The sequence below is a fragment of the Enoplosus armatus genome, chromosome 14 (genome assembly GCF_043641665.1).
Source record: "Enoplosus armatus isolate fEnoArm2 chromosome 14, fEnoArm2.hap1, whole genome shotgun sequence".
Taxonomy (NCBI): Eukaryota; Metazoa; Chordata; class Actinopteri; order Centrarchiformes; family Enoplosidae; genus Enoplosus; species Enoplosus armatus.
Genome location: NC_092193.1, coordinates 4,812,887 through 5,055,012, shown reverse-complemented (window position 1 = coordinate 5,055,012; position 242,126 = coordinate 4,812,887). Strand labels below are relative to the sequence as shown.

The 242,126-nt window shown below is 42.4% G+C and overlaps 8 protein-coding genes and 1 non-coding gene across 14 annotated transcripts; 2 read left to right on the top strand and 7 right to left on the bottom strand.

The window, feature by feature from the left end:
* Positions 1–3,143: 3,143 nt before the first annotated feature.
* On the top strand, positions 3,144–11,214 carry LOC139296542 (ATP-sensitive inward rectifier potassium channel 10-like). Its single transcript, XM_070918966.1, has 6 exons — positions 3,144–3,173; positions 7,305–7,650; positions 8,748–8,959; positions 9,267–9,398; positions 9,511–9,688; positions 10,820–11,214. The coding sequence occupies exons 2-6, from the start codon at positions 7,305–7,307 to the stop codon at positions 11,212–11,214; spliced, it is 1,263 nt and encodes a 420-aa protein (XP_070775067.1). The 5' UTR covers positions 3,144–3,173.
* A 1,902-nt stretch (positions 11,215–13,116) lies between these two features.
* LOC139296836 (SLAM family member 9-like) lies at positions 13,117–18,271 on the top strand. Of its 3 annotated transcripts, none has more exons than XM_070919371.1 (6): positions 13,117–13,208; positions 14,487–14,798; positions 14,884–15,177; positions 15,949–16,053; positions 16,594–16,640; positions 17,990–18,271. In XM_070919371.1, exons 1-6 carry the CDS (start codon positions 13,151–13,153, stop codon positions 18,167–18,169), a joined length of 996 nt encoding a protein of 331 aa, XP_070775472.1. In that variant the 5' UTR covers positions 13,117–13,150; the 3' UTR covers positions 18,170–18,271. The 3 variants fall into 3 exon arrangements, with proteins under 3 accessions (XP_070775472.1, XP_070775471.1, XP_070775473.1); XM_070919370.1 differs by having other exon boundaries at positions 16,591–16,640; XM_070919372.1 differs by lacking the exon at positions 16,594–16,640 and having other exon boundaries at positions 17,990–18,169.
* Positions 18,272–20,695: 2,424 nt separating this feature from the next.
* Positions 20,696–23,284, bottom strand: LOC139297055 (SLAM family member 6-like). Its single transcript, XM_070919640.1, has 4 exons — positions 23,236–23,284; positions 21,974–22,285; positions 21,598–21,888; positions 20,696–21,224 (listed from the first exon to the last, which is right to left on the bottom strand). The coding sequence occupies exons 1-4, from the start codon at positions 23,282–23,284 to the stop codon at positions 21,094–21,096; spliced, it is 783 nt and encodes a 260-aa protein (XP_070775741.1). The 3' UTR covers positions 20,696–21,093.
* An 11,838-nt stretch (positions 23,285–35,122) lies between these two features.
* kirrel1b (kirre like nephrin family adhesion molecule 1b) lies at positions 35,123–98,686 on the bottom strand. Its single transcript, XM_070918919.1, has 15 exons — positions 98,615–98,686; positions 58,627–58,776; positions 54,136–54,285; positions 53,042–53,199; positions 49,937–50,087; positions 49,172–49,277; positions 48,305–48,453; positions 47,607–47,734; positions 46,984–47,110; positions 44,847–44,947; positions 41,176–41,392; positions 39,625–39,732; positions 37,407–37,534; positions 36,744–36,818; positions 35,123–35,761 (listed from the first exon to the last, which is right to left on the bottom strand). Exons 1-15 carry the CDS (start codon positions 98,658–98,660, stop codon positions 35,123–35,125), a joined length of 2,433 nt encoding a protein of 810 aa, XP_070775020.1. The 5' UTR covers positions 98,661–98,686.
* A 6,449-nt stretch (positions 98,687–105,135) lies between these two features.
* On the bottom strand, positions 105,136–180,068 carry cadm3 (cell adhesion molecule 3). The gene is made up of 11 exons (XM_070919298.1): positions 179,978–180,068; positions 147,631–147,780; positions 133,329–133,481; positions 127,918–128,055; positions 117,940–118,110; positions 117,226–117,316; positions 111,232–111,404; positions 110,409–110,813; positions 109,951–109,971; positions 107,341–107,466; positions 105,136–105,254 (listed from the first exon to the last, which is right to left on the bottom strand). The coding sequence occupies exons 1-11, from the start codon at positions 180,066–180,068 to the stop codon at positions 105,136–105,138; spliced, it is 1,638 nt and encodes a 545-aa protein (XP_070775399.1).
* A 3,947-nt stretch (positions 180,069–184,015) lies between these two features.
* On the bottom strand, positions 184,016–184,089 carry trnar-ucu (transfer RNA arginine (anticodon UCU)). The gene has a single exon. It is a non-coding gene; the product is annotated as a tRNA-Arg (tRNA).
* A 1,715-nt stretch (positions 184,090–185,804) lies between these two features.
* On the bottom strand, positions 185,805–190,062 carry sdhc (succinate dehydrogenase complex, subunit C, integral membrane protein). 2 transcript variants are annotated; one of them, XM_070919019.1, is made up of 6 exons: positions 190,039–190,062; positions 188,957–189,016; positions 188,711–188,812; positions 187,732–187,793; positions 186,361–186,524; positions 185,805–186,069 (listed from the first exon to the last, which is right to left on the bottom strand). In XM_070919019.1, exons 1-6 carry the CDS (start codon positions 190,053–190,055, stop codon positions 185,965–185,967), a joined length of 510 nt encoding a protein of 169 aa, XP_070775120.1. In that variant the 5' UTR covers positions 190,056–190,062; the 3' UTR covers positions 185,805–185,964. The 2 variants fall into 2 exon arrangements, with proteins under 2 accessions (XP_070775120.1, XP_070775121.1); XM_070919020.1 differs by lacking the exons at positions 188,957–189,016; positions 190,039–190,062 and having other exon boundaries at positions 187,738–187,793; positions 188,711–188,826.
* A 1,914-nt stretch (positions 190,063–191,976) lies between these two features.
* atp1a2a (ATPase Na+/K+ transporting subunit alpha 2a) lies at positions 191,977–228,193 on the bottom strand. 3 transcript variants are annotated; one of them, XM_070918280.1, is made up of 24 exons: positions 227,685–228,193; positions 223,249–223,299; positions 221,733–221,792; positions 220,699–220,902; positions 217,560–217,673; positions 216,959–217,093; positions 215,615–215,732; positions 213,861–214,129; positions 212,377–212,575; positions 211,233–211,342; positions 208,159–208,293; positions 206,507–206,586; positions 205,536–205,645; positions 204,183–204,358; positions 201,783–201,919; positions 200,679–200,829; positions 199,756–199,924; positions 198,846–199,000; positions 196,512–196,635; positions 194,891–195,036; positions 194,668–194,798; positions 194,376–194,477; positions 194,041–194,132; positions 191,977–192,373 (listed from the first exon to the last, which is right to left on the bottom strand). In XM_070918280.1, the coding sequence occupies exons 1-24, from the start codon at positions 227,718–227,720 to the stop codon at positions 192,345–192,347; spliced, it is 3,033 nt and encodes a 1,010-aa protein (XP_070774381.1). In that variant the 5' UTR covers positions 227,721–228,193; the 3' UTR covers positions 191,977–192,344. The 3 variants fall into 3 exon arrangements, with proteins under 3 accessions (XP_070774381.1, XP_070774382.1, XP_070774380.1); XM_070918281.1 differs by having other exon boundaries at positions 223,249–223,290; XM_070918279.1 differs by lacking the exon at positions 227,685–228,193 and adding an exon at positions 224,333–224,344 and having other exon boundaries at positions 223,249–223,323.
* A 2,380-nt stretch (positions 228,194–230,573) lies between these two features.
* Positions 230,574–241,736, bottom strand: mpz (myelin protein zero). Its single transcript, XM_070919482.1, has 6 exons — positions 241,593–241,736; positions 239,869–240,035; positions 236,956–237,169; positions 236,026–236,155; positions 235,476–235,518; positions 230,574–230,660 (listed from the first exon to the last, which is right to left on the bottom strand). The coding sequence occupies exons 1-6, from the start codon at positions 241,636–241,638 to the stop codon at positions 230,574–230,576; spliced, it is 687 nt and encodes a 228-aa protein (XP_070775583.1). The 5' UTR covers positions 241,639–241,736.
* Positions 241,737–242,126: the final 390 nt, after the last annotated feature.

The window sequence follows — 242,126 nt, the reverse complement described above, 5'->3', positions numbered from 1 at the left end:
ACCCTTCCTCACATTTGACCAATGGTCCCCATCAACTCCATCCAGCTCCCTCTTTTAATTAAATAATGCTTTGTCACCCTCTCCTGAGGCAAAATGAGGGGTCGTATTCACCTCACGGACGTCCCTCTTTATGTGTTTGAGCTTAACAGGACGCTCCGTACGGACGCTCTTGGACACAGCAAACGCCGGCCACAGAAGTTATGAATAGGGGGCTCTGTGGTGCCCCCTAAAAGAGTGTTTGTGTGTGTGTGTTTCTATGTGTGTGTGTGTGCTGCAGGGGGTGGTCTGTTGGGGCCGTTTGTTGGCGTGTGCCCGAGTGCATTTGTGCATGTGAGGCCCCAAACATGTGCCCAAACGAGTTTCTGTGCACATTTGTGGACATTGTGCATTTAGTTGGGAGGTGAGGGGCCGATGTAACAACAAATGCAACAAAACATGATGGGGGGGGAAAACTTAATTCAATTAATATTGTTGAACCTCATTCTTTCATGCAGTGGGATGCATTTGTGGTCTCTCGTGTTATTCTGATACTGAATTGAAAGACGGGGGAGTGACGATCAATTATTACAGCAATTACACAGACGTGAGCCGGACACAACAGGAATTCGGGAGTGAGGGAGAGAGGGAAGGAGTAAAAGTGTGTGTGTGAGAGAGAGAGATGCCTTTTATAAAGCCAAGTCCTGTCTCTTTGGGGAGAATTTGCGAGCAGTGAGACCGGGCTTTGGGTCACAAACAGCAGCCCAGTGAGCCAATGACCGTCTCCATAATTCTCCTCAATGGTGTATCAGCGTCGTGGGACGCAGGCTGCTGAAGTTACTCTTCCTGCAGAATTTAACTGTCCCAGTTGTGTCGTGTGAGCATGCGTATGACAACAAAGCAGACATGTGGTCGAAAGGCTGAGACTCCGGGCTCCTCACTCCTCTCTGCACGAGTCAATTAGATTGCAATCCCAGCTGAAAAGGTAAGCAAATGAATTTCTGCAATGAAAAGACCTAAGAAATAAATAAAGAATATTGTATGGCAACAAAATGCATTCATTTCTTAAATTAAGAGATCAAAAATCTGTCTTATACACTTCAGGTAAGTTTCTCATTTGTTCTACCTGGATAATGACAGAGAGGAAATGTGCATATTGCGGTAGATTTGAAGCTCTGATTTATGTTTCATTTATTATCAACTAATATATGTTTTTGCATATGTACTGTACTTATATTGCATTTCCACTGGTAAGTCTTCTATTTCGCTTGTAAAAATACTATTAAACTAACTAAACAATTTTCCAATCAAATCAAGGAATTTCTGAATTTGTAATTTGGCCAAATGTCTAAATGAGTGTGAAATCACCTGTAGGCTCACAGAACCTACTTTACCTTGAACTGACCAACTCTTTACTTTTTCTAGCCATAGGAAAATCTGTAATAAGCACAATTACATGACAGTAAGTAACATCAAAATTATGCAATATTTTGAAAAAGCAGATATTTGTTGTTTTCCTCCCAATGACCACTGAATTGTTCAAAGCTCCTAGTTTGCCTAAAAAATAATAATCATCAGATGTTATTTGATTGATTTGTTTGGTGCAGAGCTTCGCAGGATGCACTTTAGTTTATTTTAGTTTATGGAAAACTAAAATACCTCATGACAGCGTTGACATCCAATCAGATCATCTGATTTCAGATGATCTTATATTGATGATTTTATATTTGACAAATACTGCCAGTTTGTTCATCCTGTAGCTGTGAAATAAACTTACAGTATGTTTTCAAGCAACTGTTGGTAAACTCTGACATTTATTTAATGCTTGCTTTAGCGCTCTCATTGTGCGGTTTGCTGCAGTATGGTAAGTAAAAAAGTGGGGAACTGACCAAAAATAAACAAAAACTTATTTTATTTCCGAGACATTCTAGGAGCCCAATGGAATTAACTCATTCTTCGTGTTTTTTCCTCAGCGATTGTGTGCAGAGTTTCAGTGTGTTTCAGTCTTCAAATGAAATCAATCAAGTGGTGATTTATGCGCTATGCTTTCTTAACTTAAGTCAGTTTCCTATTTGGAACAACTTTTGGCAACAAGTTAGTGCAAGCTGTTATGTATTCGTACAAGTTCACCTTCACCACACCCCCATCACCACCAGAGACGAGGGTCTGCCTGCCATCTGCTTAACGACATGTTAACAGTTTTAGATCTGGTACCCGGAGGGACAGTTATTGAAGACTGAGATTGAGATATGACCCATGAACTTGAACTTAAAAAGTAAGGCAGCATCAAGGAGATGGAGGGTACGGAGGAGTTATCTATTAAATAAATCTTTGCATATTAAGTAACAGAAATTAGAAAGTTGCTTTTCATTCTTTTCTAATAAATTTCTTCTTATTTAGGAGCCTGATGTGACTCTGTTGAGGCCGATAAAGGGAAATTAAAGAAAAAAAAGGAAAGAAAGGAAGGTAAGCGCAAAACAAACTGAGGGGGGAGAGAAAGAAAGTGTGTGTGTGTGTGTGTGAGGGGGAGACAGGGAGGGAGAGATGGAGGGGGATTACTCCTCACTCCAGAATACTAACGAGGGCCCTTTGTCACAGATCTCTTTCTTTCTCCTTCCTCTCTTCCGTTCTCTCGTTTTTCCTTTCACTCATCTCTCTCCCTCACACACACACACACGCACACACACACACAAATACACACACACACACACACAAATACACACATAATTTTACACTCCTTTTCAAATAATTGCACACAAACACACATACATGCATACAAAATCACACATGTACGCCTACAGTCACACACACACACACACACATAAATACGCATGTAATTGCAATCCCACTCTCACATAATCACACACACACACACACACACACACACGGATGGACACAGAGTCGTTTTTGTCAATGGTGTCTTTTGTTTCTTTTATCTCAGCTCCAAACAAAGCATTCCTGTGTACACAGAGGAGAGAGAGAGAGGGAGAGAGAGGGAGAGAGAGGGAGAGAGAAGGAAGGAGAGAGAAAGAGGAAAGTAGAAAAAGAGAGAGGGAGATCAGGAAAACATTCGGCTCTCTTTTGTTTGGCAAAAAGAAAAAAGTTTTGATTCAGTTTTTGGATTCGGCTCACTGAGGCAGGGCAGTACGGTAAAGTTGTCGTGTTGCCATGGAGATGGAATACATCCTACTGGAGAGGTTGGTCAAAATTATTCCCCTCTTTTTACTCCCATTTGCTCTATTAGTTATCTGATATACGCCTGTGGTGGAATTTTTATTTCTGGGACATGTGAGTGTGTTTGAGTGTCAAGAGAAAATTGGGTGAGAGGGCGATGCAGAGTTGAAAGAGTGAAGTTTTCAATGGTGTCATTGTAATTATGAAGCTTTTGATAGGCTCACCCTTGCATAATCACAGAAGTGTGATGCAATTAAAGGTGATTGGTTATGTAATCCATGATCAGCATTCTATGATTGCATGGAAGCTATTTTGATTTGCACTACATGGCCAAAAGTATATGGACACCCCTGTCTTCAAACGTTTGTGGTCTTCTTTTTCCTCAGTTAGTTTGGGCTAGTTCCAAACAAGGGAAGTCTGAATGATATTTTTACCCCTGTGCACAAAGCGATGTTCACGTTTGGTGTGAAAGAACTTGACTGCAACACCTCCTGACCTCAACACCTTTGGGTTGAACTGAAATACTGACTGTGAGCCGGGCCTTAATGGTGGAAGGTAATTTTAAGTCATTTTAATTTACTTATTTATTTTGGCATGTGACCTCTTATGGGCCCCTCGTCCCATTTCAGAGGTTTTTAGTCGTTTCACCAAAGAGAGATTTCACCTTCTCAAACTTCTCGGACGTTTAAATAATAGTTTGAATCCAAAAGAGATGAAATGATCCAATATTTCACAAAAAAGCGGATAGTAGAAAAAAAAACATAAATTTGTGAGGCTGAACTGTTTTTTCTTTCCCAACCCATTCACCATCTCACGACTGAACAGCTGGACTATACTACACAACTGTATATAAATGCTTAATGCATTGATTAGTAGTATTAACAATCTAATAATGATATATATAATAATATATCAGTCACAGGGCGCACTTTTCTGCAGAAATACCTTTGATACTTTAAGTACTGTACATTATACATTTGTACTTTTATTTAAGGTTTTGAATGTTGGACTTTTGCTTGTAATGGAGTATTTTTACATCATTGTAGTGGTACTTGCAGATGAGGATCTGAGTACTTCTTCCACCACTTCTTATCATCCGCTGCCGACCTCAAGATTATGTGGCTGAATGGGAGCAAATCTTGTGGCAAGCCTGAAAGCAGAAGAAGGGAGGAAGGAATAAGATATTCAACAATCACATATAAGCGTAATCCTAGGGTGTCCATATACTTTTGGCCATATAGTGCACTGTTAACAGGAGAACAACGAGAGAAACAGAGAGACCTTCTGAGGATCCAGAGTATAAAGCAGCAAAAAACACCTGAGCGAAAGATTGCAAAAGGACCCCTGAGCCAGGCTGAAAAAAAAAAGTCTTGAGCAGGGCATGTAGAAAGCCAAACTTTTGGCCCTTTTCCTCCCAAACCCTTACTGCTGTCTCCAGTTACTAGTCAGAAGTTCACTCTTTGTCCACTAAAGGCCTCTCTAGTTAGAATCAACAGTAAAGCCTTTAAAAAAAACTTTATCTAGATAAGCGTCCGAGTTTTAAACAAAGATTTTTTTTACCTTAATTGACTCATTCAAGTTTTTCCTGTCTCCTCCAGCTGACAAATGTGACTCTGTGCAGAGGGTTTGTTGGGTTAATGCAGTACATCTTCATCCTAATCCTACTCTTCCTTCTTTTCTCTCTCCTCTTCCTTATCTTCCTCCCTTGTGGGCTATCCTCTCCCTATTGGCCTACATGATTTGTTGGACGTAAGTGAGCGTGTCGAATGTGTGGTTGTGGATACAGTGACTGTCTGTCTTTGTGTGACAGGGGTGGACCTGAATGTTCTGACAAGGGCACACATTCATGCAAACATCCCACAGTGTAAAGCACTAAAAACACAGATATTACTGTAACATACATGTAAATAGGAAGTTGAAGTTTATTTTCTCTACATTAAGACAATAATACATGGGGAATGCACTACAACAATCTCCATATTAACAAATGATTTCTGTCTGTAATACCAGTTCCCTATTCTGTCCTAATACGTCATTAAAGATCATAAAGATATTAACTTCACACTTCTTGTCAAGTACTTCATCCTGTAATCTAATCTAACCTACAGAGAGACCCTACAGACATGCAAATGTGCGAGGCTGCAACTGTCTTTGTAAAAAACAAATTGTAAGATGGCTAAAAGTTTAGGTACAAAGTTTAATCCTTAGCGCTCACAGTCAAGTGAATGCAAAAATGCTAATGGTCCATCATGCTAACGTGCTCACGATGAGAATTCTTTTTAGATTAGATTAGATTCAACTTTATTGTCATTGCACAGAGTACTGAGACAACCAAATGCAGTTTAGCATCTAACCAGAAGTACAAAAAGCAGTACAGTGCAGAGTAATGTACATATGTATAGACTTGATATATAAATAGCAGTGAAGGGTAGATATATACAGTATGAACAGTATCAACATTATGAACACTAAGATATACACAGTATGAGCATATACAACTCAAACTGGTAGTTCACAGGCTACAACTAGCCTCTAACCTACTGACTTGAGTACTGTAAGATATCACCTCAAGTCTCGTCATTAGCTGTATATTCTAAAGAAACAGTGGTTTGGTCATGTGGCAGTTGCTTCAGATTTGTGTTGCACAGCAAAGACACACCTTAAGATGTTGAAACCAACTGCGAAAATGCCTGTTCTTCCTCTAACAGCTTTTGTCTCCAGAGAATTGTCGAAATCAATTGAAAAAGTCCGCACTTCTCGGAACGTGACAAGACTGTCTCTTCGTATATATCATGTCACTTCTTCGAGTGTGTCTTTTAATGATCTTTACACTGAGGGAAAACTAAGGGCCTCAGTATGCTACAAACAAATGGAACAATTGTAAATTTCCAAAACCAACACAATACAACAAGCACGGCCTCTTCAGGCAGCAATAGGCCAGGTGTATAGAGGTGAGAAAAAACGCAGGACTTGAACTTCTCTTTTTTATTCACCACACAACTATTTCTGTCACGTTTCACAAGTATAACCGAGTGCAACACTATGAATGCCATCGAGGAGAGATTGTCCAAAACATGGGCATCATTATTCAATGACAGCAGGCTTTTTCACTTTTGCCTTAAGCATGTTGTTTTAAGCATACTGAGACCTTAATGCTCGAAGAGAGCTAATGTTTTTGGGGTCGTTTGCCTTGCTTGATAGTTCTCTCAGGTTGTTAGACTTATTTTCTGGCTTCAAACTATTGACGAGACGGCATTGAGTAAAATCCCTAAAATCTACAGGGTTCAGGAACACTTAACACGAGCCAAAAGATTGAGAACCACACACGCAGTACACCCACACAGGTGTTTTTACTTTTACTCTGGGTGGTTACACCTCCTCTCAGGACTATGTACTAAGGTTGAATACCAGGAATCGGAATCCAAGTATATACAGGAAGTACTTGGCAAAATCTGCTCCCCATTCCCCGGAAAAACACCTGGTCGAATCCAGCTTTTTTATGTCTTTTTTGATTCTGTCATGTCGAGTCTGAAGCAATCTTATCGACTCTGGTCTAATTTATGAGACTGGAGTCCACAGTTCTGCATTTAAGTACAGCATATTTTGGTGTTTGGGAGTGTGGCAACTGCAGGAAACTCCCACTACATTTCCACCAAATTTCACCTGGAAAATTAGCCAAAGTAATCAAAAACACCTGCGTGGGTGTGCAACGTCTTTCAGTTTTGTTTCGACTTTTGCTGATTAAAACTGTGGTTTCTTGCTTTGTAACAGTAACAGTTTGATTTTACTTGTCTGCTAGTTGTTTTCTTTTCTTTTGCTACATATTTTGAATATAATAAAGTTACAATCATAATAAGACTTGGTTTCAAGCATCATTAGACTCACTTGAGATAAAGTCCCCCTGAGAATGAGAGCAGGTTGCTGAAGGGGAAATTACCAAAACCTACAGTCATCATGGGCAGTTTCTATCTTTCCCCTTCTATCTTTAGATATTACAGTTTTTTTAATCAATCTATCCAACTTCTTCTCAGTAAGCTTAAGTAGAAGACTCCCAGTCCACCCCAAACTAATCTCAAATGAGCCTAGTAACTGCACTGGACAGTTAACAAGTTAATCAGGAAGTATTTAACTCCTCTTTCTTTATTATTCACCAGATGACATCTGCCACACCTCCCTCCTCTCGTAGCTCCTCCCCTCAGAAGGTTTGCCACTCCCAGACACAGACAGATGTTTTAAAACCCTTACTGGGTGGTGGCTTATCTGGTGGGGGCGGGACTCTGAGGAAGAGGAGGCGTGTCCTGTCCAAAGATGGCCGTAGCAACGTGCGCATCGAGCACGTCAGTGGGCGGAGTGCTCTGTACATGCGTGACCTCTGGACAACATTTCTGGACATGCAGTGGCGCTACAAGTTCTTCCTGTTCACGGCCACGTTTGCGGGGACCTGGTTCTTGTTCGGGGTGCTGTGGTATCTGGTGGCACTGGTGCACGGAGACCTGCTTGGTGAGCGAGGAAATGAGGGGGTCCAGTAATTCTGTCCACTTGACTCCAAGTGGAGTCCCCCCAGGACACTATCTAAATTCTAGAAATGCCAAAAACTGATGTTGCCAGAGCTCGGTGGGCTCAATTACAAAAAGATGACGTCACATACATCTATGCACAAATCAGGATTTAACAATTTTTGAATCAGACTCTGATGACAATTGGTTTGATCACTGTCAGTCAAATCCGATCAAACCACTCCCACACAGTCCCGATAAAGCAGATTTATTAAAGTGATTTTAAGTGTTAAACCCTAAATAAATAATAACTACGATTGTTGCCTATTTAGTCATGAATATTTAATGTTAGTTTTAAAGTCAAGTTCTCAGGCTTTATATTCCCAAATCATTTGCCTGTTACAAAGGATGACTTGCTGCCAAACCTCTGTTCAAGTGACTTTTGTTTTCATACCTCAGTGTGCGTGCAGTCGTACAAAATGAACGACATTACAAACTGCAAGAAACAGAACGTAAAAAAGGTGTGAATATGACAACTCCCAGGATGGTGTGATGATGTGGCGTGTTATAGCTGCAGGAACTGTTACAGGGGTGGCTGGAAACAGTGAGAACTGCTGTCTTAAAGTAACAATGTCATTTATCTTCATTTTAGTAGGTGCTGAATCAATAAGTATATACCAACTATGTGTTGATGCCGTGGGCTCAGTCTAATTGTCTTTATATACACTTTCATTGAGGGTCAACTTTATTTATAGCACTTTTGTAAGGATGTGTATATGTTGGTGTTTATTGTATTTCCTGAACAGAATCTTGAGTTTAAACTAACCCTGATAAGATTAAACATTAGTGATGGCAGGAAGGGATTTCATATCTGCAATGAGACATCTGCTCTTGCCCACTTCCTCTAATGTTTCCGTTTGCTCAACTGAGTGTGGTAGTAAAAAAGTCCTATGTAATGTTGCATAGCCATACGATATTTTCAAGGCTTAGATGTTCTGCCCTGGAAATATTTAGTTCTTGAGACATTACACAATAAAGTGCACAGAAAAAAGTCCCCAACTTCACTAACATAATGCTGCCTTTTCAACCATGTCCCTCCAGAGTTTGACCCTCCATCAAACCACACACCCTGTGTGATGCAGATGCAGACCCTGACGGGTGCTTTCCTCTTTTCCCTGGAATCTCAGACGACCATTGGTTATGGTTTCCGCTGCATCACTGAGGAATGTCCAGCTGCCATCATCCTCCTCATCGTCCAGCTCGTCATCACCATGTTGATGGAGATTTTCATCACTGGTACCTTCCTGGCCAAGGTAGCCAATGCATAAAACACCCAGCTGCAAAGTGAGATACAGTGAAAACAGAGAACTTCTTTATACATAGATCCAGGCCCTTTTCTCAGTCATATGAACTGTTACAGAACATAAAAGAGAATTTATTTTTTCTGAAGCATTTTCAAGTAAAAGCAGATTTGTGCTCCTCTACCTTAAATAACTCAAGCACAAATTTATACAATCCCTTGCAGTGTGAATTCATCTGTAGCTCTGTTGAATCTCTTACACGAGTCTTATCAAAGATTATTGGACTAAAACCAGAAATGATTGAGCTTCCTCTGCTCAGGTTGCTCGGCCAAAGAAGCGAGGTGAGACAGTGAAGTTTAGCCAACATGCCGTGGTGTCGACCCACGAAGGCCGACCCTGCCTGATGATCAGGGTGGCCAACATGCGCAAGAGTCTCCTGCTTGGGTGTCAGGTAAGTGCGTGTAGAGATAGAAAATATATATCATCAGATATTTCCACCATTTCTACAAATTCTACTACTTTGAGCAATTTGTGAAAAGCTAAAACAACTTATTCACCCCCAGGTGACCGGAAAACTGCTTCAGACCTCCCTGACCAAGGAAGGGGAGACGGTTCGTTTGGACCAGAGAAACGTGCCCTTCCAAGTGGACACATCCAGTGACAGCCCCTTCCTCATCCTTCCCCTCACCTTCTACCACCTCATCGATGACAGCAGCCCCCTGCGAGCCTGGGCAGCCAAAGGTAAGTTTGATAGTGAGGGCAGGAGATTTGGTGGGTGGTGGTAGTATCGCAAGTAAAAGGGGTTTTATCTTTGCAATCTTTTGAGTTATACCGAGTCCATCAAACACTAACGGTGAGAATACTCTTAAAACTCTTCAAAATGAAATGGACAGCTCTACTCTACAGTACTGCTGCTGCAGCAACACTTTGATGTCGAAAGTTAGACTTTTAGAAATCGGACGTATAAGGAGTTCAATGTTCAATGAGAAATGATGTAACAGGAAGGTAAACTGCTTGTTCCCCACACCTTCCCTAGTTCCACTTATCAGTTGTTGGTGAGCTCAGATGGTGTTAACCATGTTCAACCAGTTTTATATTTAACTTGAGTCTTCACTTGCTGCAAGCGGTGAGGATTTTCCATCTGTGATCATACCTTATTTCTGAAATGAATGTGGGGAAATACAGTGATTTAAATAAATACAGCATTTTACCTTCCACCCTTTGTTTCTCTATTTTCTCTTCAATACCAACTTTCCTTTTCTTGTTTCCCCACTTCCTACCTTTCTGGTAATTTGTTTTTTTTACACTTGTTAAGTATATCAATGTTTTTTAGCTAGCAGGCTCTCCTTTTAACCCTTTATCCGGCAAGGAACCATATATGGTAACTTCATTGATTTTGATTTTCAACATAAAAATTGAATATTTTTAAAAATGTCACAAAAGTAAAAAAGTCACAAAAGTAAAAAAGTCTTGTTGTGTCCTGCAATGACACTCTAGGGTTGAAATTTTGCATTTTCACACTCTAGGGTTGAAATTTTGTGTTGTAAGTATTTCAATGAGTGCCTGATGAAGGGTTTTAATGGTGCATTGATGGAACATTACCCCCACCACCATTCAATCAGTGCTATAGCGTGAAGCCACTGGCAGGAATTTGTATCACCTGTGTGTGCACTCATGAGCATCCACATGAGCCTCCATGAGATGCAAACAAAATGGGAACCTGCTCATAACACTACTGTACAGCACTACTGGTGGTCAAAAACTCTGCAGTGTAACTTTAACTTTAGTGTTTTTTATTAATGGATCCTTCCTCTCTCCCATTTTTCATTTTCATCTTCTGGTATCTCCTCCCATCTCATTTACCTCCACCAGGTGGGGGCTGGACTGATCCAGAATTGGCAGACTTCGAGCTGCTGGTGATCATGAGCGCTACAGTTGAGCCGACCTCCGCCACCTGCCAGGTCCGCACTTCCTACCTGCCAGATGAGATTCTCTGGGGCTACGAGTTTCCCCCTGTAGTCTCCCTTTCCCCATCGGGCAAATACGTAGCGGACTTCGCCTTCTTTGACAAAGTGGCCAAGACCAAGACCACACCCATCTTCAAACCATCCAGCCCCCAGCATGGGTACCAGAGCAACGGGGGTGGGACTGTGCCGGAGGTGTCCGATCCAGAGAAGATCCGTCTGGAGCAGAACTATAGGGAAAGAGGGGAGGACCGTGGCCGGGTCAGAGACACTCCTCTCAGTGTTCGCATCAGCAACGTGTAAACAGGAATGGTTTAGAAGAGGAGCATTTTACAGAGAGCAATACGCAGGAGACTGATTTGCAAACAACGAATCATATCAATACAGCTTGGGAAACTGTCTTTTTAGACTGCTTTGAACTTAAATCAGAGAGATATCTATGTCCCAGTAGCACCAAATGATGCAGAAAGCAAATATGGAAGACTACAGACTACCGTTTGGCCAAGTTTGTCACTCTCATACGTTTGCTGGGATAATACATGTTTTACACTGGCTGGACTGTATTCATATGACGGCATAACACACTGCCTAACTGCAGCTACTGTATGTATTTTGGAGCTTATACTGTAGACACTTTCATAACAAAAAAAATAACAGGTTGGTTTATTTATTCACACAGAAAATAAAAAACATCAACAGAGAGATAGAAAGCAAAACAAGCTGTGGAGAATACAGAAACCTTGGTGGGCTTGTCTGGGTTTCCCCCAGAGAATTAAAATTCAAATCACAAAGACAAAAACTTATACAAAAGAGTGTGAGTCATTGTGTGTTTTCCAATGTGATGGGTAGACAAGTACGGGGGTCAGGAAGCACCCACAGACACTTTAATATGGAAGGGTAGAATTTCTATACTTCCTCTAAAACAGTAAACGTCTAAGTTAATAATATGAGTTTGCTTCTATTACGGTAAAAAAGAAAAAAACCCACCCCCAACTCTCTCACGGCACACTCATGATATTTTTACATTTCCTGATGTAAAACGACAGAAGTACCAGATTTAAAGACACATAAACACGATGTCAGTTATGTGTGTTGCACATGGCTCCAGGTGCTCTGTATACTGTGTCTCTTGATGGTGTGGGCATTTCTTGTTTTCTGTTATGTATGACTATTATTGCTGTTTCAAAACAGAAAGTTAGCACTTTAAGTACTTGATGTACATTTGCACCTTAGAGAAGGTTAGCTGCCTATGTTTGGAGCCTTAAGATATATGTTTTTTTTAACACTATTAAAAGCACTTACACATTGAATGTCATTGAATTTGAAGCAGTTAGAATAAACTTTGAAACAGATGCTTCCTCCCTTCCCCTTTTATTTTTCAGTTTAGACGACAAGAACACGAAGAAGACTTGTAATATGACTGCACCAGACTACACCTGAGTGCTGAGAGACGAGAATGTGAAAGTGATGTTGTAAGTCACTGATAATGATTCTATTCGGATGGAAATGTGTGACGATGATGGTTAGACATGACAGATGAAGCAGGGACAAGTATGATGAATATGTTGGAAATTGCATCTATTTGTAACATTTCCCCAATTAACATCGAGCTCTGGAGTGTTAATAGTGTTTAAAGTGCAGATGGAGAGATCAAATGAGACAATTCTCTCTAAAAAGTGATTTAATAAAGCTGATTATGAGTTATTAAAGGCCATATTTTGTTTTGTGTCTTTTACTAGCAATTTTATTGTGGTTGGAACGCTGATAGCTTGCCATCGCAAGACCATTTGACTAAATGCAAATTCGTCTGGAACCTCACAGTTCATTTTTGATTTTCAAGGGGCGTTATCAGCGGTGCAGACCAAAATGCCCCTGGACGCTGCAACCAATCAGAGCAACAAGATGCATCTACCAGAGCAAATTAAACTGGTCTGGTTTCCAGGCTAGAACACTGAGGCCCAACAGCAGAAACTCTCATTCATCTAAACTGTATTCTGTATGCTTTGCTAAATCTCCATAAACTTTGCATTTTTTTCTAATTAGCAATATTATCCTTTGTCTAACACAGCCTCATTTACATTGTGTTTGGGATGTTTTAAAGTTGTCATTGTCGCGTGCTAATCGTCATCACCCATTGTCATACTGTCAAATAGAAGACACACAAGCTGTACTTCCTCCAGAAGTAGCTTGAGGCGTGCATAACAGTCAGATCACTTCCTCATATGTGACATGTGTCAGAATGAGATCGTTTTCATTTCTATGGGCTGTTTCCCTGGTGTATCTGTGTCAAATGCAAGGTAAAGACATATTTTATTTGATTTTCTGCTTATATTTCTTGTTCTATTTTTAAAATCTGGTTGTCTGTTGTACCTTAGCCAAGAATGCCAAGGGGCTTGTACAAAGTCGTAATCTGAAAAAAGTCTGAGATTCAAATATATATATATATATAAAATATTTCTATACTTCCTCTAAAATAATAAATGTACAACTACAGTCAACTAAAAAAATACTTAAAGCTAACAAAAGCAACAAAAAGACAACCTGATATCGATCAGTTTCCTGATATCAAATTAGTCACCAAATAAGTGACAAACAAAACAAACAAGAATAACAAAGTTAAAGAAATGGAAGAAAGGATCATACAGTGAAGATAAAAGAAGTATAAAGACAAAAAGAAATAAAAGGTATAATGAAAATTAATAATGTTATTTTTCACTGTTCACCAGCTAGCTATCGAAGGATAGCCCAACCACTTTGTAATACTGTTGCAGGCTACATGTATCACAATGGGCCTGTTTTAGTTCTCCGTTTGTCGGCTGTATTTACGACAAATATAAGGCAAGAACTTCTTAACCATTCTTTAAATGCATTCTCTTTTCTTGGTTGGCTTGGTGTGTTTTCTATAGCACTAATTATCCTGACATCTTTGGTCCTATAGTGAGAATTTATATGTGGAATTGACTCAAAATAAAAAGCTACACAGACAATACATTGTTGGCTTTGGTCTTTTTTTTGGATTTGTAAACAGTGTAAACAAATATAGTGGAGATACTATTTTGGTCCATATGGGTGCAGCGATGCTAAGTGCAAAAGTGGACTATGGGTGGAGTGGAATATAGATCGGAGGTTGACGTGATCATTATCCTCTCGGCTCGTCAAATGACTTTTCTTATAACTCTAAAACAGTTGCGCTAATCATGGTAATAACAATAATATAATATTAATAATGCACATTATACTGTTTACTCCTTTTACCCAAATATAAAGTCTGTCAGTGCCTTTAAAGTGTACCTCTTGTACCTCTTTGGTTAGAGTTTGGTAAAGTTTAGATGACCAAAACTGCTTCGCAAAGGTTAGAGAAAGATAATTGTCTTAGTTAAAAGTTTGGAGACAATAGTGTGGGTGAGAGGGGGAGAAAAGAGGACAAGGTGAAAGAAAGTCCCCTGGTTTTCAGAAGAGACAGAGTGGAAAGTCTCTGTAATGTTGAAAGGAACGAAATATAGTAAGGATGGAGAAACATTCAGTATCGACAAAATAATGATTTTTATTGTCTTGTGTGTCTAATGTTTTCACAGGGTCCAGCTCTGTGACCCCTGTGTTTGTGAAGAAGGGAGACGATGTACTTCTGAATGTCACGACTGCTGATGATCTTGAGGAAGATGCTGTTGTTTTGTGGAAGTTCAATAAACAGACTATTTTAGTAAGATTTATACCTGATAGAGAACCAACAGTCTCTCCTGTTTACACTGGAAGGCTTGAGTTTTCTGTGAAAAATTACTCTATGAAACTGAAGAATCTAGAAGAGGCAGACAGTGGAGTTTATACTGCACAAGCAACAGGGATTCAAACTCAGCTAATACTAGCTGAACACAACGTCATAGTTCAAGGTAGGTTTGCTAACATTTCAGACACTGATAGAGAGTTTCTACCGCCACGTTTCTAAAACATTTCCCACAAACGTTCCCTCCTCAGATCCAGTGTCTCCAGTGGAACTGACAGTGGACTCCGTGTCCAGAAGCTCAGACTCCTGTAACCTCACTGTGACCTGCAGCACACAGGACTCTCACATTAACAGCACTTTTAGATGTGACAACCAGAACTGCAGTCAGGAGGGAGGACAGCGATCACAGGTCACAGCCTCTGGTGCTTCTCTCCATGTCTACCTGGGGGGGAATGGCTCAATCATCTGTAACCATAGCAACAACGTCAGCTGGATCGAGGACATGAAAACGATTGAACACTTCTGCAGAGATGTCCAAGATAATGGTAAGACTGAAAGACAAAGCAACTTGCTGATAGTGATGCACAGTTTGGATTGTAGCCCAGTTAAAAAAAAAAGAATAAATAAATATTTATTAGTAATAAAACAATAAATAAATTGGATTTATCACAGATAGGGTTAAAATATGTGTATTTTTCTCTCTGTTTTCAGGGGTGGGTAGGCTATTGGATTTTTACCATTTCTCAAGGAAGAGTTGCTCTGGGGGCAGAAATGACCTCATTTATTGTGCATTTGGCATTTTAAAATCACCATTTGCACTGAAGAACTTGTTAATTATTAATATATATATATATATCAGTGAAAACTAGTAAAAACCAAAAATGTCATTATTAACCTCTACCAGGGTGACCACGTGGTATTTAAATGTTGTGATTCAGTGACCTTTGGAAGGTTGGTAGTTTTAAATTGTGACAGTTTGGCTTCACCCATTACTTGAAAAAATTTAATTATTTCTTATTACAGATTCAATTCAATTCAATTCAATTCAATTCGATTTTATTTATATAGCGCCAAATCACAACAAAGTCATCTCATGACACTTTACAAAATAGAGCAGGTCTAAGACCGACTCTTTATAATGTTATGACAGAGACCCAACAGTTCCCAGATCAGGTCTGTTACCAAGAAATTTAAAACTGCAGTCTGTCAAAAGCACAAGCTGGCAAGATGTGATGCTACAGTAGCACTCGCTCAATTATGTTGAATGACTTAAATCAGGCATCATTTTCTAATCAGGCTTTTGTTTTTCTTTACAGATTCCAATGACAATGTCACTGTCACAGTGGTTGTTTGTTTTGTCATCCTATTTCTCGTTATCGTAGTTTTTGCAGCAGTTTTTTTTCATCGAAGGAGAGGAAAATGTAAGTTGTGTGTGCTTTTTAACATAGATATACACATTTAAATCTATTTACTGTACATTCATTCAAAGCAAAGTTCATCATCTGCCATACCCATAAATCCCCCTTTGTGTTACTGGGGAATACAGGTACAAAAATTATATAATTAAAAATATCTTAAACCTTTCATACAGCATACAGTGTGGGTGGGAATCCACAACTGTTCCTTATTTGCCATAGCCAATGTTGTGCCAAACTTCTGTGTAACTTAAAGCCTCTATATGTATATTTTTTGGGTGATTATTACATCTTTCAAATTATTCTTAGCATCCCCAGGCCAGATCCCAGGGGGGAGGAAAGGGGGTATCTTTTTGCCAAAGCATTTTTGATACAACCTCTAGGAGTCACCAACATCACAAAATATCAAATCCTACACATAAAGGCTTTAAAGTGAGCTGCTGTGTGAGGATGACACACTCTAAATCAGGATGCAATGAAGGTGCAGCTCAAGTAACGTAAAAGGTAAAGCAAACCAACATGTATTTCTTTATGACTGACCAGCAGATAAAACACAACAGAACATCGACAATACAGTATATGAAGTTCCTCAGGTAAGTGTCAAGTTCTTTTAACATCACTCTCCCAAATATGCCCAATAAACCGAGGAACAGAATTTCAGATTTTGAGCAATTTAACTGATTTAATTGATATGGAATTTGAGGAAACAGGCAAAATAAACAAAAATGCTTTAAAAAAAACAACAAAAAAGGAGCTTGACACACTTTTACTGGCTGTCCCTATGCACACCAATCACTATACATTTCCCTGACAAGGTGGTCTATTTGCTGAACCTGGTCCTGCTGTTCCTGGTCCTGCTGCTTGCTCCTACCTGCCACGTACGCACGTCACTGATTGTGCTGCTTGCTTGTGCTCATGTGTGTTGTTTTGAACCCGATGAACTAAATGAATTTCCAGATGCACCACGATGCTATCTATCCAAACCTGCTGCCGACGTCTCATCAAACTGCAGTGTCTTTCTTTATGCCACGTGTGTGTTGTTTGCTTGTGTTTTTCATTCACTTTGATGCATTGTTAGAATGGAAAGGACGATTTTTGAGAGCTGAAACCTGTGTTCCCGTTTACAAAACAGTAAATGTTGCAAAAGGTGTTGAGTTTGTGAAACTCTTCATACAATCATCAAAATCACATACTGGTGTCTGAAAAGAGATTTACTTTACGTCATGTATTCTCTTCTCCCTTTGCTTACGCTTTTTGACACACAGCATGTAACCTAAGCTACATGTGAGCTACATACTGAGACAAATGTTTTGTACTTCTGCATACTCTAACAGTGAATACTGAGAATATTGTGAGCTGAAGACTCCCAGGTGCACTTGCGTTAAACGTTTTTGCACGTTTTCTATGTGATAGTTGTGTGAAAAGTAGGTAAATTCACGAGAAATGTTTGAAGAGAACCACAAATCTTCATTTTCAGTCTTCAAATCAAGAGAAGGACAAAAACTGAAATTTGCAGTGTCCTTTTCTAAATACAACGTACTGTATGTGCTGTCAAGTGGTGTAGACGCTTCCTTTATGTGCTTTCTTTAAAATGCAGTGTGTTGTGCTCTCGCACAAGAGCTTGAACTCAAGTTTTAGACACATTGAAACCATGTCCAACACCTCACTCTTGATGATGCTGGTGATGAAAAACACCTAAAAATGTGTTTAAGAGCCATTTTAAGCATAAAAATACAAAGTAATTATGTTGTTTTGAAAAACCTGGTCATCACTTTTGTAGTTAATGATACAGAGGTTTGTAGTTTTTGAAGGATATATATGAGCTGCTGTTAATTGTAGTGAGATTACATGTTAATACAGTATAATATCACTGTCAGAAATAAAGTGTGGTAAATAAAAATGGCGAACGACCTTTCCTCAAAATGTAACCCTTATTTTCCAGGTCGAAACTACAGGCCAACCTCGGTATCAGAGTCCAGCAGGTGATGCTTCAGGTGTTTCTCCAACCTCCACCTACAGCTTGGTGGGGCCTCACGCTGGAAACATGGGATCCACTGAGACTAAAGGCAAGACTTTGCCAGAGACCTTGTATGCTCAGGTAGAAAAGACTTCCAAGTCCTGAAACAATTCACCAGGAATTGTGACACTTCTTCCGGTGTGAGTGCCTGGATGTTCTACTGTTAAGTGATACTCTGCTTGTTGCTTTTAATAAAGTGCCTGTTCAAAATAAGAGAAACTGCCTCCCTGAGTTTTTACCATGCGTGAACCACAGATCGCCACAATATTGTATATCTTGTTGTTTAAGATACTTGCAGCTAATATTAGTGCAACCAAAGAAGACGTGTATCTGAACACAATTACATTTCATTTATTTCCTATTAAGAGATACACAGTATTGTTCTTGTATTGTTTCTACAGACTTCAGTTAATTGATTTTATGTGTTGCAGCTTAAGGAATTGTTCAGGATGAGACAAATTAGCGAAAAAAAATAGTTTTTCTATGATTTGTCAGCTTTTTAAAAATATATTTTTACATGTAGTTGTTTTTAAAGATACAGTGCATCCGGAAAGTATTCACAGCGTTTCACTTTTTCCACATTTTGTTATGTTGCAGCCTTATACCAAAATGGATTAAATTCATTTTCTTCCTCAAAATTCTACACTCAACACCCCATAATGACAACGTGAAAAAAGTTTTTTTGAGATTTTTGCAAATTTATTAAAAATAAAAAACCTGAGAAATCACATGTACATAAGTATTCACAGCCTTTGCTCAATACTTTGTTGATGCACCTTTGGCAGCAATTGCAGCCTCAAGTCTTTTTGAATATGATGCCACAAGCTTGGCACACCTATCTTTGGGCAGTTTCACCCATTCCTCTTTGCAGCACCTCTCAAGCTCCATCAGGTTGGATGGGAAGCGTCGGTGCACAGCCATTTTCAGATCTCTCCAGAGATGTTCAATCGGATTCAAGTCTGGGCTCTGGCTGGGCCACTCAAGGACATTCACAGAGTTGTCCTGAAGCCACTCCTTTGATATCTTGGCTGTGTGCTTAGGGTCGTTGTCCTGCTGAAAGATAAACCGTCGCCCCAGTCTGAGGTCAAGAGCGCTCTGGAGCAGGTTTTCATCCAGGATGTCTCTGTACTTTGCTGCATTCATCTTTCCCTCTATCCTGACTAGTCTCCCAGTTCCTGCCGCTGAAAAACATCCCCACAGCATGATGCTGCCACCACCATGCTTCACTGTAGGGATGGTATTGGCCTGGTGATGAGCGGTGCCTGGTTTCCTCCAAACGTGACGCCTGGCATTCACACCAAAGAGTTCAATCTTTGTCTCATCAGACCAGAGAATTTTGTTTCTCATGGTCTGAGAGTCCTTCAGGTGCCTTTTGGCAAACTCCAGGCGGGCTGCTATGTGCCTTTTACTAAGGAGTGGCTTCCGTCTGGCCACTCTACCATACAGGCCTGATTGGTGGATTGCTGCAGAGATGGTTGTCCTTCTGGAAGGTTCTCCTCTCTCCACAGAGGAACTCTGGAGCTCTGACAGAGTGACCATCGGGTTCTTGGTCACCTCCCTGACTAAGGCCCTTCTCCCCCGATTACTCAGTTTAGATGGCCGGCCAGCTCTAGGAAGAGTCCTGGTGGTTCCGAACTTCTTCCACTTACGGATGATGGAGGCCACTGTGCTCATTGGGACCTTCAAAGCAGCAGAAATTTTTCTGTAACCTTCCCCAGATTTGTGCCTCGAGACAATCCTGTCTCGGAGGTCTACAGACAATTCCTTTGACTTCATGCTTGGTTTGTGCTCTGACATGCACTGTCAACTGTGGGACCTTATATAGACAGGTGTGTGCCTTTCCAAATCATGTCCAATCAACTGAATTTACCACAGGTGGACTCCAATTAAGCTGCAGAAACATCTCAAGGATGATCAGTGGAAACAGGATGCACCTGAGCTCAATTTTGAGCTTCATGGCAAAGGCTGTGAATACTTATGTACATGTGATTTCTTAGTTTTTTATTTTTAATAAATTTGCAAAAATTTCAAAAAGACTTTTTTCACATTGTCATTATGGGGTGTTGTGTGTAGAATTTTGAGGAAAAAAATTAATTTAATCCATTTTGGAATAAGGGTGTAACATAACAAAATGTGGAAAAAGTGAAGCGCCGTGAATACTTTCCGGATGCACTGTATATAGTTGCTTTTATTGATATAAAGAAATACTCAACTGAAAATACAATTTAGAATCAAATACTGGCTCCTTGTACACTTGGAAAACTGCAAAGTTTGTAGCTGTTCTGAATATATGGATCAACAACAGAGAAGTAGATTATGCTGAAACAAGCTTCACATTTTTCAGCACCACCTTTCATCCTTTAAGTGATGCTCAAAAGACAGATTTCCAGTAAAGTACTCCTTTAAGTTCAGTTCATGAGTGTAATTCATTGAGCCACGTATAGCTTTAATAAGTGTCCAATGATGGTGCATGTACCAGAATCTGCTTTGCTTAGTTCACACAAAGATTAAAACATGCTTCAACAAATGGGAATAACTGGGAATAATCTGTGTGTTTTGGTCAAATGAACATTGAATTTGCAAAACATACATGAAATGTTTTGTTTTTTATTTTTAGAATATTGTAAACGGGACCGCATGCAGTGTTACACACAGTGTATTAATCAAGGCTTTTTCTTGTAAGTTTTGATCATACAAAAATATAAGTTTCTAGTTTTGTCACGATAACATCCTCCAAAAACATTTTTTAACATGGTCATCTCTGTGCAATCATTTCATTTACAAAGAGACCACAGTGATTATTGGGTATAATCAATTAAAGCAGCCTTGTGCAGTTTCTTTGCAAAGGAATGTCCCCCAGTGGGCTCGTACATGCACAGTACAAACAAAACAGGGACCCACTCATAAAAAAAACTGCTCCATAGCGCTACTAGTGGTCAAAAACCCCACAGAGTACCTTTAACTTCAAGTTTTTCTAGATAAGAGAATGAAATATATGTAAGATTTGTTGGTAGAGAACCATTTCTTTCTTATTTTTGCTTTTTGAGCCTCTCCATGACGTGAACACCGATGACGGCAGACACCATGACGATCAGACCGACAACGAACACGACTGTCTTCACCAGACACACAGAGATGCCTGCAGAGAGACTCTCGGAAACTGGAACACAACAAAACCGGTTGTTTCATTACAAAAACGGACACATCAGATCCAGACTGTGACACTGCAGCAAAAGAGGAGTGAAAGCAACAAATCAGTTATTCCTCTTACTGTGTTTATATTGTAATTCCTACATTTCAAAATACATGCACTGCAAAGTGCAGTTGAAAAGTTGTAAAAAAGCATGTAAAACTGCTAAAAGACATGTCAGACGCCTATTAACTGATTTATTTAATTATTGTCATTTAATGTTCCTTTAAACATTTCTGTACTTTTTACTTAAGTTTGTATTTGCATCCTGACAGGGTGGTTTAGTCGGGTTCAGATCTTATTTACTTGGACATCAGCAAGTTGCTTTGTCTTTCAGTCTTACCATTATCTTGGACATCTCTGCAGACATGTTCAATCGTTTTCATGTCCTCGATCCAGCTGACGTTGCTATGGTTACATATGATTGAGCCATTCCCCCCCAGATAGACATGGAGAGAAGCACCAGAGGCTGTGACCTGTGATCGCTGTCCTCCCTCCTGACTGCAGGTCTGGTTGTCACATCTAAAAGTGCTGTTAATGTGAGAGTCCTGTGTGCTGCAGGTCACAGTGAGGTTACAGGAGTCTGAGCTTCTGGACACGGAGTCCACTGTCAGTTCCACTGGAGACACTGGATCTGAGGAGGGAACGTTTGTGGGAAATGTTTTAGAAACGTGGCGGTAGAAACTCTCTATCAGTGTCTGAAATGTTAGCAAACCTACCTTGAACTATGACGTTGTGTTCAGCTAGTATTAGCTGAGTTTGAATCCCTGCTGCTTGTGCAGTATAAACTCCACTGTCTGCCTCTTCTAGATTCTTCAGTTTCACAGAGTAATTTTTCACAGAAAACTCAAGCCTTTCAGTGTAAACAGGAGAGGCTGTTGGTTCTCTATCAGGTATAAATCTTACTAAAATAGTCTGTTTATTGAACTTCCACAAAACAATAGCATCTTCCTCAAGATCATCAGCAGTCGTGACATTCAGAAGTACATCGTCTCCCTTCTTCACAAACACAGGGGTCACAGAGCTGGACCCTGTGAAAACATTAGACACACAAGACAATAAAAATCACACATGATATAAGATCATCATTAAATGCAGGCTTCATATTTGAACGTCATAGTGCAAAATGAGGTGAGGCGAAGGACCCTCAGTTTATCACAGCTAATCAAGGGCTGGAAAAGGTATATTTTCCTTTGTTCCTTTGTTGCTCCTGCTGGCATTCAGTATGTTCAAAACTTTGCTTGAAGATGTGAGCAGACATGTAATACAATAAAGTGCTTTGCCATTCTTCTTCTGATCACTTTAACTACGACTACTGGTAATAATAACTCCGTCTGTCCATGTGTCAAAGTGAACCTGAGCAAGAGCCTCAAATTGTTCTCAATGGGTGAATGAGGGAAAAAGTTGCTTCTGCCAAATTAATGTATGTAAAAGCTCAGAAAACTTCACATTACAGTAACTGTTACTAATTAATTTACTTCAATATACTGGTATTGTGTAATTTCCTCAATTTTTTAAGATGATGTCAGTATTTTCGTAACTGATTCTTTTGCTTGAAGTCAGTGGATTTTTATGTTCAGCATTGAAAACTAAGTTTTTGTTTGTTGCAATTTCTTCTGGTAACCAGGCTATTTTTTTGAAGTAGGAAGCTACTAATTAACTTGACAAAACCCCTTCAGGCCCACAGTGATGCCACCTTTAAAACCTTACAATGTACTTTTGGCCTTAAACTGTTTTAAGTGAATAAAATCTCTCTCATGTGATCACTTGGTTCCTTTTTTGCATGGTTATACATACAAAGGAAGGCTCATTGATAACATAGCACATTCTATCAGTTAGCACATGTGTGTATTGCTAATCATAAGATAAAATCTGATGTAACTTCATGGTGCTCAGTTCATTGATCACAATAAAGAAGGTTGCTCACGCGTCATTGCTGTATCTGTTAATAACATTTTATAAGACAGTGATCTTCTCCTACCTGGTGCCTCTATGCAGACCAGCAGTCCCAGTATCACAAAGATAGACATTATAGAGTCTCTGTTCGGTCGTCCTGCCTGACTATTATAATGTGTGTGTTATGTTTTGCTCTAATAAACACGCTACAGGGTTAAAGCCACAGTCACAGTGGTGTCTTTCCTGTAAAAACCACACTGACCAATGAACTTCTTCTGTATGCTGCGTCACAGTTAGCAGACAGTTCAGTTTCATCTTTGGTCCGTGGGACAAAAGTTATTTGAAAGAAAACAAAGACAAAAAAGGAAGAGACAAAAGAAGGAAAGAACATTACATTTTGTCAATACATTACATAAGAACATAATTATATAAATTACTGTGGTTTGCACTGTGTATTTGTTTTACTAGTTCAGGCTTTGCTGCACTTAAACTCATCATGGTGTCTCATTGCGCTTGCAATTTTAACCACTTCCTTTTTTGTAGCTCTGAATTTAACACCTCTTGCATTTTCAGATTCTGAAAGATACTGGTGGTAAACTGTAAATGTAAATGTTGCCACTGAAAACTGTGTGCCAAAGAAAAAGGAACCTGCAAAGGCATCTTTACATAGTAATCATTCTGTGCCAGGAAACAGGAATACAATTATCAGAAAACCAAAGACGCGTCAGTCTTCTCTTCTTTATGCAGGCCATATATTTCTTTTCACCTGATCTTTTAGGCACGTTGCATTGCACCAATGATACATAAGAAAACCACACATCTGAATGAAATTCACATGAAAACATAGTTTGTCAGTCATCTGGTTTTATCTGTTCTCTGTCGCTCACTCAACACTTGACAATGAGAAGTCTGGCCTGAAAGTAGAGGTCACGTGATCTGAACTGCCGAAAGGTTTTGTCTTTCCTTCACTCGAGATGAAAACCCTCCTGCTGTTACAACATTAGTTCATTTTTTATTACATTACATTGACATCACAAGAGTATTCGACACCCTGAAACCAGTAAACCTGCCTTTTTTTGGTATGTTTTTTAAAATTTCGATAGTAGAATAGCAATAGTCATAAGGAGCATCATGTATCTTGCATTATTGAGACATGGTGTTATTTCATACTCTGGGGACTAAATGATTCATGGCAATCCATCCCATAGTTGCTGAGATGATTCATTCTGGACCAAAGAGGTGGACAGACCAACATTGTTAGCCACGCCTCTAGTGTGGCTAAAAATCCTCAGAGTTTTGAAGTGCTTACCTGAGGTTCCTGGTTCAAATCCCAGAGCAGCTGAGAAAATGGGTATGGAAACTGAATCAAGACCCGTCTACCCTCCCTAAACCACAACCAACAAGAAGCCTGTAAGCAAGGCACTCAAACCTTGCAGAGCAGCTTGGCGGCAACAGTAAAAGACAGTTTACTTCCCTTCCTGCAGCCACACCGTCTCTATCAGTCCCTGTCTTCAGCCCCTGCTCACTTCTCCCAGTCCATGCACTCTCCTCCAACTCTCCAGACCTGCCATCCTGTTTTTTTTCAATGTTGGTTACATTTTAATTCTACCTACAATGCATTGCAGATGTTTAAAAACCTTTAGACTAACCCTGAAGTTTAGACATTTAAGAAATCAACTGTTTTGTTTTTTCAATCCAAATTGTCTACAGTATATAAGTTAAATTCACATCATATTTGCCTGATTTATTCCTCTTTTACCATATTTTAAATCATGCCTGCCATTTTGGTTGTATAACAGTTGTAAAGTAGAGTGGGAAGTAGTTTGTCATAGTTCTGGTAATAGTATGACAATGGCATGTTTTCACAACATCTGACAGTGTTTACAGTGTAAAGAGGTTTTCTTTTGAAAAACCCAGCATGAAGTCATTTTGTTCTGACTTACGGTGAGAGGAAGCCAAATCTGTCGAACAAACAACGACAGATTTTGCTCTGATGCATCATCTGCATTTTGATGACATACGAGTCACTCGTAATCTCCCCCAATCCGCAATCCACAGACCTCAAACCCATGGAGCTTAAGAACAAATCACTCCAGGTAGGAATGCCAGCATGGTGTCTTCCAACAGAATACCCAATGTTTGCATTTATCTTGCCAGTTTTTTCTTTTTTCTTATTTCTTATCCAGAGATGCTGCTTGAGTTTAAAGAAAGTGCCATAAAAAACGACGAAACGTTGCCTGCTTATTCTAAAAAAGGACCAGTGTGTGCGTCCAGACTCCTGCCCCTGCCAAAGCCTGGACTTAAACCAGAGCAGTCCTCAGACATGCTGGTCTGTTTATAGCCTCATCAGATGCATCTCTGAATCTATGAACTCTTTGTGAAAGAAGAGGCTTTAGCAGAATTAACACTGAGGAGGAATAATCTACCAACAGTTTTCACTGATCAGCCAGGGATCTTTAGACCATGACTCAAATAATCCATCTTCAAATAGAGGAAGGATGCAACTTGTATCATACATTTGAATACATTTGCATTATAAATTGCTGTTAAAATGTAGACTTCCACAAGAGAAAGATTACTATGAAGCCAGGAATCCTCATTGTGATCCACTTCATTTATTCATGTCAGTTACAGTAGATTTGTGTAATATCTTTGTAGTTTGATATTTTATTCCAGCTTGCAAACCTGCTCCTGATACAAGGTGTCTTCAGTGACAGTCAGTAGCACAGTTACAGTCTGCTTTACTAGCATCGGGCAAATTAATGATTTCTGTTTATCAAACTGGAGGACAACGTTTAAATATATCATCCCTCAAAATCTGGACGTCTAGCCTCCGAGATCACAACAGAGTTTCATATTTGGATCGTCAATTAAAGGCCGATCAGTGTGATTTATGAGGCTTTGTGGATGTATGTAGAAAGGTCAGTGTTAATTGGACTTGAGTTTGACCTTTAACTATAGCACCCCAGTTATGTTATTTTAAGTGCCAAAAAGCATTGTTCCTCAGTGTGTAAACATTGATATCCATCCATCAGTATGTAAACACTGTTGGGTACGTCCTCCCTTGTGATGTGATGCAGCTTCTTTGATCAAATATTTATGTAAACCGCAGACTGCCCTCAAGCTAGGTTATTTCAGTCCCCTTGGAGATTTCAAAGCCTGACTGTCCGATGTTTTTATGCCTCTTGTAAAGTTTTTGATGAACTATTTGTCATTTGATTGTTGCTTGTCGGGCCTTATTTGTGTTATTCTTCTTGACCATGAATGTTTCTTTTTCTCATATCTCTGTCAAAAGAGAGATGTTGATCTCAATCCTATAAATGACCAACGATATACTGGCTTTAAATACTGGTTGGATAGTCTTATTGGTTTTCTTTTCCTCACACTCATTCCTTTTGACCTGTCCGGGGTGTACCCTGTCTCTCAACCCCGCAACCCTCTGAAGGATAAGTGGGTATAGCCGACGGATGGATGTCAGACGGGTTGTTTTTTTTTTCTTAATTAAATTTAAATATATTTTATTTGTGAAAATGGTCAAGTTCAAAGATTATTGACATTGGAAACAAGCTTCAAAAATGCATATCGCTCAAACCCTGATTTGTAATCAAGTCACACCCAAAGTGTCAGTCTCTTTTCGTCAGTCCCTGACCCAACAGACCAAGTCGGTACAGTTACACCAAGGACATCTATTATGAGTCACATTATCCTCTGGTTCAGTAATAAATAATTGCCTACATCCTAATTTACTCCCTTCCCTTCCTTTTCCACTCATCACTCAAAACTGCTCTCCCACCACAAGATGGCGACAGCATCAAACAAACCCCCCCCCCACACACACACACAACCCACTTGACGACTTCTCTGCCTCCGAGACACAAAGCCAGTGACATCATCTGCGGAGGGACAGAGGGTGTGCGAAGGACAAATGTCTTGAAATGCATTACATCATTCTCCACTAATATGATAATATATCTCAGGCGCTGAGTGCGGTGCCAAGTATGAGAGGGGCCATAATCCATACAACGACCGCTTCAAATGTGAACAAGGGGATAAAATGGAAGTGGTGGTGGTGAGGGGGGGGGTCCACTGGAGTCGGGAGTGCAGTGCTGAAGGTTATTCCAGACATTATTCCTCAATGAGAGCAAGAGGAGAGAGGAGAGGATAATCACTATTACACACTAAGTAAAGATGAGGAAGGGAGGCTCTAATGCGCCCTGTCTGTTTTCTGTCCTTCTCTTTCTTTTTTCCTGCCATATCTGTTATTTCTTTCTTGCTTTTGCTTTTTCTCCACCCTCATTTTTCCTGTCATGTCAGGAGAGGAGGACTGAGGAGAGAAATGGTGAAAGGAGGAGTGAGGAGGAGTGACGAGACGAAGGCGGGTGAGAAAAAGGTTGCAGAGAGGAGAGGAGGACGGCGAAGTAGGAAAAGGGAGAATTGAAAAGAAGAATTGAGAAGAGAGAATGAAAAAAGGAGGGCAGGGAAGAGAACAATGAGAGGAAAGGGGGAAAGGAGGAGAAGGTTGAAGAGGTGAGAGTGGAACTGTGAAGAGGAGCTACTGCAAAATCTGAAAGGAGGAGAAGTGAGAGGAGGACTGAGGACAAAAAGGAGAAAGGAAGAGAGGAAAGATGAAAGTAGAGGAGAGGAGGAAAAAGTTGCAGTGATGTGAGAAGGACTGACAACATGAGGTGAGAGAGAAATTATAGTAGGAGAGGTGAAAGGAGGACTAAAGGGAGGAGAGGAGAAGAAAAGAAGAGGAGGGAGGGCAGAGGAGGTGAAAGGAGGACAGAGGAGGACTACAATGATGAGGCAAGAGGGGAGTATAGAGACAAGATAGTTAGAAGACGTGAAAGGAGGAATGAGAAGACAAAATAGGAGAGGAGAAGAGAGAAATGGTTGGAGAGGTGAGAGGAGGACTGACAGCATGAGGTGAAGAGGTGATCAGAAAAAAGGGTGAAATGAGGAGTAAGGAGAGGAGAGAAGAAGAGAGGGTAGTGTAGATGAACGAAGAACTGAGGACATATAGCTAGAGGAGAAGAGCAGAGGAATGGGGGATGAAAGGTAGACTGACGAGGAGAAGAGAGAGAGGAGGACAGACAAGATGAGAAATGACAAAAGAGAAGGAGGACAGAGAAGAGAAAGAAAGGAGGAGAAGAGGGTGAGGTTTGAGATGTGAGAGAAGACCTGAGAAGGGTGAGGTGAGGAGAGAAGAAGAGAGAAAGGAGGACTGAGGACTGAAGTGAAAGAAAAAGACGAGAGAGGAGAGTTGGACAAGGCTGGAAAGGAAAGAGAAGATGAGGAAGGGAGACCTGAAGAGGTTGAGGGAGGAAAAAGAGGCGAAAAGAGAGGGGAGAGGAAACATTGTGAAATCAAAGAGAGGAGGAGAGGGGAAGGGAGAAGGTTAGAGAAGTGAGAGGAGAGAAGAAGAGAAGTAGAGGTAAGTGCATGACTGACAAAAAGAAATGGGAGGAGAGAAGAGGAGAGGAGGACAACGGCAAAAGAAAAGGAGACATGAGACAGAAGAGCAAAAGGGGGACTGAGGAGAGGAGGAGAGAAGACATGGTGAAAGGAGGTTAGAGAAGAAGAAAGGGAAAAGGGAGACGTGGTTGGAGAGGTGAGAGAAGGACAGACAACATGATTTGAAGAAAGAGAGTGGAGGAGAGGACAGGACAGGAGGAGTAAGGACAAGTCGAAGGAAAGATGAGCAGAGGACATTAGGAGAATATATGTGAAAAGGAGTGACAAGGTGACGCAAGAGAAGAGGGGAGACAAGTAGAAGTGGAGAAAGACGGGAGCAAAGCAGAACGTTAGAGGAATGATAAAGAGATCAGGCAGAAGGGAGGAGAGGAGGAGAGGAAGAGGGGAGAAGAGGAGGACAGACCAGAAGTGAGTTTTAAATGAGAGGACGTTTGTCTCGGTGTTGTGCTCCGAGCTCCACTGTCACACTCGGATTCAGGTAAATACTCTGTATGCCGTCGTGCCTGTGTGTTATACATAGACACATTCATAGTTTGACCTGAATAAACAGCGGGATGTGTGATGTACAAACTTCATTCAAAGAGTTGAAACCATAAAAATACATAATATATAATAAGACAAACTCTATGTAAACTAGGATTCAGCTTAATAAATAAATGCAAAACAAAGGAGGCTTTGCTGCTGTTCTTATGAAAGCCGTGTCTTCTTTTATTTTCTGTTATACTGTGGAAAAATAATTACATACAATTTGAGAAAACAAAATCAAACAGAGAAACATGAAAATAAAGGAACATTTTAATAATATCTTGTATGTTTTGTACAGTTTTTTTTTCTTGAATAAAAGGGATAAACAAGTACTCAAAGCCAACATGAACATAATACACATGTGAACAATATATAGGGATAAAACTAAAAAGTTAAATTGGAGTATGGAGAATATATGCTTATTTGAAAACCCGCACTGTTGCTCTCTCACCCACATGACACCTCCACTCAAGTGCAATATGGAATCCTTCTCACTGTACTGATCATTGTCTTCAGATGTGTAACGATAACAAGCTCAACATCAATTAATCCTGTTCACTCGTGCAGCTGTTTCAGAGAGCAGACAGGCTCGGCAGCTGGATGAGGGGCGAGCGGACTACCTCGCCTCCTTCCTCGTGTCCTTAGGCCACGCAATGTCTCCTTTCTCTGTCTCACCAGCTGTCCCGCTTCATGCTAGGGTTTGACTGATACAGGATTCAGATTCTTTTCTGACAATATTTAACACCTTCAAAATCACCAAAAACAAGTATGAAACGTTTCCAACTTCTTCTTGGAAGGGTGGAAATGCCTTTAAAGCGTTAGTTGACAATAAAATGTAGATGGAACTCTGTTTTCAGCTCTTTAAGGCAGTTTAAAGTTATAATCCTTCAGATTTCAGCCCTCCTAGCGCTGGCTAGGAGCAATTAACCTTTTTCACAAAGACTGAGGAAATATGCTGTTTTAAGAGTTATTTCTGTAAGTGGACTTGCAACAACCTGTAAAGCTGCGTCGATTTCATCCGCACTTGTTTCTTGTCTCTCTTTTTCATGAAAGCAGCTAGTCTTCTAGCTAAAGCAGGCACAGGAAGATGAAGTCTCTGTCCTTGATCCCACCTCCAAAGCTCTGATTTGTCTGTTGTTTCTTTCCAGCTTAACCTCTAAAGGTGTGGGACCAGTCCATCTGGCTAACAGTACACCCAAACATTGCGGGTTCATCGCATCACATTGTTTCAATGAGGACTAAGGAAGACAACAGTCATCTGAAACAGTAACACTGCACTCATGACCCAACGTTGTCTTCCGCATTAAAGGAAATGTGTGCGCTCGTTGGTCTTTCCATGTGAAATGATATGCAATTTGAATGCTGCGCCAACAAGGCGGACTCTGCCAGTAACATCGAAGGCTAATATATAGAGAAGCAATTACAGAATGGAAATACATTAAATGGCTATATTGATCATTTTGATATCGTGAATAGTATCAAAAATGGGATAAAAACCTTAAGGATTATAACTTTAACAACAATTCAGTATAATACTGCCTTTTAATCAATCATATTTTCACAAATGTGATCGTTAAATGAATTAATACAATCTGTTGAGGAAATCAAGTTTCATTGAAGGTTTTAGAGACTATCTGTATGCAGCTGTGGTCAGGAGGAACCTCCATCATACCGGCAGGTGACAACATTACTGCTTGATCTATCTGATATTTTCCCAGAACAATCAGTCAAACCCTAATTTCTACAGTCCAGTGGTCCCAGCACATTTATAATGGTATGACAACACACACACACACACGTTCAAAGATGGACGCATACAGTAAATGTGCATGTGTGGAGACAAGTAGCCCACGCATGCATACACTGTCACCTATGAGCATACATACACATTAACACAATATGGCAACACAAATGGCTGCTGCATTTGTTTATCTGCTCAGTTCATTTTTTTTTTGCACAGTCTTTTGGCACTCACTGAAGACTCCACAAGGTAAAAATGGACACTTGAGTCGGTCTTGGCCAGGGATGGCGCAGCACAGCACAGCATGGAACAGAGCAGTTAGCTGTGGGTCTGGCCTGGTTCTAGCCTGGGTTGGCCTAGTTGAGACAGAGTTTTGGCTATTTGTGGCCTGGCTGAGCTTTCGTTTTGGCAACAGACACCACACATAACCCCTCTCTTATTTTCGCTGGGTTGATTAATCAGAGCCCCATCTTTCCAATGCATACAAACTAAAATAAAATACTGTGTATAAAAGTTTAAACACACTTTTCTTTCACTGGTGATGCAACACAAAGTAATACCAAGAAAATAAGACTTAAAATACTGATTTTCAAAGAAAGAAACGAGAAATAAATGAACACTGAGGATGATGTTATGAGCTTATGAAGCTATATATTCTCTGAAAACAGACTCCCATCCCCCCAACATACGCACAGTAATGCAAGCTAGATTGCTATATCTACTCCATATGTTATCATCTTGAAGAAAATTTGGAAGAAAGCTATGAGAGAATGGTTTGCTATGTTGCTATGATAATTTTTTCTTTTCATGAAAAGACAGGTTCAACCTCTAAATTTGGAAGCTGCTAGGTGGTTATTAATATGACGGGAGAGAGCAGAAAGTAAAGCGCATCAGTACACCGCTGTGAGAGGTACGTATGGAAAAGAGGGGAAAAGACATGAAACAACAACCTGGTGGAGTAAAAACTTCCAGATTCCTTCTAAACCGCATTTCTTTTCATTGCTGAACCAAATCTAAACATGTGTTTTGCATTTTTGGCATCTATGGTGTCTTTTACATATTTATATGTCCCCACTGTCAACAGACTGTAAATAGTTAAGAGGTAATGACTAAGTACCTGGATGGCCTGGCCGTGTATTTGTTGGCCTCAGTACCTCCTCCGTGTCAAATCTACTCATTCCACACAAGGTCATTTCAAGTCAGATGCAAAATACTGCACAGCTACAACTCTGTAAAATGGTTGTAAAGAGGTAATTGTATGCAGTACCAAGGCTGTGATAACCATATAAATTTAAAAGGGTGCTCCATCTGCCGTTCTTCTCTCTATAACTACAGAAATGGTTTATATAGTGACCTTGGAGCTACCAGGTTCCATCTGATATTCTAATCAGAAATGGCGTGGCTGTGGTTTCCTTTCTGAAAGTGTTTATTCAAAATAGGGGCAATAAATACAATTTACTGCCCCTTAGGACAAAATTACCTTAATATCCTGTATCTGTGAGGGGTTGATTGGGTGGCTGATAAGTATAAAGACTCAATGATTACCTCTAGAGGTGCTGAGACGTCTGGCTTCCCTTTGCAGCCTCTGGTCTTTTGTAAAGCACCTCCTCGTCTGCTATCAGTTTTCACGGCTTAAAAACGTATGTTAGAGATACGAGTGGGGGTGTGCCCTTAAGAAAAGGTAAAAATAAATAAATGTCGAAAGCAATTCCTGGTGGCTGCCAAAACAAGTTTAAAAAAGTCCTTTCAAAAATGAAAACAGAAAAGAAGTTGCATTGGCGACGGAACCTCATAATTTCAAGCTCAGTATAGTAAAGATTGATGCTGCTGCTGCTGTGGAGTCTAATCAACACGATTGTCACCGTAAAAGGTGAAGTTGTGGTACGATGAAGAGTGCAACCCAATATGACTAACAAAGCTCAGTGTGCAAACATGAACCAATCCTACAACTGGTGGGAACTTCATGGCAGAAATGCCGACTGTTTTTCATCTTACTCAAGCACGAGAAGCTGCTTTCGACAAGTGTTTCCAGTGCAGCGTTCACACTACGAGCAACACTATAAATAAGTGGCTGCAAGTCAAATGAAATCCTGTAGAGGTAAACATCCGGAGAAATATCTCACATAAGTTGGCCAAAACTTAATTTCTTGTGCTCACCGCTCATCAACAGCCAATCGGATGTCTGTGTTTGTTTCCCTTGAGATGTGAGTTTGTAACATGCTAATAAAAATGGAGCTATCAAATACAGCCAGTCAAAGCTTTCAGTTCTCTACAACTGTCAAATAAATGTCTTAAAACCGACGCTGGGTCAATGGCTCATCCACAGTTCCACAACTTTTTCTATAAGTAAGGTTTCCTTTTTATAACTTCTTACTTATAATAACTCAAAATGTTGGTAGTGGGGCGGTGGACATTAAAACACAGGACTTGTACAGTAGCTGCATCCATCGTTAGAGGTTAGCGGAGAGTCGAAGCATTTTAAACACTGATCATTATGAACCTGTGGGGTTAAAGGCCAATCACACGAACCAAAGCCGACACAATGTAATGGGAAAATGTCCGACATAAAATACCACCAAAATGTTCTGCTGCAGTGAACAAACCAATATACTTACATATAAATGTACAAAGTACCATATGAGCTAGATAGAAGCCTCTGTACCTTCTTTTGATATGTTGGACTACACTTGAACCCTCTCATTGCTTACAAAGTTCACAGCACAGCTCAAAGTGAGCAGCTGCCCGTTCTCCATCCATCATTTTGAATGTCGTCGACGTTTGAAAAAGGCAGTCCAGTCAGAAGACTGGAAGTCAAAGAAAGAGTTTCACGCCAAACAGAGATATCCACCAAACAGATTTCCCCTTGTTGGATATTTATCCTTTTGGAAAGAAGCTCTTCAGATTTTCTAATTTAAATCTACAACATCCACTTTAAAAACACCATCCGTCGCTTTTTAAAGAAACTCAAAACGTTTCCAATAACGACCACGTCGCCCACATACACATTAAAAAGTGAGTTTCACCCAAAACGCTGAACCTTTGGTCCACAACTCCTTATAAAAATACTATAAAATGTTTCTGAATGCCATTTTTTCATACGTTTCGGTATAAATATGGAAAAAAAATCTATTCTACTGTGCAAGTGAGAGAAACAAATGACTTTTTGACACTTGAGGGTAGGGGAGGTATCTTTTTGTACAAATTGCAGAAATTCATTGAATGAAAAAGCGCTCCCGCTGCACCTCGTTTCACAAATACTGTATACAGCATTGACCTCGAGTGAAATGTTCATGATGATAAAAAATGAGAGATGAGAAGGAGAATGAGCATATAGAGGCCCTTGCTACCACTCCTTTCCTTTCGTCTCAGATGTGGCACGTACAAAACCTCTCAGTCCAGAGCGTCTCATTGTCCACTCGTTACAAAAGAAGACACACCTTAATAGTTTGTGTGCATTGGCACTCTGGTCACTAACTGCACCACTTTTAAGAAGCTCTGTCCCACATAAATCAAGGTAGATCTTGTAAGCAATGGCCACTGGGCAGGTTTTAGTGAGGAAAACGGATCAAAAAGTGCCAAATATATTTATAGTCCAAGCTGCCCCGTTGCTGCAATACATCGAAACAAACAAGTCTTTACAGATCTGTGTGTATGCGTGTGTTTTTTGCAATATGTGAGAGTCAGAGTGTGGATTACAGGGCGGTTTGCTGTAGGTCACTGTACTGCATCGCACTGTATAGGTTTATACCAGGAAATAACTTTAAAATCACCTAAATCTCCATTTGCACTTATTTACAGAGGTGGGAGGAAAATGTGATGGTCCAAGAGCAAGACAAGGACGGCAGGAAGAAAAGGGTTCCTCTGCTCCTCCTCAAGCTCCTGGTGCTCTTCTTCTCTTTTTGTCTCTTTTCTCTTGATTGTGTCTCTCGCTGTTGCCTTTGTTGGAGCATAAAGACTGCACGCAACAGAGGGTCTGCGCAAATGTCTGTGAACGTCGCTTTGCACATGTGTTACATGTATTGCTGCTAACTGTATTATATGCGATGCTGCTAACTGCTGTGCATTGTTGTGGTGTTTTACTGGTTCCAAAAATGAACCAAATTCCATGCACTGGATGTTACGTAATTTATTTTTATACTTATGCATGTTTTTGTTTTGTGTGTAATAAGTACTGCTGCTGCAAAAAGTAAGTCAAAGAGTGTGTGTGTGTGTGTGTGTGTGTGTGTGTTTCTCAAACATGAGTCTGCATCCGCTGTGTGTGTCTTTGGGAATAGTCAGAGGGTGGAGACGAGTACGAGAAGCGAGTGGAGCTGCCATACTGCCCCAGCCCTGTTTCAGGACTTTGTTGTCCCGGCCCTGGCCCCGGACCCGGCCCCGGACCCGGACCCGGCCCCGGCCCGGTCCCTTGTCCTGTTGGATACATCTCATAGGCTGGCCCTTCCTCTATGGGTGGAGCAAAGCCCATGCGGTAGCTGGGATACTGGGAGGGGTATCCGTAGTTGTCATAGGCCAGCTGGGTTGTGCTTTCCAGCAGGCCGCAGTCTCCGGGGTAATCTCCAGGTGATTGAAGAGCTGGATTGGGCGGGGCTTGCTGGCTCTGCGGCGCCCTGGAGAAGGTGTTGAACTGGGCGTAGGTGGCATGGGACATCCTGGAAGGTGGGCGGGGGTCGTAGCAGCCTGCCCTTGAGCCTGGTACTGCGCTGGGGGGAACAGCACCACTGGCGGCTGAGGGTCCGCTGGAAGTGGCACCGGCTGGTCCACTGTTTGGGTTCGGGGAGCGAAACTCTCCCTGGTAGTGGATGGCGCGGGACTGGGGGCGAGCCTCATCGTGGGTGGTGGCTCGGACGTTGTAGTAGCCATTGGTTGGATCCTGTGATCAGAGGTGAGAATATTAGTCTTTCAGTCCGATTGACAACTGGTCGGGTTAGCTTGACATGACGCAAGCAATGGCAGTTCTTTGGCCGTACAGTATAAAGCTCTGTAAGGGCGTCAATCACAAAGACAGACTGGGAGCTCCACTGTAGAAGTCCCAGGAACTATGGCATTTTTCTTACATCCACAACAAAACATTAAAAAAAAACCCACAACTGACATTAAATACAGTAAAAAACTTAAGTCAAATCAGGATAAGCTCTCTGATGAAAGCATGTTTTAAATAGAAATTTGAAAAAGATAGGGACTCAACTTCATTTTCTGTAATAAAGTGACTCTTTACACGTGTCTCCGATTATATCATACTACATACTTCTCATACTGTATGTACTGTAAACTGTCAGTCACATTGCAGGCTGATGTGGTTGGTGATGTCGGTGCAGTTGGTGGCGTGCTGTTGTTCATGCTACGTCCAAAAATGTAATGGTGTGTGAGTGATGCAGCGCACAGTGTGTGTATGAACGCGAGACATAATGATGCAACTTTACCGGGATAAACATGGTTTCCAATGCAAGGTGACAGGAAGCTCCAGCTAATTCTGGAATAAAAGTTCTCTTAGGCCTTGAATCTGTTTGTTTCTTTCTATGGTTTGGTTAGTTTGTGAAAATGAGGATTAAAACCCCATAATAAGGAGATTTTAGCTCCACTATTGCTTGAGGAAACCAAAATGAGGGGTTGACCCAGCAGAATCCTGCAAATGACGCAAAAATAATCACCAATATCTGTTTCTGGGAAGGCCAATGAAAACCAAGCTTTTAACTCGTATGCAAATGTCGAACCTGAGGAAAAAGCAGGAACTGGTAATTGGTACTTATTGATGGATACGACCACAAAGTTGATGACACATGATATGTCTGTGCACCATGCAGGATATAGTTCAAGATGCTGTCAAAATGCTAAAATGTGAGCAGCCATCTCACCTTGAGCTCGTACTCCTCCCTGGTGTCGCTCTCGCTCCTGATGTCCTGCTTCAGGTCCATGTCGTCTTTGAACGGCTGAGTGGAGGGAGAGAGGGAAACAGAGGGCAGAAACTAAACCATCAAACAACGAAACACACACACGGAAAGAGGGAGGGTGAGAAAGGAAAGGAGAAGGAAGAGAGGGAGGGGAGAGGAAAACAGAGTTTCAGGTTTTTCATCCCAAGAGAGTGGAAGACGAGAAACGGTTCGTTGTTAGAAAAAAAAGTTTTGGACCGAACTTTAAAACCGATCCAAAGGAGTCTCGTCGATTTGATTCTCTGGGACTTCCAGGGTTGAACGCTTTTCTAAAAGGAGCACAATGTTAAAGAGTGTGTGTGTATATGTGTCTGTGTTGGTGTCTGTTATTTCTGTGAGTGCTTTCATGTGTGTGTATTATCAATTTCATTTGCATTGTGTGTATTCACAAGGTTGTATGTGTATGTACCATACTTCACGGTGTATCTGTGTGTGTATGTGTGTATGTGTTTTACTGAGTACTTTCAAGTGTGAATATGTGTGTGACTGCCTCTCCTGCCATGTCGCCCTTTGTGTCGGTGTATGAATACATTTAAGGCCATTGACCCATACACCTCCTCTCCACGGCCCCCGGTGACTCAGACTCACGGAGTACATGGCCTTGACCATTCGGGTTGCCGTGGAGACGTCGGCCGCCTCCTCCTCCAGGCTGTGGGTCTCTTTGTTGACCGTCTCTACCTTGATGTCTGGTTTACCGAGGGTGACACCCCGGCGACCTGGAAGAAAAACACAACCTCCAGTCATATTCTGGGTCAACGTCAAGATGTGTTATTGATTTATTTAACAGTCTGGTTTAAACAAAACTGCAAAAACAACGACACTTCATTCTGTTTAATGCTGCCTTCGTCTGACTCTGTCCCGTCCATTATTTGCTTCGTTCCTCTTATTTCTGTCAGCTGATAATGGTGCATTAAGCAGTTTGGCAAGCTGGCAGCCTCAAAAGGCAGAAAGAGGTAGCGACTTGAATTTTGAGGACTTCAGTATTCACAGTGAGGAAATGAGACGTCAGAAAACTGCACGCTCCTTTGGCATAACCGTCTTTTTAGAAGCCCCAGGGTTGAAAATGAAGAACACTGAATGAACATGAACAAATATTGTTGCTTTCTGTCAGAAGGTTTTATGATTGTTGATGATACTTTTTTTTTTAAATGCACGCACTTAACGTGGACTGAAAGCCAATATTCTGTTCATGAACGTTAAGCCCCCTCCTGTACTGACTGTGGGACTCCTAGTGGCGGTTTGAAAAAGACACTGTGGGATTGTTTTATTTTTCTACAAACAAAAGCTTCTTTAATGCTGCATTAGGCCATTTTGTCTCAAATGCCAGAAAAAGGTATCTGAGGACTTTATCACTCAGAAATCATCAACAGTATTGTAATGTAGTCTCTTCAATATTTGAATACATCTTAGTTTTTGGTGGAGCAGAAGGTGGTGAAAACATTCAGCAATCATTTAATACAAATTTCTCTACATTTCTTTGTTTCGGCATTGACCAAAAATACTACATGCAACAGAAAAATAGATACAATAATCTGAGCAAAAAGCTGAATCTACAGCATTTTAAGCCCCTGTCAGACATGCACCTTGTTACTGTACATGTACATGTGCTGGCAAATTTACATGTGTCATATTTGACTAATCGCCAGAGCCACTTTTATATAAAAGTCACGACGGCAATCTTATTAGGTTGCACTTAATAATATTTCCGTAACACTTCCAGCATCTGACGTCTAAATCAAGTGCTGTCACATTAACATAAAGGCTACGGCAGCACAAGGTTAAATACGCACAGGTAGAGATTAAACACATTTTACGTCATTTCATTAAAAGGAGTTAAAAGGATTTATAAATAAACAGGTATATTTCTTTGATAAATGTGCTTTTAATGTGTGATTAATGTTGTGTGGTTTATGTTTGTAGTATGTTGCTTTTTATGACCATTTTAACATATGTAAAATGTCTTTGAGTACCCTGAAAATTATTATAACATCGCCTTGTGATAACACTACTCATTTTAATTGATACATCCCCAGTCAATATTTGTCAACATGAAAAACTCTCTTCCAAAAGCAAAAAGTAAAGATTTAAATCTGTGAAGTCTTGAGCTGCATCGTATAACAAATGAGAGACCGCTTATCTGGGGAGTTTGTTTAAGTTTCTACTTTTAAACGATCTCTTTTCTGCGGTGGTGTTATCAGCTCTGAACCAGAAGACGTACTCTTATCCCTGGAAAATCCCTCTGGGGACTCTGCCAGTCACCTTCATTGTCTTTACCACTTTGCTATGGAGCAGCTCAAAACTAAACAACTTAAAGACTCCACATGTTCTTAGCTCTGGTCTGAGGAAATGTGGTTTGTGTTCATAAATGCTAATTGGATTGCCGTAGGCTGTTGAAATAACATATAGGAATCCATCATTTAAATACTATTCACCTTGAAATGCTGTTGTTTTCTGCTCTGTTATTTATGTACTCTATCTAGTGTATGAGCCGCATATAAATACGATTTATTTGAAAAATAATCATACAATTCCATGTCAGTAGAATAAAAAGGGAAACGTATAGTAGGCGTTTTAAGGCAGTTTGCCATATTATATGAATATTCATTAATCTCATTTGAATAAAATGCTATTCGGCTGGCATGTGCTCCTTTCTTCAAACGTGGAGAGGCAGAATGACAGATAGGGAGAGTGGATGAAAGAAAGGCTGATAGACACATACAGTATGTGTGTGCGTGTGTGTTGGGGCAGACACACACACACACACACACACACACACACACATTAGAGAACCAGTGTGTGCACTCACTGCCTTTGCGTTGGCGGTAGAGGAAGAAGGCGAGCGCCACTAGAAACATAAGCAGCAGAATGGAGGAGCCCACCGTACCACCAGCGATAATTCCCACTGGAACAATATCTGAAACGAACACAAGCAGAAAAGGGTCGGGGTTGAGGGACAGCTGCTGCCTCATTGTTACAGAAAAACTGCACGGATGTTGCTTCGTTTAAGCATAAATCCTGTTGTGTCCTACAGTAGCTTAATACTGGATCTCTGAGGGCTGGTTATGTTGATAAGGCATGCGAGTCAGACAAGGGATAAAAAAACGCTGTTGGTGTACATGTGAGGACAAATCCAAGCTCTGTCTCTCTCCCTCTCTCTCTCTCTCTCTCTGTCTTTTTCTCTCGAAGATGTTTTGGTAGATTTTCTGAAGCCTGCGAAATCTGGCAGCTGAAAGAATAAGAGCCAGATAAGACTGACAGAGCATGAAGAAATCATTTTCTCAATGTAACGTGACGTACCAAGTTCTCAAAATAAAATGTGGAACCATCCACAATGGACTTAGAACTATCTGTCTGTCCTCCAGCTGAGGCCACTGCGTAATAATCTTGCTCAAGGGCACTTCAGTTTGTAAGAAAGAGAAGAGCATCTTAATCTGGGACATTAAAGATTGTAAACAAACGCTGTTTTTCTTACAGTCTGTTTTTCAATAAAATACATTATTGTGAACCTAACAAATGAGATCAATCAATTTCCTTCCTCATGAAACATTTGCAGTCTGTATTGTGTCCTTCATGTGCTCGTGTGCATACTTTAAAGACTTTTCTTTAATGTGATGCCTCTTAAGAGTCTTTACTGCTGCCAAATGTGGATGTGCAGGTGTAACCATGGATGTATTCAGAGAGCTGGAGTGGAAAGTCAGCCTTAGTACAAATGTCCCAATAGGCAACAAAAATATCCCCAATGGCCCAAAAGCATTTCCTCATGGGCTGCTATTATAAAAGTGACGTCTGTAAAACTGCTGAAAGCACAACTTAAATGCCCAATGAAGGAATGAATGATCTTTGTATGATGAATTATGAAACCACGCCGATTTATGACTGTAATCTTTCTGCATGAAAACACAGCGCTACAAAGCAAACCAGGAGAAGTTGCTCTGGGAATGAATAGGAGCCGTATCCCGGAGTCCTGCATCCACGTCTCATAATACATCCACGAATAGAACATGGCATAAAAACAATACGTGGACCCACTTATCAAAACATTTCTCAGCAGCGTCACTAATGCTAAAAACGTCACAGGGTACCTTTAATTTACCAAACCCTTAGTTACAGTATGATGGTCCTAATATCATTTGCCATAAAACACTTTGCTGCCGTCGACTAATTTGTCACTTAAAGTGGAGCAACAACTGTCGACATGATGTTAATGATACTTCAGAAGAGTTTGTCTTGATCTGCTCTGTTATGATGACAAACACCAGAAAAAGCACTCATTAACTGTGTGACTAACTACGACATGATGACTATGCTGCACTGCCATATTCAACCCACAATCCTCCCTTTTTTGCGTTTTCCGTACCCGTCTCCTCCAGGGTGATGATCATGGTGCCGGGTCCGAAGGAGTTCCAGGCGGTGCAGTTGTAGGGCGAGTGGAAGTCAGACTCCATGACGTTGTTGATGGTGAGGGTGGAGAGGACGGCCCCGCCCTGCGATGGAGGTTTACTCTGCTCCACAGTGTACCTCTCCATCAGGGTGCCCTTCTCCTTCTCCCACACGTTCTCCTTCCACGCCCAAACCTGGAACACACAGAAGGATTATTTAGCGTCTAGATTTTTGTCTGAATTGAACAGGAGGCATTGGTCTTAGATGTTGTTGAGTGGAGCTGGAACAAATAATAGAGGGGAGGATGGAACAACACACTATATGTAGTCAATAAAGTTTTATCATTAGTCTTACATTAAAGCTACAGTAAGCAATATTATGAAGGTGCTTTTGTAGTCTTTTATTTACTTTCCTTTTGTGTTTTTAATGTACGTACATACCTGTTCTTGAGTTTGTGTTTTGTACTGTCTCTTGTGTATTTGTTGTTGAGTTTTAAGGCCCATCTACGGACGGGCATTGCAAATTAGCTTAGCTTGTAAATGCTGTGGTGTGTGGCATTGATTTATGCTACATACTTGTCCCTATACAAATACAAACATTAAATAATAAATAAAAATCTATGTTTTACCTATACATTTAATCATAGATTATCTACTAATTATATCCTTTATATTGTTTTTGACCTGGTGTTGTGTTTTTTATCATACTGTCGTCTCTTTTGTGTGTTTTAAAGCATTATTTAAATGTGGTCAATAAAGTTTTATCATTATCACGAACACATACATGTGATCAATGGCCACTTTGTAGGCAAAACTTGCTCTCAACCTCATTCCATGTGATCTGCCACTTAACAATGGATTGCATTAAAATGGTAAAGCAGGTGTACGTCAGTTTAGGATTAAGTTAAGATCAAAGGCTTGGTTCATCTGTACGCTAAAACATTTGTAAATCTATAAATCTGTTCCTAATCAACACAGCAGGAAAAGTCCTTCAAGCCGATAGGAGCTCTGTATTAGTGTGATGAAGATGCAATTTCCAATATGTTTTATTTGATTTTTATCTAAACTCTTTGCTGCTGCAATCACCCGATTCCCCCTCAGGGATCAATAATGCTAATTTCACTTTGTCTTATCTTATGTAGTATTAACCAAGACTCACACACACACACACACACACACACACGCATAATCACAAGTAAACATTCAGCGAACAGATGGGCTGGTGTTAAGAAAGGTTAAGAGAGACTAAAGCGAGTCTGGGCAGGAAATATATTTTAAGCAAAACAAATTATATTCTCACACCTTGGTATGGTACTTTTTCTCCTGGTGCAGTATATGCCTAATTAAAATTTGTGCAGCAACTTTTCAGGCTGGGAAAGAAAGAAATTCCTCACAAATAAACCAGAACACACACACAGAGTGCAGCAAGTGTACATGAGCGATAAAAACTCAAGCAGGTTTTTCTACTTAAAATCTGCTGAGCTTGAAATTTGAGGGTATTAAATATGGAGCAAGGCGACATCAAATATACATAGAGTCATATGTTTGAGCTAATGTACCTTTTAACCTGGTTTGAAAAAAAAAGGAAAAAGGAGAATGTGATCAAGAGTGGATGAAGGAGAAATAAAAAAAAAAAAGCCCCAAATCGTCAGCTTTTTTTTTCTCTCTCTGACAATCTTACATAACACGTCTTTTCTGTCCCCACAGTCGGCCCCTCAAAATCCCTCACTTTCTTTCTTTATCGCCTTTTCTCACAATAATTTTGTTTTGCACCACCACTGTCTGTATTTCTGTCTCTCCCTCTCAATTTCTCATTGCCTCTTTTGCACACACACACACACACAGACACACACAGCATCATACTCCATATTTTATAAGTCCTTGTGTCTCTGCATTAAGCCGAGACTATAATGTCGTATCACATTATACGCTCTGAGCTCTCTGCCAGTGCAGCAGGGGGCTGAAGCTTCCTAAAAGCTCTGATTTCTGTCATGTCGGCACTGTACAATTGGATAATTGACGCTGAAAGGTACAGAATTTTACTCTCCCTCCATCTCTCTCCCTCTCATTTCAATCTGTTTCACCCCCACACTCTCCCTCTCACTCATAGCCTTCAAACTCAAATGTCGTTACTAGATTTCTTTCCATTTTCCAGCATTCTGATATTCCCCCTTTTTTAAAAGGTTTATATCACATACCATACCACTTTCCTATAAAGAAAAGATGGTTGCCACTTTGAAACAGATCAGTGAATTGGAACGGTTTTGGCTGGTGGGTCCAATTCATACCAAAATTAAGGTGGTATGGATGCTACACTGACCCTTTCATGGTGAGCATAGCTAAATAACTGTTTCTAAGTGGTCTTAAAGCCACCATATGTAGAATTGTATGTGATTATAGCATCTTTCATTATATTCTGATGGCGTTTTTTTGTGGAAAATTGAGACAATTCAGGTGAAAATGTGTCCAAAACATTCACAATCATACATCTACACGAAGGCACACCTCAGCGCTGCTCAGAGGAGCACCTTTAGTGCACCTTTAAAGTTGTTTAAGAGGTGAAAAATATTACTCACAGGATTCAAATCTTTCACAAACAGAGCTCTCTAACCTCCAGACCAGCGGCTCAACGGGCCAGAACCCACCAAGGTGATACATCAGAGGAGTCACAAGAGGATTAACAGGATAGTAAAAGAGAAAAAACATATTTCTGCCGGACAATGTGGCTTTTTTAATTAGCAAAATAAAACAAAATGAGAAGGAAGAATCCATCTTTGGTTGGACTGATCACAACCCATCGACAAGTGGTCAATGAAGGGCATAAATGTGATTGTCTCAAGGGTAGACAGTGAATAACATGACTGGGAAAGTTGACATGTCTTACAATAGTGAGTCCCAACCAGGGGTACCTGGAAGGGTAGCAAACAGCTACAAGTAGTGACCGAGGCAAAACACTGACAATCACTATGTCAGACAATCGCTACGACCTGAGTGTCTTACAGGCTCCTAAGAGAAGAAAAAATAAAATCCATGTCATTAAAACTACAAAGGATGCTGGATGCTTTCTAATAATGCTGTAAGTTAGAAGGTTGAGTTTTTAATACTGTCTACTGGCAAACAAGATATTACAACATTTGCTGCGTCACAGATCAGCTGGTGATTGCCTGGATATGGGATTCCTACTTTTATATTACCTTTGTCTTTGCAATATTTCCATATTTCAAAAAATGATGTAACGCACTCCCCCTAGACTATCCGAACATTAAACAGTTATTTAATACTTTAATAAACATGTGGTGACCCTAGAAGGCGTGTTCTTATCTGCCGCACTCAAACACTTGAACACTGTGAACATGTGTGCTGTGCTGTGTGTCTCCTCTTTCATTTCAAACACCACAGCAGCTGTTTGATGAGTCACACCTTCCACCACAGCGGAGGAACAGATCGTTCTCACATACTCGTGACACAGTTGGAGAACAAAGCCACTTGTGCCAATCGTTTAGCTAGTGAACACAAGCTAAAGAGAGGAAGTAAAAAAAAAACGTTTTGTTTTCAGTTGCTGTGATCAGGATTGTGTTTGAGGCAGACGCAATCTGAAAAGGTCGAGCACCTCTGCAGCAGATTACAACTTCCAAGGACTTGCACTTACAATCTTATCAGGTGGGGGGGTGCTCGCGATGTAACACTTGATCTCTCCTCTCTCCCCTCTGACAGCGTACTGGACTGGATCACTGGAGATGATCGGGGGGCCTGAGCGAGTGAGGCAGGATGAGACAGAGATGGAGGAGACACATAGAGACATAAGAGGATTACTACAACAAATCATACGGTTTGAGAAGTTCACTAACGTTGAACCAGCGACAAATCAACAAGTCATGACCACATTAACTCTTACTACAAGAACCATGACCACCAGGGAGAGGATTTTACTTTATATTTGACAGCCTGGTTCCAGACCTCTAAATCACCGCACACATTTATGATTTTTTCAGCATTTCGAAGCAGGTCAGCTGCTGAGCTCATTGACGTCTGTTTCCCAGTTGGAAAAACAACCAAGCCAATCAGAGCTTTGCAGGTGGGATTAAAAACACCTTCATGATCCGGAGCTAGAATCCATTCACAGAAAAAAAAAAGAGATAAGCGTGGATGAGATCGACATAATCATACAGGTTGTTGTAAGTCAGCTTACAGGAAGAACAAAGTTGCCTGTAGCGACAGCTATGGCAGCTTGACTGAGAGGTCAGTCACTAACTTTGAACTTTCGAGTTCACTCTTGACCAATTGCAAATCATCTCGCCAAACGGACAGTGAAGGTGGATTTATACTTCAGAGCTACGCCATGGCTGATGTGGGCCCCCTAAAAAGTCTGACAAAATCACAGGACTTTGGTGGCCGCAGAGATACCACAAGGAAGTCGAAGAAAGACTCATTTGATGCTTTTCGGTAACACATGTCCAGCAAAGACATCTCCGCTGGAAGCTGCTCACTGCAATATTGTCACTCATTTTGCACAATGAATGAATGAACATAAACACAACAATTGCGGAGCAGTAGTCTCCTGTTCAGTAATCGGTCATGGTGAAATAAATAAGTAATAAGTTGCCTGGATGTAACTCCTTACATGTATTGTTATATATATGTGTGTATCACAAAATAAATGAAAGACTGTAAACCCAGTTATTGTGAGGAAAGTAATTAATGCACGATACGGCCTGATCATGTATGATGCGTCTAGTGTTGTGGTGATGATATCAACAGCTGCAATCCGATGTTGAACTAAAAATCTAAACCGTTGCCATAGGTATCTACAGCGGGACTGTGGTTAACCTCTTGCGTCAAGTTACATATAAACACAGGCTGAGAAACCAAAACAGAGAGCTGTGTTGCGCCATCCAGTAACTTTCCTCTGCTGGAGTATAAACAGCTCCACAAAAGCGATGCATCATTGATTGCAGCCATTTGTGAGAAAGGAGTGGATGGCGCAAATCCATGGTGGTGCAGTGGTTAGCACTGTCGCACGGGAGGTAGAGCAGGGTTGGGGGTTCGATCCCTGTCATGTCGAAGTGTCCTTGAGCAAGACACTGAACCCTAATGGAGGCCAGCAGCTTGGTTGCCATCAGTGGGTGAATGAGACCTGATCTGTGAAGCGCTTCGGGAACCGTTGAAAAGGTTGAAAAGCTATATGAGTGAAGACCATTTACCATTTAACATGCTGTCCGGTTAGTGGACGAGTGTGACAGTAATCACTAGCTCATCAAGCTTTCATCACCACATATTTCGCAATGTACGTACGTCGCCGTCCCCCTTTAGGTTTGCACTTTGTCAGTTGGCGAAGATTTAAGGAGCCTTTGTGAACGGCCTTTTCGTCATTGTGTTCTTGGTGAATCCGTTTTGATTTATTAAGTAATTGCTGGTCTCTCTGGCAGATAGTTTTGACATTGAGATATTGGCTTTGGGCCTGTTTAGGGCTGAAATATTAGCTGTTGGGTTTGGGTCAGGCTTGGGCTGGAATGAATCAGGCCAGGTCGACAGAAATACTAGGCCCACGCAGTACTCTGTACATTTAATGGCTTCAGCTGAGAGACACAGATATATGCATGATGTACAGAGTGATTCTACATTAAACAAACACACCATGCAGATCCATGCGGTTTTGTAATTCATCTTCCATGTTTGACACAGAAGCGAGGCTTTGCTGTACGTAGGAAGATCTGTTCTACATGTTTTATGACATTTGCTAATATCAGCACTGTTATTAATAGCAGAGTAATTGGATAGTAACTGACCGTTGACAGTGAGTGTAACCTCAGTCTCTCCCACTCCGATCCGGGGCACGATGGCCTTGCAGACGTACTGGCCTGCATCGGCCTGGCTCACTGACTTCAAATACAGCTGGTTGTTGTTGCTGAGCACCTGGACACACACACACAAGGATCAGTATGCAAAAAGAGCCGGATAGTAGATTTGTGAGGTGGAGAGCGGAGACAGACAGACTAGGAGAGGGAGGGAGGGAGGAAGATCTATATTTAATTCATAAAACATGTTGATTTACTCAGCCGGCTCCATTAGTTTTTTCCTGGAGCTTTTCTTAACTTGTTAGGCATGAATTAAAGATTTAAGATATGAAGACGGAGTCTTACTTCAAATCATCTGCTTTACAACTGAGCAAACATTTATGAAGTCTAGGTCTCAGACATTACAGTAATATAGGTTGGGGGGGGGGCGGGGATTTGGCTGCAGTTCAAGGGATGGGATTTATCCTAATATGTTTTCTTCTGACTCTCTCTTTCTTCTTGTATAAATTTGAATAAATGACATTTTAGTGAAATAAAAACTGAAATCAGACATAAATATAAAATGTAGGCTTCAAGGTCAAAGGTCAGGGGAAGGTTTGATGGTTTGTTCTCACCATGTTGGAGCCCTTCTTGGTCCAGGTGAGTGTGAGAGGGGGGTTGCCAGACCACTTGCAGTTCAGAGTAACGTCAGAGTCCACATCTACCGTAACTGGCCTGGGCTCCACCACCAGTATTGGGCCAACTGAAAGAGAGTAAGAGAATTAAAACCCCAGTACACATAAAGTACAGACTCGGTCATCACCGAGTGGCTAAAAAACTAGACAGGGAATAATGATTGAAACTGAAACTGAAAAAGTGGAGACAGTAGTCTTATTTTTAATAGAATACCCAAAATGTAAAAAAATTAAAAATACATTTTGCCCCAAATGTCTTGTAGAACTTATTAGAGTGGAACTTATTCAAACTCTCTGTGGTGAAACTGTTCATGCAGCTGGCAGCAGATTATAACCTCTTATCATAAAGATGGGTTTTAGTTTGCCACATGTTGCTCTTTCTCCTTTAATTCTCTATTCTTTCATTGTTTTATTTAAACATTTTCACTAAAGCTGTTTCATTACATATACTGTCACTACTTTTTTACTCTGTTTATGAACAGGCTTTGACAACAAATGCCATAAGGCTTTGTTGAATTGATCAGAACAGAGAGAATAGTGTGTGGCTTCTCAAACATATACTGACAAATATAGCTACTAGGACACATACATGTTCATCAGAGTACAACTGAGCTCAGGAGCGTTTACACTCTACTCACAGTGCACGTCCACCAGGATGCTGACGTTGGTGTTTCCCACCGCGTTGAAAACTTGACAGGACACGGGCTCGGTGAAGAAGGAGTGATCTGCCGTGGTGACAAACACACTTTCTCTGGCCCCCTCCAGCAGCACGCCACCTTTTGCCCACCTGAAAGAGACACACATCCCAGAGTTTTCAAGCATTACAAATCATTGTTATGTCAGTTATGTCAGGAGACAAACATTATAGGATTTCAACTATTAGACAATGAGTGTTTTTTATATTATCAATTAAAGTTATTAAACTAACATTTAAAGGCTTTGTGTCAAAACCTGAGGGAATAATTGCAAGTTAAAGAAATCATCCATACTGTATCTTGCCAGATATATAGCTCAAAATCATATAACCATATTGTACATTTGCCATTAGATGACATTCTAATATACACTCAATAGGTTTAGTGCCTAAGTACCTGGCAGTGGTCCCACACTGGGACCCTGTGGTGGAGTCTCAAAGCTCAGATTGAAACCACCGCGTTTAAGTCCAGCATTTAGCAATTTCACTGCTTCAGGGCTGTCACTTAAGATAAAAGTCACTGCTTAATTGTATAAATGTTCAATACTTTCACCAATTCCGTCCTGCAAGCAGAAATTACAATTCAGGATCACCCCCAGATAGTGATTACAAGCAAGATTGGAACAGATGAAAGAAAATCTATTGGCATTAAACAGAATTGCAGTCTGGCTCCTAATGTTGGACTGCAGGTACCGAATGAAACACTGTCTCTAAAAAACACTGAGCACCATCAAAAAGTCCATCACACCCTAACTGCACATGAAGCTGCAACAATGCTGCCAAAGTAAGAAATAACATAAATAGTACAGACCTGTAGCCCATGATGGGAGGGTTGGCAGTGGCCTGGCAGGTGAAGGTGACTCTCTCGCCCTCCAGGACGGAGCGAGGCTCGATGGACAGCGTCACCATAGGAGGGTCTACACAGGGAAAGACACATATTCAATGTGCAACTAAAGATAAACTGAATGATTGTGTGAATGACTGTTGTATGTCAGCCGCGGCAAGAAGCATGAGGATTGATTTCCCACATGAAATAAGTCACACAAACTCACAATAAAATCTGGTGTCCCCACTTCTCCACAGCCCTCCGTACAAACACAGCTCTGGTTCTATTGTTATCCTCCCAGTCATTACTAACTACACTGGTTGGGAAAAACACATCAATCTTCTCGATAGAAAATTCAAACTACAGTTTCCTTGTGAGCAATGATTCCTTATTTCTTCAGGGAAATCCTTTTAAACACAAAATATAGAACATCAACTTGCTGAACCGCTTTAGGAGAAAATTACTGGCCCCAAAGATGGTGCCAAAACAATGCAAACAGCTAAATCAAACCTGGAACCAGCCCAAGTTTGAGAAGGGTGAAAAACAGTGGCTGTAAATTCATAAACACAGCATATGTGTTTATGAATTTACAGCCTGTATGTGCTTTTCACTTATAATTACTTCACTTGGGCAGCTAATGAAAATTATAGTGTGATTTTGCTATGAGTCTACACACAAACAGCTTGGCTCCCGTCACCTGAGCCCCATCTATGCACCATTACACTCTGAGGGAGAAAAAGGGCAACGTACGGTGGACGTTGAGGGTAACAGTGGCTCGTTTGCCCATCGGCACCGCCGGGTTGCTGGCCACACAGGTGAAGTTGCGGCTGCTGTCGGTGTCAGCGGGTGTGATGGGCAGGTAGCTCCTGGTCGTCACCCTCTTCCTGTCTGGTAGCACTTCCTGTTCGGCAAAGAAATAGGGAGGGAGAGGAGAGGAGGGTTGCGGGTAGAGGATGGTGTGGGTAGAGTTTAGGGAAGGGAGCCGACAGAGGAAGATCAAAGAAGAGGAGGAGGAGGAGCGCGGTGGATGGGGAAGGACAAAAAGGACAAAAAAAAAAAAAAGAGGAGATAACGGGAAATATCATGGGAGGAATAAGAGAGACATAGGAGGGTTACTAATGGAGCCAAGAGAGATAAAGAAATAGCATAACATGGAAATAGAAATAGCAATCTGAAGACAGAATAAAATAAACAACATTTTTAGATGATGTAAGAATGAAAAGAGAAATTGGAAACTGAAAATGTGCAAAGGAGGATTTAAACAGAGTTTAAAGGAGACATTTTTCCTTGTTCTTGTACTTTATCTTCATAATTCAGAAGTTTAATGTTGGCGCTGGAAAATAACTGCCTACAAAATGTTCTTTCAATTAACGCAAGCAATTCGGTTTTATAACGACACAGGACATTTAAAGAGAGAGCTGAAGCCGAATCTTTGGATTTCAGAATTTGCGATGTTCCCAGTTTTTGACATTTTATAGATTAAAGGATTAATTTATTAATTGATAAATAATTGATAGATGAATCTGAAAATAATCCTTAGTTGCAGCCATAAAACATGAGCTATAAATCATTTTCTGCACAAGAAGTACATAAAATCCAGTCTTGTTGGATTCTGGAGGTGGGGAGCTTTCCAATGCAGCTACAAAATCTGTCAAGAAAGTGTGTACAGCCTTCACTGTAGTGTAAATGCGTGGTCAGTAACACGGTAACATAAGAGCAGCATGTAATATGTATGAGCATGTGTGGGGGGCATAAAACTGGCTGCAAGAGATGTAAAAACATCTGTGTTTGAGTGTGTGAGTCAGTGTTTGCTGCTGCTTCTGTGTGCGTATGAAAGCATGAGTGTGCATATGCGAGTGTGTCTATGCGCGCGTGTGTGTGTGTGTGCGCTTGCAGGCATAATTTCATGTGTGTAGGAGAGTATACGGGAGCGTGAAGAGTGTGAATGTGGGAGAAGAGAGTGCAAAATATATCACTGTGATTGTAAGTGTCACCTAGTAAAGTTCCTGCCTTTAAGTGCATGCGGGTTAATTAAACATACATTGGATCTGTGCATGTTTCAAGTAGTGTCACGGCCATAATGTGTGGAAAGTAACTGATGTGTAGGATGTGTGTGTTCTGTATCCACACCTACTTCTCTTGGTGGTTGGCAATGGTAATACAAAGTGTAACGAAGCGGGACTGTAATTACACACACATCACATGTAGACACACCAGGCTATTGACAAACACTGGATCAATTGAATCAGGTCAAGACTGATCAGATGAAGATCCGATTGAGATCAAAACCTCGGTTTAAATACATTTGTGGTTTAGAGTCAGTATGTAGGCATCGCTTTTTGTGAAGACAAGATTTGCTGAAAGACCACAAGTACAGGGCGGCATGGTGGTGCCGTGGTCGGCACTGTCGCCTCACAGCAAGAGGGTTCTGCCTGTGTGGGTTCTCTCCGGGTACTCCGGCTTCCTCCCACAATCATATCTCTATGTGTCAGCCCTGTGACTGACTGGCGACCTGTCCAGGGTGTACCCCGCCTCTCCCCAAATGTCAGCTGGGATGGGCTCCAGCCCACTGCAACCCTCTGAAGGATAACCGGTTATAGATAATGGATGGACCACAAGTATATCTAATTAACTACTAGATGTGGCCCAAGTGAGGAATCATACTTATGACCTAATAAAAGTACAAGTTAACCATGCAGGTGTTATTAAGTTCCATTCCAAACCTCATTGCCTTTTATTCAACTGTTAAAACGTCTTAAATGTGGAGAAACCAAAAGGTACAATTACTATGATTCTCCCATATTGTCATCATGCTCAAACACTCAGTGGATCACTGAACCTACACACTGCCGCCCAAAAAATTAAGTAATGCGATAAATGAATAATATGATAAAGGAGAGGTGCGACACTCTTCTGTCATACTGTTGTTTTCAATCTCTTATTTTTTGGCCTTAAAACTGTGTTTCCTTTAATATATAACCGTGTTTGTCCACCAGATGAAACACGTACAGCATGCTGCGCCTACATCGCTGACTGTGGCATCGTTCTTTAGCTGAGCCAGGTTGGGCAAATTTTGGGTTGCAAAGTTTAATGTGTCTCGTCTTTGTCTAAAAAAATGCAGTTCCTGTTTTGTTTCACCAAACGTGACAATACGATTTAGCAGTGTCAGTTATTTGCGTTTTAATTTCATTTTGTTTGCCTGTTGTGCCTTTCATCAAATAACTGAGCAGTCAAGGCTTTCTCAGAGTGAGAAGATTGGATGTTTCCTTTGAAACTAACTGACTTTAGCTTGATATGGTAAATAGATAGTGGTGATGCATTTAAGTGATGTTTGTGCTCTTTCAGTGGCACTATTTAAAATAAATACTGTATTCATCGAAACGCTTAAAGTCTCCTCCCAGGTTGCAATTTGTAAGCATTCAAAAGCTTTACTTAATGAATATGGTCCCGAGCTGCCAAGATGTTATCATTTTGTCAACCAAGAACCAAGAAAGTCTTGTGCTGACGTTGTCTAACACACTGTGTGCACTGAATACTCTATTTGCCTAATGCAGGACTCCAGGGGTGATGTGTGGTGTACATACTGTAATTCCCCTTTGCAGTGCCCACGGCAAAAAGCATATAAACAAACAGACAGACAGACAGACGGACGGACGGACGGACAGACAGACAGTGGCTGAGATTGTAAGTTATTGAACAAACTCTTTGGAAGCTACTAGTAAGCATGTGAGACTATGCCGATCTCATTTTAGTGTAATTAACTCTTTTCATGGTTTTATGTGTGTTTCATGTTGCACGACTTGCACACGTGCGTTCGCCATCATATGCATGTGTGCATGGGTGTGTGTGAGTCACCGTGGACTGGTAGGCCCCCTCCACAGCGACGCCATCCTTGGTCCACTGGATGTGGGCTGCAGGCTTGGCCCCACGGGTCACGCAGGTCAGATTGTAGGGAGTCCCAGCCATCAGCAAGAGCTCTGGGGATCCATCAACCACCGGGTCCTCAGGGGGGACTGGAGGAGACACACACACACACACACACACACACACACACACACACACAAATCCTCACTTTAAAAAAGACACATTTATGCAGGTGTGCACTCAGGCATACAGACAAACCTATACATGTATTATATACATGCACAAAATACCGACCAACTGGGGTGATTTTCAAATAGAAGAGCATGAATTCCTTCAACCTCTTAAGTGTTTTCTTCTACATCTGAGAAATCTAATAAAACCCATTAAAGCACACTGGATTTCCTCAAGAGGCGTTTCCATCATACTTAAAACGAGGTTGTGTTCCTAAAAAGTTGACATTTTGGAAATACAGCGAGCAAGAGCAACTTCCTGCTAAATTTAGGGCTATGGCTAAAATTAAGATGCTCATGATAACTAGTCACATAGGCAGCTCCGCAGGATGAAGAGCCACATTTTATGGTGTTTTAACTTAACTTTCTCCATCTGTGAGCAAGTAGAAACTGTGTTTTCTAACCTCCAAGTTACACATACTGCTGCTCAGGTATTTCTTGTTGGGAGTCTTGTGCTTTTTCTGACAATATAATTTGTTTTTGTTGTAATATTGGCAGAATCTGTTCTCCCACAACAAAGAAACTCATGGATTCTGGAAGTCGACTTGCCAAAAAGGAAGACGATTTGGCTAATGGAAACAGATAGGAAACCCAAAGATTTACTGCAAGAATGAGGCCAGTTGAACCAGGTCTGAACATGTGTGCATCCAAACTGATCATGCACTTTTAACGACACGGTTCATCTGCTTCTGAATGTGAAGCTCATTCTCTCACTGAGGAAACCTGCTCTTCAAGTATCAACTTGGCATTCTTAGATAATCACCTCTTGTCTCCTTGGAAAGAAAAGCTCCTTTGCTCAAACTACATGTATGGCGGTGGCAAAAAAAATCAGAAAAACGGCCCCAGTTCACTTACTGAGTACATTGAGTTTGGCCCTCCTGGAGCGCAGGGCGGCCTCTGTGGCCTGACACTCGTACAGAGAGTCATCAGACAGCTCAGAGTGGGAGATCTCAAGGTTGTACTGGCCGATGTCCAGAGCCCGCAGCACACGATACCTGGGCCAGGCTGCAGGGGAGACACACACACACACACACACACACACACACACACACACACACACACACACACACACACACACACACACACACACACACACACACACACACACACACCGGGTTTACAGTTAAACAACCTTTGTGATTCATGCACTTGTTGGAGTTTCTGTTTTAGTTCTGATATAAGTGATGTATTCTATTTATTTGCAGGCCAGAAACGACTGACGAGTTTGGAAAATGAACTTCTGGAAAGCTATTTAAAAATAGTGTATCACCTGGAAAACATGACCTATTGTTTTTAAATTACTGGCATGAAGGAAGAGGCACATTACGCACTGCTATTACAGTCATGAGTCATCATAATAGCACTGCCTTCACAAATGATCTGTGTCTGAGGATACCATCTGTATTTTAGAAACACTGAGTGATCAGTTTCAGGTAGTAACACAACAAAAACAACTCTTTATTTCCATCTAAACTCCTGTCAGAAAAGTTAAGTTAAGAATATGAAAATACATTTAGTTAATTTAAAGAGGTAGTTCACCTAGATTAATAATCCAAAAAGTAGTCCCTATGAAAATGGTTCTCGGCGTCTTCTGTGAGTTATTAGTTTTAACTTTTGTTTTTCAATACTGAGAGTTGCACAAACACAATTCCATTCATCTGCATTGTGTTGGGGTTGCAGCAGAAATCTCAGAGACGGATGTTTCAAAACCTCTGCAAATAAAACCAAACCGTCTGGATGACTACATATCACTAAGGGTAATAGAGGAAATATATCTCTTCAATAATTTTGGTGAACTAACCTTTTAAATTGTAAAAATATCTTAAAACATCTACTCGTCATCTTCTTTTCTTCAATGTCAGTGACTGTATTTCTGTTCTCTGCTGACACCTGACTTGTTTACAAGATGAAGCAAATGTAAAAGCTCTCATGAAATGGATAAAAGCTGAATCACAATTGCATTACATCAATCGGAGACAGAGAGCAAACTAATGGGACAGGAATTTATGTGAAAATGTCAAAGCTTTTTATCATAACACGCAGATAGCATTTAGCATTAATAGCACTTATTTCAGAAGTTTTGAAGACCTTTCTGGATTAAGCAGAGCCTCTGGAGATCATGATAGTACGCCCTTTACACAAACACCACGGAGGAAGGTACACAGCAACACAGCAACACAGTCAGAGATAAACAGCTGAAGGGGCTTTTGCACAAACACTGATCAAACATCGCCACATATACAATGATGCCACATCAATTCCCGTATGATACACAAACTGCAGAACTACTGGCAGCGCCGTTCCAATTACGACACCCCCTTTTCTCTCTGTTTGAACCCTCGCCTCTCAAAGACATAATTGAGCGTGACGTCCCACTAGGGGGCACTCATTGATCCTCCGTGCCCAATCCTAACATGACATCATGGATTCAGATGGCAAAGGCAGGCAAGCAGGCAGGCAGTTGGGGTGCGGAGAGGAGGAAGGAGGGGGGATGGGGGGGGCAAAAGTATTAGTGGAGATTACATCATCCACTCCAGCACCTCGCAGCATAGCAACCACAGAGGTGAAAGCACCCCGGGGAGAAGGAGAAGGAGAAGAAGGAGGAGGAGGAGGAGGACGAACAATAAACTGCCACCACTGATGCCTGCAGGTAGTGAGTAAATGAATGTGTGCATTTTAGGTAAACATGATACACACATGTACATGTACATTTACACATATATTAAAAGGATTTTCTTCATATTTCACGTATTTGATATTTACAGCTATCTGATGTCGAGAGAACTGTTTTTGTCGATGAATGAACACAGATCTCCTGCATGTGTGTGGGTGTGCAAACTGCAGGTATGAATTTACTGCACAATCTGCACTCCCACACTGTCATCAACAGCTGTATAAAATCATACAGGGCACATAACAACAACCTCTTATACGTCATATTTCATGCACCAACAGCACCTCGTTAGGTTGGAATAAATTTATATCATATGTTGGTGCAAATATTAACAACTGCTTGACTTCCCTCCCGTACAAAACACGACTTCATGTTCGCAATATAAAGAGAAGCAAAAGATTGAGAGACAGTGTGTCAGGGATGAAGGGCGGAATGGCAGCGCAGACAACTTAAGGATAAATAATGGACAGAAGGTGATGATAGATGGTTGAAAAGCAGACAAAAAGAGACAAAGAGGACAACATGTTTATCAAACGCCGGTGTGTTTGTCACCAGAACCATGCTTGCAAAAGGCTGCAAGGACAAAGAGAGCATTACCGGCAGAAAGAGAGAGGGAGGAGGAAGAGAGAGGAGAGGAGAGGAGAAGAAGAGAAATGAAAAGCAATGGAGGGGATCTGGGAAATAACATAAAGCGAGTGATGATGGAGCGCTAGTTTGAAAGACGGAGGAGCAGGAAACAAAAGTAGGGCGGGAGTCAGAGAGAGAGACATGCTGACCTTTACTGAACCTGCAAATTAAATTGAGTTGAACACAAGATTCACATCACATGTCAGATTATCACTTGTGTGTATGTGTGTGTGTGTGTGTGTGTGTGCGTGTGGTGAACTGAGTCGATCTGTGTGTATGTGATATGTTTGAGTGCTGTACAGTATGTGTAGTTCTTTGTGGATTCATTTACAGTGTGATGAGAAATGTGATATGTGGTTTAGAGCTGAAAGGTCACAAAGAATGGAAGTGCTAATGTATTTACTGCTAACAATGTTACACATTTTGTTGAGTACATTATTAGATTGTTCATTAAAGTCATTTTCACTTTTACGCACGATCACCGAATGGTTTTGTAATAAGGTTTCATGCAGGTAATGAAAGCTTTGTTTAGTACGTTTTTCTTGGTTTCCGCCGCAGAAAAGAAAAACTCAAACTTTATTCAACATCTAAGACACAAGATGTCATAGTCCTTCTCTAAGTTTGATTGACAGGTGCAGGCCAATGCAGAACAGAGCAGTACTGAAGTATTGTACTTAAGTACATTTTTGAGGTACTTGTACTTTTCTTGAGTTATTCCATTTTGTGCTACTTTCTACTTCGACTCCACTACATTTCAGAGGCAAATATTGAACTCCACTACATTTATTTCACATGTTTAGCTACTAGTTACTTTGCAGATTCCGATTATTAATAAAGAAAAAGTATAACAAATAAATGATGATGTATTATTATAGATTAAGCTCACTGGCAGTATAAATAGTCATTAAAAGTAGCCACATCTTTATGAGCTGCATGATTAAAGTGACGTACACATTTATGCATCAATAAATACAATCCAATAACACATTATATAGTGTATTTTAATGCTAATACTTTTACTTATATGACTTTCACTTGTATTGAGTATTTTTACACAGCAGTATTGCGACTTTTACTTAAGTAAAATATCTGAATACTTCCTCCACCACTGCTTCTAAAACATGACATCTGTTCAAAATCAAGTTATATAAGCAGCTCTCATAAAATGAGGAAAATAGGTATCAAGATGATGAAACAATGTCTGTCCCCAAACAGGGTTACATCTGAATACTTAATATACTGTATGATCATCCCTCTGTGGAGTTTCTCAATTCTGTTTGCTTTTTTTCCCCTCTTTCAACAGATAAAAGTGTGAAAGATAATTTTCATTACTGAAATATTTTGCCAACATGTATCACGGGCAAAGAGCAAGAGCTATCAGCAGCTGCGGTCACAAGATACTGGCTTACTGAACACCAGCATTCAGTAAGCCACAGTGGTCAAAAGCTTGTTTGAATATTTTTGTAAAATAGGGGTGAGGTCAGTGGAGAAGGACATTTTTTCTTTTTTTTCTTCTTCTCTCAGCCTCTTATTTTTGCACTTCTGAGTTTCCTCTGACCATTTCCTGAATTCCTCCGTCTGTTGTGTCTTTAACCCTTTGACTCTCCTCACTATTGGTTGCACATGATGCTTCCCCATCTCTCAAACGAAGTGGATTCTAGTGTTGCACTCACAGTAAGTCATTCTGGATGTGCGTGTCGGCTTAAAATGTAAATGCGAATGTGCGTCTGCTTTTGTCAGCAGTGTGAGGGATTTTCTCTAATTCAGCATGATATACAGGACTCATTTTTGCCCAGATTGTCACTCACACGCCTCTTGGCTCTTAACTCTCTCTCTCTCTCTGTTCAGTGTTCATTCCCTTAATGTTAAAAAACCCTACACTATTCAGGCATAATAGCTTTTGTCAGGGTTCTTACAGTCAAAACTGAACCGAAGCCGTAGCTGAGTTATTCCCGTTCTTCACTTCCCTTTGATCCCTGCAGCTTGGTGAAGCTGGAAGGTTTTTTTTTCTCTCCCACTACAGGATTTCTTTCCCCCTCCCTCACCTCGGAGACCCTCCCCAATGCCGAGGGCCAGGCCGTCCTTGGTCCACTGGACGATGCCGCTGTAGTTGAAGACCACGCAGGACAACACCACCCGTTCTCCCAGTACCACCGACTGGTCCGCGGGCTCCTGCGAGAAGCGAATGCACCACACTGCAACAGAGGGAAAGAGAGGGAAATCAATTTTAAGTTCCTTTCATTGTGACCTGGCCATGAGCTGCCATCTTTTAGTGCACTGTATTGAGCTACACAGTCCCTCTCCACTCTTATTGACTTGTGCTTGTCCATATGGTGGCTGTTGGGGTGATTTGTTATGTGTCTTTATTGTGTATATGGTGTTTTCATTGTTCTTTTTTTATTATGTGTTTTTATTGTGAGTGTGTTTTAATAGAAACCCTGTCTGTGGGTGAAATTTCTCTTACGGGACAGCGAGGTTTTGAATTGAATTGCCTGCGTTTATGCACATATGTCTTGGCTGAATGGAGGGACACAGGAGAATTCACAGATGTTATTTTAGAAAATCATTCTAATCATTCCTCTTTTTAACTGGACCCCGAGCTCAGTTGCTGGAATTTGCATATTTGTCATTCCTCTGTGCCTTCTGCCTCTGTTTCGTCTCTTTCTTGCCCCCTTTTCAAGTTTTTCCCTGGACTTTACTGAGGCTTATGTGTGTCTCTGCGTGGGTATGTGTGAGGGAAAGTGTGTGTGTGTGTGTGTGTGCCTGCATGGATGTGTAAGTGTGCTTGTGTAGCAAGAACATCATTGCCAAGCTGTGATACAGCCTGCTCTTTTTCATCACACAGTACAAAGGATTTTGCTTACACACACACATTTCCTCCAGCAAAATAAGCCTTTTGGCTATTGCAGTGCCACTAAAATACATGGATATAAAAACTACAAGTGTAGCGCCGGCATACATTAACGCACTCACATAAAGAGAAAGTGTCAGGTGAGGAGGCGAGGCACTAACCCGGCGCTGTTTTCAGCCGTTTGCATCATCAGGTAAAATACTTTCATATTCCAGAGAAAGTCTTGCAAGAAGGCGCGTTAATTAAGGCAGAGAGGGAGACTGTGGTGCCTTAGATGACACACGCACGAGCACACACACACACACACACACACACACACACACACAAACGCACTGTATCTTACACAAACAGAAGCTCCTGCACACATGCAACATTGAATCACACCCAATTTATGCACTGGTACACACACACACACACACACACACACACATCTCACTGAGTCATTCACGCACATGCAATTGCACAGTGAGTCACACAGCTGAGGATACATGCAGACACACATTTATAATCTTACATGCGTGCACACACACACACACACACACACACACACATACACACACGTCCACGGAGTTGGTGTTTGTCTTCCCGCGGGCTATTCTGTTCTTGGATCATGGTTAAAACAATCCTATTAGCTAATTAAGGCAAAACTGGTTAATAAAGCAGGCCGTGGCTCTGAGGGACGCGTCTCTGAGGGAATCAACCACAAAGGTGCAAACAACAGGGAGATTTACTGATTTGTCAGGAGGATTACACGACCTGTCATGTTATTTGAGCAGGAGCCTCCTTTATTGAAGACAGGAATCTTCAGACTTCACAAGAAGCACTTTGATGTTTCATCAACTTTCCTTTTGAATACTGAATCAAGAAGACGACTGCTGATAGTTGTGCTCTCCATCTGAAGTTAAAGGGAAAATCCACCTTAAAACACAAAAACTTGCTGTTGTTTGGTTGTGTTTTCTCTCGAGCAGATGATGTGATGTTGAAATATTGTCTTCAATACAGATATAAAGTAAAATATCATTTTTTTCAGCTGGCTCAAATTTTGCGGTCCTGGCTTCCAGGTTATAGAAAAGTCCTCCTCTGGAGATCAGGTCAGTAAACTCGGTTGAGTGTTTTAATCTATTTTCTCTCCAAGACATTTTACTGATGATCTTGCTTGCTCTGAATCCTTGATGGGGTTTTAAACACTGCTAATTCATCGTTTTACTGACTTACTTTTGGTGACCAAATTAGATTAAGAGTGATGGCGTCTTATTAGAGCCACTTTGCTTTGATGTATGAACAGTCAAATAGAACCAGTTTGAATCTGGTTGTTGCAAACCTCCTCATGTGTCCCGCCCCTCTCTACTGCATAGTTTCAAATAAAGGCTCCAAAATGACTAGCAAAAGTTATGTTAAAAGCCTTCATTTAATCGGCCATATTAGTTCAAATGCTGACCGCTTTCGACTTTCAGCTTCAGCCCCCCTAAACACTTTTTAAACAGTCAAACAGGGAGTAATCTACTGAAGAAGACACGATGATGCAACTCAAAAAGGACCAGAATGCAATGCAGTTTCAAGACATTTTCAGTGAATGATACAACTTTTACTTTCTTTGTCTCTCTACGAGACAAACTCTCATCACGATCACACACTTTACATGAAGGCATAACCCACGGTTCAATACAAGTTCACACTTTGTCTCAGGTTGGAGAGGCAGCCCGAACACCCCAACATACAGAGGCAGATGTTTTAGCTATTACTTCTAGTACACTTCTACTTACGTATACATTTAGTCTTGTATGTCATACACTTATTCTATTTATTTATAATAAGTTAGACAACCCTGATGAAGGTTTCTGTTTCCTCAAACCTGACAGGGAAAGTTTTCCCAGACTGGGACTATATGTGCATCTTTTTCTTTCCTTCATCTTCAGGAGTCAAAGACAAACAGAGGAGCTGAGACAAAAGAGTGAAAACGGGAAGCTGCTGCTGTTGTTTCCTATAGAGATGATGAAGGAGCTGCTGGGATGTGATATCCTGCTGACATGAGTGATTTACATGTGGGTCATGTTATGCATGATTTATGCAAAATTAACAGCTATTACGAGTAAGGGCCCTCTTCTTCGTGTATAACTCTGTACAGAACAACGCATGTTCTCCTGGGACAGACTGCGGTGTGTTATTGTGAGTGTGTGTGTGTGTGTGTGTGAGAGAGACAGAGACAGACAGGGAGAGAGAGAGACAGAGAGAGAGAGAGAGAGAGAGAGAGAGAGACAGAGAGAGGAATAGTGACAGAAAGACAAAAAGGAGGAGACAGAGAACATTTCTGTTTGTGTGTCGTGATATTTGAATGTGCATGGATGTGTGTGTATTTATCTGTGTTTATGAGTGTGTGGGTATATATTAGTGTGCATATGTGTGTGTGTGTGTGTGTGTGTGTGTGCGGCCTGTCAGCCTGCAGCAGGGACTCAGATCGCGGAGGAGAGAGCTGCACTGACAGAGAACAGAGATGTAATTAACCCTACGGGATACTACCCCCCCCCCCAACACACACACACACACACACACACATATTTCCTCTCCCATGTGCTCACCTATTCTCTCCTCCTTCCTTCCTTCCCTCCTTCACTCAACACAGCTTTCATATCTCCTCTTCTCTTTCTTTTTCTATCTTGCTCTCTCTTTCCAGGTTTACCCACCTTTCTTCCTCTCCTTGTCCCTCTTCCCTTGTCTCCTTTTCGTCTCTCTTCTTGTCTAACTTTGTCTCCTTTTTTTACTTTTTCTGTCTTTCTTTTTCCATCCTCAATTTCTCTTCTCCTCTCTTTCCTTTTGTCTTTTATCAACACATCAAGTCACCCATCTTTTACCATCTCTCTTCCTCTCCTCTCTCCGTCTTCTACTGTCCTCACCTCTCTGGTTCTCCAACATCTCTCTTCTTCCCTCTTCATCTTAAGCTCTCTCCATATCTTTCAATATTTCTTTCTTCCTCTTTTTCTATCATTTTCACTTCTTCCCACACTGTCTTCTGTCCTTCCCTATCTCTGTAGTTGTTTCTATCTGTGTCTCTTCCCAGCCTCCTTCCTCCTCCTCCTCCTCCTCCTCCTCTCTTTCCTTTTCTTCATCCTTACCGCCCTGCACCATTACCCTGAGGGATGATGTTAGGTATATCTTCTCTTCCTCTCTCTCCCTCTTATTGCATAATGACCCAGTGGTACAATAGACACAGTTCACAATAACAGCCTCCGTGTCCAAACATATTATCCTTAATTGCTTTAATATCTTTTATTCACTTTGTCCTCTTTTTTCCATCAGACCGAGCTTTATTAAACATCTCCACAAGTACTGTCTAACTAGCCCTTTATCAATTTATGCATTTAAGTATAAAGTACACATGTCTTAATGTATTATGACATTTTCTACATATTCCATTACACGTGAGTTGAAGTCTTAAGATTCAGTGGAAAACATTAACTCGTAGACGAGCTGCACCGGAAACTCAAACAAGTGCAGGTTAAATCACGGGTGACTGGCAAAGCTTCACAGCGAACAAGATTTTGATTGACATTAAAGAAATATGACTTGAGAAAATGTAATCTAGGACATGGGTTTAGTCTTACATTCATGCAGGCAATTAGGCAAGTAAGTCATTTCTGGGTTTGAACCTGCCCTCAAAATGCTGACATGCAACATGCACCAGCCGTTTCATTGTGTTGCATCATTTGATGCAGGTAACGCACACTGGACTCTCCATGCAGATGAAACCAGATGTTTGTCATGGCCTCCAAAATGCTTTTCTGACCTGATACAGTGCAGAAACTCTCCTTGTTTGTGAGATAATATTACGTTTAGATTTAGAATCTAGTTCGACTTGTTTTGAGAGTGGGTTGGATTAGCGCTGATTATGCAAGGCTTCATTCAAGTAAATGTCACTTGCCTTGTCCTTATTAGAAATTATATCTTATTTGAGGTTAAAAGGAACCTCCACCACAGGACCTCCAGTATGCTTTGACACTCATTTAAAGCTTAAAATTTCAAAACACAAACATCTTATCTCAAGTTTTTAGTCTTTTGGCTTTCCTGATGTTATATTCTCAACTTCATTTTGAAACAAAACATCTAATTTCAAGGTTTAGACATTTGTTCAGATTAGTTTAGTAAACCTGTCACATTCCATTGATAAACAATAATGCTTCAGATGGTTTACATCCCAAATTCCAAATTCTACATCTATAAGATGTGGAAATATTTCACTAGATAAGTGAAAACTTTGGCCAGCTGGTGACGCCAGGGGAAAAGTCAGAGGATCACTAAAGTCATTGGGATTCTTCCTCTGGGAGCCATGAATGTCTGCATCAACTATTGTCGCAACTGATAAAGTAGATGTTGAGATATTTTAATAGAAATATAATGAAGAAATGTTGTGAATTGACGTATCAGTAAGATATTCACTGCAAACGCATTTTATTTGCTTTCCGCTACAGAATTATTTAACTTTTTCATGGCTATGTTCAGGCACTCACAGCACCTGGTTAAGGTTAGGGAAAGATCACGGTCTTGGTTTAACACAGAAAAAGTCTGCAGTGACTTCTAACATTTAACCAAAACTACAAACGTTCCCTAACCTTAACCAAAGTGCATCTGTTGCCTAAAGCTAACCACAGGCGGGAGTCTGGATGCAAACCCCAGACTCGGGTGTCACAGTCCTGCGCTTTGTACACCCTCTCCGACCTCCTCCCTATGACTACAGCAATGTTGTTGCCCTTTAGTGTCTGACGCTATTCCTTTAGCTCCCTTGTCTTTGCTGTGATTGACAGAAATGAATCCTTTCAGGTAGCTTCACATTTTCCAAGCAGTGCGGAAGCTTTTGATTGGCTCATGGATCAGAAAGAAAGAATTTACAAACTGGTATTCAGGCAACAATTACAATACTGCTCACTCAAATCATATGAATAGGAAAGAAGTCTGAAAATGTCTTTGTAAAACATAAAAAAGTCAGTAGATATTTTAATTTCTGGACTTCAAAGTGGGATATCTTGACATCTTATCAGACATGGTCCCATTATTCATTGAAGAATGCCCCACTGAGCTGAAGACCTCCAATATGGCCACCAGACGCCAAATACAATCTCCTGCAAGCAAACCATTCCCCTGTAGAAATGAAAGGACGGTTTGGGAGGTTTGTAACCCTAAACTGCAGTCCTCAACACCCTGAAGCCTTCATCCTCCTAACCCCCCGCCCCCAAAAACTGCCACGCTGACCCTCTCCGTGTATTCATGTCCCAGCTCTGCCTCCGGGCTACAGCTCGCTCCCATTTCCACTACAGCACACCACTCTCAGGCAGGAGAGAGCACGCTGTGTGTGTGTGTGTGTGTGTGTGTGTGTGAGTATTGTCCATGTTTACACGCATGCCTGCATACATATCTGTCATTGTTGCGTTGTGTATGCTGTGTGCATATATTTGCCATTTCTGAAAAGGCAGCAAAGGGCAAAGTGTGGAAAGTAGAGTAAAAAAAAAAAAGGTGTTTGCATGAGAGAGAGAGAGTGAAAATATGTGATGTGTGTGTGAGAGAGAGAAAAATAGATGAGAGAAGAAGAAGGAAGAAAAAGTGAAGCTGGGGAGACAGAAAGAGCAGAATTAGAGGGAAAGTAAAGGCTCCTCTGTAGCTGGCTTTGACTTCAAGCTTTTTTGTGACATTTTCTGGCTTTCTATTGTACTCAGAAAGTTGAATGGAAATGGGGAGCTTCATTAAAATCACCCTAATACAAATCCTCAGCACTGCAAAAAAAACAGTTTTGACATTTCTCAAAGTGGAAAACGTTTTTGTTGATAAGGCCTCCTCTGAATAATTACTGGCTCTGCTTCTGTCTCATTGCACAACGGGTCAAAAATATAAACACTTTTTAACCATTAGTTGGTGCATTACATGACTGAAGAGTGCATTCCTTTGGTTTTGTCTTGGGATTAAAACAAAAAACACATAATTGTCAATTCTTAACTGACAGTTAAAATACTTTTTGTTTTGTTTTCAACAAATAGACAACTGCCTCATTCTCATTCTGTTTTGAACATGCAGTTTGGTAGAAACAGATTTAGGCCACTTTCAAGCAGACAACAGCACTGTGTACAAAATGCAGCCCCCTCATTCATTTGAATAGGATGACTGCGTTGATGCAGAAGCAAAAAAAAAATGCAATGTTGAAACTGGCTTAACTTTTGCTGCAACACAGCGCAACATCATCCAGCAAGGCACAGTGTTGTTTTGTTTCTCATCAAAACTTATCTAAAACTAAACTCACTGATAACACCATATCTGTGACTCACACATGCGCATGCAAGAGCCTTGTAGCACACGTTTATGCGGAATCTATGAGTGACAATCATTTGTGAAATGTGGCGCTTCCACAATCTGGGATCTGCATGTAAGCAGCGCTCGCAAATTGCTTCTGTGCCCCGGGATCTGAAACACAGTGCCTCTTTCAACGCTGCTCCATTTTAAACGCAGGGCTGTTTTCGGTCTAAACGCCTACATATAGATGAGAGAAAATGCAAGCTGGAAAAAGTGTTGCATGAAATAATCTCATATGACAGCAAAGAAAGGACAGATGAATGATAGATACAGAATCAGAGTGAGACACAGTACATGTGCATGCAAACTATGTTTAATGCATCATTGCATCTTATTCCTTTTGCTTATTAATTGGTGTTTGCTATTCGAAAGTTTCTGCTGTATTTATCTTCCTTATGTGTCTGCAGTGGGGTATACAGTATAAGGAGGCTGGACACATATAACATAGGACACAGCACACACACAAAGTTACCACAGAAAAGTAATCCGAGTTCTGTGTCACATTACAAAGCCATGTGTCCCTCCAGTCATTTACAAACAAAGGTCAGAATACAGCGACCTGTTTGTTTCTGATTGGCCGTGAGGGACGACTGCATCATTCCTGTGGGACGGCATGTTTGCCGCTGCCTTGTTTATTTTGATGTTTTTGGAAATATCATTCATGTAACATTTATACGCCCGAAGCACACAGCATGAAACTGACAGGGACGAAGACGAGAGCAGACAGAGAGACAGAGAAGGACTGAGCGAGACAGACACAGTGGGACAGACACAGAGATCATAACTTTGTCACTGTGTGTCCCAGCTCGCTCAGTGTTTGCTGTAAACAGTAGCTCAGTGATTTCCCAGTGTCCCCTTCTCCACCAAACGCTGCTTTTATTTCCCCTCACAAACACTTCCAGCAGAACAGAGGAGCAGCGTGACGCCGACCGCGGAGGAGATGCTGAGCAAACCGAGCAGTTATTGGAAATCACACACACACACACACACACACACACACACACTTACAAGCTCATCCAGGGGCAATTACTAATGTGTAGATGCAGAAACACACACTCTCATACACACAGACACTGCATAAAGTTCACAGACAACTGCGTGCATGATTCACAAGCACACAAACACACACATACAAAGAAGCAGGGGCAATTACCAAACCGCACACACACACACACACACACACACACACACACACACACACACTTATTGCACAGATTACTCAAATGCCCGCAGAGTTGAACGCACTCTCAAATCTAAATGCACTCATACACAAATATACTCAATTACAAAACTCACTGCGAGACCGCACTGCTGGATACAAACACGCAGGCATTTGCCTTTGCCTACACACACACACACACACACACACACACACACACACACACACACACACACACGCATACTGACTTACATGTAAATACATTTAAAGATTGACTTTGCCGGGACACACACACATTTAAGGACCAGATCTGATCCTAGTGTTACTCTGTCTGCCTCTTTCTCTTAATTACATTCTTTCAACCTCAATTTGCTTCATTGATGTGACGTATATGATACATGTGTGTTTCCAAAGCATTTAGATAACGGAAACGGTGGATATAAGAAAGAAAAGGAACACAGTGCAATCCCTTGATGTAAGAAAAAGTATTGAAGGATAACAAAAAGGATAAACACTACTTGGGTCACGTTTTCATAGTTTTGTCCATCATTTCCAAAATATCGGCAGCAATACAGATCCGGCATATTGGATCAGCGGATCCCTTCAGAGTTTTGGTTCTTACAAATAAGTGTGGCTAACCAGGCGGTTTGTTTAGAACCTGTCTGCTCGTGTTTATAACCCAGTCTAACTTCTTTTCAGTCTTTTCACCACAGTCCCAGATCCCAGTTGGTAACTTAGTGTGTGTGTGATGGCAGCAGCCACACACAGTAATAAGATCCCAATTCAGACTCTCACCTTATTAGTTCTGTTACGTACACAGTTACCGTGGCTGCTGGGGGGGGGTTACTTCCTGGTGGATCAAAAGGTGGGGCTGAGGGCTGAGGACTCTTAAATCCTGGAGCCAGCTCATCGGGCCAAACCATGTGCTGCCTTGTCATGGGGGGGGGGTTTACCTCTTGTGTTTTATTTGTTCCCTCGTGTGTCATGACAGCAGGTTTGTTCAGTTAACACCTTGTTTAGTTGTTGTTATATTGAGTATAGTTGTGTTAAGCTGACCTCTTTCATAGGCCTAATGATCAACATCTTGGTTTAAAATGTTTTTGCATTTTTTGGGGGTAAATAAAAACCCAGGTTTTTCCTCATTGACTCACTGCTTGGTCCCATAACAGTGTTATTATTATTACCATTAGGAAAGATGGCCAAGGTCATCCTGTACCCTTTCTTCTCTTGTTACTTATTAACATGTAGTTCTAGTCTTCATGTATGTGTCTGTGAAAGTCCAAATGTTGTTTTTACACACATGGCGTTAAAAGCTTTGATTTGACGCATCACATTATCCTCACCGGTTCATTTTGATGTTTCACTAAACAAAAAAGCCATACTTGTGACCCATCATGAGCATGCCTGAGACCAGTATGACAACATTATCTATCATTTGTGAAACGTGATGCTGCCACCATTTCTGATCTACATTTAAGCAGTTCTCACAAATCGCTTTTTTTGGAAATGGGGCCCTGGTTCACAGGTTATTTATTGTCACACACACACACACACACACACACACATACGAACATAAAAGCGCACAGTCGTACAGAATGGCGTTCACTCCTGCTGAAGTTGGTCTAATCATCACTGTACTGCAATCACCCTGATTATGCTGCTGTGGACTTCAAACAACTGGGTTGTGTTAGTTGACTATTTTCCGGAAAGCAGGCAGGAGAGACACACACACGCACGCACACACACACACACACACACACACACACACACTGTGTGCACATGCTCGCAAACACACACAAACACACACACACACACACACACTTGCAGCAATCCCTCCCCTCTCTTCCTATCTGCGTCTCCCTGCAGCTCTCTCTCAGTCTCTCTAATTGACTTCTGCTTTCTTACATTTCATTTCATCTCTTATTTCAGTTTTATTTCCCCCTTTTTTATGATCCCCTCTGTCTTCAATTATTCATACCTCTCTCTTTCTCTCTCTGATTTCTTTCCATCTGGTCTTGGTGATGTTTAATTCACCTCTTCATTTGGAGGAGGGGGGCGGCTGCTGCTGTGCGCTGTTAATTGGTTTTTAAGAGCGGTAAGTACACACATGTACTCACACACACACACACACACACACGCTCAAACGCACACATACGCTCAAACACACACGCACCCCCTCCCTCCGCTGTTAGAGCACACTGTACATGTCTGCTAGCATTAACATCACCAAATGAGCACGGAGTGAAAAAGCATGTGAGAAGAGGAAGGCAAGTGTGTGTGTATGTGTGTGTGTTTGTGTGTGTGTGTGTTTTTCAGTGCATGTGAGAGTGACTGCGTATGAGTGAGCAGGTCAATGCTGTGAATGTTGCATTCGATAAAAATTAGACCAAGTTCATGGATGAATGTGTGTGTGTGTGCTCTTGTATTTCTATCTTTGTGAGGACCCACTGGAGACTTGGCGGGCAGTCCCCCAAAACAGTTTGGCCAGTCCTCACTTCTTCAAAGGGTTGTTTGGGGGTTTTGACTTGGTTAATATTAGAATTAAGTTTAGATCAAGGTTAGCGTGAGGGGTCAGCATGTTAGTTGTGATGATTAAAGTCAGAGTTGGGGTTATGTCGATGAGGGTCCTTACAAGTATATAACTACAATGTGAGTGTGTCATGTGCCGACATGCAGTGGAAGAGGCAGGCAAACGCAAACCTACCAAAATCAATCTGAAGTAGATTCTGACCTCTTTTTTGATTTAAAACGATTCAAAATTTAAAAGTTATTTAAGATATTTTAAGGTCTTTTATGGGCAATATATACAGTATATAACTAATCTAACCATAATGATTGACGTTTGGTGCTGAGCAGTTAGCATAATGTGGTTTTATCAGAGCTTTTTTTCCTAAAACAGCTGCCTACTTCTGCTGGAAACAAGGTTGAGAGTGCTGAGACTCAACCAAACAGTAAATATGTCCTAAAATTGAGAATTGAGGAATTAACTTGACTTAAATTGATGTCTGTGACACAACGCTTAGTGTCTTTATTTTACGATCTGGTCCGAATCAAAAGGTTTCCAGAGGTGTTAAATATGTAATCTTTAAAAACATGAAAATGTGCGTAAAATACTACAAACACAGCAACAGTAAATGTTTTACGTTTGATGCATAGACGCAGTCATGAAAAAAATGTGTCTTGCTTGAATGTTTCACTACAAGTGAGCAATGAAGCGCTGGAGTGAGTAGATACAGAATATTTGCATCACATGGTGGAATAATGTGGAAAAATGTTTTTACTAAGTTTCTTTAAGGAGGAATTTAAGAGGAAAAAAAACAGCACATGGGGTTTTAAGGCCAAATGTGTGTGTCAATGCGTGACACAAGAGAACTCATACATATAAGTGCTTACAGTACGTGAGCAAGTGAGTGACTTACAAGTGAATGTCTGCAAGTATCTTTTCTCGTCTATCTTTTCTGTGTGTGTGTGTGTGTGTGTGTGTGTGTTTTCTCTGCATTCCCAGACAACGCTGCAGCCACATCATTAGCCACATCCTCTGACTCCAACCTGGACGTCGGATCAGAGGAATGGAATTAAGTCGGGAGCAGATTAGTCATTATCCAAATAACGACCTCGCTCAGCAATGGCTGTGCGATTTCCCCTTCAATAAGAATTGGTGATGTGAACTCCACTGAGGCAGAGGAGATGAGATTCTGCTGTGAAGTGAAACGGTGAAGAGAGAAATAACCTCGTCGTAGTCCTGTGAACAAGAGGACAAAAAAAAAACTCTGCTGCAAACAGGGATGAGGACACTTTAATCTTAATGATGATGAAAGAAGAGTTGGAGGAAGAAATCCGAGCTGCTGCCGCCGCACCAACGACATGTTCACACGGTTTAATCTAAGTGTTAGTAAGTTACAGTGGTAATGAGTGAATTTTCATGGAGTTACTGCAGTAACGCGGCATGAACAAGAGCTGGGCTTCCTTCCAAGAACTAGAAAATCTGAATGTAAATGTCAGGCTTTATGCTCACTCAAGGTAAAAAAAAGGAAGGTCTGCAGGTTAAGAAATCCTTTGTGAGGTGTTCTGCGTAAACCGTGACCTCTGAGTGAAAAAGAAACGTACATGTTGTCTCTCCCAAGTATAATGCTCCTGTGCAGCTGCAGTCGGTACCTTGCGGTATGCAAAGTGCACTCCTTGATTTCCATCTTGAAAATGAAAGCATGAAATATCACTTACACCATCCGACACGAAAGCACGATAACAACTTGCCAAATAGAAATCAGTTCTTGAAAGTCTGTGTGGAAATTCAATTTATTTTCTTCAACGCAGCTGATGGAAACACACCTAATTTGCATTTGATTTTTTTCCCCCCTGCATTTCAAAAATTCACTTAAAATTCCCTGCCCTTCCCACACTGCCTGACATTTTTCCCTGCAGCTCCTACACTTCGTAATGCACAGATATAATAGAGCTGCATTGAGAGGGTGTGAAAGCTTGCCAAAGCCGTGCGTTGGAGGCCCTTTTTTGTCAGAACTTCACAGCCCAGCAGCATTCAACATTCATCATTTCTTTCCCCCTGATGTAAGTGCAAGATACTTCAGCTACTACAGACTTTGAAGATCTGATTTTTCTATTGCAAAGAATGTAAAATATGAAACAAGGCCTTTCAGGTCTGTATGTGCTAATTTGGACTCTGTCACACACTGTGTGCTTTAGATCTGGCATGTGGAGTTATAGTTTAGGGAATCTCTGTATTCCCTGCCTGCCTTCCCATGCTTAATTTAAGAGCAATGTGTTAAGACAATATTTGAGAGTCTGAACCTATCAATCGTCCTAATTTTCAGTGTTACAGAAAGTTAAAAGAACATTTTAGCTTGTATCAGTCTGTCAAGAAAAGTTATTAGGAGACAAATTAGAACATTAGGCTATTTTCTATGTGGGGAAAACCTCAAGATTTGTGTGTTTTAGTGACATCTGAGGTGCTCAGAGCTTGGTGCTGTGCCATTACTTTACCCAGAGATCACCTGTCAATCAAACATCATTGCGGTACAGTGACTACGCATCACGTTTCTATCAGGGGACTCCTGATTTGTAGAAGTATTTGTCTCAAGGGGACCAGGACACTCTTTGTCCTGATAATTAGGCTGAATTAAGTTTGTCTTTGGGAAAATGCATTTTAAAAGTGATCTTAGTGAGATTTGCTGCCAGGGCAGAATTAAGGTAATAGGTTGGATCACTGCAGTAAATGGAAACTGTCTTTCTCGCTCTCTCAATCGCAGCAGCAGCAGCAGCAGTGAGGAAAAAGCACAGCTGCAGCCTCTCAAAGAAAATACTCTGACAGAAAAGCAGAGCTCAGACTCTACAGAGTTCTTGTTTAAGATGTTCTATTTTCTTGCGATGAAACTTGAGTTTTGAGTAGGTGGCACACTTTTTTTTTTTCTGGCTATCACTGACCACAGAAAAACGCTGACACGCTGTAGTGTCTGTGATGTCGAGTTTTGTGCTTGTCACCTTCTTGATAGTTTTGGGGGCCATAAAAAACCCACAAGCAAAAGGGGAAGCCCGGGTGGAGCTGAAGTGGGACAAGCAATCGCATGGCCTAGCGTTAAGACACCGACTCTATACCCTTTTCAAACATCTGTGTCATTTAAATCTGACGAAACAGGTACGCTGCAGTTTTAACCCATAGCTGTCGACACCTGCTGTGTAACGGCACGCACTTCACTCGTACGCGTGCAACCGTGAACTGAAGCGTATTCTCACACTTCTAGTGCACAGCAATATTGTGGCGGAGCAGACCCAGTGTCGACACTGACGAAGTACTGAACCTGCTGCATGACGTGGCCGGTGTGGACAAGGTGTAAGACACATGTCAATCAAGCAAACTTACATACATATTTCTCTTTAAGCCTTAATATCTTAAGAAATACAGTTTCAAAAAGTGAGTTTAAAAACCTGAACTTGAAAAAAAAGTATTAACTTTCTATCATCAGAATTAAGTTTTTTTTCCCTTAACGTCGATGCAGTCTAACGCTGGAAGCCATTCAGGGGATCGCCCACCACAGGTGTGCCCTTCAAGCTGAACGTAAACTTCATACTCACATGAGGCGCTCTACTGTAGCCTCACAGAGGCTAAAACTGAAGGTGCATTCAAGCGCTCACTTGTCAACTTTTAAAGTAAAACATTTTCATGGTCATTACTGGGAACTGCTGAAGTGGTACATATCAGCGGCAAATTCAGAGTTTACAGAGTTTCAACCATATATTACCAACCAATTACCAACATCGGCAACAGCATGCTACACAAGAACAAACAGTGGACATCTAGTCTTAGGGAGTCCCAGGGATCCCTCACCCTGTTGAGGGGTGATTGTTTTGTTTCCGTATCCAAGCCGAGGATTTAAAGGCAGAGTCTGCTACAATGCTACATTAAACAACTGGCCTGCAATGACTTGTGAGGATTGCAAAGGATACGATGGTTGTGTCTTCTAAATTTGTAGAAAATAAGACTCATTACTCTCATCACGCGGAGGAGCTTTTGACATGGGATGGCTTTTGTCAACTTGTCAGGACATTAACAGTCTAGAAATGCAGACTCTGAAGGATGTGACTCCTAAATTGAGAAGCAGAGTTTCTTTCGTGGCAGCATCCAACAGAAATGAGATATTTCAGCATTGACGGCAATATCAACCTGAGATCGCTGCTACTTGAGCTCTATTTATTCAAAACAAACAGAAAACGCATCATCTCCTGTGCTGCAGATGATTTCCCCCACAAAAGGCCGACGTTACCAAAACACTGAGAGTTTAGAACAGCAAATATAACGGGGTTTTTTTCCCCCTCATGAATCACTGCTGTCGAGGCACACTGTAGGCAAAACCAATGTTTGTGACCAAACCAGTCGGTCACAAGGTGTTTTAACGGAGCAACCGAGGACACAAACAGACAAATACAGCAAGTGACTGTCACTCGGTCCGTCCGTCTGTCTGTCTTTTTGTTTGTCTCTCTGCTGTCTGTTTCGATTTGTATGCGGCTGTGGATCACTGCGTCTCTCTCTGTCTTTCCCTTTCCCTCTGTCACTCTCTTTCCGCTCATCCTTTTTTCAGTCTGTAGGCGTGTCTTGTGGTCTCTGTCAATCACTCCCCGCCGCCGCTGTGTGTATGTGTGTGCGCGCACGTGTGTTTTTAAAACTCATCTCCCACTGTCTTCGTCTCTCTATCTCTGTGCCCTCTCCAGCTCATGCCTCCTCTCTTTTATCTTTCCCCGTCTCGCTGTCAGTCTGTCTATTTCAATCCGTCTATTTATCTGTTTATCTCTATCTGTTTTGGCTCGTTTTTGTTTGAGGTTGTGTCGCTGCGTTTCACGTGCACAGACACACATAGACATAAACATGAACACACACACACACACACACACCAGCCTGCCTTCCTTCTCTGGGCTCCACGGGGACATGTAAGTGGGACAAGGGGGAGAGAACAAACAGATCAAACTTCAATCTAGGCTTTTCACTCTTTCCTCCTCCTTCTACGTACCCCCCAACCCCTGACACACACACACACACACACACACACACACACACACTCCTTTTGCTTCTCTTTCTCCTCCACTCTTTCTTCCCCTCCTCTTCTTCCTCAATACACACTCCTTTGCCCAGACCCAGCAGCCAGACAGAGTCGGCTTGTTTAAAACACACACACAACCACTGATACATATGTGCACTCACACACACACACACACGCACACACACACACACGCACAGATTGAGAGAGAGAGAGGGAGAAACGGCAAAACATACACAAACAAGCACACACAGGGATAGAAACACATGATACAAATTGCAGACGCACGGACACACGAGCACGCTGCCTTCTAAAATCGCTAATTTTAGCAATTGGCTTGTTGACAGTGAAATATTTAAAATGAACCATGAATTATATAAAGAGACATCGATTGTATATTTGCTGTGTGAATAAAACATGAACGTCCCGCGTTTCTTCTTTCTCATGCACGCTCTCACCCCCCACAAATCCAGTTCAGTTCAGCTTTACAGCTCGGCGTTACGTTCAAGAATAAAAACAACAGATACATTTAAGAAAGGAATGATATTCAGTACATGTAATGACACAACTAGTTTCTTTCTTAATAACTGAAGAACACAAGTTGGTGTTTTGGTATTGAGGTTTTCTATGAATACTGAATTCATTTCTTCATATCATGTAATATTGTTGGGAGCACATATACCACCGTGAAGCCGTCAAAGTTGTCGAGTGCTGCGAAAATCTCGTGAGTGGAAGTTTGCCATAGTGGCAAAAGGGGTGCAATTCCATTTATGTGCGTATGAATTACAGGTTGGAGTGATGTTAGAGGGTCCACATAGTTTTGGCCATGTAGTTTATATGACTGAACTTTGGATTTTGCCTATTGTGGTCTTTGACATCTTTGACAGACAGCTGTTTGCTTTTCGTTTCAAACGTTTTTAACCATGAATACGAGCGTTCCCAAACTTTAACCAAGTCTTTACTAATGTCACCATCAGCACAAAGCTCCCCTAACCTTAACAAAGTACTTATTTGAAGCCAAGCCGTGATCTTTCCTTCAGCCTAACCAAGTCGTTTTCGTGCCTAAACCTAATCAAACCTTAACCAGAGCGTTGTCACATCACAAAACTGATGTATCGTGACGGTTTGAAAGGCACAGACGGATTATGTCTTCCTGCCGATCAGAAAACACTTCTACGCGTCTTTCTAGAGGATATGGACGAGCGATATTCTGAGATTTTCATTTAACTTGCTGGTAAAATCATAACAACACTGTTTAATGTTATGTTTTATTAATTCATTAGCACAAATGATTAATTTGGGAGCATAGATTTGTGCATATAAATAAGAAGTTTGTCACAGAGGGCAATCAAACAGCATACGTCTCTATCCTCAGATCCTCAGTTAAATGAAGGAAAAACCCAGAAAACTCTCTCTCTCTCTCTCTCTCTCTCTCTCTCTCTCTCTGCCTTCTAGTCTTTTTCTCTCACCCCCCCCCCCTCTGTTTCTCTCCTTTCAATCTCTCCACCATCCACTCCTCTTTCTCTATGTTTTCCTTCCTTCCCTCTCTCTTTCTCTCCCTCCCTCATTTCTGGAACAGTTTTAATTAGCCGGTAGCCTGAGGTCAACCTCTGCTCCTCTGGATTAGCACACACACACACACACACACACACACACACACACACACACACTCACATGCATACACATATGCACACACATACACATTTTTATGTGTGTGTGTTTGTTATGACAAGCAGAATTGATTTTCTCCACTCTCTTCCAACAGCAGATACATGTACTGATTCTCCCTTTAATGTAGAGTTTGAACTCCCATGATGCCAAGCAAGAACATGACATGAAGTGTGTGTGTGTGTTTACGTGAGTGCAATATATGTGAGTGTGTATGCATGAAGACTCTGAAGCATTTGAGTGTTTGTGTGTGTAGGCGAAAGGACATTTGATTTGTCTTTGTGTAAAGTGCATGAGTGTGTGTACCACATTTATAATGACGAGTGAGTGTGCGCAGTCCTGTATGGTGTGTGTGTGTGCGTGCATGTGTGTGTAGAGTGCAGCCCCCCTGGAGGTTCTTGCGACATGCAACATTAGCAGTGACACAGAAAAGATGCATCAGTTCCATTTCTTGTTGCGCGCACACATTCACACAAAACCTCAATTCCACCATCACCTCTTCAAAAAAAAAAAAAAAAAAAATCCTGGACTTCTCTTCCAATTTGATGAATTTTTCATTTGGGGTTTTAACTCTAAAATCATCAGTGAGAAAATCGTGTTTTTGTGACCGACTGCTGCAGGGAGGAGGGAAATGAAAGCGATCTCTGTGGAGTTGAACCGGAGGACTCGCTTTTTAAAGGCTGCTCTTCGTTCCCAGTCGTGGAGCCGTGGGACGAGTGTGTGTATGTGCACTTTACACATGTATATGTTTTAGTCAGCACTGCATTCTGAGTGTCTGTGCTCCGAGACTGAACACACTTGTGTTTCTGGGTCTGCGTATCAGTAAATGTATCTCTGTCTGTCAGTGTGAGTGCATGGTCCTGTGTGTTCAAATGTGTCTGTGCGATTGTGCATTACTCAGGTTGTGGGGGCAAAAGTCTGTTTACCCAGTCACATTGTGGGGACTCGCCTTCTGTTTGGGGACAAAACACAAGTCCCCATAACATCATTAAACTTTACGATGAAGGTTTGGTCTCAGGTTTAAGTTAAGGTTAGGTTAAAAGAGAACATCCTTATGAAAATCTTTAAAAAACAGATTAAAAAGATGTCGGTTTAGGGAAGTAGTGGTTATGGTTAAGGTAAGTGTCAAGGAAATGAATGTAATTCAATGTAATATCCTCTGAAGTGATGGAAACACAAGTGCATGTGCATGTGTGTGTGTGTGTGTGTGTGTGTGTGTGTGTGTGTAAAAGAGACAGAGACAGGGCAGAATGTTTTTCATTAGACAAAGTATGAAGGAGGTGGAGGGAGGAGATCCCAGTCACAGGACTATCAGCAGGGAAGCAGCACCTCGGACCATCCACACACACACACACACACACTCATATAGTACAGACACATATACTGTATATACACACACACACAATGCTCACAACAGAAGTGCTTGAAGAGGAGCTCAGCAGCATCATGTGTGTCCACAAGAGACAAAGAAAGCAAGTCAAATGTTCCACATTATACACTGACTCTATTGTTTGAGTGTAATTTAACTAAACTAGATGCTGTATGTTCAAATGTTAATTTGAATTAAAAATAACTCTTTGTCTCATGCTGCCTTGAGAATCGTCATTAGTGTCTGAAAAGCAGTGCAAGACAGTTGGTCTGGTTTTAAGTGTTGGAAGAAGTATTTCGATCTCTACACAGCAAATGTAAAAGTACTCCATGACAAGTAAAAGTCTGCATGCAAAATTGAGATTAAGAAAAAGTCTCTAAGTACAGTAATTGCAGCAAAATGTACACGATTATCAAAGTACATATCTCAGAGTGAGGTCATTATGTGTGTTTAATTATTGATAAAGATCCACTTTGAACTGAACAGCAGTGGCCTGTCAAGCCTTAATGAGCAGGTCTTAATATTATTTGTATATCTCGTGCTCTAACAGAGCGAAAACCAAGACTACAGGAGTGATGTGGCATCGAGGGCACGTTGATATTGGTGGTGGTGGTGAAAATATGCCTTCAAAGGTAACAGTACACCAATGAAAGAGGAGAAGAAGAACGAAAGTATGTAAACAAACAAATCGTAATCAATAAAAGACATTTAAGACCTGAACAAGTAAAATGTCAAGTTATACTACTGAACACAAAGAAGTAATCGCTGTACTTAAGCCAGTTTTGTGTTGCCCTGATCACTGCGTATTGACATGTACTTTATCTCCTCGTCTCATTTCACAAAACACTTTTTCCCCAATGCTCAAACAAACCTGCTCCAGTGTTTACCCACAAACCCTTTCACATACAGTACGCGCTCACACACACTCTCCTAGATATCAAACACTCGAAGATATGAATCACAAATAGCTCACTTCCTCTCGCGGCCTGAATGAGCGCCACGCTTCAGTCAGGAACATCAGAATAAAGGCAAGTTTTGTTCTTTTTCTCTTTCTCTTTCCAACAAAACACACAGTCACAAAATCAACTGTTCACGTCCTCTGGGGAGGCAACAGTGAGAACTGCTTGTGTATCATTTACAGTGTTATAGAGTCTTTCAGTATACATTTTGACAGATTGTTCTTGTGAACCGCCTGGTGCAATGTAACCAGGTTATCTACAGATTTCAAATCCTTTTTAACTCTGCCTGGAGGTGGATTTAAGACCATTTAACCTCTTTGACTCTTGATATCGGCCATAACGTTCTTTAAATTATGAAAACACCTTCTCCACTGGGTATATATTATATATGCTTGTTCCAACACTTTACTGAAGCTCAGTGAGGCATATTTTGAGTAAAATATTCAAACCCAAGATGCAGTGGTTTTATGGCTGCACTGTTACATCAGTTGCAAAATATTCTTGCTGTCTTGTGCATCATTTATGCACATTTCCACAAAATTCAAGCTGACATATTTTGTATCCTTGGAAACTTTGGGATCTCCAGCAGAATTTGAAATATGGGTCTATATGCATTTGTAAACATGAATCTACTGGCAAATCCAACAAGTTTAAAAAGTAGAAATGCTAATTTAAAAAAGAAGCTGGCAAAACAAACTACACAGTGTATGAGTGGAACATGACATTACACGACAGCTACATTACATACAGCAATTAATAAGTAAATACAGTGTGAGAAAATATTAAAACACTCTTGCCTCTTTGGGTGAAACAAACGCCCTCCTCGCAGACTCTGCCTCCACCAGATATCTTTGAATGCAAAGAATCTGTTACAACCAGGATCACTGTGTGTCCATGGCATTTGTTCAAGGCTTGCCCAAGTCTCATTCTGACTCATCTTGGCCTGAATCCTACGAGGAAATTGTTACTGGGCTGCAGCAATCAGAAAACATCCACTTTCTCCTTTCCTCCTGAGCAGGAACAGCTATAGTATCAGTGCAGCTATGAGGCGATGAAATGGGTTCGCTGAAAAACTGCATTCTGATTCAAGGTCAGAACACCGTCAGACACAGGTGAATATACTGGAAGGTAAAATATGTTCAGTTTGAAGCAGCGGAAGAGAAATGAGCAAATGGACTCTAAAACCAAACAGCGATTTATTTAATGGAGACGCAACCACGTTACACTCTCCACCGAATGAATTTGAAATGTTTCATAGGTTCACTTTGTCAAACAAAGGTCATTTGGTGCAATAAGAATGAGTCCCATTTGTTTTTGGTAGATATTTTTGCAATCAAACCCTTCATTTATTCTTAAGGTGCAGTTGCTTTAAGGGACGTACTGATGGGCCAAACGTCACGATCTACATACAAATACAGTTTCGGCTCCACTATACTAACATGCATAAAGCTACCACTAATACTTCCTGCATCTGTTTCACAATAAATGCTTTTTAATGTGAAGGGAGTGCCTTTACTGTGAAACCAGAAGTGTTAAAATGTACTTTTGTAATGTTCCTCTTTATAGTTTTTTTCAACAATGGTGGTTTGAAAAGTTGTAGGACAGTGAACGCAGCATCAGCTGTAAGCTTTGTTTATTACAGCAGCTCAGTGCTGTTTGTAAGGTGTGCATCTGCTCACAACACCAGTACTCCTACAGCGCAAACTGTGTGCGTTAGACAACAAGGTGAAGGTGTGTCTGTTGTATAAATACGATTTTCACAAGCCTAAAAAGCATGTTGGTTTCTGAAACTCCACTTACAGTTAATAATTATAGTTACAGCCTCATGTTAACTTACATGTATAGTAATTAGTTCCACACAGAGAAGTTTACAGATTGGGGATATAAAGGCCAGTGTCGATTTGGGTATCAGAATTGGTTTCAGGAGACAAAAAGTTGGATCGATCATTATTATGACTCAGTGATGTAGGATGCGCTTGTTAAAATGTGTATTGAACGTACCCTCCTCAAGATGATGCATAAAGCAACTGCAAAGTCAGCCTTGATCTCCTGAATAGTTTCCAGAGCTAAAACCCGCCTCGTCTCAAGCTCAATGACCAGCCATTTCTGAGGTTATGCGCTTGCTTTTCTAAAGACTTAATAAACTCAAATGTTATGCAATTTCATCTCAGCTCAGAAGGGGCATGGACCAGAAAAAAACAGCCTGCCCTCATTTTAAATACAAAAAAAAAAGACATGCACAGTCATTTTGTCCCTCTGGCCTTCCTCAGACTGTATTTTCCACATTAGAATGAGTGAAACAGAAAAGTTAAGTAAGCCTGGTCAGTGTTGTTTTGAATTCAGGATATTTTTCATTGCGACAGAAATGTGTCACTTATTTGCAATGAAGTAGTTTCCCCTTATTACGTTTACCATATTTTTGGAGATTACATTGTTTCCCCCCCATAGGCGCTACCCTTGGTTGAGATTCTCTCCCATTGATTATTTAAGTTTATCAAATTAAAGTCTCTAAGCGTATTCAATTAAAGTGTCTGCAAAATTGAGTTGTAGTAAAACAGAACAAGCTAAATGAAACATAAATGACTACTTGAAAGTATCCAAAAGTTGGTTAAAATTAGATTAATTAAACTTTGTAGAGAGGTATCATGGCCACACAGAATTATTAATCATGGCACATCCCAGGGCTGATATTATATTTCTCTTACTGTCAACAAATCCCATGAAAAGACCGATGATGAGTTAGTCCGTCGATACTTTTTGACTTCCCCCCGGCACTCAAGTCTACTTGTTCTTACTGGAGACATGAATCCTTTAAAAATGGATCACAAATATAAAGTTTCACTTTTTAAAAAGGCTCAGTCCTTTCTTGAAACAGCTGGGCGCTGCAGTGTCTAACAAACATTACCCTAACAACTCAAACAGGAGTGAAAAGTGAATTTGTTGGGGACTATTTTCGTCTGCGGATCAAAGCACATTTGGGGCTCTACAGTGAGTATTTCCGACAGCAGGCTGGTGTATTAGGGATCAGTTCAAAAGTGAAATAAACTACAGTGCCCATGTTCATGGTAATTAAGGAGCATGTCACATAGTTCAATGGACACTCACTGATGTGAGTGGAGGTCTACGGCACACAGGAATAAGATATAAAGAGGCAATACTCAGTAGGACCAACTCATTGTTGGTTTTGGGGTTTCAGCTTTTCAGTTATGAATGTGAAAGACGTTACGTCAACTTATTATCCTTTAGCGAGAGAGTTGTACCGCTATGCAATTTCTGCATCAACAAAGGGCGGGCGTAATGTGCGGCTCTGCCTCGACAACTAAAGAACAAACATGAAGGCCGTCAGAATGTTAAGTGCTGCCTTGTCTAACATTAACTCCATTTCCAAAGGTCAGGACCACAGTTGAGGCGGTGATGAATCGACCACTTCATTCCTGCGCTTATAAACCCCCCCCTTTCTATCTCTATCTGTCTTTATGTATGGTGGTCTAATCCCTGCCTGCCCCCCCCCCCCCTCTCCTCCTCCGTTTCCTGTATTTCTCTCTCATTTCTGTCGTTTCCTCCCCTCCCCTCCCCTCTGTCTGTGGTTTTCACTGGCCACTTAATGGAATGTATGGCATTTCCTCCCTCACTCCCTCCACCCCCCTGTTCTTCTTCTCCTTCTTTCCTCCTCCTCCTCCTCTCCCCATCTCTCTCTCTCTCTCCCTCTCTCTCCGGCCCCCGCCTTTTGTAATGAAACGTAAACTTTGACATTTGTCAACTTAGTCCTCCCATCAACAATTTGCAGCGTCCGGGGGTGGAGGGTTTACTGTAGCGTGGCGTCTCCAGGCTAAAGCGCCACTCGCGGCGAGCCCTGACCCCTCTCCCTGTTCTCTCGCTCTTTAGTTTATTTGATCTTTCTTTCATTCTTCTGTGTTTCCGTTGGTTCCCTAATCATGTTTCCCTTCTTTCTTTCTTTCTTGCATTCTTTGTGCCCGCTCTTTCTTTTCTTTACTTTTGTTGTACTTTGTCTCTTTCGTTCCCCTTCTGTGTTGCTTGATAATCTCCTTTTCCTTCTTCAACCACTCTCTCCTTCTGTCTCCCTTTAATTCAATTCTCTGCTGACTGATAATCTGCTTTTTCTTTTTTTTTTTCTTCTTCCACTGAGCACCCTCGTTCTCTTTCACTCTCTCTTTCATTCTCCAAGTTCATTGATAAGGTCTTTTGCCCTTTTCCTCCCCCCCTCGTATTTCATATTCCAGTCCTCACAGCTTGAATCAATAGCAGTTTCGCAGCTAATTCCACAGCTCTACATCAATACCCAAAGGCTCCAGTCTCCTCCATCACCCCCTGCCTGCCTACTATGAATATTCAAATGCGTATTATAATAAAGTGGTTTTTCTAAATGCATTAGACCGCAGAAGGGAGGGGGGGGGGGGTTCAATCCAAAATGAAAATTTCACCATTTTGAAGGAAGTGACAAACACATTTGCAACCTGATTCCCAGACACAAAGAAGAAGCAGATGCTTTATAAGGGATGACAGGGTAGTTTGGCTTCATTTGGATTCTCTTAGTTTTGAAAATGACTTTTATGATTTTTCAACATGGTGATCTTTTTTTTTCAGTTAAAACTGCAGGAGAGGCAGAACAAAGCAAGGCCACAGTGTACCACTGAGAGCTTAATGAAGTGGTTTTCTTCATGCATTAGCAAGCAGACACGGGTTTCATCTCGAAAGTGAGCTTCGGAAAAACTGGCACGCACCCCCACAAAGTGACTGACGGAATAAAATTTAAACAGGTGATGTTTGTTTAAGGCTGGTTTTGTTTGTCTAAACAAAAGTAATAATATAGGCTGTAGGTTTTTGATACTTAAGAGATGATTGTCTTCAGGTAACGCTTAAAATAAAAACTCACACTGCTGAAAGGACAAACCAGGGCCAAAGACATGCCCCCCCCCCACACACACACCCCTTCTTTTTTCTATCCTCACACATTTTCCCTCCCTCCTTCTATCCCTCTATTCATCCCTCGCTCTCGCCCCAGCAAATCCAAAAGTTGTGTCGCCATAGCAACAGCTGCCGTCTGCGAAAATTACCTAAATCCCTCCCTTTTTTTTTTCACTGTGTGTTCCCAGTGACATTCAATGGATACTGTTTTGATGTGGGAACACTCGATCGAGTCGGGGGGTGAAAAAGAAAAAGAAAAAGAGGCAGGGAGAGAGGTTGATGTTGGGGGAACAACAGAGCGGAGCAGCAGAGCAGAAAGAGGAGAGGAGGGATTAGAGGTGGAAAAGCCTGGTGGCCAGACAGACAGCCATTCAGCCAGAGAGAAACTGAGAAAAAAGAGGTGAGACAGAAAGCAAACACAGACAGGGACGGACGCAGAAAGACATCCAGACAGACAATCATGCAGATACATATAACACAAAACAAATAAACAAACAAACAAACAAAGAGTAAACAAAGAAAGGCAAGCCAAGGGCACACAAACACCCAGCAGCAGACAGACAAACAGAGAAGCAGACAGACAGACGGGGGAGACGGACCCAGTGAGACAGGGCAGCATGTGAAACAGGTAGCAGGCAGAGAGGAGACAGACATGTGTCGCCATGGTAACACTGAAACCAGTGAGTAAAGGAGAAAGGGAAAAAGAGAGGTGGTGGTGGTGGGGGGGGGTTAAGAGGGTGAGATATAGGAAGCATGCCGTCCCCATGGTAACACAAACGGAGGGATCCTGAGAGAGGAAGCGAGGCCAACACACACACACACACACACACACACACAAAAACACCACAAAAGGCACATTAAGAAAGTGGGAAACCTCGTTCTTCATATCCCAGCATCCCTCCCTCCATCTCCCGTCTCCATGCAGCCTGATTTGCATCACCGTATTGTATGTTGTATGTTGTATGATGTGTTTATGAGGAGTCTGAGCCCGCTTCTATGTGGCCAATTAGAGACTCCAACATGCCATTTATGATTCTCAGACTTCACCAGCGAGCAGCAGTTTTATCTCTATGATGGAGAAGGCATGTAGTTGTGGAAAAACCCTGACGGATGGTGTAAATTATTACAGCTTGCAGCATTATTCTTGGTTGGATGGTGTACAAGGCAATCTGTTGTCTTATCATGTGTGTGAGACAAGGCCAGTTTCCAGGATCATGGCTGAGCCAATTCGGCAAAGACAATCACATTCAATTGAGATAAAGCCTCGGTGGAAATCATGGAGCTGGGAAACTTCCCCAGAACGCTTATCAGACGCTAGTAATTACTCTTCAGCAAACACGCCAGCAGATTTGCAACTATTGTACCACTTAATCAGAGCATTGTGAAAGCAAAAAGGCTTGTGGCAGAATGTGATGAAATGAGTCAAGTTGCTTGACCTGAATGTGCTGCTGACTACAGTGACTGTCACTGCCAGGAAAGAGTCACCAAACACAGCCCGCGGATTTACACTGAGAGCTAGTAGTGGCAGCATGGTCTGAATGAGCCCACTGTCATTGAACAGAACAGTGCACAACATGGGAAACGGCACAGAGAGCTAGCAGCTAATGGCTAACCAGCTACACCAGTCGGCACCCACTGCTTTCAATGCTCATCAAGAGCTGCCACAGCTGAGCTCAGATGGAAACTTTGTGGAGCATTAAAATGCTTTTGGACGATGCTAGTGAAATTGTCGCACAAGTCCTTTTGCTCTTTGTTTTATTTACAAAATAATCCGTCTTAACAAACTCCATCAGCACTCACAGAGCTTGCATGCTCTTCAGAACACAGATTATTACCCCAGGTATCATTGAAAATTCCCCCTTTCCCTGACGTGTTTACCATTGTGTTGGGTCATTAATGCATGCTCAACTCATAATTACTGTATTTCCAACAGCACTTTAAGGCAGCGTAATTGTATTGTGCGGCAGATGGCTGTTGGCTAACTGGCTTGCAGTTACGCCTAATGGCTATTTGCTATCGGTGTAAAACAGGCTAATGGTTCGCTGGCCAGCAGCTATAGCTTAAAATAGACAGCTGTCCTGTGTGGGCTCAGCCAGATTTGAAATGACTGTGTGCTCCTCATTATCTGCTGCGGTGAATTCACCACACAATGATTGTCCATAAAAGCTACAGAAAAAAAAGTGATAAACATTTATTTTTCCCTGTCTGATGTCTGAGTGCACTGAAGCTAAATTCAAAAAGGTTAATTTATGCAGAAAAACTGGACCACGTTGTGTGTCTGATTATAATGGCCATTCCTCTTGGAAAATAATTATCTTTGTGAAGTTGAGTATAACAAATGTAAATCGTTGATGACTGTATATAGCATAACTGCTGTTCAAAGCCAGACTGTGTAGATGTTTATGGGCAATATGCTCCACAAAAGACATTCATGCTGTTTTTGCAATTTTATCTTTCAACTCAAGAGGGAAAAGACGGGGAGACGGAGAATGTATATTCTTTTTCAAACAAGGAGACTAATTACAAGGGATTAAGTAATTGCATGGGGAATAGTCAGGAAATCTTTCTCAAAACCTTTTGTTCCAAACCCCATTAATTTCACCCTGCTCCGTCTGGTGTATAACGTTGACTTTATGTGAGCTGTTTCAAAGGACAAATCTACAAGATATTTTCTGTGCTGTTCATAAAGGCAGAGAGGCACAGAAAGCTTCAGTGTGAAAGACTCACGATTCAATTGAGGCTGAAAAGTCATGCACCCACACTCTGTAACTTTACAGAGGAAGCATTTCATGTTGGAAAAAGTCTGATGTAGACTGAAGTACGCTACCTTTTTAATAATTTAAAACAAAATAATTCTTAGGCTGCTGGCGTGTTTTTGCAAAAACTCTTTTAAGAAAGTTATGTATAAAAAGTGTGAGTTAGTACCACTTGTTTATAAGACAGTTTTTCAGTTTCACTTGTGTCTAGAAACAAAGTACGGTGAGGAACACACTGGCCCAACGACAAGCTACCACTAGCTAATAGCTAATACACTAACACTTTCCCATGTATACAAGTTGATTATCTGCATTTGAATAGGACAAGTAACTAAATTAGGTTTAATTCAAATATGGATATAAAACTGAATGATTGTAGTGTTGATGAACACTTTCGTCCTGCAATACAGTGCGCAATAGACTATATTCTGATCCCCAAATGTTCATTTTAATCTTTTAAAGCCATTTGTAGGAGTATAAAGCAAAGCTCTTAATTTACTGGCCAATGGAGTGAGTAAGGACTTAAGTGATTCAGGACTCAGGAACACATCAAGCTACCTTTGTACTGACAGAGGCCAGTTAAGATGGTTCAAGCACGTAGAGCTGAAGAAGAGCTAGAGGAATCTGCTGAGGAGAGCGACCTTTGAACCTTCTACTCACACTTTTGTCGCTGCAACTCTCACCAGGAGAGGCCGATAGAAAATGGATGAATACTTAACAGTATTAGTGTGGAGTGAATACATACTGCTCAAGCACGCTATTCAATATTTAGAAGTGCAGAGTGCGCTGCTTACTACATAGAACCACAGTCAAGTCATAGAGCAGAAAGTCTACTAAGGAGCTTTAAAGCTTTCAATCACATCTCGCAATTGTTCCGCGAATGCAGCATGACGGCATATACGTCACAACACCTGCGCCTTCTTTGAGTTTTTTTGTAAGCCCACACGTGTGGTGCCACAACACTGATGCACGTCAACGGTCCAGAAAACCCGCAATGTTATCATGCTCACTCCCAGTGGCCCATCCAGGCTACTGTACCTCGACTACCTGGCATGTCTGGTGTGTGCTGCAGGCATTACATTATCCTGCGTTACTTGGCCAGTTTATGTTTCCCTAAATTCACCGTATCATTCACAATCTTCACCATATAATGTTCAGACCAGAAGCACGTGTTGTGTCTCTTTCACACTAAGCTCATCTGCTTTGCTGGAAACATATTTTATTGTAAAAGTATCAAAAATACACACAGAAATTTCAATTTGTCGATGCAGCCTACCTCTTTTGTTTACACACACATACTAAATATCACACACTGAAGTTTATCAGTGAGTAGGATGAAGAATTTGGACACTCTCCCCCCACATGACCCATGTCGACCCTCAATTTGGATCACCATGTAGCTTCAGTGCTTTCTGGGGGAAACAGATCGAGGCCTCTGTGGTCAGAGCTGTCTGAACTCCGGGACTCCCAATCAATCCTCTCCCTCTCTCTCTATGTCCCCCCTCCCTGTGTTTCTCATTGCTCACTCGCCCTCTCCACACAGTGATGGAGGTCATGTGTGGTCAAGAGCTGAGAATGGACAATCAGGCAGCAGCTGTACCCACTATTATCACTGCAGCTCATATCTCTGTCTCTCTCTCTCTATACAGTACAGCCATATTACCCTGCTCGCTCTGTCTTTATCTCCCATTTACACTGCTGAGCACTTCAGCAATGTCATTACTTTTTTTTTTACTAGTGGGGTAAGTGATCAGAATTGAAATTCAGTAATTACAGTAACAAATCCAGGTAACGCTCCACTACTTCGACATTTGGGGGGTCTGTTTGCTACAAGAAGATGGATGGGAAGGATTTCATCACTTTCGTCTCTGTGCCTTCAAAACCAAAAACCCCCCACTGGTAAACCTTCATGCAATAATCACCTGCTTTTGTTCAGCGTTGGAGGGCTAAGCTAGGTTTTGATTGTCAGTAAATACCTGCAAACTGTAGGCTGACTGCTCATTAAACCGCAATGTCTTGCTAAATACTACCATTCCCATAAGCCTCTGCTGTCATTGCTATAGAGTCGCTGCCCACACCTCCTGTTCGTTTAGCGATACAAACAGGGTAGTGTTGTGCCCATTTCTGCCGGTTGGAGAAACAATCGACCAATCAGAGCTTTGTAGAAAGGATTAAGAATGGGAACATCATTGTCCTTCATAGGTAGCTGAAAACTAACGGCTGCTCGGGTTGACGCAGGTCAACTTACAGAAATAACAACTTTTAAATCGACACATTTCTTCGATCTTTGTAAAGAAATGAAATTAATCTAAAGGCTCCTAGAAGCCTTCAGCGATTGACTTTTTATTAAAGAAACACATGTTTTCTAACACAGAGGCTCATCTTTCGTATTGAATATTAAACCAGGAGTTGTGCTCCAACTGACAGTCACCTCACACTGCTTATTCAGAAAATAAACAGGGGCTTTTTACAACATGGAAGTGCCAAAAAAAAACCTTCCACTTCTCAAAGTAATGTAATCACTTTTTCACGAGTAATCAATCATTCATTAAATCTTTTAATTAACTTGCCCAACACGGCCTAATTACCCTGTATCACTCTTCCTTTGCTTATCTTCCCTGTTACATTTTTCTCCCTATATGTTTTTTTAAAGTTTCTCCAAGTCCTTTTTCTCCCTCTTCTTCCGTTGCTATGGTAACTCTCTCTCTCTCTCTCTCTCTCTCCCTCTGTCTCTCTGGTGCACCCCCACTTTCCCCCCTCTCTCTCTCTCTCTCTTTCTCTCTCTCTCTCTCTCTAGCGGCTGGTTGGATGGTTGCTATAGAAACAGACTTATTTAAAAGAAGAGCTAAGAAATTATCTTTTTCTCTCGCTCTCCCCAACACGCTCGCTTTAGCTCCCTCGCTTCCTCTCTCTTTCACTTTCCTCATCTTGCTCGCCCTCCCCCCTCTTCCCCCCCCCCCCACCTCTCAGTCACAAGCGAGCAGACCAACTCTTTTATTTTCCTTTGGCCCGTATATTGTGGATTTGCACACACACACACAAACCTGCAATCTCTCTCTTTCTCCGTCTCTCTTAGCTGCCCCCCCCACCCCCCCACCCACAAACACACACACGTTTTCCAATGATCTCTCTCTCACTACTGCACACACACACACACACCTTCTTGTTTCACTCACTTCTTGTTTCTCAACATTGCATCGTTTTAAGTTAAGTCCATGGAGATTTAACCAGAAACCAAGTCCTCAATATGAATGATTTACCTTTTGGGAGCTTGATTTTTGTCCCCTAATTGGACTTGTGTCCCCATGTTGTGAGTGTATATATGTCCTCACCACATGAAATTCTGTAGGCCTTTCTCATGGAGGACATTTTGACATGTCATAGTAGGAAGAGCACATGTGTAAATGAATGATAGCTGAATTCCAATTAGCTGCTTCAGTTTCACGGTCCTGGTAGTGTGCATGCTGGCTCATTGACACTCTGTTATGGTTTACTGGGACACTTAAACACAACAAAGCCATCAATAGTTGTATTATTTACACCTGTGCTTTTGCTACTAAGACAAATCAAAATGTCTGCTGTGAAAACAACAACTGCAAGGTGCAACTATCCCAAAAATGTGGACTCGCAGTCAAATCTCCTTTCCGGAACAATGAGAAATCTCACTCTGACATAATCTTCACCTGTGACGCCATAACTTAATTTACCGCCACAGGAGTAGCTTGACGTCACTGTCCCCCTTCACCGCCACCTCTGAGAGCTGCTCGCTTATCTCCCCCGCACCCGGGCATATCAGGCCACACTGAGGGGAGATAGTGTCACCCCCACCACCACCACCTCACCCAACCCTGCTCTCGCCTTCTCCTCTCCTCGCCTCATCGAGCCTCGCCAAGCCGAGCAGGAGCCCGGGGTGTTATCAGTTCCTGATAGTTATCGACTTACATTAAAACATAAGAGGGAGAGAGGAGGAACAGGCAGATAGACAGACAGAAGGAGGACGGAGACACAAACAGAGTGGGTGGTGATGGATACCGGCTTTCATCATCTGTAATCATGTTGTCCATCTCCATCTTTAAATCGCTGCTGCTTCTTTTTATCACCGTTTAAAATCCACCAAAGGAAAAGAAATAAAAGGGATAGAGGAATATATTGAGACTTCAAAAAAAAAAAAACGTGGTCGTGGTGCCCACGCAATAAAATCATTTGGTTACACAAGTTCAGTTTCTGATAAGGGAAATAAGTTTGGAAAAGCCTCTGTGGGAAAGATTGGAAGGCGCTAAATGTTAAATTAAGTGAAAGTGGAGCCAATGGATACTGGGTCTGTAGGGTGTATAAAATTAGGATTATGATCGTCACACATTGGAGAAAGTATTAAATATTACAAACTTTTCCTTTAGCAGAAGCTTTGGTTTGAATAAGATACGCTGTCTTAATAGAATTAGTAACTGCCTGGTTAGATGAGGATGAAAGGAATGACTTGAAATATAATGACATGGTAACATATATACAGTATATGTAGTTTAATATAATATAATGTGGTGTGGCAGGGGTCTCCAAACGCTTGTCACCACACTCCATTACAGACCAGCCGGCTGAAATAAAGGTTTATCATATGATTGGATATTATAACACGCATGTTCCTCTGAAGAAACTCAAGCATTAGCTTTACTCATGTTAGCCAGCTGCTTGCAACAGTAATCAGAACACAGCACGCAAATCAAGTAGCTAAGAGGGTGATGACGGACTGATGACCTCGCATACTGATGACAGTATGATCAAGATCAGTATCCTATTGTTGTGAGTGTGACAGGGCGTAATGATGAAATATGCAGCAGAGACCGACCACGCCAGGGTCGAGGTAATTACTGCACAAATAGCTTGTAAAGATTTATAATTATAATTCAGCTCTTTAGCCCAATCATACAGCTTCCTGTTGTAGGCCTGGTAGCAACTGTACTGTGGCCAAGCACTGGTCTGCAGCCAAGTGGTTGGGAACCACTGTGATGATATGGTTTGATCATATGGTATGTTATATGGTGTAGGCATTGGGGTAATATTTTAATCAATTTGTTTTTCATTATGTGTCTGTGGGTTGGCAAAAAAACAACAACTTTTAATTATATAAAATAAAGAAAAGCAATCTTAATAAATTTAAAGCTGTAACCACCAAACAGCCTGTTTATTATTAATAAAAACATATTAGTTGTGCCTATATGATACTTATGGTACAATACAATACTTACAATACTTCAATATCTTACTGTGAGAAATTTAAATGTGTGTTTCAGCAAAAGCCCCTTTTTCAAAGAAGAAAAGAAATAAACATTCAAAAATGTAAAACGTCGTCTAAACACAAGCAGCCTTTTCTTTGTATTTGAATCAGGAACTGTCTGCTCAAAGAATAAGTAGATTAGCAATGTGATGGACAGGAAAGAAGAGGGTGACGACATTCAACAAAGGTCTCCGGCCAGTTTTGAACTGATGATGTTGCAGTTACAAGGTACACGTCGCCATGACGCCCCTCAATTATACATTTCAGTAAAAATATTGAGTCTAATGAATCAAATTTCAAAATCGTGATCAGTCAAGTAATCACTTAATTGTTTCATTGATGACATGGGACGGTGCATTACAGACACACACACACAGACACACACACACACAGTTAACCAGCAGCGTGCATAATCCAGGGCAAAGACAAAAGGGAAAACCTTGTGATAGCGATCTTGTAATGGATCAGATTGATTTAATTCACTGCGCCGGACAATTTCTCATTCTTAATCCTCAAGATGTCTCTGAATGGATTTTATGTGGGAGGCCCATTCAATTGTTCTCTCTCACCTCCACACATGAGACTCTCAGACGGCGAGCGAGCGGGAGAAAACACAGGCAGACAAAGAAACAGAGAGGGAGAGAGGGAGAGGGAGAGAGGTAGAAACATAAACTACCTTCACACTCAGCTTATTTGATCTCACAGCCCTTTTTGTTGACATTTTTCCTCATATAAAAGGAAGCACTTTTATGCTTTTGGTGCTTTAATGCTTGATGTCTGCATTTCTTTGAAAGCTTCTCCTTGGAGAGGGTGGCCAGTTTCTCACTTTCCCTTCCAAAAAAGCGAAGTAGGGTTACTTCCAGCCTTTTATCACTTTTATTGAATACTCATGCAGAGAAAGGAGACCCACTTTATTTATCCTTAGAGGGCCGAGGACGCTGTCGCGGGCGGAGCTTTGTGCATTGCAGCGTGCTGCTTGGAACAGCGGTGAAATATGCTGGAAATGCCTGGAAAACTCCAGGCCCTGCTCTCCCAGGAGAGCCCCATCTATAATAGGCCTGGCTGTTTCCCTCTGCTCCCTCGCTGCAACCCTCTCAACACATAAATCTCTGCTCCCCAACCCTGCTCTCCTCCTCCCTCACCACGGTTAGCTCCCACTCCTCTTCTGCATTTCGCTCCTGCCCTCATAAACACAACTGCATCCCCATTTCTTCTTTCTTTTCCTGACACTCCTTCCATTAGTGTTCCTTCCTCAATTTCAACTGGTCCTCAGCTCTCCATTCCTCCTTTGCCTTCTTCCTCCTCCAAAGTTCTCCCCGTTCTCTCCCTCTTCTCTTGCCTGAGCTACTTCTCTATTTCCCTTTTCCTTCGCTCCAACCCTTGACAAACAATGAATCTGTGCTCCTCAACCCTGCTCTCCTCCTTCTCTGTTCTCCCTTCCTTTTTCTCCTTCTGCCCTCTTTTCAGCACTTTCCTCCATGCTCCTCGTTCGCTCCCCGGCTGTCTCCTCCCCTCATCCTGTTGTCTTCTAATCTCCCGTCTCCTCCATTCATGCTCCCTTTCTCCTTCATCCTGTCTCACCATTCATCTCCTCAACTCTCCTTCTCTCCTCTTCCTTCTTTATCCTCCTCACTGTTGTCATCCTCTTTTCTTCTCCCCTCTCCTCATCTATATTTTCTTCTCACCTCGTCTACTCCTCTTTTTTCTTGTTCCAAACCCCTTCACACATAAATCTCTGCTCCCCAACTCTGCTCTCCTTCTCCTTCACTTTTCCATCTTTTTCTTTTGTTCTCCCTCCATTAATGTTTCCTCCCTTCGTCTCCACTCCCCCTCTGTGCTGCCTTCCTTCACTCCTTTTCCCTCTTCCTACCCAAAGTTCTGTCTTGTCCTTATCATCTGTTCTTCTCCTCCTTTGTCATTTACTCCTCTATTTCCCTGTTCCCTTACTCCCTTTCTCTCCTCCTCTTTGACTCCTGTTGGCTCGTACTGCTCCTCTTCATATCCCTCCTACATTCCTCTGGCCTCAACTACGCTCCTGAATCCCCCTCCTTCCTCTTTCTCCTTCCAATGTGTCCTCCCTCCGTCTCTGCTCCTCCCACAGGGATCTGCAGCCCTCCTTCACTCCTCTACCTAATTCAAACTCAACCTCTCCTACTCTCTCCTCATCTGCATCCTCCTCCTTCTCTCCTGTAAGATCCCACTCCTCTGTACTCCTCCTCTTTATTTCCTTCCTGCCTTCATCCTCCCTCCATATCTATCTCTACTCCTCCCCTGGGCACCTCTTTATGCCTCCTTCACCCCTCTACCATCCTCTTCCCACATGAATTTCTCTCCTCTTTGAGCTCCGTCTTCTCCTCCTCTTCATTCGTCTCTCTCGCACTCCCCTGGCCTCATCTACACTTCTGAATCTCTCATCTCTTTCTTCCTCCTTTCTTCTTCTGCCCTCTTTCCATTGATGTTTCTTTCCTCTCTCTTCACACCTCCTCTGACCGCCTCCTTTTCCTCTGCCCTCCTCCTCTCACCTGAATTCCTCTCTTGCCCTTATCCTCCTTTCTTGTTCTCTCCCCTTATCTTCTTCTCTATCTGCTCCAAACATAAATCTCTGCTCCCCAACCCTGCTCTCCTCCTCCTTCACTCCTGTTAGTGTCCTCTCCTCCTCTGCATTTCACTCCCACCCTCATCCACATTACTGCATCTCCCTTCTTTGACCCTCCGTCACTCCTCTGTCTTCTTCCTCCAATCTGAATTTCTCTCCTGCCCTCATCCTCTCTTCTTCCTCTTCTCTTTCCTCTTCTACTCCTTGTTCTCTGCATGTCTTCTCTGCCTCCTCTTCCTCCTCCTTTCCCTCCAAATCCACTACTCCTCCCTCATTCAGGCTGACATATCAGCCAGAGTGATGGGTGTCAGTCCTAATACCAGTCGACGCTCTCTGTTAGGATCTGCGTACTCCTCAGTCTTTCACTCCCACACACACACACACACACACACACACACACTGCCTGTGCAGAGGAGGGAAGGGGGAATTTGCCGATGTCGCTTTAGCAGATTACTAGATTATCGGGGCATCGCGTTGAATTAAGCGGCGGCTAATTGTGGCAGTTATTTTATTTATTTATTTTAATTGCTGTTCCTTGTCACCTCAGATTACTCTTCGCGCTCCATAAGGATATCAGATCTGTCAGGTACTGGAGGGCTTCGGGATGAGGCCCACACACACACACACACACACACACTTAAGTCCACCGCCGTCGTGTTGTTTGAACCTCTGCACTGCTCTTAAACAAGGCTTGTCATGCCATTTTTAATTATATTCATTTGAGAGTACAGCAGGGTTTTTTTATTGAAGTGGATTTTTTTTAACCATCCAATTAGAGCAACAGAGTCAGTCAACCTTTTATATTCGCTTTTATGGCCCGATCAGTACAGTATGGCACTAATGGCCAAGGTTGGGGGTTTGATTCATCCTGCAGCCGCTCATGCAAGCAATGCTCATCAGTGGTGCCTCAGATGATACAATCCACCAACATATTCAGTAGCCTTTTATATTGAACAGTGAATTTTTTTTTTTGTTGACTTCTTTGTGGGACAGTTTTTCATGCAGGGCTGTTGTCCGTCTGAAAGCGTCCTTAAAGAAGGGCCCTATTTAAAAACACTAGTGTACAAATGGTACATATGGTCCATATCAGTTGAATTTGTCAACTAAAAAGCCCCTGGGTGTGTACAGAGTGCACAGGGAGGTGGTGTTGGTGCTAGCAGGAGGTGTCAATAGGGGCCAACAAGAGGCCAAATATTGCTTCGGGACCAACAACTGGATTAATCCACCAATCCAACAGTGGCTATCCCCTGCAAAATCATTGAACTGAATAGCTGAATTATTTAGTCTTCCAAAAGACAGCAATGTGTCCAATACTTTGCCTTCCTACGAGGTCGTGCTTGTGAAATTTGTTGGTTCGTTACACAGAAATAAAAAAAAAAAACACGCTGGGGGGGTTGCAGTGCATTTTTCCAGATCTTTACATGCTGTAAATGCCAAACACAGTTCTGAGTTAACCCACAAACCCCCATCTGAGAATATTTTTGTTGTTAGATGATTCAGAAAGGAATTACACAACTGTTTGAGGGCGTAACAGTGGAGAGCTTGAAACTAATGATCAAAGACAATCTCATCTCTCAGTCTGTCACTAGAAGCTACGGCAGGTGGAATAAACTATTTTGGGGTGCGTGACGACTCTCGGCCATCCAGGTCATAGCATCTATCTAAGAGTGCTAAGTCAAAGGCAGCTGGACATGCTTTACATTCTTGAAGATGTTTTGGATGAGAGGCGAAACGTTCTCAACAATCTAAGGCAGGTCCAGTTGGCTGTGACTTAGATACATCTTAAGAGACCTTTCTGAGGATCCGTCGGTGCCCCTGGAGCCCACTTTGGTGTAAGCCTGTGCTGATGCAAACCATCAAACATTGATGGTCCGGCTGGGTTGCTGTTGAAGATGAGACTCAAGCCAGTAGGGCCTTCTCTCTCTCTCTCTCTCTGCTTCCTGAGCGCTCCTGCTCAGCCTCTGTTTATCCTCAAACATCCCCTCTTGTCAACAGATTAGGACTGAACCCCGCTGTCTCTTCCTTTCTTCGTCTCTCTCTGCCTCCATCTCTCTGTCTTTTGGCCTGTCTCTTTACATCTGCGCCTCTGCTCTATTCTTGTGACGGGAGTAAAGAGCAGGAGGAGGAGGAGGAGGAGGAGGATGGGGGAGAAAAGGGAGAAAAAGAAAGTCTCTGTGTGTGTGTGTGTGTGAAGGAGAGGGGGGAGAGAGATGGGACAGGTGCTTGCAGTGCAAGAATTGCTTTGCTTGCTTTGCTTGCATGATCAGGCTGCAGAAATGTTCAGCTCAAGCAAAAGTGCTGTTCAAGAATCGACTCGGAGAAACAGGCTCTCTCGCCTGTGGCCAGACCGGCGCTGGCAGCGCGGTGTCGGATCACAGCGGCAACACGCTACGTCGGACCCACACACACACACACACACACACACATATACACATATACACTCACGGGGCCGAACAGTAATTACAGAGGCCCACAGACGCGCGGTCAACCGCACAGCGATGTAGTTGGCCTGCGTTAGGAAGCCAGGCACACCACCGGACTGAACAGTAAATCAGGCTGCTCGGGGAGAGGCAGTCGGAGCTGTCAGCAGAGGGAAGCAGGCAGCAGACACCTGGAAGACTCCAAACAGGCTAAACACACATTAGGCTGCAGCTGCTGCATGTAGGGGACGGATTCACTCTGATCACATTTACAGGCTTACACCGGCTCAGCTGGAGACACTGATCTGCTGCTCTGCTCTGTTCTCTGCTGTTCTGTGTCTGCTCTGTTCTCTGCTGTGTTCTGTTCCTCATCTCCTCTGTTGGTTCTGTTGCTTTGTTCTGTTCTGTTGGGTTCTTTTCTTCTCTGTTCTGTCCTGTTCTCTTTTGTTCTGTTCAGCTCTTTCCTGCCTTGTTTTTTCCTCTTTCTGCTCTGCTCTGCTTTGTTCTCTATAGCTAGAATAATCAAACTTTCCTAATCAAACTTTACTCTCTCTACTCTTCTCTTTCATCCGGCTACAACCAATACACTCAGGCTCTTTAGCCCTAATTACTCCGAGCTCCTTAGAATATTGATTGATTGACATTTATCATAATGTCAACCGATCTGATTTGACACCTTCTATTCTGATCCAAAGACAAACGCATCCATCCTTCAATCCAAGACGCTCACACTTTGTTGATTGTTTTTCACCGTGTGTGTTGCTTTATTCTACTTTAAGCAACAATAATATTCTATTCTACTCAGGTGGGCAGCTCTGCTCCAGCCTGGGAGCTCCTCTGACTGTCTGTCTCGACAGATCACCGTCTGTGGTTCATCACACCGGCGGCCTGCGGCACCGGGGACCCAGGTGCTAAAGCAGGTATAGTACACACACACACACACACACACACACACACACACACACACAGTTGAACTGTTCTCGTCAGGCCACCTCAATTAATCACCACTGTCTTTGGAGCCATGACTGCCCTCAAACACAAACACACACTCATCCTCTCTCTCACTGAGATGTGTGTGTGTGTGTGTGTGTGTGTGTGTGTGTGTGTGTAGAGAGAGAGAGAGGGCAATCTATCAAGGTGATCGATAAATAGGGACATTAATATTAGTAATGGGGCTCTCCTACAGTCCAGTGAATATGTCTCCGTCTTTACGGTAAAATATGAATTTTTCTTGGCACCTGCACGTTTGCAGTGGTGCCGCGCGCACGGGCACGAGCACGCGAGGCTCTACCTGCATGCTAAGAGGTAAGAGGAGGATGCACTGGTCTCTATTCTCTCTCTCTCTCTAACACACACTCACACACACACACACACACACACACTCACACACACACTCTCTCTCACACACGCACACACACACACACACGCACGCACGCACACACACACACACACACACACACACAGACTTTCTGTCTCGAGGGACACTTGCGCTGGTCTTTACTCTCCACTCTTTCTCTTACACACACACACACACTGAGATTGGAGGAATGCACGCGTGCGCGCGCGTGTTCGAGATTGATCCGGTGTGACTCATGTTAAAGCCCGGTGACCAGACTGTGCATTGGATCCTCGCCTCATCAATCATCCCCTGGCTGGCAGGCTGTGCGCAGTGCGTGTGTGTGTGTGTGTGCGCGCGCGCGTGTGCTCGTAACACATCCCCCGTTGACCCACACTGCGTTTGTTTGTGTCGACCAAATCTATCTATTCATGCGTTTCAAAGGTCACGTCAAAGCAATGTCGTGTGCAGATGCTGCACATCTCTCCCACGAACGTGTAATTGAAGAAAAATGAACGCAGCGCGTCTGGACCGTTTGTGTCTCATTTTTACCCAGAAGAGCAAAGACCCTGAACACCCCTCAGCGCCGGTGGGCTGTAATGATGATGTCCGGGGCAGCACGAATCTGTAACAACATGGCACATTTACACACGAGGGCGCGCGCACCGCCAGACATGTAGATGCACAAACACGCACCGGCAGCACAGACAGAGAGACACCCGCAAAGCGCACAGACGCCCGCACACAACAGAGGAGAGGAAGGGCAAAAGGAGAAGACATTCGGGCATTAAGAAGAAACTTTCCGCTGTTGCTCAGTTCACACTGAGCGTGTTCAAACATCTCTCACCTTGGTTCAAAGTGATCGCCAAAGTTATGATCCACAGGGCTGGCATGGTTCAGCCGAGCGCATTCAGATTCCTCCCCTCGGCTCTGCTCCCCCGAAAAGACACCATCAATTCCTCCCGAGCGGGTGAATTTAACTGGAATCCTCTTTGAGTCATGAGAGTGAAAGAAGCCAAATTTAGAGGAAAAAATCCGAAGCCTCTTTTCCTCTCTCCTCCTTTCCTTTCTTCAACTCGTTTCCTTCTTTTCCCCCGTGCGTAAAATAAATCTGTCTCCACTTTTTTTTGCTCTCTCTCTCTCTCTCTCTCTCTCTCTCTCTCTCTCTCTCTGTCTCTCTCTCTCTCTGTCTCTCTCTCTCTCTCTCTCTCTCTCTCAGTCTCTCTCTCTCTGTCTGCGTCTCTTTTCCTCTCTGCGCTCCAGATTCCCATTTAAACAGGAGTGAATTCCTCTCCCCCTCTTTTCTCTCTCTCTCTGTCTCTCTCTCTCTCTAGCTCTGCCCCCCCCCCCCTCTCTCTTCTCATACAATCAGTAGCACACACCCCCTCCCTCCTCACCCCCCGGTCCAAATCTCCGTTTTGGACTCCACAGAGACGAGGAGGAGGAGGAGGAGGAGGAGGAGGGCGCTCCAGCGGCCACAACGAGAACTGCGCTTTCAACGTGAAAACTTAAACCATCAAGTGCTTTAAACGAGCTGAGTGCAGCTTAAACAGAGAATATTCTGTAGCAGAATTCTGTAGTCTGTAGTTGTACGTCTTTTGTAATATTTAATACAAAATGGCAGAGTAAATGTCATTTATGACATGACTTAAATCACAGTTCCTCCTGCAGGAGGTGTGCCATACTGTAGGAACTAAATGAACAACTCACAGAACATGATTTTAACTACTTACTTATTTCCATAATCTTTCAGTAGGAACTTGTCGACGTGTCTCCGGCATCCAATGGTGTGTTTAAAGTGACTTCTTTTTAGGGAGGCCTGGGGTCAGATATACCATTTTACAACATTTCACAACAAATTAAAAGAAGAAAAAGCTTTATAGAAGTGCTGAAATGCTTACAGCTGCACGACGAAACAGTCTGCAAATATGTTGCAGAATATACATTTGATGAAATCAATATTTCAATCAATATTGTGCTGTTCACCACTCAAATGAGGTCAGCTTTGACTCTCCACACTTGTTGGCAGCTACATTAATGTATTCTGTTTGAACTAGATCACAATGGTGATCAGTTTTAACAACAGTATACTCAGTTGTAAGTCTGTATTTAAGAACAAGGTCTTTATCCTCAAACAGCTGGACAGAGTTATTAATATCCGTCTGTGTGAGGATTGTGACTATTTACTGTGTAATTAACTAGTAGCATGTGTACAATGTGAGGCTGATTATTAACCTCTGTACCAGTATCAACATGTGGTAACAATATTCCCCCAAACCACAGTGGAGGCAGGGAAAAGATAAGAGCACTAAAAGGAAACCACAGAGAAAGAGAGAGAAAGAAAGAAAGAAGGAAAGAAAGAAAGATCCAGAGACTCTAAAGCAGATGTGTATATTTTTTGTCTGTGAGAGAAAGAAAGCATTATTTGATCATAATGACATTAAGACAACTGCCAACATGAAATTTAATTAAGGGAGAAAGTCAGTTAGTGATTTTCCTAATTTTATAACCAACCAGCCTTTTTTGTTGTTTTCATGAGGGACTTTGAATTATTGTGTTGTACTGCCCTCTGTTGGGCATTTTCTTTAACTGCAAAGCAGAAAAAAGTGATGCCTAATGGCTTTTAGAACCTGTTGATAACTTATACAGTCTTGCATTCAGTGATTACTGGATTTGTGGGACATTTTATCATATAAATTACTTTTGTACACAGTCACTAAGAAAACAATGCTTTTTTAACATCCTAAAATAAAGTTCACGAGTTAAAAAAACCCTCCTTATCAATTAACCCACCCAAGTCCTTGTCTATATAATACTGAATTATCAATACAATATTAGAATTCTAAATACTAAGATTTGGGAGATACTGATGTGCATATTTCATGTGTTTCCTCGTTTTAAAATTGATTTTGCAACAGATCTTTTGAGATGTTTGAGGAAAAGTCACATTTTCCTGAAGCGGTGTAGTAAACTACGTACCGCAGCAAGAAAACAGATTACCCTCTGGATGAACATTTTCGTATTTTGGATCAGATCTGATTTTGAACGTTTCTGAACAGGAAGAACCAACGACAAGACAGGTGAAATTAACCCAAATGCATGTTTATTGAAGTCAACAACTGAACTGGTATTTTAACAAAGAAACAAAAAAAAAAGAATTAAACAAATACTGTATGAACATAACAGCCAACAGGCGCGATCCCTCCACAGCATGCGGCTGGGTCTCGTCTTGATGACATCATCAGCCATTGTACAAATTAACATTTGACAGCACTATTCCCATGTGATATGGATATTTATTCAAAAGGAAGACTTGTCATCCAAAATTATAACTCTAAAAACAAAGACGCTGTTTTAGTCATCGAAATAATAACATTTTTGTGAATGCAACACATGTAAGAGTGTCTCCGGAGTCTGTTTGGGTCAAATAATACACACCTCACACTCATACACAAACACACATACACACACATATGTACAAATACACCATAGTCGCAGACATCATGCCTGCCGTGCATATCCAGATATGTGTGTGGATGTGTATGTACCCAAAAGTGTGTGTGTGTGTGTGCAAAGTGTGTATGGGTGCGCTTGTAAGAGTATCTAGTAAAGGCAACACTATATACATGAAATTATATAAAAATGGTTGTTGAAACAATAAAATGCGCAAAAAAAAAAACATTTCTAACTTTCAAGTTTTGGAAAAAAATCTAATTAAAAAAAAAAAGGAGAAAAGAAAATGATTATCAATTAAACTGAAAGTAACACATTTAAGATTATGCACACCTTTTACAAAACATAATTTTAAAAAAATCAATTTGTTTATTCTACAAACTGGCAGCTAGTGTGCGACTGCCTGAAGAGGAGTTGGTGAGAGTCGTGTGGTGGGGCAGGACAGCTCGGTCTGACTGAAGAGGAGAAAGAAAAGCTGCTGTTTGCTGGCATCTGGTGACAGCTAGTCATTACTGCACTGATGCAACCAAACACAAAGTAGACTGACGGCGCGCCCCAATTCAACGCCATTGTACCCCAACATGGTTTTAATGTAGCAGTGGTGGAGGAAAAGCAGAATGAGTCCTACTTCATCACTTCTCTCGGTGTTAGTCCGAGGACTGCAGTGTTGAGGAGGTACAGACGGGTCTAACTGGGACAAGGTCTATGTTTGCAGATCAGAGAACAGCAGGGAGGTCAGTCGGGCAGACCGCCGCTCTTGTCTCAGGAGAGGAGCTTGTCGGCACTTTTTCTTCATCTCCGACACTATCTACATTTCCAACCGTTTCTCATGCAAGCTACATGCTAGCACATTAACCAAGACGAAGGACAGGACGATAAATTACAGGCAAATACAGGTCCATTAGTTTTTAAAAGACACTACACTTTGTTGAGTATGAGGCAGGTGTTCTTTTCTCCATTCACAGAGCAGAATTAGACTGGGGTTAAATACAAATCAAAGGTTACTCTTCAAAGTTGACAATAAACTCTGTGAGACGAAGCCCATCCTCTGGTCTGCAGACATGAACACCGTGAAAAAGAGTGTTGCAGCGCAAACACGAGATAAACAGTGTTCTGAATTCTCCGAAATATTCATCTCGGTTTGTTTAAAGTTGTCTGGTGCTTGTTCAGCAGTCTCCCACAGGATCCGAACACTGTTTAAGCCAAGTTTACTACAGCGTCAACTTAGCCAACCCACTTCCAACCGAACAGCTGACCCTGCTTCAGGTGGCCTCACCCTTCGTAGTATAGCTAGCTTATAGACACACTAGCCGGGCCACTTGCTTTCAAAGCAGCTAGCTAGGTAGCAGTTAATGACAATGCGGGGAAAGGTACGAAAAGCACAATCCCTGAACGTTCCCAAAAAAGGGGTGTACAATAAACTATCACAGACGTAACTGTCTACAGGTAGACTGACAACAGCAAATGGATTCCTCTCCAACACACTCCCAAAAAAGTGCTGCAGAAAGCCATCAGCGCACGCCAGCAAACCTAGAGGCCCTACTTCTACTTTACGTTTACATGGACGTCTGAATGAGAGAGAGAGAGACCAGCAAGGAGAACCGGACATCGATCAGAGATGGAAAGGGGGGGGGGGGGGGAGGGGGAGTGATGAGAAGAGACCGGGTGAAGGTGGATCAGGACGCAGACGGGATGATTGATTAAAGAATGAAAAGAAACGGACGAGCAGAGCGGAGGGAAATAAAAAAAAGAGAAGAGGACATTTAAGTTCCTAAATGACTTTCTTCAGTGTTAGTGCAGCCCAGACTCCGGCTCGGCACACTGCCCACCAAACCAAACCTTGGCATGTGGACAGTCTGGAGCCCACAGCCTCTTAGTTAGATTGCAATCAATTTCCACGACCGGGCCAAGTGGAGCTTGCCAGTGCCAAAGCGAACTCCCAACCTTAATAAAACACCGTTCATTTATGGGAACCTTTTCGCTAAGCTGGCAAATGATTCCTGCTCACAATAACACACACACACACACACACACACACACACACACACACACACACACACACACAGAACAAGAAACAATAACAGAAAAGGTCTTTTTTTCTCTTTTTTTTTTTCAGCCAGGAAGTTTGTCATAATGCATGTAGGCAGTCCTGTCTGGCCCCGTAGTGGAAAGCAAGTGTTTTCACGTCCCCGAAGCAGCGACCGTGCCAGCTTCTTAGAGGAAGTCATGATATCACTACTCAATGAATTTAGTGCCAGGTGGCCTCGCCAAGACAAGCAGTCTGCTGCAGGGAGAAAAATGTCGGAGTCGAGCTTTACGTTCAGCGGGGCATGATGGAAGGAAGACCACAGCGGAAGGCAGTGATACTCCAGGAAAACTCCCAACAAACACTTTGACACCTTTCGAAGCTGCGTTCGATCGAGGTTTTGCTACAGTTTAGTGTTTGGGAGCAGGGGGCCGACAAAGCCGGGAGAAAAATGTAAATAAACGAAGAGCATCACAACCTTGAGCCTCAAAATCAAAATACAATATCGGAAATTAGATGTATGGACTCCTGGACTGACAAACCGACAGACACCGTAAACTGTTAACACTGACAGTAACACACTGAGGAGAGAAAACATCTCAAAAGCCCCCCGCCCCCCCCCCCCCCCCACAAAAGGAATAAAAGAAAAAGGAAAAAAAAAAAAAAAAGAAGGAAAACGTTCCTCATACAAATATTTGCAGTTAAGGTTAGTTTTCATCGTCATTGTTGTTATTTTCATATTTTTTCCCCCAGATATTGATAGTTTTGACTCTGCATTTCCACGCATGTAATAAAAACAGGCAGGCTTTTTTTTAAGAGTATATAAGTTACTGTAATGCAGTAACAGACTGTATGAGATAAAGAGAGAAAGAGAAGAGGGACAGAAGAAGGAGAGAGAGAAGGTAGAAAGAGGACAGAGAGAGAGAGAGAGAGAGTGTATTTACAGCACACCAAACATTTTCTGTCAAGTAAAAAGAATGCTATATAATTCTATATATATATATATTTATATATGTATACTGGAGCCCCTCGGCTTGGTAGCGCAAGGTGGGAATGCTATTTTTGCATGAGTGTTGCATGTTGTGTGGTGCTGCGTTGTGGGAAATTCAACGGCTCGTACCAGGGTTTGTGAAGACGCAGGAAGAGGTTTGATGGCATAAAAAGATTAAACTGTGAGAGAGGGAGATTATGTTTGTCAGTCGTAATTTGCTTTGGATGGATTTCTCTGCCACTAGAATGTTTACGGAGGGATACTGCCTTGTTAGATGGAGAGAACGAGGACACAAACGTAAAAAGACAAGAGCTGGTTTGGGCTTAAATGTCGAGGAGACAGGTTGGCGTGTGTGTGTGTGAAGTATCAGCTCAGGATGCCAGGAATGTGAGTTACAATTTTGCTTTTTCGAGGCGTTGACAGTTAGAAAGAGGATACGATGCTCGTGTAAAAATGTGTTAATGTGCCATTCAGAAATACTTCAGACGTGTTAGTACGAGGCTCTCGTTTGTTAATCTGAGCATCTACGAGCATTCAAGTCTGTGTGAGAAGAGTTTCCCCCCAAAACTGACTCATGTATGTATGTGTGTGTGTGTGTGTGTGTGTGTGTGTGTGTGAGTGTGTAACTTCAGTTCGTCCGTATGTCAGTGCAAAATCACACTTCCCTGTATCAATTCAAAGAGGGTAGTACCAGTTGAAGCTCAACTCATCGCTTTATCCTGCCCACAGTTCTTTCTCTCCCTTCCCCTCCCATCATCCCTCCAACCGAGTGAAGAACTGAAGCGTCGTGAAAACAAATGGAGGTTTTTTTTTTTTCCCCCTTCACTCCTCTCCTCTCCTCTCCTCCACGTCCTCCATCGTGTCCTCCTCCACCTCCCTCCACCGCTCCGTCCTCTGTCTAGATGAAGTACTCCTTCTTGTCCTCTGCTCCGGAGTGGCCTCCCTCTGCGTTGATGATGGCCGTGTCTGCGTCTGGGGCGTCGTCCGAGCCCTTGGCCTCGTGGGTCAGATACGTGCCTGTGGACGGAGAGAGAGCGGAGAAACAGACACAGATGGGGGGGGGGGGGGGGGGGGGGGATAAATAAGATTGCTGAGGCAGTAAAACACTGGAACTGTAAAATGACGAAAGGCCAGCGGACAGAGGCTGTTATAAACAAGATGTTCCAAAATGATGTCTAAATGATCACTTCGGGTGCTTTTGGTAACTTTTGCTGCTTTGTTTTGCTTTTAATGTGGGTGAATTACGATGTAGTAAAGCTGTCTTTAGGTTATGAGCATGCTCGGAGACAAAGTCCTGAAAACACCTGATAAAACTGTTTTTTTTTTTATCTGGGTACCACACAGGATTTGTCTTTGGAGAGGTTTCATGTCGAGATTTCTTTGGTTATGATGGGTCAGAACTAAGGCAGAAAGTTCAATTCAAGTCAATTTCTTTTTTTTTTTTTTTTTGCCTGATTTCTCATGAGCATTAATATGGTCTGCAGGTCATAAGACAGCTTTAAGGTTAAAAACTTGGATAAACTTAGTTGAAAGTGAAAGTTTTTAGGCATCTAGGTTCTAACAACATTTCAACTTCAACTAGTGGGGACCTTTTTCCCAGTGATATAATATATGAGTACAATATAATTAAGAAACTGTTCACACAGAGATTATAGACGTCTAAATAGCTTTTTATTTTCAACCAAATGTAGCCCAGTTTTAACAAAGATGTCTAGATGTCTTTTGACCTCCAAATCACCAAATCAATACTTACAGGCCTCCATCGCGCCTTTGTCATCCAAGTAAAATCACGTTTTTTGATTATTTTCGTTATTCTACTGTTGATTCTCTCGCTAAGATCCAAAGAGCAACTTCACAACTCAACTCTATTTTCACTGTTTTTCCTCATAATGATCATATTTGCACATTTACGTCTTACTTTTAAAGTGAGCGTGAAAGTTCATTCTTGACCTTGGAAAAATCAGTTTGACAAAATAATCTTTACTCAAGATTCAGTTGTCGGGGTTATGATCTTCCCAAAATATGAACCCTGTTAGGACGTGACTGAATTTCCTTTAGTCAGCTCATGACAAGAGTTAAGATTATTTTGTCAACCTACTTTTAAAGTGATCAAACTTTGTTAAACAAAAGTGTAACTTTCTAGCCATTATACTGTAAGTGCACATGTTGTAGCTTCTGTGCTTCATTAGTGGGAACTATCTGCATTTCATGGCAGTGAAAAGACAGGGAATGACTAAGTTTGCATACACTACAGTAATTGCTCACTCCTCTGCCGGCCCGCAGACTCGTACACATGTAGTCACCAGACAGTGAGGAGCTTCACACTTTCACCCCCTGACCCCACTCTTATCTGCACACGTGCCTTAACCACCCAGAGGGAGTCACTAATGCAGCGACACGGACACGATCCCTCACAGACCTGGCATCTGTGAACACTGGCCACCAAGCGATTGTGTTCAATATTCTGGACCAGCTGGAGGCAACGGAGCCGGGAATTGAATCCAGCACACAGTGGTGGTGGTGGGCAAGTATTTATCAACTGTGCCACCTGGGCGGTGAAACGTGTCTTTAGTACCCTTTAAAGTTCACCTGTGGCCGGCTGGAGCTGAGACATTTGAATCTGTTTTGTTCTTGTTTGTTTATGTGAGACCTAAATAGGAGTGAAAAGAAAGAAAAAGTAACAGTATTTTGTGAGCAACAGAGTAACTGACTGACATCATCAGGAAGCAATTACGCCTCTACCACATCACTTCTTTAAATCCCATATGAAACCATATAATTGAAAACATTGCTGACGTCAGGAAATCTAATCTCCCAGGAAGACGCGTGAACCAAAATGTATTAAAAGGCAATGAATAAACATTCACTTATTGTCATTCATTCATTTTCCTACTCTGAATAAAATAAGTGAGGTTTATGCTCAGAATCCATATTTAGGTATAAGTACATTTGCATTTCTGTGTGTCCCTGCATTTGTATGCATATGCATGTTTGTACGTGTGAGATCCTGGTACGCATGTATCCACATTTATGCAAGTGTATCTCTATGTACGCTCATGCATGCATGCATGAGTGTGTCCACGTGTGGGTGTGAGCAGTTGACCTTTGTGTCTGATGAGGTATCTGCCGAGGACGATGAGGAGGCAGAGCAGGATGAAGACGATAACAGCCACAACCCCTCCGATCACGGCGTGGTCCACCCCCGAAGAGGTCGACATGGCTGTGGGGTCTTAAGAAGAGGGTGGTGGGATGGAGAAGAGAGGAGAGGAGGGGAGAAAGGGAGGTCATGTAGTAAAGATAAGAATATGGGGGTCAAAATGAGAGAGAGGGAAGAGGAGAATGGGTGAGAAAGAAAGAGACAGAGAGCAACAGAATATGAGGTAGAGAAGGTGAGGAACAAGGGGGGAGGGAAAGAGAGACAGAGATTGAGAGCAGAGAGGGAGGAGGGGGTGGCAGATGAATATTGGTGGAAACGGGAGACGGATGATGAAAGGCAGCAGAAATAGAGAAAGAGAGAGAGAGAATAATGGGGAGAGTGACAGAGAGAAGGCAGAAAGAAAAGAAAAGAACAGGGGAGTGGAGAAGACTTGTCAATATATAATACCCAGGCATAGCGGCAAACCTTCAGAAGACAAAGACGAGGATATGAAAAAAGCCAGGCGAAAGAAAAGGGGCCACCGCGTCACCCTCCATTAAAAATTGTTCGTGACTAACAATGCAACAGGATTGTGCAGCTTAACGACCAAGTCCCGATCACTTGTAAAGAACCTTGAGGGAGCACACGCTGTTGATGTCGGGTGAAATTCTTGCCCCTTCAGCTGTGGCAATTTCCATCTTTTCACTTCAACTGAAGGATTTTATGCTCTTCTGTGGACTGAGAAACTTTCAGTCCTGTAGAAGCCAAGGTTGAATTCCAAACTGGGGAATGCAGGCAACTGCACCAGGGCCCCAGACCCCCAGAGTCCCAGATTTAGTTTTTGTAATAATTTGATAAAATACAAATTTAAAATGATATTTGCTGTTAATATACTGTAAAAGCACATTCAGTTAAAAATGTATTTTTTAAATGATATTTTAGATGAACTTTAAACGCATACAGACATTCATACATGTATCATCACTTAATCAGTATATAGTACAATAGATAGATAGCATAGAAGTACGATAAAATACATTTAATAATAATATAATAAGTTGTGGTATCATATAAATATGCTTTGGAAAAACGTACTGTGATTATCATTATATTAGAAGAACCTAGAAATGTATTCTCAATATACTTTTACACTGGTAAATATACGTTATTTACTAAAAGTATGCTTTAATTATGGAAAAATATACTAATTTTTCAATTGGGGAAGTTCGTGGATAAAGTTTACAATTCATGGCGGTCAAGCTGAAAACAAGACCTCTTTTCCTCGGCTTTCCTTGAGATGCAAGTGTTCCACCCAACAGCAGAGATTTGATATTTTTCCCCCCCGGTTCGCCTCGCTTCAGCCACTTCAGCTACTTGCCCCTCAGAGAAGAAAGCAATCTACGCGGACATAATTTGACACTTCATTTATTTCGCCTGGCTTTTCAGACCAGATCAAACACTGGGTGTCAATTTGAAAGTCACTCAGATAGGCACAACTTCGAAAAGCAGCACTTCTCTACCGAAAAGCGTTAAAAAAAAAGACTAAAAAACAGATAATGGAGGAGAAAGGGAGTTGGAGGGAGAGACTGGCTGGCACTTTGTGAATGTTTGAGGGGTCAAGGATTCAACCAGTCAGAGGAAGAAACAGCTAGCTTATACATCCAATCAGAGAACAGGAATGAGAGAGAGAGGCACAGCAACAGCCACTGAAATTGAAGAGGGGAAAACTGAAATTGAAGAGGGAAAGAAGGACATTATAACCAACGGGGAAACCACATGAAGAAGAAAAAGTCACATTTCAGCCAGTTAGAGAAGTGAAGGGCCATGACAACAGCCAACCAGAGGCCAGCCGTAGACAGAGAACAGGGAGAGAGGGGGAGTCGGGGTGGTGGGGAGGGGAGGCTCTGAGCACCAGTCAGAATGACACACACACACACACACAAAGTCGAACACACACTCCGGCTGGCCGGCGTGGAGGTGAGAGGGGCATGCTGACGAGGCGAGACTAAGAATGAGCCCATAAATCCTGCTGTCAGCATCAAAGGAAAGCAGACAAGACCCAAGAACACCTCGAAGCCTGACCCCCCCCCCCCCAGCACTCACACACACACACACACACACACACACACACAGAAAAACACACATACACACACATATAGAAACACACACAGAGGAAGTGGAACACTGTGTAAATGACTTGTACCACTTAAGAGGTCATGCTTGTGTGTGTGTGTGTGTGTGTGTGTGTCTTTGTGAGATAGATGTGAGTGCCTGGTGTGAAAATGTGTGTTGCATGTGTGTGTGTGTGTGTGTGTGTGTGTGAGCTTGTGTTTTGAGCCTGTCAGTGCATGTATGGAGCAACAACAAAGCATTACGTGGGCAGGACTATGAAATATTCATCCCTCCGCTTTCAAAGTTCAAAGTGTCCCCCAGATCAGGTTTTTTGGCACAGACAGACAAAAACAGAAAGAACTACAGACAGTCAGACCTACAGACGGACAGACAGACAGCCGGGTGGACGAAAAAGTTAGAACGACAGAAAGTCAGAACGACAGGTGACTGGTGGAAAAGTTATACCTGCACTGTTGTCTGCAGCATCTTCTCAAGTGGATGAGTAGATGGATTGATGGATGTTTAGATTGATGGATGAATGGATGGATGGAGGGATGGTTGTTAGATAAATGGAGGAGTGTGTGTTGGGGGGTTTGGGGTTATTAACAGGAAGAAAGAGGAAACAAGAAAAGAAAAACATCAAACAGCTGTGACACGGCCACATGAATGCCATTTCTTTTCCTTCATTGTGTTTCTTCAAGTCTGCTCTGGCTGTCAGCTTTGAGTATGTGTTTGTGTTTGCATGTAAAACAAACTCCCAGTGTCTTTGACTGCTCCACAATACAAGCACAGTTTGTGTGTTGAGGAAAAAAATAGCAAAGTAGTAACTTGAATGGTGTTTGTTTTTCCGCTCCATTACTAAGCTTCTCGAATCTTTTTTGTTTGCAAGTGTGTGTGCAAGTGTGTAACTCAGATGGTTTTACCTGTGAAAGTGTATACTCCATTCAGCTGGACGGAAACTGAGGGAGTAAGGGAGGAGGCGGGAGAGGAGTAGGACGGAGTGGCGGGGGAAGGAGCGATGCTTGCGGAGGAGGAAGGAGAGAATTCCAGGTCGGGGAAGAGGGCGTTGGAGAGGGTGGTGGTGGAGAATTTAGAGATGGTGGTAGACGCGTCAGCCGTGGAGGGGGTGGGAGAAGGGGGAGAGTCGGGGGAGGAAGTGGAGGTGAGTTCAGGGGGAGTGGAGGAGGAAGAGTAAATGGGATCAGAGCCGGAGCCAGAGTAGACGTCAGGAGTAGGGGTGGATGCGAGGGAGGAGGAGGAGGGAGGGAAAGATGGATAGGTTGCAGAGCCAAGGGAGGGGGTGTCCAGGGAGTCTGGGTCCGTGGGATCTTGGGAAGAGGAGGAGGAGGAGGAGGAGGAGTGGGAACGAACAAGCAAAGCGCAAAAATGGCCATGGATCGAACGAACGAGACACATAAAAGCGAAGGGAAAGAAGCGCAAGAACGAGCGAAAGCGGTTGGATGGTAAGCGGTGGCGGTGGTGGTTATGGTGGCGCGGTTGGATGAGAAAAAAACAAAACAAAACCACAAACAAAAACAGGAGGAAAGAAACGAAAGAAAATCAGAAGAGAAAAAAGATGGAAGTACAAGCAAAAGCCACAACAAACGACAGAAATAAAAAAACGTGATGAAGAAACGTAAAAGAAGAAGACATCCCAACTCTTTCTCTACATCAGTCCCCCTCTTTCCCACCACACGTCCCTCTTTCTGACTCATATTCTTTCTTTCTTTTTGCTTTTCTTGTTACCTTGCACCTGGAGTATGTACTCCCCCTGGCTGATTCCGATGCCGTTGTCAACGTGGCAGAGGTAGACACCGTTGTCTGATTTGTTGAGCATCTCGAAGCGCAAGAAAGCACCGTCGACTTTGGCCAGTGGGGGGAGCTCTCCATCCTTCTTCTCCCACATGTAGGAGGCGGGCCTGAGACAGGAGGGAGGAAGAGAGACACCGAAAGAATGAGAGTCCTGACTTGAACTGTACATGCTCTGCACATTTTGCGAAAAAAAAAGAAAGAAAAAAAAGTAGAGTAGAATCAAAAGAGGGCCGAAGTGATGAGTGGAGAAGGGAGCTGTGACAAGCGCTGCAGGAGAAAGAAAAAAGATGAAATGATCAAGGGTGAAGTAGAGATGGAAAGGATAGGAGAAGAAATGGTTGGAGGAGAGGTGAGGCTGGAAGGAATGAAGATGGAAAAAGAAAAGATAAAAGCAGGAGAGGAGAGCAAGTGAGAATAAATAAGAGAAAGAGATGGATGATACAGTAAGAAAATAAAGAAGGGAGTGAAGGAAAAGGAGAGAATGAACGGCGGACAGAGGGAGAGGGGTGAGAGCTGTTGCAGCAGACATGAAAAGTGGAAAAAAAGGAATGATGAAGAAGTTGATGGAAAGAAGGACAGGATGAGGAGGAGTGCCGAGGCTTGAAGAAGAAAAGAAATGAAAAGAGGTGGAGGGAGAAGAAGACAACTGAACAAAGATCAGCATTTCAAATCAGCCTGCGCTTAAAAAATCCATTCTGCATAACAGATTGTGTATGAGAGAGATAGCGAGACGTGCCTTGATAAAAGAATCAATTATGTAAATGTGCGAGTCCTTAAGCGCTGTACAGTAATTACAATGACGGGGAGTCTGAATTGGGAACAGACCTGAATGGGTTGGTCTGATTAATCGCTCTTCGAAATGTGAAAAAACCCTCAGCGACACCTAAAGGTGCAATCCGTAAATTCATGATGGAGGCCGGGTGGCTATTTGTGGTTGTACAGTAACAGGCAGGAGCAATGCACCTCTTACTCCAAGCTCCTTCAGACCAAGACTTTAAAATCTAGTTGAGTGTTTCTTCAGCTCTAGCTGTTGTTGCTGCTGGGCGAAACTGACTGAAAGCCAATGAGGAGCATCTCGTCTGCTCCCTTGACACCTGCTGCTGAGCAAACACTTGGGAGAGACTGCGGGCTCAAAGTTTTGAATATGTGTCATTTTAGCAATATAAATCCTAACAATGCTAAAAAAAAAAGAGCTCTGGTGCTCAGTCAGCTGTCCTGAGGCAAATAAAAAATGGATATTCAACCATAGAGTATTTAAAACAAGCGTGTCCTGACCATGTTTGGCTACATCGTCTGGTTACCTGCAATAAAATGTAATCAGCTGTTGTATTACGCTGCCTCCAAATGCTAGATAATATGCAATTAACTGAACAATTAACTTCACATTTACAGGCTGTAACTCGCGTAGTGTTATTAGACATAATGCTCAAAAGTCAATCTCTGTTATACAGCAGGTAGTTTAAGTGCAGAAAGCTGATTGGTCGGACCATGCTGATAATTCCCATGATGCATGTCTAAAATCTGTGTTTTATTCTCGGCTATGAGCTCTGCTTAGGTGGAAACTTTTCAATTAGCATGCATGCATTAGTAAACACCGCACAAAAGTCATGATACGCTTGAAGACATTCTTTATTGCAATTATGGGTACTTTGGCGCTGCATTTTCCTCCCTCTCGCATCTCGAATCATTATCACGGTAAAGAATGAGCTATTGGGTGTTTTTGCTAAATTATTACAAGAAGATTTGCTAAATTATGTTAATGTATAAAATCTCTGACATTCAACACTTGGTCTCAAAAGTATCATGTGTTCAGTATTTTAGGGATTATTAAAGGATAAGTCTGGCGTCGATTCATATTGTTCCTATTAAGATCAACAACTGTTCAGTCCTTCCTGACCTCCCTTCTCTGTCTGTGGCACTGCTTCCTACAGAAGATGGACATATTTAAAAGCTGATCTAATCACTATGTTTATATAAACAATGCATGAAATGACTGATCACTTGACTAATCACTGTGCGGTTCCCCTCAGATGCACAGAGTTTTCCAGCTTTTCTCATTGTTTCGTTGTGTTACGGCCCACTGCTTAACTGTTTTGATTCAGTCAGCTCTCATCAGCATAGTTTCAAGACCCATCAGGCAGCTGTTTGCAGCTAAAACGCTCTGATCAATCCACTGTCACTCCCCACCCAGCACCACACGGCAGACAGACAAAGTCAGCTGCTAGCTGGTGAAGAAAGCCAGATATTTCCCTCTGGAGCAAGCGGAGACCAAAACAAAGCTAAGAGGAGAGTGAATATTGGTCTTACACAGACGACGACTCGAAATGAATGCTAATGTCGCTCTGTGTGGAAATAAGCCACCATTTGCTAAGTTGATCACCATAACAACTTTATATAAAGTGATGAAATGTTTTGTTTTATTGTAGGTTTAAAGACGGGTCCCAAATATTTAGCTTGATTTACACAAGACAAGACAACTCAAACAGGAGTAAAGAGTGCATTTGCTGGGGACTATTTTGAGCTGTGGATTAATACAACTTTGGTGCACTATTGAGTATCTCCAGCAGCAGGACAGCGTTTGTAGATTTGAGTGCACTGATGTGACTCCTTGATGAGTTTTTAGTAGTTCTCTGACAACAATAGATATAGATATAGAATAAACTATATCAGACTTTAGCTACACAGACAATACTTGTAGAGTAGAATCAATTAATTGTTGGTTTTGGTCTTTTTAATGGGTTTTGTGAACAACCTCTTCACCAAGGCCTATGGACTTCATTAACTCTGCTATCCCCGACAATTCATGAATTGTAATGTAAAGGTGCTATATAAATGCAAGCTATTATTATTATTATTATTATTATTATTATTATTAAGAACAAGAGAAATATACTGTGGAGCGTGGTCGCCCTTATCCTTTTCCAGGTTACAGATTACTGTAATCCTGTTACATGTCACCTGCTGTTTTCTAACCGTGGCCGTGACCTTGCACACATAAGGAAGCTCGCACGCAATAGGTCAAAGTTATGCAAGGCGTTTTAGCTCTAAATGTGTTAAGTGAACAGTCTTGGGGAGGTCGACTTACTTCAAGCTCTGAAATGTGATGCAATTGCGAGCAGTCCTGGGCCGTGCTGATTGAATTGATGGAAAATAAAATAGAATGTACAGCATGAATTCCTTTCTCTTCTATTAGAAAGCTCCTGCCGCCGGGCGTCAAGGAAACACAGTATAGAATTTGATACGGTGAGATATTCTTTTGAACCTGACAGGATGTGACCACGGAGAGAGAGAGAGAGAGAAGAGTGTGTATCATGGAATGGGGTGTGACGTTCATTGAGTTTGATTGGGGAGGGCAGCAGCACGAGGGGAGGAGAGGGACCTGAGAGGCTGGGTGTGTCGGAGGAAAGGTGTCGTCGCGGTGATTGGGTTTTGACTGACAGCTGCGGGGGCAACCTGTATCTGATTTGATTGGACACTTGCTCATCCACAAGCAGCGGTGCACGTAGCTGAGCACGCCCCCCCCCTCTCGCACACACACACACACACACACACACACACACACTGGCTTTCTCTTGTTTGCTCTCCATCTCTCTGTCTTAGTCATTCGCTGCTTGTCACCAAATCTTTCTGTCTCCTCTCCGCCCACGCTTTTCTTCACTTCCCTCTACCTCTCCCTCTCCTGTCGGTTTGTTTTCCTTCTCTCTCTGCCTCTCCTTCCCTAGTCATTTTTTTTGCCTCGATGACAGTTTCTCTCTTCTCTTCTTCTATAGCCTCATTGTTTTTTTTTTTATACATACACAGCCTCCGCCACTCAGCGTATGCTTTTATCTAAAACCTCTCTGTGTGTGAGTTAAGAACATTTTTAGGATGGGTGATCCCAGTGGGAGCTGAACCCTGGACCCTTGCACTGTCAGGGCCATTTTGAACTATTTATTACCACAGAGCAAGACTGTTTCTTATACAGAACATACATCATTTAATGGATGCTTTCATCCACAGTGTCTAATTGTATCACAAATAAATAGATTTCTCGTAGAGGTGGTCCCCGTGGGAATTGAACCCCTGACCCCTGGCACACGTGGCACGCCTTGCTTTTCTCCCGTCTATAATTTATCGCCTCCCTTGCTGCCTGAAAAAGAACGTACATGCGATGACAGTCACCTCCTCCTTCCCCGCCCCCTATCTGTTCCACCTGCCAATCAAACTAAACGACTAGTCTTATTCCTAGCCACTCCTGTGATGCGCTGACAGGGGGGGGGGGGGAGAGGGGAGAAGGGAGGGCGGGGGGGGAGCAGAGTGGGAGGAAGAGGAGGAGGGATGGGGAGTTTAGAGGGAAAAGGTGTGAAGAGAGATAGAGGAGAGTTATAGGAAAGGACGGGGAGAGGAGGAGGGCAAGGAGGCGTCGTGACAAGATGGAGAGGAGCGAACGAGCCCTGAGTGACACGGCGGCGGAGAGATGATGGAGGGTGGGCAAGGTGGGGAGGAGGAGGAGGGGAGGAGAGTGGATCGATAGGGCTGGTTGGCTAGAGGTTCATCTATAATGCAGAAAGGCCAGGGGAAAGAGTGTATTTGTGTGGGCAGGATTTAAGAGGGGGGTTGCAGTTTGTTTGTGTGTCTGTGAGTATCAGAAACATTGTGTTCACACTGTATCAGTGAACGTGCGAGAGCTTGTACAAGCAGGTGTTTTCGCTAACTGCGCCCATGTGTGCGTTTATGTACGTGTCATGCTTGAACAAGGGACTACTAGCAAGAGAAGGTGTCAGAAATTTAACATGTTAAAATGTAATTGCTTACAAGTGTGTTTCTGCGTGTGTGTGCAGGCTGTCAGCGCTGCTACCTGCACATGTAGCCTGTAGGTGTGTGTGTGTGTTTTGTGACAGTGCACCTGCTGTGTAATTTGACACTTTTTCAGTGACTAAACTTTGGTGTGTTTACATGTGTGTCTGCTTCTTTATTTGCTGATCTATTGAGATTTGAATGAAAGCTCTGAGAGGAGCAAGGACAGCAGCACCCAACCTGACCTGTTTATTAGAGCCTTGGCTTCCATCAGTCCATGCTTTAGTAAAGGAAAAACAGGCCCTATGTTAGAGGAAGCCTTGGCTTGATATCAATGATAATGTATTGGGTTATGTACTCAGATTTACTAGACATAAGAATAATATTAAGAACTGGCACCTGGTTCGAATCAAGGAGGTGATAGATTACATCAGTACTGGCAGAGAAGAGATCATAAAAAGCCTACGAGCACTATAAGACAGATAGTATATAAATCCTGAATTAACTGCCCATCCGAAACTGTCCTCACCAGAAAAACAGCAGCATCAGTCATGTTCAAACACTAAAAAAAATATTTGTTTTCAATGATCAGCGACCTGTTGTGATCCCACGAAGCAGCATGATGTTACAGCATCTCAAAAAGTGTCTGACCTTGACGCCACAGAGGCCTCTCGCAGAAAAAATGTCACGTGAGTGGTTTTAGAAAGGCCTTTTCAGACACTTTGCTTTAGTTCAGCTATGAGGATTTGTTGGTAAAAAACAGAAACAGTAAACCCTTTTGAGAATTACATTCTCAAGTTTCCGCCTGTCATCATACAGATACAGAACTTACCACATGTCTTCTAAGTTACAAGACTCAAATGATCTTAATTCTCTCCTTGTTGGCACAGACAAGAAAGCCATGTTGTTCAGGGATTTTACCAACAAATTCATAATGCATGAAGGATAATGTTTGGAAGTTGCATGTGTTGAAATAAATAAATTACATATGGTGAAAATGAAGTTGGTAGGTGAACACGTGTGTATGTGTGATGACGTGTGATGTCTAGACTGTGTTTAAATCAGTGAAAGTGTGTGTGTGTGTGTGTGTGTGTGTGTGTATAAAGGCATACAGGCAGGTGTGTGAATGAGACGTGTGTGTGTGTGTCTTACTCTGGGTTGCCGTTGCCCAAACACTGAAGATGAAACTTCTCCCCCTCTCTAGGCAGATCGCTCTCAGGCTCGATCTGCACGTTAGGGGAATCTGTAAGTGGAAGACAAACACACACACACACACACACACACACACACACAGACACAGAGTATAGTTACATAACACAGGACTCACAACCGTACAGACATGCACACAGCTCCGATAGTCTCATTCAGCCACCGTCTCCATCTACTCCCATCTGCATCCTGTAGGCGTCACCGTCTCTCTGCCTCCCACAATGACATAACCCCTTACACAACGCCATCACTTTCCCTCGGCGATGCAGTACCTCCGCCTCGCCCACAGGGTGGCAGCACCGGCACAACTCAGACGTGCCTCCTGGTTTATAGTTTCATTTTAGACGATAACCAGCTCTTCTTATCCACAGTGACTCAACTCTGGGCAAGTGCACCAGCAGAGGAAGGTTAAATTCCTGCGTGGTCATTATTACGGGTAGCTAATGTGAAATTATCGGAGCAGAGATCAAACTGCGAAAGGGGGTAAATGTGCCCATACTGCATACTAATAAAAGAGAAGAGCAAGGCAGCGATAAAAAACAGAGCAGTTTGAGGTTTTGCATTTCCCTCTCACACCTGTCTGTCCTCTACTCTCCCTCTCTCTCCCCCCCAGCATCCTCTGCATCTCCTCTCCTCCCCATTTCCCAGTAGACTCACACAACACCCGCAGAGCCTGCTCGCTCCTCTTGTCCCCCGGGGCGAGAGAGGGATGGTCGACGGCGCAGGTGATGAGGGCGTTGTCGTCACTGCGGCTCACCTCCAGGGTGAGCTCGCTGCTCACGTTGTATGTGGGATCGTCTGGAACGGACTCCACCACGTCTGGACGTCCTGAGGTGAAGAGGGACCAGAAGGGGAGGGGACAGTCAGATGGAAGGCGCCTGCATCTTAACCAGAAACTAGTACAACACAGATACACGTGAACTAAGGCACCGATGAAGGTTATTTTATTGTAATTAGGATGTGGTGGTTTCATGTTATAGAACTGTATAGAAGTGCAATGACCCCCATTTGTTCCCATTAAGTGAAAAATGCCTTTCCTGTGCAGTTACCTTGTGCCCCTGGGTGTTTAGTTCTGCTATCTATCACTATATGCCACATGCGGTATGTCTAACAATGCATTTCCCCACATTTTTAGAACAATATCGCACCTTTTCTCTCCCTAAAAGGATTTTTCTGCTGACTCATTCGGTGATGTATACAAATATTTCATCCAATAAAATGTGATCCCAGATTTAAGGACGACCTGCGGGTCTATCTTTGTCCTCAAGGAAAGTAGGACTAGCAGCGGTAACGTGTATTTCTCTCAGTTTGCCAAAAATATGTTCAGTGTAGAAACAATTAGTGAATTACTGGATCAACACAAAATGAATCAACAACACTTTTTTATAATTGATTCAATTCAATCAAGCTAAACTGCCAAATATTCGCTGCTTCCTGCTTCTCAAATGTGTGGATTTGCTACATTTCTATTTTATGTCATTGTACATTGAATATCTTGAGGTTTTTGGACGGTTGTCAGAAAGAAATAAGCAATTTGAAGAACATCTTGGCCTCTGGTACATTATGACGGGCATTTTCCTTTATTTTCTGACATCTTCTGATGAATCAATGATGAAAATAACCGTTAGTTGCAGCCCTAAATTTGTTCTGTTTTCCAAAGCGTTGTGAAATTAATTTACTCACTTCTAAAAAGGTATAAATAACAACTCCAGATTGTGACAGTCTTACATCCTGCCCGTATGAGGAAACGTAAAGAAAGTAAAAATTCCATTTCCCTTCAGCACCCAGAGCTGCCGTAATGTAACATCAGTAAACTGCACACAGCGCGTTCATGCTTACTAACCAGGCCAGTCTGTGATGTTTCATGCTGAAGGACACCAAAGGGACAAGAGAGGCTAAAGATCTAATGTTGCAAAGTCCAGATTTCTTTGGACTCACTTGCCCGCCGTTGCCGAGGAGACCGCTCGCATTTCAACTGATGTAATCCATGTGAGGATGGCGAGGCAAGAACAGAGCTTTATTCTGGCAAATAAAGAGAATCTACAGCATCTTAACTGCAATCTGTTGCAGCCATATTTTGTTATTTAGAGTGATAAAACAGGTCTGTTTTATGGTATAAGTTTTAGGTTAATATGCACAGATTTTCAAATAGACACTTTTCCATTTGCTGCTGTTTCCCTTTCCTTCCTTTTTATTTTATTTTTTTTACATTTCTGGCAGCAGCCACAGCAGTCTGTGCCGAATAAAAAGAGGAAGAAGAAGAAGAAGAAGAACTAGGCAGGTGCAAGTGGGTCTGAGCAGCAGCAGCAGCAGCAGCTGCACAAGAGTGAGACAAAGTATGAAAGCATAAACACAGTGGAGACTGTCATCCGGAGATCACACTGTATTGTAAGAAAAAATATCAAACTGGGTGGTCAGACCGTGAAAGTGGTTGGTGAATCTTGGAAAGTGGACCGGAACCTTATCACTTTCTCCTGCATGGACTGACTGACACACACACACACACACACACACACACACACACACACACACACACACACACACACACACGCATGCACACACAAGCATGGGCACATGTAGGTCAAGCTCATGAATAACATATACACAGAGACAGAGATAGTGGTAAGGGAGCAGATTGGAAAACACGCACTTTTCCCTCTGTCTCACTCTCTCTCAAACACACAGATATTACAGACTCCTCCTCCTCCTCCTCCTCCTCCCTCTCCCCCTCCAGAGAACTCTTCAAATACCACTGAATCTAATGACATCTCTCTTTTTATTACCATAACCAGTCCTCTGACCCGCAGAGAAAATTAGTTTACTTTCCAGGTGCATTTCAATAATCGTACGCCACTCAGAGGAGTCGTTTCGTCACTATCTCTCTCTCTCTCTCTCTCTCTCTCTCTCTCTCTCCCTCTCTCCCCCGGCACACACAAATACAGACAGTATATAGCCTTTATTAAAGACCATGGATCTCCAAAAACCAGACCTGGGAATGAAGAAATCCGGGTTTGTTTACTCACTGACTCTTGTGTACAGTATTTGCGAAATCATACAATTGAGTTTTAATAAGTTTTTCAGGCCCAAGGGGTCATGGAACTGATTCATTAAGGAAAAAATAAGATGCAGTCCGTTTAAGTGTTTTTTTTTTTTCCCAAGACAGCGGTGATGCACATTTCCTCATAATTCACATTTCCTCAGTTCATTATTACATAATCAGGGTAGATTTGCACGTCAGCTGCTGCAAGCGGAGCAACAAGCAAATGAGACTGGAAAGCAGTAACAGGTTGTTGCTGATGCTTGTCCAGGTTTTTGAGATATTAATCTTTTATATTTCTGTCTCCGCCCATACACAACGGAGTGGAATTAAATTTCGATTATGGTGCACACAGCAGTGAAAAATGAATTTGAAAAAAATTAACTCTCTCCAGAAACAGGGTCCTCAAACATTTCTTTGTTAGAAAGTATCTTCCAATGAAAACTCTTCCCTGTGTGTTTTGTGGATCATCCAGAGTAACCAGGAGGTTGTTTTTGGAAACAGAAGTTGCTGTTGAATTTTTCAAAATGTTATTTTCAATGTAGCGAGCACCAACAACAAAATTATATTTGAATGGAGGCAGAAATTTGGAGACATCTCAAAACCTGGACAAATAAACTGAAAACTATCTGCAAGGCTAGGCTCCACTAGATGTGGGAATAGTGGGAATGAGTCATTTGGATTAACTGACCCTTTAACAGCTATAATAATTTTTATCCTAACAATGTCTTAAAGGAACGGGATTATTCACAGTGATGAAGCAACAGAGAATTACCGCCTGACTCCACAGGTCTCCTCAGCTCTACAGAGGTCTTCAGTGTCTTTCAGCTGATTGTTTTCATTTTCAGGCCCAAGACCTTACTGTTTTATTTCACTCTCAGCACTCTCTGCAGCAGACAGTACACTGCCTATCCAACACCAAATGGCTGACAGACACACTTAGCAACTAGCCGGTGAACATAGTGGAGCATTAAGCAGCTAGATTTTTTACCTCAGGAGTTAGTGGAGACCAAAACAGGGCTGAAAGAGAGTGAGCTGGACTTAACTTCATCAGGGGGCCACAAACACGACTCTAAGTGAATGATAATGCCGCCTTGTATCTGCTGGATAGTTAATTAACTGCTCCCAAGTGTTTAAAGCAAAATATGAACGTTGTACACTCAAGCTATTGAACAAGCCGGGTCTCTACAAGTACAACTAGACAGTAGAACGGGCCACAGCAGAAAGTATGATGTAGAGCTAAAAATAAAGGTGTGAAAAATGATGCCTGTTCAGTCTTAAACATTTTTAACACAATCTGGTAAAAAAAAATAAAAAAAATAAAAAATACGATTTTGTTTTTGATGTGTATTTAGTTTTATGTAAACCTGTTTGTGTTAAACAAGAGAAGGCCACACCTCGCCCACAAACACACCGCTTCACTCTACGTCCTCAAGTCATCATGTACGGTCAATTCATAGTATCAATATATGAATTCATCGCCTTATCACGTGATTCATTACTATTACAAACAGTTACAACAGTTCACAAAAATACCAAATCATTACAAAAACATTTCACAGCGTCAAAGTTATGTTTTTAATGACTTGTAAATCATTAAAGATAAATATCAATATTCAATTAGTGGAAGTGTGTGCGGCATTCTGCGTCATTAATATTTAAACTACTCCAGCACCTGCTAAAAAATTAAAGAGATGCCCGTACTTTCTTATTAAAACTCCTATTTCTCAAATAAAAAGGTGGGCAGTTGGCACATCCTTGAGACCAACTTCCCCCAAAGTGGTGCTGCGATGCAGATGAGGTGTTGTTGCAGCTGATGCTTCAACCCTCGAGCGTACAGTTCTCCATAAAATAATCATATTAGGAGAATCAAACAACCGGATGCAGCAATTACTGCGTCCAGCATGTTCGGGCCACTAAGGCCGGAGAAGTGTGCTTGTGACCATAGGTTCTGGATTAGAGGCGAAACAATGAGTCAATTAATCGATTAGTGGATGGAACCAAAATCATTTAGTCTAATGAGATGTAAAATGTTGTTTTTATAATCAAAAAAATAAATGTGCCAGTAAGAGGAGACAGCTTCATGTGTTTTTAATGCAGATTGAACTGTGTGGCATCTTGTGAGACATGAAAACAAATAAAGCAGTTTAGACTATTTCAGTTCGTAACACCACCTGAGATAATATATATATATATATATATATTTAATCCAAATGTAGTAAATACTAATAAGATATTAATTACAGTAAAACTGTTTGCAGTCTTTGCTAACGCCATTTTATCCACAACAATTTCTATTATCAATTTATCATTTAAAGACATTTATCAAGTAAAAATCATTAGCTTCAAAAGTTTAAGCAGGTCTTCTCTCTTTCATATTACTGTTGTCAGACAAAGTAATCAAACCGAAGACCTTTTAAAATGTTACATTTTACTGCTTGTCTTGAATATCTTTGTGTTTTGGACTGTTGGTCAGACAATAAAAAGTCATAAAAAGTTGCCTTTTTCATTATATTTTGACATTTTACAGACAAAGACTACTAATAATGACAGTAAACATCAGTTGCTGCAAAAATAACATGAAAAAGGCCAGTTGGACCACCGTGGGAAGACATGAATGAGTGAATAAAACCTTAATATCCAACAAGTTTGCCAACTGAACAAGGCGCTTGACCCCCACCTACTCCAGTGAAGCTGCTCAGTCGCCGACAGTAGAAGACTGGTTCTACTTGGCATCTCCGCGGTGTGAAAATGTGTAACTGTGAATAGACAGTAACGCATGGCTTAACACTACCCTGCATGCTCAGCAAAAGCCCTGCTTCCCTGGATAAGGGGAAGGTTTTGAAATAATCAAAACAGTCATCACTTTTAAGCTTAAATCGGATTACGGCCGGTGAAAGCGCTCAAGTCTGATTTGAGAATTCATATGAGGTCATCTAATTTGTAAAGAGATTTAATTAGTCCTGATGCTGGATTACCCAGTGAGCGTAGCTGCCGGGACACAGTTTGGTTCTGTCTTACTATCTCCTGTGCCGAAGGTGACCGAGTACATTTAGTGCTTTTACTTTACCACACTGTACTTTTTACTTCACTACATTTATTCTGTAGTTACTTGTTACTTTATAGATTAAGATTTTAAATGCAACAGACGTGTGCAGCTAAAATGTGACTCATTGTTATGAATGAATATTTCTCCACTTACGACCACCTACAACATGAAATTCTACTCAAGTATAAAGCACACAGACTATGTGAGAACCGTTTCTTCTGCTAACACTTCATTTTCTAAATCGTCTCTGTCTTACATCATTTTTATACCTCAAAGCTTCTTCGTGGCATTCACGAAGCTGCAGAAGACAGGCTCTATATAATATATACATAACAGTAAAGTCATCTCAGAGGAACCATTGTGGAAAATGAGTACTTTTTTGAAATTGCAGAGTCTGTACTTTTTTGATACAAATTGAAATGCAGGACTTTTACTTGTAAAGAGGGTTTTTTACATCATGTTGCTGCCGTCTTAAGGGTCCGAACACTTCTTCCACCACCTTATGTTTCTCTAATGTCTCTTCCTGCCTCGTCTCTTACATTATGTTGCTCCATACGGACACACGCCCATGTACCCTTCGCCATCCGCTCCACGTCCTGCATTATGACAATTTGGGCCGGTATTCAGCCGGTATGGCCTTAAGTGCCACCATAAATCCCCATTATCCCCAATCCAATACATCGATGTCACTAAATGATCCATAGCCCTTTCACACAGTACAACTAATACAGTCTTCAAAGCTCTTAGCCTTTCATTCTTCTCAATTACCACTCCCTTTCCCGCACTCTCTTGCTCTCCGCCCCCCCCCCCCCCACCCCACCCATCTAAATCCTCTTTCCGGATTTCTCTCTCCATTTCGTCAGCCTTCCCTCCTTTTTCTCCCCTCTCTCCTGTTGCACTATCCAGTCCCCTCGTCTTTAAAACTGGTCCCCCTCGCTTCATCCTCTGCCCCAAGTCTGCGCTCCCACTCAGCCGCGAAGCCGCCTCGCGTCTCCTCCTTCTTTGGTTTTCTTAATTCCCCTTCTGCTCTCTCTTTCTCCTTCAGTCTCTCTCTTCCGTCGGCTCTTTGCAACTTCCACCACTCACTCAGTATCCTCGCATCCGCACCATCTATTTTCACACACACACATGCACACACACACACACACACACACACACACACTCCCGCTCTTTCACTCCCTCTCTGTTCTCTGTTTTCTCAGCAGCCCCTCACTGTCACTTTTGTGACACAAGGCGTCTCTCTCTCTCTCTCTCTCTCTCTCACACACTCTCTACATCTGTGTCGCCCTCATTCCCTTCCCTCTCTCTCTCTCTCCCTCTCTCTCTCTCTCTCTCTCCTTCTTTGCTTTTACTGTCAGTGAAGCTGTCACAGAAACAGTGGTGAGCAGCAGTCTAAGGGCTCATCTTTCCAACATTCACACACACACACCCTGCAAACTACAACTGCATGAATGAGAAGCTGTAATAATAGCACGCTGACCCATGGTGCTTTTCCACTATCTAGCCGGAGATGAGTACTGTGTGACAGTGAGTGTGTGTGTGTGTGATTATCATCTGTCCATTACTGAAGGAGTGAGCGTGTGTGTGTGTGTGTCTTAGAGTGTGTTGTTGCAGCAATGACTGATTGGCGTTGTGTGGTGTCAGGACGGCTGGGCGAAGCCTCGAACACACCATCACTCACATCGAGTTGATCTCCTTCAAATCTCTCTGTGTCTCTATTTTTCTCCTTTTTTTTTTTTTTTTGTAAAAGGGACGGTTTTGCCCAAATTGCAAAACAGAACGAATGTCCCCGTTACTTTGGATGCAACCCTGATGCCAGACAAGACCGTTGATTCAGCAAAACCCTGGATTACGTCCACTGACTGTGTTTTTTTAACACTCAATGCCAACGTTTTTTAAATGATTTATTTATGCAATATCTTTGCATGGCAATGAGAAAGATCACTAATGTCCACTAATCTTATAAATGGTGTTTAGTTTACTATCCATGAGGAGAACTAATCGGCCTGTGAGTTGTATAATGTCTTCTGTGGCTCTTATAAGGCAAGTCTGAAAAAATAACCCTCATGATGTTATCAATTTAGGCTTAGAGGCGCTTTCAAGTTGCATTATGGGAAATGTGTGATTTCAGTGTTTTTGGAGATTGACCCATATTAGGGACTACAAGTCAGGACCTTTTTATTATTTAAATCTGTCTCTTGTGAGTCTCTTAACTTTATGGATGTGCAATTCAAATTTGCTGGAGTACCCCTTGAAGGTACGGTTCAGGTTAGGCAACTACAACTCTTCGTTTAGGAAAGGGACAGATTGCGGTTACAGTGGGAAAAAAGCAAACATTAATTGCAGGTCTGTGACAGGATACAAACTCTGGTGTACCGCATAAAAGTCAGATGTGCTGCATGCCCATCCAGCTCCCATACCTGCACAACTCTACTTTCCATCCTGCCACATAAAGGGCACACCACTCTCTGGAATGGCACTGAATGTACTGGCACTGGATGTGCATGATGTAAATCATGAAGAGCAGATATGTCCAATATAAACATCATTCCTGGATATAGGACTATTTCTTCATAGTTCCTATGAAAAGTGTCCACAGTGAGGTCTGTGGATTATCCAGAGTAATCAAAACATTGTTTCTGGAAGGACACTTTGCTGTGGATTTTTTTTTAATGAAACTTTTCAATGCTGTGAGCACCACAAATTACATTCACCTCCATTATATTGGATCGGCGGTAGAAATCTCAAGGGACTAATATCTCAGAACCTGAACAAATAACACCAAAACTATCTGCGTGTCTGGATACCATTACAGCAAAGAGGAAAAATACATCCTTCTGTATTTTGGGTCAGCTGACCCTTTAAATAAAAATCCAATCTCCCTTAAAAACAAAACAATCTCTAGACTCCTCTTTCCCTCCGTCTCCTGTTTTTAGTTCGACTGTAACAAAAAGACCAGATAATCTGTCCTCAGGCAGGAAGCTTTCTCCTTCCTCCCTCTCTTTGTAGCTTCAGTCCATTCTTTTGATTCATTTCAATCCATAATTGTAGCAAACACTAACACTGCCAAGGTATCAGGACACAACGGGCATTTTTGCATGACAAAGCCTGAGTGTAGCATTTTCATATCAATAAGTCATTATCATATTATATCATCATATCATATTAGTATAATTACTGCAGACAAGACGATCGCAAAGGAGATCAACCAGTCTGAACACGTCAGTTTCCACACAGTAGATTTGGCGGGACATCTGCTGCAGAGCTGAGCAAATAGATAGAGGGCGCTGTTCTTCCTGTGCAAACACAGCTTAAAGCTTATAGAGTTTCTGGTGACGGCAGATGGTGGAAGGAGCGAAAGGGCGACAGAAACAACACTTCCAACATGTTTGTTCTGCTCGGTAAAGCAAAACAGAAAACCTTTGACTGATGAAGCAACACGAAGCAGGGAGGTTTACGGGAAACATGGTCGTAATTTGGAGAAACGCTACCACTGCCAATACCACTGGTGTGAGTCAGAGACTGCCAATCGTCTCCTTGATTTTCAGCTTATCTGTAAGAAGAAAGCCAGTTAATTTGTCCTCTGATGACATCCTCGCTGTGCTCTCTCTGCCTCTCTCTTTCTCTTCCCTGCTCATTTCTGCCGTTTATCTGTAACAAAAGAGCAGTCAGTCTGACCTCATGCAAAGCTCTCTCTATCTCCGTTTCTCTGTTCGATCTCATCCCTTCATCCTCTCCTCCGCCCTGCCTTTTATTGCTGGATTCTTTCGTTATCCCCGGCTAGATCCGACCCACGCTATCTCTCGCTCTCTGTTGTGTCACTCCCAGTTGCAGATATGTTGCAGCTTAACGGATGACACACACACACAGTTCCTGGATAAATGCATGGACACACATTTACAGGATCGGGACATGAAGGAATGATGGGAAAGAAAGGCCCAAACACAGACACAAACACACTCACAGCAGGTTTCTGCACACACACGCTCACGCAAGCAGCATGCTCTCGCACTTGCACACACACATATGCAGGCACAGGTTTAGGACACCGAGAGAGACAGCAGGCAACGTGGCAAGGACACAAAACACACAGAGCATGAACACACACACACACACACACACACAATCAAAAACACACACAAATGCTCATACGTGAGGCATATGCGCACAAATTCACACGCTTTCACCATACACACTGAGTACTGCAGGATCACACAAACACTTACTGTAAGCCCACAGAGAAACACACACGTGTGAACACAAGCACAAACCACATCCTTGCATTCCTACAGAATATCGTTGCAGCTACACACTCACACACACTGTCCGACACACATACACGTAACCACACCCATACGCTTCCTCACCACACAAACAGATCCAGCATGAGTACAAGCCAGAGTACAACAACAGACACGTACAACACACACTTTCTGACCCCGCAACACACACACACACACACACACACACACACACACACACACACACACACACACACACACACACACACACACACACACACACACACACACACACCTGTATCTCTCACCTTCCAGCTCCTGGTCTCCTCGGTACCAGCGCAGCCTGGCAGGGGGTTTGCTGCCAGTGCTGGTGCAGGTCAGGGTGACTTTGCCCCCCTCCGACACTGGATTCTCAAAGCCCAAGATCTGAGGTTTACCGGGCACACCTAGAGAGAGAGAGAGAGAGAGACAGAAAGAGTTACAGAGTTAGCAAGAGAGAGAGACAGAAAACTTTTATGCTGCAGGGCTCACCTTGTAGCCAGAAAAGGCAAAAGAGGTCAGGGCCAATGGCTGGGCTTCTGTCAAGTACTGCACATTTTTTGCAAAGTTGTTGCGTATCGAATCGGGGGGGAAAATGAATACCGACAGCAAAATTTGATACGGCATCCTCAATATCACAGACAAGCTTGAATTTATTTGGTCAATTCTGAAAGCTCTGATGGAAACCAGCTCGGAGGAAAATAATGACGCAGGCTTGCAATGATTTACACCAAAAAATGGCTCAGAGTCATTATACAGCAGCTCAAAGGTCTGTAAAGCTCCTGTTCACGCTGACTTTCCAGGAGCATCAAACCTACTGTCTCCACATCAGTGTCCGTCAGGGCGGACGCACACACAATATGTTCTGCTGACAAACGCCCACTGTGTAAATAATGACTATTGTGTAGCTTAATGTTGTCACAGCGCCGCAAAACCTTTTAGGGAGGAGGTCAAGTTGTGAGTTGAACACTAGAGAGCGCTGTTTGAAGCCTGTTTCCTGCCAAAAATCAAGTGTTTCCCTAACTGTAACCAAGTAGTTTTTGTGCCTAAACATAACCACACCTTAGCCATAGTGGTGGCAGATCAGAAACCAGTGAATCATTTCGGCAATGTTCATTTTGAAGGCTTTGAAAAAAAGATGACGACAGTGGCACCAGATCAAAAACTCTCTCATCGGCTGTTGACTTATTTTGTCATTGAGTTTAGAGGATGTGTTAGACAATAAAGAACAACAAATTGCAACGTATTCTTGTAAAAATGGAAATCTCCATCCAGCAGTTGGAACCATTTTTATGTAAAGTAACACGATGCCAGGGATTTCTGTGGCACTACAAACTCAGTTGGCGTCCTGCTGTGACTCAATGAATGTAAGTGATAGCAGAAACAATGAACTTTATAATGACATTGACAAAGAAACTATATTTCTTAATGGTCTGCTTACTGTAATAAGGTCAGTTTCAGGACCAATAACGATCTGGCGGATTGGATCGGTGCACCCTTATTTGTGCGGACAACGTTTGCCTTTTCATTGCTAAACAACAAAATCTATTAGCACTCGCAAATGATGACGTTTTTTGAAACTGTGATTCATTGCAAAGTGTTTCAATTGATTGCAAAACGCTATTAGTAATACATATTTCATACATTAGACTCTGATGGATTTGAACTGAAATGCTGACAACATTTTTAGTAAGACTTCAAAACATGACTGAAGACGAAAACAGAGACAAAACTATTAAAGAAAATGATTAAATCCTTCAATAACTTCACATTCCAGCAGTACTTGTGATACACATATTAAGTATCCCAACATTTGCTGTGAAGCCCCAAAAGGGAGGATCGTTGCCTACTATGATGAACATGGAAGTGCAATTAATTCAATGAGAAAAATATAAAAATAATAATGCGTTATCGCTTTAAAATCAGCAGCATGAGGTCTGCATTAACTGTGACAGCCTTGGCATTTCAACAGTTCAAGTCAGCCTTGTAAATAGCAATGCGTGACTGTTCACTCTCAGTACTTCAGGTCAGTTCAAAATGTCAAGTAAATTACGTTTTTTAAGAAATAATTAAATGCGACTCCCAGAATGAATTAGTTAAAAGCCAAGATGGGAGTTAGAATGCCTCAGTCAGACTAAATGTTTTCTTGAGGGGACACTGGTGCCTTGTCTGATGGTTTGCAAGAAAAGCTGAGAGGGACAGAGAGGTGAAATGAGCCAAAGATCAGATTCAAAAGCCAGCAGGAGTACCCCAGCCAAACCAAAATGTCATGATACATCGTCCTCTCACAGAGGTGTTCCTCCAGGTTCCGGCACAGTCGCTAAAAATAAGAAACATTTTTACTTAATTACTAGTTTAACTTGGAGCACAAGTTGAAGCGGACACAAGCAGGAGAAGGAATCTACACCTCCACTCTGCCAAATATTTCAGAATCCACTTTGTCTTCACCATCATGGTCAAGAAGGCAAGAGTGAAAAGAATTCAACTTTTCTTTCCGTCCTCCATCTGGAGCCGTTGTGGGCGACACTTTCTTCTAAGTGTTGGCGGCGATTACTGTCATTCTGCTTTTGAAAATGATGAACATTTCAGGCCGACGTCTACCGTATACCGCCGTATAGAGCGAGAGATGGACAGAGAGAAAGCGATAGAGCTGAAAGAGGAGAAGCAGAGAGAGTTTGACAGAAAGGTGGAGATGGGGAGGCGAGACCAAATCATGAAAGGATGCCAGGAGGGAAACTCATATTTTTTCATTAAAATCAACATGGTCTTGAAATTCTTTAAAATGTGACAGTCTTTTCTGTGCTGGAATAGAATAGATAGATAGATAGATGCAAGGTGTCCCTGCAATTTTGTTCTCGCATTGCAAATAGACAGGCCAACAGACACGGACACACCAATATAAAGTGCTGTGAACTAACCAAGGTATAGATCAAAAAAATAAAAATGTGGTCAATTTTTAATGTAGCAGTATTTGATGTAGTGCACTGTGTGCGGAAGCTCTCTGGCAGTAAAGTAGCATTGAATATTAATAAGGGAATAATACTGCACATATAGAATTGGTTGGAGAAGCCCTGTCGAGACCCTTTCCTCTACAAGGAGAATGAAAGAGAATAAGGCCATTATAAATAATTCTCTGCTTAGGTGAGAGCAGAGAGGCATGCCACACATTTCACACTAACAGACACACAACCATTTAAAACTGACCACACTCAGCAATGACGCGCGCATGTGTGTTTGTGTCTGTCAAAACCTTGCACATGTCAAAACAAGAATAAAACACACACACACACATGAACGCTGCTGTGCCCAAACTCGATATCTTTGGCTGATTTTCCCATAGGGGTCTGTGCGTTTTAGACATTTTACCATACATTTTTAATGGTTTGGCTCCCTCTCAGGGGTCATGAAATATTTATTGAACGCAGAATACAGTGTCACCGCTGTCAATTACAGCGAATAAAAAAATGCTTGAATCACAATTACTGCAAAATCCGAAGAAATGTGGAGGAGTGATTCTCATGTTAATTTGAATTTAAAGAGCTAAAGTAGACCCGCCTTCACCCTTGCTTCGACACACATACTCCCCTCCCTCCTTACACACACACATACACAAACATCACATTAACATTTCAGGCATTCTTGCTCATGCTGTTGTCCACAGCAACTATATTGAATTCTTTTCAATACACTTTGCAGCACTGCCAAAACATTTGAATAAATATCAACAAAATGATTTATTCAAGGATGCTTCCACAGCTGTTGACTGACAAACCCCAAATTTGGGGAACAACCCTGTGGCCTTTCAGCCACAGAACAGCCATTGCAAACACAAGCCTCACCGCCCCACCCTAAATGAAAAACTTTCAGCATCTCTTGTTTCTACTTAGTGCAAGTGAATTAAGAAGAAACCCTCTGCAGTTCCCTTTTCATCCCACGATTTGTTGGCAAATGATGGTGTATTGAATTAGAAAAGGAAATGGCAAAAATTGATAAAAAAAAACTCTTAAATACCACAAATAAGCTCAGAGTATCAGAGGTTATACAAAATTAAGCAATGGAAGCCCATTTGTTGAATAAATGTGGATGTAGGTTTTTTGTTATCAGCACAAAGAATGACTCAGTTTCACTATGCAGCAATTTAAAAGTGGCATTGGATGCTGTGAAATGTTGGCCGTAAATCTGCATCTACGTCCTCCCAGGAATATCAGACCAGCTGTCTCTCCCATGTATACAGTAAGTCTCCATTGTGTTTGTATGGCCATTAGTTGGTGCATTACAGTATTGCCAAGCGCATTACTTTGTTCTCATCTTCAAGTGGAACCATGAAATATGGCTAGAAATAGCTGACACTGAGGAACAATATCAACTCGACTAATAAAAATCAATACTTGAAAGGCTGTTTGTGGGAGTCCAAAGCTGATTAGCCCGATATCCAATCAATAAACAGGCTCGCTCACCACCGACAGGATGACCGCAATTTATTGCAGGCTGCAGGGAAGCATCACACACAGGTAATAACATCCATCACAAAGAAGATGAGTGGAGCTGGTTTAATACCACACAAGAGTTATATGAGGTCATAACCGAACACAAAGGTTAACGCTATGAGTAAGGATCTGGATCAAACTGGATGAAGGCATCATGAAGGCTATGGAGTCATAACATTACGGTGCACAAAAAAGGAGCATTTTTTGGAATATTTTCACGGCAGATTGGCAGAAGGGGATCTCGGTACAGTGAAGGATCTAACGAAGTCGAGCTGCATTATGGGCAACGTAGGATGCAGTGTTTCTGCAGCTTTCCCCAAACTAGGGACTAAGTGTCAGCATATCTCCACCTTTGCTGCATTGATTGCCGACATTATTTTCTAATCTGTCTTTCATAAATCCCCTAACTTTATGGAAGTGCAACATTAAACAGCTAGAGCACCAACAGACAGCCTCTCCTAGTATTCACACTTACAATGGACATCCACAGGGTCAAACTTCATTCCGCTCTGAGAGAGGGTAAACTCTGCAGGGTAGGTCAGGCCACTGCGGTGTATCAAGGTGAATTTGCCGCTTTTTCTACATTGTCTGTGTGTAGTGTGAAACTGACTTGTACAAAATGCAGACATTGTTGTAAAATTGTTAAAAACAACATGACAACGGAGGGGAAAATAAGAGAAGATGCCAAAAGCTTCGAATCATCCATTTAAATGTGTCACAATCCTACAGGTTTGGGAGAGAAATTAAGATAGACTGCAGTCAAGCTGATTTGCACAGCCGCCAGTCAGTCTCAAAGGAGATGTGCCAGAGTATGAACACAAGGAAGCCAAGAATGTCATTCTGCACCATTAGGTCTCAGTGAGAACAAAGAAAGATTTTTAGAAGAGCCGAGATAGGAAAGAAAAATCTGAGGAAACCTTAGGATGGGCCTCACAGAAAGGGATCCTCCTTCAAGGACAGACAGGAGATAGGAAGGTTAGAATTAATAGAGTAAAGGGAGTCTTACTGAAATGCTAATAAAAAATGAGACAATTGATTTTTGTCTATTTATCAAGAACATGTTCTCTCGTTCTTAAAATCCAGAAAACATATTGAACACAGGTGTTAGAGACACGTAACTAACACACTAATTTCCAGGGTTTCATTTGAATATTTGTGAATATGTATGTACTATGTGTGTTTGAGTGACCCACCTAGCACGGTGACGGTGGCTCGGGCGGTGCGGACCGGCATGGTGAAGATGGAGCAGGTGTACTCGCCCTCGTCGGCCAGCTGCACTTCGGCGATGGTGATGGAAAGCTCGGTGGGTGTCGAGCGGTGCAGCTGGATGCGGTTATCTCTCAGCGCTGGAGGAAGAAGAGGAACAGGATATCAATAATTAGAAATGTACATATATGATTGATCTGCTTTATGAAACATTTAAAGAGATTGAAGTTTATTATTTAATCTATTTTCTTATTTTAACTGTTTGCTTTTGCTTTCAAACTTTTATACCTTTAGAACTGAGTCATTTTAAATGTTTTTGATATTGTAATGGATGTCTAATAGTTTTCTCTTGTTGGCCATGTGCTGGTTTCTTTTTCTAATAAAGAAGAAGAGAGAGAACGAAGGAAAGAGGAAGAGAAGACTGAGAAAGGGGGCAGAGTATGAGTAAGGTAGGACGGACAGAAAGAAGGTAGAGATTGGTGAGGGGTTGACGGGGGGGGGGGGCAGAAGAGAGGAGAGCAGTGTGCAGAGGTGAGAGAAGAAATGCAACATAAGACAGGAGAGACAGAAGAGGGAACATGAGAAAGGGAAGAGAAGGACACATGAGAGGATGTAAGGAAGAAGAAGGAGGGAGATGACAGAGAGATGAGAAGGGGGGAGGCCATAGCAGATAGATGGAAAAAATGAGGGCGAAAGACGGGAGACAGGAGGGTGAAAAGAGGTGAGACAGTAAGAAGGTAAAGGGGATGAAATGTGGCAGGGGTGAAGGAGAAAGATATGGAATATAGCTTACAGAAGACAGGACTGAAAGAAGGAGAAAAGGGGAGTTCGAGAGGGAAAGGGTGAGAAAGAGCAAAAGAGAAAAGACGAGGGAGAGAGCAGAGAAAGGGGGAGAAAAGGTGATGAAGGGGGGAGAGGGTAAAAAGTGGGAAAAGGGAAGGAAAGAAAATGAATGTAAGGAAAGTGAAAGGGGAGAATTTGGAAGAAGGGAAAGAAACAATGAAAAGAAAAGGAGAAGTAGTGGGGGTGTAGTGAGAAAAAAGGACGAGCAAGGATGGGGAGGGCAGAGTAAGAGGGAAAGAGGAAAGTAAGAAAGATGACGTGCAGAATTTAAATCATGGGAAAGAGAAAGGTAAAATAGAAAGGAGGAGGGAGGGGAGAGAGGTGTTCAGAGAGAAAATGATGTAAGAGGGAGAGAGAGGAGGAGGAGGAAGAGAAGGAGGAGTGATGAAGATGAGGTGAGAGAGGAGGAAAAAATAGCTGAGATTTGTGTGCGCGAACGAGGCAAAGAAAGACGGGGGGGAGAGAAGAGAAGAGACGCAAAATGAGAATGAGAGACGAAAGAAAGTGCAAGAGACAAAAAACAGAAAAATAAAACAGAGGAAGCATAAATAGCAAGGAGAATAAGGGAGAGACAGTGAAGGATGGGTGGGGGAGGAGGGAGAGGGAGTAGGATGAAGAGGAGGGAGGCGGGTGGAACGTAAGAGAGACATAAATGGCTTTGTCATCAATGAGAAATCCAGCCATGAAAGAGGGAGAGAGAGCGCAAGCGACCAAGATAGATGATGATGATGAAATGCTACGAAATAACTGCTCGTTTCCGTGATAGCATTGACCTCTACGGTGTTTGTGCTGTGTGATTGCTGTCTGTCTCCCTGCCTTCCTATCTACCTGTCTATCTAGATGTCTATCCGTCTATCTCTCTGTCTCAATAAAGGCTTTTCAGCATTGTTCTCTGGCGCCATCGTGCAGAGTTGGTTCCCCACAAATAATGACTTAACGTATAACAACCAGACTATAAGAAAGCAGATACCTGCCAAAAAAACTATTGTTGTCAAGTAAAGTGAATAGTCTGATAGATTTGTTTCCACATTCAAAGTTTTAAGTTACCGTTGCGCTATTTTTGTCCTAACCCAAGTCTCAACTCTGGCTCAAGTTTGAGAAAACGGCAATATTTAAGGCATCGTTGGTTGTACTACAAGAAGACGTAGCCACCGTAGGGGGAGGCGTCTGCAGGCCTGATATGTCACAAATGTGCGGGGATCAGCACAGGTAAGCAGGGGTGTAACAAAGTTTTGTTTTGAACATGGGTGGGGTTAACAGTTAAGCTCAAGTTCTAGTTCTTGTGCAGATGGTTTTGTTAACAACAATACAAGCCTCCTCAGCATCTAGTTTGCCTTTGGAAATAACATAGACAATAAGAAATACGGCTGTGAGCCAGCCAGCTAGCATGCTAACTTAAAAATTGTCGGGGTACTTTATTTGTGTGACTGTCTGTTTAGTTGTTTTATCAGTTTGCTTCAAATCTATGTTTTTGCTTCTTGTAACAACAGATGAGTCCAAATGTTTTAGTCTTTCCTACTGTATCAACAGTAATACAGCCTTCTGACTAAACTGCATATGCACTATACGTATAGCCAGCAGGCTAATTAACTGTGATGTCACGGTGTACTGACCACACCCCTAGTACACTGCTACATCACTGCAACAAGGTGAGCACTTCAACCAGTGTGGATCAGAGTTTCTGCTGGTGTTAAGTTACCCGTTAAGTCATTTTATCCTGATAGTCTTGAAACAAAAGTAATGTCTGAGTCCAAATATGTGTGTGTGTGTGAGTGTGAGTGTGTGCAGTTTAATGGTGTGTTATGGACACTGTCTGTTTTCATATCTTATTGTTTATTTGCCTTTCTCAGTATTGAGCCACATCTGTGTCTGTTTGCCTCCTCATCTTCTTGTCGGTCTTTCTGTCTCACTATCATCTCCCTGTCTCTCCATCTCCCATCTGTCTGTTCACCTGTCTATCTCTATTGCACTCCCACGCACACACACACACACACACACACACACACACACACACGAACACCTCTGTTTCTCTTGGTATTTTTTAGTTATTTCATCCAACACTACTTTATCTTCATGCCTTATCACTAAGCAAGGTCACTACATTTGTCTTCATGAGCTACCCTCACTGTGTGGGTGAGTGTGTGTGTGTGTGGGTGTGTGTGTGTGTGTGAGGCATACGGTCACTCACTCACTCCCTCATTCACACACACACACACACACACACACACACACACACACACACACACACACACACACACACACACACGCACACTTATCCATGCCCCCTGGTCCCTGCGCTCAACTATCAGTCTCCTTAATTCCTCTTCTCTCCTCAGTCTCCCCTCTTCTTCTTCTTCGTCTCTCTCTCTCTCTCTCTCTCTGTCTCTCTGTCTCTCTCTAACTTCTCACCCATTTCTAATCTTTTCTGACTCCAGGCTTCTCTCTCTTTTTTTTTCATTATAAACAATGTATATTGCTTGCGAGTACAGATGTGATGGATAACGATATGATATCTAGTTACGGGGGGCGTATCGATCCGGAGGCCCCTGAAAATTGTACATGTGCCTGCTGCTGTTTAGCCAGCGATGTGGGCAACATAAATAGTCTGCCAATAGGTCACACTCTGCTGTTTGGCTTTTGTTTCTTCGGTGAAGGGATGTAATGAATTTCTTGGTATTGAGATAAACTGGATTAATGGACGAGGTGTGTGTGTTTTCTCAGATAACATTCGATGGACGTGAAACTCGTGAAACATTTAAGCTTAGAGATCACAACAGTCTCCTATTCCTATTCCTAATGTTTAAAAGCAGAAAACGCTAATCCAGTAAGCATTTTTCAACAGGCAAAAAAGCGGTCTAAATGAACCTCTCTCAGTTGAATTATCAGTAAAACAAAGATGAGAACTGCATGAGAAAATGTGCGGATTAGGGATCAATACGCCAACCATCAGCCGAGACCCTTGTCGCATCTCTCTCCCTTGTTTCCAGACATCTCTCTGCTGTCCCTATCTAGTGAAGGCATAACATGTCCCAGACATAGTAATAAAAAAGGAAATATGTGGTTCTTTAATAAAAAAAGAAAGTCAACAGTTTAACCCTGTGTTCATAATAACTTAAAGAGAGAAGTCATGTCTGACTTCTAGGGAGCGTTTTGCGTTCGGCTATAGCATGGTGTTTAGTTCCTACGTGTAACAACGGGGCATTTTGAATTTGACTTGCTACAGCCCTGTTATGTGCTTCAGACTGTGCTCTTCTCCATAGCAACGTCAGCCGAGGCTCATGAGCGTCACAGTGTTTCAAGCCATCTGCTAACCAAACAGGAAAAAAACATGATTTCTCAGAAATAAAGTTGAAATACTTTCAGGAGAAGTGTTTCAGAAACAGAGCGTCTAGCAAAAGCATATTATTATTGATATGGTGAGATACTTTGTAGTTGCCGTCTCATCTTAATTTTGATTCTGAACTTCCCAAACAGTGAATATTAGCAGGAAAATAAGCATAGCGTTCATTCTCCTGCTTCACAAACTTTGGGCGAAACATGGCACGATAAACACACAAAAAGTAAACTTGCATCGTTAAATATTCATTTTGTGTTGATTGTTATAGGCAATTATATACATTCACAAGTAAATTTCATGCTTCGCGTTGCTCCAGCAAAAGAAGAACCGGCACGTACAGACAGCAGAGCAGAGAACAGTGAGATCGTCTCCAGCAGCCCTATAGTGTCGTTAAATCATCAAGGAGACCCCTGTGTTTGTATGTTGAGGAATATTGAGGATGAAAACGCACAATTCAAATGGGAATTCACAGCGAGAAGAAATACGTCTGCAAACAGCCTCTTCTTCCACTTTGCAAGTCTGCGTGTGTGTACGTACGAGTGTGAGGGGTTTTGTAAGTGGTGTCAGGAGGGCTTTGAGCAGAGCAGGAGCATTTATGTGTGTTGATTACATATCAAGTACAGGATCTGCTTATCAGTGTACAAACCTTCTTGTACATCAGTGTTTCAAAGTGTGTCTGCATGTCTGCGTGTGTGTGCGTTTGGCCAGACAGTGGTTTTTGTCTACAGCTCAAACTGGAGACTCGATACTCCCCAAAGGTCCAACTGTTGATCTGGTCACAGCAGCTATTTTCGCCTACTCGTCTTCTTCCTCCATCTCCTCCTCTTCCTCCTCCCTCAATCTTTCTCATGCTCTTTCAACTTCAAACATTCAGGAAGAGGGGAATTCTCTCGCAACACATACTGAGTGCACATACATATATTCCTTTTTCATCTACCTCCTGCCTCCTTATGCCCGTCCAACCAAGTTTCCACTCTGCCCGAGAACTCTCTCATATTCAGATTTGCTTTATTGGCACGACAGGGGAGAAACCTGTGTTGCTGAAGCAAAGTACATCAGCTGCAGACCAATATTTTCATATTTCTGTCTCTATCTCCCTCCCAGCTTCTGCATCCCTTCATCTCCCTCTTTGGCTCAACCTGAATCTGCATTTCACCTCTCCCGCCTCTTTCGCTCTCCGTCCATTTTTCTTCCCATCCGACTGACTTTGTCCTTTCCTGCCTCGTTTCTCTCTTTCTCCTTCTTCTGTCTCCGCCACTCCTCCTTCTCTCATCACTCAACCCCCCCCCCCCACTCTCTCTCTCATTTTGTTTTACATTTTAGGCATTTAGCTGACACTCACAACCAAAGAGACTGCCTCTCTTCTTCCTTCTCTCTCTCTCTCTCTCCCTCCCACACATGTCGCCTCCATCCTCCCATCTGTTCCTGAATATTCTCTCCAGCTCCCTAATTATCCATCCTTTCCGACAGCTGATCTGGGTTCAGTGACCGTGGGTTTCCCTTGATCATAACGTCCCCACTGATCTGAGAGCGTCAATTGATCCTGGATCAGTGCGCCAACTATGAAATGCTTGATAAACACACACCTCTGTCTGTTTTATCCACCTTTCCCTCCTTCCCCGCTCATCTTTCCCCCTCTCAATCCACTTGTCTCTCTTGCCCTACCTTCAGACAGAATTAAAAAAGAATCATTTAGAGGCAGCAGCATAAATGTATGCAAAATCAACGGAAGGAGGCAAACGGAGCGAGATGAACCAAACTTTGCCCAAGGTGGTGCAAATTGAAGCAAGGAGGCATTAGTTCCAGTTGAAACTTGAGAGAGAAATGTTCCCAACGGTGTATCAGCTTCAAGCAACATGCCAATGAAATCCTGCCATGTAGTATTTACAGCAGCGAAAAATGTCCATTGGGGATTTCTGGCAAATAACACTGACCGATGACACATCCTAAGAGCTAGATTACCTAGAGAAGACACTGCTCATGCTGGCTGCTCAGCCGGGTGCAAAAGGATTAGAAAGAAAGCACGACAGAGTAAAAAGCATAATGCTGAAGCATAGCTTATTTTCTCATCTTTCCTCACCTTTATAGTAAAAAGAAGTCAAGGAAGCAATTATCATAATGGCTGTCACTATCAGCCTGCTGCTTTCAGCTGCTTTTGGTTGTCTGCATGGCATCACATTAACTCTGCTGCTCATTTTTTAAGTCAATGGATCAGACCAATGCAAAGTAAAGTGGGAAATATTTTCACCCCTCTTCCTGATGTCTCTTGATGTCCTATAGTGTATTTGTTTGCCAGTGTGGTGTGTGTGTGTGTGTGTGCAGCTGTTTTCATCCTCTTATCTTTGTAAAGAGTGAAGGTCCTCATGCGGTCCACCCTCACTTGTACAAGAGGCTAGTTTAAAGGAAAAGTCAGACATTTTGGGAAATGCGCTTATTTGCTTTGATGCCGAGAGTTGGAGGACAAGATCGATAGCACTCTCTTATATGCCGATTAGATTTTAAGCTGGAGCTGGGGGACGGCTGGTTTAGCTTAGAATAAAGACTGGAAACAGGAGGAAGCAGCTACCATGGCTCTGTCCATAGGTGAAAAAAGGCTGCAACTTTAAGATTCCAGGAAGTGACTTACACTTCAGTTTTCATATGGATGACACAAACAAGATTTAATGTCTTAATTTGCACTGGCAGGCAGGTCTTTTTACATGTGGACAGAGCAAGGCTAGCTCTTTACGGTCTATATTCTAAGCTCAGCTAACCAGCTGCTGTCTGTGGCTCCCTTTTTGGTGTGAGAGTGGTATCTTTTCATATGTTGGCAACAAAGAAAATAAGTGCATTTCCCAAAGTGTCGAATTACTCCTTTAGGGGTAGAACTTTGGGTTCAGCTAGTTACAGTAAGGGAAAAAAATATTGAGTGACTAAAGGAAAAACACACACCTGTGCTGGCTAGCAGGTAAACACTGCAGTCTTTTTATTTAAATTTCGGCACAACGTAAAGAAGGCAATATTTGTCGAAATGTAGATTAATTGAACTCAAAATTGGAGTTATGACTGTCTCCTCCTTCCTCTGAGGAAAACATTATAGTGTAGAGCCATTACAATTAGACTAGTACCAACGTATGCATGAGTGCACTGTTTTATGTCTGGTTTATTGATTTTTTACCTTTATTTCTATGAGTAAGAGGCAAAAGGTCAAGTTCTGAATCACACAGGGGATGTTTTTCATATTTTTACTTCATTAACCTCAAAAATAGATTGGATTTTTAACTTTGAATTATTTGTATTCCTGTCCCTTTCTTCTCCCTGCACTTGTCTTCCATTACACGTGATTATTTTAAGGACGCATGGAAAAATCTGGAGTTCAGGCGATACAAAGATAAAATGAAGAAAAAGCCTTCTTTCAAGTGCTAGATTTCAAAAGTCTCTCCTGCAGTCTTTCAGTCCTGTGATGGTTGTTGTTAATACATTCTCCAGAGAGCCTTCCCAGACACCAAGAAAACTTTGACTGATGCGATGTGGATCAATAGTTTTTCAGAAAATGTCAAAAAACATTTCACGCCCTGCATTTGGAGTACCGTCTCGCACTGTGTTTTGAGCAGTCATTTTCAGTTTGTCTTGTTCTCTGAGAGGCTGAGTGGGGATCTTACCGTCAATTTCAATATTTCTTGTGCTTGTTTCGCTTAAGACTGCTTAATGTGTGTTTTTAATGAAATGATTTACAAGTTACAGTTATTTTCACCACAGTTAAAGTCTGCCTACTCAATATCCTCCCACTAGGCAAGAGCTTCTGCGTCCACCAAGGTTTGTAAATCACCAGAGAGCCATTACCTTGTTAAATTGCACAGAGGCAGATAGCCTGTCTGATGTCTGCTGATATGCTTTTATGGAAAGGAAGGAAACCGCACATGACAAATAAATAAAATTATAGCCGGACTGAAAGCAAATTCTGGTGTGGATATCTGTTTGCAAAACCTCAAATTGTGAGTGTTTGAACTGCACGTCTACTTTTATTGTCTGCACACAATTTTATGGAATGAATACAGCTCAAAATATATATAACATGGAAGATAAATAAGGAAGGTGTTATGTGGTGGGGACACAGCTGGAAACACGGACTGGGGGAGTTTAAAAGGTGTTTAAGTGGGCAGCTTTCCACGCTTGATAACCTTGGCTTAGTTCTTGAATCATACAAAAAGGTTTCTGAGTGTGTTTTCCCAAAAGATTGTATTATGAGCAACCAACCAAAACAAATATCTTCATTCATCCTTCTTTATCCTTATAAGTTAATCGTTAACAAGTGAATATACAGCGTCCAATTTGTGCTACTGTCTTATAATCCTTTCACAATGGAGGAGAATCATTTTTATGTTTTTGTGTCTACCTCATGTAAAATGCATTTCAGAGTTTGTGCTCATTTTATGAAATCGTTTAAGGATGGCGTTGGTGTAAGCATTTGACCTCGCTTGCGGTGGGAAAGTACAGGCCACCTCTGAACTACTGTTGTGTAGTTTGCCAAGAATTATGAACAAAATTATGTAACATCAGCATTAACATTTTTTACATTGCAACAACAACTAAATCTCAAGCATGCAAGAAGACATCACGTTGTGCTCTGGGAAACAGTGATAAACATTTTTCACTATTTTCTGTCATTCAACAGATAAAATGACTGATGAAGAAAATAATCAGGGCTGCCAAAGGCATCGTGGTGCGTACCCCCCCCCAGAGGTCAGAGTCAGGTTAGCTGAAGTTGTTTTGGACGAGAGCACCAGTTAAAAAGTATGCAAATGTAATGTCCTTGTTTGTTTCAATTCTTTGGCTTCTCCGCCTGTCTTTATCTCCCTCATGTCCATCTCTTTGTCTAACCTGCGTGATTCACTTGGGTCACATTTTCAGATCAGAAAATCCGGAATTAATCCGGAAAAATCCCACCCCTGCTAAAAGTCTCTCCGTCTCTCTCGCTGTCTCCTGATAGTCTAGCATTAATGTAGGAACCCATCTGTTTTCATGTTTTCCAAGCTGTCTAATCTCTTCTATTAGCAGCACAGGGTCTTTTTTTCTCCCCTCATCCATCCACCTATCCACTCCCACACATTGCCTCCAGGGTATCTGTGGGTCCTTAAAAAGGGTCTTCAAATACATTATCTGGAATTAAGGCCTTAAAAATATATCAAAATATCCTCCATTGGCTACAGTTACCAGATCATTTGTTTTCACCATGGGATGGCAGGTTCCTTTGCTCTAAATATTCACGCTCAGATTAATACAGGACAGGATTAGCTGTACTTTTCTTTTTTTTTGTCATTGTATCTGCTTTAATAAACACAACTGGGCTTTGTGTCCCTTAACAATTAATTTCCTGTTTTGCTTTATCTTTATCTAGGCAGTTATAGTTGCAGAACTCTCATTAGCTCTGCTCCACTGGAACCAGGCTGCTTTTCTCAGTTTTGTCCCTTTACTTTGTTTCTTTAAATTTAGTCTTTCTATTAACTTCCATGTAGCCTGGGCCCACACTCTGTTCCCTCCTCTGTGTCTCCATCTCTCTGTCGCCTCTCATCTGTGCAGAGCAGGGTCAAATTAATCTGATATCAATGGTTTCCTCCCTGCATAATGATAAAAGTCAGCTTGAGGTTTCGATCTACCACAGAGAACTGGATCGAATGGATGCGACCCTGTGATTAGCCAGCAACATCAACATTTCATATATCACAGCTTAGCCTTTGATTTTTCATCCTTTTGTGAATAACTAACTTTTTTTACAAATCAAATCCAAGGTCTCTGTCCCTGTATCCCCCGCATCATTTTTACATTCCCATTTCTCTTCTCTCTATAATGTAATATCCTCTCTGTCTTCATACTCTCCATCCATTTTTCCATTTTTATTCACCACATCCCTCCTTTCCTCCACCTCTCCTCATCTTCTTCCCTATCTTTCTCAATTTTAACGATGATCAAGCTTTCTTTGCCATGTACTTTATGTGTTCCCCCAAAGTTTTACTTTAGTTTAGCAGGGTTACTCTTTCGATAAACTAAAGAAAAGCATCCATTCCTTCGGTCTTTCGTTATCCCCCCTCTCTCTTCTGATCTTGCCGTAGTACAGTTTCTACTCTGCAGTGTGGCGGCGGCCATCACTGTGAGAAGTTCTCACTCATCATTTTCTTCTTCTTCTATCTCTCATCACGCTGATCGTCCACCCCCCCCCGCTCCCTCCACCCATTAATTTTTGTCAAGTCTAAACTCTCCACAGCCTGGCGCATGCTGTGCAGTGTTGGAACGTGGCAGTGAGGAGTCCTGATTTCTCTCCTTTCCCGTCTGCTCTCTTCAATCAACTCTCTTATTTCTTTCCCTTTCCATTCCTGTTCTAGTATATCCTTATTTTTCTTCTTACTCTCATCCCCCCATCTCTTGCTGTCTCAGCTCTGAAGCACACTGTCTGCACTTTGCTGTTCAGGCCAACTACAGAGATGACTTGCTGCTCCATCTTGATCCATCATTTCCAAAGTGTTGCACTGAGGACTTTTCAGTTACTCTCTTCCCTCCATTCTGCCTCACTTTTTAGATCCCACCATCCTTTTATTTTAATTCTTAGTCTGTACTTCCTTCGCTTTTCCCTTCTTGGCTGGACAATTACAGTAAAGTACCAAGCAACTATTTTTTGGACGGTCATGTGTGGGACAGAGCGAAGTTCCATGTCAATGAACAATGACCGTGATCTTTCCCTTAACTTAAAGCTGCACTAATCAATATTTTCATATCAACAATAGATCAAATGATTATGTGTAATGTGAGAGGAGTCGTATTCACGGAGAATTTTCCCCTCAGCTATAAAGAACATTTTAGAGTCTTTCAGCACATCTTCTTTTGGTTTTCTGGCCCACAACTTTACTGTTTTAACTTTCAACTTTACAGTTTCCAGCAACAACAGGCAGTTGTTTTCAGCAAAGAAAACCTGTGATAATCCCACGGTATGCTACCTACCCAGCACCAAACAGCAAACAGACAAAGTTAGCCACTAGCTGGTGATTACAGCAGAGCATTTAGCAGCTAAAGAGTCGGATATTTCCTCTGAGGAGCAGGTGGAGACCGTTTTGGTAGATTCAATATTGGACTTAAATGTGTCAGTTGGACAGAAACACGACTCCAAATGAATGCTAATGTTTCTCCTGAATGTTTAAATAGGAAATTGTTGAACACAACGCCATAACAATTTTCTATGGTGATAAAATGGTAGTTTTGTGTTTACAGCTTGTTGTGCTGCCCACAAGTACTTTTTCTTTTAAGCATGACCATGAGCATTCCCTTGTCTTAACCCTATGTGATTATTAAACCTAAATTAAACTTAATAACGTTGCCCTGCCTATAAGGCTACAAGTTTAGAAAATGTTCATGAGGGGAAAAGGAAACTTTAGTTTGTTTACTTCGGAGGACTTGTTGTGTGTCAAAAATGCTATCTCTTCTTTCTCCTTCTGTCATTCTCTCCATCTGCTACTTTTCCCCCAGAAATGGTTGTCTTCCGTTTCCAGCTCTCCTCCTCCTTCCTCCCTCTCTGTCCCTTGTCATCAGTTTGTATATTTCCTACTGTACATACCGTCATCCCTCCTCTATCTTTCTAACTCCTCCCTCCTCAGAAGACGAGATCTTCATGTCTCCCCCTCTTCTATCTCCCTCCATCTGCTGCACGTCGAAGAGAAGACATGGTTGAAGGCTTGAATTCTGAGCTCCCATCATCCTCTTCTCTGTCTATAAACTCTCTGCTTTCCAAAGTACAGCATCTGCTGTGCATTTCGGACCACTGCAGTGGGGAGTTTCTGCTCCAACTCCCCCACCTCCTATTTTCTGCCAATCCCCTGCCTCCTCCTCCTTCTCCTCATCCAATACTCTTCTCAATTCCCTCCAAAGTTGAGGTCAGCCTTTAAGTGTTCTATCATTGCAGAGAAGAGCCTCACTTTCTACTTCTCTCCTCTCGACTGTGGCTGAAGCTCCATCTGGAGTAAAAGCTTGCTGATCTCTCCATTTGTCCTCCCCCACCTCCCCATCCCTCCCTTGTCTGTTGCAAAAAATCTTGGCCCTCTGCAATGAAAACTTCTCGGCCTGTATCCGTCTCTACTCTCGCCATTCTTAACTCTCTATCGCTTCACTTATGCTGTTAAGTGTGTTGTATTAGGGCACAAGGGAGTCTTTCTATCTCTCCCACCGCCCTTGTCTCCAATTCTCCAATTCTCCCATCCCTCCTTCCGTCCATCTGTACCACTCTCTCCACTTTTCACTCCGACTACAAAAAGTTGGAGCTCACATTTTAGCTTGTCAGGCTTAAGTTTTCTTTCAAATTGTTTAACTTTATCATTTGAAGGCATTTTTTTTTCATCAAATAAAAAAGAAAATGTCTTTTCATTTCAATAATAGCCCAGTAATGTCCCTGTCTTTGTACTTAAACTGGCTGCTGTGCATGCTCCTTTTCACTCTTGACAATGTTTTGAACCATGGGTTTGAGCCAACACAGGCCAAAGTAATCATTAGTACCATAACACCATATTTATAATGTCAGTCCTTATTTACAGTGTCAATTTTTTTCCCGCCACTAGCCGTCCCTCTCACCCCTTTTTCTTTTCAAAATACAGGGTCTGTTGTGTGATGTTGGACCACTACACCAAGGAGTGGGAAGTCTCTCTTTTCAAAATATCATTAAAAGCCGACCTGGCTTACCAGCCAGTTAGGCCATCACTTTGTACAAAATGGATTAATGAGATGAGAAAAGTAGCTGTTTGAATTGGACAAGTTGACGCACTTCACCTCATCAGACTCTGAGGTTTGTTTTCGTCTTCTGCACTTTTGGCACCATGCAATGTTACAATAACACGCTGTTTGTTATCTCAGTCCCCTAATGTCTTTGTTTGGGGCTTTTTCTCTTGAACAAAGTTTTTGACCTTGTGTGTACAAAGTAATTATTGGTGCCTTGTTCAGCAAAAATGCAGCAGCAAACATCTTTATTGCAACCCTGTCTCCTAAAATGACATTCGTACGAAACTAATCGGCATTAGCAAATATGTACAGAAAACATAACATGCCACTCTTTTGGCACACTTTTATCAACATCGACTCCATTTACATGTAGTTACTTGATGCATCTTGGGTAGAATATAGATAGCTGATCTTAAAAGTGTAAATGCATCCAAAAAGTATTCAAAACAGACTCAATTCCAAACCCTCAAGATGCATTATAGCCAGATGCTGAAAAGGTGTAAATGTATCCGTCTCTCGAATACATAATTTCTACTCATCAGTAAGTCTGTGGAAGTAGCCTATACACGTTTTTTCCCTTGTGATAACGGCAACTAAAGTGACACTGAAATTACACTGAAATAAGCTGCCAAATGTGTTGCCTGAAAAGTGGTTCCAGCAAGCACCGAGCTGTAGCACTTATCTGATCCCTGATTGGTTCAACCACTGTATGATCCGTGTAGGTGAGAGAGCACTGATCTGTATGGGTGAGGAAGGGGCGTTAATAAAAACCCTGTGAAGAATATGAAACTAAACTATAAAAGTTATTCTGGCATTACCAACACCCTCTGGACTGGATTAGGGCCTATGTTGATTTGCATGTGGCCCCGGAAAACCAAAAAGGATTGCAGTCAGATTTGTGATCTGGCCAACAGGGATATGTTGCTTGGTGTAAACAAAAGTGCATTAAATTGCATCTGGATTTCTGAAAGGATTCAGTCAACATGTTTTCATACATTCATATTAGGGACAGATTGTGGTCTTGAAGCACATGAATGTGCTGACTCTTTTAATATTTGACCGAAGCGGCCATCTTTGTCCAAACCGTAACGTAATTGTTTTCGTGGCCTAACCCTAACAATAAAAAGACATGTCTCTGTTTCAAAGACCTGTTCTTAATACACCCAGCTACTCAACCCTACAACATCTCTGTGGTAGAGGAAAGTCACAAAACGTTGACAGTGAACGTAATCTAGAGGCAGCATTTATGTGCCCTCCAAAACATATTTGACAAAGCAAATTAGTCGTGTTTGAACATATTTTGTAGGAGATAGGGTTGCTTTTTTTTTTGACACTTTCATAGTTTCTCTGCCCATGCTTCTCTCCATCCCTCTCACCTCTCTTCTCTCCGAAGTACAGGGTCTGCTGTGCAGTGTTGGACCATTGCAGTGAAGAGTTGTCGCTCCTGGGCACCCGGCAGGTCAGTGTCACCGTGCCCCCCACGGACACCGTCTCATCTGAGGTCACCGGCTGCAAGGAGTCGTCGTCTAGGTAACAGGAGAGAGAGGAGGGGGAAAAAAAAATTTTCATAAGACAGAGCGATAGAGAGACAACAGAGACAAGTCAGAGAGACACTGCGCCTATATGAAAATACAAGCAAAAATAGTAGCACACACCAACACACAAATCAGATAAACCCACAAAATGCATTACTCGCCTCGCTCTCTCTCTTTCTCTCCATCTCCCCCCGCCCGTCTCTTTCTCTGCTTGTCAGATTATCTATATATCTCTATCTGTCTTTCTGAAAGCATAGACACAATGCACGCACACACACGGACATGCTGTCAGAGGGACAAAAAAAAGCAGACAAATGGCTATCTGATTGTATGTCTGTGAGGCCAATGTAAGAGCGATGAGTCAGTAGCAGCCCTGGCATCCAGAGACTGCACGACCTGAGGGACCAGCAAAGATGAAGAGACCACGGCAGGCAGTGGCTCTCGACGGGTCAAAGCAACAACAAGAGCACTGTCTCATACCTCTAATGGCTTTGTAACCCTCTTTTGTCAATATCTGTGTCAGTTTTTAACGCCATGCATATGTATCGGCTGGTACAGAACAAGCTCAAACGGGACAGGCATTATGGAAATGAGCAGGTCAGAGGAAAGAGAAAGAGAATACAAATGACCCAGCATAATGAAGGGATTCTAAAGGCTGGAGCTGGAGCTGGAACACCACAGAAATCACTGAGCAGTGAACTGTCTGGGTGTGTAACAGTATTCAAATTGGCTCAAATTATGGTATTTAACAGCACTCCCTTGATAACGGGTGATGGTGCAGGCTAATTCTGCTCTTTTCATTCAACGAGGGTGGCAGACGATTAAGTGAATCAGAACAAGCGATGTACACTGAAATATGCAGCCCCTCGTTATGGTAGGTAATGCCGAACATGGCCACTGCTGCGCTTTTTGCCGGGGTAAGTTATTGCGGCTCTGAGCGCACCCGGGCCATGCTTTGCGCTCCCCTCCCTTCCCGCTCACTTCAAAACGTGCCATGGTGCTCGCTCAACCTAATCTCAAGCAAAACAAAAATATGGCATAATTGACGACAAGACCAAGCCAACGGAGGGAACATCTCATAAGAAGATATGCCTCAAAGCGGTCTCCTCACCCCTGAAAATGTGGCATGTATAAATAGTTTAATTGGAACCAAATTGTCAAGCGGGAGACAGGTTTATATTCGGCGTGGAGCGTTATCGCATCCTTGCACCGGCGGTGGAATTGATTTTTTTTTTTTTTTTTTGCAGGAAGAACATCTGCTTAAGTGCGCTTCAGCGGAACTCCCATCAAGACATGGGGGGGGGGGGGGGGGGGAGGATGCAGAAGAGGAGGCGAACAAACTAACTGCATGTACCATCAAAAACGTACATTTGCAGTACATGAGCTGAGAGCAGGAGGCAGAGACTATGGGCATACTATGGGTTTTTTTGTAATCTCAAAGCTGGATGGCCAGTTCAGGATCTGAGAAAACAGGAGTTATTAGAAAAGAAAAACAATCCCTCAGGTTTGCCTCTGGGCTGAGAGGATTCAGAGCCATAACTGCTCTTAAAGGTACAGCTGCCCTTTGCCAGCAGGATTCAAACAGCACTCAGAGACTTCCAGAACCCTCCGTGTCAGAGTAAGTGGCTCCCTCGCTCTCTGTGGTGTTTTACCGCAGCCCTGACCTTGTGGTTGGTTTAAGCACCATGATGGCGGAGAGCTGAATGTGGTCAAGTGCACCACGGATTAGTGTCTCCTGTAATAGCGTCTTGGGCTAATTCTTGCGGCTGATCGCAAGAGCTCCTCTACTTGGCATGAACACTTTGGGTAAATTGGCTGTCCCAGTGCATCATTCATCAAGCCAACCACAACGAGCTCCGACAAGTTCGCCAAACTCGTGTCTTATCTTTGGCCGCCGCAGAGTGCTGGCATTTACGACCAAGAACAACCTGTGTTCGAGGCTCAAAGTGACTCTTGTGCTGGTAAAACAATTTCAGCGGTCAATAACTGGCTCTTCAGCGATGAACAGAATATGAGATATGATCTTTTTAAGTGGACACATTTTTACAGAACGGTGTACATATTATATAATATTTAGCCTTTCCCGTGGTCATGCTATGCTCAACTCAACACAGGGCCTTTATCCTGTTGAACTGTAATCATTTTAAATATCTTTAAAGCATGTATTAACAAATTATGTTTTCCACACCGCATAAAAACATCACATATAGCACATCTCTAGCTGCTTGTCTCATAATTGTATTCAATTTATTTCATGTTTACATTAAAGTACAGTATAATATTCAAACCCACAATGTAAGTTTTAGATAGTCTTGGTATATTAGGCTTCCTTTTGTGCACATCTCTTCAAAATCCAGCCTGAAATATTAGGAGTCCTTGGAAACTATGGAATCTAAAATTGGAAACGACCACAAATTAAATCAAGTCTTGTGGGCTCAAACTAAGCTTGCAGTTGTAATAAATAATAGCCCATCTGGTCCAGAAGAGCGGAAGAGGATAAATTCCACAATTTTAGTGGCAACAAATGTGTAATTTCTACACATTTGATTGTCTTTTTATTATTTGGTCATTTCATCATCTTTTATTTTCATTTCAAAGGATTAATCTGGGGCACTGGAGGCCTACAGGTTAGATAAGTGAGAAGGTGTCAGGAAGATTACAGAGTCGATCCACGGACTGGCAGGCAAATGTGAGAGTACAAAGCAGCACTTGCAGCTTGTTCATTACCACTGCTGGAGTGCTCATTGGCAAATCAGAACAGACTGTGCACATACAGTGAGTTACATAACGTTTGTATATCAATTAATGCAAGCTAATACATAAAGGTTAATCTCACTCTTATTGAACTATCGCCCAAAATGTTTTAATGATTATTAAACGGCACTCTGCATCTTAAATCTAAAGCTCCACCAATGCATACAAATCACTTGACGCTGTACAGTGTATGAGTATCGGTCAAATTTTAATCACAGATGCGTTTTGTTGAATTTAGTTGGAGCACTGTGTGGGTAGAATTTAACCACATCAGGATAATGTATCGCTCTTTTAGCAATATTTCATATCGACGTAGGCCGTCATTATATGGTCAGATGTGGGCATTAAGATGGGCGCCAGAGTGATTAGACTTTCTGAAGTCAGATAAAAGTTTCTGTGGTTGACAAACTTAATGACATATCCTAACTGTTCTAATGACACACCCAACCCATCCGCCAGCCCAAATCGGTTTACACAAACACTACAGAGTCACTAGCCAGTAGCATGTGACCCCTATAAGCCGCAGATACAAATACAGCTGTTCTTCTTACCTTTGAAGCTACTTAAGAGCAAAGTTAAAGGGGGGAAATTAAGTTCAGCCAGAGTTTAAACGGTTAAGTCAGGCTAAACACCCGAGCTGCAAAAATGAAAGAAGAGACCTATCTATCCTTAGCAGACGTTAAGTTAAACACTGTGGCTTGCTCTTCTTTCTTCTCTCCTCGCATCCACTCCCCCCCTCAAGCTGTAAGCCCGAGGAAGACACGGGTATTTAAAGCAACACAATTTACACTTTTCCTCTCGCCGGCAACAAGGTGAGAGAACGAAGAGGTAGAAGGCTGACTGGGATATCAAGTAAAGGGAGGGAGAAAGGAGGAGGAGAGAGAGAGAGAGATGGATAAGGATATGTAGAGGGTGGGTGATAAAACGAGGCGGGAAACAGTGTGTGAAAAAAAACGGGAGGGAGGGGAGAGAAGAAGCCAGTGAGACAACAGAGGAAGTGTGAGGAGCTCCAGGGACCTCCAGTGATGAAATAAAAGAGGGGGGGGGGAATCTTTGAATAGTTTGAATGCTTTTTTGAAAATAGGCTTATTTGCTTTCTTTCTGAGAGTTAGATGAGAAGATCGATCATCTCACGTCTGTTGCAGAAAGAGCTGCAGTCAGAGCGCGCAAACATAAACAGGAATTTGTGGTTTTAGGTCAAATAACGAGCTGAACCTCGAGGTCTTCCCGGGTCCACTGGGTTCCTAATATTTGAAGCTCCAAATTATATTCAGTCTAATTGGGTCGAGTAGGTCCAGATTTATTGTATCAGGTCTCTGGTGTGTGTGTCAATATGTGGAATACCTGACCACAGCGGCTCGTTAATTGGTAGCCTTTATAAAAAGTCTATTTTTGTAATTGTTGGAGTCGCCTCCATTTTGGGTCTAATTATATTCAGGTTTCTTTCGGATCAGGTCTTTTTTTCGAAAATTAATTTCCGTATGTCGGGTTCAGGGTGGGATTTCCACCCTGTGTTTAGGATCAAGTCCAAGGTTTTAGACCCATGAAGATGTCTAGTTGGATCTATTTCTTGGCAAACAACCCACGGTTTAAATACCGGACTCCAAGATGGCGGCCAATCATACGAATGAAAGTCGCTCACCCAGTGTATAAACCAAACACACAGACATGAGATTGATATTGACCTTCTTATCTTGCTCCCAGGGAGAAAGCAGATAAGCTTATTCCCTAAAACATTGAAGTATTCTTTTCATAAAAACAGCTTCCTCTTGATTCCACCCGTCTCACTTCCAAAAGGACCAAACAGTGAAAAATTCAAACCACCTTGGCCATCTCCATGTTCACCCCCTCTCTTCCTTCCTCCTCCATCTGTCTCCCTCCATCTTTTCCCCCCTCCTCCTCTCCATCTGCCCCGATGTCCTCCTCGGTTCCCTCTCGTCCTCCCTCACCTCTTCGCCCTTCTGTCGAGCCTCCTCCCCCATTCCCGATCAACTCTTTACTTCTCACCCTCCTTAAATCCTTCTTTCCCTCCTTTTTTTGTTGTTCTCCCAGGGAAGCTTTACGGTGTTGCTGCTAATTAGTGCGGGTTAATGAACTTTATTTACTGTAATACAAGTTTGTGTGTGTGTGCCTTCAGCATGTGGGACTGGGCTATGTGTGTTTGTGTGATGAGGGTATTAGCCGCATGTTTGTGCATGTGTGGTGTGTGTGTATTTGTAGGTCTTTGCACATAAGGGTGTTAGTGTAGTTAAATGTGTCTCTTCATGTGTGTAAGTGTGAGTCTCAAGAAGCTTATTATTGATGTTTGTGTGGATCTGTTTGCATACAAGTGTGTTTGTGCTCAGGTGCAGTTGTATTTGTCTTTATCTGTTTGTACACAAGTGTGTGGGACCAAGTATGTGTTCTGTGTGATTTATGAGATGGTTTTTATCTGCATGTGTGTGTTGGTGTGTGTGTGTCCATATTGTATTGCAGCTGCACAGAGAGTAGTGCTACGGTGTGTGAAAGACAGAGTCATATGTCTTGGTGCTGCAGATGCTGTACACATTTGATGGGAAATTCAGCCAACAGTGTGCGGTTTTGATATGGCATGGTATGATACAGGCCATTACACACACACAGAGGCATCCACTTGCACACAATGCAAGCATGCTGACACGCCCCTACACCCCACCCCCGTTGTACACAGGAGTGTACACACACACACACACACACACACTCATAAAACATACAGACAGGAAGACATACACGTTTGTCAAGCACAAACAACACCTACGCTTACAGAAATACATTAATACGTAAAAATGTGCTTAAAAATACATTAGATACAGTTGGAAACATGAAGCAAACATGCAAACGTATGCAAACAAAGCGCACAGACACACACACACACACACACACACACACACAGCAACCTCCCCCACACCATCCATCTATGCCCAGCTGTCCCCAACTACTACCCATCCCCCTGGGTAAGGGTGTGTATCTATGAGTATATATAAGAGTGTGTGTGTGTGTGTGTGTGTGTGTGTGTGTGTGTGTGTGTGTGTGCCCTTCTGCCCACCTCTAACCTCTACAAGCTCCTCTCTCCCCACTCTCTTCCCCTTTTTTCATCCCTCTCTCTATCCCTTACCCCCTTGTACACCTGTTGTGAGTCAAGAAATGCAAATTCAAACCAGATATTTGAATTTGAATCTGCACAGTGAATAAAAAAAAAAAGCAAAACAATGTGAAACAAGTCTTTTTTTTCAAGTAGCAGCCCCCCCCCCCCCTGCTTTGTTTTATGGCTGATTTTCGCAGCTTCGCAGCCTTTAATACAGGAACGGTTGTTGCGATTCTGTCTCTGTAATCTGGGGCACCGAACAAATCACTTATAATCTTTGGGGTGTGAGTGGGTGGGGAAGTGAAGGGGTGTGGGTGGGAGGGATTGGGCTGGGTATTTGGGATTTAAGCACCCCCGCCTGCTGTCTTAGCACAAACAAACTCCTTAGCCCTTAGTTTTTCCTCCAGCCCACCTTTTTTCTGAGGGTTTATGGGGGATTCTGGGAGCCCAAAACAGCCCCCACCAATCTCAAGTACCCCCTCCAACCAACTCCAGCAGCACCAACCCTGCCACCCCACCCTTCCTCTGCTGCCTGTCAAACACAGTTAGCTCAGAGCTCAGACGATCCCCCTCCACCTCTTCATCCTCATCCTCATCCTCCACTAGCTAGACCCCCCCCCCTTTCCATCACAGCCCAGCAGTGTGTCTGCAGCAGCAGTGAGGCGCCAAGCCGGCCGCCCCACCCTGCCACTGGAACAGTGCTATGAGAAAGAAGAGAGAGCGCGGGTTGAGAGAGGTGGGGGGGGGGGAGGGGGGAAGGAGAGGGAGAGGGGTTCAGCTTGCAGAAAAGGGCAGCAGCATCACTGCTGACAAAAGAAAAAGAATAATGATTTGCCAGGAAGAGAAAGACAGAGAGAGTTGGTGTGGTGAGAGAGAGAGAGAGAGAGAAAAGCACAGGGGAAGAGAAAGAAAGAGAGTGAGAGGTGAGCGAAGGACATGGCAGAAATAAGCATATATAGATAGATGAGACCAATGAGGAGAGATGACAGGGTGACTTAGAAAGAGGGCAAAAAGACTGAAAGAGCATAAAAAAACAATGAGAGAGAGATGGAGGGAAGGAGAGCAGAGTGGAACGACAGAAAGTCAAAAAGGAGACAGAGGGATGGAAAGAAACAGAAAGAAAGAAAACCACAGAATGAAGGGATGTTGGGGGGGGGGGGCACAGTGAGAGCTGATAAGAGTTAAAGGATAGGTCTTTTCGAGTCTATCTTAATTCAATAAGCATGCTGAAAGAGTCATCGGTGCCTTAAATCATTCATTCCTCCTCTCCATACAGGTCTGAAGTGATCTCTTTCTAAGGCGACTTCACTGTGAATGTTGGGACAAATTCTACCACCCTCATTCTTGAGTTCAGCTGTTTAATGCTGTTTAACTTCAGCAGTCCAGGGTAGTCAAATCAAGCGGGTATCTTCCAAAGTTAGGGTCCTTTTAGTGTGAAATTCCCTCTTTGTGTTTCCTCGGAAAGTGTTCCCCTGCTGATCCACGGCGGAGGGATTCTTCCAACAAGCCTGGATTATCAACCGGACAAGGGCCGCAACTGTTACAGGGCTCCAGACCCCCCCCCCCCCCCCCCCCCCCCAAAAAAAAGACTTGTCAGCAATGTCACAAATTAATCTTCATATCTGATGACTGCACCTCACAATAGTAAGAGACCGTGTGACTTATTGTAGTGAGGCGGACAGTACGGGTGTGGAGGTTGGGGTGGTGGATGGGCGTGTAGCACGTCCGACTTCCATGCAAGAGACCAGTGTTGAAGTCCTGTCGCAGGCCTGCAGTTGATGTTCACTTTTTTATTAACCTTAACCAACCCTAACCTTAATCTAAGTGTTTCGGTTTCCTTGCCATAACCATACCTTAACCGTTTATTTGCCATATGCACAATCCTAACCCTAACCATCCTGTAGGTGCCGTGCCCAGATGGTGCAGAAAGTGAGTATTTTAAAAACGTTGGCATTGAATGTAACCCTGGTTTTTGCAGCATCATCCATCAGCGTTCTCGTCTGGCGATAGACTTGTTCCGCATTATTATCAGATTTTGTGGAACTGTCTTGTAGAGGTGTTTGTGGCTGAACAAAACACCGGCAACAAACATACATGCAACTGTCAGAATGAAGACACCCGCTTGATTTGACGGTTGAAGAAAGACTGCTGAAGCTTCATATTAGCTTCAAATTAACTTTAGAAAGCATTTCTGCACAGAGCGAGATCTGAATTTTGTCTTCCACTTTTCACAGTGAAGTCACGTTGGCAAGGTATTGCTTCACAGGAGGAATGATTACAGTGACCAAAAACTCTTTCAGCATTCATATGAAACGTGAGACAAAATCTGAACCTATACTCGAATGTCACTGATCATACTGAAACCCATTAGTCTGCTAGTGTTACATCATAATTAGCTCTATAATCATCTCTCTGCCGTGTTGTGTTTTGATACCTTCCTTATTGTAATTATAACGCACTGTAAACCGCTTTGGTAATGGTTCAGTATTTGACAGCTGTGCCAGCTAAGCGTCTTTAAAAATGAACTGATTAGACACAGACAGAGAGATATTTTTGATTTTAAAGAGAAGAGCCCTTTGCTGCAGTTACTTCACCCACCAGAAATCATCATTTGATAAGATATAAGGCTTATCCATCTGTCCATCTGTACACACACACACACACACACACACAGAGGAAGATAAAGAGAGTGAAATCTTTAATGCCTTGGCAAATGCACTGACTGCCCCTGCCAATAGGCCACTTAAAGAAATGAGTAGTCAATTACCAGAACTCTGCCCTTTTGACTTAGATCGCTGGACCCACTATGGGGAGCCTCAAAGCCTGCACTCTCTCTCTCTTTAGCTCGCACTGTCTCTGTCTCTCTGTACAGACAACAACACCCATCTTTCGAAACAGCACTAACAAGAAGGCTGGAAAAAGTTTCTGGTCTGTTCTGGGAAACACACAAGTGTGTTGCAATCACACACACTTACATAAGTATGAAATGAACGTGCACTGGGTGATAATTTAATAGCACTGTTTGTCTTTCTTGGTGATGTTCACCAAACTCACTTTGTTGTACATGTATGAAGAGCCATGTTGTCAGAGCTCATTGCACTGAACATCAGATCATTTGGGATGTGAGTTTGCATAATTTGCCATATCATAAATACACCAACAGTATGTGGACAGCCTTGTGTATTGCTGGTGTTGTTTGAGCTAGGCCCCTTCCTTCTAATTAATGTAAATCTTAATGCTGCAGTGTACAATTACATTTTAGGCAATAGTGAAGTTCCAAATTTGTGGCAGGGCCCTGTCCTGTTTGAACATGACAATACCCCTGTGCACAAAGTAAGGTCAAGTTCTGGATTTCACTTTGTGCCCAACATCAGAGCTCGAGCTCACTAATGCTCTTGCGGCCGAATGGGATCAAATCCCTGCAGCCAGGTTCCAAAATCTTGTGGAAAGCCTTCTCAGAAGTCTGGAGGATGTTATAGCAGCAGATTAATGCCCATGGTTTCCCAATGACATGTTCAACAATTACACACTAGAGTAACGTTCACGTGTCCACATACTTTTGGCCTTGTGTAAATATATATATTCATTGTAAAATTATTCAAATGCGACTGTGATATTGTTTTTAACCAAAAAAACACACAAGAGAAGACACATAAACACATACTGTACCACGATGTACAAGAATAAGCACAGGCACACACACTCAAGCAAAGTCACCACTGACAACTGCACAAACACACACACTCTCTCTCACACACACACACACACCTATCCACTCGTAAAACCTTCTGATAACAGCATGCAGGGACTTATACACCAGGCAAGAGAAGGATATGGCTCTCGATGCCCGGGGAAGGGCCAAGATTAGAAAAAGGGGAAAAGTCCTAAAGCTTGAGAAAAAGAGCGAGGCTGAAGAGGATGAAGGAAGAGAGTGCATGAGTGAGTGAGGGAGAGAAAGAGAGAGAAGGGTGAGCCAGTGAGCCAAGGGTGACGAGGGAAGATATGCTTCAAATTAAATCATTTGGAACAAAAGAGGATTGTTGCCAAGCAACCCAGCCAGAACGGGGTTACCAGGGCAACGGAGGTGACCCGAAGCTTGACCTAAGAAATGGAGTCGCCCTTGTCATCCATCGGCAAACACACACATGTGCACACGCAAACACACATTTCCCCACCTCTCTCTCTCTCTCTCTCTAAATATTTCTTTCAAGGTCCATACGACAAACGCAAACAGACAGCAGGTTTCTTCTGGTAAATGCAGAACACAACTGAAATGTCATGCTGTGGCACAAACAAAACACAGGGCTTTCAATCAAGCGGGGTTTCAACACTGAGAGGGTGAGAGGCTAGGTGGCTAATGGATGACGTTAGCCAAAATCAACAGCTAGCGAAGCACAACACATAAACTGTCCAATGTCCAAGATGAGCTTGTAGAATAAATAAATAGAGCTGTATTTTTCAGAGGGTTTTGGCAGCATTGTCAGTGCACAAACACTGTTTTGAAATGATGGATGGATCCCAGATTCTCCTTTAGTAAGAGAAACGATGCACAATCCTCATTTAAAGGACTGTTAGAGGGATTTTACATTAGAGGCCATTTACATTGAAATATCATGGCTCTGTCTTTACCGTGAATAAAATTAAGAGACCTAGACCTACAGATACTGGATATTTGAAGCTGATGCAGCCTTTTTCTTTCCCTTTAAGTAGCTTTAAGTTTGTTCGAATCAGCTTGGTCTGACAGTGTCATAAATTGTAAATTCTGTATCATGTTGTTCCAGCTCTTCACTGAAGCTGTATGATGTTAAAAACCCAAGACTCCATTGTCTTTTATGCCAGCACTATTTCACCATGTCTTGTGCATTATTTTACACACATTTATTTATTATTGAAGAACCTCTGACTTCATTGTGCCCCACACTTCTGAATCCAGATACTGAGTATTTACTGAGTGGAACATGTTGAAAATAAACGTAATGTTTCTAAATTACCTCGAACATATCTCTGGATTTCTGTACTGAAATGTCTTGTTACTTATCGATCATATAAGCATGAATTGGACGATAATTTGAACTGGACATTAAGTGCAGGAATCCTTTTAAAACAGATTTTCGTCAAGTTTTGGACATAGAGAATAAGATTTACACAATCTATGGCTCAATCGAAGTGCTTGTTGGACCACAGTCGAGGTGTTCAGTACAAGTGAACTGACAATACTTGATTACTGTCGTCACTGACCGCATCAGCGGCTTTTAACAGTGGAAGTCCTCACCGGTGACTGAGAGTGCCCTTGTTAGCTTAGCTGTGATTCAAAAGCCTGTTAAAAGACCGCGAAAGCCACAGAAACAATCATAACGTGTTAACTCTGTAAATAACAGGCTGCTGAGCTGTTAACCTTATGTGCAGTGTTTGAAAAGGCTAATTTTGTAATGAAGTGAATGTAACAACTTGGACTAGCAACAGACTGAACTGAAGACAGTCAGAGTCAGCGGACGTGTGATACCTTCACTTACGCTTAGCTTAGCTTAGCTTTCCAAAACTGCCAATCCGACAACCACGGCCACTTCATGCATAGATCGGCCAGGAGTGCTGAGGTGAGGGAGGATGCGGGATTGGAACTCTTCTCTGAAGCTTCACACAACTACTTCCGTCACTTTTCGTGTGCAACACCATGAATTCCTTTGGAGAGAGACTGTATAAAAGTGTGCACCGTTATCCCCGTTTGTAAGATTTATCACCGCAAGACTTCAAAGACGCACAGCTCTTGGAGACAGAACAGGAGGTCAGTATGACGCTGCTACAATGACAGGCTTTTTGTCCCACTTTTGAGTGCGGCCAATCGTAAAAAGGGTACACATTTTTAAGTTTAGATGTGGTCGGACAACACGCCGTACAAACTACTTAGTTTCAACTGACAGCCTTTGAATACACTCTTGCTTACAAGAAGAGCTTTTATAGTTTCAATCACGCCTCTTATGACTGCTGTCAGTGCAGATTTGATCAGAAATCCATTAAAAATTATTTTAGAAATCAGTCTAGCGTGCGGTGTGCAGGAAAGACTACATGTTTTTTTTCCCTGCATAACTGGAATATTATTAAAAACCTGTAGTGATAGTTGTACAACAAACTGTGATGCAGATGCTACTGTCCCTAACGTCAGTTTCTTTGGTATTATGTCAACTCTCCTGCATGCCTGCTTCCACTTGAAACCACAAATAAACGCGTTCTCTCTTCTCATCGTGTAATTGTTGCTGAGTTACATGAGTCTGGATGTTCGACTGGATGTTTTTTGTTTCGTTTCAGGCAGACCTCTTTCCTTTCTTCTCCTCTCTGTGTCTCTGACTGCTCAGCAACATGACATGAAAGGACGAGGAGTGTTTTTGGAAGTGTGTGTGTGTGTGTGTGTGTGTGTGTGTGTGCGTGCGTGTGTGTGTGTGTGTGGCAGGCAGTGTGTATGGAAGTGTGTTTATGTTTGCGTGTCTCCCTGGAAATAGCACAGAGAGGCAAAGCAGGGCTGAGAGAAGTAGAAATGTTAATGTGGACCAGGTTTTGGGAGTACAGTGTGTATCTGTGTCACTGTGTGTCACTGTGTGTCACCGTGTGTGTGTGTGTGTGTGTGTGTGAGTGTGTACAGGATTTGTCTCCCCCTTTACGTTAAGTGTGTGTTTGTCAGTGTATTGGAATGCTGTCTTCCTTGTATCCAAGCATGTCTCATTTCCCTCGGGACCACTTTAAGAATATGTGTCCTCTAGTGTGTGTGTGTGTGTGTGTGTGTGTGTGTGTGTGTGTGTCTGTGTCTGTGTGTGTGTGTGTGTGTGTGTGTGTGCGTGCCGCTATGTACACCCCCTTCTCTTCCCCCATCATGTCTGTAGGAATGTGTGTATGTCTTGTAACGACGAACGGCCACTAACGAACGCAACCTTTGAGATGGCCCCCGCGGTTTGTCGCTCCCAATCAAGACAATGGAGATCAATGGAAGAGCAAGGCGAGGGAAAGGAAGATGAAGAAGAGGAGGAAGAGGAGGAGGGGGAGGGGGCTCGCTGCTTCCAACAATGGCAGCACAGACAGTGAAACAATAGAGGCTGGTGTGGCGTTTTTATCTTGGTGCACGCTGAGTGGCGTGGCGCCTCCAGACATCGTTAGGGCACCCCTCGTGGGCTAATTGACTAATTAGGGTCACTCCACGTGGTCTCAACTGTCATGGCCGCCAACATCGGAGAATTGGCGCGGCCCTGTGACCATCTGGTGACCCACTTGAAATGTAAGGGCAGGGCATCGTCGTATATGATGCAGATGTACAAGTGGCTGAAATGTGGAGATTCCAGCAGCGTTTGCAGATGGGTTTTTTAGCATCACAAATGTGCAAATTATGATTAGGATATCCAGTCGTATTCATTCTGATTAATTACTGAATTATATTACAGTGAAATTAAACCATTTATCTCCTGGAAGCTCCATCAACAACCCCTGGGCCCTAATGATTTAAAAAATACGAGCACAGTGGTGTACAGCGCACTTATACAAACACCTACACACACTATAAATACATATCAAGCAGAGGATAATGCATGGTAGTGATGCTACAGTAAATATAGTAAATAGGTGGGTAAAGAATGAACTCAGGTCAGTGTCAATCATTAGACAAAGCACCACTTATGTAACCCATCATCTACTGCGCTTTGAGAAAAAGCCTGTTTTATTCCTTAAAAGACTTAATGTGACTGACATCCATTTGATACTACTTACTGTAATTTATTCAAACAATGTATTCAAACTTAATTCATCCCTGCTCAGTATTTATATGTACATTTTATTCTTGACAGTGTGGAAAAGCCTCTGAAACACCACTTAGAGCATTACAGTACACTAAAAGTCATTTCCTAACCATCGAACTGTTAGCAGATCCCCAAGATCAGTTGACACATTACTCTGACTCAATGGCAGGCCAAAGTCTGGGGTATATTAGGCCCTTCAATGGAAAAATAATTCTGAAACCAAAAAACAGAACAATAAAAGGAATCAATGCTCAAGAATATTGTTTGTTGCAGGCGTTCCAGACCAGCAGGGGTTGTTTTTCGGCAGCTGTGGACAGGGAGGAACCATCATTTAGGCAGCAGCATAACTATCTGATATGAGGTATAAAAAGGCAAATACCAGCCAGATATATCATCCAGTCCCTAATGGGTGCTATAAATTTATATCATAAAGGTATATGTCAAGCTAAAAAGCCGGGTAAACATCAAACACCCTCCACTATGTCTTCGTGCACGCAAGCACAGACGCATGATGGATGTACAGTAGACTGTGCAGATGTGTGTGCACTGTACCATCAATGTCATTTGAAAAACGTACGTCAAGCCATCTAAAACTGTCAGGAACTATTTTTTAGATTTACCACCGTGGACTTTCAAGTACTGTATATCTGGGTTTTCCTAAGTTCCCCTAAACTTTTCTTTCTATCTCTGCCCCTTCCCAGGTGTCTGTTTTCTAAATTCTGGTTGTTATCCTTTTTAAGTATCTGTATCGTGATAAGTGAACAACAAACATAAAAAAGGTTTTCAAAAAGGTTTTGTTCCGTGAGCCTTCAGAACAGCTTCAATGCTCCTTGTCGTAGATTCTCAAGTCAAGCCAAAAATATTTCCTCATTTGGTGTTTTGATGATGGTGGGGGAGGAGCGCTGTGTGGGTATTTTATTTTGATTGAGATCTGGTGACTGCAAAGGCCATAGTACATGATTCACATCACTTTCATACTCATCAAATCATTCAGTCTGCCTGATTAAAGCATCTGCATCTGTTAGGCTTCTGCACTATAAGTATACAGTATATATATATATAAATGTATACTGTATACACCCAACAATGTTAACATACATGTCGTTTTAGGGCACTTTCTGAAACAACTGATTGTGTTTTTCTTGGGACGACAGCCTCAACTGTAGCTATCCAAAAAATAGACACGTAAGCGTTGACTGTGTGCAGGAGATTCTTTCTTGGATATTTTTACTTTTGTAAAGATTACTTTTCATCTGCAAAACATTTCAAAAGGAACATAAAATAGGGGCAGTTCACACAAATTACAAAAGACATATTTTCTCACTTACCATTCTAGTGGTATCTAACCATGCAGATAGTTGTGGTTTTTATATTTATATCCATCTTTGAGATTTCTGCTGCCACCCCAGTTCAATAGATTTGAATGGAATTTTGTTTGTGGTGCTACAGAAAAACTCAATGATAAATTCTTTGGAATAAAATCATTCCACAGAAAACTGTTCACAGTGAGGTCTGTGGATTACCGACAGTAAGGATATAAGGACATCATTCTAGAAAGACACATTCCTGCGGATTAAAAAAAATACTTTCAATGCTGTGACCACCAAAAATGAAATTCCATTCACCTCCATTGTACTGAAGCGACGGCGACAGAGACTGATATTTCAAAAACTAAAACTACCTGCGTGGCTAGATACCACCAACGTGAGTCAGAAAATGTTCTTTGGCAATTTGTGTGAACCGACCCTTTTCACACACTTGTGACAATATACACAAGTGCATACAGTGTAAACACCCAGTGCACAGGTTTGCACAGACACACTGTAAGTAGCTCTCTGGGCTGAGCTACTGTACAGCAGCACATTACTATGATATACTTATGCTCTCCATTCATACACTCAGTCATGACGCTGAATCTTATTTAATGTCACGAGCCACATTTGCCTGGAGTGGAGCCCTACAAGCTCAGCTCCGAGAGGAAACGACTGAAGTCATCTTTCTTTTCCTGCTGTCTCCCTGTTTCTTCTCTCTCTCCCTCTGTATCTCTCTATCTCCTTCTCTGCTGTGATCGCACCCACCCTCCCCCCACCCTCTCTCTCTCTCTCTCTCTCTCTCTCTGTCTCTCTGTATCTATGCCTCTCTACCTCTCTCTCTCTTCCCCTCTGCAGTCAGTGAATTCCCTCGGGTTCGACAGCGGGAGACTATTACACTCACAGACGGATTCGCTCTCCTCCAATTTCTCTCTGTCCTCTTTCTCCCAGCTCTCCCCCTCTTTCATCATCCCCCTCTTCCTCTCCTCCTCCTCCTCTTGCTCTCTCAAGCCTCTATCCCCTCTTATTCATTCCCTCCATCAGCATGAATATTTGTGCGTTTTTGTGCACGCATGCACAGGTCTTCCAACCATGCCTCCTCCTCCCATCTCCCTCCTTCCCTTTCTCTTTCTCCTTCTCCTTTTCTTCAGTCAATATAATTGGCATCGCAGGAGTGCTCCCTGCAGAGTATGCTAAAACAGCAAGCACAAAAACAGAGGGAGAGCAGAGAAGGAGGCAGGAAGGGAGAGAGATGTGGATAAAGGCAAAAAAGACGAAGAGAAAGCGAGAGGGGAGGACAGGAAAGCAGAGAGCTTGTAAGAGGGAAGAAGAAGATGAGAGGGAAACAGAGAAAGGGACTTAAAAGTGATGAGAGGGGAGGAGATATAAATATAGAAAATAGAGGGAAGAAAGATATATAAAAAGAGAAGAGGGCAGAGCGAAAGAGAAAAATTGCAAAAAAAAACAAGGTGACAGAGCAAAATGAGAAAGAAAGAAAGAGTTGAAAGGAGAAAGGAAAATGAGGAGAACGTGTGAATGGAAGAAGGGGAAGAAAGCAAAGCAGAAGAGATAACATGAGGGGGATGAGGAAGAAAACACGGAACAAATATATAGGAGGGAAAGGAGAAATACAGCGGGCAAGGAAAGGAGGGACGAGAGCTTCAAAAAGACAAAGAAACAGTAAAAAAAAAGAGGAAAGAGAGAGGCCAAAAATAAAAGAAATTGGGAAGAAAACAAAGAGGAGAAAAGACTAACAAAAAGAGGACACAACCAGAAGCAGGGAAGATAAGACAAAGGCAGACACAGAGAAGAAAATGAGGAAGAAAAATAGGAGAGAAAAGTCTTGACCATAGCAATCAGCAACCAGAGAAACCAGAGCGCATCCATTCAGAAACCAGCCAGCCACTCAAGGCAAATTCAGCCATATATCTCCCTCCTGACTAGACACACAAGTGCCAGACCACATTAGACTGCAAGACAACCATCCTGAAATAACCCAGACCTCAATCGCAGCAGCACTCTCTCTGTCTCTGCCTCCACGGGCTCTCTGCAGGTTTCAGAGGGAATAACGTACGATTTTTTAGGCGAAAAGAAGTTATAGGGCGATATTTTAATGTAAAAGTACATGTCTTATCAGCCTAAATCACAGATCATTCACAGGATTCAGCAAAGAAGAGCCTGCCACCTTGGAGACCTTCTGCATTTGTCCTAATTAACCAACACGATGTCAGCAGCAGGAAATGTTCTTGGCAAACTGCACATTAATCAAAACTCAAGTGCAAGAAACAAACAGCAGCAAGATGCGACTGAGTGTCCCCTCCAGAGAAAGTGAGCTGACCAAGCCGACCAGCCACCTGCCTGCCCGCCACCTGCAGCAACGCAGGTCGGAGGAGTGCAAAGATTACTGACATTAGAGCACTTACATTACCAAAGATTACGGCATCACATGACTTCTGGCTAATGAGTCTCTCACTAATGAGCTAATGAATCTCCTGCTGCCACTCGGGGTTGCTGAAATGAAATGTTGCTTTGTGCAGTCTAAATGTGACACATGTAGGGCTGCAACTAACGTTTGTTTTCGTTATTATTAATCCATCAATTATTTCTTGATTTAGTCAATCACTCATGTAGGAAAACAAATGCCCATCACAACAACACGGTGTGGCCTTAACATCGCTTACTCAGTCTGAACAAACGTCCAAAAAACTCAGAGGTGTTAAATATTGAATGTCCTCTTTCTCTGCCATGCACTTACGTCTTACTTCATGCTCCTGCAGCCTTGTGGCACGCGTCATGTCGAACATGGAGCTGAGTGTTGTGGCTTCTTCTTCTGTATCATTTGCATGTTGCTTTGGACAAAAGCATCTGCCAAATAAATGCACGTAAATCTAGATATAAATGTATAGATACAAAGCTCAAAAAGGCAAGTAAATCTTCATACTTTAGCAGCAAAGATTTGGTGATTTCACTTGACAAATCAGAAAAATATTATAATTAAATGTGTCATGGATTAATCAAAGTGGCTATAATCTATATTTTTACAATAGCAAAGCATCAAATGACAATGTGAAAACACTGTGACAATGTGAAAGGGGCTGTTCGTAGTGTCACCTGAATCTGCAGCTGCCCTCCGCTTTGCAGAGCTTTATACAGAGTTTCAGTTTCAGCTCATTGTTTAGCTGTTCGGGCCACAACTTTACTGTTTCGGTTCACTCTCATCGCTCTCCCAGTGTCGTGATTTTCAGTGAAAAAAAGTTCTAAAAACCTACTGTACACTGCCTGCTCTGCACCAAACAGCAGACAGACACAGTTAAAGTGGAGCATTTAGCAGCTAAAGAGCCAGATATTTCCCTCAGGAGTTGGTAGAGACCAAAAACAGAACTAAAAGGAGATTGAAGGGGGTAACAAGAAAGGCAGACAGGAATACTGTTGTTAAAAAGAAGAAGAGACACAGAGAACGTATGGGTGACACACTCTAAATCAAATGAGGACAAAGTAAAATAACATTTAAATTAATAGAAAATAGAAATGAAAAATACAGTTACATAATGTGCACAGGTGTATCACCAGCAGGTCTGTTGCACATGGACCAGTGCGGTGTGCTGTTTCACCAGGGATTAAATTGTATTGCAGCACAAGATGGATTCTACCCCCGAGGTTATCTAGATATATGTGACAGTATTATGATATATCATATATATGTTATGCCCAATTAAATAGTATGTCAACAGTATGACAATGTGGAATGGACGATGTACAGAGTTGCAGAATATATGATGGATGTATGGAAATAAACACGACCCACATGCTGAAGGAAATAAATTCATTTGAATGAATGAATCACTATTTATATTTTTAATCAACTAGCCACATCTAAACAAACATGCAGCATGTTGCACCTCTGAAAATCAGGATCACTCATATGTGTGTCACTGGTAAAGAATATATGGCTGTTTATACTCTACTGAAAACTCTTTGTGTTGTTACCAATCTAGCAGATTTCCTGCTAAATCTGACATGATAGGACACTGTGTAAAATGCAGCACAGAGGCCCTTAGAGGCTGACAATCTTCCTGGTAACAGTGTCATTTGTTTATGGTAATTACTTTATTGTCAAAAATGTGGCGAGGGCTTACAGATCTTGCAATGCAACAATAAGACGCCATGAAACTGCCAAAAGCAACTTATTTGCGATTCACTACGGCTAATAAAAATTCTGAAATTATGAATGGGCAGTGTAATAAAAAGGACAACATGGAATTATTTGTTAAGGAACATGAAGTCCAATTTTGTTTACTAAAGCAGAAATGATGAATAAAACATTACACGGCCTACTGCTAACCCTGGTCTGCACTGAAATAATCTAAGAGGAGACATGCAGGACAAAGAAACTTATCATACAGTGGTGGGAAAATAAGACCTCTAATACAGACGTTTCACGCATTTTCACACTTTTCAAGGCCTTAAATTTAGATTTATTTTAAGGCTTTTGCAATTTTAAAGACCCGTGGATGCTCTCTCCTGCTCTGCATTCCTTATTTTCCCTCTGTCTCCTCTGACTCTTCTCTCCCTCTCTTTGTTTGTCTCTTTCCCTCCCTACCTCTATCTAATCTTGCTTTCTGAAGCCACGGAGGCAAAAAAAAAAAAATAATAAAAAGAGAGAGGACAGACTCTATTCTATTCAAATCCAAAGCTGGGAGAGCAGACTCAAATCCAACCCAATCGCATTTATAGCCGGGTTCCGCTCCAAATGGTAATTTGTCGACTGTCTATTGGCTTGGGCACAGGGGCTCCTGATATTGACACTCCAACTACAACACAGCTGAGGGAAGAAGTGGGGATGCTGACATCATGTTGCCGTGATGATTTCACTTGGTTTTTTGTTTTCTTTGTTTTATCATCACCGTATTTCCAGTTATTTCTGGTCCTTCAGATTCAATGGCATTTAAAGATTAAGGTCGTTCTTTACCTGCTTTTTGTTTTTAGCCATGCTAGCGGCGAGGCTCTTGGGTGGTGACATCGTTCTGTTGGTCCACCACGTTGTTCCAGACTGAAATATCTCAACAACCACTGGACGGATTGTCATGACATTTTGGTCATTTACAGACATTCACGGTCACCAGAGGATCAATCCTCATTACTTTGGTCATCCACTGACTTTCCCTCTCGTGTTCCTCTGAGGTCCACATTCGAGGTTTTCAGTCAAATGTCCCAACTATTGAATGAATTGGCATGACATGTGGAAGTGAGGTAGTTAGTTAGGTAGGTAGTTAGCATGCAGATAACTACTCTTTGTAAATTAAGTGTAAAGTTTGAAAGTCGCTGCCTGTCTATGGCAATTCTCATTACATCATGGTACTGTAAATGAAAGGTGACTAGACTAGACATATTTTTTGGCTTCATGGATGTTTCAAACTGAACTGAAGGTTTTTATAAATGGTGGAACATTGGAACACCTCAAAAGCCAAACAGCAAGCCCACTTACCTTGGACAGAAATGACTCTCTGTTGTAAACTGTTGTAAAAGGAAGTTCTCCACACATCAAGTGCTACGTGTGGGAGTTTCAGATCAAAAAGATAAAAATATTGCTGACGTCAATTTTTATTCTGTGACAATCTTGAATCATCCAGATCACGGTACCGTAATTCAAAGGAAACTTAACGTGCTGTTTGGCCGTGAAGATGTTTGAAACTGTTTGAAAGAGGTGAAGGCTCTTAGGTGACCGGTGAAACACCTCAAAGTCCGGTTACCTTGGATATACTACTTTTAGATAGGAATTACTGTCATTTCAATATACAAAGAAGACTATTTCCCAGAAGACAGGCATCCTCTAGTGGCCTTTCCAACTCAAATCTTGCATAAAATCTGCTGCATCGCTATATTTCTCTGTGGATGGATCTCTGCACTAACACTGTCATGGTTAGGGATTCCCCCTCGGGCCACCAGTGCTCAAAAATGTATGCAGTCATAGAGGCGCTTTGGGAGAAATCATCCGACAAATGGCAGGTGTTGCATCACTGTTCTATTTCTTGTTTTTAATGGATTTACTTTTCTGACAGTGAAGATGTTTGTGATTTTACTTTGAAACTGCTGTATAAATAGTCATTTTATCATACTGTCTATCACATCTGGCACTCTGAATTATTAATATTCATCTTCGTAGTATCCAAGTGGAGCTTTAAAGGTCTTATTTCGGTGTGTTTTCAAAAAAGAACGAATAACATGCGTGATGATGTTTGTCAAATAAATGCATGTTTTCTTTTTAAACCACCCTACAGAGAAGTGCTTTTCAAATACAGTACATGAGCCACTGTAGCTTTGTTAATCTGATATTTGTCTGTGCATGTCTCAGCATGTGTTTCTATATACAGATAGAAGCTAATGAGAATATTAAATGGTATTTATGAATAGTTAATGGGGTATTTGTTTTGTGGGCACATCTCTGTGTGTGTGAGAGTATCACTAAATGACCCTGCATACAATAAATTGCTCATATAAATGCTTGATAGTGTCTCACCAATTAATGATCCATTATCGGGTATTTCTTGATTGAAATTGAATATGTCAGGTGAAGCTTTCAGTTTTCATTTCAGACAGTCCAACAGCAGCTGATTGGAGGGAGTTAAGTGATTCAACTCTGACAGGAAATTTGATGGCAGTAGTTTATTGAGGATGAACCAAATTGGAAGAGTGACAATTAAGCCAGCAGACAAACATCGCCTCTCCCCGTATTCTGTTGTCACTCCCTCACTATGGTAACAAGCACTGGTCGTTGTGTCTACATATGCTGTGACAGACGTCTATTGTTTAGGTAATACGTGCCAGTCAGTTTATGACATGCTGGCTGGAGCTAGTCTGAAAATGCCAGTAAAAATGATTGGATTTCTGAAGATGGAATTACTGCATGTCTTAACGCGTCGACCATTTAGCTGATGCTCTAAGACGGAGCCAACCTCAATGACTAAGCAGATACTGGAGGAGTCCAATGTCTCGGGCAAGGACACGTTTATAGGACACACGGTTACAGTGAGGCTCAAAAGTGTGACATTTCAGTTACTGTCCTGTCTCACCCAGAGCTGCAGACTTGAGTCTTGACTCCTTTCACTTGACTTGAGACGTGCATGTTAGCAAAAACATTCTGAAGTCTCAAGTTATGACGACAGGAATTATTTTCATCATGGGTTAATCTGCTGATTATTTTCTCGAGCCGAATGTGGCGTCCTCAGAAAGATAAATGTTGATAAACTGGCTTAGATTCAATGGCTACGTGTTGATGTGCACAACCTTTCTATTGAATTCCTAGAATAGGATCCCCTTTAACACTCACACTCACAATGAGATGGTAGGTCACGCCAGGTTGCCATGGTTTTCATGGTTTTCATGTTTGCTCCATCAAGTAGTACGGTGAAATGTCAGCATGTAGCCATCGTGCCACCGGCAACTGACCCTATGACGTAAATGACCCTTCCTTTTCTATGCGTCCTTTCAAACAGAACCTCGGTAAATTGTACTGGGAGGTCGATGAAACCAGGCCAGCTCTGACTTTTTCAGCCCCTAAGGGGAAGAACCAGAAAATGTCACAGAACCCTTCAAACAACAACAAAAAGATGCTCTCCCAGGCACATCATCGAGCGCTGTCACAAAGTCAAGCGTGACACCTCCCATGTACAAGTCTATATGCCTCCCCTCCCTCCTGCCTGTGAAGATATCAACCTGAAAATAGCTCTGTGAAGCTGAACACTGAGCCGCGATAAATAAATCACAATAATATTTAAATATTCATTGTAGAATAAGAGAACAAGAAAAAAAACTGAAACGCAGGGGATAAACTCCCTTCTTCTTTGCTTCACAAATCAAAACAGTCTGCCTTGAGGAAGTTCGACTGCATTATCAAATTCTCCCTTCAAGGGACTCATCCAACATACAGTAGCCTGTGTAAGAGGCTGATAGTCGTCACGCCTCGGGCTGCCCGTATGAATGAACAGCAGATAAGGGCGTGTAGCTCATTAACTCAATTATATCGTTCACTTGTGCCGTCTGCCGATGCATTACGCAAATGGGATCGAATTTGCCGGTAGATATGAAGTCATCGTCATTGACACACAGGGAGAGTGATTGTACTGTAAATATACAGAGGGGGGGGGGTTTCCATTCAGAAACTAGACCACGTGGGCTGGTTGAACCTCACAGCAGGGGCATTGTCAATAAATCTGTGCCTTTAACAACGCCGGCCCATTCGTTGAAAAGAAGCAGGAAAAAGAACAATCAAAATAGCACTCAACATGCTGCAGCACTCTCAGCGTGGAAAACGGGAGGTCTGGCATGCACTCCTCAATCCAGCCCCGCTGTTTGCTTTTGATAGCAAAAGTCATAATGACATTCAAGTACTCACCAAGCTGAGAAATGAAGCAGCGACAGAAGGAGAGAAATGGAGATAGAGAAGCCAAAAAAGAGGAGCGCAAGCGTGTGTGTGTTCGCACCGTCCTCGCGTGAGTGCACGTGTAAGCTCCTGTAAGAATGTGCGTGGGGTCGGGTGAGACACCAGTTGGTTGGGTGCCAAGTGGTGCAGCTAGCTGCGGTGGAGACAGCAGTGTTCCACCGAATCCTAAGTCTGTTAATAAAGGGTGTGATTAATTCGTGCTGTATCATCCCCCCCATCCCACCCCTTCAACAGAGAGGGCTTGAAGAGCCGTTTAATTACTCAGCACTTTGCTCGCTACATGGAGCGTCGCTGGTTGGACATCACCTTATGGGGAAAAAAAATGTTACATATCAAATGCCTACACTCATATATACAGAAGTGGTACACTGAGTGGGGAATATATATGCATGCGTTGGCTAGCCTGCTAAACACACACACACTTATGCATACACACAGATAGCTATGCGGGCACACACACACAATTATTTTTGACGGTGACAGTCAACAGCTTGGCTCACAGGGGTATTTTTGTTTAAGTAAAGACAAGAAGGCCTTCAAAGCTCTATTTGAATGTGTGTGTGTGTGTGTGTGTGTGTACTTGTACATGTCTTCATACATAAATATGTGCATAAGCGTTTTTCTTAAATTGTTTCTGTGAGTGTTATCTGTTTGCATGTTTGTGTGTGTGTGCATCGCTGAGAATCTCTGTGAATGTGTGTCTATATGCATTTGTGTGTGTGTGTGTGTGTGTGTGTGTGCGCCAACATACAGTCAAAGACTTGCGTGCTCACTGAACAAGGAGCATGTTTAAGTCTGTTTGAGAGGAAAGCTGGCTGAAAGATAGACTGAGTATTTGTGTCTGTGTGTGTGTGTGTGTGTGTGTGTGTGTGTGTGTGTGTGCAAGCGTACCAAGGATTCTGAGTAGTCTGCCTAGCAGGGTGTGAGAAAGCGAAGTGAAGGAGTGAATCAAAACAAGGTGCGTGTGTGTGTGTGTGTATTTTTTAGTAAGCTGGCAAAAGTGTGTGTGCGCGCGCGCGTGTGTGTGTGTGTGTCAGTGTGTGTAGTAGATTCTCATGCGGGGATAAGCAGCTTAGGGAAGGAGTATATTCTTTTCTAAGTAAATCTCATTAATTTTAATTAGCTGTATATTTAGCCCGTACACCTGGATTGGGTGTAATTCTGTTTGTATATATAGCGACGAGTGAGCAGAGCAGGTGAAATGACTCAGGTAGCGATTATATTGCCGTAGCCGCTTCACATTTGCATAATGTCCTGTTTTTGATTGTGTCGCGTGCCTAAGGAGGATATCACAGGGGAATATGCATTCCCTTCATTTTCCTATTGCATGCTCTGTCGCGCCATGGCTCGTCCTTTTAAACGTTCACCTTTTTTTCTCCTGTGTTTTTTCTTCCTCCCTCACTCCCTACGATGTTTCTTTTCATTTTCTCTCCGGTCTGTGCACCCCGTCATTAGAGTGCGCTGGCTTTTTTTCTTCCTACCCCTCCTCCTCCTCCATTTCCCTGCCCTCATGCTCCCTTACTGTATGGATTTCTCCTGTTCACGTGCATGCCTCTGTCTTTCTCCCTCTGTCTCCCTCGCCCTCCCTCCTTTCCTGGGTAATCAGCTTATCCTATGTGTGTCCAAGCCTCTATGTCTGCGTTCCTCCTCTCTTTGTTTCGGATTCATTCAGCAGGGAGATTAGAGATGCCTATTTGGTGCCTTTGTCTTCAACCGGCGCGGTAGCGCTGAGTTACACCGCGCGGCGATGGCCTCGTCGTCACAACCACATCCACTCACCATGCGTTCATCATACTCAGTGATCAGTGTCAAGGGCCAGATGCAAAATAAAAGCCAAGGCTGCACCTGTCCACAGGGCAGTGTGTGAGTTTCATAGTGATTGACTGTTTGATCAATCAGCTGAGCTTATTTAATGTTTAAAGGAAGGCAATATATTCTCTGCACCGAATGTCATTGGAAAACATGGATGTATCCCTCTTTAAAAACAAAAGGATAACAGAATAAAGACAACCAGCTTATTTTTGTGTTCATCGATAGACTGCTGTTTTGGAATCTTTAAACGCTGATTACTTCTATTCCTCCACCTAAGAAAAGAAGAGATGAGTACATCTCAAGAAAGGGAAATGACACCTACTGTAGGTCACAATTACTGCATTCACCAGGACAATGAAAGTATTCAAACAATGAAGATATTCATTGTGTTAGGTGAGTGCCTATCACGGCTGTGGCTTTGGAGGAGAAACACAAACAACCTAACACACAAAGCACCGGGAAAAAAACTTTAAACGACTATTTACTCCACTTTCCGTTTAAACATTTAGCAGTTTGCACCTTGTATTAAAATGTAATTTTTGTGTGGATATCTTGCTTACGCAGAGAGTAAATGCACATTACGATCTGAAAGTTATCGGGTCCATTAGACCACCTAGAGAGGTGATCAAGTTTAAACTCACTCTACAGTTTGCAATCCAATCAGCTTCTCCACAGACACCTACAGTATCACACTCTATTCCCACCAGTTCTCACTACTTTTCCTCTTCCACAGCATTTACAGTAGCAAAAAAACACACGTCATCATTTTTGTTGCCTTCCAGGAAAGATTCATAAAAGACGGCCTTTTCCACTTGAAAATTTGTAAAAGTAAATCCAGGCTCTATGGTATCAAGTCCAATGATCCTACACCCATCATGTTTGCTCTTGTTGACAATGCAACCTCCAAAACTACTTCCCCCGCTTTGCATAGGGCGCATGAAAGATTTGATCCAATTACAATGCAGCCGTAAATGATGATGAAAACACACACACTCTAAATGCCAGGTACTGTATTAATGCAAGGGGCATTTAAATAAAACGGACAGCATTTTAATAGCAGATGTATATGGGAGCTATGAGCATTCAAGCGGTGTGGCAGAGTGTGATTGTGAGGCAGAAAGAGTGCAGCAGTGCAGTGGAACCGTAAATGAACTCCACTGAGCAGCAGCTGCGTTACAATACGAAAACTTTAATACCATCCAACAGTTTCAATGCTAAAACCACATCTCAGTACACAATAAACATGCGACTGAAGCAATAAAAAAGTATGCTATGTATAGGAAACAATATTCAGGACTGCTTCAGTACAGTAATATACTTTCAGAATTAAAATTTAAGCTGCAAGTAGCACTCAGTTTGATTGTTAAATCAGTCAGTCAAAGCTAAAACTATCAAAAACTTTGAAGCATGTGCCAAGACAGGACGCAGCCTGGAGGACTCTGTCAGCCTGGCTGCTGATTCACTTTGACATTGGATCAGCTGGTAAAGCAGAAGTGCCAGACTCTGCTTCAGTCGATTCAGTGCTAAGGCCATAAGAACATATTAATATTTAAATACACACATTTTGCAGAGATTTATACTTTGAGAGTTTATAGTATCAAGTCTGGAGAACTACTTCACAACACTTGGTTCTATATGTGACAACAGAGGCTCGATAAGACTCACCATCCAGTGAATGGACGGTGATATCCTCAGCAGAAACCAGACTAGGAAGAACTCCCAAGACAGCACACAGGTGAATTAAAATGGCTTTACGGTTGTGGTATCAGCGATAAGATCCCCCCCAGACACGCTCCCTACCACCAGCTGAAGTGATGGCATCATCAAAAAGAGGCAATAAACAAGAGCAACCTCTGCTCTTTCATTGGAGGAGCTCCTGCGCTCAGGGGGAACCCTCAGCACTCAGACTCAATCAATACAAATGCTGCGCATTACAGCCACATACTCGCGTCTTCCGGCACCCCGTCATACTTGGCGTTTCACACGCCGCAGCGACGGGCTTCAACAAACAGATACACCTTTCCAGGAAGCCCTTGGTCTGACCAACCATGCATCAATGACAGGATGGGTGATTTCCACGCCCGCAGCAATCAATTAAAACAGCCATCAGAGAATTCCAGCAGGTAACTGGAGAAGGGGGGGGGACCTGATCAAAGGAAAAGCCAGTTGAGCGCAGAGCGCATTAATAAGGGCTCTTGTTGTTGGAAACGGGGAGAATTAATTTATTCCAAGGCTTACGTTGTTATTGTTGTTAGGTTTGTTTAATGTGCAGTGTCTTTGTGAAGTGATGGTTTAAAGCTGACAGCTCTGCAAATGCCGGACCCCCAGTTTTCTCGACCCTGAGTTTCTGCAGAGTGATGTGTCTTTTAAGAGCACCTGAGAGGAAGCTGAGTGTGTTGCTGCTTTGCAAAATCTCAAGAGCACTTCTCTCTTTCAATTTCTAAATGGCGTTTGCCGTTATTATGATGCTAGCAGGCAAGATTGATCTGTTCTGATGTAATCGCACCTTGCGTGACTGGGCCTGGGTGGATGAGATCTGCCTGAGATTGATGAGGTCTAATGGAGTCTTGTTTGGGTGCTCCTGATACCTTTAAGATCCGATGATACTGGCGCGACACTGCATCTTAATTCTGCTTAATTTAGACAGAAATTACTTATCAACACTTGTGCCTTGTTGAGCCGTGAGTTTCTCTTCCTGTCACTTACGCATGTGTAATGTTTCAACATGTCTGAAGAGCTTTATGAAGATAACATGAAGACACAGCAATGTGCATAATGTGTGATGCAACTCATCCCCAGGGCTCTAGTGCTCATGGTTGGAGCTTTGTTGGGAGTTTAATCAATCAGCCACAGCGCCTTAATTAATCGGCATGATGAACAGGAGAAATAATTGGTTTTCTGCCAGATGTGAATCTGTTGCAAACTAATGCCAGCCAATCAGGATCCAATTTATAATCACAAAACTGATCTGGACGACAAAACACTTAAAGGATCAGAGAAAAATAAACACACGAAACAATGGGAGTAATATGGCTTTGGATTTAAAATTCTGATAGGAGACAGTTGCTTGGAGCTCTTTTGCATATTGTACTGAGTGTATTTTGGATGCCTAATTGGATCTATATAGTGTCAGAACCATCATCACTCTCATTGATTAAAATCTAGGATATGCATTGGTCTTTTTTTTTTTTTTAAACAAACATATTGCTAATTAATTGGCATGATCAGCATGAGGAGAATTAATTGGTCTCCTCCCCAGATGTTTCTGACTGAATCTGCAGAAAACTAATGAGAGGTGTCTGGTTTTCCATTGAAGCAGCAGATGTCATTAACTCCAGCCCACACTGACAATACTGATCTGTCCAACTCCAATCAGGCCAGGTAACCAGTGGCTGAAACAAATGGAAAAGCACTGGAGCCAGTAAATAGCCAGGGTCTAGATTGGAAACCACTGGTTTAGCCCTGTGCCAGTGGAGCCAAATGGAAAAATAGCTTAGGCCTCTTATTAATGTCACAGTGGCTAGGCGGTAATTCCCCCAGGCTCTGTGTACCTCGGCTTGTTAATGAGTCACTGCTTATCAGTCAGCCTTGTTAACAGGCAGAGGCCTCCCATCCAAACCGCCTACTGCTATTGTGTGCTAGCCGTACTGTGTATTAGCCAAATGTTCCCCCATCTTGGCACACAGGAAGTCAACAGTAAACAACAGCAGCACACACAGGAAGTGGGCATCGAGCCAGCGAGAAAGAGCTGGTCCAGGGGGGGAAGGAGCCCATTTTGTGGCAGGATAAAGTGAACCGCTGGCAGAGGCACACACATGCGGAGCCCGCCCGCCTGTAAATCTTACCACACTAACGACTGGTCCACACTGCTCCTGTCGTTTAATCCTTATTCATTATTGGCCTCAGCTGGAAGCATTAGGGGTTCATTCACTTGTTCTGACTAGCAGAACTCGTCGAGGTAAATAAACTATTAGACATGTTTCTTGTCACGAATGCAAACATTCTCCTGGGGTCTGGGATCAGGCTACCGTGGAGTCGAGGGCCAGGTGGCTGATGGCAGGCTGCGGCGCGCTGCTCTACATGCTGTCTGCTGAGTGCTCCAGCGGATGGACCCTCCACACTCCACAGCAGCCCCGAGGTAACTGGGTCAGCAGTACAGAACCAGGGCACAGCCGGCCAATTGCATGCCTAATCCGTACCCTTCTGAGAGGCACTTTCCATCCGCAGCGCATGGCTACACATCCAGCTGTGGAAATGGATATGTCAAATGGCGCGCAATTAGTGTCTCCCTGATTCGTTCACTCGCTCTAAGGAAGCCTGGTCACAGATGAATCCAGAAAAAACAGAGTTAGTCCTGTCCTCTCCTTTACTTTGACATACATCAAATGAAGATGGAGCAGTGGAAGCGGGAGAGTTGGGAAGGCAGAGTTGGTCAGGAATTTAAACGGTCATGACATGCAGCCTGTTGGTTGCCAATCAACCCCAGACCTCTTTTTATTTTCTTTCCTTGTTTGGAGGATGAAAAGGGACAAACAGTCTGCATGTTTTTAATTCACTGTGGACTGAGTATAGCAGTAATGGGCAGTCCTGCTCTCTGATGGCTCATCTGCTCTCGCATTGATTTGCTGAGGTAATCGTTTTTCCTCTCTGATACATAACATTGAATTATTTATGCTAAGTAGACCCTTCTGTTTCAGGGCCTCTTAGCATGGAGATCTCCATTATGACGGCATTATCTGACTGCTCACCCCGCCCTACTCCATCTTCTACTTAACAGCTCTGCTGCTGTGTCACAACAACGCCAATCAGACAGATCGGAGCAGATGTGAGCGATGGACCAGTGCTCTCCAGCTTACACACATTTACCTCTCAAGCTGAAACACTGCTGTTTCCCACATTGCTCAAATGTCTGGAAACTCTAAAACAGTGAACACAAGATTCACATATAGTTTCCTGTCTGCTGAATTTTTGGCAGTGTTCCTCTGCGTTATATGTGAGGTCCCATAAGAGCTGTGCTCCTTGTCCGCCAGTGAGCAAGTCTTTAAAAACAAATTCCTGTACTATGTGGACGAAGAAATTGTGCAAAAAAAATGGTTCTGATTAAAGCCTTCATATGTAGTACAAGAATTATCATTTCTAACTTTTTTTGATAAAAGCGATTCTAATTAATTTCACTGCAGAAATGTTATTAGTTTTGTTTCACTTCAGCGTAGCCAACTGCTTTACATCATGCGCACTGAAACTGTTAAGCCAGCACTCCATCCGTGCTTCCCTTCTCCTCTCAATTGCACTCTTTGACGTGTTTTCTCATCTCCTAAACACTGTCAGGCGTCCCAACCTTAATTACTCTCCTTGACTGACATGATAATGTAAAACAGCGCTTAGGTGAAACCAAAGCAAGAATTGGTCATGCATGGTCAGGCCTCCTGCTAGGCACACCTTAATCAAATGTGACGCGCGTCTGAATGCGAGCCAAAATCGTTTTCGGACCCAAATAACGAACCGCTGCCTGGGTTTCGATGACGAGCTACACAGTCGGGGTCAGCACTCTGAAGAGAGATTGATATTTCATCATCACGCCTCAATCTGGAGATTGTTTGTGCATTTCTCATCTTCAACAGCTTTCGGGGCCTACATTTGCATTTGTTTAGCACTGACCTCATCCCGGCTTCTTGGCACAGCCGGATTGTTTCTCATTTTTTGCTGCACTGACCACTGTGAGCTCACACTGACAATCCTCCACTACCCTACATTTCAAACACAAACGTGCAGAAACACAAGTATGCATAATTCAACAGAAAGTAAAAACAGCTGATGTGGATAAACCAAGTGGAAGTACAGTAGATGAGGTGAGTGCGCTTGCATATCTATGTGCATACACGTGTGCGCTGTGCATGTGTCCGTGCATGTTCACGCACCATGCACTCACGGAAGTATTCAGATTTGTGAAATTGTGTGGGTGTGCACAGTGTAGTAAGCACAAGTGGCCTCTGAGAATATATATTGCTAATGCAAATCAGGGAACATCTATGAGAAGCCTTCTTGCCTGCTGTATCGTCTTACGGTTCTTTGCCAAACATTCAGTGCAATTAAATCCTAACTGTAATGAGAAAATGCCAACAGGATTCTACCTGTGTCAATCAATTTTCTGTAGATTGAGGGACAATCATGATGCACCACTTCGCCATCGGCACGGTTTGCCCTCTAAAGGTTGTATTACCCGCAGCCAGTCACTTGAGTGTTATGTAATTGGAAAAGCACATTGGACAGTGTATTCCTGTTCACTCGGTGCTCACAGCAGGGATGATATCATTACAAAGTGCTTCTCTCATCAAATCCTCTCTTAACATCCGCTTTCGACCGCGCCCAGCTCATCACAGGTTGAGCTTCAGCCATGACGAGTGTCATGTGTCTGTACTGTATGTGTGTGTGTGTGTAAAGTGTGCACAGTCCTGTCTCGCCATTTGAGTCGTACAAGACGATTACTGCTTGTCGCCTGTGGTGGCATGTACCTCTGACACTGACGTCGAGATGCTGAGCAGGTGAACATGAAAGGAAGAATGCTTGTGCGTGAGTGTGTGCCTGCTTTTTGTACTTTTATGCCTGTGTGAGTGCGAGTGTGTGACTGACGATGTCGTGGAGAGAGAAAGCGAAGAAGGAGAGGAAGCCACCGGGCAAATGAGCTACTCCAGCAAGGACCTGTAGTATGCATGTGTGTGTAGTCCTGCGCCCACGTGCAAGTCACACACATTCCTCAAAAACAACGGCAGGAATTCCACTGGGGTCCGGGAGGTGGGAGTGTCCCATGTGCTTATTAACGGCTCTCTGATTCCCTTGTCATAATACAGGAAACAACAAAAAAAGCCTCAAGTCAACAGATAAGGGGCACCACCAGAGACAGAAAGAGAGGGTCGGGGAGGTCAGGGGCCCAGGGAGAGACGGCGAGATAGAGAGAATAGGAAGCGGATAGATAAAGAGTGAGAGAGGTGCTTACCATAGACATCGTTGCTGTGAACCGCAACTGCGAATAGTACCGTCAATAAGCTGACACTCCATAATGCAGACGGGGCTGATGGGAAGGCCATGGTCGGGCGCACAGATCCGCCTGTCTCACTGAATCCTCAGGAGGGCAGAGGAGCTCTGGAGAGTCACCTGTGGGGAGAGCAGTGGAGAGATAAAGAAAACAAGCAGGGCAGGGCGACTGGCCACTAATTGCGTCCCCTGCCATTGGTTGGCTGCTGCTGAATAAACGCTTGGCCCACCCGTTACTCACGCGTTGCTCCATGGGTATTCATCGATCTGCTTGTGTCATGCCATACTGAGAGGCGATTGGGAGAGGCGGGGGTAAAGGGGAGGGGGCGGTGACAGAGCCAAACAGCAGAATAGAGGATGATGGTGGTGTTGAATAGGTGGTAATGAGGGGAGACGGGGAGAAGAAGAGGGGGTTCATATCACTGTGAATTTATTCATCCACTTTAACGAGCCGTGCGCATGTGGAGTGAAGGAAGACGAGTGTTTTGGACAGCTCCAACTAACTCACGCTAATTAGATATAACGCAAAGGAAGGTTCCCACAGTTGGTCGTGAAAAAACAGAGAAGAAGAAGAAAGGGGGGGGGGGGGGGGACCACAACAGCAGCAGAAAGATGCACCTGTCGCCAGCTGACAATACTCGGCGCGCTTTGCACAAGCTGGAGACGGACAGACGTGCGTGATAGCTGCTCAGGCTCTCGTTCTCTCTCCCGCCCTCTGTCTTTGTCTCACACACACACACACACACACACACACACACACACACACACACCCTCTCTCTCCCGTGTTCCTTTAAATAGCAGTAGCCTGGGCCGAGGTGAGCCTCGGTCCATCTGCCAAACGCTCCTTCATTGAAAACGCTGAGGGAGCCGTGGCACGAGTGCTGCCTGCGGGACGGGCGGGCGGTTAGGGCGGGGATAAGGGGGAGGGTGGAGGAGTGGGGTGGGGGACATGGGATGGGATGTGGCGATTGAGAGGGGGGGGGGCGGGGGGCTGTGTTTATTGTTGCTCCAGCCCTTCCTGTTGAGTGATGGCGAGAAATGAAAACAAAACTAGAACAAGTGCATTCATGGGAAATAAGCCGGACACTCTGGGCGTGATTGAACTCAAGTTCTTGCGGTCTGCTCTTACGTGGAGAGTAATAATAGTGATGATGATGATGATAATGATAATGATAACAATAATAAGAGCTCGTGGTGGCCTGCGTCGCTGCGACGGATCGCGGGAGCACCAGAGCGATGTTTCTCGAGTCGGAGTCTGTTTTCTAACACCTTCTCCCGCACTTGCAGATATATCTGCTGCTGATGGGATGAGATTTAGAGACTCTTGTAAAGGCTGGGGAGAGGTGGCTGCTGCACACAGCGCCGAGTTATGATGCTTTTTTTGCAGAGCGATAGAGCCAAGAGAGGTGGGAGAGAAGAGTCGGGCACAGCGCAGGCAGCCCGACAACAAAACGCATATTCAGAGTAAATTATAAAACACGCAGGGATTATACAGCTCTCTCTCTGGGCAGGCACAACGGATTACACACACACACACACACACAGACACACACAGACACACACCCAGCCACCTACCCAGAGTGCGCACACAGACACATTCCTGGAGACGGAAAAGCGTCAGCACTGACAGGTGTCTCCTGTCCGCCCTACAGGCTACAGCCAAACCTTGGACAATAATACAAACTGCCAAAGAATGCACGGCAATGACCACACACACCGTTATATTCCGCCTCCGGAGTCGGGTTTTGTTGGCGCTGGTGTCCAATAAGGTTCCCAGTAAGGTCCCTCCTTTGATGCGCAGCAGTCGCTTGTCCGGAGCCTTCTCTCAATCTGCTTTTATCGACTTTTCTCTCTCCTTGTTCCTTCTCCTGACTCTTTGTTTTTCTTGCTTTTCCTCCGCGCTCTCTCTCGCTGTGTTTGTCTCTCTGTCTCTCGCTCGCTCGCTCTCCACGGCTGCCGTTCACTGCAGCAAAAACAGTCTGTCTGAAAGACGAGAGGGAGGGGAGGGGACAAGGGAGGGAGGGATGGAGGGAAGGAGGGGGCAGGGAGGGGATTTTAATACGATTTGGCCCGTACCATCGGGATAACAGGGCCAGAGCAGGGGCCTACTGGCTGAGAGCAACATGAAGGAGATGGAGCAGATAGAGAAGTGTGATCTCACCACACCGAAAAATCACCATATTGTTCCTTTAGTACTCCACAGTGAGTCCACACTGACCTTATCGGGCTTTGTGCTGTTTTATTATCTCCTCTGGTAGCACTGTAGGATTTCCCGTGATAGCTCGGCTCACTTTATCTGAAGGTTTGATATTGAGTAGGTCTTGTATTCTTCTTCAATTTTTTTATCAGAAGTTTAGTGCCTACAAATCTCCTGAGATGAAGCAGGAGAGGTCATCTGGAGTTGATTGTCACGGTTCTCAGTGGCCTATAATGTTTCTTATCACTTATATTATGGAGCTATTACTCCTATCTTGCAGATAGGCCCACTGCTATTTCCCGTAGGCCTGATCATTTGCAATATGGTAATGACATACAGAGTCGCTGGCCTTGTGGAGCTGTGGGACTTTTTCCTGTGTCTGTATCTTCCCCATATCCCTACAATGCTGCTGTTTTGCCTGCGCCTTTAACAGTTACTTTAGGTCTCTTATCACCACATTATTTGTATAATATAACATCATGAAGTTTAACCCCTATAGGAAGGGCCACTTCTGCATGCTTGTAAACTTTATCAGAGGGTAGTCTATGTAGTTCTGACGTTTCATGCATCAGGCCCGTTTGGGAATCAGGATCCAGAGGACGGAGGAGGGGGGGGGGGGGTTTGTTCAACTTGCCAGAGAGGATTAAGGATTAGTTTTACTGGCGGATTAGGTCTGTGTGTGGGGGGGGGCATGATGGGGTTAAACATGGATGGTGGCAACAGCACGACATCCCAATCAGTGGTGGTGGCGACAAACTGACACCGGGGAGGTGGGTTTGAAGGAAATACTAACTAATAAAAGCCATGGGGAGGGGGGGGGGGGGTTAGAGAGTCGGGGCGTCTGAGAGATCTTCAAGCAAGCAGCTGCTTTCCACACTGTAAACATAAATAGTGCTGCTCTGGGCCTCCGTCATTGGGCTAATGTAGGTTTTTCTGAAGCAGAAACTAAAGTCCACCTTCAGGGGTCCTTGAAAGGATTCCAGAAAGGTCGCCACACTGATTTCACTAAATTAAAAATACATAATGACTTTTGAAATCCTTATTCTCCAATTTCACCGCTACATCGTCGCTAGTTATAGTCCATAATTCAATACAAAATCTGCATACAAAAACCTAGAGACGACACCATTTCCTGGCACCGAGTCATTTACGTTCAAAGTAAAGCGGAGTCTTTATCTCTCCCTCTGTCTCTGAACCAAATGGGAGAATAGAAATGCAGCATCTGGCATCATTAAACACTTGTTATGAGGACGGGAAAGACTTTAAATGTTTAGTTGTTGGCGCTGCATTAGAAAAGCTTTTGCTGTGGCTTAAATGAGTGGACAGCCCCAGGTGCTGAAACCCTCCGCGAGCGAGCGTGCGCGCGTGCCCACTGACTTTCACATGGCGGGGCCGCGCGGCGCTGTGTTGTCCTGCGGTGCCTACGTGATGGCCGTATATAAGACCGGAGCCGGAGCGTGCAGCCCGGACAGTAATAGGCTGGCAACGCAGCCCGTGCTGTGCTGCTACACCGGAGCTCCGGTTTCAGGCTTTTTGCCCGTTTGAAATCTGCATATTAAAGCACTGACCTTTGCGCTCTGAAATGGCTCCATGTGAAATTTATAACAATTCAGTCCAGATGCATTGTATATCGGGCCTCTGCGAAATAAACACATCACTGGAAGTCTGACTGTCTATCCATCCACCCATCCGTCATATCTGTAGACAGAGTAGATTGTAAGATGCATCCTAGATGGGTAAGCAATAAAACAATATGTCTGCTTTTTCCCCCCATCATTCAAAAAGCCACAACCCTTGTATCCACATCTCTGCCGGGACTCGAACCCGGAGCCTCTGGATTAGAAGTCCAGCGCGCTATTCCATTGCGCCACAGAGACTGTGACACATTTTTTTCGATCAAAAGCGGGTTTATACTCCCCCTCCCAGCCCTGTGCAGCATCCTCACTATCTCTCAGCATCAGGACCGCAGCCCCGCGGATAATAATTTACCGACCGGTAGGGGGTGCTGCCGCCGCGCAACCATTAGTCTCTATGCCTTATGGAGACGGCGAGAGCCCCTGCTCTCCATCCCCCATTGCTTTCACACTGGTTATCTCGTCAAAACATCATAATGGTGATATTATCGTCGCAAAACCAAAGGATGGAACACCTTACATTGAAAATGCATCAATAACGATAAGGCAAAGTGCTCACTGCTTGCAGGGAATAGCTCCAGTGAACAGCCCATGTTTTTATTACCTCCGTTTGTTTTACTCTAAAAATGAGAGATATGTCTACAGGGTTTGGTGTGAACAGATTATAAGCAAATCCAGTCTTAAACACTGCAGTTTGAGCAACTGTCCTGTGCACAATTGCAGTCCAGAGGAACTCTAGCTCAGGTGGAAATGTGCCTGTAACATGGACAAGACACAATGCAGGGAATCATCTAGATGCCAGATACACTGCAATGAGCCAAAAGTCACATACAGAGAGCAATTTGTGTTTGTTTACAGTGACAATTATTTTGAGCTGGCAACTGTTAAATATAGAGATGTTTGTCCAGTAACAGAGCTGATATGGCGCTGAGGAGAATATAACGCCATCAAAAGCATTAAATTAACTCTGAGTTTTACAAACACCGACAGTTATTGCAGACAGTTTGCTGTGTCCTTTATAAGCAATATACTTGATCACAAGTGGCTCACAAATAAATTTTATCAACAGCAAAATGAAAAGAAATGCAAGTTGACAAGCCTTTTCCCTTTGAGCCACCGGTAACAAATTCATAAACCAATTTTGTTGGAGCTAACTCAATGGTCACGTTGTTTCTCTCAGTGCAAGTTCAGTTGATCTAAACAGACACGTTTTCAACTGGTACAAAACAGTATGGGTGCAGCCTCCTCTCCAGAACGTTTACTGTTGTTTTCCCCGTGTGCACTTGTTACTGTACCCTACATAAATGGAGTTGGTCTGACATTACATCACGGCTTGCTTTTATTCACACTGCAGGACAAAAGCTGTTCAGGTGCAGTGTGTAGCTCCTGTGTGGCTCAGTGGGAGGTAAGGCCTGAGGCAGGCTGCCAGTGAGGAGCCTGTTCACACACACACACACACCACACACACTCTCTCACACACACACACACACACACACACCGCTTCCACCACTAGGCTGCCTCTCCACATTTCAGCCCCTCTCTTTCCTGTTGTTAAAAATGCATCTGAGCAGCTGTGGCCTGGAGAAGGTAAAATATGAATGACAGCCTACAGTAAACAGCCGCTCTATATACACAAACACACATTGCTGTGCACAGAGACAAACCGGCAGGCACATTGGTTTGGGCTGGCAGTGACTGAGCACTTAGGGCAAAAAAAAAAAAAAAGAAATGATTAATGAATTTGACGTCACAGCACTATTAGACAAATTACATAAGGATGTAACATGTAGGACACGTCTGATTTTAGCCGCCGGTTGTTGTTCACACTGAGAACAAGTGTGAAATAAACTGGGTCACATTTGCATGCACTTTGCACTCTTGCTGCATTTGATGACCCCAAAGCTTTTCAAAGTATAATTAATTCAAAAGGGACAAAACATCACAACACCTTTTCTGCGTACAGCATAATATAATCCTTTATTTAATACTTTGATGAAATGGGGCCTGTTGTAGGCCAGAACAGAACATATACACAAAACTCCCACAGTGAATCGAGTCCACAACCCCTTTGACTCCATCCTCTCCTTTCTTTTCTGCTCATCTCTTCTTGTCCTGTGCTCAGAGCATAGCCAGGGCTATAGAGGTGATGACGGACAGACCAATAACTGTGTAGCCGGTGCGGTAGACCTCTGGGATTCTGAAGCCCTTGCCAATGTCCCACCACTGATTTAAATAATAACAAACAAACAAGAGAAAAAAGAGAGAGAAACATTTGGCGTAAGAAACATTATCAGCTTATAAATCTTCTATGAAAATTAGTAAAATGAGCAAACATGATAAAAATGAAAAATGTAACAAATTGCACAGAGATCTTTTTCCCTTAAAAAAGCTTAAGCTGAGGAGTCCAGACACTAACGGCAACAAACCACCAAGAAACCCAAATATAACCTAGCATGGAGGAGAAAGAAAAGGCAAACATTTGCTAAGTCTATGAATGAAATTAGTAAGTCTTACCAAGTGACGGATGCCGTTATAGGTGTGGTAAGATACGGGGAAAGCGAGGCCGAACTTGGCCAACCCAATGAGAAAGGGGCCGACGGAGAGCGAGTGGATCAAGTCCAGGTAGTAGGGATAATTTCCCGGTAATACCAGCGCAGCAGTGGCAAAGGCTGAGATAGCTAGACACAGACAGAGGTAATGAGACCGGAGATTGGACAAGGTGTGTATGTGAATGAAAAATGTTGCGCATTCATGCCATTTAGAGAGAAAGCAGTAAGTGAGAAATGAACACGTCAAGGATGAACATTCTACTACCATTTGTCGTTGCTAGATTGGTGTGAGTCACCATACCATTTTTTTTTTTTTTACACATCTGAATGTCTCAGTTATGTTAAGACTTTTTTCCCTGCTGACTCAATTAAACGAAGGCCAAACGATGGCTCTGTACCAAATAGGCTCCTCGGTGGATGCCTGTTACAATGAAATGCACTCAATGGTTCTGTCTGGGTTTCTCTTTCTGTGCTGTCTGGATGATTAAAAGGCCTAATGGTAGAAGGAACTTTCCTTGTGGAAACACATAGGAGGTGTGTATCAATGTACAGACAAAAAGCAGAGTTGGCAATGTGTGAATAAACAACCGCTAAAATCAAAACATTAAATTAACTCTGAGTTTTAATTCCAAATGCAAAATAGCATTGACAGTAGCGGCAGGATATCTAAACATTACAATGAAAAATTCATATAAATCAATGTGGCTTGTAAAAATTACTCTCAGCAGGTGATATTTTTAACTTGCAAGCCCTTTGCAAGGGAGCCAGAAAGTTCATTTCAGACACTGTGATTAAGCACATGTGATTGAAAGATGAGACATAGCGAGTGACTGTTTTTAAACTGGCAGTTGATGGCGCTGACCTTTACTGAATCCATTAACATAAACTAAATTGGACCCAGCTTTTACAGCATGGTACATCAAGGTCAACAGTACTGATGTACAATAGCACAGACTCAACCTTTACACCAAGCAAATGACTAAAAGCTGTTAGCAGTCCAGTGGTAGACTTGATTTTCACATGCAAAGGGTTGAATTGTATTGAACAACTTCTGTTTTGTAATGCCAGTAAATGCTCTTAGCAGAAATCAATAGTGATGAACTAAAATGCCCTGAAGAGATTTTCAGGGTCAATTAAAAGCTGACAGCGGCAGTAGAATAGCTTCACTTCGATGTTAGAATAATAACATAAAACACTCCCATGTATCATGGAGCGTTTTTTGTTTGTTTTTTTCTATGAGGGACAATCTGGGTATTTTCAGGACGAAACTAACTTTAAAATAATATTCACCAGCATATCTACACATGGATAAGAAAGAAAAAAAAACGATGTGTACCTCCACTGAGCCCCACTCCAGTTCCTCTGAATGTGATGGACATCATCATGGGGACAGACCACCTGAAACACAAAAAGAACGCAACACATTTACTATAATGGCAGATATATATGTGGTTTAAACACACTCCAAACCAAAAGTCAAAGCATTGAGCCATCACTGACTTTTTACTTGACAGTTTTGTTTCAGGTTAGGCTCAGGCTGTCATCGGCAAGTAGCATCACTGCAACATAGTACAGAAACAAAAGAAGGACTGTTCCATTTTTCAGCTGCAGGCAGCAATGATAACCCAAAGTGTTTGAGACTCACAAGGCAAAGCTGCAAGCCATGGGAGATTTTCTTTTTAATTTTAAAATGAAAGTAGATGACAGTTGACACTCTTGCTTACTGGTTTCCAATGTCTGCGTGTACAGTTAGAAATTAAGTTAATGTTCTTATATAAATAACTTAAAAAAGGTGAAAGAGTAGGAATCAATGGTTAGGAGTGCAAGTGTGCACTGACATAGATTAGCCATAAGAACAATGATCCCAGATGACAGAGAAATGCCAATTTAAAAAAATGAGAAAGGAAGAAAAGTTAGTGAGAAGTTACAAGGCACATACTGAATAAAAAGGTTGACTTCATTGCAGACTGTTGGATTCTAATAACTGCCTTCCTAACATCAAGGTGTTCATGGCACTAAATGTATCCAAAGAGATGAAAATCTCTGGTAATGGTGGCTTGTCCCGCTGTTTTATAAGCATAAACGGAATGAAAAGACTGCATGATCCGCAAATTGACTTTAACAGTAACACCGTGTTTTCAACTTGGATAATGCGTTGCAGTGGATTTTTATTGAATTTGAAAATATTAAAATGGAATTATAAAACACAAATGGAGCGTACGATTTCACTAGAACAACTGAGTCATCTCCACCCTTCACTTGAGATTATTTTCTGAACAAGGCACACTATACTGCATGTGGCACACAGCACATACTTGTAAATGGTGAGATGAGGAGACATGGGTCTGTTTAGTTTGGCATTTTTGGACCAAAACTTGTTCATCTCCTCCTTAGCTGTGGTTCCCATTGGAGCAGCACTGTAGTGGAGAGAAAACAGGAAGTTTACAATACATAAAGTATCTGCATCATTACTATGAGTTGTAGCAGCATATGTATGTGAACCACAGTGTTCTCGCCCTCTTTCTTTCTATCACAAGCACACACACACACACACAACTCACTGTCTGTAGAGGACACTGTAGTGTGGTCTGGAGACACAGACACCCTGGCGGGCCAACGTCCTGAATACAAAAAAGAAGAGTTAGAATTAAGCCCTTCCTTGCTAACAGGAATTTTTCTGTCTGCAGTCAAGTAAAGGAGAAAAAAGTAAACATACCGTATCGAATACACATCAACTTTCCATGTGGATAATTCTTTTAATAATAGGACTGTTTCAGTACTTACTTTCATCTACTGATGAATCATTTTTTTATACTGTGAATAATGATTTAAATGATGCTGTCTACACCAACACAAAGCACTTGTTTTCATATATCTGACAGCATGATTTCTAAAACACCCATTCAGCTGCACTAAACAGATACATATCAATATTGGAGGAAGGTCTTCCGTTAATGAGTTACAGACTACAACAATGCTAACTCCAGTACTGAGCAATCCAGGCAATCTCAAATGAATCTGATGGAGACGATTAAAGTTTGATAAGGAAGGAGCAGCCATCAGTGCTTAAGTCTTTCCGGTGAAAAGAAAGAATAAACTAACTTCTAGGAACAGTGACAAACATTGGTTTAATGAGCCTGCGAGGCGCTGTGATTGCCTTCAACAGCCACCAAAGGTCAATGAAGTGAACATAATTCACACAGTTTACTTTCTAAAAGCACGAAAGTTGAGCAATGTAATGTGCCAGTTAGCTCCAAGCTAAACCAGAGCAAACATTCCGATAGGAAAGCCTATCTTAACTGCGAATTACGTTTGTTTCATTCAAAGCCCATGTGAAGGCTACAGGCAGCGAATAACACCTTCTGAGTCCGTCATTAATTATGGTCAGAGCCAAAGTTCACTCTCTATTAGCATTCAAACACAACTAGCGTTAGCCCGCTAGCTAACGTCAGCTAGCGCTGTGTCGCGCCATGTTCACGCTAAAAAAGGATAATAAACCAAGGTACAATGTCACAATCGGGCGGATTGTCCTCGGCTGTAACGTTACTGTGATGTAAATACGTCTATTAGACATGATAACCCCGAGAAACGACACAAAAAGCTTTCCCCGAGCCTAAACATTATGTAGCACAGATGTACTGACCTTAGAAGCAGCGCCATGTTTGACAGGCAGTGGACGGAAGTGACGTAGCCGGATGTTGTTCTTCCGACCGGTTAAAACCTTGAAGGGCTGTTGTGAGAAGGTCAGGCTCGGTCACAGTGAGGTGAGGACGGTGATTAATGGCAGATTTCCACAGGGCTCTTTTCTCAGTGACGCCCCCACCAAATATTTTCATTATGGTGCTCCAGTGAAGAAATGTGTCTATTGTCTCTCCCTCTTTCCAGCTGCAATAGATGGCAATAAATAAATAAATAAATAAATACAGCGTACAAATGAATAAATAACACAGATACGTTTCAATAAAAGAAACTACTACTTGTAGTTCTATTGTAACTGAGAATCATGGGTTCACCTTACTGGGCAGGTTTAATAAGAAAATACAGGACAGTCTGTTACACTGTTGTTAGTTTAGAGCTGAAACGATTAGCCTGGTTTATTAATCAATTAGTTGATCATCAAAAATGTATTGGCAGTCACAGTCATCATTTAATTATTTTTGAAAGCAAACATGCCAAACATTCTCTGGTTTCCAGCGTCTCAGCTGTGAGAATTTTCTGCGTTTCTTTGTCCTATGTGGTAGATCAAATGATTAATCAGTTAATCGAAAAGAAGAATAAGCACATGAACCAATAATGAAAGTAACTGGCAACAAACACAAGGATATGACACAAAAAGACCCCAAGGGAAGACAAGAGAAAAATCACAAGAAAACCTTCAGATGAGGAAAAGAAATTTCAACCCAACTCAAAGATGGAGCCCCAATTTTAGTATTGAGTATTCAACCTTGCAGCAATAGAATGGTCAATGTGACACTGAGAAAACATGCAGCGGCTCCCATATCCACTGTCAGGAAAAATAAATGTATACAACGGGAATTCATTTTTTCAAGTATTGAAAAGAGCCACACACACAGTCAGACATCTACATACACACTCACACAGACAGCAAACAGGTAGTAAGGTTAATGATGCCTAGAAGCAGCCTTTGACTGGGTTTCCAATGGCCTGATCCCATATTAATGTTGCATAAAGTATAAGAGGGGACCACAAAGGACTCAAGACAAGGTTTATGTTGCTTATATGAGAGTTAAAACCCCTTCCATCTATTTTTTTTAATAGTTTTGACATTTCATTTAACTTTATATTTAAAGATTTCTGAAGAAATAGCTTACAGAAAGAGCTGGTTTATTCTATTTATTCTTGACTATTTTGACGGTAAGGTAACAAGTGTCCAGTGGATAGAAAACATGAGGACATACATAATGCATGATTACATCAGGAAAATATGAGCGTAGACAGAGCCTGAATGACACTGGGTTTTTGAGGCTGATACCAGTATTGGTAGTTTAGAGTTTACATGTATATGTAACATGAAACAATGTATAGGGGATGATATTTGTTTTTTAACATAAACGCACAACTTTTTTGATAAGAGTGTTAAATAATTGTGACCAAATATGTATGGAGCAGAACACTCTAAATCTAAACTAAATAAAATTTCTAAATTTCCTCAGTCATATCTTTGGAAATGTTGCGCTCCAATTTCTCGTTACTATACTTATTAGCTGGCATATATACTGATATTGATACATCTGTTATAAGCTAATATATTAGCTGAAATATCTGCCTTTATTATGGCCTGTGCAGCATTGTGTAGCATCAGTTCATCCACTTACATACAAAGCCAGATCTGACTTGAATTTGGAGCCAGTAAGGTTGTGATGTGGTTGAAAATGTTAAATGTATTAAGGTTGATTAGTAGAAAATAATATGTGGTTTGGTACATGTGGTGCCCCACATATTGAAATGGAGTTTATGGTCTCACCATCAACAAACTCAAGAGGATTATTGTGCAATAATAGCAATAAGGATTGATACTGACCACAAAATCAATGAAAAACAATTAAAACGATGGCCAGGATTATTTTGGAATATATTTTATTTGGTACATTTCACATGATGAGCAACATTTGGTGTTCCTCTATAGCCAAACAGGCCATGATACGACACTTTGGTAACAGTTTATGTAAGGCACATAGGTATACATTACCATTGTTCTGCTGGAAATGTTCTCTGAGAAAACAAAAAGGGAAAAACTCGAGGCACAATCAAAAGCCTATTTTCAGCAGTATTTTTATGATAATCAGATTTGTGAACTGATCCATGCAATATTACAACTGACAGACACATAACCAGTTCTACCCTCACAAGCACGCACAAACACACACATACACCCACACACACACACACACTCACACACACTCAATTCAAACTGACATTTTCTGAATGTTAATAATACGTCTCCTGCTCCACCCAACCTGGAAGAGAGGAAGAGAGAGACAGAGAGAGAAAGAGGGAAAGTGTCAGAGACTAAAATGACAGGCGAGCACTTTTCATAATATCCTTTTGTATCACTCTATTTGTATTCATCTCATTGCCTTTGTCTCTGTACATTTCCAAATGAATCCCCTTATAACTCTAAGACTCTGATCAGCAGCCCGTGACACACAGATTAACAGAAATGATTAACTGTCACGATAAATTGTATTTGTCTCCCCATGTCTTGCCCCTCATCAGCTGAAACACCGTGGCAGTGAACAGATTTTGAGCTATTGTAGTGTGTCCATATCATGTCTATGATCTTTGGGGCACATCTCAAGAGTCTTCATCAGCCTGCTTTAATTTCCTTTCTCATCATCCGCTGCGGTTTCTGCTGCTGTTGGACAGGTATAATCTATTTCCTGGTGTAAGTTTTACATATGTTCAATGAGTAGATAAACACTGCTGCCTACATGTTAGACATTTCACACGCTGCTAAAGATTTTTACCTACAGGCCAAAAGAAGGACCACTCGACGTTATTTCTTCACTGCTTCCATGAACACAAATAAGAAGTGGTTTCTGTTTTCACCAGTGTCACTGCTTAGCAGCAATATATATATTAAAGAGTTACAAAGGACTTTGGTTGAAATCTAGCGCAGATGCAGCCCTTGGCCCAAGAATCGGATGCGATTTCAGTGGTGATGTTGATGTGTGATTTTCACCATTTTATGCTCCATTTATCAAATGGACTTCCCAAGTAAACTGACAGACAGCAATGAATTTACATGCCTATTTTGTCAGAAATCAAACCTGGAAGACAAACGGTAATCAGTGAAGTGTTGCGAAGGCTGCAGCTTTGAAAGCTGGAGAGTTGTTCAGCACTGAGTGGGTTGCTGGATGCCTGATAGCTTTCAGCTGCATTGCTACGGGTTAGGCCTAAAGTCTCTTTTGTGGTTACAACTATGGTTAATAATATCTTTTAAATGAACGTTATTAAAGTTCCTGCTTTATAATACATGACAAAATGACAATAACCATGTTAAAATCTGCCAAAAAACTATGCAAATTGCAAAATTTGCATCATGTATTTTATCCCCAAAACAAAAACTAAAGAGATTTCAATGTGACAGCTGGCACCAGATTCGAAATCCTGTTTTCAAAATGACACCAAAATTAAAGCTTACATTCTTCGTTGTCAATAATAATCCATAATTGCTACCAACATTGTTTTGTAAAATTGGTACCTGTACTTCCCTGTTTGATCTCAGGTCAAAGTTGTTTTTTTTATAATTTTGGTGCTAGTTTGGACTGACTTTGAACTTGATTTTCCCCAGCATGTCACCATCTGTCAAATGCTTGCTGGGATACTTCAGGTCAGATCAGCAGAGCCGAGCTGTGGTGACTTTGTCAATCAGTGTGTCCTTAAAGGAGTGGACAGTCTACTATTTTAGGATGTGTATTTTTTTTTTTCACAAGGACAGTAGGAAGGCTGAGGAGGACAGAGGACAGGACAAAAGGTCTTGATGGAAAAAGGCACATGTGGTTCCAGAGATAGGGGTGTCAATCACCATACCATCACTTGGCAATTTTTTGTCTTTCAGCTTATTAACAAGACAAAGAAGGTTGAAACCTTTTAATCTTGGTTTCTCTTAATAACTGCTTACCTCCGGGGCTCCTCCTCAGAATGAATTTACGGACCTCATCATAAATGAAGATGAGAAGACTGTATGGGAAGGCACAGAACCACCACAGGGGCCTGAGAGGGAGAGAGAGGGAGAGTATAACAGGGGAGGGGATGGATAGAGTAGCAGTGAGTCACAGGCAGAGTGCAAATTGTTAAATTCATTTCGGCCGTTTTTGAATATTAAGGATAACAACATGGTGTTTAAGAAGATCACAGACTTCATTTAAAGTCGAGAGTGACAGGCTAATGGCAGCCTATTAGGTCTTTAAGAGGTTATTTTTCGGTTCGGTGGAGATATGCATATGCAGAGCGTACTTCAGGGGGTACATGCGCAAGGCAACGTCCATTCCAGGGCAGTAGGAGAGGAAGGCAGCCAGAGCAGTCTCGACGAACAGGCCGAAGATCAGGATCCTGTTCCTGTTGAACGGAAAATAAGAGTACATCAGAGAAAGGAAAAGGTCCAATGGTTTAAGATAACAGAATCTTCAAAAGTGAAATTACAAATGATTGCCTTCCCAACTACTTTCATTCATGCCTTTATTTCACATCCTTCTATCCATCTTTCATCTTGTCAAGCCCTCCCTTCCTTCCTCCCTCCCTCACTTACCTCATGCCCTGCTGAAAGAGGGAGTTCCTCCTGGTCTTGCAGATGATAAGATCGGCCCACTGGACAACCACGATGCTGGCAAAGAAGCTGGTGTGGCAGGTGAATTCAATGATCTTCCTCTGCTCATAGGTCTGCCAGGCAGAAACACACATTATATTTATTCCCGCATGAGAATGGGAATATCTAAAGGGTGTGCTGGTTTGTCTTTGTCCCCGCTCCTTACCCACTGCTGCCCATAGGTGTCCTCCAGGTCATTGACTTCGCGGTCGTCCCAATTGATGCGGATGCCGATCAGGGTCTCCGGGCGGAAGCCGTTCTCAGCCAAAATCACAAAGTAGGTGAAAAAACCGCCAAGAGCCTGGATCATCCCTGGAAACAAAAAATGTTAAAGGAATCAATACCATTCATCTAATCTCAGTATTCAAGTAATTTCCTAATAATTTATAATACGTTTCCTGGAAAGAATTATGTCATTTGGTGCTATTTATAGAGAAAATAGAAACAAACCTCTGTTGTTTCAGTTATTTCGGGATCTTAATATAAATTACCATTAACATAAAGCAGGTGTAGCCAAAGTAATGGAGGGATACTAGACCCTGTGTCAATTGTCTGTCACTGGATTAGACTTTTACTCGTCTGTTGTATTACAGCACCGTGTAGCAGTAGGGGCAAACTCTTAGTTAGGAGAATAACCGATGATTAATAGATAATGGATGTCACCAATGGTCGAACACTTATTTACAGGAATTATACCAAAATATGAAAAACAAATTTCTTCTTCAGTGGACCTGGTGTTTTTCACTCCATATTGTTTCAAAAACAGCACAGGCACAATGGCTCCAGACAGCTGAGGACTGCAATAATTGCCGATAGTGAGTTTTAATTTCATGTTGGAGAATTTGTTTTGTCAGAGTGGGCGTAACGTTTTCAGTATGATGGACATCTTATTTTAGAGCTTAAGTCACATATACCAAACCTCCACAAGTACTGATCAAGGATTAATCATCTCATTCATTACGCCGTTACATTGAAACCTTTCACCAGGTCAGTGTTGATGTTGATGGATGTTAAAATCTTTTTCTCCGAGATACGAAAAGATGCATCTGTTTTCTGGATGCTGTTGCGTCAACTTCTCCTCACTGGTGCTTATAATGTTGGAAAATGTACTCTATTGTCGCATCCATTGTTTGTCACTCTAGATTAGATCATCAGTTAAATGTCCATTGTAGATGCTTCAGGACTTCAAGCTGTAATGTCAGAACAGTGGTTTTTAAATGTGATTTGATGTGACCTGCAAAATTTCTGCCCCAGTGGTGCTCATCTTGGAAGAATTATGGGAGTTGATGTGAGTTGCCGGCTGTTTTGAGAGTGTTCAGCCTTAAATTGTATGTCATCCAATGAAGCCCTGTCATATTTTGACCTATTTAACAGCCTATGAAATTGGGCCAGCCTTTGATTTTCACTATTCCCAAACCATATAAAACCAGAGATAAAAAGCATGCATTCAAGTGAGGCTCCAACCAGTGAAACATGACCAAGATTAAGTAGAAAATAGTTGCACTCTCCACTCTCAATTTGCTGTAAATGTCACGACAATTAGAAGAAAATTGTGGGACTCTCTCCTGACCGCCTGCTCACCTCTGGATCTATTTTCCTTAACTGCACGTACCTAAACATTTACAAAGGCAGTATGAAATGCCAGAATTTCTGATAAATGTCAATATTTAATGTTTTTATGCCTGTGATGTTTATTACCACCATAACTTCACTACAAGAGGCCTGTCGCAGTGATTCAGGTTTAAGAGCTGTGGTACAAAGAGGTTATGAGCCACAAGAGGACAAACCTATCTGTCCGTACGCCATGCTGATGAGGCGTTCATTGACCAGCTTGTCTGTTTTGGGGTTCCTTGGTTGCCGTTTCATGATGTCGCTCTCAGCTGTCTCATAAGCCAATGAGATAGCTGGAACCTGGAGGAAATGGGAGGATACAACAGAATCAGCTCACTTTATACACCCTGTATAATAAATGTGCAGGAATTTGTCTTTATGGCAACGATACAAAGGCAAGATGACAGTCCCAGACACGGGATACCCTAGACATGTCACTATTAACATAATTCAGTATTCAGTCAATGTGTGGAAGAAGAAAAGGGCAAGAAAGGCGGAAAAAGAAGCAGTGACAGTGACAGAGAGAGAGGCGGGGAGAGGGGACCAGAGGGGAGAGATTGATAGTGAATTTCAAGACACTCATAAAATAGGAGGGTAAAAAGGTCCCTGTAATAAAGATCTTATATTGGCTGGTTTTACCAGGTAAGCAACAGAGCAATATGTGTGACTTAGGGCAGGATATCTCTGCGACTTAGGTGGGATTTGAGGTAGGGACTTGGCACTGTGTGAAACTGAACGCAAGCTCTGCGGTCTACAAATCCAGTTTGTTTTGGTGTTACACTCCCCTGACCCACAGCAGCTGAGAACGTCAAGGAGAGGGAAAAGGATGTGACCGTGCCTGGCAGTGATTTTTTTCCACCTCTGAAAGTGAGTGTGTATGTGCGATTGTGTGCAATATCCAAATTTCAGTCTTGAAGCATTCTTAAGTGTGCCACATCTTGCTTTGATAAACATCTTTTGCAGCCATGCTTTTCCACATGGCAGTGCTTGCTAAAAATAATCATAGCAGACTCCAAGTGCTGCTTGTCACTGCTAAATCTCAGCAGAGCCCTCAAGCCTGTTGCCTGGAGTTGAACTAAGCTGTTAACAAGCTGTTAACAACCTCACCAGCAGACATGGGAAATTTGTAGTTTTACTTGTGTACTGTACTATAAACACTTTTCAGGTACTTTATTGAATATTTAAATATTTTCATTTTAGTGTCTCACTCTTCAAAGCAGACATCCAGCTGTTCACTCCACCAGCGGTTATTTGATACATGCAGACATGTTACTTTGAAGAGAAAGGTTTTTATATGCAAAACAGGTGCACAAATTAGGTGCTTTTAAACTTCAATCATTACATCTTTAAAGAGAAATGCAGCCAATAAAGAATGCACTATCCCTGGGATCTCAGACAGTCGAGTAAATATTTGTCAACAAGAACAAATCTGTCCTGCTGCTAGAAAACCAAAGAGGTTCATTTTTGATGTCACCTGAGTAAAATAAGTGGAACTGCTTTATTAACTATGTTAGCAAGCTGCCCCTCTTCATCTTTAACCCGTGGAGAGATAAAATGCTTCTTAGCAGTCGAATATGATGCCACACATGTACCTCATTACCTGTAAAATGTTTGCTTTTGGATAATTGGGAGGCATAACAACCAGATGCAGCCACATGCTACTGTCTGGTGGCTGAGAGCAGGAAAAATTCAAGTTAAAGTAATGAACACAAGTGAACAAGTCCTTTTGAATATATTCATCCTGTGCTTCCTTTCTTTTGCAATGATGGATTACGCCCCTCAGGCAAGCAGCGTGCCAGCAACTCTTTTTGTTGCTGCTGGAAATACAATGGAGAGACTGGCATCTGGAAATGGCAGAGCTGTGAAATGTAAATCTGTATGTGAGCGTCACCGGAGTCTTTGTTCTGCTTGAACAAATGGACGTCGGCAGTGAGCCAAGAGCGAATTTCTCCCACCGACAGAAAGAACAAATTAAACCAAACATTTTGTTCTTTTTACCTTCAGGCACTCATATTTGACACCGGCGTTGCACTACTTTCCTTAATGTCACCTTTAGCTTGCCTGTAGCTATGCAACATGCTAACAATTAGCATCCCTTCATTGGGAAGAATCACTAAAATTAGCCAACAAATTGCATTGAGCACTAAGAATGCTTTGGAATATACAACCCAATTAATACAGATAAATATAAAACCTTGTGTCTTGTTGTCATGACCTCCTGTGAGGGTGGAAGTTACTTAAAAAGCTATCATTTTAAAGTACATACACTGGAAACCAGCATCCGAAAGGCCAGGAAAAAAAGTGAGATGTGTTCAACAATTAGAAGACCATACACTTAAAACACAATACAGGCTTGGCAGCAGTCTATACATCTATTAAGTGGTCATTTTTCAGAAACTTAGTGAAAATGATTGATTGAGATAATGAAGGAAAGCTATTGATAACATATCTACAAAGGCATCGAGGGACTGAACAAAGCGAGTTAAGCATTAGTTTTCCCCACTGCTCACCATGTCAGTGCCCAGGTCGATGCAGAGGATGGTGACAGTTCCCAGAGGGAGGGGAACACTAGCGATGATGAAGAGGAGGAAGGGCGAGATCTCTGGGATGTTACTGGTCAGTGTGTACGCAATGGACTTCTTCAAGTTGTCAAAGATGAGACGACCTGCAGCGACGTAAGACAGAGAAAAGGTTCTTTTTAGAGATGAAACGTGTATATTATTAATACGATATATGAGAGGATGGGATATTGGTGACATACTACCATGGTATAGATTGAATATTGTCTTTTTCTGATGTTACAGGCTTCATCGTGTGCAAGTGAATTTTCTAGACTCACTGAAATAAAAAAATGATTGACTCTGACTGCTTTGTCAGCATATCCACATTACTAAAGTTTTTTTTACTTTAAATTAAATGTCAGTCTCTTGTGGCAAGCCTCAAGTCAAATTTCAAGTCTGTCAGAGTAACTCTCTGACAGACTTGAAGTTCAGGTCCTTGAGGGCAAAGCCATGTCCATTCACAAGTCTTAATGAGCAAATTGCAGGTCAAGTTTTACAGGTCTCCGAATGCTGACGATTAAAGTAATAAGTTTGAACATTTTCCTTTCAAAGATGTTAATAGCCCTTTAAAAGTCCTTTCAATACACAGGCATGAAAATAAGATATGTCAGCCCTGCTTGGTGTTGTCTTATTTCTTTTTGATTGTCCCAGATTTTACCAGTTCAAGACTTGAATGGCTGAATTTTCTAAATTTTAAAGCTTTTAAATCTCCCGTCCCTTTGTTTCTCTGACTCGCTTTTTTCCCTTTTTTGTTTCTATCTTTGCTTCCTCTCTCCCTTATCATTTCCTTCTTTTATGCTTCCATTCTGTCATCCTGTCTCGGTCTCTCTCTCTCTCTCGGTCATCCCCCCACACTCACCCTCCTCTACTCCAGTGACGATGGAGGCAAAGTTGTCGTCCAGCAGGATCATGTCAGCCGCCTGCTTGGACACATCCGAGCCCGCGATCCCCATGGCAACGCCGATGTCGGCTTTCTTCAGGGCTGGAGAGTCATTCACGCCGTCGCCCGTCACAGCCACGATCGCCCCCTGCACCCACAAGGACCAGCGAACAAAAAGTGTCAAGAAGAGAAAGATAAGTACCATGATTTAAGCTTTTCTCTCTCCACTTCCCTCTCTTTCCCCCTCCCCTTCTGTCTTAATAATGTCTTTTCAAAGCAGCTCTGGGGAGATTAAATGAAAAATGGAATTGAGTTGCAATCATTCAGTCACACGGAGGGAGAGTGAGTGAGTCAGGGTGAACTGTAGCATGACCTCAATATATGGGGATGTGTGCAAGCAAATACACACATCTTGAGACATTTGACACAAAAGCTGGGCACATACATTAGGGCATATACATATAGGGTTTAATGTATGAGTTTAATATACATTTAATCAGATTCTTTACAGATACACACTTGTATGGAACCATATACTCACAAATAGACATCCATGGCATGCACGCATACACAAACGCCCTCACACATGCACAAAACCCTGTATTCATCCATTCAAACACCTGCACTTACCAATGCCTCAAACACACTTGCACACACACATCAAACTGTATTCAGCCTTAAATGGCAGGGACACACACAGGCATTCACATACACACACCTGTATTCAACCATACCTCCACACTTAGATATAAACAGACACATTCAAGAATTCATCCAGACTTTATCACAAACACACACGTGCTTACATTCAACCATATAAACGCACACATCGCTATTCAGCTGTACAATCTCAAAAAGGCCCAAACACACACACACACACACACACACTCCTGCCCATTGACCTGTCTCTGGCAGCCCTCCACTATGATGAGCTTCTGCTGTGGAGAGGTGCGAGCGAACACTATCTCAGTGTGGTTCCTCAGCAGGTCGTCCAGGTACTCAGAGCTCATGTCCTTTAGGTCTGAGCCGTGCACCACACAAGCCTTGGCATCCCTGGGAAACACACACATAAACATACACAAGCATATACACACACAAACACAAACACAAACACAGTAAGGAGTCAGGGATACCGGGGGCAATTATGCAGAGGGAAGCACTGACATTTTCTTGCTTTCTCCTCGAATTTGTCTTTCTGTTTCTTCTTTCTCACACACACACACACACACACACACACACACACACTCTGCTGGCACAAAACATATACTTTTTTTTAGTTTATTCAGAGTTGGATGAGAAGAGCCATACCACTTTTGTCTGTTAAAAATGAAACTGGAGCTAGCTTAGCATAAAGATTGCTAGCCTGGTTATATCCAAAGGAAACAAAATCCACCTACCAGCACCTCTAAAGCTCACTAACAAATGTGTTGTTTTAATGTTTAGTGGGGTGTTATGTGCCAGACTGTTCCTTGGCAGAGCCCCTTGTCATTCAGATTTTCCATATTGTGACTTTACTATTGTTGTTTCTATCTACTCTGTGCACATGGCCTCTGTTGCATGTCTATCCTTCCTGGAAAAAGGGTCCCTCTTCTGTTTCTCTTCCTGAGGTTTCTTCTTTTCTGTTCCCTGTTAAGAGTTTTTACTTACTTTGTTAATTTGTGAGCTTTAGAGGTGCTGGTAGGCAGGTTTTGTTGCCTTCTGACAGAGCCAGCTGTTTCCCCCTGTTTCCAGTCTTTATACTGAGCTAAGCTAACCGGCTGCTGGCTCCAGCTTCATATTCAACAGGCAGATATGAGAGTGGTATTGATCTTCTCATCTAACTGAGTGACACCGAATAAATAAATTCATGAAGTTGAACTATTTCTGACAACCTTGCATGCACATACATCCTGTAGGCACATCACTGTCCACATAATCAAACACAGACACAGTCAAAACTGTAGACGCTTGAGCACACAGCCTAAACCTCCTCTGACACACACACACACACACACACATTCACACACCTGGGGTTAACTTGGCTCAGAGGGATGTTCAGTCTCTCAGCGATGTCCTCAACCGTCTCATTGCCCTCAGAGATGATGCCCACACCTTTAGCGATGGCCTTGGCTGTGATTGGGTGGTCTCCTGTTACCATGATCACCTGACCGCAGACAGAAGTTCCCATAAATCACAGAGCATTATCACATTAAACCGCACTGTATCTCATCTGTACGTCATGTGTCAAAGCATGCCTGAGCTACAGTGCAGGATGGGCCTTTAGGGTCTATATGTCATCCAAACGTGTTGTGTAGTTACACTGGAAAAGAATGGCACTATTAGGGGTTAAGGGTTCAAATCTGGGAGTATACTCCAACAAAAATCTTGTTTGATGTGTTTCCACAGGCAAAATTTGTGACCAAAAACAAGAGCAGCGTATGTCTATGGTCACCGTACTCTGCACAGGCTGGCTAATAGAACTTCCAAAAATACTTCCAAATCCTCATTCATCAACCCTCCAGTTAACAATGTCATATGACTGGTTTCAGGCAGCGTATTTTCATTTCCCTTCCACAGTTATACTAGTTTCAGTGTTTAATGGTAAGTTTTAGTGTGACTTGCAAGCTGCTTCTTGTCCTGAAGGAGCTTTTCTCACGTAAAAATCTCACATTAGACAAAATCTGTCCACATCTGGGTTACTCATGAATATAACTTTTAGTTAATGAACATTAACTAAAAGTGAAAGTAAGATCTTGGGTAGGATTGAAGGATGAAACATGTGCATGATTCTGACATATAGACAGTCATGAGGACAACATGCCTGCAGTTTAGGTTTACACCATAACTGCATCCATATGAACCACAAGGAATAACTTAACAGGACACAGGCTGAAGGTGCAATAAAGGTAAAGTACTACATATTGCACTAAAGCCTTTAGACTGATGCTGCAGACTGAGGATGCACATTGTACTGAAGCATCAGTACTGCATCCATTAAAATGTAATTAAAGTAACAGAGCCATGTGCTCTAGTTTCCTCCTGGGCTCAGCGAGGAAATACACCGGATTTGTATGAATGTGTACACATGTATGTACAAAACTGTGTTCTTTCAGTTCAATCAGACAAAACAGCACAAGACTTTATGTTTGACACTATTTAGAAGTTATATGAAGCATGATGACACACCTCGTCACAGCTAGTAAAATTATATCATCTGCATAGAATACAATTCTAACAATCATATCAACCACTTTACATCCCAGTTTTGAGTTCATTAGTTTAGTTTAGTTTAGTTAATTATTTGTATAAATGAGAGCCCACATGTATGTTTCCTATTTGCCTCTATTTACCCACTCAGAGCTCTCTAAATTGAATGAATTGTGCATTGCAATATTTAATATAACCTGAAGACAATATCTTGCTTTCTGTACCCATTTTTTAAAATAACTAGATAAACCTATAATATGATGACTTAGACTTACAGGTCAGGTCAAGAAAGACATAATTTAGAGTTAATACCATAATGTCTTAGTCAAAACAAAGCTGATATAATGCAACTAAAACTCACATCAGACATGTCATCAGTTTTTGTAGCCTCAACCATTTTCTTCACTTACGCAATACTAACATCTTAACTCACATTGTTCTTTAAGCCAATTACAGTGTGTCTTTAAAAAAAATCATTATCAAAGGAAGCATGATAACCACTGTACCTGAAATTAAATGTGCAAAATCCCTTTCCCATATTTGTAGTACTTCCCCAGATATTAGAACGACTCATTCTACTTATTATCCATTTTCATCTCTGTTGGAAGTTGTTTAACCTTCTTACAGCCCAGCTGATTACGTTTCTGACAAAACATCTGCTCTGTGTGTATTTGCAGTTGATTAACATATAAATAAAAGTTGTAATAAATGTACTAAATCTGCCTTTCACAAAAAGGAACCTTTTCTAAAATTGACATCAGAGTATACTGAGTTCATCCTTCACCACCTGTCGTTGCTTTTTATTTTCACATCAAAAATATTAAGATTATGTCATTTCTGATCCCCAAACCGTTAATCAACTTCCCATCTGAGAATTATATTTATATTTATATTTATATTTATTCCAGTCACACCTGGGAAAGGTGAGCATACAACCTCTGAAATAAACATCAAACCTGTTCACCATGCTTCTGTTACTTTGGCCTTCTTCTATGAGTTTTTACACCGAATATATTATCAGTCACTTCCTCTCAGCAAAAGAACTTTATTTATCCATCGATTATCATCTAACAGGGCCCCTTGTAGTGATCGGTTGTCGTTTGGACTCCATTTTGTGATTTGAAAAGACATTTGACATGCAAATCCCTGCTCTAAAAAGCCAGATAAATGAAGCTCCAGGAAAAGGCTGTAATGAAGGGTGAATCTGTGGAACCAATTACCTTGATACCAGCGGAGCGGCATTTACCCACTGCGTCAGGCACAGCGGCACGCGGCGGATCAATCATGGAGATGAGACCCAGGAAGCAGAGCTGCTCAGTGGGGAAGTTCATGTCGTCGCTGTCGAAGGTGTATCCTCGAGGGAACTGGGATGAAGACAGATTCAAGTGGCAGAAGCCTGCAAGAGAAGAAGGATCAGTGAGGTGATCGTTCATAACTGACTGAAATTACATCTCGACAGCTTTTGAAAAAGAAAAAAAACTTGTTGTTTTGATGCTTTGACATCAACTGACAATTTATTTGGTACTTTAAAAAGTAGACCATGACCCTGAAGACCTTTAAAGTCCAAAACATCCAATAAACAATAAGGATCCTCCAGTGTATTTTTCTGTAGCTATTTACAATAAAACACTACAAAGAAATGAAAATAAAGTATGAAAGAGGTCTGAAGGCATTTGAAGACACCTTCAGAAAAGTCATTGTCCTCTTGCTACAATGATCCTTTACCTTACAGTATGCATACAAATCATTTTTAATTTTAGATGTAGATTTGGAGGTTGCAGGTCTGAAATACAAATTGAATCAGCCACTTTTATTAATTCATGATCCACAGCCCTTGAAATATGTATCTCTTGAATCCCTATGGAGCAAAGCAAAATAAAATGCTTCTGATAAAAAAAAAAAACAGGCTCAGTCTAAAAGTGGAGAAACCTTTTTTTTTTTTTTATCATGAAACACCCGAGCCATCATCATCATCACCCAAGGCATAACTGAGGTTTAATAATTTACATGATTTCAGGAGTTTCACTCCAAAAATGGCACTATTCCACATTTCACTGTTTGAAAAAGTGACACCTACTCTAACAAAATGATGATAGCACATAATTATTACCTATGGCACTTTTTAAAAGATGCCAGGTAACTTTTTTCCTTGGTTGTCAAAATGATGACATTTAGTCTGGATGCTGAACACTTTAGAGATACTGAAAGTTGAATTTCAGGTAATTATTTTTTGTACCCACAATGTGTCTATGGCATTTTACAAGGGGACATGCTATTTCATGTACAAATGATAGAATTTGACCTGAATTGAATTACCAGCTCATAATCCATACAACATCACATTCACACCAAACTCTAACATTATGTGTAACAGTGGTAATTTCAGCTTTGAGTCCATGTCAGTCGATTGCATTTCTGGTTAAGGCTGCAGAGCCAAAACCGTCTCCTTTGTATAGACGGTTACAATAAAAGCATTCTACACTTTTATGTGGACATGTTTAAACGACCCTGTTTACCGAGGAGATTATAAAAGGTGAGTGCTGTGTCCGACTGCTGGTGCCACAAAAACATACCAAGCACTCTCTCTCCCAGTCCTCCCAGCTCCATGTAGGCATTCTGGAAAGAGTCTCTCCAGTTTTCATCAAGTGGATGCTCCTGGCCATGGATCATAATGGTACTGCACCTGTAAAACATTTATCAATAATGCTTTTACCGCTACTACAGCTAATAAAATAATCTCCATCTGTACAGCAGGAGCAAACTAAAGCTAAAAATCAATCAGTGATAATGGCTGCGATTAAAAACACAAGGCGGGTAAACTATGAACCATCAGCTCAAATAAATAAATTCTAATACAATTAACATGACACCCACAATAAGTTATACTCTGCATTGGGTTAATGTCTGCACAAAGGTCACACTTGGTGGGCATTTGGGCAATTGGCAGAGGAGTGTTTGGGCTGACCGTAAAGGAAACTGGGACAGACTTGAGCCAACATAGGTGTGGTATTATACATAGTGTGACAATATGGCCAAAAGGAAGAATGATAGTGTCCAATTTGGGCACAGAAATATCTTAATATCTAAGAAACTCGGGCACCTCAATCCCACCCCCATACCATTAATATACAATAACAAAGATATTTAAAGGATAAGACTGTCTCTACCCTGTCTGTCTTTCAAAACAGTGTTAAGCAAACATGACATTACATTATTGAGCATTACATTATGTTCTAGTGAGTAATTATGGCAGCATGGTATTGAAGTAACAGTGTGTGGCTCAGTGATTTGTTTTTTTTATACCTTCTATATGGTTTTTGGTCATCAATGGACATACATCAGACTTATTACTAGGATCAATTCAAAGTTGGTTTTAATCTCGTCATGGGATTTGTTAACAATAAAATAACAAACATACAGAAGGAGAGTGTAGTCTTTTCTCACTATATCCCTGCCACAGAAGGAATAGGTAAATGAAAAGCAGGTTAAAAAAAATGTGTGCCACTTGTGAGACATCTAATCAATTCAATATTGATCAACCAACCTGTCCAAGATTCTCTCTGGCGCTCCCTTCATGACCAGAATATGACCAGAGGGATTGTCCTCCACTTCATGGACAGAGAGCTTGAAGAAAGGGGAGGAGGGGAGGAGGACCGGTGAGGACATAACAGGACAGGATTGATTTTGAAACAAGATGCAACATGTAGTTTATTGCTGGTTGTTTCTCGCTGGTCTAAAACGTCTCTGCTGTCTTAGGCTCAAGACGGACATGCTCCTTAGTAACACTCGACAATGAATTTCACGTTCATGCAAGCAATCATTTTTTGGGAGTAGGTGTCATATTTTTCCAAGCGGTTTGAAATTAAAGTCTTATCGAAGCTGACTTGACTGAATGCACATTGTAAGTCATGTGTATTCCCTGTGTTGAAGGAGCATTCATTCACACTCTCACATGTATTCCCGTGGTGTTACACCTCGCATTATCCCTGCCCCCACACAAACACACACACACACACACACGCACACACTACCCCAGGTAATTTGTATCTGAGTCACAGCATATCTAATCTCAGAAAACCAGAGCAAAATTGCTTTTTTTTTTTTTCCCCCTCAACACAGACGTTCCTATTTTAAGTTGTGGGAACAGGTGCACAAAATACAAGCAGGAAGTCCTTTGTTTGCTTCAACATCACTGTTGAGTTATTCATGTGCTGGTTCAAATCTCCAGACATGTGCGAAAGACTGGGTGTGGAAAGCAGAAACATTCCCCCCTGCCTTAATTGCTGTGGTGCCCTTGAGCAAGGTGTTAAAGCGCGATGTGATGACTTCTTCATTGTTCAACATTAACTTTTAACATGTTGTCGACTCCGCCAGGATGTAACAAAACATGCAGCTTAACTTAAGACCTTTCGCAAGTGCCTGTTGTGACCTCTAGTGTACAGTAAAATAGAGCAAAATTGTTGTTATTGTTTATGCTGTACAAAAGTACATACACATATATATATATATATATATATTGTTGAGCTTTTCACCAGAGACAGTTCAAACAAAAGGGATTTCTGTTTACTGAAAGGCAGCAACAGAACATCTTCTGAGCAGCCACAAAGAACCAGTTTGGAATCCACATTTATCATAAATAACACACATCGCAACACTGCAACAGCCTCTCTGTGGCGAACAGTGTTGTGTTTGTTTCCTGTTTCCGAGTATAAATGTGTGCAACAGTATGAATGTAAAGCAGGGTGATTTGCAAAAGAGCCTGCATGTTCAGGCCCGCCTGGAAAAAGGTTAAAAATGAATATGCATGATTCACTGAAAGCATTAAAAAAAAAAGTTTTCCTTGTCTTGGAAATGCATCTTTTAAAACATCATAATATTGAGACGTAGGACAGCAGGAATAGACAGCATTGTGTTTCTTAGACACAAATTACCTGAAATTGTTATGCACAAATAAACATGCATGTTGACAGATGCTTTACTATCAGCCTATTATTTATTTCAGGAACCTACATATACATGAAAATACAGAAAAGTGGCACCAAAATTTACAATATTTTAAAGGTCAACCTAAATTTTTCCGAACCAAGCTCCCAGCAGCTCCCCCATATTTCAAACCCTGTCTGTAAACATGTGTTTCAGGATTTCATTGCAGACTTCAGCACAAAGCCATGACGCAACATGAGTCCCGTGCAGTACCTGGTACTTGTTGGTGGAGTTGAAGGGGATCTCTGCCACTTTGGGGTTTCTGGCTCTCATGTCACGCACGCGGCCGCAGCACAGCTCGATGCATTTCAACAGAGCTGATTCTGATGCGTCTCCCGCTGTCTCCCTCTGGGGAAACACACACAGCCGCACATTAGCACACTCACATATGCATATTGAGAAATGAGTGTTGTCGGTCTCACTGCCTGTGTTTATCACTCTGTGGTGGAAGGCAGCTTTAACTGATTAAAGCGGTACCTGAGAGGACTTTCTTTACTTCCATTATGGTTCTCATTAATGATGCAGGTAGCTGAGTATCATCTGCATCACCAGCGCTTGCTAGTTGGCCACAGCATTATTTTTAAAGTTACGTAACAATTTAATGTAAAAGTAATGAAAGTGCAAAACCTAGTTTTCTTTTTCAGTTTAGGGGATGAAGAATAATTTGATTAAAATAGCTCATTTTCTTCTGGAAAGATTTATACTGTGCCGTCTGCGAGGTTTCCTAAAGGTATTTTTTAAGGGTATGGATGTAAAAGGCCCTAGATATGAAGAGTTCACATCATGTTGGAAATAAATATTGTTGCAGGAACACATTAGGCCGTTGCCCATTGGCAATAATCAATAGCAAAGTGGTTGCTAAGATTGAAGTTAACGAGTAAATGAATGCTTGAAGGCATTAAAACTTCATGATTTGTTTTGTGTGGTCCATTTTTGTTAAGAGTGATGTGCGGAAGTCTTCTGCTGACACCGGGTGCTTCTTCAGGGAGAAGATGTGAAATTTGATCACTGAGTAAAACACGTGATCTGTAGTCTGAGACACATAAAAACATGTTGTGCAAATTCTTACGATTTTTTGGTGTTTGAATGTAATTTATACATTTTAACATTCAGAAAAGGTCCATGAATTTGAATATGTGACGACTTGCACATGTAGACATCCACACACTGAATTACACACACACACACAGATGGTAAAGAGGCCTATTTTACAAGGCTCGGGAGTGAATTATCCCGTTTGGATGCACATGGCTCGGTATTTGTTTTTGTCTTTTTTGCAGGTTTATCTGCTTCAACCTGTGTGACAAAGTTGCTTGAATCATTTAGAGAGAAAAATCTCCTCTGATAACCTGTAAAAAATCCCCCTCGATAAAAATTCCATGATAATCACTGCAATTCATCCCACTCCTGGAGCCAATTTATTAAAATCCATGCTGAACTGATTGACCTGACGCCCAACATACAAACGGGGGCCGAACCAAGACAAGAGATTTCTCCTTGTTCCTGTTTATTCATTCATGAACAGCCGCAAAACAAGGACACGCGCTCCGCAAGATTTGTCCTTGTTTGTGCCTTTTCATGAATGAATAAATAGACAAAGGAAATTCCATTTCTCTGTTTTTCCGGGTGCAGATGGGGACTTGTTCTTGTAATGGTAGTGGAGCCTGGGCCTTGACTGCTGTGTTTGAGTGCTGTCAGGAGATATGGCTGTTACTTAATGCAGGGAGGAAGCCTGGGCACCTCGAGGGGCAGAGAGGCTGCAGCGGCAGGGTCCGCTCCCATCAGAGTCAAGAAGCTGTAATCCCCGTCGCTGACATCCACACAGAATATTTCTTCAGGTCAATGTAGCACAGGTTGGAGGATATCGGTTGGTAGAACACTGGGATATTATTGACTTACCAACCCAGCAGTGTGTGTGTTTGTGTATCAGTGTGGGGGAGTTATTTCCAGGGGTGCATTGGATTATCCTCTGCGCGTGTGTTGATGTGTGAGAGGGAGGCTAAGCATGTAAGCCAGTGTGTGCAGTGCACCTGTGTCAAGTGGTATTGACAAATCATTTTTATGGGTTGTTTTTTTCCCAGTGGGTGCCAAGTGGGTGAGGCTCGGCCGGCCGCGGGAAAGACTATAAAAAAAAAAAGTACATTTACTCAAGTACTGCACTGCACTACAATTATAAAGTACTTCCCAACATTTCAGAGGGAAATATTGAACCTTTTGCTCCACTACATTCATTCGGCAGCTATAGTTGCTGGCTACTTTGAAAAGAAACACATAATCATCTATAAAATATGATGCATGGTTATAAACCCAACTGTTTTATATATTCATTATTATACAACCAATAGCAGTGGTGGAATGTAGTACTTTTGTTCTGTACTGTACTGAGTTCATAATAATTTCATTTCATACCTGTACTCCACTACATTTCAGAGGAAAATATTGAACTTTTAACTTTTAACAACTAGTAGTTACACGTCATTTTTCAGAATAAGATGTTGAATATAAACCCATATCCTCAGTTTATAAAATAAAATACAATGTTATAGATTAAACTGCCAAACGGTATGTGATGTAGTTCAAATTTGCTCCACCAGGGTCTGAATATTTCCTCCACCACTACCCAATAGTATATAGAGTCATCACAAATAGCTCCATTTGGACCAGTTGCTAATGTGCATAATGAGTAATTATTAGTCATTTACACAATGAAATTTGTAAACATAGGGCTCAGGTTCAAAATTACTGGCTTGTCCCTTTAAAGCAACCATGTGTTTAACCTTTGAAATATGCTACTCAAGCTGTGCTCATTACAGTAAAGAAATATGTCACCCAAGTGTAAAGGTACGGCTCATTTATGTGTTTTTAATTGGTTTTGGACGGCAGTGGAGTTGCTGAGGAATTAGTTATATCAGGCAGATAATACTAGCTTAGTAGGATAAATGAATAGTTGTTTTCAGTCCTGACAAGGCTGAGAACAAGACTGTAATGATCTGAATATTTCCTACACCGCAGATTATTTCTGAGTGACAGCTCAGCTGACACTGTCCTGATGTTGTTAACTTCACCCTACCGGCAAACCATATAGGCAAAATTGTGTCTTATGAATAATGTGCATGCATGATTTGACCCAAATCTAAAAAAGGGCCTGCTCATAACATCCTTGGATTAAACTAAACCTGTTGTACCCCACTGCTTTAGAGAGCAGAGATAATTCATGAGACTGAAGCATCAATGCAAAGGTTTGGAAAGCTGCTGCGGTAATGTCTGTGTGTGGCGGAGGTTTATACCATCACGATGGGAAAGTTCTCCTGTCCGGCTTTGAAATCAGCTCTGTTGCACAGGCCGGCCACGCGAGACAGAGCAGTCCAAGTAGCAGAGCTCTTGTCAAAACCCGAACCTGAGAGAATAGCAGAGGGAGCTGTGTTAGATTTCTTTTTAAGTAGGACTCATGCAGTATTTATGCTACTGACTTAACTCTCGGTTCACAGAGTAGCGCTGGATATTGTAGCTAAATAACAAGAGGTCAGTTAAGTCGAGCTATCACTTTTTCCTTGACAAAAGTGATTTTCAATTCCCCAGTCTGAAAAATGGTATTCATTTTTAACCAGGGTGTCTCGAAAAATAAAAGCTCTTCAGAAATTTCTCAAAATTTCATCCATCCTCTCAGTCGAACTGACAATGACCCTCACTGCTGCCGGCGCCTGCATTCATTTTTCATTTTGGCCTAGACTCTCTAGAGTGGCCACTGTCACTGTTATGGTGAAAACAGAATACTGTGTACTGTACGTACACAGTGGCAAACTGTGGCTGGAGCTGTTGAACTTGACAAAGCGAGGTGCAAAAGCCTCAAAAAAACCTGCAACAGCTGCAAAAATAGTCTTTACTCCTGAAAAATGAATACGCTGTGTTTTTATTCTAGCACTTGCACTGTTTCAGCTGTACAGCCTTTGTCAGCCCTGCTGGCTACTCATTGTACGATTGCACAATCGTCTGACTCAATACTCATTGGTATGCAAAGAACACCTGTTATTTTTTCTTCTTCTTTCAAATCTTTTGGTTATTGCTAAAAGCTTCTTTGAAATTTGGCTCGATTTGTTGCTGTTTGGAAGGAGACAGGAATTCGATTGGTTCCGCAGCAGCAGCCTTGCCCAGGAACTCTGGGAAAAGACATGTTTGTAGCTGAGGGTTGTGCCGCCCACTGCATACCGCTGTTCAATTAATCCAAGCGGTAGCGCAAACAGCAATGTCGGTTGGCAGCGTGACCATTGGACAGATGAATTTCGGCAGGTGGTCACGCTCCCCCCTCTGCATTCCCTCACACTCTCCATCTCCCCTTTATATCTCTCAGTCACTCCATCATTCCCCCAAGCACTCTCCATCCACTCTCTCTTTCCCTACTCCTCCCTTTCTTTTCTCCCTCTCTCGTCTTACCAGTCTGGTCCTCGGTGGTGTCAGCCTCATGGATCTGGTTGTCGAACCACATGTGGGCCACGGTCATGCGGTTCTGGGTCAGCGTGCCCGTCTTGTCGGAGCAGATGGTGGAGGTGGAGCCGAGAGTCTCTACGGCCTCCAGGTTCTTCACCAGACAGTTCTTCTTGGCCATTCGCTTGGCAGTGAGAGTCAGACACACCTGGGAGGACGGTGGGAGGTGAGGGGGGAGAAAGAGTTGGGGGGTGAGGATGGATGATTGTTAGTCGAGGAGGGGAGAGAGCATGTGTACGCACCGGTGCGTTCAAGTGTTTGTGCATGTGAACCCATGCGTGGTCCAGGTGCCTTACAGCGCATGAGTGTGTTGGTGTGTGTTGGTGTGTGTGTGTGTGTGTAATTGGTTGGCTGGTTAACAGCAGGTGCACAGGAACATAAAAATCCGATGAATAGACATATTCCATATGTTGTAAGAGACACATCAACACACATTAATTCAAGCTGACCAAATTACTCACATAGCAACACAAACATCTCCACACACACCTCACGGTGTGTTTAAAGCGAAAGCAACTAAAGAAACCAGTCGATGGAAGTTAATTTATTTTCTGGGACCAGTGAAATGTCGACTGATGGCATTTGAAATGCCAGCTGGCATCCACATCAGCTCGCACTTTGTTTATTGTTGCAGAAAAAGTTAGATGCACTCCAACATTTGAGCAGCTTCAACACAGTGAGTAATAAATCACCTGCTTTGCTGTGTTCTGTAGCACTGTATCATTAGAGCTGCAGCTAACATTCAGTGAGGGTAAATTAGAGTTAGGAAAAGCACAGGTGTAACTAATAACATTGATGATGGCTCCGTTCCATTTAGGTGTGCCAGTAAGCCATGACTGTGAGCCAGCAGGCACAATAACAGGGCTCTAGCTGGTGTAAAGCTGCACTAATCAATATTTTTATGTTAACAATGGATCAAATTACTGCATGTAATGAGGAAACAGCTGCTCAAGACAACAAACCCATGGAGAATTAGCACCCTTAGTTCTACAGAGCGTTTAGGCCTCTTTTAGCTCATTATTTTGGTTTTCAGGCTCACAAACTTCAGTCTCATCAACACATGCAAATTATAATGTATAAATTAAACGACACCCACATACTACACTCCACCCACCAATCATCTCCATCTTCACACGACTCATTGCTAGTTTATTTTGAAAAAATTAAAATGACCACTTGCACCACAAACACTCTTAAACCTTTTTTGCTGTTTGCGTAGAGCAGCCAGTTTATGGCTTTTCCCAGTGGTGCTGTTCACCTCCTATTCCCAGAAGCATATCATGACCTGTCCTCGCTACGAGGAGACCTGGTTTATTGCAAACTGAAGTGCACGTTGTCTTGTTGCAGCAGAAACAAGATGTGAGTGAGCTTTTTGTAAAAACTTCATACGATGAGCCTCTCTCATAAAACAGAGGAACACACACACTACTCACAGTGACAGTAGCCAGCAGGCCCTCAGGCACATTCGCCACGATGATGCCAATGAGGAAGATGACGGCCTCCAGCCAGGTGTAGCCCAGGATGAGTGACAGGATGAAGAAGCTCACGCCCAGGAAGACAGCGACACCCGTGATGATGTGGATGAAATGTTCGATCTCTATGTTGATGGGCGTACGGCGGACTTCCAGCTCTGACGCCAGCGTGGCGATGCGACCCATCACTGTTCGGTCACCCGTGGCTATCACGATGCCGTGGGCCGTACCTGAGAGGGAGGGGGGGATTCACTGTTAGTCCCTCTGGACAAAAGCATCAGGTAAACAGTTATAACATGCATTTTTTATGTTTTACCAACCATCAGTTTATCACGGTAGGTAGTCAAATAGATGTTTTTCAAATGGTGTGTATTTTCTCTTTAAACGTGATATCATGAGAGCGCAGATCACAAGGTGTAAGGTACAGCTATCAGCTGGGTGACCCAATGCTCTCACTGCTTTAGTGAAATGTGTGTGTGTTTCTCAGAGCAATATGTAAAAAGAGACAAATGACTGATAACAGTGTGTGAGACACTGTAGGAGCTGAGTGCTGTATTCTGTAAACAGGAAGGAGTTGATGGCCAGATAAGGGTTAGTGAAGGATGGAGGTGAATTACAGTGATTAATAGTTGGGTGGACTGAGCAGATGCTGGACTGAGATCAGGACAGACTCTGAATCATGTTAAATATTAATAATGTAATCCAAAGTCTTCGCAAGCAGCAGTTTTTTACAGAAACAACTTCCTCAGGAGAAAGTGGTTCCAATTAAAACTGTTCAAAGCGAGATCTATGGATTATTCAGAGTAAGCGGGACTTTGTTTGTGGAAAGAAAAGGTTTTTAAATGTAATGTCTAAAGCTGTGAGCACCAACAAACAACATTTTGTTTACCTCCGTTGTATTAGTGTGGAAGCAGAAATCTCAGGGTCAGATATTTCAAAAACCTAGACACATAAAACCCCAAACCATCCGCGTAGCTAGACATCACTAGAGTTAGGTGAGAAGATATGGTCAGGCTTTTTTTATTTTTTATTTGTGTGAACACAAACTACACAGAGGGAGCAAAATGACTAATGAGTAAGTGAGACTACAAGAGAGCAGACTAAACATAGCTCTCCACACATAGATTTCATTACTGATTTAGATATTTCATTTTTGAAAAAAGCTGGCATTGGAGTTATGTTGTTTTTAGAGATAGGATACAATTAAATCCTTAAGCTCAGCTTTTAAGTCAACACAGACAAGAAGTCCTTAAAGTTCTCATAAAGTTTTAACCACAACAATTCCAAAACAATGGGGCACATTGGTTGACTGGATCCTCCAAATATATTAGACTTAAAATGAGTGTCTTTTTTTCTAGAATCAATGTATTGTACTTAGGGGACGAACTGTTCACTTCATATAAAACCTACATTAGAATTTAGATGCAAATATTGATGAAGTGGCAGATTCTAATATGAAAATCCTATTGAAATGCTTACTGCATCACTGTTTGATGATTGATAGCAACTAAAATCCCCATCGGTTGAATCTCAAATGGAAACACTCATTAATAATCTTGATGCGTTTGAAATTCAATAACTACACACTGTACTGTAGGATGGAGGGATGGCTGTTCTGATGAAGCGTGCACTAAAGCAAAACTACGTTGATCTCCAGATGGCTTAAAAAAAAAGAGGCGATAAGAGACAATCTTGGCCAGATGTGGCCTACTGACCCTCGACACAGTTGGTGGAAAAGAAACTGATGTTGCGGGTCTCCAGAGGATTGTCGTGCGTGAACTCTGGAGAGCGAGTCTGAGGCTCGGATTCTCCCGTCAGAGAGGAGTTGTCCACCTTCACGGGGACAGACAGAAAGGAAGAGAGAGTTAGTGTTACCCTGTGAGACTGAGGGACAGACACAGGAGAGAGTGAGGAGGTGAGACCGACAGGGCGGAAATGAAAGAAGCAACACTTAGAAGGCGACTAGTGCAGTGATGTAACGCTCCTGTCATGTCAAAACTGTCTTCTGGTCTTATATACTGCTGATCACCACCGTCTCATTACACTGCTCCAAAAGCCAGCAAGACAAACTCAAACATGAGTGCTGGTCAAGATAAAAAAAATTTGAGAAATGTTCACCCAACAGCAACAGTAAATACACAGAAAGTACACATGTCCTGTCACTAACTCATGAGGATGAAGAGAATTCAGTCTCAACAAGCTAACTCAGTTTTTCAATAAACCCCAAATCAAAAACAGACAAATAACCAATCAAACATTATCTTGGGTGAATATGTGGATATATGAATATGTGAGATTAAAGTGATCACTATGGGATATGCTACACAAACAACAGCTCTGCAGTCTGTGTAATGTGTGTATACCTGACTAAAATATTGCTTGTTGGCAGCAAAAAAAAGCTTGACAAGAACTTTTCTTATAACACCGATCCTTCAAAGAAAGAGCAATGGCTTGATACCATTCAGGAAAAATACTTGATGGAAACTCTCACCTCCCCTTTTGAGAGTCCAAGAAAATGTTTCTGACAGAAACTGGAAAAAAATGGACCCTTTACATGAATCGAGATGCTGAAAAAGTAACCTGAATGTTTAAATATGAAATAACTGAAGTTTGGCAACGATATCCAAAGACTCCAGATAATTCATCCACTTTAATAAATTTTACCTAATCCAGTGAAATATCCCCAAATCTACAGGATGGATTGACACAACATTTCATACATTCATGGTTCCCAGAGAATGCATTTTCTAATGGCTTTGCTTTGGTGATCCCCTGACCATCCCTGCAGTGCCACTAGCAGGTTGACAGTTTTGTGAAATGTCTTGACAACTGTTGGATGGATTAACAGGAAATTTGTGGCAAACATTTATGAATTGTAATAACTTGAACAAAATGCAAAACTAACTTGGGTGAACATGATAAACAATAATTTATAAAAGAAAGAAAGAAAGAAAGAAAGTGGAATATAAAAAGTAAGTAGCAAGTTGTGCTACTGTAATCCCATTGAGACCTCCCTCTGGGGACCCTCCCCAGGGCCGAGCCCAGCACCCCTCCCCTACCTTGCATCCGCTGGAGGAGATCACTCGAAGGTCAGCTGGGATGCGGTCTCCCCCTTTGATCTCCACCAGATCTCCCTGCACCACAAGCTCAGCATTGATCTGCATCTTCTCCCCCTCCCGGATCACCAACGCTTGCTGGCATGGGGGGGAAAAAAAGAAGAGAGAGACGAGAAGGGAGCGTGAGGAAGAGAGAGGGAGAGTTTGGGAACAGAGAGAGGATTTAGTCAGAGGAAGAAGAGAGAAGAGAGATAAAAAAAAGAGTAGCGGAGCCAGAGGGTGTAGAGGTATGTGAACGGGAGAGATAAAGAGGAAAAGGAAAAGGGGGGAGAAAAGACAGGTAGGGAGAAAAGGAGACAAGGATGGAGTGAAAAGAGTCTAAATAGATTAAAGAATTAGGCAATCGAAGTGCTAGAGGTGGATAATGCGAGGGGAGTTTTTATGCAAACACGCTCACAATCCAAAGTTGGCTCAAACATTTATTCTTCCTTTGTGCAAGCTTATTAGGTTTCCACTCAAGTGAGTGTGTAAGCCCTACTTGAGGGACAGCTTATTGATTCAGAAAGCTCTGAGACTACACCAAACACCAAATGCATCAACTTACCTGTGGCACCATTTTCTTGAAGGAGTCCATGATTCGGGAGCTCTTGGCCTCTTGGAAGTAGGAGAAACAACCGGTGACGATGACCACGGCTGACAACACCACGCCCAGATACAGCTGAAATGGGGGCAAACCAAAACCGCGGGGGTGAGGGGGCTTAGTTTGGCCCATGTAAGGCATGTTTAAATGTAGGAAAAGGGGATTTATGAACCTGAAACGTTTTAAAACAGCAAAACCTTAAATGCAGAGCGCAAGAGAAGAGTTCAGAGCAAGAAAACCTGGTGAAGCCCTCAGTCTTAGTGGAAGATTTAAAAGGAAAAGCCGTCCTAGAGCTGAATTTTCGTGTACTATTCCTGTCATCTTGGATGGTTCATTCAATGTTGGTCCAAGTGAACATCTGTCTCCCAAACCCAGAGAACCGAGAACTGAGACTCTGATCTGTCAGGCCACCAAGAGACACTTTCTGAACTGGAGCCTGGCTTTGTACTGTAGACTCATGCTTGTGTGAAAGCGAGGAACATTTATTCTGGTGTATTTCATTTCAGTTTTACCAGTGAAAAAGCTGTTCATCAGTTCTCACTGATGCAAACAAGACAGCCAGGCACTTTGGATGAAAGCATCTGCCAGCTGGTGTACTGTATGTCCTGGACTCCTCGAAAATAGAATTCCTAAACCCTGAAAAGTTTCATGTTTGGAAGGTGCTGCTTTCATTTGACAGCAACAACAGGATGTTTTGCTATTTTATGCTTCAACGCCTTTTTTCTTTTCTTTTTTTTTTGTTACCATAGCAGTGCAAACGCTTCTGAACCAGGAAATACAACTGTATCCTCAGAAAATCACTTTCCAGTGTTCACAACATTTGCCTCCAATTCAGTGTTCAGTTTGCAGCTCCTGGTTTTGTCTACACGCTGGTTTTGCAGATTTAAGCTCAGCTCTTTAGCCTCTTGTTCTTCTTCTCCAGCTGAACAGAATTGCAGGAGCAACATCCGTCCAGGCAGGTGACACATTTCAATCTACTTAAAGTGGAAATTTAAAGGATTGAAAGAATAATAGCTTAATTTCCAGATTGCAAATGTAAATTTCAGTTCAGCAGCACTTTCAGAAGCCTGGGGATGCTAAAATACTTTCTCAAACGGAAGAAGACAACGCAACCTTTCAGTTCAATAAATACATCGAAATAATGAAAATTAAGTTTTAATCCGACAACAGCAATGTGTAAAGTTCTGTTAGGGCGGCTTTTCATCTTAAATAACTGCTTGTACATTATGTAAAGGCTCAAAGTGCCAAAGCTGCAGGCAGTCGGGGCTTTGAAGTAGCTCACCAGAGCATCCAGCTGTACATGCTCAGTACTGAATGTAGAGATTAAATCATGGGGAGATTAAAGTTATCACGTGTGTGCATGTGCGTGTGTCTATCTAACTGTATGTTACTGTATATTATGCAAGGGTTTAATGCTGTCTGGGGTTTGGAGAGCGCTGAACGATGATTGCATAATGACTCAGAGACATAAAGTGCAGTATGGATGGCTGCTTGGCTCCATTTGATCAGCGGTTGGTCTGAGTATTTATCTGTACTGATGCCAGGAATGATGCCAGTGTCAGCGGTTGTTTTTTACGTCACACTCTCTGATGAGGGGGGCTGTGGTTGTAATTCTATACATATGAGGACCAAACCCTGGTGTGTTTCAATCTGTTTTAAAATGTGTGTTTTTTCCCTCCTTTTTCATTTTAATGCCCTTAAGTTTTCCTCCTTTTTCTTTACGCTCTTTCCTTTGGTGAATGTTGGCTCTGTGTTGGCTCATGTGACCTAACTGTGTTGCCATTTTGGCCAGGACTGTCGGAAAAGAGATTTAGGTCTCAAGAGGCCACCCTGGTTAAGTAAAGGTCAAATCAAAGGACAATCTACCAAAATGAAGTATTTTGACACTTACCTCTGGTTTAAGGTGAAGATGAGATTCAGGATTTGGTTTAAATTAGGATAAACACATATGTTTAGTAAGTGTGTCTGCAAAATGTGTGTATATTTATATGTGCAGGGCTTTGAAATAATTTGATATTACTGTTTCTTGATCTTCTGTGGAATTATGATATTGTCTTAGTGACAGATGGTCACTGAGTTATCATATTGAGTCATATTGATCATATTGAGTTATCATATTGAGTCATATTGATCATATTGAGTTATCATTTGACAAAAGTCTGTTGACCAAATTAACGACTCCACAAAAGTTATAACTGGAACCAAACGAGTCATTTGAGATTTGATTTACTTATTTATCTTTTCTTGCACAGCCCAGGTCAATATTACACAGCCTGCTTTAACACCTTTATTGAGAGGCAAGCTGGGCTTTAACTCTTTCCAATGTATTAAATGCCATTCAGAAATTGGTACGAGTGCAGGTACGTTCTGGAAATGTACAAGGATACAGACGTGGAAGATGAAGCCGTCACCTTGATCGGATATGGTATGATATGGACAGCTTTCACTCCTTCATTGTAAATTAGCATCTGAGGTGGACAGTTCAAGAAACTAAGTGGAATATTGTTATACATCGCAAGAAAGATCCTAAAACGTTGGCTTTCTAGAGATGCTGCTTCAGTGGAACACCCTGAATGACAATATCAAGAGATTAATCAATACATGCCGACCAGTCATAGACGTGGGCCGCTCTTGGTTGGACTTCCCTCTGCGTAACTTACAACTCTGGAACTGACTGTGACTTGAAAAACCGCAATAAAACGAAGGAAAAAGGATTCGTTTTGTTTGACGTAATGCAGAACATTGCGTTTAAATACTGACTCGATCATTTCAGATGTGACTTTTACACATTTATGTATATTTTGATGTTATTTATTATTATTATTAATATCGTGACACTGTACCAAACTACAGGCAACATTTTACCACTTCTGTAGGAAGTCCGTACAATGTGTGTATATTTTGTCTGCCAACGTATGAATCTATATATGTAATAATAAATCTATAGGTGCAAACATGCTGGTGGAGTATGTGTTTGCATGCATATGCCCCTTTATTTGTGTCGACTCTACCTGTATTATAACTGCATCTCTCCCTGTGTGTGATTAATATGTAAGGTGTGTGCTTGTACATATGCGTGCATGTTTTACAAGCAGTTTCTCACATTGTCATTGGGCACTTCGTCCTCTGTGGCCACCTGGATGCTGTAGGCCAGGAAGCAGAGGATGGCACCGATCCAGAGCAGGATGGAGAAGCCGCCGAACAGCTGACGGCAGAACTTGACCCACTCCGGGGTAGTCGGGGGAGGGGTCAAGGCGTTTGGACCGTCCCTGGCCAGAATCTCCACAGCTCTGGCGTTGGTCAGGCCCTGAGGGAGAGCAATTTTTAGGAATGAATGTCTTTCTGCATGCGCCGGGAATCTTATTACAACACAACGGCCCCATTTTCACCGCGGCTTAAAAAGCAATTTTACTGCTACAGTTGCAGAACATCAAGTATTCCTGCCTGGCCTATTTAACACCACAAATATAATAAACTGGGTGACTCTCCTCATCTACAGTTTTATGCCATAAAACTGTTGAATGCAACTGTATTGAACATTTTTTTTCCTGATTTTATGCCCAATAGTGTCAAGGTCTAATTTACAGAAAATCCATGCAAATACCTGAAATACTATAATTTAATTATATGGGGGGAAAAATAGCTCTCTTTCAAGCTTCAGCAGGTTTGTGATATTTTTACAGCTTGTGATATTTTTGGAGCACCTTGGCTTCTATTTTTTTTTTTTTTTAAACACTAATCTTAAAAAGATAAAAATCAGTTTAGCTACACCTGCAATGTCAAACTTAAAGTAAGCAGCAAATGTGTTTACAGCTTAAAGACTTTTGTGATGTGTTTGTATCTGCCTGTGTATGGGAATGTAGGAGTTGTTGCGTCAAAGTGTGTCTGTGTGTGTTTGTGCGTGCGTGTGTGTGTGATTTAGGGATTAAAGATGAATGAGGCTCAAGGTGAGCTGGGGACGCTGCGCTGGATCTAACTTGACCAAAGTAATGCTTGGTCTCTGCTTGGATGTTGCTTTTCAGTACAGGCAAGCAGATTACATATCAGCAGGAGATATGACAACAGCTCTTTGTTGTGTGTTTGTGTGTTGCAAGTGTGCATGTGTAAATGAGTGCGCTTGTGTTTGTGTGACGTTACCCGCATGAGGTCCACTCCATAGCGTTTTCCTAGATCATCCAGAGTTATTTTGTGGTCGTCCTGCAGGGATAAAATGTTCTTCATTTGAGCTTCAATGGATAAGAAACAGTAAACAGAATCAGAGTAATTTTAATTGCCATGTAAAATAATTTTAAAGGGAATTTGTCTTTCACGTATCATGAATGGGAAACAGCACGTTATTTTACAATACATTCACCGTTTTACTATGTGAACTGAAGCAAGGCAATTTTATTTTATTTTGTATATATATATATATATATATATATATCACAAGGGAAGCAGTAGGGCTGCAGCTGTAAAGGGAAGTTTAATAACTGACCAGGGTAATGGTCAACTAGATCGTGAGGGCATAGCTCTGATGCATTGCACACCTCCAACTTACTGAGTAAAATACTTTATTCTCTCTATCTGATGTGGATTCAGGGGCTTTATATATATGATTCATTCCTCATGACAGATCAAAGAGGTCAAAGAGTGATCTCCACTCCCCCTGCATCTCCAAGTAGTGCTGAACTGGAGCTCAGCAAACCGTCTGTTCACCAGCAGTGAAAATGTGACCCATTGAAAACTGTAGGTTTGCTGAAAAAAGAGCATAATGTATGTTGTGTTTCTATGTTAATAATAATGCCACCTCGAGATATTCCAGCTGTATCTAAAGAGGAGACTGGTGCGGCAGCAACAAAAAATTCAGTCCCACAGAATGAAGGGCTACTTTTTTCACTCAACAATAAGACGGAGAAATCCACCAATTTCTTGACCAACAGTAGCCTCAGAGGAACACAGTGAAATATAGTTGCAAGTGACTCAATGAAATGCCCCAGTGTTCACAAAACTGTTTGCTAGTTAGGCTTTATTTATATGCCCCTTCACCCAATATTGATCAACCATTGTCTGGTGGTTGTTTATAGGATTTCTGGGACAAAAATGTAGGAAATCACTAACTAAAGAAGTACACGAGGCGCGCTGATGAAAGTAAAATACAACACTTGATCACAAAACCACTCCTAAGTGTTGACAGCATCCAAGGAATTCTTTTCTTTAATCAGTCACGGGCCAATTTGATAATTGACAAGAGCTGCTTTATCAGAGATACTGTGTGCAGCAAAACTTACCCCAGTTTTCATGGGCATCGCTTGGCTGCGTTTTGACAGCGCCTCAAAGAGCTACAGCTCTGCACAAGACAAAAACTCTGCACTACACTGTTGGTGGCCCACAAATTATTCAGTATCTTTGTGAGTACAAAGAAGAGCAGCCAGAGGGTGGTAGAACAGATAGGAGAGGACAGGCTGGCTTCGAACTCATCTACAACTGACTACACTAAGCAGGTTGGATTGCCATTTTGTTTACGGGCCACTGTTTTCATTTATAGCCTTGTTAAATAACCTGGTGTCTTTGGTGTAACGCTATTTGGGGATCGTTTGGGAGCAGCAGCAAAGGAATCAATCACTGTGCAGTGTGAGTGTGGGTTGGAGCAGTGACAGCTTGTTTTTCTTACCAAGGACACCTCCTTCTTCAGCTCATCCAGGTCCCTGTCCTTCTTCTTCCTCTTCCCTCCATTCTCGGCACCACACTGTGGGGTGGGGGGGGTTAGGTGAAAGAGAGAGAGAGAGATTACCACACACATCAGGCCTGTAGGTTATCATCCCAAACCTCCACAGGAAGTAAGTGGGAAAAGTCCAATGCTTGTAGCCACATTGTGCCCGGCCATTTACATTCATAGCCACGTATTACAACATCAGTGTGAGCACAATGGACTTTGTGTACGCTGGTTTGTGTCAATCTCCTGGCACTACTGGCAAACCATTCACTGAATGTGGAGGAGAATTTTTTTTTTTTTTGTCATAGTGCGAGTTCCTCATTTGTGCGAGAGAGAGAGAGAGAGAGAGAGAGAGAGAGAGAGAGAGAGAGAGAGAGAGAGAGAGAGAGAGAGAGTGTGTCATGAACAGTTGGAAGAATGGTGCATCATGGAAATCATCTGCTGCTGTCAGTCTCCTCTTAGCAGCACGTGTGCATGTCAGTGAAGGAGGGATACACAGAGAGAACGAGGGGAGAGTGTGAGCAAGTGACACAGTGAAAAAGTAATCAAAAGGAGCCAAAGAGGGAGCGCAGAGCCGATGGAGTGCCTGAAATGTGTCTGGCATAGCAATTTCCCCCCACTGTGTGTGTGGAAGATTACCAGCCTGTCCTCCCATAAAGCTAAATGGAATGGGCCTGATGGAGAGAATAAAAACAAAATTACATAATTACCCGAGTAAACAGCGAGCCCTGAAACAAAACTTATTGAGGAGAAAAGCCGTCATCCTGAGACGTCACCGTCTTAAAAGAAGAAGGAGCTCTCTGATGCTCGGAGGCATCAAGCCCTGCAGACGCGTTTAGTAAGCTCAGGGTTTTTCCATGATGCATGTCCACGCCATATGCTGCTGTTGTACATAAGCTACAGTAGGAATGCAGCATGCCAGAGTCATGTTCATCCACTCAGTTACGACAAGAAGGGCTCGAGTGTAATAACAAAAATACATGGAGGTAAGAAGAACAATTTCTGTAGGTTTTTGTTTTTTTTAAGAATATAGAGAACTTACCCCTTTGCCCATGCTGGACGTTCAGATGTCGGCAGGTTATAATGTGAAGGACAGCGCTCAGGGGCCCCGCCACAGCTGAGACCTCCAGCCCCCACCCCTTGTGGAAGACACTGGTGGCTTTTTTTGGGCCTGGCACCCCCACACCAAACATCCCGTTCCCTCTCTTCTTGCTCCCTCCTGTCAGGGTAACCTGAGACATTTAACCCCCCCCACTACTCCACTCCTATCCCAGGCTTTCGCTGCACCCAGGCCCCCCTCCTCCAGCACCACCACCTCCAAACACACACTCACACACAGAGGGGGTTTCTGAATGTGTACCTGCACCTGCTCAATATGCCGCCCCCCCCCTCACAACACACACACATGGTTCCATGGAGAACAACAACCCATCAATCACTGCTGTCAACACAACAAATGAAACCTTGCACTCTACATAACATGCAGTATTTATAACAAACGTGATAATGAGGGACCAATATTGGCCCTCAAGAGTAATAACGAAGCAGACGCAGAGTATTCAGCCGTTTGGATTCCGAGCACAGACTGAATCCTCAGGTCTCTTCTGCAAATAAATCCTGCGAGAAACTGTTTAATCATTTGTTAATTGATCCTCAAAGATGAACTGTTAACATTATTTTAAAGTTTGTCTTCCGCTTGAATCCAAATTGACTCGTAGCCAGTACAACGCCGCCGTTAGCTTAAAGTCCAACATATTTAGACCATAAGGCGGGTCATCTCCACTGCGCCCACGCAACAGATGCAGCGAATGATCCTGTGGCAGCTCAGCACCAAATGTCTTCTTACTAGTTGCCAGTTACTTTTAGAGTTGATTTTGGACTCTTTCTACATTGCAGTGCTTCTAGTCCTGTATGAGCTGTGCACTTTGATGTATTTATGAGGCCCTGTAGTGTGCTCCTTTTCAAGGTTTCTTCCATTTCCCAATGAAATGGGTTTTTCAAGGGTATGTTTGTTTGCTTGTTTGGCTGTACTTATCACTAGACTTTAGCATATGTCTTCGGTAAAAGAAACACTGTAAACTCTGTATGAATAAAGTTTCTTATTTCAGAGATATCAATGTACACATTTTAATTTTAGCAATAAAAAAAGCCAGAGAAGTGATCAAATAGGTCACTTTAAACCTGAATGGGTCAAGAGATAAGACTGATAATATATTCTTGCCTTTAACTTACATATTCTTGTAAAATGCAGTGTGTCTTCATCCTGTACCTAACTGCAACTTGTAGAAGCCACTGAGCAAAAGTTACATACCAGTAGCCTCGCCTTAAATGTCTTATTATCAATCCGGTGGTGGACAGACAGATGGCGATCCGTCACAAGGACACTAAGATGAAAAGCCTGAAAGCAATACAGACTGCACCTGGTTTGCTTCATTTTTCTACATAAAAAAAAAAAAACATTACAAACAGAATCATTTGGAAGAATAGTTCAACATTTTGTGAAATGTGCTTCTTCGATTTCTTGTCAAGACTTGATGAGACTTGACAAGATGAGAAGAAGATCAATATCACTCATGTCTATGCGTTAAGTATGGAGCTAGGGCCGGGAGGAAATTAGCTTAGCCTAGCTTAGCATTAAAGACTGGATGCAGAGGGAGACAGCTAGACTGGCTCTGTCCAAACTTGAAAAATATGCCTTTCAGCACCTGTAAAGCTTGTTAAAAGTATTTAAAAAAAAGTCACACAACATAACTCCCTCTAAAAGCACCAATTACCATTCTTACATTTCTGTGAACATGTTAATTAGTGAGCTTTAGAGGTGTTGCTGGGCATATTTTTGAACTTTGAAAAGAGTGAGTCGTCATGCTAAGCTAATAGTCTCCTGGTAGCTAGCTTTATACTTAACATACATACATGAGAGTGGTATCAATCCTCTCATCTAACTCTCAGCAAGAAAACAAATATGTTTACCTCCCACATAAGGAAGTTTAAAGCCCCTATGTGTAGGATTTGAACATTTCTGAATTTGGTGACTCCAAGCGGTAGCATCAAAACAGACAGTGACAGACAGTGACAGACAGCCACGCACGCCATCACCCCCTCAGACAGCCATTCAGATGCTGTTGCTGAGCAGGTCAGTGGGCATCAGTTAAAGACTGTGGTTGCACTGTGTGTGTGTGTGTGTGTTACTGTTTGATTATGAACCAGAGCATTTCTGAAAAGGTTATGTATGCTCACTGAACCCTGTCTGAAAGCTAGATCAGGAAAAATTAAGCTTTTCTGGAAATTATACCTCATTTTGTCACTCTGCAAAATGTGAAAAGGTTGTAAATGGTCACAAAGCATTTATTTTCAGTTCATCATCATTACTTTTAGGTGTTTGGGTAACAAAGGGCATGATAAGGTGAAAACATTTTTGTCCTCACCTGCTGCCAGGAAGCAGAAGTTTCAAAGTTTAATTCCAAAACCAAATTCCTTTTGTATTTAAAAGAAAAAAACCTGGCAGTCATTGTTCACCATTTACAGATTACGGCCTCTAAAATGTTTTTATTTCTGTGCATGCAAATGTCCTTAGATAGCTAAAAAGGTTAGGGCTATTCTATCACGAGTTTCACCATTATGCCAGCTGAGTATTCAAATATTTCAAATGGTGGATATCTCATTTTGGAAGGACTTCCTTCTTTTGAAGATTTCATGAAAGTATGTCTTGGCAGAGACATTCGTGACGGATTTACACAATGCTTGGAACTGAAAGAAAGAAGTCTGTAGACATTTTCAGCTGGGTTTACTTTGTCTTCGGTTGACAACAGCTGCGCTTGGGGCTTTAATATTTATTTACGTTCTCTTTACAACATATTATACAGAGTCATCAAAAGGTGTTAGTGCTCTGGAATTATCACAAGCATTAAAATAAATGTAAAAAAAATTAAGAAGCTCCAGTCATTTCAAATAAAGGAAGGTTATTGTGCAACTATGACTAATACAGTTCATAATACATACAAAACACTTTTTAAAAGGCATTTTAATGCTGTTTGTCTTATGTCAGGTGTCTGTGTGGCTTTGCTGAAAAAGAAGAAAACATTCTAACTAATCCATTTGACTGGATAGTTAAACAGCGACTAGTGAAACAGATCTCCAGTTATAAAGATGTGGATTTTAGCACCTCCATTCCCGTTATGAATTTTAAAGGAACATTCAAGTCTACACTATCCACCCTGCATATCAAGCACGCAGATCGCAATCCATCTTTGGCTCAGGGTTGGGGAAGGAGCACCTTTAAAAGAAAGCTCTGGGGGAAGAGCAGGCTCTATCTGTAGTGATACATATGGATTTTTGGCTTGGCTTAACACGCCAGATAAGTCTCTTCCTCCAAAGCTTTCTCCCACAGCAAGCACCTTCCTCCCCTTTTTTTTTTTTCTCCCCAGCCACATCGCTGAATCTGAGGCTAACCGAACCCTTATCCACCCCTCATCTTCTCTCCGACGCCGCACGACAACCTCGATTTCCCTTCATCTCGGAATAAAAACGTGCACCAAAGAGACAGCCACACAGTACCTTCAATAACACACAAGGTCAGAAATATAATGACATATTCCATCGAATACAATTACATTTCTTCCCTGCCTCGATAAACATATTCTTACATGTGTACACATGTAAAAAATGTCTCAGAATACATTATTTGCTTTACTTAAGGTGACATACTGTTGTTTTTTTGCTTTATATCAAATCTCATTTTTAACACTCTCAACTAGACACACATATACATAAAACACGCGTCGTATTTGCGACGGGAAAGAGCTAGCTAGATTATAAGTTTCTGTTTGGCGTCTTCAGTGAGAACTAAAGGCGGATTTCTGCCCATGGGTTTCCTTCCTTTGCCAGTAGGGGGCAGAGGAGAGCATTTTGGCATTCGAACCAGCAGAAATGAGACAGTAAAGGGTCGGAGGAAAGAGGGAAGGCGGGCTGGCAGGGGACATGCCTTTGGGGGAGGTGGCATTTTGAAGGGCAAGTGAGAGGGCGTTCGTCGATCATTGGGCAAGACCGAGGGAGGGGAGGGAGATGTCCGTCACCGAGTTTGAAAAAGAGAGGAAGAAGGACGAGGAGGAGGAGGAAGGACAGAAGAGAGGAAAAGAGGAGCAGAGCATTGAGCTGTAGGCCTGGCATTCAGATAAGGAGAGGCTTAAAGAGTGGAGTGGATTGTGTATAGGCCTTTTCTGTGGGGGAATAATACAGTGCAGAGTCAGACGACAGGAAGAGGAAGAGATAAAGGAAGCCAAAGACGTAAGGACAGAGGGAACGAAACAGGGGTTCGGAGGGAGGAGATGAATCCCAAGATGGGAGCAAAGATGAAGAGTGAAAAACAAAGGAGTGAAGACAGCAGAGGAGGCAGGGAGGGAGGGAGGAAGATGTAGAGAGAGATATCTCGTTACCAGCACGTGCTAAAATAATTAGCCCTGGGTTGGCGAGGAGAAACACGCAGGCGGATTAGCTGGACCTAAAATAACTCTGAGAGCACGGAAGCTGCACCTCTTCCTGGTAAGCCCTTTTGTCAGACGTCCGCCAGCCCTCGGGGGCCGTGACGTCATTCCAGGTCGTCAGTCGCCGGCCTTCGAGTCAACAGCGGACAGCCTCATGCACTCAGGCACAAGCAGCACAGCAGGCCCCCCCCCCTGCCCACCCTGCTCACCTCTTTCTCTTTCTCCCCCCCTCCCCTGTCGGCTGAAAAATGTGCAGCTGTTACAGTAAGCCCGTACACTCTTATAGGGCCAGAAATAGCCCCCTTTAGCCAGGGCAGGGACACGGCGACAACCTCCATTAGCTCAAATGTGAGAGGATTGAATCACCCCGAGCTCGAGGGCTTGAACCTCTATCTACGCCGGCTGAGAGCAGGAATCATATTTCTCTCCCACTATCACTCTCCTCTCCTTCTCTGTCTCTCTTTTTCTCTATCTGAAGTCCAGAGTGCACTCACAGCTCCGCTCAGTGTCTGTGATTGAGTCGTAAACATTAAGGAGGAAGATTCAGGGGACTCTAAACACAGAGGGATGTCTTTCGGGCTCCTCTTAAGGATGTTATGTGCGTAGTTAGGCCTTAAACAGTTTTACAGTTTGTCCAATGAGTGCATATAGGGTCTCCGATGAGACGTTGTAAAAATTATTTGACACTGTTGCCACTGATATAGTAGGACTATTCTTACAGCCAGTGCTGTCTTGAAAGAGTAGAGATAATGGGAAATAATGGGGGTTGCATCAGGCTGGGCAGAAAAGGAGGGAGCAGACTAGAGGAGTGGAGGCAGTCATGGAGAAGTCAGACCTTTATCTATAGGAGAAAGAAAAGGAAGAAAAGAGGGAGAGGAAGAGAGAGAAGAAGAGAAACAGGATAGAGCAGTTAGCATATAAATCACTTCTGTAATTTGAATTAACAAGAAAGTCAGGAAATTCACAGTGAAAGAGGAAGAAATGGGATAGGAGAGGGAAAAGAATGAAGATCAGTGTGAGGGGAGAAAGTTAGAGTTTGACACGGCGCCTCCGAAAAAAAAGCAAATTGGCTTGTCCCCGCAGCTTGGGATTCGTGATGCGTATCGGACGCACTTGGAGAAAGCTTTTTCGGTGGATAGGATCACAATGAAGGGAACCAGAAAGGCAAAACCCGGAGAGCAGGTTTTTTTAGATTTTGTTATCAAACCCGGCCGTCTTAGGGTCTCGCCTCAAATGGTATATCTTATGACCTGACAAAAGAAGTCGTGGTGCCGGCTGGTGTAAGAGATTATCACCACATCTTAGATCTCGGCCCATATAGCTGCGTCTACAGTCGTCAGCCTGTGACAAGAGCAAGATATGATTTGACTCATTTATTCAGGGACTCAGGTTGGCGTTGTGGTGGGTGTAAAGTAGGTTTGTGGTTTAACTCTCCTGCTGTCTGCTCAGTTCGGCTTCCCACTCTCTTATCCTCGACGGCTCCCTCCCCCCCTTGGCCTCCCCCGCCTCCCTGTTGGTCTACTATTTGAAGGTGAGCTGGTTGGCGAGCTGGGAGAGGAGGCCGAGAGGTTTGGGCCTCCTTATCCCACCCTCACCACCGGGCCCCTCTTCCCCATTTTTGCGGGTCAGTTCCAGCTCGATGGTCATCAGCACCCGTCCTGAGCCGTCCTCCCCTCCGCCCCCCACCTTCGCTGTCTTTCTGACTATGGTTCGCTGCTGTTGCTTGGGCTGAGCCTTCGCCACCGCCTGGCGAACGGGCTGGAGCAGCCGACCGGCAAGCCCGCCCCAGCCCCTCCCCGTATCCTATTTCTTATCCTTGCGTGACTCCTGCTTCTTCTTTTCCGAGGCGGCCGCCTTCACCTTGGAGGGGTCGGCGGGAGGAACGGGGCCCTGTGGGGGAGGAGGGAGAGGGGGTCGGGGGGAGAACAGGGGAGGAGAGTCACTTCAGGAGGAAAGGAGCGTGAGGGAGAAAGAGAGAGAGAGGGTAAGGAGGGAGGGGTGAGATGGGTGCGTTAGAGATGAGAGGATGAGAGTTGGGGTTAGCAGGACGGGTGGAGCTGTGTGAAGAGGAGAGAAAAACACATGTAGGAGGAAGAGGTGAGAGTCAGACATACAGAGAGACAGATGGGGGTGAGGAGGTAGAGAGACAGTCCTTTTAGGGGAGGGGGTAGCAAGTGAGGGGGGGCGGTGTCCAGAGCTGTAAGGGGGTGACAAAACAGGTAACCATGCGTTAGGATGGGACACAGTGGCAGGCAGGCTCCATACACCTGTGACAACTGAGAGACAATTGATCAATAACACACACACACACACACACACACACACACACACACACACACACACACACACACACACAGACACACAGACACACACACACACACACACACACACACACACACACACACACACTATTTTAGATACTTGGCGATATCAACATCATCTCGCTGTTGTTTTCCCTCAGTCTCCCCAGTAAGTATTAATTTTGCAATTCTTAGATAAATATATTAAAACCAGTAAAACCTGACTGAAGAGTGACGTCTAGGTTACATTTCAACTGTTGTTGAAACATAATGCCAGTGACTATATTTCAGCATAGTTAGGACATGCAACACAATGAAATATAGTCATTAGAAGGTTGTTGAAGCAACGGTTATATGTAACCAAGATCATTGAACACCACATATAAAACCCTCAATAACCTGACCTCATTTGAGTGATTAAAATCTAGCCTTTTTCATATATTAGAAATATATTTGTTCTTGCTTTAAAGTTTATTTTGTTATTCAAATGATGTTTTGTCTTGTTTCTTTCCTTCTTGTGCTTTTGTGCTTAAATTGTCTAAATGCATAAATTATGAAAATCCATCGTCTTGTCAGGACCACTTCATCCTGTTGCCAATAAAATATGTTCCAAACATTTAACCTTTCAACAACCCTTTCAAATGCACTTTAACCTAGATACCTACTATAAATGCTGATTGTCCTGCAAATCAACACATCTCTGCATACTGAGTCTCACATTTAGACTTCTAGAGTAACACTAAAAACTTCTTTCCAAGGAGAAAAATTAAACTGTTTAAGGGCAAGCTGCACTTCAAGACACAATGCCTTATACATTTAGAGAGGGTGACTACATGGAAAGGAAATATTTGTTTACAAAACGTGTAATTTGGCTATTTAATGAATAATTAAAGTTTACAGGGGATTAAATTATTTGTTATAGATCTTCCAGACCGTTTTGCTGTAGCCGTGGGTGCAGATGGACCTGCTTGACTGTGATATTTTTTAAAAAGGCCAACATCAGCTTCAAATATTCATCTAAATAGAACTTATATAATTCACCCATTCACTCCCACTCATTCTGTATATTGTCTGTGCAGTGTCTAAAAACATCTCTAAGGAAAAATCTATAAGAAGGAAGAGGAGGAATGAGTGGAAAAAGGAAGTAAAGTGCGACTTCACTTGTGCACAACAAATCCATCAGCAAAGGACCGGACAGAAAGGAGATAAGGTCAAGGTAACACTTAACTTTATAATAGCTGTATGCAAGTGCATTAACCTGTGAGTTAACCTATTGAAAAGTATCACAAGTGCACGATAATGCTCTGATGGGGCTTAATGAAACCTCACTCATACGGTATGTAATAGCTTTCACAATACTGTGTACTTTTAACACTCTGCCACAGGTTAAACTACAGGCCAGTACACCGTTTTAAAGTGTTACAGAAGACAGTCAGAGTGAATAGTAAGCATGCTGGTTCTGAGGTTGAGAAATACTACCTCTGATACATCAGGTTAGTCAACGGTGGAAAGCACACCAGAGGCTGCTTCTACCCACTAAAGCTTCGACTAATAATACCCCACTGATTGCATTAGAAAATGTATCATCTTTAGTTATGCACTGTGCAATAGCAGCACACAATCTGATGAGACAGCAATCGAGGCGTTCGCTGGCTACCATCCGGCTCGGCGGGGCAGCTACGCAACCCAGCCGGTGTCATTACCCTTCGATCATACTTACATTCTCTCATACATCATTGTATTGTTTACCATTATGCATCCCACAGTAGGCTGTTTTTGGTGCACTGTATTGCAGAGCTCCCACGCTAATGACAGGGCTGCCTCGTAAACACACTTGAGCCTGCTTAGGCAGAATGCAGCGCCACCCTTGTTACAGGGGCTGCACACACTTCAAAGAAAATGTGGGTACAGTGGCAAAATAGGAGGGACTGGTGGGGAGGTAGACAGATAGGTAAGTGGCTGCGTCCCCTGCTGCATACTAAAGAGAGACGGTGACAGGTGAGGAGGGAAATTGAGAGGTAGATGAAGAGTGAGAGGTAGTGATTTTCTGTCCAGAACCGAAGCAGATCAGAACCCAGAAGACCTGAGGAGGGAGAGGAGAGAAACTGGAAAGGGAGCGAGGTGGTGGTGGTGGTGGTGGTCGTGGTGGTGGTCGTGGTGGTGGGGAGGAAGGTGAGGGAGGATCGACAGAGCGAGAGGGGGAGTAAAAAAAGGAAGAGGAGAGGGGGAATTACAGACAGATAGATGCTTCTCATGGTCAGCGAGGAAGTCAAAGGCACGGAGAGGCGGGAGGTGGGGAAGGAGAGGAGGAGGAGGAGGATGCGACTGAGAAGAGGGAGACAGGGGACCGGATAAAAGGAATGTGAATGAGGGAGCGAGGGAGGGAGTGAAGTGAAGTGAGTGGGGGGGGGGGCAATTGGGGAATGGAAAGAAGAATGGGTGGGTTGTGTGTGTGTGTGTGTGTGAGAGCTCAGATCGATACCGAGTGCACTCAATTATCATTCCAGTACAGTATGTGTGTTCATTCCTGTGAGCTTTCTTATGTGTGTGGCTGCGGGGTAAACTCCTCTCCCACAACTCCACCTAATGGGGAGTAGCACACACCACAGGGTTCCTTTGTCTCTCTGTCTCACTCACTCCCTCACCCACAGCCTTTTGGAGATTTGTAGTGCAAGCCCAGCAAACAGAATAACGAAGATGGTGAGGCTGATACAGAATTGTGTTGTGTCAGCAGAGCCTCCTAATAAGGGCTATTTGATCAAACAACCACTTATGAGCACACTATAAAATCCCACGAGTCCTCTGTGTGCGGCGTAGCTTCAAGAGAGGAATCAGCTCGGAGCAAAAAATAAATAAGAATAAAAAAAATAAGGGAGTGTGAGCTCAGATGGAATAGCTGCTTTTGCTGTATATTTTTCTTCCAAGCTAAGACTTGTAGGAGAGTAACTGTAAATGACAACATTGTCAAATATTTCAGTGTCCTTTTGGCGGCGAGTTATTTATTCATATATGCACTGTCACCCGCCGCAGGCACTTGAGAGCAACTGACTGCAGCTCAAGAGTAACCTGACAATCATACGACAGTAGAAAGGAAAGAAGAAGACAGAGGGAGGAAGAGCGGCTCCGGGGAGATGAGAATGAGCGCACTTGTTTGTGGTAGGGGGAAGGGTTGGCCCTCGCTGGTGTCGCCCCCTAGGTTTGAGCCACATGGGCAAGATGGCGGACTCCTTACCGCCGGCGGAAGCCCGCAGTCGCAGCTGCTGCCTCGTCTTTACATTAGCTTACACCTGCGGCTAAATGGCGCTCTGTCTCAATAACACCTTTGATCGTCTCTCATTTCAAAGCTGATTTTTTGATTTAGAAAAACGCCTTGAACTCAAATCCCTTGACTTCCCTTTTTTCATTATCAGCATGCAAGGCGTACAGTCGATTACAATACACCCCCGCAACCATCCAGCCCCCACATTACCAAGGAGTAATCAAACAGAACTTGCCCTGGTGGCTTGTATTCACAAAAGAATACAAGCCACCAAAATGTCTGATTAATCCACCACTTGAGGGTATCACACTCCCATGAGGAATAGAGGGGGAAAAAAAATACCCCAAATCCTTGGCGCAGCGGTGTAAAACCACTGATAACAGCCCACACCATAATAGGCCCAGTGATTTTCATTTGACTCCCAGTGAGCGAAATCAGCAGCTCCCGTCCATTTCCCCACTGCGAGCAAATCACAGTCTCCATTCAATACAGCAATAGCATTAGGGCCGTAACATGGCCTCAGCCATTTCACAGTCGCTGGTTTGATTTTTGCCCCGTGGCTGTTTACTTGCGCCGTGCTGTTTGGCCCCCCTGCGGCAGCTGAAGGAGGGGTGAGGGCCACGAGAGAGAGCGAGAGGAGGAACAGTAAGGGCTTTAAAGCACCTCAAACGCTGAGATGGCACTAGTATTTTAACAGCTTGAAAACTGTTATTAGTGTTTGCCGGGAAGAGTTTGAGTGACATGTTATTTTGTTGTTGATATGTTGCTCCGAGGAGGAGACGGCTAAGTGTGCGGACATATTGGAGCTGCTTGGGCTGGCGTTGGGGGAATGCGATTATGACACTGTGCGGTTATGCACTGTCATGTTGGATGTGTAGTTTTGTGCGTCTGCACTGCAACAGAATAGATGAATATTCCTTCTGACACGTTTCCTGAGCCTCAGAAATATTCAAACACTGAATGCTATTGTAATCTCTCCAAAAGAACGTCATTTTACAATTTAGCGCCTGAATATGACAGCAAACCAAGCTGTTGCTTTTGGAGGTGTCAACTGGGTGTGTACATGTGATGGAGGGTGTGAGATCAAGAGGCAGAGGAAGAGGAGGAGGAAGAGGGGAGATGGAGGAAGGAGAGGAGGGAACTTGCCTGTCTCTGCTGTGATCCCTCTTTCTTTTTCTTGCCATGTTTGCTGGAGGGGACAAAAAAAAGACAATGTCAGGATGTCGAATCTATCTCTCCCTCCAGTGGTCACAGGGCAGCATTGCCTGGCAGCCATCATAAAGAGAGCATCAACTTAATCTACTGGCCCTGTCTCAAACACAGCCCCCAGGTGCTAGACGCGTAAAGATCTTATAAGATTGGATAGGTATAAGCAAGATGATGGATCCATCAACTTCATGATCTAGTGGATTATCCACTCAGAAACCTTCGCCTCACCACTTTTAATCATCTTGCTTTGGACCTACGCAGTACTGTTTTTAGATTAAATCTAAATGATAGATCATTATCTGTCTCTTTCCAGCTGACTAACTTCAAATCTAAACCTCGCACACCCAACCAAATCAAATCGTGGCACGGCCGCTATGCCAGCTTGGCCACGCAGGTGTCGGTGCCAGGGATGGGCTCTGGCCTCAGCTCCAGTCCCTGGCAAAGACCCCACTGGCAGAGCGCCGCCGGCCACAGGCCGGTCACTGACCTGACACTGAGGCTGAAGACGCGGCGCGCCACCAGGAATCTCATCAGGTAGTAGATGACCACAATGAGCACCAGCAAGCCCAGCACCACCCCGATGATGGCTCCTGTGATCACACCAGCCTGGATGGGAACTGTGGACGGAGGAGAGGAAAAAGACAAGAGTGTTAGAGGCAGGAGATCGAGCAGAGGAGAAGGATGAAAAGGAGGAACAGTAGAAAGCAAATGACAGAGAGGTTTGGAGCGTTCAGAAGAAAAAGGAGGAAAGAGAAACAGTAAAGCGGTGAGTGGGGGAAGAAAAGATGTTGTCATAGGAGGGAGGAAATGGACAGGAGAGCAAAGCAAGGAACAAAGCTGGAAGGAATGAGAGATGAAATAATAGAAAAGGAGAGCAAAGGTAAAATAAAGGTGAAAGATGAAGAATACAAGTGCAGCAGAGGCAGAGAAGGAGATAGATAAGGTAGAAGAAAGGTGAGAGCAGGGATAGAGTCATGGAGGGAGAAGGTGGGGGAAGGGATGAGACGGTGGAAGACGATGGAAAAGGGGGAAGGACAGAGAGATGGGAAGAGAAGGCAAGGAGGACGGTGAGGAAAGAAGTGAAAGGGAGGCAGCGATAGCAATCTCAAACAGAGAAAGATAAAATTGTAATTGATTTCATTTAACGGGAAGTGCGAGGAATTCTAAACGAGGCAGCGCGACGACTGGTCTGAACACAGTACTCGCTTTAGTCTGTTGCACAGCGCAAATTGAGATTAATGTCAGACTTTGGGATGATTATAACAACAATTGAGAACAGTTGGCTTCTGACGAAAAAAATTCACCAAAATGTGCCATATGGGTTATGAGCTAATGAGCAGACACAGATGTAAGACAATGCAGGCATTAGACTTTACATACTGGGGAATTTGATTTTGCGGAGGAACCCCCATCTCACCCTTTTCAAACACCAGCAGGCGGACGCTGGAGGGCCGGCCCACTATGTCAGGGGGGTTCTTGGCGTCGCAGGTGAAGGTGCCATTGTCGTTGAAGTCCAGGTTCTTGATCAGGATGGAGCCGTCGCGGCGGCCCGGGTTTCCCACGAACTCCACCCGGTCCCTGAACGGGCCCTTGTTGTCGACATAGGCGGCACCACCAGTGTAGTGGAAGATCTGAAGGACAGAGAGGACATTGTACTGCTGATACATGTGGTGTCACCATAATGACATGTATTTACCCAAGAGCAACTGCTGCATTTAACTGCGTGCATTTGATGTGTTTTGCATTTGAGGTAAATGTAGCTTCTTTTTTTTTTTTTTAATGGAGGCTCATAGGTTGTTGCGCCCTGTAGTGGTTAAAGTTGCATTCAAATTTCATTGTCATGTACAGGGTCATGACAAAAATGTAGGAGTCTAGTCTGCACCAACAAGTACAGCTGGGTAACAAACCACAATACCTGTTTTGGCACTGAATGAAATGTAGCACTGAGTATTGAAACCTGTCAAATTCCGAAAGTTGAAATGAAATCTGGTCATATCGGTAATCCTACTTGTTCTTTGATCAGATAGTTCCTGAATCAAACCTGCAATAGCTGATTTTTTTGGTCACTTGGGGGCAGTGGAAGCAAGATCTAAACACGCTATAAAGTTGACGTGGTAAACTTGTTAGCAAACAGTTGCTTATTTAGACAAAGATGCAGGGCAACATTGGCATTCATTTGTATTTCTGTCCACCTGGCGAAGTCCAACATTGACTCTTTTAGCTCTGTGTTGGTCTCCCTCCCAACACCTGAGGGAACATGTCTGGCTTTTTAGCTGCCAAATGGTTTTTGGTCTTGGGAAGGTAGTTTACGGTGGACTTCGTCACTGAAACAGCCGAGAGCACAGACAGTGAACCAAAACAATGAGCTGAAAGGAGCTAAAATGCTTCTTGGAGCTGAGGGACACTACAGAGTCAGGGGATAATGGAGTTTATGATTAATTAGCTAAGAGGGACAACTTTCAAAATACACTAATTTGATCCATTGTTAATATAAAATATTGACTGGGGCAGCTTTAAGTCAATATTTTACCAATTTTAGATCATTTTAGGTTTTAAGTTCTTGTGGTTAGACATCATAGAAGTATTTTGAACCTTTTTTTTTTGTTTTGTAGAAAAACATGTTTACCATTATATTTCTATCAGTGAGGTACTGAAAAAGATATTGTTTTAGTATTACACCAAAACTCAGGACTATTAGCACTGCTATTGACAAATTCTGAATGATACTCAACCCAATGGCAGATGACAGCCAAAGCAAAAGCTAATTGAGCCTCAATGGGCAGAGGGGTACAACTGGGGTAAGTGCTGACGCCCCCAGACTCCACAAGGTCAAGGTCAAATTTGGTTGATATTTTGGTAAATGATTAATTTAGATTCGCAGCACACGTCTAACTGAAGGTTTGAGGCCTGTGAAACCCTGTAGGAGAGCCATCCATGAATTATACACAGCCTTTCACATAATATGAACAGGGTCAACATGTCAGAAATCAAATACGGCATTTTAAAAGGACAAATGCACCATGAAAACTGATAGACATATGAAACTGTAAATCTGTCCAGGCGGGTAGAGAAATGAGCGACAGAAGATAAGTGGGGGGAAAAAAAGAGCAGAGAAATCTAGTTTCAAAGTGAGGGCACTGCAGGAGACGGATGAAAGCGAAGGAGGTGAGGGGAGGAGATAATGAGAGAGGAGGGGAGGGACAAAGAAGGGCTGGGGAGGAGGAGATTAAGGGAGGTGGACAGAGGGAGGCGCAGTCAGGACGGGGAGATAGAGAGATTAGAGAGATGGCAGGACGATAAGGGCAGGGAGAGTGAAATTAAAGAGCAGGAGGCAGGTGAGGCAGCAAGAGGAGTGGGAAGATTAGGAGAGAAAGTTTCTCTGTGCTTGTTGTTTCCTTCTTTAAGTTGATACCTGAATAGTGCACCTGAGTGTGTGATGACATTTTAAATATTCACACAGTCCTGTATTTGTCAGATTAAACCAGGATTCCTTTTTGAAAATTCGCAAGTATCCTGTTCGGTGAAAGTGCTCTAAAAACTTACTCTGAATTCATGCATTTATCCATCCTGCAGCGAAAATGATCAGTCATGTTTAAATCCAGAGATCCCTCATATTAAAGCTGCACAAACCAAGTTCGCAAGAGATCCCAAATTGATCAAATGTATAGTTTCAAGGACTTCTCTACCCACAAATCATGCCATCAGTGACATCAGTACACCAGCCCTTCCTCTCACTAAATTTCTGCTCCTCTTCGTGCCTGGTGGGGGCGGAGATGGTGAAAACAAAAAACTCTTTTGGCAGAAGACGCAGCCATTGTTGGCGAGTCTACATGTCGCTACAAAAGATGTTTTTGTATTTCTTTCTTAAATACTTATTTGTAGCTTCTTGAATGACATAAACGGAGTACACACACATTACAATTTCATTTATGAAAAGAAGGAGAAAAGGGGAGGGGATACTCCTCTGGTGTACTTCCCCTTAATGGTTTATGCTAAATATCTGTCTCTTTAGCTGCTAAATGCTCCACTACTTAGTCGCTACCGTTTGGACAGTGTACAGTTGGTTATCAGAGCTTTTTCCACTGAACACAACGCCGATGAAGACATGAGAGAGCAGCTTTAATGGGATGTGACTCATGCTGAAGTTTTGTAGAGATTTACGGATTGCTTTACAAGTTGCTTGATTGTGTTAATTTGACACAACAGCACATTTTCTTTACAGGATGATGATATGATCAGATGATAATACACCTTATCAATATGTAGCCTATAGTTTGTGTTGTTTGTGTGTGTGTGTGTGTGTGTGTGTGTGTGTGGATTTGTATATTACAGAGATGCTGTCCCGGGACCCATCAGGCCTGTATGTCCAGGAGAAGGTGACGTCCTCCGAGGTCCAGCGCCAGGAGAAGAAGGAACAGGACAGCCGGATGTCGGAGCCCACCAGGGCGTGCCGCTCCCAGCCGGTGTAAATCACTATGGCCTGGGACTGCTCAGGCACTGGGGGACACAAGGCAGGTGGATATGGTCAATTCACAAATAGACCCACCCATCTACACCACCACAAGATAAAAATATTCTGGGGGTTCAATATATTTAATATTGCCTTAAGTAGTGGCTTTATTATTCAGTCTGAGTGCCATTTATGGCAGAAAATCATTAGAATTGTAACCTCAAAAAGCTTTTTTATTGTTGTTGACTTGATTAGCAAGTTTGAGAACAAACAACACCATGTCTGCATAGTTATCTAAATGAGTGGAATATACACAAACTGATCGATATATCCTCGTTTTGTTATACTTTTGATCTAAATAGTCCCTACATTCCTGAACACACCCTGCTGTAATCATGAGATAGTCAAATGTACAAAGCATCACTCATATTGCTGTTGGTTAGTTTTCTCCTTGAGATCAGTAAAGCAAATAGATTGGATATTAGATATGCACCAAGACACACACCGTTAAACTGCACATTTAGTGGTGTCATATCCGCCATTGATTCAGACATGCACTCGGATTATTACTGGAATATCGGTGCTAGTCTCTAAAAGTCAAAGGGGAACATCATTTTCTACATTAATATGGATTATGTTGGCTTAATCGTGTGCACTGTTTATGCTTTAATGATCGATGTTAATTTGGTTTTGGCTGCAAAATCAATATTTTGTTTCCCTCAAAACGCACTCAGCATCACAAACAACCACCAAAGCCCCTGGGAGCTGCACACTGCTGCCACTCTAACATTAGCCGGAACAACATCATATTTGTATTGCTCAGTTTCACGTAAAACGTGTGAATGGGCCACCTCGAGTCACAGTATTCTCATAGCTACAGTCACACTAATGCCCCTAGTGTTGTGGAGCTTTCTGCCTCCTTTAACACCCGGAGAGTAAAGTTCACAGCTTTCACCGCGAGCATCCTTGAGCGAACGTCATTACTGCAGCCTGCCTCTGCGCAGCTTGTCAATGAAATCACGCCTGACATTTTTAATTAAAATTCTGACAAAAACTGCAGATATCTGACAGGAGTGGCACACAGAGAGAGCAAAAACTCTGCCAGTTTAAAAGTCATATCAGTGCTCTTTAACATTGCAAGCTTAGAGACACCTGCTTTATAAGAGGAGCACAGATCCTCCTATAAAGCATGGGCCATTGACCATGATGCACGTGAGGATGAGCAATATCCTCCACACGTGTCCCAATGGCTTTTTTTTAATTACACCGATAGGTAAATATTAAGTTATTAATTGAAATGCTATGGTTTAGTATTAAGCCAGTGTAGATGGAGATATTACATTTTAGCAGAAGATCAATTAATTCACTGCTAAGCCTATTGGCCCTTTTTATTATCATCAAGTCCATCAGTCTTCAGGTAAGCACTGAAGAAAAAAAGCACAGAAAAGGCCCTCATCATATCCTCATTTAACCTTTAACCCCACATCAGTGGAAAGATAATTTCTACATCTTCACTCTCCACAGATGAAATTCAGTGTGGGACTTCTTCTTTGAGACCTCATCAAAATAAGACTTAATAAAGAAGATTCATTCTTTCTTTTTACCTATTCCCAGGAGGACAACCGACGCCAGCGCCAAAAACGTCAGCATGGTTTCTGGCTTCTACGGAGCTCCCAAAAGACTGATGCCGCAGGACCTGACAGGAGTCTGTCGAGGAAGAGTCCCACTCTGGAGGGAGTGTGAGTGGAAGGAGGAGAAAGAAAGAAAGAGAGTGGAGGGGTGCAGGATGCCAGGACAGAGGGCTTCAAAACAGGACAACAACAGGAAACCCACTGTCCCGTGGTTTATACCCAACCACACCCCTCGCCCCGGCCCGGCCCATTCGTCCTCTCCACACCCCCACCCCCACCCCTCCTGCCATTTCTCTTCATTTCGTCCTTCATTGAAACAAATTACACACATTATCTTTTGAAGTGGGAGAAAAACGCAGGCGAGATGCACCTGCGCCGTACAGTAGCTGGTGAATTAATTGGGTAAACAATAGGCAACTTGGGGCGAATTTGCAAACTCTGTGCAGCATTACACCATGATGAATGTAATCTGTTAGTTAACACCCTCACTGTGATGTTATTGAGCTG

Excerpts from the sequence above, each read along its gene's own strand:
- mpz (XM_070919482.1), bottom strand. The coding sequence starts at position 241,638 with ATGCTGACGTTTTTGGCGCTGGCGTCGGTTGTCCTCCTGGGAATAG. Across the intron at positions 236,156-236,955 it reads CCTGCTGGTGTTTGAAAAGG|TTCCCATCCAGGCTGGTGTG; the intron begins GTGAGATGGGGG and ends CTCCGTCCACAG. Across the intron at positions 235,519-236,025 it reads GTCTTCAGCCTCAGTGTCAG|CAAACATGGCAAGAAAAAGA; the intron begins GTCAGTGACCGG and ends TGTCCCCTCCAG.
- LOC139296836 (XM_070919370.1), top strand. The coding sequence starts at position 13,151 with ATGAGATCGTTTTCATTTCTATGGGCTGTTTCCCTGGTGTATCTGTGT. Across the intron at positions 15,178-15,948 it reads CAGAGATGTCCAAGATAATG|ATTCCAATGACAATGTCACT; the intron begins GTAAGACTGAAA and ends TTTTCTTTACAG. Across the intron at positions 16,054-16,590 it reads TCATCGAAGGAGAGGAAAAT|CAGATAAAACACAACAGAAC; the intron begins GTAAGTTGTGTG and ends ATGACTGACCAG.
- LOC139297055 (XM_070919640.1), bottom strand. The coding sequence starts at position 23,284 with ATGTCTATCTTTGTGATACTGGGACTGCTGGTCTGCATAGAGGCACCA. Across the intron at positions 22,286-23,235 it reads GGTCTGCATAGAGGCACCAG|GGTCCAGCTCTGTGACCCCT; the intron begins GTAGGAGAAGAT and ends ATGTTTTCACAG. Across the intron at positions 21,889-21,973 it reads ACACAACGTCATAGTTCAAG|ATCCAGTGTCTCCAGTGGAA; the intron begins GTAGGTTTGCTA and ends TTCCCTCCTCAG.
- kirrel1b (XM_070918919.1), bottom strand. The coding sequence starts at position 98,660 with ATGCCAGCCCTGTGGATCATAACTTTGGCGATCACTTTGAACCAAG. Across the intron at positions 54,286-58,626 it reads CATTGGGGAGGGTCTCCGAG|CCTGGCCCAGGTATCGTGTG; the intron begins GTGAGGGAGGGG and ends TCTCCCCTGCAG. Across the intron at positions 49,278-49,936 it reads TGTTACCCTCAACGTCCACC|ACCCTCCTATGGTGACGCTG; the intron begins GTACGTTGCCCT and ends TTCCCTGTGTAG.
- LOC139296542 (XM_070918966.1), top strand. The coding sequence starts at position 7,305 with ATGACATCTGCCACACCTCCCTCCTCTCGTAGCTCCTCCCCTCAGAAG. Across the intron at positions 8,960-9,266 it reads CTGGTACCTTCCTGGCCAAG|GTTGCTCGGCCAAAGAAGCG; the intron begins GTAGCCAATGCA and ends TCCTCTGCTCAG. Across the intron at positions 9,689-10,819 it reads GCGAGCCTGGGCAGCCAAAG|GTGGGGGCTGGACTGATCCA; the intron begins GTAAGTTTGATA and ends TACCTCCACCAG.
- atp1a2a (XM_070918280.1), bottom strand. The coding sequence starts at position 227,720 with ATGTGGCTGGGGAGAAAAAAAAAAAAGGGGAGGAAG. Across the intron at positions 214,130-215,614 it reads TTCCACCAACTGTGTCGAGG|GTACGGCCCACGGCATCGTG; the intron begins GTCAGTAGGCCA and ends CCTCCCTCTCAG. Across the intron at positions 208,294-211,232 it reads AGAACTTTCCCATCGTGATG|AGGGAGACAGCGGGAGACGC; the intron begins GTATAAACCTCC and ends GTGTTTCCCCAG.
- cadm3 (XM_070919298.1), bottom strand. The coding sequence starts at position 180,068 with ATGGCCTTCCCATCAGCCCCGTCTGCATTATGGAGTGTCAGCTTATTG. Across the intron at positions 128,056-133,328 it reads AGCCACCGTCACCGTGCTAG|GTGTGCCCGGTAAACCTCAG; the intron begins GTGGGTCACTCA and ends CTCTCTCTCTAG. Across the intron at positions 109,972-110,408 it reads TGGAGTATACACTTTCACAG|ATGCTGCAGACAACAGTGCA; the intron begins GTAAAACCATCT and ends CCACTTGAGAAG.
- sdhc (XM_070919019.1), bottom strand. Across the intron at positions 187,794-188,710 it reads CCTCATCTCACCATTTACAA|GTGGTCTGTCCCCATGATGA; the intron begins GTATGTGCTGTG and ends TTTGTGTTTCAG. Across the intron at positions 186,070-186,360 it reads ATAACGGCATCCGTCACTTG|TGGTGGGACATTGGCAAGGG; the intron begins GTAAGACTTACT and ends TATTTAAATCAG.